This window comes from Rana temporaria, chromosome 4 (genome assembly GCF_905171775.1).
Source record: "Rana temporaria chromosome 4, aRanTem1.1, whole genome shotgun sequence".
Taxonomy (NCBI): domain Eukaryota; kingdom Metazoa; phylum Chordata; class Amphibia; order Anura; family Ranidae; genus Rana; species Rana temporaria.
In genome coordinates, this window is record NC_053492.1 from 418,238,120 (window position 1) to 418,451,943 (window position 213,824).

Below are 213,824 nucleotides of genomic sequence, written 5' to 3' on the forward strand. Positions count from 1 at the left end.
CTGAACAAACAACTAAAGCCCTGTACACACAATCGGTCCATCCGATGAGAACGGTCTGATGGACCGTTTTCATAGGTCAACCGATGAAGCTGACTGATGGTAAGTCGTGCCTACACACCATCGGTTAAAAAAACGATCGTGACAGAACGCAGTGACGTAAAACACAACGACGTGCTGAAAAAAACGAAGTTCAATGCTTCCAAGCATGCGTCGACTTGATTCTGAGCATGCGTGGATTTTTAACCGATGGACGTGCCTACAAACTATTTTTTTTTCTATCGGTTAGGAATCCATCGGTTAAATTTAAAACAAGATGGCTTTTTTTTAACCTATGGATAAATAACCAATGGGGCCCGCACACCATCGGTTTGGTCCGATGAAAACGGTCCATCAGACCGTTCTCATCGGTTTGAACGATCGTGTGTACGCGGCATAACAATTGCAAAAGCACATATAATGCATCCGGAAAGTATTGGCAGCAATTTACTTTTTCCACATTTTGTTTTGGTACAGCCTTATTCCAGAATGGATTAAATTCATTATTTTCCTTAAAATTCTACAAACAATACTCCATAATGACAAGGTGAAATAAGCTTGTTTTCAAATCTTTGCAACTTTATTATCACATGTACATAAGAATTCACAGCCTTTGCCATGACACTGAAAATTGAGCTCAGGTGCACCCTGTTTCCACTTATCATCCTTGAGATGTTTCTACAACTTGATTGGAGTCCACCTGTAGTAAATTCATTTGATTGGACATGATTTGGAAAGGCACACACCTGTCTATACAAGGTCCCACAGTTAACAGTGCATGTCAGAACACAAACCAAGCCATGAAGTCCAGGAATTGTTTGTATTCTTTCGAGATAGAATTGTATTGAGGCACAGATCTGGGGAACGGTACAGAAAAATGTCTGCAGCATTGAAAGTCCCAATGAGCACAGTGGCCTCCATCACCCGTAAATGGAAGAAGTTTGTAACCATCAAGACTCTTCCTAGACTCTTCCCCTTTTACCATCATCACTTTTCCTTCTCTTCCCTTTATCTTTCCTCACCTTTCTTCCCTTCACCTTGTTCAATTTCTATATTTCTTTATTCCCACTAAAATGGCTGCTTACTATGTGTTATTTACAATTTTTTCAGTACCATCCAACATCCTCCCGTTGTCCAATTGGGGTGTCTCAATAATTGCTGCATATTGCCCTATGGGCCAACTTTGAGTCGTGCCTTATCGTTTTCAAATATACTCCTAAATAAACTATTTAACCTGTAGCTATGCTACATTGTAGTAAGTCTTAAACATCACATTTATAAGACTCTATATTTTCTCAGATGTTCTAGAAAGATGCCTTCTGAAGAAGCGACAGTTGTCGTGAAACATGTTGAGGAATACGTCACTGTTCACATCAATCTTACCTCCACCTACCTGTGGAGACTGCAAATGTTTTTAAAGTTTTGTGTTGGTTACCTAATAGTGCTAACTTTGTCACTGCTGTGACCTTTATTGTTGTATCTTTGTATTTTCTTTTCTAATAAATTGTTAAACTTTTTTATATACAACTGTTTCATGTCTGGGTACCGCAATAGTCCTACCATCATTGGTGATCAAGGGTACTTGCCTGGAGTAGCCTTGATTTATCTCCTTCCCCCACGTTTCCGACTATATCATTTATAGGATGATGGTACCCTCCCTACCCCATTAATTTACTGAGGCAACAAATCATGAGGTATAAAATAAATTCTACCTTTGCGATATGTTGTACAGAACTTTGAAGATTAAACCATCAAATGTTTAGCTTATCATTGAAGGATAAGTTCAATCCTAATAATAAAAGGAAGGGACTCTGATGACACAAGTGTGTCCTATATGTGGGGCTGTCCTTATTACAGCATATGCATGGGTGACCTTCCTTATCACAGTCACTCACCACATCTTTTTCACCATATGGCTGGGTCCACTACATAATATAGGGATCAACCATCAGTCAAATATTAGTGAATCAAGGGCTGCGATGTGTATAAATACATACAGTATCTCACAAAAGTGAGTACACCCCTCTGATTTTTGAAAATATTTAATTATATCTTTTAATGTGACAACACTAAAGAAATTACACTTTGTTACAATATAAAGTAGTGAGTGTACAACTTGTATAACAGTGTACATTTTCTGTCCTCTCAAAATAACTCAACACACAGCCATTAATGTCTAAACCGCTGGCAACAGAAAGTGAGTACACCCCTAAGTGAAAATGTCCAAATTGGTCCCAATTAGCCATATTCCCTCCCTGGTGTCATGCGACTCGTTAGTGTACAAAGGTCTTAGGTGTGAATTGGGAGAAGGTTTGTTAAATTCTGTGTTATCGCTCTCACTCTCTCTTACTGGTCACTGGAAGTTCAACATGGAACCTCATGACATAGAACTCTCTGAGGATCTGATAAAAAGAATTGTTGTTCTACATAATCATGGCCTAGGCTATAAGAAGATTGCCAAGACCCTGAAACAGAGCTGCAGCACAATGGCCAAGACCATACAGCCGTTTAACAGAACAGGTTCCACTCAGAACAAGCCTCGCCATGGTCGACCAAAGAAGTTCAGTGCACGTGCTCAGCGTCATATCCAGAGGTTGTCTTTGTGAAATAGACGAATGAGTGCTGCCAGAATTGCTTCAGAGGTTGAAGGGCTAGGGGGACAGCCTTTCAGTGCTCAGACCATACGCAGGCATGAACTGACCATCGGGAGTACCGGGAGTTTTCCCGGTGGGCTGATGGCTCAGTGGGCTGGTTTCAGCGACAGCCTGTCAAAGTAATGACAGCACGGCTCACGCAGCCAATACTTTGAGCACCGCTGTACTGCTTGGGTGACCTTTGGGGTTGGCCGACCAGCTTGGGGGGGGGGGGGGTTTGGCTAGTTGGAATGGGAAAGACCCGTCATCCACACTGCCCACCACCTCACTTCATAGTGTGCAAGTTCCCTGACTCAGCCAATGGCTGTGCAGCAATGCCAGTTTCTGAAATTCCAGCCAATGAGGCTGTAGCAATGTTCCTGCATAACGTACAGTGATGTGAGAAGGAGGAGAAAAATACAGAGGAGAATAAGTGAAATAATAAAAGAGGTGAGTGAGGAGTTTTCAGTATATTTTCAGTTAACACATTTTATGTTTTGTCTTTATGTTGATTTCAACAGAAAAGGACATCATCTGCTCTCTTGACTCTGATGAGATCATTGACCAAGTTGCAGAGAAAATGGAATTCTTCTATAGGCCCTAACGGTGATATTGGATTATATATTCAAAAATAAGATGTTATTTATTTATAACTGTTTCTTTATTTATGACACCTGCCATTGAACGGAGTGTAACTTGCACAATGTCATTCTAAAGGCGTTGCAATATTGGAATGTTTATTTTTCTCGAAATAAAGAGTTAAAAAAAAAGTAGTTTATACTTACAGTGGAATGTGTTTACTTATGTTTTTTGTATAGTTTATATACTGTTTTTGTGCATGTTTAAAAAATTAAAGTGGGCCATTCTGGATGAAGTCCAGGGCCAAATTTTTGTCCCAGTCCAGACCTGACCATACGTCGCACACTGCATCAAGTTGGTCTGCATGGCTGTCGTCCCAGAAGGAAGCCTCTTCTAAAGATGATGCACAAGAAAGCCCACAAACAGTTTGCTGAAGACAAGCAGACAAGGACATGGATTACTGGAACCATCTCCTGTGGTCTAGAAAGCATATATTGATACAAAAAAGATTCACTGGCGCTCTATGGGTTAACACTATAGTCCAATATAATATTTAAGACCCTCGTATGGGCTGTAAACGATCCGTGCTGCAGAAATCCAGGTAATGAGACCAAGATAAACTTATTTGGTTCAGATGGTGTCAAGTGTGTGTGGCGGCAACCAAGTGAGGAGTACAAAGACAAGTGTGTTTTGTCTACAGTCAAGCATGGTGGTGGGAGTGTCATGGTCTGGGGCTGCATGAGTGCTGCCGGAACTGGGGAGCTACAGATCATTGAGGGAACCATGAATGCCAACATGTACTGTGACATACTGAAGAAGAGCATGACCCCCCCATCTGTAGTAATACTTTCATGCCCTGTCTGTCTGCTTACCTCTGGTCTGTGTATAGGGCCTGCACTCTAACACCTGCATGGTTAAATGGGTTGTAAAGGTTAGTTTTTTTATTTTCTAAATAGGTTCCTTTAACCACTTGCTTACTGGACACATATACCCCCTTCCTGCCCAGGCGAAATTTCAGCTTTCAGCACTGTCACGCTTTGAATGACAATTGCGCGGTCGTGCCATGTGGCTCCCAAACAAAATTGGCGTCCTTTTTTTCCCACAAATAGAGCTTTCTTTTGATGGTATTTGATCATGTCTGCGGTTTTTATTTTTAGCGCTATTAAACAAAAATAGAGCGACAATTCTGAAAAAAACACAATGTTTTACTTTTTGCTATAATAAATATCCAATAAAAAATATATATATTTTTTTTCTCAGGTTAGTCCGATACGTATTCTTCTACATATTTTTGGTAAAAATAAAAATCGCAATAAGTGTATAGTGATTGGTTTGCGCAAACGTTATAGCGTCTACAAAATAGAGGATAGAATTATGATTTTTTTATTTTTTTTACTAGTAATGGCTGCAATTTTTGTCAGGACTGCGATATTACAGCAGACACATCGGACACTTTTGACACATTTTTGGCACCATTCACATTTATACAGCGAACAATGCTATAAAAATGCACTGATTACTGTATAAATGTGACTGGCAGGGAAGGGGTTAACACTAGGGGGCGAGGAAGGGGTTAATGTGTGCCCTGCTAGGTGATTCTTACTGTGGGGGGAGGGGACTGACTGGGGGAGGTGACCGATGGTTGTCCCTATGTACAAGGGACACACCATCGGTCTCCTTTCCCTGACAGGATGTGGAGCTCTGTGTTTACACACAGAGTTTCACGTCCCTGTCTCCGTGACTGCCGATCGGGGGTGCCTGGCGGACATCGCGGCCGCCAGGCACGCGCATCGGGACATGACTGACGCGGCGGCCGTGCGCGCGCCGCCGGCGCCGCTCACGGCCCCCCAGTGGCTGGAGGCCGTAGATAGGTGGCCTCTCGGCAATTAAGAGCCACATTGTGGCCGTAAAAACCTGCTGTGCAGGCGGGAAGAGGTTAAGCTAGTGCATTGTTGGTTCACTTACCTTTTCCTTTGATTTCCCTTCTAAATGTTTTTTTTTTCTTTGTCTGAATTTCTCACTTCCTGTTCCTCCTCAGTAAGCTTGCCCCCATCATCCGAGCCTTTCTGGCTGGGGGTTAGTCAGCCAGAACAGCTTACTGAGGAGGAACAGGAAGTGAGAAATTCAGACAAAGAAAACAAAGAAAAAAAAACCTTCTGTAAATAGCAGCCTCCCCAGCACCCCCCAATTACCTACCTGAGCTCCTTCTCTCTCCAGCGATGTCCACAATCCCCTCAGCCATCCAGTACAATCCTTCTGATTGCCTGAGACAAAGCAGTGGCGCTATCGGCTCCCACAGCTGTCAATCAAAGTCAGTCAGCCAATCAGGGGAGAGAGGGGGCGGGGCCAGGCCAGGGCTCCATGTCTAAATGGATACACAGATCTCTGACTCAGCTTGGGTGACCCCTGTAGCAAGCTTCTGTCTGAGGGGTACTCAAAGGAGGGAGGGACTAGGAGCAGCAAAGAGGGACCCAAGAAGAGGAGGATCCAGGCTGCTCTATGCAAAACCAACTGCACAGAGGATTTCGGAAACTGAGCCGTAGGGCAGTATTACAACATGATAATGACCCCAAAATCACCTCCAAGACGACTACTGCCTTGCTAAAGAAGCTGATGGTAAAGGTGCTGGACTGGCCAAGCATGTCTCACCTGAACCCTATTGAGCATCTGGGGGGTATCCTCAAACAGGAGGTGGAGGAGCGCAAGGTCTCTAACATCAACCAGCGCCGTGATGTCATGAAAGAGTGGAAGAGGACTCCAGTGGCAACCTGTAAAGCTCTGTGAAATATTGACACTTTGGGCTCAATTTGGACGTTTTCACTTAAAGGTGTACTCACTTTTGTTGCCAGCGGTTTAGACATTAATGGCACTGTTATACAAGCTGTACACTCACTACTTTACGTTGTAGCAAAGTGTAATTTCTTCAGTGTTGTCACATGAAAAGATATAATAAAATAAAATATTTACAAAAATGTGAGGGGTGTACTCACTTTTGTGAGATTCTGTATATAGATCAATTTAAGGCTATGAGCTGGAACATCTATATGAGGAGTTACATGATTGTACTAATCTCCAATTCCTCATTTAAACCTCCTGGACTCAGAGAATTTAAAGTGAATATCCAGAAAGTTTCTCTGTGACATCGTTTAGAGAATATTTCACCTTCTGGTAAATGCATAGAAATGGCTTCTATGCCAAACAGCTCTAAGCCATTAGTAGGCTCTTGGTGGTGCATACTAAAATGGCACGGCACACTATGTTTGGTTATGCCCTCCTCGATGAACCTCCTGTGTTAATTGAACCTGGTTTGCATTGTGCGGATTGTACGGCTCACATAGTATGAACCACATGGCCACCATAAACCACATATTGGGTGCCACATGTGATAAATTATTTGATATTATAGGTTTTCCCATTCCTATCTGTGAATACTTTCTGACCATGTTTGATAAACGCACAAGCCTTACAATTCGATTTTTTACATTTGTATGTACCGCGAATATCAAACAGGGAGGGAATGTTACTAATTTTGAGTTTAAGTGCTCTAACGTTACTGACTGTAAGGTATACTGTGTTTCCAACTGGCTAAATGACAACTAATATGATGCAAATAAGAGTTGCCTGCAGTTTTAGGGCCATTCTAACTATGCGACTGATTCATAGAATCAGCTACGCATAGCTAGCCCTAAGATCCGACAGGTGTAATTGAATTACACCGTCGGATCCTAGGATGCAATACTTCGGCCACCACTGGGGGGAGTTCGCGTCGTAAACCAGCGTCGGGTATGCAAATTAGCAGTTACGGCGATCCACAAAGGTTTTTCCCGTCGTTACGTCGGCGCAAGTGTTAGATTCCCGTCGCAAAGATAGGGCTGCTCTTAACATGGTGGAAAATTACTCCTCCATGTTAAAGTATGCCCGTCTTTCCCGCGTCGCTTTTGAATTTTTTTGTTTTCCCGGTGTAAGTACGTTACGCACGTCGCGATTCTCAACACGTCGGTGCGTCGTAATTTTGCGCAAAGCACGTCGGGAAACTTGCGAACGGAGCATGCGTAGTACGTCCGGCGCGGGAGCGCGCCTAATTTAAATGGTACCTGCCCCATTTGAATTGGGCCGCCTTGCGCCGGACGTGTTTACGATACACCGCCGCAAGTTTCCAGGTAAGTGCTTTGTGGATCGGGCACTTAGACTGAAAACTTGCGGCGGTGTAACGTAAACGGGTTACGTTACGCTGCACCGCAGGTACGAGAATCTGGCCCTCAGTTTCCATTATCATCATCAGATAAGAGAAGATCCAAGAATACCAACTTCTTTGGATCAGTAACTTGTAAATTGAACATTGTATGGGTGGTTGTTACAATGTTCTACAAAGGCTGGAATCGCATCTGGAGAAACTTCCTAACTGATGATAATATCATCAAAAAAGCGACCATAGTAAGTTAAGTGTCTGCTAAAATTATTATTTTTACAAATATACCTCTCTTCCCAAAACCCCATGAATACATTTGCATAGCATGGTGCAAAATGAGCTCCCATAGCCGTGCCTGACTTTCGTACATAGTGAGCACCTTGGAATTGAAAGTAGTTGTGTACTAAGGCAAAGGCTGTACAGTCACTAATGAACTGGGCCTAAAGGGGGTTTAAGTAGTCTGTTTTGGATATAAAATAATCAAGGGCTTCAATGCCAGCATTGTGGGGGATGGATGTGTACAAGGAGCACACATCCAAAGATAGCCATGTACATTCTGGAGATCACTTGTATGGTTCCAAATGTTCTAAGACATGGGTAGAATCCCTCACATAGGCTGGAAGGGATGTTACAATCGGCTGCAGAAAGAAGTCTCCGTACTGTGAGATGTAGCAGGTAAGGCTATCCATTCTTGCAATGATGGGACGTCCAGGTGGATGTGTGGCATTCTTGTGTACTTTAGGTATATGGTAAAGATACAGTGTTATGTAATGATCTCTGCTGAGAAATAGTTTTTTAGTTTTACCGATTACACCCTTCTTGTACACCTCATCTACCAAGCTACGCAATAGGGGCTTGTAGATGGACAATCCCTATTAAGTTTCTGGTAGGTGACAGAGTCTGATAGTAGCGCATTGGCTTCATTTATGTAATCCACCTTATTCAAAATGACAATCCCTCCTCCCTTGTCCGCACTTCGAATGACAATGCTGTCACTGTGTTCCAGGTTCTCCAGAGCTAGTTTCTCTAATGGAGTGAGATTGGAATGACCTTAAGGACTCTGAATAACCATGGAGTAAAAGGTTTTAACGTATTCACTCTTAGCATGGTGAGGGTAGAAAATTGCATTGTGGCTTGAAGGATCTGAGATGCCCCAAATAAGAGTTAAACACAGTTTATTGGGTCAAGAGTATAGTCTGTAATCTGTCCAATCAAGAGTTAAACAACATTACTGGTGCACAGGACCGTGCGGGACACTGGAAGCTGGAGAAACATAAAGGAGAGGCAGAGTACTGTGAGCCATACATAGTGGGACCTATTTAGATGGTTGGGGGTGGGGAGGGAAAGGGGCAAACAGGATATAAAGCTACTTAATTTTTTTGGGATATAACTAGTACACCACTGATACTGAAACCTAAATATAATTAATAAAAATAAAATAGAAAATATTTTTTTAAAAAATAGACATTTCTTAACATTATTGTGTATGTTTAAAATTAATTCTATATACATATATGTATGTAGCGCTACCCCCGCAGGAGCCGCTGGTTTGTTTGTGGGATCTGCGTATTGAGTTACCTTGCAGGGTGTCTAGGGGTGATGCTAGTGTGTTGAGGCAATGAGCGAAGGTCCAGTCATCAATTGGGTTTTTCAATGCTTTATTCCAAGGCCCAACATGGCCAACATCAACATAAGACAAGATAGGAAAGGTTGATGAAGAATAAGAGCAACTTTAGTATCAGGCCTTGGATATGAAAAGAGCAGTCCTGCTCTTTGTAACAATGAGATCAGTTCGTCGCCACTCTAGCCAGAGTGGGTAAAGTGCCCCTGGACAGACTTCTGTCACACGCCTGGCAGCCGAAGTGTCACTTGTGAATCGCTGGGAGGAACAGACCTCTGCCACAGGCCTGACTCTGGACCTCAGCCAGGGGCCTAGCAATTCAGGGTGCAATAATTGGATTGAGCGAATCCTCCCAGTAGATTTCAGTTAAGATCACCGGTTGACAGCTGTAATGTACCTGTCAGCATTGTGGTGTCCAGATCCCCGATGGTTCGTTCAGACCTCCTGGATAACCTCTCTCTGGGTTCTCCCTGAGCCGATTCCCCATTGCAACAGCTCTCAGCTTAGGATCCTCTTAGCAAAGGTTGGGACCCAGCAAGTCGCTGGGGCCCCTCTCATCATCAGGATGAAGCTCCGCATGGTGTGCAACTCCGGCCAGGTAGGCCATGGTGGCGGGGTCCATGGATGCGCGCACCCTGAAGGTGGATGCCACACCTGAAACTCAGACCCCGCGAAGAGAACAGAAGAAGACCCCCAATCAATGGCGCCTGCCCCAGATATACCCTTCCCCAGCATGCCCAGCGAGGGAAAACTCCTCCAATTGGCTGCTGGGGAAATGTGGCTCTGCCAGAACCTCTCTAACACCCCTGAAACGCAGACTGACCTACAAGACAGTTCTGAAAGGACAGCAGCCCTGCAATTTTACAAATTGTGAATGGGAGCAAAATAACTCTCCCATTCCCCACTAACTTTAGCGTAGTGCCTATACTGAAAGTAAGGGGGCGCTACATGTATATTTGGTGAATATTATTGTGTATAGATTGTGTATTGTATATTTATTTTGTGCAAGATTTATATTTAAGACGAACCTTTGCATGATATGTAAAAAAACATGTAAGAAATATATGAATATATAAAAGATTGTATAAAAAATGTTTTATTTATATATATATATATATATATATATATCTATATATAGGCAGATGAAATAAAACAATAAGTTGAGATTTGAAACGTTTAATATGGATCTTTATAGACTAGCCTCCATGCGTGAAAAGAATTTCTCACACACGTGATCGTCAAGGAATTTTCCTGTAAATTTTATGAGGTATAAACTAAATTCTACCTTTGGGATATATTTTACAACAATTTGAAGATTAAAACATCAGAAGATTAGAAAATCCTTGTAAGGCTGGGTTCACACTACGATTTTCCCGTCCGTCAGCCGCATACGATTTCAGTATTGAAAACGTACGGGCCCGTACGGGAAAACGCATACATAGACAATGCATTGCAAATCGTATGCACTCAGATGCATCCGGGTGCGTACGATTTGCTGGCAAAACGTTTTTTAACAGTACGCAAAACCGTGTTCAACCACAGTTTTGCGGCCGTTTTTGAAACCGTATGGCAAACGCATACGTTTTTTTTTAACATTAAAGTCAATGGAAAACGCACATATGTGCGGTTCCATACGTTTACGTCCGTTTCAGCCGCATACGTTTTTTCATATAAATCGTATGCGGCTGACGGACGGGAAAATCGTAGTGTGAACCCAGCCTTAGAAATGTTTAGCTTATTATTGAAGGATAAATGTAATCCTAATAATAAAAGGAAGGGACTCTGATGGCACAAGTGTGTCCTATATGTGGGGCTGTCCCCACCAGTGCCGATCCTGACCTCCCTGGGGCCCTAAGCAAAATGACATGGCACATTAAAAATGAGAATCGGGGGGGCGCTGACGACAGTGACATGTCACATTAAAGAAAGTTGAGAAGCGGGGGGAGGGGGTGTTCTGCTGTCGGAAATGACTCAGCCAGCGAGTTTAGAAGCGGGGTGAGGGGGCGAAAATGACTTCTCACCAGGCGGGGCCTCTAGTAATTTGGGGGGCCCTTTGCAGCTTTGCGGGGCCCTAAGCCGCTTGCATAGTGAGCCTATAGCGAGGATCGGCCCTGGTCCCCACTACAGCATATGCATGGGTGACCTTCCTTATCACAGTCACCACACCTTTTTCACAATATAGCTGGGTCCACTACATAATGGAGAACCTGGAACACAATGACAGCAATGTAATTCAAAGTGCGGCCAAGGGAGGAGGAATTGTAACTTTGAATAAGGTGGATTACATAAATGAAGCCAATAGGCTCATATCAGACTCTGTCACCTACCAGAAACCTAATAGGGACCCATTGTCCATCTACAAGCCCCTATTAAATAGCTTGGTGGATCAGGCGTACAAGAAGGGTGTAATCAGTAAAGCTGGAAAATAATTTCTCAGCAGAGAACATTACATAACATCGTACTTTTACCATATACCTAAAGTACACAAGAATGCTACCCTTCCACGTGAGCTCTAATATATACTGTACATTTTATAAAGACATAATGTCATAATAAAACCATGAAAAATCTAATACACACACTGGCCCAGATTCTCGTAGATGGGCGTAAAACTGTGCGGGCGTAACGTATCTGATATACGTTACGCCGCCGCAAGATTTACAGGCAAGTGCTTTATTCACAAAGAACTTGCCTGTAAAGTTGCGGCGGCGTAGCGTAAATCACCCGGCGCAAGCCCGCCTAATTCAAATGAGCCAGGTAGGGGGCGTGGAGCATTTAAATTAGGCGCGTTCCCGCGCCAAACGTACTGCGCATGCGCCGTCCGGAAAATATCCCAGGGTGCATTGCTCCAAATGACGTCGCAAGGACGTCATTGGTTTCGACGTGAACGTAAATGGCGTCCAGCCCCATTCACGGACGACTTACGCAAGCGACATAAATTTAAAAATTTTGACGCGGGTACGACGGCCATACTTAACATTGGTTGCCCCTCATATAGCAGGGGCAACAAATCTAACGTAAACATCGTAACTTCACTGCGTCGACTGCGCGTACGTTCGGGAATTCGCGTATTTTGCTAATTTGCATACTCGACGGGGAAAACGACGGAGGCGACACCTAGCGGCAAAAAAAAAAAATTGCATTTAAGATCCGACAACGTAAGAGCCTTACGCCTGTCGGATCTAATGGATATCTATGTGTAACTGATTCTAAGAATCAGTCGCATAGATACAACGACCCAGATTAGGACTTACGACGGCGTACATTGCGTTGCCCCGTCGTAAGCCCTTTGAGAATCTGGGCCACTAAGTACAATATAATTTGTGCAAAATACTTTAAAAAAACTATAAAAGTACTTAGTGCGATAAGGTGACCATGCGATAAATAATAATAAAACAACAACAATTTTCAATTGAAAAGTTCCTCCAAATGTAATCCAACAAAGTGAATCCGCTGGCTCTTTGCAGCCACTTCAGTGCATCTTCACACACCAAGAGAGCATTCAAAATGCTTACCATAAACCTCACTACAATCTGCAAAAATGTTCTTAATGGTATCAAAACAGCAACCGCCACTTGGACCAGGGCCGTCTTTACCGCAGGGCTAAATTTTTTTTTTTTTTTTTTTTTAGGGGCCCGGAGCCCCCCAGGGCCCCAGATGGCAACCCCCCAATTTTGTATTTATTTTTAAATTAAAAAAAAATATTTTTAATATATTTTTAATATATATTTTAATATATTTTTATTTTTTATTAAAGGGACAATTTTTAGGGGTCCCCAGGGGCCCGGAGGCCCCCAGGGCCCCAGATGGCAACGCCCCTTTTTCTATTTATTTTTAAATAAAAAAAATATAAATTTTTTTAATATATTTTTATTTTATTTTTTATTAAAGGGCCATTTTTTTTTAGAGGTCTGGGGGTCCCCAGGGGCCCGTAGTTCCCCAGGGCCCCGGATGACAACCCCCCTTTTTTTATAAAAAAAATCTTTTTTTATATATTTATTTATTTATTATATATATATATATATATATATATATATATATATATATATATATATATATAAAATATAATATAAATGTTATTATTATTATTAAAGGACCTAGTGGTCCCCAGGGCCCCCGGATGGCAACCCCCCTTTTTTTTTATAAAAAATGTTTTTTTAAATTTGTATTTCTTTGTATTTCTTTTATATATATATATATATATATATATATATATATATATATATATATATATATATATATAAATATATATATTTATTATTAAAGGGCTCAGAGGTTTTTTTTATTTTTGTTTATATATTTTTTTTTTTTTTGAAGGGCCCAGAGGTCCCCAGGGCCCTGGATGGCAACCCCCCCTTTTTTTTATTTTTTTTTATAAATGTTTCTTTTTTATATATTTTTTTTATTATTTTTTATTAAAGGGCCCAGAGGTCCCGGATGGCAACCCCCTTTTTTGTAATTTATTTTTATTAAAAAAGAAATTATTAAAGGGCCCAGAGGTCCCCATGGCCCCAGATTGCAACCCCCTTTTAAAATATATTTTTTATGTATATATTTTTTTCTTTTTTTCTTTTTATTAAAGGGCCCAGAGGATGGCTACACCCCTTTTTTTATATATATTTTTGTTTATTTCTTTTTTCTTTTTTTGTAAAGGGCCCCCGCTTCTAAATTCGCGGCAGCCCCCCCCTGCTTCTCAATTTCAGGCGGCAGCACCCCCCCATCCCGGTTCTCTGCTCCAGGGGGCCCATGCCTGAAGATGTGTAAGTGGCCCCATAATTCATGATGGCGGCCCTGCCGCCCGTTAAGCCCCTGTGCTGCCCACAAATCAGGCTGAAAATCATCAGCGGCACGCAGCCAGTGACAGTACTGCTTCCCTCCCCAGTGTTTAAAAATGTACAGCACCCCTGGCTTCCCTTTAGATGTGCACTTCTCCCTCCCTGCCACTGGGTGCTGCTTGTATATAAAAGTGAATTAGAATGTGATTTTATAACATCCCCAGTTTGCTCTTCCCGAGGCTGACTTTTTCATGTCCTGCTCCTCAAGGTATGTCACTGTTTGCTAATCTATATTGTAAATAGAAGTTTTCTGTAGAGTGTGCCCAAAGTCTTTATAATATTTGATGATTCACTGCAGGTCTGGTCAGTGTTTTAAAAAGTTCCTCTATTTTACACATGGCATGGCATGGGATCACAGCACCGTCTGTCCATTCTGCTTTAGCACCATGGGACCCCATGCCATGCCATGTGTAAAATAGAGGAACTCTTTAAATCACAGACCAGACCTGCAGTCCAGGCTGAGTAAGGCCTCAGAGCACATGGCATTACTGTCTGTATCTAACTGCTTGATGGGCTTATTTTGGGCCTGGTTCACATGTATGTGTTTTGGCGGCCCACATTTGCGCAGGCATAGCAGCCCATTCATTTGAATGGGCCGCCATGCCTGCGTTTCCTGCAAAGAAAAGCGAATGCCTCATGTAATAGGCACGCCTATGCCCATCAAGCACTGAAATACAGCACTGTCTGTCCATTCTGCTGTCTGCTGTGACTTATCTGCAGTTCCCGCACTGTCAAACTTGCTGCATTTTTAGACGTTTAGGTCACGCTTTTAAAAACACAGTGTGTTTGTGTGTGCAAGAACTGCAGGTAAGTAGCATGGTGCAAAAGCAGAATGGATTTCAAGGCAACTATTTTTAAAATGCTGAATGCACCTTTTTTCTGCAGGAAACAAAGGCATGGCGGCCCATTCAAATCAATGGGCTGCTGTACCTGCACAAATCAGGGCCGCCAAAACATACATGTGAACCAGCCAGGCCCAAAATAAGCTGGAGGGGGGCCCAAAAAAAATGTTTGCCCAGGGCCCAAACCATATTAAAGACGGCCCTGACTTGGACCTTCACATGCTTCCTGCTCCGATAATCAAATTGCTAACTGACTTTTTATGCACAAGTCTCTATGTTACCAAATAGGTAAAGGAATTTGCAGTTCTAAGACCTGGAAACTGGCCAGAAGATAAACATTATAAGCCAAAGACGCCTCTGAAATGCTTGCCATTGGCTGTGTGGTACATGCTCCAGATGCCTGGTCTAAAAACAGCAAAGAAAACAACAATATCTCACCTTTATTTTTCTGTATCAGTGGTGAAAAAGCGAGTGTGATCCTAATGCTTCCAAGTAGGTTAATATCTAGAATTCGCCGGGACTCTTCAATTGTGTGCCAGTCAAAACGTCCCCATGTGCTTATGCCGGCATTATTAACAATACCCCACAGTCCTAAAAGAAAATAAATATTTTTAGTTCCATAACATAAAACCAGAAACATATAATTTCCATTAGTAAAGCCAATTTCATAAAAGCAGATAAGGAATGAATTTGATTACACTAGAGAAGGATCAGGCTGTGCCTGTAATCTAGATGCATGGGGCACTGCATGTGACAGAGATGGGGCATTTTGTGGCATAGATAATGGGAAATTAAGTATATGTGCTAAAATGCAAATATAACTTGTGACATGGATACTGCATGGCTGGCGACACCTCCCCCCCCCCCCTCGCGCTGTTTGCCGGTCGGTTTGGCACTTACGCCATTTTAGTGGGTGGCAGGTAGCATGCTCCGTGTCCTCTCCTCCATGACGGCTTCCAGTGTGCTGCTCCTCTCCCCTCCTAGGTGTCCAATAGGATCACTTGTCCTTTCAGCCAATCGGGTGACGGGTCTCATACCCACTTCCTGATTGGCCAGGAGGAGAACCAGTGTTAGAATAGCGAATATTAATTCGCTATTCTAACCCACATAGGTTCATATTCATTCGCTATTCTAAAACACCTGGTGGGCTCCGTTCGCAAAGCTCTTCACCCAGAGTTCACCCTATTTTGAAACCTATTAAAAACCTTTGACTCTAATCAAAAAAACACCCCTGCCTCTATAATTCATGCGACTGGTGTCCTGCAAGGGGCTGGACCAGTGGATAGGAGGGGCGGAGGCATGGATAGGGGTGGCGGCCGCCCCTGTTAGAGTGCAAATATTACTGAAGCCATGAATTGTGAGGAATGAGCTGTGTGTGTCCCTATATATATGCGTGATTCTGCACTCCCGTGAGGCGCTGGACAGAGCTCTGCCTATGTAAACAACGCAGAGCTCCTACCTGACAGTGGGAATGTGTTGGATTTTCTTTCCCTGCAAAGCAGGGCCGTGGCTCTTGGAGACAGCAATGGTGATCACAGCACAATGAAAACAAACAAATACAGTAATACCTTTAGCAGGAAGGTTATCTTGTACGTACTGCTTCACCTCAGCAACCTCCTTGTCACTGGTAACATCCAGCCTGACCACCCTCACCTTCCCAGAGGAGGAATGATTTATTAGAGACTGAGCCCCTTCTCCTTCCGGGAACAGGCAGGTAGCAAAGACCATGAAGCCCATATCAAGTAACCTGCGAGCGAGTTGATTCCCGAAGCCTGAATCGCAGCCAGTGATGAGAACCGCTCGTTCTTCAGGGTCCAAAAAAACACGATTCCGTCTTCGTCTTGCAAAGATTACAATGCTCAGCAGAAGTATCAATATAGTGATGTACATTGTTGTCCAAGCAGTCGATCAGCTAGGGTGTGGGAATGTATGTGCTACCTAAGAAATGTGCATAACAAATGTGAAGAAAGGTAATAAAACACAATACTGAACATGTCTCTCTGTCGTTAGAATACACCCAGCACACTCCTCCTAGGGCAAACAAGACCTAGAAACTTTACTAGTCACAAGAGAAACTATGGGCATACCAGTTACTGGCAGTATGCCAAATTAAAGTGTAAGATCTAGTTAACTGCAAGGCTTCTGGAGATAGAGGAATAAAAAATAAAATAAGTGTTATGTCAGCATTAAAATGTGTCTCTTTTAATGGATTGCAGGGACTTCAATTTGTACTTTCAGAAATACTAACAGCATTCCTGTTTGTTGAATGGGCTGAATGGGAAGGAGCAGTGGCGTAGAATCCTCTTTTGCATCAGAGTTCCACCTTACATCAGTGTCCCCCCTTATATCAATGCCCTACCTTAGATTAGTTACCCTTTTTACATCCGTGTCCTTCCTTACATCAGCGTCCCCCCTTACATTAATGCCCCATCTTACATCAGTGTCCCCCCCCGTACATCAGTGTCCCACTTTACGTCTAAGCCCCCCATACATCAATTCCCCCCTTATGCATCAGATTCCTTCTTTACGTTAGTGTTCCCTCTTACTTTAGAACCCCCCTTACATCAGTTCCTCCCATTATATCGATGTCCCCTCTTACATCAATTTCCCCTATATCAGTGTCAGGAGGGTCAGGACCAGGGCTCAAGTCCTGCGGGAACGCCTGGGAACGGAGTTCCTGCACTTTTTTCACAGCAGGAACTCAGTTCCCTTTGCAGGACTAGAGCAGCCGAGCCACCCGAGCCAATCCTTCACTAAGCGGTGATGCCCAGCTCTAGTCACTGTCAGGGGCAGGCGAACCTTAGTAATCCTTTAAGTTACTGGCCGCTTCCTGTATATGGATTCATCAGGTAGTGTGCAGGTATTCCGTCACTTCCTCGATCCCGCAATGTCTCCTGGGAGCTTTTGTCATTGTTCCCAGGAGACATTGTGGAGGTCTGCCGCAAGTTATCGCGGGATTTAGAAAGATTTAGAAAAAAAAACATGCAGTTTTGTAATTATGCATATGAGCGTATCATTTTTTATTTTTTTTGGTGGGGGAGAGGATCTTGGGTTGGAGTTCCCACACTTTTTTCCCCAGGACTTGACCCCTGGTCAGGACGCTCTCTACTTTGCAGATAGAGAAAGTAGCTGTGTGTTAGTGGGCGTTCTGACACTCCTGCTCGCCCCCTCAAGAGGCTTTCTCCACACCAGGGAGAAAGCCTTGCATTACTGTGTGTAGTTACAGGCAGAAAAACAGGAAGTGAGCATTTCTCAGAAGAAATAAGGACATTTGAAAGCAAAATGGAAAGATGAGGTAAGTAAAGGAGGACTGCACTAAGGTAAACAAAGCTATTTAGGGAATTTTTTTTTACCTTTACAACCCCTTTAAGTAAGTGGGGACACTGAAGTAAGGAAGGACTCTGATGTAAAGGGGGAATGGCAGAATTAGTAAGTGGACTCTAATGAACTTTTTAGGCAGCAAAATACACAAAGGGCCAGATCCACATACATTTGGATCGGCGCAGCGTATCAGAGATACACTACGCCGCCGTACCTTACCTGGCGTATATTCGAATCCTCAGCGAGTTCGCGCTGTAAGTTACGGCGGCGTAGTGTATTTCTGGCAGGGGATTTCAAATTGGGCGGGTTGGGGGCGGGTTTCATTTAAATGAAGCCCGTCCCCACGCCGAATGAACTGCGCATGCGTCGTCCAGAAATTTCCCGCCGTGCTTTGCGCGAAATAACATTGCAACAACGTCATTTTTTTAACTTAGACGTGAGTTACGTCCATCCCTATTCACGGACGACTTACGCAAAAAAAAAAATCTAATTTCGACGCGGGAACGACGGCCATACTTAACATGGCAAGTCTATCTATACGCAGCAAAATACCAGCTTTAACTATACGCCGGAAAAAAAACGACTACAGACGACGTTAGAAAATGCGACGGCCGCGCGTATGTTCGTGGATTGTCGTAAATTTGCTCATAGCCATTGGTTGCACTAGACATTGCCCATTATTAGCCTATTCACTATAGGCCATTGGGTTGTTTGTCTCATTTGTTCATCAGGCAGTGCCACCACCCCAACACATTTTACTGTACAGCTTCGTACGCCTTCGGACCATAGGTGCAATACTTTGGCACCCGCTGGGTGGAGTTCACGTCGTTTTCCGCGTTGGGTATGCATGGCTCAGAAGACGATCGAATCATCGAAACGTACGTCAGGCCGCGGCACTTACATCATTTCCGGGTCCGCGTATGGTGGTTGTGGCTGGAGCGCACGCCACACTCCGCCGAATACACGCTGCAGACTCTGGAGGACTTTGCTGCCTGTTTTTTGTTTTCTGTTGTCTGTACTCAGTTTAGGGGTATTTTTTTCCTTATTTTAACCACTGCTATCGGAGACTCTTTGTAGATATCTAATTTTTAATAAATTTTACTATACATACTGCACTATTGGAGTTCCCTTTTTTTTTTTTTTTCCCTGAGATACGGAGACACGGGAGGACCACCACCTGCAGAACAGCTGATCCAATCGCGACCAACAGGGAGGAAGCCGATCGTGTTAGCGGTGGAGTGAGCTGGTGATACCTAGGAGCAATTACTGCATGCCTGTCACCCCAAGCGGGGACCTTTGTCTGGTGAGTGGGGAACCCTGAGGGGAGCACCGGGATCACTCTGAATCTGTGCAGCTAGGATCACCCCCTTCACAGAGCTTAACCGATTGGACTCCATATGTTAACTGTTCCCAGGGCTTAACCGATTGGACTCCATATGTTAACTGTTCCCAGGGCTTAACCGATTGGACTCTATATGTTATCTTTCCAGAATGTATTAGAAGTATATGCCGTGCTGAACAACAGTACTGTGGACTGATTTTCTCTACTGTGCATGCTGTGCTGAGCAACAGTATTGTGGATTGACTAATTCACTGTATTCATTGTATACACACTAGGAGCCAGACTGCTAGTATCACACCAGGACTGTCGCTGGTTCACTGTTTATTGCTTGTCATCTGTTCTTATTTGTATATATTTCCAGGTTATGCTCTCGCTGGTAGTACATTGATGCATTATTACCTTGCTCACACATCTTTGTGCATACATGCATTCACTCATATATTTCCTGGTTTGCTCATTTGTAGGGTTGTCCCGATACCACTTTTTTAGGACCGAGTACAAGTACCGATACTTTTTTTCAAATAGTCGCCGATACCGAATACCGATACTTTTTTTTAATGTCATGTGACCGTTTTCAAACCACAATACAGACCAAAGATATTTTCTTTAGAATTATGAAGAACTGGTACATCATGGTGTGGGGCTGTTTTTTAGCATACGGTACTGGAAAACTACATATCATTGAAGGAGTGATCACTGTCAGTGCAGCTCATCGGTGCCAGTGCCCAAAAGTGCAGCTAGCCAGTGCCACCTATCAGTGCAGATCAGTGCCCATTAGTGCATCAGTGCAGGGAGGCAGCTTATTAGTGCATCTCATCAGTGCCACCCAATCAATGCCAGTGCCACCTATCAGTGCCATCCATTTATGAGTGCCATTCAATCAATGCCAGTGCCACCTATCAGTGCCATCCAATGGTGCCATCCAATTTGTGTTCGATGTCACAAAAAAAAAAAAGTATTCTATTTTGGTATCGGGAGTATTTGCGCGAGTACGAGTACTAGCGCAAATACTCGGTATCGGTCCCGATACCGATACTGGTATCGGTATCTGGACAACCCTACTCATATGTCATCACCTAGACTCTGAGCTTATCTTAGACTCTGAGCACTCCACCAGTACATAGCTTACTAGCACGTAGACACATCTATAGCTGATTTGCGGATTGGGTCTCCAGACCCTTCTACCTGCTGGTTTTAGCTCATAGCCATTGGTTGCACTAGACATTGCCCATTATTAGCCTATTCACTATAGGCCATTGGGTTGTTCGTCTCATTTGTGCATCAGGCAGCGCCACCACCCCAACACATTTTACATTATCACCTTTCTCCCTAGGGGGACAGTTTCTAGGGGGGCAGCAGCCTTTATCTCAGTCCCAGCGCAGGTTCAGTCTTTATATCTTTGTATGAGATCAAACCCAGAAGTCGTCGTATCTTGGTTTGAGGATTCAAACTAAAGATACGACGCAGGAAATTTGAAAGTATGCCGGCGTATCAGTAGATACGCCGGCGTACTTGCTCTGTGGATCTGGCCCAAAATGTCTAAAAAAATATAGTTTTGTTACAATTGGATTAAAATACAAAATGCAAATTTAAGTTCTTGTGATATATTACTACTCAAATAACCACATAGATATCACCATAATCCCCAGTATGACCCCAACATAACTATATGAATACGCCAATGAAATGCAGCAGTTAATGGGGGGGCGAGCCCTGGACAAGTAAATGTACCTATATTAAAAGTCAGCATCTACAGTATTTGTAGCTGCTGACTTTAAAAAAAAAAAAAAGACTGAAGTACCCCTTTAGGACAAAACCAGCACCAGCACCAGCACCAGCACTCAGTCTATCTACATTTCATGTAAGCAAGTGTGGCTTAAGAGTAAAAAAACAGATGACTATTAGCCAGTTTGATCATGAAAACATGAGAAATTTAGAACTGAAGTGTCACACTGTAATATTCAGATTGAATAATTGTGCATTGTTTCATTTTTCCAGCCCTGATGAAGGGGAGAAGGTGCACCACACAAAATGCAGTGGCTTTGCAAACAATTTATTAATGAAATTGGGATTGGAATTAGGGATGGGCTGAATATACCTGGGTCAGTACGAGACAGGTTTGGTGAACACCACAGAGGTTCAGATGCTGAAACCTCATTAAAGTCAAAGGGAGCTGAATATTAAAAATCAGTTCTGGACATTTTTTAGGCTATTTCCGCATACACATGATCGGTAAATCTGATGAGAACGGTCTGATGGACCGTTTTCATCGGACCAAACCGATCGTGTGTGGGCCCCATCGTTTTTTTTATCCATCGGTTAAAAAATTGCAAACTTGTTTTAAAATTAACCGATGGATACCTAACCGATAGAAAAAAAAAGGTTGTTTGTAGGCACGTCCATCGGTTAAAAAATCCAAGGCATGCTCAGAATCAAGTCGACGCATGCTTGGAAGCATTGAACTTCATTTTTTTCTGCATGTCGTTGTGTTTTACGTCACCGCGTTCTGACATGATCGTTTTTTTAACTGATGGTGTGTAGGCACGACTGACCATCAGTCAGCTTCATCAGTTAACTGATGGAAAAATCCATCAGACCGTTCTCATCGGATTGACTGATCGTGTGTACAGGGCATAATAGGTAAGGGATTGTCAAACAAATGACATGGATGGCTGGACATTGCCTTCATGAGCATGTACCAAAGCAAAAAACATTTTTAAATTCCATTTAGTGGGGAGTAGTAATTTTATTATTGCTTACAGTGAAAAATAAAAATTGCTGTGATGTCATTGACCAAATATAGTCATGTCCAATAAAATTTTACATTTTTTATTTCATCCGCTGGAGCTGTCATTCGCGTATGAGCGGTCATCTGGAACAATTTGTGGCAATGGTCAGCAGATTTTTTATTGGCAGGAGTTGTTCATGGTGGATTTTTATTGGTGGACAATGTGATTGACAATAGATGCACATTGTGGTAGATTTTTGTGTAAGTGTTTTTATTTATAGTTTACATATTTTTTGTGAACGAGCTGGGGTATAATGACCTAAGCCCCTTGCCTACGGAACACTATAACCATTGGGTCTGGCTTGTAGAGAAGAGGTTCTTGTTCTCATCAACATGGGGACATGGTGTTTTGCCAGGGGGGTCCCCGTGGAAGCCCCTGCATGCTGAGGGCATGTGGTCTGGTATGGTTTAGGAAGGGGCACACACTTGTCCCTCCCTCTTTTTTTAATATCTCCTGGACACATTTTTTACAACCTTGACAGTGGAAGAAGGACACTGTCATATACACCGATCAGCCATAAATTTATGATCACCTTTATGACAACCCTACCATTGGCAACCCTGGTTGTGTAATGGTATAAGCCAAATGATCAGACCAGTGGTTATATGCAATTTCTACTTTACTAAACAATGGAGGTCAACATAACAGGGGATATCATATAAACACGGGTGTGCAGTATAGAACATTAATATTAAAAGTAGGGAAAAACAGGAACGGACGAAATGAGAACAATTCTACAAATGGCCACTAGACGGCAATAGAGTTTCTGAGTTCAGTTCAACTTCTGTGAGAGAAAGAAGACTTTTTTCCACGGGGAACTGAATTTTTTCAGTACCATTTTAACTTCATAACAGAATGACAGAGGAATTGCTTTTTTGAACATTTATTAACTTCTGTCGGCCTATAATTTATTTTTTCAAAAAACAAAAATTAGACACATAAAAACATCCATAACATTTTAAATATTACAGTTCATTTAAAATTTCTTCTAAAATTATTATCTACAAATTCAGGTAACAGGTTGAGATCAACTCAAAATAAAAACTTCAGTAAGGGCTGGAATTATGATGGACCACAAAGGTTTTGGGGCTTTGAAAGTAAGGAACTTTATGTGGAATGGTAAAGGGATTCTTTGAACTTCTTTGTAGTTTGGCTCGGGCCATGAAAGTAACCAAGAAAACCACCAGGGGCCCCCCACTAGGGAGTTTATTAAGGCAACTTAAACATAGAAAATCAGTGTACAGGTAAGGAAACCCTGATCTTGAGCTGTGCTTAGTAACAAATCTCTCTTTCTTCCCCCCATCTCTGAGTTTATTTATTGCCTTCAGCAATGAACAGAGGAAAACTGATCCATCAAAATCTTGCTATCGGGCCACTTAAATTTAAGTTATGTCCCTGGTCATGTTCCAAGAATTAAGATAGGCTTCTCAAAAATGGTGTTCAGAATACCTATTAAAGGGGAGCAAGGAACCCGTGGATATCATTCACAGTCAGTGCACAGTAATGTATAGAGTGCTGCGGGAAACCAGGGGATCTGGAGAAGTCAAAGTACCTAGAACTCCGGAGTGTGTACATCCATCCCGTGTTACCATATAGTCCTAGTGCTAAGTGCATCACATAGTAGCTGAATTTGCCGCACAACTGTACATTAGCCTTAAGCTGCTATAAAAATATAGAGTTTAAAAACAAACATTTAAAAAACAATTAAATAATAAAGCACACTTTGGTGTTAATCTTTCCAAGTATTCATTTTGAAGATCAGTCTTCCGGTTCGTCTTGTGTGTTCACAGTGGGTGGCCATGATGCTAGAAAACCAATGGGATATGTTACTGTAGTACAAACAAACTTTTTACAGTATTTAAAAATGTTAAGATTTTGCTGCCGTAGCTGGTTTTTAAATTTTGTCTCCTGTACACGTTATAAAACCCCCACATATTGTATATTTTAAAAAGCAGAGGCCATAAAGAATAAAATGCCACTAGTTGCTATTTTTTTTAAATCACACTATATTAGTGCAACCGTTTATTAAATACATACACATAATATAATATATACACAAATATATAATAAAGAATACACTCAAGTTAATTTTAGTGTTTGCAAATATGAGATCTTACCCAAATTTTTGGTAAAATATAAAGATACCCAAACCTCAACAATTGTGTGCATCAGTAAAAATTATACAACCTTTGGTGTCCAAAATAGTGCATTAGCAATGTTTTTAAAGCTTGTACAGAAATATATATATATATATATATATATATATATATATATATTTTTATGCGTCACTGTAAAGGTTTACAGTTTTTTTAACTTAACTTTATTGCTATCACAGCAGACCAATAGCCCCCTATGTGATAGCATGTTTACAGTGACATGTTGTCTTTAAGAACCCTGATGTCTCCCCTGCGCTCTACTGAAGTGATTTAACCTGTAAAGTAAGTCAATTTCAATAAAGGAAAATTGCTTAATGTGGACTAAAAATCAAATATAGCTTATGTTATAGGATATATTAATATGAACCCTTGTGTGGCTTTAACAGCCTCCACTTTTCAGCAAAGTCTTTCCTTTGGGAATTTGGGCCAATTTAGCTAAAAGAGCACTTACGAGATCAGGTACTGTTGTTGTAAAACCCAAAGGTGTTTATTAGGGTCTAGGTCAGAACTCTTTGCAGGCCACTTAAGTTCCCCCACACCAAATTCATCAAACCATGTCTTTATGGATCTGACTTTGTGCACAGCCATACTCGATTAGAAGAGAGCCTTCCCCAAACTGGACAATTGTCTAATATGTCTTAGTATGTATTAACAGTATCATTCACTGGAAACTCAATGATTTTCAGGGTATCTAAACTTTTGGCCTTCTAGTAGATGTGATGATACTCAGGTGTCCATATACCGTACATTTGACCATATGGTGTATATGCTGGAACCTTGCAGTGCTTCCAATGGGACATTAGACATACAGCAGGGTTTAAAATTTCAAGTCCTGAGCTACTAGCCAGGCCTCAAGGCGTACTCGCCACCAGTTGCCCCACCCAACCCCTACCATGTCCCGCCCCCATAAATTATCTCATAAAATGACACTTAAATGTTTTATGCAGAATTAAGTTATACAAATAAATATTAACAACAACTTTATCTGTGCCCAAAAATGCAGCCTGCCCATGTCTACCATAGCAGCCAGTGTCCCCATTGCAGCCAGTGTCCCTAGTGAAGCCAGTGTCCCCATTGCAGCCAGTGTCACCATTGCAGCCAGTGTCCCCATTGCAGTCAGTGTCCCCATTGCAGCAAAATGTCCCCATAGCAGCCAGTGTCCCTATAGCAGACAGTATCCCCATAGCAGCCAGTGTCCCCATAGCAGCCAGTGTCCCCATTGCAGCCAGTGTCCCCATTGCAGCCAGTGTCCCCATAGCAGCCAGTGTCCCCATAGCAGCCAGTGTCCCCATTGCAGCCAGTGTCCCCATTGCAGCCAGTGTCCCCATAGCAGCCAGTGTCCCCATAGCAGCCAGTGTCCCCATTGCAGCCAGTGTCCCCATTGCAGCCAGTGTCCCCATAGCAGCCAGTGTCCCCATTGCAGCCAGCGTCCCCATAGCAGCCAGTGATCCCATTGCAGCCAGTGTCCCCATAGCAGCCAGTGTCCCCATTGCAGCCAGCGTCCCCATAGCAGCCAGTGATCCCATTGCAGCCAGTGTCCCCATTGCAGCCAGTGTCCCCATAGCAGACAGTGTCCCCATAGCAGACAGTGTCCCCATAGCAGCCTACCTGTGCTGAGTGAGAGGAGGAGAGGAGCCAGAGCCGGAGCCACCGACGCCGCAGCCTGGTTGTTCAGAGCGCGGGGAACATGACAGCTTTCAATTCAATAGCTGTGTTCCCCGCCGCGAGCCGCCATATACAGCCCCTTCCCGTTGTCTGGGAAACTTTGATAGGCAGATCACCCATCCAATCCTGGGATGGGTGATCTGTCTATCAAAGTGCCCGGACAAGGGGAAGGGGCTGTATATGGTGGGGAACACAGCTATTGAATTGAAAGCGGTCATGTTCACCGCGCTTTGAACAACCAGTCGGCGGCGGCGGCTCCTCCGTTTGCTCGCCCCCCCCCTGCTCCCAGGCAGCCCACACTCGCCAGCCCTCAAAATTTACTCGCAAAATGCGAGCAGACGAGTGCAAATTTGGAGGGCTGACATACAGTATGTAACTATTTTCTTATTCGAGTTTAATTGTAAGATATAGTACACAACAATAGAATATGTCGTTAATACTGGAATTGTTATCCTATTGACCAGTATTAAACCATTAGTAATTATTTGCTTTATATTCTTTATTTCAGTTACATATATATAGCTATCAATTCACGCATCGCTAGATAAGTATTGAACACGTCACCATTTTCCTAGGTAAATATTTTTCTAACGGTGCTATTGACATGAAATTGTCACCACATGTCAGTTGCAATCCATACATACAAAGAAACCAAAGCAAATAAGTTCAGAAATTATGTTCTGTGTAATAAAATGGAATGACACAGGGAAAAAGTATTGAACACGCTAACTGAAATGTATTTAATACTTTGTACAAAATACTTTGTTGGTAATGACAGCTTAAAGACCCCTCCTGTATGGAGAAACTAGTCCCATGCATTGCTCAGGTGTTATTTTGGCCCATTCTTCCTCACAAACAAATCTTGAAGGTTCCGTGGGTCTCTTCTATGAAGTCTGATCTTTAGTTCTTTCCATAGATTTTCTATTGGATTCAAATCAGGCGATTGGCTGGGCCATTCTAGCAGCTTTATTTTCTTTCTTTGAAACCACTTGAGGGTTTCCTTGGCTTTGTGTTTGGAATAATTTTCTTGCTGAAATGTCCACCCTCATTTCATTTCCATCATCCTGGTAGATGGCAGCAGATTCTTATCAAGAATGTCTTTTTTCCATTCATCCCTTCTTCAGTAATATGAAGTTTGTCAGTACCGTATGCTGAAAAAAAGCCCCACACCATGATGTTCCCACCTCCAAACTTCATTGTTGGTATAGGGGTGTTTTGGGGGTAACGTGCAGTGCAATTTGACCTCCAAACATGGTGTGTATTGTGGCATCCAATGAGTTTCATCTGACCAGACTATATTATCCCAGTATTTAACTTTGAAAAAGCTTCATCGTGCTTCTTCTTCTTCTTCTTCTTCTTCTTCTTCTTCTTCTTCTTCTTCAGCAATGGAGTCTTGCGTGGTGAGCGTACATACAGGCCGTGGCGACTGAGTGCATTACTTATTGTTTTTTTTTTAAACAATTTTACCTGCTAATTCCAGGTTTTTCTCTTCTGATAATTATTTTCACTCCTCTGTCAAAAATCTTGCGAGAAGCACCTGGTTTATGGTCAAATGATGTTCTCCTCAATTTTGATTATGGTCTCAACAGTGCTCACTGGAACATTCAGACGTTTACAAATCCTTCTGTAACCAATGCCATCAGTATGTTTTGCAACAATAAGGGCTCTTTCACACGGAGCGGATCCGTAATTGATCCGCTCCGTTAGCCCGTTTGGCTCAGCGGGGATTCCTCCGTAATCCCCACTGAGCTGTCGGCGGACAGGGCAGTCCCCGCACACAGTGCAGAGACCGCCCTGTCTCTCCTCCGCTCTCCCCTATGGGGAATCGGATGAATACGGACCGCCTGTCCGTATTCATCCGATCCGTTCCGCCTGACGGAAGAAAAATCGGGTTTTCTTCCGTCCGCAAAAACGGATCTTTGCGGACGCGGATGGTTGCGGACGTTAGAGAGCTCTCTGCTTTTACAAATAACAAGATGTTTCTTGTGTGACACCTTGGTAATGAAACACCTTTTTATAGGCCATTAGTTGAGACTGAAACAGCTGACATTAATTTGCACTGACAAAGGGCAGGATTGCTTTCTAATTACTGAAAGATTTCAGCTGGTGTCTTGGCTTCCCATGCCTTTTTGCACCTCTCTTTCTTCATGTGTCCAATACTTTTTCCCTGTGTACTTCCATCTTATTACACATAACTTGTATGGATTGTATGGGTTGTTACCGAGGTGAAAATTTCATGTCAATAACATTTACCTAGAAAAATGGTGATGTGTTCAATACTTATTTTACCCGCTTCATGTTGTACATTCACATCAGTCCCTGCCCTCAAGATGCTTACAATCTAAGGCCCCTAACTCACATTCATAAATACACATACTAGGGCCAATTTAGACAAGAGCCAATTAACCTACCAGCATGCCTTTAGAGTGTGGGAGGAAACCACACAGGGAGAACATGCAAACTCCAGGCAGGTAGTGTTGTGGTTCGAACTGGCGACACTACTGCTGCTAAGTGGAAGGGGCTTATCCCTTGTGCTGCCCACATGATCCTAAAATATAATAGACTTTCTTAGCTTATTTTTGTTTCTCTACAGCAGGGGTCTCCAAACTACGGCCCGCGGGCCACATCCGGCCCGCCAGGCCATTTATTCCGGCCCGCAGCGTGAATCCTTAGTTCCCCTGTTAGTTGTGGAACCTGCGCTGCATATTCGCCCCAGGCAATATGCAGCGCAGGTCCCGCAATCCCTCCCGGCGTCTCACTGTGTGTGTTGGCTGCTGGCTGGGACCACGGCATCCCAGCAGCCAATGAGGTGTTTAGGGCAGACCTGTTGCCGCCTCCCTGCTCCCGCCTCCCGCCTCGCTGTTAACCAGTAACGAGTGTGTAATACCAGCGGGGCGGGAGTCGGGAGATGCAGCAGGTCTGCAGTGCACAGCCAGTGATGGAGAGTGGAGACGCGCTGGACACATGCAAGGAGGGGGGCTGATACACTTGTGTGGGGGTGGGTTGAATGGCGCTGATGGGGCACAAACATCTGGGGGCTGATGACTCTGATGGGGACACACGTGGAGGGGGTTTTTCATACTGATGGGGACACAAATTTTGGGGGACTGATGACTCTGCTGGGGACACACGTGGAGGGGGGGTTGTAGACTGATGGGGGCACAAATGTTGGGGGGCTGATGACTCTGATGGGGACACAAATTTTGGGGGACTGATGACTCTGCTGGGGACACACGTGGAGGGGGGGTTGTAGACTGATGGGGGCACAAATGTTGGGGGGCTGATGACTCTGATGGGGACACAAATGTGGGGGGGGGTGATGACTCTGATGGGGACATACATGTGGGGGGGGGGCTGATGACTGATGGGGACATAAATGGGGGGGGGGCTGATGACTGATGGGACATAAATATGGGGGGGGGGGGGGATGACTCAGATGGGGACATAAATGTGGGGGGGGGGGTGATGACTCTGATGGGGACACAAATATCTGTGGGGTTTGATGGGGACACAAATGTGGGGGTGCTGGTGGCTCTTATGGGGACACAAACATGTGAGGAGGGGGGCTGATGGCTCTAATGGTGACACAAATATGCAGGCGGGGGTGGGCTGTGATGGGGACACAAATGTGCAGGGAGACTCGGATAAATGATGGGGGGGCTCTAATGGGGACACCAATTTTTGGGGATACTGATGGGGAAACAGATGAATGCGGAGACTGATGGGGACACAGATGAATGGGGACACAGATGATGGGGACACAGATGGATGGGGACACAGATGATGGGGACACAGATGAATGGGGACACAGATGATGGGGACACAGATGAATGGGGACACAGATGAATGGGGACACAGATGATGGGGACACAGATGATGGGGACACAGATGATGGGGACACAGATGATGGGGACACAGATGAATGCGGAGACTGATGGGGACACAGATGAATGGGGACACAGATGAATGGGGACACAGATGAATGGGGACACAGATGAATGGGAAGACTGATGGGGACACAGATGAATGGGAAGACTGATGGGGACACAGATGAATGGGGAAACTGATGGGGACACAGGTGGATGGGGACACAGATGAATGGGGACACAGATGAATGGGAAGACTGATGGGGACACAGATGAATGGGGACACAGATGAATGGGGACACAGATGATGGGGACACAGATGAATGCGGAGACTGATGGGGACACAGATGAATGGGGACACAGATGAATGGGGACACAGATGAATGGGAAGACTGATGGGGACACATATGAATGGGGACACAGATGAATGGGGACACAGATAAATGGGGACACAGATAAATGGGGACACAGATGAATGGGAAGACTGATGGGGACACAGATGAATGGGAAGACTGATGGGGACACAGATGAATGGGGAAACTGATGGGGACACAGGTGGATGGGGACACAGATGAATGGGGACACAGATGAATGGGAAGACTGATGGGGACACAGATGTATGGGGACACAGATGAATGGAAAGACTGATGGGGACACAGATGAATGGGGACACAGGTGGATGGGGAAACTGATGGGGACACAGGTGGATGGGGACACAGATGAATGGGGACACAGATGGATGGGGAAACTGATGGATGGGGACACAGATGGATGGGGAAACTGATGGATGGGGACACAGATGGATGGGGAAAATGATGGGGACACAGATGAATGGGGAGACTGATGGGGACACAGATGAATGGGAGACTGATGGGGACACAGATGAATGGGGAGACTGATGGATGGGGAGACTGATGGGGACACAGATGAATGGGGAGACTGATGGGGACACAGATGATGGTGACACAGTTGGATGGGGAGACTGATGGGGACACAGATGAATGGGGAGACTGATGGGGACACAGATGAATGGGGAGACTGATGGGGACACAGATGATGGTGACACAGTTGGATGGGGAGACTGATGGGGACACAGATGAATGGGGAGACTGATGGGAACACAGATGATGGTGACACAGTTGGATGGGGAGACTGATGGGGACACAGATGAATGGGGACACAGATGGGGACACTGATGGGGACACAGATGATGGTGACACAGTTGGGTGGGGAGACTGATGGGGACACAGATGAATGGGGAGACTGATGGGGACACAGATGATGGTGACACAGTTGGATGGGGAGACTGATGGGGACACAGATGAATGGGGACACAGATGAGGACACAGATGAATGGAGAGACTGATGGGGACACAGATGGATGGGGACACAGATGATGGTGACACAGATGAATGGAGAGACTGATGGTGACACAGATGATGGTGACACGGATGTAAAGCCTCATGCACGCTGGAAGTTTAGCCCTGCTGCATGATGCTCCAGCGTTTAGGTGCCAGCAAAGAATAGAGGAGCACCATTCAATCTTGCTGTCAGCAGTAAGTCAAATTCTATTCTATTCTTCTTCTACTGTGGATTTATTTATAAATTATGTTTCCGGCCCGCGAATATGTGTAAAATATAGAATGTGGCCCTCGAAGTAAAAAGTTTGGAGACCCCTGCTCTACAGGAAGAGGTTACAAAATGACTTACCAGCATTGTCCAATGTGATACTAGCTGGACATTATAATCTGCATCCACTGGAATATAAGACAAAGTACAATATTGGTAAAATGCTTTCAGGATTCTCTGTAATAATAATCAGTGTTTTCTCTGTATATAAAGATGTTTGTAATCTTAGATATAGTCCAAGGCAACCAAACCGGACTTTTATAGTGTAATCTATATTAAAAATGTCATCTGAATCATGGTTCTTCCCATGGGTGGGCTGCTAAGTGAATACGGAACACAGTAACAAAGTAAGGCCAGTGAATCAGACCACATTGCGTGGCACAGGACCAGGTAGAGAAGACATGAAGAGCAGATAGATACAGTACAGATAAAAAAGAGTGAACACGGTGCACACTGGAGAGGGAAATATAAAATCACTTTTCTTTCTTATCTATTGAGGGGACCAAGAAGTCAATGTCGGCAGTATAACCCAAAGGCAATTGACTTCCTGTGTCCTTCAATGGACATCAATAAATATATTTTACGGTAAGTACCAAAATCCAATTTTTTACAGGGCTTTTTGAAATACAGATTATCTTTAGAGATACTCTGTCATGATGTCCCGAAAGGGCAAAATTACAGAGTCTGGGCCAGATTCACAGTAGAGATACGACGGCGTATCTCTGATACGCCGTCGTATCTCTCAGAGTATCTATGCGACTGATTCATAGAATCAGTTCCGCATAGATAGCCCTAAGATCCGACAGGTGTAATAGACTTACACCGTCGGATCTTAGGATGCAGTACCTCGGCCGCCACTGGGTGGAGTTTGCGTCGTTTTCCTGCGTTGGGTATGCTAATGAGCATTTACGGCGATCCACGACGGTTTTCGCGTTCGTTACGTCGTCGCTAGTAATTTTTTCCCGTCGCAAATTTACACCTGCTTTAACATGGCTTAACTTTAGTCGAGCCATGTTAAAGTATGGCCGTCGTTCCCGGGTCGAATTTCAATTTTTTTTTGTTTTGGCGTAAGACGTCCGGGAATACGAATGGACGCTACGCACGTCGCCGTTCTAAAAAATGACGTCACATCGCGCAAAGCACGGCGGGAATTGCTAAACTGAGCATGCGCAGTACGTCCGGCGTGGGAGCGCTCCTAATTTAAATGGTACACGCCCCATTTGAATTGGGCGGGCTTGCGTCGGACGTGTTTACGATACACCGCCGCAAGTTTACAGGTAAGTGCTTTGTGGATCAGGCACTTACACTGAAAACTTGCGGCGATGTAACGTAAACGGGTTATGTGCGCCGCCGCAATTATTCGTGAATCTGGCCCTCTTTTTATAAACAACATAACAGTCCTTATTGTAACTACAATATGATCAAATTGAAATACAAGGACATAGTCTGAACAGTTCTCCAAAGGGGTGTTGATATATGTAAAATCTTGTTAACAGTCTTTAACCACTTGCCGACCGGCTCACGCCGATATACGTCGGCAGAATGGCACGGCTGGGCAGATCAACGTGTATATATATATATATATGTTGCCCTTTAAGAGCAGCATTGTGGACGGGCGTGCCGCGAGCTCCGTGACTCCGACTGTGGGTCCCTCGGACTCGATGTCCACGGGCATACCCGCGATCATGTCACGGTGAGGAAGAAGAGGGAAATGCTTATGTAAACAAGCATTTTCCCAGTCTTCCTAGTGACAGGACACTGACCACAGCTTCCTGTAATCGGGAGCGGTGATCAGTGTCGTGTCACACACAGCCCATCCCCCCTACAGTTAGAACACATCCCTAGGCACACTTAACCCCTTCAGTGCCACCTAGTGGTTAACCCCTTCCTTGCCAGTGTCATTTTCACAGTAATCAGTGCATTTTTATAGCACTGTTCGCTGTAAAAATGACAATGGTCCCAAAAATGTGTCGAAAGTGTCCGATAAAGTCACATTTATGATAAAAATCACAGATCGCCGCCATTACTAGTAAAATAAAAAAATGAATAAAAATTCCATAATTCTATCCCCTATTTTGTAGACGCTATGGGCCAGATTCACAAAGAGATACAACGGTGTATCTCCTGATACACCATCGTATCTCTGACTTAAACTGGTCCTATCTATGCGTCTGATTCATAGAATCAGGTACGCATAGATATGGCTAAGATCCGACAGTGTTACACTGTCGGATCTTATTTTCAATTTGAAAATGGCTCCGGGGGCGTTCCCGCTGATTTACGTTGAATAATATGTAAATCAGCGAGATACGCAAATTCACGAACGTACGCGGACCCGACGCAGTGTTCTTACAACGTTTCCGTAGCGGCTTTCCCGGCGTATACTTACCCCTGCTTCTATGAGGCGCAGCCAATGTTAAGTATAGCCGTCGTTCCCGCGTCGCATTTAAAAAATGTTACGTCGTTTGCGTACGCCGATTCAGAAACCCGCGCGTCGCAAGTTACGCTCACGTCGAAACCACTGACGTCCTAGTGACGTCAGTGGGAGCAATGCACGCCGGGAAATTCCGCGGACGGCGCATGCTCATTTAAATCAGCGCGGGGACACGCCTGATTTAAATAGTACACTCCCCCTAGCCGCAGAATTTGAATTCCGCTGGGGGATTTACGATCCGCCGCCGCAAGTTTGGAGGTAAGTGGTTTGTGAATTACCCACTTGCCTCGCAAACTTGCGGGAGCGGATCTTAAATCAGGTAGATCGAGCGGATCTAAAGATCCGCTGATCTACGTGAATCTGGCCCTTTAACTTTTCCGCAAACCAATCAATATACGCTTATTGCGATTTTTTTTAACAAAAATATCTAGAAGAATATGTATCGGCCTAAACTGAGGAAAAAAATGATTTTTCATATATTTTTGGGGGATATTTATTATAGCAAAAAGTAAAAAAATATAGTAATTTTTTCAAAATTGTCGCTCTATTTTTGTTTAAAGCGCAAAAAATAAAAACCGCAGAGGTGATAAAATACCACCAAAAGAAAGCTCTATTTGTGGGAAAAAAAGGACATAAATTTTGTTTGGGAGCCACATCGCACTACCGCGCAATTGTCAGTTAAAGCGAATCGCAAAAAGTGCTCTGGTCTTTGGCCAGCGAAATGGTCCGGGGCTTAAGTGGTTATTCTACAAACTGTTGGATTAGTGAAGCACAATATGGAAATTGCCACCAAAAAAAAAAAGCCAGCAGTATTTGGAGTTTAAAGATAACTGTGTGGGGATTAGTAGTTCTGAGCCAGTGTTCTGTCAGCATTGCATGGTGTCAATATTAGAAAATAAAAGATTTCACCTCTTCTGCGGTCAGGTAGATGCCTCCTCCATCTTTAGTTAAATTCTGAAACACCTCTGAAAATTGAAAGACAAAATTGATCAATGATTAACTGATGGGCACTTCTTTCCAAAGTCTTCTACTCATACTCTTCTGATATCTCACCCAAAGGACAATGACATCCACCTCGCTCACTTACGTTACACAGGCAGAACCCACATGGAAAAAGTAAGTACACCATCAACCTACCCCACACACTCACCAATTTGTATTCCCGTTTCTTGCATTGTTTAGCAAGGGGAAACGGGGTCACACTAAGTGAGTGATCCTTGCTATTTAGGTTCAAGCTTATCCTTAAGATAGAAGTATGGGAATTATTTTCTTCTTTCAGAATCATACTTACATAGGTGAATGCAGCATCGGTTCCCCACAAGCAGTGCCGGGACAAGATCATTCAGCGCCCAGGGCAAAGATGCCAAACTGTGCCCCCCTTTCCGTTAGGGTTAGGGTCAGGGTGCCCCTTATCCCTGCAATAAACCATTGAGCCAGGGGCAACCGTTCCTCCTGCCCACCCCTTGTCCCGGCCCTGCCCACAAGTAATTACTTTAAGAGATCTTAATCTTAAAGTGAGAGGATTCTGGAACGAATGTATCTCTACCTTTGAGAAGGTCAGTGGCAGAGGCTGTACCAAGGTTCCATGTAGTGCCCTGGCTGCTAGGACTAGTGAGTGAGGCCTATCCAGGGGCACACTACCCACTCTGGCTAGAGTGGCGACAAGAGTTTATGTCTGGAAGCATTTCACCTTTTCAATCTATTGTTCGTTCTTTTACCACGTTCGGTAAATAAAGCAGAGAAAAAGGAACGCAACGTGTGGACATTGACTTTATTTCAGCTCTCATCCAGTACCCTAGATGGCGGAGATACAGGGGTAATGTGCCACCCAAAACTAACCAGCAGCTCCTTCGGGGGTAGTGCTACATGTAGAATATGCTGTCTTTGGGTGAGGAACAGATTTCTATTTTACTGGTTAATTGGTGCTAAACCTTGGGCTAGATTCAAGTTGGGGCGCGCATTGTTACGGCAGCGCAGCGTATCGTATTTACGCTACGCCGCCATAAGTTAGAGAGGCAAGTGCTGTATTCACAAAGCACTTGCCTCCTAAGTTGAGGATGAGGGGGCGTGTTTTATGTTAATTCTTGGTGACCCGACGTGATTGACGTTTTTCCCGAATCATGTGCCCTCCGTGGAATTTCCCAGTGTGCGTTGCTCCAAAGTACGCCGCAAGGACGTCATTGGTTTCGACGTGAACGTAAATTACGTCCAGCCCCATTCACGGACGAGTTACGCAAACAACGTAAATTTTTCAAATTTCGACGCGGGAGCGACGGCCATACTTAACATTGCGTGCGCCTCCTAATAGCAGGAGTAACCTTACGCCGAAAAAGCCTAACGTAAACGACGTAAAAAAATAGCGCCTGGGCATACGTAAATTTGTGATTCGGCGTATATAGGTCATTTGCATATTCTACGCCGGAAACTACGGAAGCGCCACCTAGCGGCCAGCGTAAATATGCACCCTAAGATACGACGGTGTAAGAGACTTACGCCAGTCGGATCTTAGGCTAATGTCAGCGTATCTTGCTTTCTGAATACAGAAAAAAGATACGCCGGCGCAGCTTTGAATTTACGCGGCGTATCTATAGATACGCCGGCGTAAATCAATGCTGAATCTAGCCCATTGTGTGTATAAGGTACAGTAATTCTTACAAATGGCCTGTAGATGGCAACAAGTGACCAACTATTTTTATACAGAGGGAATAATAATATACACATAAGGGTTGATTTATTAAAAACAAATAGACTGCACACTTTGCAAGTACAGTTGCTCCACAGCTTAGTTAATTATGTAAAGCTTCACTTTTCAAATACCCAATCACATGCAAAAAACATGAAAAAAAAAAAAAAAATCTTGCACGTGATTGGATGATGGCAGTCAGCAGGGCTTCCACTCATTTACTAAGCTCTGGAGCAGCTGTGCTTGCAAAATACACAGTCTATTTACCTTTACCTTTAGTAAACCAACACTATTGATGCAATAAAACTTACTTTATAACTGTGCTTCGTGAATAATTCCTTCTTAAAGGAGAAGGGATTTAAAAAAAAAAAAAACCTACACAATTGATCATACTAAAAAACTTTTCGGCTGCAACAGTTTAAAGCTGAGCTGTTAATAAACTAATGGTATCCAGTCCAGAAGCACAAATTAGTGCACACCAATACTCTATCAGCACTCCGGTCAGTCCTTATCCCGACTGGCATTCATATGTTTAATCATATGAGAAATAAATGGGTAACAGTTGGTGAGTATAGAGTCCAGAAAGCAGATGATGGTCCTGGTGGTTAATGAATAAGCATGCACCATACGCCAAGATCCACACCGCGTGTGTCACACTCCACTAGGGGTTCAAACTCACCAGCAATATATATATCACAAGCCTTGATATAATCAGAGATCTGTCATCCAAATAGCAGGTAGGGTTAGAGCCAGTGGCGGCTGGTGCTCAAAATTTGGGGGGGGCAAACAAACAAAAAAAAAACATCAATTGCAGCCTCACTGTGCCCATCAATTGCCACCACTGTGCCCATCAATTGCCGCCACTGTGCCCATCAAACGCAGCCACTGTGCCATAAAATTGTCGCCACTGTGCCATAAAATTGTCGCCACTGTGCCATGCCATCAAACGCAGCCACTGTGCCATGCCATCAAACGCAGCCACTGTGTCTATCAATTGTCGCCACTGTGCCATGCCATCAAACGCAGCCACTATGCCATCAATTGTCGCCACTGTGCCATGCCATCAATTGTCGCCCCTGTGCCATGCCATTGTTGCCACTGTGCCCATCATTTGTCGTCACTGTGCCATGCCAAACACAGCCACTGTGCCATCAATTGTCGCCACTGTGTCATGCCAAATGTAGCCACTGTGCCATGCCATTGTCGCCACTGTGCCCATCAATTGTCGCTACTGTGCCATGCCATTGTTGCCACTGTGCCCATCAATTGTTGCCACTGTGCCATGCCAAACGCAGCCACTGTGCCATCAATTGTCGCCACTGTGCCATGCCAAATGCAGCCACTGTGCCATGCCATTCTATTGTCGCCACTATGCCCATCAATTGCCGCCAGTTTGCCCCTAAAATGTCGCCAGATTCCCCCCCCCCCCCCCACCTGGCACTTACCTTTCTCGGTCAGCCATCCTCAGATCGATCCCTCAAAGTAGTACCGCCCTCGAAGTCGCTTCAGCCAATCAGGTTACCAGAACCAGTGAACTTGATTGGCTGAGACGCCTGTCAGTGTTAACCGGGGAACACACACCCCCTGCATCCCCTGGTTAACTATTTGGAAGCCACTTCCAAAGCAAACCAGCTGTACTTATTCAGATGGCCGGTGTTCTGCCGTCAAGTGTCCTCCCGGCAGATTATGCCCCCCCCCCCCCCCATAGTATATATAAAACAGGAAGGCAAATTGAATAATAGCAGATTGGAATTTCTCTTAACTTAATAGTCACTAATAAATGTTAAATTTAGAACTCCAGTCAAAATTAACAAAATAAAAATGAATATTCCAGTAAAAGAAAAAGCGTTTTGTTTTTTTTGTTATAATATTCACTTTCAACCCTTTTCCTGCAGTACTACTTTTCCACCACAAGATGCCCTCAACACACTTTTTCTCAGCCTGGGTTGTCCTGGAACATTTTTTTTCTGTTCAGAAGAAATAGTTTCCCTTATAATGTCATTTCTCAACCCGAAGTATTTGAGGGTCTGCCTTTATTATCATCACATGAGCACTTTCAGTGTTTAATTAATAAAAAAAAGAAGCATAGTTTAACAAGGAATTCTAGAAGAAATCTCACGAAATGGAAACTGTTGCAAACAATAGGATGCTTCTAATTTGACTTCCAGCATTGTGCAGACCTATGGGAATAACAGTAAGCCAATCACATTGGGCAAGTGGTCACATTTTGTAAATGAGTACTTTAAAGCAGAACTCCTGCCAAAAATGAACAGCCCGTTAACAGATAAAACAAGACCAGCTTTTGCTGCAATAATTAGCTTTATTGCAGAGATCCCATGCAGTACTATTGTTCAACCCCTAGATGTCCTCAGTCTGATGGTCAGCATCATTCATCCAAATTCCTCTGAGCCCATGTACAGCACACATTCCCCAGCTTTGCTGTAAATGGACTGTGAGAGCTTGATAACAGGTCAAATTCATATACTTACACTGCATGCATTTAAAGTGGAAGTCCAGTCAAAAACCTTACTAAGCTTAAACTTGCTCCCACCCCCATTCTAAGCACCTATACCAACTACCCTGTAGAGGAAAGATGTGTATACTTACCTATTCCCTGGGCTCTCCAGTCTGGTCACATGATCAACTTCATGTGAGAGGAGGGACAGCCGGCGACTAATGCCCCATAGTAAGTCTATAAGGTGACATCACTGCCCAGGCATTGCAGCCATTGTCCCTGCTCTTTTCTCTTCCCTGAAGCTGGCCACTGGGCAGGTCATGTGACCGGACTGGGGCACCCTTACACTAGGCAAGTCTACACATCTTTCCTTTACAGGGTAGTTATTATATGTCTTAGGATGGGGGTGGGAGCAGGTTTAAGCCAAGATAGGTTTGGACTGGAGAAAAATACATGAAATTGTGTTTCTGATTACAGAGGTGCAATTATTTTTGTCTCTTATATCTGCCTAGAGTTCAGCTTTAATGACAATTCCAGGACAATCTTCCAAAGCCCTGCACTGTCCCTGTCCGATACTCTAGGTAGGTCTGTCACTGACTGTCTGCGGTGCTTTCATCATCATCTCAGTGGTATAACTCACTTGACACAGTTTCCAGACGGATCATGCAGCACACAAAGTCTGCAAAGGTCAACTTTTTGGAATAGCTTCCATATCTTAAAAGCATAATATTCATGACGGCATCACTGACTGGGAGACCTGCGCAAGAAGGCAAACAGAAGAAAGTAAGGTTTCTATTTTAAAATATTCAAATACTTAATGTGAATGGACCCTAAGGGCTCGTTCACACTACAATGTATGTGTCAGTACTAACATGTGCTGCCAATGTACGTTGCAGTGCCTTTTTGCATGTACTATTATCATTATTATTCAGGGTTTATATAGTGCCAACAGTTTGCGCAGCACTTTACAACATGGACTACTATGCGTTCTTTACATCAGTGGTCCTCAACCCTGTCCTCAAGTACCCCCAACAGGCCATGTTTGCAGATTTTCCTTTATCTTGAACAGGTGCTTTAAATGAGTCAATGGTATTTTGGACAGCTATTTTATCTAAGGGCTCTTTCACACGGGCGGACTGCCTGCCAGTCTTTTAGGCAGACCTGAATGGGTGCTCCGTGCGCCTCTATGGAGTCACGGATGTCAGCAGTGACATTCCCGCTGAAATCCGACCCGCTCCGATCTGCCAAAGTGTTAGGCCTCGTACACACGACCGTTTTCCATCAAGAAACTTGACGAGAACAAAATCTCTTTTTCCTCGATGGGAGTCTCAATTTCCTCGTCGTGTTCCTCATCGGGCTGGTTTTTTAACGAGAAACACGTTTGTGTGTCTGCTAAGAAACCTGCGCATGCTGAGAAAAAAGTATGAGACGGGAGCGCACTTTCCGTAAAAGTAGCGTTTGTAATGGAGATAACACATTTGTCACGCTGTAACAGACTGAAAAGTGCAAATTGTCTCTTACCAAACTTTTACTTAACACGCAGTAACATGAGATTAGCAAAAGCAGCCCCAAGGGTTGTGCCAGTGGAATCGAACTTCCCCTGCCATTGTATGTGTTGTACGTCACCGCGTTTGAGAACGACGAGATTTGGTCTTGACCGTGTGTACGCAAAGAAAGCTTGACAAGATTCTCGACAATCCTAACAAGGAACTCGTCAAGGAAAACGATGTGTCTTTTCCGACGAGTTTCTCGGTCGTGTGTACGAGGCCTGATGAAGGAAAACCCTATTTTCCATCCATCTGGCGGATCGAATCGGGTGACAACAGACTCTACAGTCCGTAGTCATCCAATCCCCCATAGGGATGTCATTGGATGTCATCTGCCGGCTCAGCAGGGATCGACAGAGCGATCCCCACTGAGCAAAGTGGAGCCCGCACATGGACAGCCCCATGTGAAAGAGCCCTAAGAGCAATTCGCAAAACATGGCCTGTTAGGGGTACCAAAGGACAGGGTTGAGAACCACTGATTTACATGCACTGCAGTGTGGGTTTTTTTTTTTTTTTTTTTTTTAAATTTTTTAAGACTTTTTTTTGCCAACATATGCTGTAGCACGTTGCAATGCTCCAAAAGTGTGTCACAATGTGCTACAATGTGATAAAATGCTGTCTGTATTATTTTGTTTCAGCACATACTAATGTGACAAAATAGAAGTCAATACTTTTGCCTTGTTCATACTTTGAGGTTGATTTACAAAAGGCGAATAGACTCTACAAGAGCAGTTGCTCCAGAGCTTAGTAAATGAGGTAAAGCTTCACTTTGCAAAGAATACCCAATCACGCGAAAGAAAAACAAATAAAACAGCAATTTTGCTTGCACATGATTGGATGATGGAAGTCAGCAGAGCTTCTGCTCATTTACTAAGTTATGGAACAACTGCACTTGCAGAGTGCACAGTCTATTTGCCTTTAGTAATTCAACCCCTATGGGTCTGTGTTCAGCAATGCAGTCCAACATATCTGGTGAATGAGCTCTAATGGTTTTGGAGATTATATATATATATATATATATATATATATATATATATATATACATACATACATACATACTCTTTATTTAGTATGTAAGACAGGTATAATATGAACATTATAGAGCCATGTGCAGATATAACAAATTCTATTATAACAAAATCCTGTTGTATGATATACATAAGACACATCTATAGATTTGTGTTTTTTCTAACGTTAAGCAGAACAAAGAAAAGGGAGAGAAAGAAGGGGTGAGGTTTGGGGTTGGGACTTGGCACAAAGCCAATGATTAGGGGGATTTGGTATTAAACAAATGAGAAACATGAAAAGCGTCAACTATATCATTAATAATATCAACCAGGTAAAGTTCAAGTAGTATTAAAGGCCACGGGCTACTCCAGATATAACATATTGCCCAAATGATGTTCTGGTTGGAGACACTGGGATATTATTTTAAGTTGCTTTAAAGCAGTGGTCTCCAAACTGTACCCTTTGTGATGTGGCCCTTTGATTGCCTGTGTGTGGCCCTTGGAGCACAGTTGCTTTCACAGATATGGGGTACTATTCCTCCCATTGATCCAAGGCACTATTCCTCCTACTGACACCCAACAATAAAAAAATCATGTATTTGAACCAAAAACTACTAATGGGATTTTGTCAACAACCAAAAAAGTACACAAAAAAATCTAAATAAACATAAAAAAAAAAAATCATCATCTTTACTTATACATTAGAAAATATCTTCCACATACATTAGACATGTTATAAGAAGAAGTAATTTTTCGCACTGACACCAACAATAAGCCGCCATTCCTCCTACAGACAGTAACAATGGGGCACTATTCAACTCACTGATACCAATGATGGGGCACTATTTCTCCCACTGATACCAACGATGGGGAACTGATTTATGAATTATCTGCCTGTCTTCCATTCATAAATCACATTTCAATCATAGAAGCTGTAGTATGGCTTCCATGTATGAGGGAGCTGGGCAGGCATAGTTGTGCACCGTTGATGAGTGCATGTCACAGCTTCTCAGTTCTATTTACCACCAGGGCCGCCATCAGGAATTATGGGGCCCCTTACACAGCTTCAGGCATGGGCCCCCTGGAGCAGAGAACCGGGGGAGGGGGGGGGGGGTGCTGCCGTCTGAAATTGAGAAGCGGGGGGCTGCCGCAAATTAAGAAGCGGGGGGGGGGGGGCCTTTACAAAAAAAGAAGAAATAAAGAAAAGTATATATAAAAAAGGGGACCTCTGGGCCCCTAAATAATAAATATAAATATATATATATATATATATATATATATATATATATGTATATGAAAAGAATTAAAAAATAAAAAGAAATTACAAAAAAAGGGACCTCTGGGCCCTTTAATAAAAAATAAATAAAAAATAAATATATAAAAAAATAAACATTTATAAAAAAAAATTAAAAAGGGGGGTTGCCACATGGGGCTCTGGGGACCTCTGAGCCCTTTAATAATAAAAAATTATATATATATATATATATATATATATATATATATATATAAAAAAAGAAATAAAAAGAAAAAAGAAAAAAAAAGAAATAAAATAATATATAAAAAAATGTAATTTTTTTATGTAAAAGGGGGGTTGCCATCTGGGGCCCTGTGGACCTCTGGGCCCCTTACAGGTGTACTGCCTGTATCCCCCTGATGGCGGCCCTTTTTACTCCCTGCTGCACTGGAACATTATGGTGGCAGGGTGGGGGCATATGGGCCCTAGAAGATTAGGACTACTCTTAAACTAGGTAAACAGGTGGGAAAAAAAGGTAACAGGGCATAGAGTGCAGGGACATAAAGGAACATCTGTTTTTGTCCATCCACCATGTATTATCGAGAGCCTTCACTTTACCTTTTGCAAAATACTGGGGAGATCTCATTACTGGAGTCAACTGAAGGATGAAGTACTTCAGGGGCTGGTTCAGCCCCGCCAGCATTCATCCAAAATAAAAACGGAGTTTTTAATGGATTTAGCCTTAAATGGCCCAATGACCTCACTAAGTCCTGTGCTGAACACCCGTCCTATTCCTGACTCTAATTCTGATTCATTTAAAGGCTGGTACAATGTAGAGGGACAATCCATCAAAGCGGATAATCGTTTTTTCTTTGCATAAGTGTAAGTAATACGGTTTGTCAGCTTTTTGGAGGTGATGATCAATCCTTATTTTCCAGCTAAGAGATCTGAGAATATGATGATGTACTGACTGGATGGAAGTGTGAAGGCTTTATATTCAACACTATCATCATTTATGTAACTTTTTTCTGCCATTTGGGTGCCACTGCTCTTATCACAGGTGGAGTGAAAATATTGTTACTGTTTTGTCTGAACTGAGACACAATTCAGGAGTCTGGTGGGTAGCCAGATAAGTAAGCTATTGGCAAACAAAAAAGCATGGGAAGCTGGGCACTGCCAATGGGGAGCCAGGAACTGCCACAGGGACATGGTAATTTAGAGACCAGGGCAAACATGCCATATTGCGCCCCCCCAGATGTATGAGCATTATGTTTCAGGAACCCCCCCCCCCCAAAAAAGTGCACTAATTTGTATGTTTACCCCCCCAAGCATAAATCCCCCCTCCTCCCAGTACAAATCCATCCCCTTGCTGAAATCCCCCCCTCCTAGCACAAATATTTGCACCCCATCCCCCCAGCACAAATGCCCCCCCCCCAAAAAAACACCCCTCTTAACACAATTCCTCTACCTCTCAAATCCCCCCTCTTAGCACAAACTCCTCCCCCCAATTTCCCCTTCTAGCACAAATACTCCCCAATGATCCCTAATGGCACAAATTCCACTACCCAGTGGAGAACCTGAACCTCATCCCTATTCAAAAGCATAGGTGAAAAATGTTAAGGAATAAGAATTGTACCTAAGTCTTGAACAGCTCGAACAAGTCCATATTTATCAATATATCCAGTTTGGTTCACATCAGTGGACCGGAACATGTCCTGGGAACGTGTTTAAACAATAATTATTATTGATTTATATTTTTATTGTTATTACAGATTTTCAATTTCAGAACAGTGATGTGTAATGAGGAAAGGAGGCTTTGGAAGGACACAACAGAATAAAAAAAGAAGCACATTGGGGACAATGATAAGAGCAGGTCTTGGGCTTGGGAATGGAAAGTGGACATTTGGCAAAGTAAAGTGGACTTGAATCACATTAACTCACAACATCTGTAAATTTCACAAATTGGCAACACTGGTGTCCCTGCAGAAGATAGCCTAGTTCAGCCCTAGAAAGAGGCATGGTAGGAAATAATGATGAAGCATTTTCTGCACTGTATATCATCTCTTACCTTACACATGTTCAGTCTTTTCCAGAAACGGGAAAATTCCTGAAGGCTGAGTTTCCCATTAACATTAAGCTGCACAATTTGTTAAGTACAATGATATTTCAGCACACTGAACAGGAATCTAAAATAGAGTTTACCCAATCCTGTGCAATGTAAAGTTTTGTTAAAAATTTATATTTAGTGGCTGTATAAATTGTTATTTAATGCTATTTAAAATTACTATTAAAATAAAAGTTCCAGGCAGTTAATGCTATTCTTCAAACGTATCAAATTGCGACAAATGCAATCAAATGCAAATCTCATTTCTTGAGGCCCAAAAATGACAGGACAGTACAAATATCCCCCATATGAGCCTTTTTGGAAAGTAGACAATCCAAGGTATTTAGTAAGAGGCATGGTGAGTTTTTTGAAGTTGTAATTTTGTTGTCAATCTTTTGGGGAAAAATTAAGAAATTTAAAAAAAGTCACAATTTTAATTTTTTTTTACATACTGTCACCAATGCAGTACAGCGTCATCATATAACTGGTGTGGCTGTGAATAAAGACACTAACTGTTGACAGTACGCAAAAAAAAAAAAGAATCATATTTTTTCAAAAATCACATGTTCGGTCGTGTGTACGGCCAACCGGACAGGTTTCCAGCGGACATTTGTCCAGCCGACCGTTTTCCAGCGGACAAATGTTTCTTAGCATGCTAAGTAACATGTCCGCTGGAAGCCTGTCCGTCGGACATGTTCGGTCGTCTGTACAGACTCACCGTACATGTCCGCTCGGCCGCCATCCCTCGCATGCGTCAAAGTGATTCGACGCATGCGTAGAAGCATTGACCTTCCAGGGCTGCGCACGTCGCGGCGACGGCGCGGCCACGTCACCGCGTATCGTGTACGCGCGAATTTCTGTCTGATGGTGTGTACAACCATCAGACAGAAATCTCCGGGCGGACATGTCCGCTGAAAACGGTCCGGCGGACCAATTTCAGCGGACAGTCCGTCCGTGTGTATGAGGCCAAAGATACAAACTGGCGGTACTATATTTTGAATTTGGCACAGGTGTTGTGCCACAATGTAGAATTAGAGCAAATCAGAACTACCTGAATGTGGCCGCAGATGTTTTTTTTTTTCAAATTAGGCACTACACTTTAACAAGAACAATTAATGCCAGTAAAGTGGTGCAGCTTTATTGAATTCCCCTCCAATGTGCTTGCTTTATTGTGTGAACCGCTCAGATGACGGTGATTCAAAAAGATACATCCATCAGCATTAAAATCCCTCGGCAGGAATCCAAGCTAAACGCTGAACGGTCTGCATTGAAGGTTGGGTCTGCAAAATAGGCAGTGAAAGGAATTTTGACATCATTAAAATCAGACATTTGCAACATGTACCTCAAACTTCAAATTAAAACATTAAACAATGATGGATATTAGATAATACTAAAGTGTCAGATTTACTGCCTTATAAAGATAGAGGTATAAGAGCAATTACGTACATTGCGATTTTCTACCCTGGTCAGCTTTATCTAACATGTCCTACTCTTCACAAACCTATTTTTTAGGCTTACCTGGAATTATCACATCATTTAGCAGCTTCTGTAGCTGTTCTGCATACAGTTCTGAGCTCTGAAAGAAATAAGATAACAAGACATATTTTACCGGAAACAACGGTATGATTAGAAGTAATGCTTGTGATTCTCCTCTTTTGATCAGCCAGTTACTAGCAGTTTAGATATCTCAAGGCAGGTGCTACCTCCTACTTTATAAACCAGGCTTCTATAGGCCACATAGTCTGTAAAGAAAAAAAAATTCCATTGGACGGAGGGTATCTGGGGCTAACGTGAACTAGCTGGATTCTCCATGGGGCTATAGGAGAAAGTTCTCTACTCCAGCAAGTGAATACAGCAACATTTTAGTGAATGGATATTGTAAAACATCAGGGAAATGTGCATTGTGTTTGCCCAGACATGCACTTTAATTTTAATTTTCAAACTTTCACAAGCAAAGTGACAGCAGTAATAAGACAAACCTTCCTCCAGATTTTATTTTTTGCTTTGCTAAACAAAAACCAGGCACTCAGTAAGGAAGTAAGGAATAAAATAATATGAAAACATGACAAACAACAGCAAAAAACTGAAATCACAAATGAAGTGTATTGGCAGTATACAGTATGTGCCTCTAAAAATATTCCCACCTGGTCTGCGTAACGGGCAAAAACATTCTCATAGCTGTCATCTTTATATTTTTTTAAAACAGCCTGAAAAAGAAAAAAAATATGTTAACGGGTTGGTTCAGACTAAACAGTCACGCTACACCAAAGCAGCGCCCCCTGCTGATCAGATCTTACAACCACACCTCTGGTAACACTCGGGCTTTCACACTGGGATTGCAGCTGAGGCTTTTTTTCAGGCACTTTACAGGCGCTATTTTTAGCGCTAAATCGCCTGAAAACGCCTCCAGCACACACTAATTTGGATAGCATAATTAATAATGGGAAATGTATGTTCCTTGCTAAAGAACATTATTTTATATCAAATTTTTATGGGTAAAGTTCAGTTTTATTCTCCTTCTTGAGTTTCCTTGTGTAATAATTCCCTCAAGTGACTGCACATACTCAGCCAATAAAAGGGTTAAACACAGAAGAAAGAATAAAGCCCATCGCAGCATCCACATTGCCCTGAATCTGAGTTGATGTGCTCCCAACATTCTTCCATCATGTCTCTTGAGCTTCTTCACCTTAGGCCCCGTACACACTTTCCGAGGAACTCGACGGGCAAAACTCATCGTTTTGCTCGTCGAGTTCTGTGTGAAGCCGCCGAGGATCTCGGCGAGCCAACTTTCCTCATTGAACAATGAGGAAATAGAGAACATGTTCTCTATTTGGCTCGACGAGGAACTCGTCGGCTTCTTCGGCCGAAAGTGTACACACGACCGAGTTTCTCGGCAGAATTCAGCTCCGATCGAGTTTCTGGCTGAATTCTGCCGAGAAACTCGGTCGTGTGTACGGGGCCTAACAATCTCCTCAAGCATCTGCACACATGATAGGAGAGCTAAACCCAACCTAGGGGATGGATCACAAGAGGAAGCTTCATGCTGTCAAACACAAATGCACAAGCTAGACTTTTTTGTGCCTTTACTTTGGTGTCAAGTAAAAAGTAACACATTCCATCATGTGGCTCTGAGGAGCCCCAAAGTTTCTGTCACCGTGATGTATAGCAATGACCTCTTCAAGGTCACAAATTCTACATCATTCATTCCCCATCACCGCTAATGAATAATTACAGCAGAGGTAATTAACTTATTTAATTAATGTCATGGGGAAAATTGCAGACGCCAATCTGACCTGTTTTAATTACCCGATCTCCCACTGTGCTCAGTGCATCTCGGATCTCATACAGCGCTAGAGAGAGAAACAGCTAGACATGCAGTATGGGGATGTGAGGAAGACTCTGCATATTTCACTAGTAATCTTCAGCTCTATAAAGTAAAGCTGGATACACACTATACAATTTTCTTTAGATTTTTCAAAACCATATAATATGAGGTCAAACCTTAACAGTTTCAATTTGTATGCAATCAGGCTGGCACTTGCACTAAATGGTTTTGGTAGATCTAAAGGAAATCAAACAAAAGTTGTATAGCTTTACTCTTCCAAACACAGGTAAAGCCTCGTACACATAATCCAACTTTCTGGCCATAATTGTCTGACGGACGTGTTGTGTCGGATAAGCCGACCGTGTGTATGCTCCATCAGACAATTATTGGCTGAATTAACAACAACAAAAGTTAGCTGTTCATGCTCACCAACTGTTGGGAAATAAATCTGTCGGATTATCCGATCGTGTGTACGCAAGTTCTTCCAACTAAAATCCAAAGTACAAACACGCATGCTCGGAACTAATGCTAAACATCAGACAATAGCAGAAGTTGCCCAAAGGGTGGCGGTAAAGAGCTGAAAAACCATGTGGTTTGGTGAATGTTGAAAATGTTGTGCCGTGTGTAAGCAGAACAAGTTCGCGGCCAACGCCCTTCGGACCAAAATCCACTGAAAAGTTGGATGGAAGTCCGATAGTGTGTATGAGGCTTTAGACGCCTTTCACATGGGTGCCATCCAGTCTTTTCAGCAGGGGATCCATGAAAAGAACCTTGCCTAAATTGGAGTAGAACTGGATGGATGTAAAAAAAACTTGAGTTTGTTTACAGCAGTGGTCTCAAAGTACCGGCCCGCGGGCCATTTGCGGCCCGCGGACCAGTTATAAATGGCCCTCAGGCTGGGTGGAAGTGAGGGGAGCAAAAAAAAAAAAAAAAAAATGTTTTAATTTTTTTTTTGAGCTGGTGCCATCTGGTGGTGAGCCGTTGGTATTACAAGTTATTACCACCAGATGTGAGCTGGCGCCATCTGGTGGTGGCCGTTGGTATTACAAGTTAAGCATTACAAGTTAAACAGCAATTCTAATGTCATTTTACACTATTTTCACTGCCATATTCTTCCCTCTAATTAGAACCCCCAAACATTATATATATTTTTTATCCTAACACCCTAGAGAATAAAATAGCGATCATTGCAATACTTTCTGTTACGCCGTATTTGCGCAGCGGTCTTACAAGCGCACTTTTTTGGGAAAAAATTACACTTTTTTTAATAAAAAAATAAGACAACAGTAAAGTTATCCCCATTTTTTTTAATATTATGAAAGATAATGTTACGCCGAGTAAATTCATACCCAACATGTCACGCTTCAAAATTGTGTCCGCTTGTGGAATGCCGACAAACTTTTTTACCCTTTAAAATCTTCATAGGCGACGTTTAAAAAAATCTACATGTTGCATGTTTTAAGTTACAGAGGAGCTAGAATTATTGCTCTCACTCTACCAATCGCGGCGATACCTCACATGTGTGGTTTGAACACCGTTTACATATGCGGGCGCTGCTCACGTATGTGTATGCTTCTGCGCGCAAGCTCGTCGGGACGGGGTGCGTTTTCTGGCACCTAACTTTTTTAGCTGGCTCCTAGATTCCAAGCAAATTTGTCAAACCCTGACTTACACCAGTGCTGGTGGTAATAATGCGCTCGCTGACACCAGTGCTGGGGGTTAATAATGTGTTCGCTGACACCAGTACTGTTGTTTTTGAAGTTTGAAAGTTTGCATGCGGCCCCCCATGGCATATGAAAACTTGTCTTGTGGCCCTCAGGTAATTTGAGTTTGAGACCCCTGGTTTACAGACTACCTATGATCTGTTACAATTAGGGCAGAAGAAATGTATAAGGGAAGCAGACCTTTTCCATTTTTTTCCAGATCTGGACCAGGCGTCCATTTATATCCACCATAGACTTGCATAAAGCTTCTGATCAGTTCCACCAAACAACCAGCAGGTGGACCTGATCGGATCGCTCCTGTGCAAGGTGTCTAAGTAGAACAGATGTGGGGACATACATAAAGAAGTAGCAAAGAAAGATAAAAATGAATAGCCCTTCAGTCTTAACTTTCAATTTAGATATTTCCCCTGCCACTAGATGTAGATTGATGGCCAGTGTCATTCATCCCATTTCCACCTAAGCCAGTGACTGGACAGTGAAAGAAGCAGCACAATGATGAACTCATCTCTCTGTCATTCTGCTCTCTACCAGCATAAACCTTGTCAGCACCTGAACTAATAGGCCTAGTACACACGGGCAAGAATCTCATCAGGAAAAAAACGTTGTTTTTCCCGACGAGATTCTTGGCAAGAATCTCTTGCCGCCCGAGTGTACACACTGACCTTTCAAAAGAACGGCGGTTCTCTTGAAAGGCAAGAACGCGGTGACGTCACCGCATACGACGAGCATGCGCTCGTCACATTCGATGCCGTCGCCGCCACCTTGCTTCACCCTACCTATGCCGTGGAAGCTACCGCGCATGCATCAAAGTCATTTCAAGCATGCGAGGGTTTCCAGGACGACAGGTAAGTATACACACTCTCTGGTTTCTCGTCGGGAAACAGGCCAACAAGAATCTCGACGAGAAAATAGAGCGCAGGTTCTCTATTTTTCTCGTCGAGATTCTGGCCAGATTTCTCGACAAGAAACCTGAAAGCCTCGTACACACGAACGGTTTTCTCGGCAAGAAAGCTCTGCCAGCAGTTTTCTTGCTGGTTTTTGCCAAGAAAACCGGTCATGTGTATCTCTTTTCTTCCAGCCCTGCTTTATTATAGGGACTGCGAGAGGCTGATAACAGGTAACTTATTAATGTGACCTGGGGCTGAGTACCTTACTGAACCGACTTCAACACCCCTACTGCACAGAGGATTTTGATGTTCTACCTGTCTCTATCCAATTTCCCTTGGATCTGTACCTTTTCACATTTGAACTTGGTCTTGTTATGAGTTTCAGCCTTCACTTAGGTTGATTAACAAAAACTGGAGAGTGCAAAATCTGGTGTAGCTGTGCATTTGAGCCAATCAGCTTCTAACTTTAGCTTATTTAATTAAGCTATGACCAAAAAAAAAAACCTGGAAGCTGATTGGTTTCTATGCATATCTGCACCAGATTTTGCACTCTCCAGCTTAAATTAAGCCCTTAGTATTTCTAGATTTTAAGTCAGCTGGACCCTCATTTTTAAATATAAAGTTGGTAAGTCAATCTTTATTTACCTGTGACTGTATCTTGTATGAATATTAGTGATGGCTCTGTGTAACGGCTACCCAGGTAGTGAGAGGGTATCAGCCGTTGGAGAAGTCCTTTTCCCTGGCAAGCTGCGATATGCAGGTACCGCCGGTATATCCCATCGAACACCTTTCCAAGAACGAGACGAGGCTACGTTGTGCAGAGTCAAGCAGGACTGATTTTTAATGGTTCACTCTGAGATTTTATACAGTATTCAAGGCACATAAACAATCAAACTGTCCCCACCCACACATCACACCGTGGGGAAGCTTCAATCACCTTCTTTGAGCTAATTATAAACATTTCTTCATTACCAGAACTCAAAAACAATGATCTCCTTCCAATCCACAACAGACGTTCTGTCTCCGATAAGTTCATTCCACACATAAACAGTATTTAGCATACATAACACCTTTACACAAGGACAATGAAATCTCTAGGAGTCTATGCAATTAACACCTTTCAAAAGAATGTGTCCCCACATTGAATAGCCAACAACTTGTGACATCTCCAGACATCCTGCAAACATGGATTAGGATTCACTTGCCACCCCATCTCCTGGCTCAATCTGTGCCCAAAAGTCACTCTACAATTAACCCTTGGTATGCCTCACTGCATGATGATTATAAATGTCCCGGCAGAATACATAGTTCCATTACACTACTCCCCTTTTGTGGAACACTCCGGCAGACCCGGATTGATCCTTTTCGGGTCAACTTGGGGATGTCCGGTCTGCTGTTAGGGTAAAAGTTCCGTTTGCCTGGACAGTCCGTCGGCCTTCCCATTGGCTTACCAGGTCGGTAGCTGGTGGTGAAGGTGAATAATGGAATTCAGTTCTGGAACAGTCACTTGCTTTGCTCTCTCAATGGCTCCCAAAACCTGTTGCTGATGCTCTTGGGACAGATACGGCACCACCTGGATGCAAATCCCATTTATTCTTTTGACAATTTCCGCCTGTTTGTGTATTTCAATGTTCAAGCCACGGGACATCTCATAATACATGACATAGTGTCGTTGCATCTCTGATTTTTCACTGGCCAACTTGTCACATTCCCATTTTAGACTGTGATATTGTGCCGGATCTACAGTACATGTCGGGGAAGGTAGTCTTACCCGGGTCTCAGCAGCAAGCAAGTTGATTCCAGCAACTCGGGTGGTCACGGGACAAGCAGCAGCAGGTGTAGGTAAATAAGCCGAAGTCAGAGGGCCAATGTCGTTGCCCAGCACAACCTCAGCAGGTAGGTTGTCCATGATACCAACTGTGGTCTTTCCTGACCCGGCTCCCCAGTCTAAGTGCACCCGGGCGGTGGGTACGCGAAATACAGCACCCCCTGCGACCCGGACGGCAACTGTGCGAGTGGACACGTTCTCTGGCTTTACCAGATGTTTTTGAATCAACGTGATTGTAGTCCCAGTGTCTCTTAGGCCTTGTGCTACTTGTCCATTCACCCGTACCTCCTGACGGTGATGCTGACGGTTATCCGGAGAGGCAGCTTGTATTGGGTCTGCCTCATACAAAATTCCCAGACATTCCTCAGGGCCCCCCTCGGTCTCTAGGCAGTGGGCCGCAGAGGGACGTGATGGAGTGACCTCTGTGTTGGGTGTTGTCCATCTCCAGTTGGTAGTTGTAGCTCTCAGAGGGCAATAACGAGCAATATGTCCCGTGTTGCTGCAGTGATGGCACGTCACCCTCGACGAATCCCGGGGGTAGTTGTTAGGCCCCTGAGGGCGTGGTGGTCCTGGTGGGACTGGAGCCCGAAACTCTGGGCGTGGGGTGATGGTTGGAGTACGCGGTTCTACCTCATGAGCCAGCCTTGTAGTACCCTGGCTTACTTTCCTTGTTTCCGCGTACTCATCTGCTAGCCGAGCCGCCTCGTTTAAGTTAGCGGGACGGCGATCTCGTACCCAGTCTTGTATGTCTGCGGCCAGGTCTTGGAAGAAATGTTCCATTAGGAACAGCTGCAATACTTCCTCCCCGGTGTTGGCCTTGCACCCTTGGACCCAAAGGGATGCCACCCTTTGTAACTGGTTGGCCCATTCCATGTGGGAGTCCACAGCCCCCTTCTTGGACTCCCGGAAGCGACGGCGGTAGGCTTCTGGAGTTACAGCGTATCGGGTTAGCAGCGCCTTTTTAACTTGCTGATATTGTAAAATATGCTCTGGAGCGAGAGCCCGAAAGGCTTCATTGGCTTTGCCCGACAATTTCCCCGACACAATAGTGACCCATTGGTCTGGTGGTACCTGGTGTAGTGAGCACTGCCTCTCAAAGTCCGCCAAATATCCATCGATTTCCTCCTCACTTTCTACAAAAGCTTTAAATGCAGTGAACGGTATTTTCTTTCCTGTAGCCGCGGGTGGGGGAGTAGGAACTGCATGTGTAATGGGCTGTCTAGCTCTTACCAGTTCCAGTTCTTGTCCCCTCTTCGTTTGTATCTCCTCCCTTGCTTCCCGGAACAGCTGGTTTATTAGTTCCATGGACGTTTCTGGATACAAGGATAATCTCCGCTGTACAATCCCAGTAATTACATCTTCCTCGCTGACCGGTGCAAGGGGCTCCGTTCCTTCCATGGATCCATCCATTTCGTCCAGCTCCAGCAGGTCAGCTATCAGCTCCCTCCGTGGTCTGTTGCTGGCGCTCCTACCACTACTCTCTAATAAATCTTTTAGTGTGGATCTTTTCAGCCTGGCGTACTGTGACTCCATTCAGAACTTGCTCTTTGGATAAAAGGACCATCCCACTGCTGCCAACCAATGTAACGGCTACCCAGGTAGTGAGAGGGTATCAGCCGTTGGAGAAGTCCTTTTCCCTGGCAAGCTGCGATATGCAGGTACCGCCGGTATATCCCATCGAACACCCTTCCAAGAACGAGACGAGGCTACGTTGTGCAGGGTCAAGCAGGACTGATTTTTAATGGTTCACTCTGAGATTTTATACAGTATTCAAGGCACATGAACAATCAAACTGTCCCCACCCACACATCACACCATGGGGAATCTTCAATCACCTTCTTTGAGCTAATTATAAACATTTCTTCATTACCAGAACTCAAACACAATGATCTCCTTCCAATCCACAACAGACGTTCTGTCTCCGATAAGTTCATTCCACACATAAACAGTATTTAGCATACATAACACCTTTACACAAGGACAATGAAATCTCTAGGAGTCTATGCAACTAACACCTTTCAAAAGAATGTGTCCCCACATTGAATAGCCAACAACTTGTGACATCTCCAGACATCCTGCAAACATGGATTAGGATTCACTTGCCACCCCATCTCCTGGCTCAATCTGTGCCCAAAAGTCACTCTACAATTAACCCTTGGTATGCCTCACTGCATAATGATTATAAATGTCCCGGCAGAATACATAGTTCCATTACACTCTGTTATCAGGATAGTGTATGACTTAGGCCACATCCACCCAAAAATTTCCCTGCAATTTGGGTCCCAGTAGATATTTCATGGCCAGATCACTATTTTTGTGTGACTGAACCCTGCATTGGTGTTACCTTCTCCCCTGCTAAAACTTTCTGGCAGTCCTGGTGCTTGCCCCTGAGGCATTAGGCCTCATTAGTGTCAAAACACTACCTTTTAGGGAGTTTAATTATTATTATTATTATTATTTTTTTTAATGCCTCTAAACTTTCCTCCAATTATTGCCTATGGGATTTATTTACTAAAAGTGGGAAGTGCAAAATCTGGTGCAGCTGTGCATGGTAGCCAATCAGCTTCTAATTTCAGCTTGTTCAATTAAGCTTTGACAAAAAACATGGAAGCTGATTGGTTTCTACGCAGAGCTGCACCGGATCTTGCACACCCCAGTTTTAGTAAATCAATCCCTATGTGTCCCTACACACATAGGCACTTACAGGCATTTAGGAACAGAAAAAAAAACCTCATTGCGCACTCAGAAGAGGAGCGTTTCGGCAGAAGAAACCACCAAACGTGCCTAAACACTTTCAAATGTGTCTAATTGCGCCGTTTGGGCTTGAGCATTCATTAATTTCAATGGTCAGACCAAATTAATATTTTTTAACCAATAAAATTTATGAACACCCAAACGTTTGATGCTGCCTGAACAAGCCTACATGACTTTAGTTGCCTTTTTTAATGCTGATTTTCACCTGTCATGAGAAAATGCATTCAGAAGAGCTGGGAAACCACCCAGTGTGCATGAGACCTAAAAATCTGTCTTTTTTACTTTTTCTTTCCATGTTCTATATGAATTTGGCATGCAGTTCCTGGTACTACATGAGCTCCTGCCATAACCATTCCTCTCCTAACCTAGGCAAAGACACTAAGGCCTCGTACACACGACCGAGGAACTCGTCTCAAATGAAACTTCGTTTTCCTCGACGAGTTCCTTGTTAGGCTTGTCAAGAATCTTGACAAGCTTTCTTTGCGTACACACTGTCAAGACAAAATCTTGTCGTTCTCAAACGCGGTGACGTACAACACGTACAACGGCACTATAAAGGGGAAGTTTGATTCCACTGGTGCCACCCTCGGGGCTGCTTTTGCTAATCTCATGTTACTGCGTGTTACGTAAAAGTTTGGTGAGAGACGATTCACGCTTTTAAGTCTGTTACAGCGTGACGAATGTGCTATCTCTATTACAAACGCTACTTTTACCGAAGGTGCGCTCCCGTCTCATACTTTATTCTGAGCATGCGCGGGTTTCTAAGCATACACACGAATGTGTTTCTCATCGTAAACCAGCCAGACGAGGAACACGACGAGGAAATTGAGACTCCTGACGAGTCTCAATTTCTCAAGTTCTCTTTTTTTCTCGTCCAGTTCCACGACAGTTTTCTCGACGAAAAACATACACACAACCGTTTTCCTCAGCAAAAAAGCTCTGCCACCAAGTTTCTTGATGGATTCTGTAGAGGAAAACGGTCGTGTGTACGAGGTCTCTAGCTCAAGAATAGCTTTCCAATGATAAAAGGTGGAGCTGTATTGAAATATTATATTGTTGCTGTATATTGTGACACATCAAGAATGAGTTCATGCAGGCCTGAAAGGACCACTTCAAGAGAGACCCTTGGCCATGTGTTGTACAGGGAGGGACCATGGCTGAGCATTTATTCATTGCCTTGCCTAAAGATCACCATTGTATAAGTATTCAATGATGATCTTTAGGTAGGGCAGCCTGCTTTCCCAAGACTGTACATCACTGTATTGGTGATGTGCTGTACCAGAGAGGAGCCTTGCAAGATTTACACAAGAAAAATGAATGCTGCAGAAGGAAATGTTATGTATACATTGTAACATGTGACAGATATTGATAAAAGCAATTAGGAAGACAAGTGGCCATTTACCGTAGGAGTCTGGCGATTTACCCAAAGACTTGATTCAAAGTCACTGCAAAATATCAGAGAGAAGAAATGATGGTAACTTGTAATGTGTGATGTTATCACTGACTTATTTTTTTCATTACTGCTGTGTTTTTAAAGGAATCCTTTGCCAAGAAAATAATGCCTAGGCATGCAGCAGTTTACACACAAGAAAAAGGTACAAGTAGCTGTTGAGTCTGTCAGTATCCACATTACTGTACAGTAGATGTAAACCCAATCTAAAATCTCATGTCATTTCAATCTTCTTTAATCTGCATCTTTCTATAAAGGAATCTCAGGTGATCCCACCACACAGGTCCTTGTTCAGGCATTTATGGTCAGAGCTTTTTTTCTCAGAAAATAGGTGCAGGAACTCAACCATGACCCCGTTCAGATTTCACAAACAGTAGAAGGGTCTTAAAGGGGCATTAAATACCAGGATTGCATTACATACAGAATGCAGAGTTCAGGGGGTTACACACAGAGTGCAGAGCTGTCACTTGTAAACACAGAAACCAGAATTCTGTGTTTACAGGTGATTGTGGTGAGCAGGCACCAAAGGGTCTGAGCCAGAGGTGGTGGAACTGAGTTCCCCCAAGTTCCCCCTGAAAAAAAGCCCTGTTTATGGTTATGGGTTAACAACCATCTCCCAGTTGGGTTCCTATGTTGTCACCTTGTCACTTGTGCCACTGGTGGAAACCGACTTTTTACAGGGTCCAGGTCTCCCCATTTAAGGAACTGAATGCTGCCAAGGATGTGAACTACTTCTTGCATTTAACCACCTCCTGTGGGAGTCCAGTCGGGGTTCCAGGGATATGGAACTATGCCACTGCTAAATGGACTTAAGGACTTTTGTGCCTTTATAAGGGATGACTACCTCACGGGCAATTAGGGACACCAGGAGAACAATTAAAGGGCACCTAAAAGATTATGTAAAGAAATGTTTATTGAAGACATCTTTGGGGAACTGTTAATTTGTTTTTTAACAACTTTAGTAAAGAATGTTTATTTTTAGTCAACTTGGCCTGGTCTGAAGTTACTTGAGGACAATCATGGAGGGGTGTAATGCATGTATGGCATATAACAAGAACAGGGATTAATAAGGGAACAAGACAAGTTAGAGAAGCTGCAGTACAATTGTCTTTCATGCAGTGAAGCTATTCAGATAAAGCTATATTACCATTGCTAATGACTACAGTACTAGTGTCAAGTGCATAAGCAGCCAGCCCATTGGGAAGCGGTGCGACTTGGCAAAAGTGACAGAGGCCCTGGTAGTGAAGGACCCTTTGTGCTTACGCTCCTTCCCTAGTGTATGAAATCCCAATACTGGGTCCAACATTGTGGCACGAGGTGTCCTAGGGATCCACCTTGGGAGTCACGGAAGATGGAATGAGACCTCAGGAGAAGTGTAAGCATGGGTTATGCACAGGAGTAGTAGTATTCATACCTAGTATGAATACCTAGTATTCAAGTGAAACATACAAATCAATGTCACTGGAAGTGAGGTGACGGGTTACTGAGCTCAGAAATGCTGCACAACTAAAGTGAGAGAAGAGTTATGGAGCACATTGATGAACTGTTATCCATAGTACATAGAGTGTAATGAGGAACTGATGTCCGTAGTGAATAATGTAAAGAGTACATAAGTTGGGTTGCAAATTATTATTATTAATTATGTTCTGTTGGAGAAGTATCGCTTTTAAGTTATAATGCTGCCTTAACGCAAACCGTTTGGTAAATGACAGCCTCAGCCCGCCTTTAGCGCTCTGTCTGGGTCCCTACTTGGGAGCAGTAAGTCCTGCCCACAGGGGGCGGTACAAACACAGCCCAACAACATGTTTTACATCCGCCCAAGAGCAAGTGTAAATGAGGCCTACAGGAGATTGTGCAATTAGACTGAGACTCGTGTAGTCAGCTTCCAATGTTTGAAAGCTGAACTCCAGGATAAGCAAATATTGTATGAATACAAAAACCATATGTTTTCTTGAATCTTGGTGTGCTCTGTATATTTCATCCACATGTGTGCAATAATCCAATATGAAACTTTGCCTCTGTGCAGCAGTTTCCTGTAATAAAGACCAGTCACTGCTTCTCTCTCTCCTTGTGCATGGTGACTGGTCTTGTCTCCGCCCCTTCCTGTAGTTTTCTTCAGACAGCCTGTAGTGGGTGGGGTCTCCCACAGCTTTGCTCTTTGAAAGGTGTCACTGCTACTTTTATACGGTGGTAATTGGGTTTGCAAAGGCATTTAGAGTTCACAAAGTGGATTTATAGATTTTGTGGTTATTGTGGAATGTTTTTTAATGAGTTTTTGTGCCTGGAGTTCAGCATTAACTTTTTTGTTCATTAAACTTGAAACCATCAAACATTGACTTACCTTAACAATGCATTGTTCTCAAAGAGAGCATCATCAATGACTTTTTGTGGTGCTTTTATGCTCTGGTATCTATAAAACAAAAACACAAATCTTGGTATTATACCATGATGAGCAAAGTGGTGCCTTTTCATTAGCAAACAACGCATGGAGAAAATACATTTATACTATGATGAATGGCAATGTATTTTGTTTTGTTTAAAGATTCTTGGTATTTTCAGAATTTCATAACTTGCATCAAATCAAAATATAAATAATTGAAGAAATTATCTATCTAAATGTATATCCAAAGCCAAAATGTTACCTTGTATATACAGTACTTGTGTAACTGACTAATGTTGTTATGGTGCTGGTGGCCGGCCTACTCCCTGCATTGAAAGTCACGCATTGATCCAGGGCAAACTACGTTTTTGGTACCCTTGGAGAACTGAAACGACACCCCAAGGTGCCGCATCACCCCCTCTTAAAAAACACTATGTAATGATTAGACTCCATTCAAACCTATCTCCATAAAAAGGAAAATCATCCATTGCAGTTGGCTACCCCCACACTGCAAGAGCCAAGTAAGTCATTTAGTTCTAGGATACTGGAAAAGCACTTTTAATTACCTTATTCCCACTCCCCCCAGCAGCTGGTGCCTCCCTATGCTCTAACAGTGAACTGTTCCTCAGGCTATGGACCCTGAATTGTACTTGATGATGTCAAAGTACCTAGGAGAAGAGGCTGGAAGTGGAGGATCGGGTAAGTAAAACTGTTTTTCTTGGCTCCCTAGACCTTATATTTGCAGAATCTCAAAAGATACTGTATGTGTCTTACATATGAGCATAATTAACAACATTAGCACCAGAAACTTAGATACCACTATACACAAGGCAAAGAAGGTAAGCTATGAATCAGTATTACAGTACATGGTCAGTGGGAAGCCTATGGTACACATGCTGGGATCTGTAGTGTAGTATTCTGGTACATGTAGATCTACAGAGACATGCTCTATGCCAGTGAGGCATACTGGGATCTGTAGTGTAATATTCTGGGACATGTACGTCTACAGAGACGATGGGCGATGCCAGTGGGGCATGTGGGGGCCTTTGTTCCACTAAGACATGAAACCAGCACAACATTCTGGGACCTAATTATGTCCCCACTTACCTTCCTTACTTTATAAAGGTGTTATTAAGTATAAGCCACTGGTGGTTATTAGCAAATAAACCAAACCTATGATTACAAAAACAACAAGAGTCCATGTACTCACGGAGTTGAGGTATTGTTTGGGTATGGTGCTTGGTTGTCCTCCAGTGACACTGTTTGTGGTGCTTGTGATCCTTGATATCTAAAGCCAGAAGTGATCTTTATCAATTTTTAAATATACACATGTAGCTTTTATTTTTACATGATTTTATTTTTTGGGGAAATGCAAAAACATGCTGGTGTTTTATTGGTTAACCCATAGAGCTTGGTAATGAGGCACTAGATACAATATTGTACAGGTTATACACAGAGGGAGGAGAATGTGATAGGATCAATATACAGGTCATATACAGTGACATAATGGAGATGTAGTGGTGCAGGTTAGGGGAGGTTAATATACAGTTCAAATACACACAGCTGGAGATCAGAGGTGTAGGATGGGGTGAAAGGGTTAAAAGACAATCTCACTATCAGTGAGAAATGAATGAATGGATTAGCAGCTGCGGTATAAAACAAGAAATCATATGATTGTGGACTTTGGCCTTTCCCCATAACACCTCCCACACTGCATTTAGAGAGGAAACTACTATGGAATTTACCGTAAATAGCAATTTTATAAATGTGTTATAACCACAAATACACATACCAATGTGAGACTAAAGTGTCAAATGAAATCCCACCAGAGCCAGGATAAACCCGACCCAACCCCGACAAATCACTTTTTATTTAACAACCCTTCTGCTTCTTCTGCTAATCTAATTGCTTTCAAGAGAATCGCCTGTTAAACAAAAAAAAAATACCGGCGGTCTTGCAGTGGTCAATGTAACAGTTGTGCACGTGCGGGTCAGCGGCCCTGAATGCACCCTGTCTCAGTACTCCTCTCAAGACCCCTTAGCTCTGATGCAAGCAGTGGGCTGGCTCTTGGGAGGAGTTACATAAATACCAAAAAGTCTGGTGGATGTCAGTCTGGAAGAGTGGGAGTTCCTAGAAAAACGGTATATTATTTTATTGTGTTATTGTGTCTTGTTCCGCTTGTTATTGTGATCTTGTGTTGTCTTTGTTGAATGTTACTTAATAAGGTATTCTGAATCTGAATATGCTTGTATCAGGGCCAATGAGAGGAGGAGTACTAAGGCCGGGCACTGTGATGTTTTCAGGAAGTCGTGTACTGCACCCTACTGACCCCCTCCACCAGCCATGATCTACTTGCATTGCATGGAAAGGCACAGAGTCCTAGTGATGCCATCAGTGGATGTAAAATAAGGTATGTAATGAAAACAGAAAATGAAAGGTTTTATTTTAAAAAAATATTAGTCTGTTGACAAGGGGAAAAGCAGGAACCAGGGAAGGCAAAAAATAAGCTGATTACATTTGTAAAACCAGTAGAGTATAGCGTCAGTACTCACTGTGCAGAGGAACTGTTGGTGTATTGCTCTGGGTTATCCTCCCGTGACGCCGTTTGTAATCCTTGATATCTAAAGTTAGAAGTGATATTAATCAATGTATAAACATGTCACACGTGTAGCTTTGTCTAGAGGCGTTAGTAATAATATAACTGAATAGAAAGGAGACATTAGATAACCTGTCATACACCATGTGAATGTAGGGGCCCTGTATTTGTGAGCTCTGTTCTGCAAAAAGCAACCATCTCATCTAATCGTGGGCTGACCTAATTCGTCAAACCAAAGAGTCACATTTATGGTCAGAATAAACCCCAACCAACCCTGACAGATCCCCCTCACTATAAAGGCAAGTCTGTCCCAAGGCTGGCATTGTATGAAACCTTGCCTTTACTGTAGAATAGTGGTAACATTTTCTTTTGCTGGGCACATATATCTGCAGTGTTTTGTTATCTCTCTTCAAAGAGCTAAGTCCTGTAGCTCTTTCCTGTCCCGTTCCTCTGTTATCAGCCTGATAATTCCTCACAAATTCTCGGACACATCAGATAAAAGCAGCCTGCAATTTCTGTCTGGGGAGGTTGCTATAAATAGATTAGCAGGGAGCTGGTCCTATTACAAAACCCCTCTGAGAGTCTCTGCCTATGGGGAGAGGGGGTGTGTGCCTTTCATCCAATCAGCAATTTTAGCTATCTTGGTTGTATGCCCAGACATCACACTCTGTGGTTACCAGGAAGAGAAAATTTCCTAACATGATCTCAACTTTCTAAACAGTATATAAATGTGAAGACATCAGATATGGATGTAAAACCTATGTAGGGAGATTTGTTTCATCTCAGTGTATCATCTGAGGCTGTTCACTTCATTGGGTGTATGGAGGGTTAACATCCACTTTAGGCTGTCTGTGCTATACAATACAAGCATGACCTTGTCACCACAACTGGTGCGAGAATATCCCAAGCTCTGAGTTTTTACTAGAACAGGTCTAGTGGGGAAATCTTCTAGTGGGGACACTTCTTATGATGACAACTGTCTCAGAGAAAAGTTATCACACAAAAAGAAGATTTCCTCTCATTTCCTGTTGTGTCTACAAAAAAAAAATTTTTTTTAAATATTTCCTAGGCTATCCAAAATGAAAACAAAAATTATTTAAAGCGTTAGGCTACATTCACACCTGTAAATGGGCCTGACAGCCCTTACATGTGATAAACTTGGGGGGGGGGGGTGTTCCCAGCAATTAGCTGTAGGTAGCAGACCTATTCAAAGCAATGAGAGGCTCCTACAGTGAATTGGGGCCATTCACATGTAATCCCTATGCTGAGATTACCTGCAAGTGATTGGCCCTGGATGTAGACTGTCTGAGTCTAGGAGCGACCACTCCTACATGATTGCTGCTTAGCAATGACCTGTGAGCGGCCCTGATTCGCTGTGGAAGATGGCAGCCTCCCATTGCTTTCAATGGGGCTGCCTCCCACAGCTAGCCCGCGGGATAACCTGCTGGGATTCTCTCATGTAAATGCTGTCAGGTACATTTGCAGGTGTGAATGTGGACTTGGATATCTTTTTATGATCTTTAATCGGTAAAGACATGATATTTTTAAGTTAAATGTTAACTTAAAACATATCAGAAACATATATTGTACATATAAATGGTCTTTTCTGCTGAAAAAATAAATAAATCATAATGTTGGTCAGCCATCCTTGTGATCCAAATGAAGATATCTTGGTGGATCGGAATTTTGGTAGATATTTAAATATGTTGATTGCCCAGATATTGGATGTCCAGTAGTACATTTGTCATGAGAGTAAAAACAAAAGCCAACATGTTTTGGGGGCTCTACTGATCCTCCTTTATCAGGGCTACAAATAACATTGACGTTTTTAGAAATTTACATCCACTTATTAACTTTTTGTGTTCTTTTATAATTTTTTTTTATAATATCTCACATTGCCTTTTACACTGTACCACATTTATATCATGTATTTATTTACTGTAAGTGCAATTCAAATGAAAGTGTTATATGTTATATGCATAGATGCCAACTGTCCTGGATTCGCTGGGGAGGTTCCACATCTTGGCCCTCTGTCCTGTCAATGCTGTGTCTTAGGCCGCGTACACACGACCGAGGAACTCGACGGGAAAAACACATCGTTTTGTCCGTCGAGTTCCTTGTGAAGCCGCCGAGGACCTCGGCGAGCTGAAATTTCCCATTGAACAACTGAGGTCCTCGTCGGCTTCCTCGGCCGAAAGTGTACACACGGCCGGGTTTCTCGGCAGAATTCAGCTCTGAACCGAGTTTCTGGCTGAATTCTGCCGAGAAACTCGGTCGTGTGTACGGGGCCTTAGGCCATGTCATGAGATCACAGCATCAAATTTATTTGCGTTTTAACACAAAAAGGCATGAATTCCAGGAATCTTGTGTATATTTAGAGTCAGGATCTGGCAGGATGGGTGGTATGATGGCCAGTCACCACAAAGTGTGGGTGGAACCAATCCATAAAGAGGGCTTAGTTTGGGAATACTCACCTGGAAAATAAGCAGATGAAATGCAGACTGTGAAACAATGTCCCAAGGTATGTATTGTAGCATGTAAGGGCCGCCATCAGGGGGTACAGGCAGTACACCTGTAAGGGGCCCGGATGGCAACCCCCTTTTTTCCTGTAAGGGGCCCAGAGGTCTCCAGGGCCGCGCATGACAACACCCCTTTTTTTTATTATTTTTTTATAATTTTTTTTTTTTATAATTTTTTTTTTATAATTTTATTTTTATTTTTTTATATATTTATTTTTTATTTTTTTATTATTAACCCTCCTGGCGGTATTCCCGAGTCTGGCTCGGGGTAAGATTTTTGTACCAAAGCGGTATCCCCGAGTCTGGTTACTTACCTTGTCCCTGGATCCTGCGATGCCTCCCCGCTGTGTGAGCGAGCGGGTCCTCGCTCGATTCACACAGTGTCCCTGTGTGCCGCCGATCTCCGTTCCCTGCGACGTTACGACGCAAGGGGGCGGAGAATGGCGCCAAATTCAAAAAAGTAAATAAACACATTACATACAGTATACTGTAATCTTATTGATTACAGCACTGTATGTAAAAAATACACACCCCCCTTGTCCCTAGTGGTCTGCCCAGTGCCCTACATGTTCTTTTATATAATAACAACTGTTCTTTCTGCCTGCAAACTGTAGATTGTCCATAGCAACCAAAAGTGTCCCTTTATGTCAAAAGTGGTTTTAGAGCAGCTAGAAAACAGCGATAATAAATTATAATCACTTGCAGAATTGTGCGATAGCAATTTGTGGGGAAATTCGTCATAAAAAAATAAAAGTAATGACAGCGACAATTCTGCAACTGAGCAAATTTCAGTGATTTTAAGTTGATTACATCAATAATTTTTATTATAATTATATTATTATTTGTTATAATTATTTATAAATATTTATTATATTATAATTAATAATTTTGTTTTTCAAACTTTTTCATACCCGGGATGCCTACTAGACTCTTGATTGGTCAGATTTAAGTGAGTTATTCCTAAGAATTGCAGGCCTACAGTATAAAACACCAAATTTCCTTGCAAAATAATGGTACCGCTTTCAGCACCTAAAATCTGAAATAATCATACCGCCAGGGAGGTTAAAGGGCCCAGAGGTCCCCAGGGCCCCGGATGGCAACCCCCCCCCTTTTTATATATTTTTTTATATATTATTTTTTTATTTCTTTTTTCTTTTTATTAAAGGGCCCAGAGGCCCCGGATGGCAACCCCCCCCCCTTTTTTTATATTTTTTTTAAATATATTTTTATATCTTTTTTTAGTTTTTATTAAAGGACCCAGAGGTCCCCAGATGGCAACCCCCACCTTTTTTTTTTTATAAAAAAAACATTTTTTTTATATATATATATATTTTTTTATTAAAGGGGTCTTTTTTTATTTCTTCTTTTTTTGTAAGGGGCCCAGAAGTCCCCAGGGCAACCCCCCAATTCGGGGCACCCCCCCCCCCCGGTTCTCTGCTCCAGGGGGCCCATGTCTGAAGCTGTGTAAGGGGCCCCATAATTCCTGATGGCGGCCAATACAAGTGAGACCGCGCAAATGATAAAAAAAATAAACTGTAGCAAGTACACCCCTCACATTTTTGTAAATATTTTATTATATCTTTTCATGTGACAACACTGAAGAAATTACACTTTGCTACAATGTAAAGTAGTGAGTGTACAGCTTGTATAACAGTGTAAATATTGACACTTCGGGCCCAATTTGGACATTTTCACTTAGGGGTGTACTCACTTTTGTTGCCAGCGGTTTAGACATTATTGGCTGTGTGTTGGGTTATTTTGAGGGGACAGCAAATTTACACTGTTATACAAGCTGTACACTCACTACTTTACATTGTAGTAAAGTGTAATTTCTTCAGAAAAAATATAATAAAATATTTACAAAAATGTGAGGGGTGTACTCACTTTTGTTAGATACTGTATGTATAGGATAATATACTGTACATAAATATAATCATTAAACTTTCTTGTGAAAAAAAAAATATAATCAATAAACCACATGCCGTGCTGAAACCTGTAAATATAAATTGATATAGATCAAAAAAAACAAAACGAAACATGAGAAAAAAGTTCATAGTTGGCGCTATATAAATCGTGTATAATAATAATAATAATAATATAATAAAAATGAGATCAGTCCAAAATCATATGCGAATCTGAGTGGTTTTGTGTGTACCAGTTCCACTGAAAACACCACAGGTGCATACACCAGTAAAGATGTCTTCTTACCATGAGATGTGAGACTCTGGGGTTGATTTACTAAAAGCAAATAGACTGTGTACTTTGCAAATTGCAGTTGCTCCAGAGCTTGGTAAATGAGCAGTAGCTCTGATGACACCATCCAATCATGTGCAAGCAAAAATGCTGTTTATTTTTTTATTTTCCTTGCATGTGATTGGGTATTCTTTGCAACATGAAGCCTTACCTCATTTACTAAGCTCTGGAGCAACTGCACTTGCAGAGGTCAACTGCACTTTGCAAAGTGCACAGTCTTTTTGCCTTTAGTAAATCAACCCCTCTCTGTCAAGAGAAGTCTAAAAACGCTTGTGTGGAAATTTCTTCCACTTGGTATCGAATTCCCCCGCTCAGATCCTCCGTCAGTCAGAATCTCCTCCGGCAAGGATAAAAAAGAGCGCCAGGCCCACATAGTGTAAAACCCTCACAATGTTTAATAAAATAAGAGATTAAAAGCTATACAAAAAGGCAGCATTCAGAAAGGATTCCAAAACTCAGTCCGGTGGGACAAAACGTAGAATGTGGTGACTTCACAACCTTCGGTTACAGCCCTACATACGCTTCGTCATAACTGACGTTATCAAGAGCCAGGAAGGCGGCGACTTTAGCATGGCATTTGGTTTCTTGATTATGAGTATGTATTTGTAGGAATCAGGGTCTGTAAAGCCTATAGTTTTTTCTCTCATGACAAATAAACAGGTTACTTCTAATAGTGATCTATTGCTGACTGAAATCTGCCAGCAATAGATGACTATAACAGTGAGCTTGTGTACTAGGAGGGAATTCTGTAACATCATTCTTGATATTTCATCCCTTCTAGACTCAAGTGGCTAAATATTTTTAAAGACACCAATAACTAGACTAAAGCCTCGTACACACGCAGCAGTTTTCTTGCTGGTTCTTGCCGAGAAAACCGTGCGTGTGTAAGAGGCTTTAGTCTATTTTTTGGAGTCTTTAAAAATATTAAGCCACTTGAGTGAAAACCGAGCGTGTGTACAAGGCTTTGAGGTTTCTCGTCAAGAAAACTGCCCAGAATCTCAACGAGAAAAATAGAGAACCTGCTCTCTATTTTCTCGTCGTGATTCTCGGCAGTGTTTTCCTGCCGAGAACCCTGATTGTCTGTATACTTACCTGTCGGTCAGGGGTTAACGCCGTTACGATATTCCATTCCACCAACCCAAGACAGCTTCCGACACTCCACAATCCAGCAGACAGGACCCATTGGATTTTACCCAGAAAAACGAGACACACACAGCTCTGTTCTCTGGTTCCAAACGGATAGGTTTTAATGACAAACTCAGGCTCTTTTTTTACGCCAAAAGGAATGTTGCAGTAATCAAATGGACAATAACACACTCCACCCACAACATCATACAATGGGTGCTAACGAGCCTCCAATACACATTTCTTGGGTAGACTTTCTGGCACCGAATCTACACGAGTTAATTACTATAGCTGACAAGGCAGACGTTATGACTTCAGCTTATCTCACCTGCTATTTAATACACATTCCTTTAGTAAACATAAGTCGGACATCTGACCTTTAGATGGTGCTAAGTCACATCACATATTATCATCAATAGAATTTCACACAATACAGTGTCAATTAGCATAGCACAATGAAATATCTTAGGAGCCAGACTTAGCTAGCACAATAGACAGTAGAATGCAATCACAGCAAGCTTTATCACTACAGCCAGGTAGCTGGAGGTGATTAACATCAATTAACATCTTAACAGTATGTGTCCCCACATTGAATGAATCACACTATTATTGACCTGTTGGGTTCAGAATTAACCACCTGTAATATTTCAAGATATCCTGCAATAAATTGTGAATGATCATTTCTGTCCCATCTCGTGTAATTCAAGATATCATTTCTCAGTCATCCTATGCCCCTAGTGGACATAGGATGACACTAGACCCAAGAGTCATTGATGAATCTGAACCAGGAGTACCCTGCATCCCTCAAGAGCCTCTGGGTCCCACGGGCAATACCGTTACAGCGGCGATGGCATCGAATGTGACAAGCGAATGGTCATCGTACTTGATGACGTCACCGCGTTTGTGCCATTCAAAAGAAAGGCGGTTCTTTTGAATTGAGTGTCTGTACACTCTGCCGGCAAGAGATTCTTGCCAAGAATCTCGTCAGGAAAAACAATTTTTTTTTCCTGACGAGATTTTGGCCCGTATGTACAGGGCTTAAGATGCAATTGTTGTCTCTTTGCCAAGATGCTGTCTCAGCTCCCTGTCAGTGAGAGAAACAACCACAAAGAATTCTTACTGCACCTATTTCGTGAGTCAACTTTGCTGTGTGGATCAGAAACTTGCTTCTTGAAACAGACCGATGGCACATTATACTTACTCAGCAATCTTAGATGTCTTCATGAAGATCCTCAAGAGAAACTCGGACTCTTGCCCCTTGTTCTGTGTGAAGGGTAAGATGACATATGTTCCAGGGGGAGCTACAAATGACTTGGTGACTTCTCGTGCACGCTCCAAATTGGTGTTTATTGTTTCTGAGGCTTGTTGACGAGAGAATTTTTGCTGTGACCCATTCTTTGTTCCCTGCAAGTCAAGAAGAGCCATACCGGCTTGTATTGAAGCAAAGTATAATAGTTTTACTCAATGCTGTTAAAACTTAATGAACAGACCTTTTATATATTTTTTTAGTCATATTAATAAAATCTTTTTTAATCTACAAATAATAGTACAATTATTAGCATTCCCGTGGTTCTCACTTTGCAAAGCAAGCTGGCAATTACATTATGAAAACCAGGTTTGCCTGCATGTGTATTGCCCACATTTTGAAGGGTTGAAGGGTTAGAACCCCTGACACGTTTTATTTTTGTCTTGTCTCCACTGTTCATTTTTAGATACCCAATCATGAATGAGAAAAAAAAAAACAAAAAAAAAGGAGTTTTGCTTGGATTGGATGATTTATACCAGGAGTTTCCAAACTTTTTATATTTTTTATATTTAGATTTTATCTGGCCCACTGATGTAAGAGGGGAGTGACTGTGATGTACACAGGGAGTCTTTACTGGGGACATTGTGCTGTACTAGACCACATGTGTGGGAGATGCAAAATAAATGGTACTAAAATGCATTGATGCATGTAACATGCATTGATGGGCATTAAAGTGACATGTGCATTACTGCAACACACTGCCCTGCCAAGTTGTGCATTAGTCCTTATAGTTTACTTTTAATAAAATACTACCATGTTTCCCCGAAAATAAGCCCGGGTCTTATATTAAGTTTGGCAACAAAAGACATAGTAGGGCTTATTTTCAGGGTAGGTCTTACCATATAATGTGATGTCTTCTCTCCCCCTCTCCCTCCATGCCTGTCAGGAATCCCCAGTGTGAGTCAAGTTAAAATGCTTGTAAAATCATATGATCTACTCTATTACAGTATTATATAATGTACAATGTGTGTGTTTCTGTAATATAAACGTGCCAAATACCTTCATTATAGCCCCACTCTGTACTTCCGTGACGCCCCGGAGCTCTTTTCCCCACTCCGAGCACTGCAGAGGGGGAGCTGTCCGAAGGTATTTGGCAAAATTATATTACAGAAACACACACATTGTACATTATATACTCCAGAAATAGAGTGGATTATAGGATTTTACAAGCCTTTTAAACTAGGGCTTATTTTCAGGGTAGGGCTTATATTGCAGCTCTCCTGGAAAATAATAAGGTCTTATTTTCGGGGTAGGTCTTATTTTCGGGGAAACACGGTAAGGCTAAAGTTCATCCTAAAGCGACACACTGGAGGTTATTTACTAAAGGCAAATCCACTTTGCACTACAAGTGCAAACAACAAGTGCAAAGTGCACTTGAAAATGCACTGAAAGTGCACTTGGAAGTGCAGTCGCTGTAAATCTGAGGGGAAGCTCTGCTGATTTTATTATCCTATCATGTGCAAGCTAAAATGCTGTTTTTTTTTTCCTTGCATGTCCCCCTCGGATCTACAGCGACTGCACTTCCAAGTGCACTTTCAGTGCAATTTCAAGTACACTTTGCACTTGTAGTTTGCACTTGTAGTGCAAAGTGGATTTTCCTTTTGTAAATAACCCCCATTGTTTTTTGATGGTTTTCTTCTTGTTTGTTTTTTGCAGGAATGTGATTAACAATAAGAATTGCTGCAACATTTCAGCAAGGCGGCAATATAAGAATGACAGTGTACAGTTTGTTAGTACAGTTTGAGAACAAACTAAAAGTGCTGGGTCTAGACTGAGATCCGTGATAAACACCTGGATGGATGGCGGTCAGTCTAAAATGAGTGACACGTTGCACGGCCACCACAGAAATGTTTACAGACATGTGCGTCAGCAATTTTAACTTGACAATAAGAACACCTGGATCGACTGCCAGTTTTCTCTGCCCACCGTGTGTACGCGGCATAAGGAGCTCAATGCATTTCTAGCAGATCAATGGGAATTTTTCTGCACTTAAAGCATCTTTAAGGGGCCCTGATGTACACTTTCATTTGATTGTAATTGGTAGTCATGCAAAGTACAGCTTACTGCAGCCTCAGGGGATAAAGATACATACAGGAAAAATAAAATGCACAAGCACATGGTAAGCATCTATATGTTTTTTTTAATGGGGTGTTCCTGTAAACATGTACAGTATGTTATAATACACCATAGGCATGCGCAGGGGGTGTGCTTTTCTTTTTCTCCTCTCAACTGCTGTGGGGATGTTTTTAGGATGGAGAGTGGGGGAAGGGGCTAGTAAATATGTCATTCACCGACACCTTTTTTTCCTAAATAAACACAGTGAACACACTCTCTCCCTGTGTTCGCTCATAACTGAAGCATAGTAAACTGGGCTCACTATGCTTCAGTTTATGAATGAAGCCGCTCAGCACATAGACGTTTCCATTCATTCGCTGTCAAGTGCAGCTGAGGATGCAGAGAAAGACATGCGTGTTTGAGTTTTGGGGCGCGCACCCTAATGAGATGGGCTGCGCACACCTATGTAATACACATCTGCTTTCAGGAAATGCACAATAACATTTACTATTTTAGTAGCTAGGTATTGAATAAAACAGTTTCTTACCTTGGCGGTAACCTGCAAAAAGAGAAAGAGACTGGTATTAGATTTTGTTTTGCTAAGAAGATGTTGATAGATACATATTCTTATAGATAGATAGATAGATAGATAGATAGACAGATAGACAGATAGACAGATAGACAGATAGATAGATAGATAGATAGATAGATAGATAGATAGACAGATAGATAGATAGACTAGTATACTGTAATAGTTTACCAAACCTTGCAAAAGACAAATCCAATAGGTAACCAGCGGGGATTGTACTTCCTCTCATTGGTCAGACTCTGCATAAGAGCCACGGTGACATTGTATCCTATCTTCTGATTTTCTGGAATTGTGATCACATACTGCGGATTCTTCCATATGTCCTCTGAAAAATGAGAAAAAAAAATTAAAAAAATTACGTTTTCATTCTACTCACTATGAGCCTCGTGAAGATTAGCCAATGAGCATATGGAGCTAAAATCTGTTTTCGTTTATAATTAATATTTTTTATTAAATATTTTAGAAAACAAGATTCAGACACTTTTGCAGACCAAGGACATAGAATGGTAATACATAAAACATTTGGAAGAGTAAATAATAGTGATCCACTAAAATTTTAGCCGTCGAAAATTATTGGCCAAAAATAGGGCATTCAGTGTTGTGCTAAAAGAAAAAAAATGCTGATAATGGCTGCTGAAAATGCCAACGATTTTGCCGCGATCTTGCTTATGGTATGTTTTTCATAGGTCGTGTCACTCAAAAATGCATAAAAAAAAACACAACACGGGTACTTGTACTCAGGGAAATGCTCCGATGCTTCACCCGATACCTGGGCAGTCAGGGTGATCGGTGCGGCAGGGGAGTTGCAAGCACTGATCTGCCCCCTTTCCAGCTGCTTTAGTTAAAGTTATACAGCGGTGATCAGTGCTTGTAACTCCCCCCAAAGCTGCACCGATCACCGCTGACTGTCCCGGTGCTGTCCCCCTCCATCCTCCGTGCTGTCCCCCTCCGTGCTCTGTGCTGCTCTCCCCCATATGTGCTCCATGCTGTCCCCCTCAATGCTCTGTGCTGCTCTCCCCCCCTCCGTGCTGTCCCCCTCTGTGCTCCGTGCTGTCCCCCTCCGTGCTCTGTGCTGCTCTCCCCCCTCCGTGCTGTCCCCCTCTGTGCTGTCCCCCTCCGTGCTGCTCCCCCCCTCCGTGCTGCTCTCCCCCCTCAATCTGTCAGGGTGGAGAGCGGAGGTAGGAGCCGCTAAATCCGGCTCCTACCTTTTCCGAATGAACAGTCAGTGATCACTGACTCTGTCCATTCACATAACTTAGCATCTTAACCTTTGTTTACGATGCTTCAGTTTTTGAATGGAGTGGAGCTTCTCTCCATTCATTTTAGCTGAGGCTGCAGAGAAAGGGACTGGGGAATCTGTGTCCTTAGTCCCTTTCTCTGTCTTAAATGGGAGATGTCAGGGGTCTGTTAAGACCCCTGATATCTCACCAAAAAAAAACCAACAGGGCTGATACATTTTTTTTTAAAATTGCAATAAATAAAAAAAATGAATTTTTAGAAAATAATAAAAATGTAAATAAAAAAAACACACTGACAATAAACCCCCCCCCCGCCCAAAAAAAATGAAGAAAACAGTGTAAAAAAAAAAAAAATGTAAAAAATCGTAACAAAAAATAAAATAAAAAATACTGCCACTGTCACATGACATTAAAAAAAAAAGTATCAGTAATCGGTATCGGCGAGTACTTGAAAAAAAAGTATCGGTACTTGTACTCGGTCTAAAAAAAGTGGTATCAGGACAACCCTACAATCTATAAATAACAATCAAATACACTGAAAAAATAGAGTATAATAAATAAATGAAACAACACCAAAATGCGCCCAAAATTTACACCCTCGAAACAAAAGAAAATAAATGGCGGGTTTTCGTTTTCATTTGAACCTAAGCAGCTCAATGAGCGATGAGAGGTTCTACTCAAGTTCTAAAATGTAAAAAATTCATTTTGAAAATGAATTAATCCAAAGAGATTCTGCTCGGGTTTAATGGTGTACTTTTCTCAAAAGAGTATACACCATAATGTGCTCCTGTCAGGACGGCCATTACCAGATCTCCCCGTAACATCCAATGATGACAATTGTCACTCCATAACCATTCACACATAGGGAACGTCACACAAGTGAAGCAACTTATGACTACAGCTCTCTAAACTGCAGAAAATCTGGCCAAGTTAGACATTGAAGACCAACCTGAGGTATTGCAGCCGCCCGCGGTGCTTCCCCTCACCCACTGATTGTAGTAACTGGTGCACTCCCAGATGTGCTGAGGGTTCTCGAAATCTAAGTAGGTCGGGGTGTGGTTACAGATGTTCACTTGGCTGAAATTCTGCATGAAATCCTGGCAGGACATCCTATGATCAAATAATTAAGAATATATGTTTAAAAGAGAAAAAGTATACATTTTAAAACTGAAGTCTAGGCAGATATAAAATACACAAACGAATGCAGCTATGTGATCAATAATACACCATTAATGTATGATTCATATACAAGCAGCGTAAGTACCAAAATTTGACCTGGTATCGGCCTCTCGCAGTCTCTGCATAGCAGGGCTGGAGTGTTACAGAAAGAAGCAGCACAAGGAGCCAATCATTTCATGTAATAACAAGCATGCTGGTGGGAGGAAAGAAAAAAAAGTGACAGAGAGATGAGCTCATCACTGTGCTGCATCTCCTTTCACAGGTTGGGGACACGTTCTCATTCGAAAAAAATGCAATGTTAAAAACATATGGATTGGATAATATTGACCCAAGTTGGCAGTGATAAAATGTGATAGATTTAATGTATGTGAATTCATGGAGGGCCACATTCACCTGCTAATAAATTAAGATAATAATCTGGACTCCTTTACATTACACAGCCCCCTCACCTCTGGACCCTTTTACATTACACAGCCTCCGCACCCCTGGACCCCTTTACATTACACAGCCCCACACCTCTGGACCCCTTTACATTACACAGCCCCACACCTCTGGATCCATTTACATTACACAGCCCCCGTACCTCTGGATCCCTTTACATTACACAGGACCCTATACCTCTGGATCCCTTTACATTACATAGCCCTCAAACCTCTGGACCCCTTTACATTACACAGCCCCACACCTCTGGACCCCTTTACATTACACAGCCCTCGTACCTCTGGACCCCTTTACATTACACAGCCCCCGTACCTCTGGACCCCTTTACATTACACAGCCCCTGTACCTCTGGACCCCTTTACATTACACAGCCCCACACCTCTGGACCCCTTTACATTACACAGCCCTCGTACCTCTGAACCCCTTTACATTACACAGCCCCCATACCTCTGGACCCCTTTACATTACACAGCCCCAAACCTGTGGACCCCTTTACATTACACAGCCCTGCATCTCTGGACCCCTTTACATTACACAGCCCCGTATCTCTGGACCCCTTTACATTACACAGCTCCCCTGCACATCACACAGCCCCCCTGCATATTACACAGCCCCCCCCACCCCCATGTTATGGTTCTTAGCCGCATTGGTTTTTATCCCAAGAAAGCCATAGGTTGCTGACCCCTGGTGTAGTATATACAACACATGGGACTTTTAGGCAGGAGATGGCAGAGGGTAAGATTTAGGAGCATGGAGATGGGCTTTAAGGAAACATTTGTCCAATTATCAAATCAAAAATAAATGGTTATATACGATTTATCAGTATACCATGGTAATATACCATACCTACCAGAATTCTCCATCATTCCTTTCGACGTTGAGCCGTCTCCTTAGTTCTGGTTGGACTCTATCCCACTGCGGGGAACTGCAACATTTTAAATGACATGCTGAGCACAAAGTACACCCGTTCATCATTCGCATCATCAGATTACGTGTATGAAATACAATTTATTTATGTGAGCACAAAAGAAAAAAAAGTCACTTAACTGCATTAATCAAAGATCACCAAATACATTTATAACTATTCAGACCATTGCTACTGACAGACTGTATGTAGCGCTGTACCCAAACAAATCTTGTACCATTGGGAGCTTTTCTTTGGTGGTATTTATTAAGCATTGGGTTTTCGATTTTTACTACAGTATGAAAATAAGCCTAAACCCTGTGAAAAAAATTGTTTTCTTTACTTCCTGTTATTAAAGTGGTTGTAAACCACTGGACATTTTATTTGTACCTTCAAGGTAAAGGCATAATGTGCTAGCATCGCATACTAGCACATTATTTTAACCTTACCTTAAAATGAGGCTCTTCCAGCGCCGAGATGTCAGAGCTGCAGGGGCTCTCATCTTTACCCATCTTGCTTCCGGGTTTGCGGACTCCGGCTATGTGAGTGGCTGGAGTCGGGATGACGTCACTTCCACACGGGAGCCGCTGTTCACGGCTCAGCAGGGCTCTGAAGGAATGGCACAGGAGGCCATTCCTTCAGAGCACATGCGCCAATGATGTCACTGGCTGCATGTTCACTAAATATCTCCTAAATGACGGAGCACGTTTCAGAGATATTTACACTACCTATAGGTAAGCCTTATTATAGGCTTACAGTACCTATAGGAAAAAACAAGAGATGGAAGTTTACTTCCACTTTAAGGCTTCATTCACACCTATGCGTATTTACGCCCGACGCTCGATACGCTGGAGGGGCGAAATACCATTGCCCTCTATGGAGATGGTTCACATCTCCACGCCGAACGCCGAAACGCCGAACGCCTGAAGCTCAAAACAAGTCCCGGACCCTTTTTTTCAGGCGGCTTCGGCGTTCGGCATAGGAGATGTGGACCTGGGGGTTAATGGGGGTTAAAATCATGGCGTTTTGTCGCCGCAAATCGCGGTACAAAATGCCGCAATTTGTCGCCGCAATTCGCGGGACAAAACGCTGCGATTAGGTGTGAATGCACCCTAAATATATCAAACAAAAATGACAGTACAAAACCCTCATACTGACTCTTTTTGGGATGTAGGCGTTCCAAGGTGATTTTATTTTTTGCCACAATTTTTTTGGACATGAAAAATAGTAATTACAGTATGGGACTTTTTTTTAAAACATTCATTTAGGGTGAGCCTCATATAGGGTGAGTCAGTAATTTAGGATCCCCTAATATTGGGACTACTGGTGGGCCAAAAGGGCAGCCAAGAGGTGGGCAGTAGACATGTGCATGATGAAAAAGGAAAATTTATTATCATACTTACCGTAATTTTCCTTTCCTGATGGACTCCATGGCAGCCTACGTGTGGGTTAATCCCGCCTCCTCTCCAATGTGATAGGACCCCATACCCATAAAAGTTAACTCACCAATAGACTCAGTGTTCCGTAACTATCCCGACTCCATAATTTCAGGGTGGGAACTCCGTCTGCCATGGAGTCCATCAGGAAAGGAAAATTACGGTAAGTATGATAATAAATTTTCCTTTTTCCTGACTGACTCCATGGCAGCCTACGTGTGGGAAATAACTAGCCAAACACACGGGTGGGTATGCTGAACAGAAATATATTTAATTTGTCCCGTCAGCCGACAAGACTGATAAACCAAAATCTACAGAAGACAGTGCTGCAGGTTCAACACAGTAATGGGACATAAAGGTGTTTATAGAAGACCAAGAGGCCGCTCTACAAATAACATCTGGCGCCACATGACGGGCTGCTGCCCAGGAAGCTGCCATCCCTCTCGTGGAGTGAGCTGTTACCGCCTGCGGAGGAGCCAAGCCCTTTGCACAATAAGCCTGTTGTATCGTTTGGACGATCCAGGATGCGATTGTTCTTGAAGATGCCTTTTTCCCTTTGTTCTTGCCTGAATGCAGGATGAACAGGTGATCAGAACGTCTGAATGTAGATGTAACTTGAAGATATTCAGTGAGTATCTTGCCCATATCCAGAGGGTGAGTCTCATCAGAATCTGGGTTTTTAAAGGTAGGGAGAACTACTTCCTGATTCTCATGGAAAACCGACGAGACCTTCGGTTTGGAGCCCAGCATAGGTATCAGAACCACTCTGTCTGGAAAAAAGGTGAGAAATGGCTCCTTGTGACCCAGAAAACCGATCTCGGACACTCTCTTGGCCGAGGTGATGGCTACCAAAAAGGCTACTTTGGCTGAAAAGTTCTTCAACGAGGACGGGGAGGGCCCCGACATACTAAGTCCATTCAAAAAGTCAAGTACTAACGGGAGATCCCATTTGGGGAATCTTGGCTTCCTCAGAGGTCTCAATCTTGAGGCTCCACGGAAAAACTGTTTGATTAGTGGATGGGTTGCCCAAGGAATTCCAGAGAAGGCTGAAAGTGCTGAGATTTGAACTCTTAGTGAGCTTACAGACAGGGGTAGGTCTAGCCCTGATTGAAGAAAGCTTAGGATGTTTTGGATTTCTGGGTTCTTGAAGGAACTGCCCGCGGTTAAAGAAAATTCCACAAACTTAGACCATATTCTACCGTACACTTTATTTGTGCTTCCTTTCCTTGAGCTCATAAGGGTAGAAATCACCCGAGAGGCGCAGCCAAGGGATTCTAGCCTTTCCCTTTCAAGAACCAGACCGCTAGTTTCATTTGAGCCGGACAGGGATGGAGGAGCGTCCCCTGGGAGAGAAGGTCTGGTCTGCATGGTATTAGAATTGGGTCCTGAAGACTCAGATGGACTAGAAGAGGGAACCATGGCCTGTTCGGCCAGAATGGAGCCACCATTGTAATTTCTGCTTCCTCCGCAAGGAGTCTCTTCAGGAATTTCAGAATTATTGGGATCGGGGGAAAGGCGTACGCCCTCTGAAACCACCACCGATCCGTTAGGGCATCCGTCCCGATTGCCTGGCTGTAGTAACCCCTTGTGTAGAATTTTTCCAATTTGGCATTGTTCGGAGAAGCAAAGAGATCCACTTGGGGATTGACTCCCAGGGACAAGATCCAACGGAAGGACTGATCGTGGAGAGACCATTCGTTGACATCCACCTGAGTTCGTGACAGGAAATCCGCCTGGGAGTTCTGAATGCCTGGAATGAAAACAGCCGTCAGGTTGACCAGGTTCACTTGGGCCCATTTCATAATGGGCTCTACTTCCTGGAGAAGGGATGAGCTCCGAGTCCCGCCTTGTCTCTTGACATATGATACTGCTGTGGTGTTGTCCATCCTTAGAATTACTGACTTTCCCTTCAGCAGTTGTGAAAAGGACTGTAGGGCACACCAGGCCGCTCGAAGCTCCAGGGTGTTCGAGCCTGGATTGTGGAGGCGAGTGTCCCACCTGCCTTGCGCCATGCTTGTGCCGCATAAGGCCCCCCAACCAGAGCCACTGGCATCTGTCGTCACTGTGACCCACGAAACTGGAGCGATGGAGTGACAATTCAGCAGATTCTTCGGTTGAAGCCACCAGAAGAGGCTGCCTCTCATTGACGTTGAAATGTGGATCCGCTGACTCATGTTCCCTGATTTCCACTGCCTGAGAAAGCCGGATTGGAAGGGACGTAGCCTCCAAAGCGCCCATTTCACCATTGGTGTTGTGGATACCATTGTCCCAATGATCTTCAATCATTGATGAGCTCTTAGGTGGCGAGTACTCAAGGCCCTGGAAATCCTCCCCTGAATTACCGGAATCTTCTCTACTGGTAGGGAGATGGTCTTCCTTACCGTGTCGAATTGAGCTCCCAGATAGGTTAGACATTGAGTTGGCTCTAGGTGGCTTTTTGCCAGGTTCAGGAGCCACCCGAATTCGGACAAGGTCGAGATGACCTGATCTCTCTGTGCCAGGAGAAGGGTTTTGTCTTGGGACAAGACCAGGAGATCGTCCAGATAATGGTACAAACGAATCTTCTTCAGCCTGATGAGGGCTACCAGTGCCAAAAGAACTTTGGTGAAGACCCGTGGGGATGTTGTTAGGCCAAAGGGTAGACATATGAACTGAAGATGTTCCTGGTTGACATAGAACCTGAGGAACTTGTGCAGCTCTGCTGCTACTGGGACGTGGAAATAGGCATCTTTTAGGTCCACAGAAATCATCCAGTCGCCCGGTTGTATTGCTTGTTGGATGGTTGATAAAGTTTCCATCTTGAACTTTTTGTGTGTTATAAATTTGTTCAGGTATGTTAAGTCTATGACTGGACGCCAGGTACCGTTCTTCTTCTGTACTAAGAAGAGAGGGGAGTACACCCCAAGAAACTGTTCGTCTTTTGGGACGTGTACCACTGCCCCTTGAATTTTCAGGAGGTGAATGTAATCTAGAAGGACCTGTCTCTGTTCCAGTGACCCTGGAAGAAGGGTGGAGATGAACTTTGGACAGGGAGGACTGGAAAAGGACCATGTGTGTCCTGAGGTCACGGTCTTGATGACCCAAAAGTCCTTGATTGAGGCCGCCCAGACGTGCCGATAAAGGAGTAGACGAGCTCCAACACGATCCGCTTGGGCGGGCGTTGTCTCAAAAAGATTTCCCTTTGTCGCGTCCAGTTGACGCTTGAGTAGTTGGAGTAGGTTTGCGGTAGGAGCCTCTACCTCTGCTCCAATTCCTTCTGTAGTTTCCGCCAGGTCTGTAAGCGCAAGCTTCCCTAGCGCGATCCGGGCTGTATCGCCGAAATTGGGGTGTTTTTCTTCCTGTCTGGCGCTTGTCCTGAGGAAGGAAACCCGACTTGCCCCCCGTGGCTTTGGAGATGGCATCATCCAGCTTGTTACCAAACAGGGTTGACCCTTCGAAGGGAATCTTGCACCAGTTCTGCTTCGATGATGGGTCAGCAACCCAGGGGCGTAGCCAGAGGGCCCGTTTCGCGGTCACAGAAGAAAGCATAATCCTAGCTAACAGGCGGATTAAGTCAACGGAGGCTTCACCCAGGAATGCGACCGCCAGTTTTAGCTCTGCCGTAGCTGAGTTCTTAGCTAGTTCTTCAGAGACGCCTTTGAGGAAGGAATCAACATTTTCCGTCCAGGCTTCCATGGCCTTTGATAATGCCGCTAAAGCTAGAGCCGGTTTGCACGCTGTGCCCGCAAGGCCATAAATTCTTCTGAGGTCCTGGTCCATTCTTCTGTCCAGGCCATCTTTGAAAGAGACGGAGTCAGCAATAGGTAAAGTGACATGTTTAGCCAGTCTCGTTACTGCCGCATCTACTAGAGGAACATTCTCCAAATGTTTGACCTCCTCCTGTTTGAAGGGATAGAGCCTTGAGGCTTTGTTAGCCATGGAAGATTTCTTGTCCACCTTGCTCCATTCCTCTTCAAAGATACCCTTCAGTTCAGACAGAAACGGGAACGTAGGGCGTTCTTTTCCCAGGCGCTTAAAATATTTTTTCTGCTTGGCTGGAGAAGCAGGTTGTTCCTCCCATAAGAGAGCCTCCTTAATCGCTTTGACGAGTGGCGTCACCTGTGCGAAGTCAAATTCTAAGCCTTCTTCATCACTCTCTAGGTCACCCTCAGGAAAAGCCGGAGTGGAGGCTTGAGGCCGGGAAGGACCTGGATCCTCTAGGATCTCCAAGTTTGGAGAAACAGACCCGTCAGTGTTGGTCTGAATCTGCGTGTGGGGCATGTTCTCCCTTAGAGTTCGTTGAACCACACGTTCCACCAGAGACTCGATACAATGACCTTCAGTCTCTTTTTCCCTGACCGCATGGGCGTAGCATCGGTCGCATAATGACTTGCCCTCCGGGACACGGGTGTCACATCCCCAGCAGGCTCTGCGATCAGAGCGACTATCATGGCGGTGGGAGCGGTGTCTTGAGGAGGAATGTGAGCTTCTCCTCCGGTGGGAAGAAGTAGAAGGAGATCTATGTTTGGATCTCGATTTGGAAGATGAGTGTTGCGGTCTGGCAAGGTCTGCGACATTCGGCTCTGGATTAGAAGGGCTAGAAAAACATTTAGGGAAAAGTGAGTCAACACCCATGGATTGTGACTAGCAACCCCTAGCCCTGATCCCTTTCCAGCACATACCTTGTGCGTGAGGGCTGGCCGCCTGTAGACGGTGAATGGTCCATATTTTTCTGGACCTGCGTACAGAGGATGACAATTCGGAACCAACAAGGAACCTATGGTGCCGAATAAAAAAGTATAAGAAATAAAAGTATGCTGTCCCCTTAAGAAGAAATTCTCTGCTAATTACTGCTTTCTCTCTTTTTTTTTTTTTTTTTTTAAACACAAATAAATAAATAAATAAGTGTAACTAATTAAAAGATAGTTCATTTAGATAAAACAATTGAATATAATTAAATAAATGCAGAGAGACATAAGTAAAATAGCATAGCATGGTAAAATCAATGTTAGCCAGAAGTAAAGAACCATTTACTGACCTGGCAACCAGAGGGGAGACACCCAGACACTCAGCTGCTCGCCTGAAGGGAAACCCAATGAATACAGGCGAGCAGCTGATTTTAAATCACCCGCCGGTGACGTCACGCGTCCTCCACGAACGCGCCTGCGCAGTGGATCGCGATCCCACGGCGCCTGCGCGGCCGCCGCGGGAACCAACGGACTGCGCATGCGCGACCAAGCCTCGCTCTGAGGGTGGATACGGCGCATGCGCGGGGCACTAGCGATGGGAATCAGGAAGTCAGAGGCGTGCTGGAACGCAGAAGCGCTCCAGCCGCCATACAAACATAGACAAACAACACAGAGGCAAATATAAACCGCTGCCATGGAGGAATATAGAGAAAAGGGACCTTGCCAGCCGATCCTAGATGTCTTCAGCACACGCCACAGCCACAACCAAATGTGCTGGGAAGCTCTCCACCCGTCCATGGCTGGGATCCGAGCTGCACCGCTTAAAGTGTGCCCTTTTCCATTCCTTGAAGAAACGATTTAGATCCATGGAGGAGGAAAAAAAAGGAACACTGAGTCTATTGGTGAGTTAACTTTTATGGGTATGGGGTCCTATCACATTGGAGAGGAGGCGGGATTAACCCACACGTAGGCTGCCATGGAGTCAGTCAGGAAAACATTTGTTTTGTTTCATTTAGATTCATTAATCTAGTTATTTAGATTTGTTAATTTCAAATGATTTGTTTAATTCGTATTTGGGTTTCGTATTCGGAATTCGTATTTGGAATTAGTTTTATGTCTTTTTCTAATTTTCTGTGAACTTACTGATTTTTTTCGATTCAAAACGTTTGAATCAATAAAATTTGAATCGGCCCGAAAACGTTTTATTTTTTCAATTCTAATGTGGCAATGTGAACAAACAAAAGAAAAATCTTCATCAAATTATTAAAATAACTCTTTAAATCACCTTGGCTTAAAGGGGTTGTAAAGGTACAATTGTTTTTCCCTAAATAGCTTCCTTTACCTTAGTGCAGTCCTCCTTCACTTACCTCATCCTTCCATTTTGCTTTTAAATGTCCTTATTTCTTCTGAGAAATCCTCACTTCCTGTTCTTCTGTCTGTAACTCCACACAGTAATGCAAGGCTTTCTCCCTGGTGTGGAGTGTCGTGCTCGCCCCCTCCCTTGGACTACAGGAGAGTCAGGACGCTCTCTACGTTGCAGAGAAATGAGCTGTGTGTTAGTGGGTGTCCTGACTCTCCTGTAGTCCAAGGGAGGGGGCGAGCACGACACTCCACACCAGGGATAAAGCCTTGCATTACTGTGTGGAGTTACAGACAGAAGAACAGGAAGTGAGGTTTTCTCAGTTCTCAAACGCGGTGACGTACAACACATCGACGGCACTATAAAGGGGAAATTTGATTCCACTGGCACAACCCTTGGGGCTGATTTTGCTAATCTCGTGTTACTGCGTGTTAAGTAAAAGTTTAATAAGAGACGATTTGCACTTTTCAGTCTGTTACAGCGTGACAAATGTGCTATCTCCATTACAAACGCTACTTTTACCGAAGGTGCGCTCCCGTCTCATACTTTATTCTGAGCATGCGCGGGTTTCTTAGCATACACACGAACGTGTTTCTCGTAGACAACCAGCCCGACGAGGAACACGACGAGGAAATTGAGACTCCCATCGAGGAAAAAGAGAACTTGTTCTCTTTTTTTCCCGTCGAGTTCCTCGACAGTTTTCTCGATGAAAAACGTACACACAACCATTTTCCTCTGCAAAAAAGCTCTGCCACCAAGTTTCTTGATGGATTCTGTCGAGGAAAACGGTCGTGTGTACGAAGCCTGATACTATATATTTGTTTTTACTCTGAACAGCCTGCAGTGAGATAAACAGTCATTCTGAGAAGACTCATTATTTCCACATCAAGAACATCAATTACTTCCACTGGCAGCCATATAATTACATCAGGGGTGTACAATATTGTCTCTGCTAATGGATCAGAAATATATCAGAGTTTAACTGGCATTAAAGGCGAGCTATTGGGCACTTTGTGTTAGTGTAAGGTCTCTGGAAAATCATTTAGTTCCAGACTTCCCATTTTTTCTCCCTGCTTGCTCAATCATATTTTTAGGATGTTATATCAATCACAGCTTGTAGCTCTGCCCTCTAGTGGCATTTCTTTGAATGACTGGGTAATGATCCTTTCACACCTGTGCATTTTAGGAAGACTTTAATACCCCGGGCTTACTGCAAACAGCTAATTATCATGTGTATGTGCTGTTTTTTAGTTGATAAAGGATTTGTAAATTCTATTAACCACTTAAGCCCCGGACCAATATGCAGCCTAAAGACCCAAGGTGTTTTTACAGTTCGGGACTGCGTCGCTTTAACAGACAATTGCGCGGTCGTGCGACGTGGCTCCCAAACAAAATTGGCGTCCTTTTTTCCCCACAAATAGAGCTTTCTTTTGGTGGTATTTGATCACATCTGCGGTTTTTAGTTTTTGCGCTATAAACAAAAATAGAGCGACAATTTTGAAAAAAAAGCAATATTTTTTACTTTTTGCTGTAATAAATATCCCCCAAAAACATATATAAAAACATTTTTTTTTCCTCAGTTTAGGCCGATACGTATTCTTCTACCTATTTTTAGTAAAAAAAATCGCAATAAGCGTTTATCGATTGGTTTGCGCAAAATTTATAGTGTTTACAAAATAGGGGATAGTTTTATTGCATTTTTATTTTTTATTTTTTTTTTACTACTAATGGCGGCGATCAGCAATTTTTTTCGTGACTGCGACATTATGGCGGACACTTCGGACAATTTTGACACATTTTTGGGACCATTGTCATTTTCACAGCAAAAAATGCATTTAAATTGCATTCTTTATTGTGAAAATGACAGTTGCAGTTTGGGAGTTAACCACAGGTGGCGCTGTAGGAGTTAGGGTGCACCTAGTATGTGTTTACAACTGTTTGGGGGTGTGGCTGTAGGAATGACGTCATCGATCGTGTCTTCCCTATAAAGGGAATGACGCGATCGATGCGCCGCCATAGTGAAGGACGGGGAAGCCGTGTTTACACACGGCTCTCCTCGTTCTTCAGCTCCGGGGAGCGATCGCGACGGAGCGGCTATAAACAAATAGCCGCGCCGTGGTCCCGGATCGCTCCCCGAGCGGACCCGACCTCCGCATGTAGCGGGGGGGGTCCCGATCGGACCCCCCACCCGCTAATAGGCGAGGACGTACCTATACGCCCATGTGCCTGTACGTGCCATATTGTGGACGTATATGTACATGCGGGGGTCGGGAAGTGGTTAATTATTCTTAATTTTATTTATATAAAAACAAACAAAAAAAAAAAGTGTGCCTTCCAAAACATGTCAGACACACCAGGTATGTAACCTCCTTGCTATGCCGATACTAGCCTGCATATGCTTTAACATTGGGGGGTACTTTGAGAGGGGTTCTTGTAAAAAATGGGGGTCCTTCTTCCCGTCTGATGCCCATGGGGAGCTGCCAGGATGGGGGGGGGGGGGGGGGAGGTCATGCACCATCCATACCTCCCAACTGTCCCTGATTTCGAGGGACTGTCCCTGATTTCGAGCAATGTCCCTCATTTTCCTCATTTGTCCCTCATTTTGGTCTGATCTATATAGATGTATATAAAATGCACTTTTTATCTATCAAAAAGTGCTTCCCAGCGCTAAACCTTCCATCTGATTTCTGAAATTTGCTGCATTTGTAAATTCCAAAAGCCAATATAAAGGAATAGTAGTGGTAAAAAAAGCACTTGTGGGTTTAACCAATCTTATTTTTTTGTACAATTCTCCTTTAAGGGGGCGTGGCAAGGGGTGTGTCCTATGCCTGCATACTTTTGCTGATAGGTGTCCCTCATTCCCATCTCAGAAAGTTGGGAGGTATGCACCATCTACCCACTTCCCATATGTGGCAAAAAGATGTTCATCATCAAACAGGTGAAGCATGTGGGTAAGCATGTGGCAGCACCCCCTCCTGGCCACTGGGAAGGAACACAGTGCCCATTAGCATCAGGCACTGGTGCTTTGGGAGGGGGCCCCCCATTTTAGGTTAGGTCTAGGACGGAGACTATTTTTTTTCTATGTTGTACATTAAACAAGATGTAATAACTTTTGTAATATAACCTTTTTAGTGCTGAAATTCTGTTCCCAGCAGATCCACATGCAGTCTCTAATTCTTCACCCATAAATAATGTACAAGTGAGATTCAACAGCTGTTGCATTTGCCTGGTACACATTCAAACCAATGTAGATAGTGTGAATGTGACTGTGGACTATGGAATGCAGAGTGAATCTCACTTGGGTGAATATCCATCAGTTATTTAGTGTGTGGTTTAATAATTATATCATTGTTACATATACTCCTTTGTTCTTTTTACAAATTCAAATAAAGTCACAATAATATTCATCTCACCGATCACTCCAACGTCCGTTCCATTCGCCCTGTCCCCACGGATTCCACACTCGGACAATGTCCTCTGTTCTGTTGTTATAGTCAATCTAGAGAACACAAACAATTCTTCCAGGGTGAATTTTAGTATAATAAGAAAAAAGAAAGCAAATATAGAAAGTGTATTTTTTCATGTGAGGCTAAATAATATGTAAGCCAGTAATTATCAAAGTACTTCCTCTGACAATGTCTTCATCTGCCTTTCTTCCCAGAAGGATGGTACCACTTTTGTTCTAGCATCATCCAGAGTCATTATATATACAGGTATATAGTATATACACTCACTGGCCACTTTATTAGGTGCACCTGTTCAATTGTTTGGTAACACAAATTGCTAATCGGCCAATCACATGGCAGCATTTAGGTATCTAGATGTGGTCAAGGCGACTTGCTGAAGTTCAAACCCAGAATGGGGAAGAAAGGGGATTTAAGTGACTTTGAACGTGGCATGGTTGTTGGTGCCAGACGGGCTGGTCTGAGTATTTCAAAAACTGCTGATCTACTGGGATGTTTACCCACAACCATCTCTAGGGTTTACAGAGAATGGCCTGAAAAAGAGAAAATATCCAGTGAGTGGCAGTTGTGCGGATGAAAATGCCTTGTTAATGTCAGAGGTCAGAGGAGAATGGGCAGACTGGTTCAAGATGATAGAAAGACAACAGTAACTCCAATAACCACTCGTTATGCAAAATACCATCTCTGAATGCACAACATATCAAACCTTAAAGCAAATGGGCTACAGCAGCAGAAGACCACACTGGGTGCCACTCCTGCCAGCTAAGAACAGGAAACTGAGGCTACAATTCACACAGACTTCACAAAATTGGACAAGAGAAGTTTGGAAAAACGTTGCCTGGTCTGATGAGTCTCGATTTCAGCTGCAACATTCAGATGGTAGGGTCAGAATTTGGCGTAAACAACATGAAAGCATGGATCCATCCTGCCTTGTATCAACGGTTCAGGCTGCTGGTAATATGGGGTGGGGGGTATTTTCTTGGCACATTTTGGGACCCCTACTACCATCGTTTAAATGCCACAGCCTACCTGAGAATAGTTGTTGACCATGTCCATCCCTTTATGACTACAGTGTACCCAGTGCCGGCCCAAGACATTGTGCTGCCTGGGACCAAGAATGAAATGCTGCCCCCCCCCCCGAAAAAAAAATCACGCCAACCAAAAGGCTCCCACATTCTTTATTTTATATCATGATAACTAAAGGGGACCCGTCATGGCTCTATACATGTATAAAGAAGTATAAAGAGGACCTGTCATGGCTCTATACATGTATATAGGGGACCTGTCGAGACTCTTTACATGTAAAGGAATATAAAGAGGACCTGCCATGGCTCTATAAATGTATATAGGAGTATAAAGAGGACCTGTCGTGGCTCTATACATGTATAAAGGAGTATAACGAGGGCCTGTCATGGCTCTATAGATGTATAAAGAGGGCCTGTCATGGCTCTATACATGCATATAGGCGTATAAAAGGACCTGCCATGGCTCTATACATGTATCCAGGAGTATAAAGGGACCTGTGAATTGCCGGCGGCCACAATGTCTTTTGCGCAAACTAATCAATGTACGCTAATTGTGTTTTTTTTTGGTACCAAATATATGTAGAAGAATACATATTGGCCTAAACTGAAGAAAATAGTTTATTTTCCAAAATTTTGGGGATATTTATTATAGCAACAAGTTAAAAAATAAATATATTTATAGCACAAAAAATAAAAACCGCAGAGGTGATCAAATATCACCAAAAGAAAGCTCTATTTGTGGGAAAAAAAGGACATCAATTTTATTTGGGTGGCGGAACGGGCTGGCGGGCATCAGTATGCTGCCCCCCTAAAAGTGCTGCCTGGTACCCATGGTACCACCCGGTCCCATCATAGGGCCAGCCCTGAGTGTACCCATCTTCTGATGGCTCCTTCCAGCAAGATAATGCGCCATGTCACAAAGCTCCAATCATCTCACCGCTGGTTTCTTGAACATGACAATGAGGTCACTGTACTCCAATGGCCTCCACAGTCACCAGATCGCAATACAATAGATCACCTTTGGGATGTGCTAGAACAGGAGATCATGGATGTGCAGCTGACAAATCTGCAGCAACTACGTGATGCCATCATGTCACTATGGACCAATATCTGAGGAATGTTTCCAACACCTTGATGAATCTATGCCATGAATAATTAATGCAGTTCTGAAGACAAAAGTGGGTCCAACGCGGTACTAGCAAGGTGTACCTAATAAAGTGGCTGGTGAGTGTATAGATTTTTTTTCCCCGGAATATCTGGGCCATTATTTGTTTTTGCCAGGAGATGGCAGTATTCACATAGTATTTACATATAATATTCAATATAAAGACAAAAAAGTCTACTGCTAAATACAATGACCATGGAAAAGAACAATAAAAAAGGATGCTTGAGGAAGATATCTTTGACAGTATAATTTGCTTTTATTAGTTTAACTGCAAAGTCTGAGGGCATAGCACAGAACAATGCAATGCTGATTAGAAACACACAGAACGGTGCTGTTTTCTGTGAGACGGCTGAAGGCATTATCATTTGGAGAGCTGGCCGCCTGCGTCTCCAGAGAAGTTTACATAGCGTATCAGTTTAGCAGCGTGGAAGGTTGTGCAGAGTCCGATCATTTCCAACCTACATGTGTGAGAAAATAATTGTTTGAGCTACTTGATTATTTTTGAATAAAACTTTTTTTCTTTACAAAGACACTGGGGTAGATTCAGGTAGAGCTGCGCACTCTTACGGAGGCGTAGTGTTCCGTTTTTACGCTACGCCTCCGTAAATTACTTGCGCTACGCTTCATTCACAAAGCAGTAGCTCCGTAATTTGCGGGGGCGTTCTGTAAAAGTGGCCGGCGTAACCGCGCGTAATTTAAATGATCCCGTAGCGTGGATCATTTAAATTAGGCGCGTTCCCGCGCCGAACGTACTGCACATGCTCCGTCGGGAAACTTTCCCGACGTGCATTGCGGTAAATGACGTCGCAAGGACGTCATTTGCTTCAACGTGAACGTAAATGGCGTCCAGCGACATTCACGATTCACTTACGCAAACAACGTAATTTTCAAAAATCGCGACGCGGGAACTACGGGTATATTTAGCATTGGCTGCGCCTGCTAATAGCATGAGCAGCCTTACGCAGAAACCGACGAACTCAAACGACGTAAAATTCGCCGTACGGTTGTGAATCGCCGTGAGTATGCAATTTGCATACTCTACGCTGACCACTACGGAAATGCCACCTAGAGGCCAGCGTAAGAATGCAGCCTACGATACAACGGCATAAGAGCCTTATGCCAGTCATATCTTAGGCTGCAGTCGGCGTATCGAGCTTTCTGAATACAGAAAGTCGATACGCAGGCGCTACTTAGCAATTACGCTGCGTATCTATGGATACGCAGGCGTAATTGCTACCTGAATCTACCCCACTGGAAAGAGACATTTCTTAGGAGACATCTTAGCGTACATCATGAGTTATATGAATACCTTTAGTTATCAGCGAGAATCCTGCGCAAAATAGCCCTACAACTATTTATGACACTTTTCTGGCATTACATTAACCACTTCAGCGCCGTAAGAATTGGCTGTCCAATGACCGGGCCATTTTTTGCGATTCGGCACTGCGTCGCTTTAACTGACAATTGCGTGGTAATGCGACATTGCACCCAAACAAAATTAACGTCCTTTTCCCCCCCCAAATAGAGTTTTCTTTTGGTGGTATTTGATCACCTCTGCGGTTTTTATTTTTTACACTATAAACATTAACCACTTTGTATCCGGGACATTGTAGTTTGACGGCCACAAGGGGGCTCTACAATGCCGAGAGGACGTCTATGGACGTCCTCGGCTCCACCGACCACTGGGGAGCGCGCGAGCACCGCTGGCGGCGCGTTCCCACTGCGTCACTGAGGTGACGATGCACGTGCCTGGCGGCTGCGATGTCCGCCACGTACCCGCGATTGGCCGGTACACAGCCAAGGACGTGTAAACACACAGATCCACGTCCTGTCAGGGAGAGGAGACCGATGCTGTGTCCCTTGTACATAGGGACAGAGATATGTCACCTCCCCCAGTCAGTCCCCTCCCCCCACAGTAAGAATCACTCCTAGGGAACACATTTAACCCCTTCCCTGCCAATCACATTCATACAGTAACAGTCATAGGCGTGCGCACAGGGTGTGCCAGGTGTGCCCAGGCACACCCTAATCACCCTGTGCAGCACACATTCCTCCTACTGCCCTGACTCCCAACCTTTCCCCCTGTAGAGCTGCAAGCTTCCCTCCTCTCCTATCTGCTGTTGCTCCTGGGATGTTTTAGGAGAGGGGAAGGGCCCAGTAAATATATAATTTACCGGCTCCTTCCCTTTCTGAATGAACATCCTGAGTGATCGGTAGTTTGTGTTTGGGCTTTAGGGTGCACACCCTAATGCAATAGGCTGCGCACACCTATGGTAACAGTGCATATTTATAGCACTGTTCGCTGTATAAATGTGAATGGTCCCAAGAATGTGTCAAAATTGTCCGATATGTCCACCATAATGTCGCAGTCCCAATAAAAATCACAGATCCCCGCCATTACTAGTAAAAAAAAAAAAAAAAAAAAATGTCATAATTCTATCCCCTATTTTGTAGGTGCTATAACTTTTGCGTAAACCAATCACTATATGCTTATTGCGATATTTTTTTTAACAAAAATATGTAGAAAAATACATATCGGCCTAAACTGAGAGCCTTTTTTTTTTTAAATTAGAAAATTTATTACAGCAAAAAGTAAAAAATATTGTGTTTTTTTCAAAATTGTCGCTCTTTTTTTGTTTATAGTGCAAAAAATAAAAACCACAGAGATGATCAAATACCACCAAAAGAAAGCTCTATTTGTGGGAAAGAAGGACATCAATTTTGTTTGGGAGCCACTTCGCAAGACCGCGCAATTTTCATTCAAAGCGTGACAGTGCCGAAAGCTGAAATCTCGCCTGGGCAGGAAGGGGGTATATATGCCCAGTAAGCATATAATAAATATCTCCAAAAAATATATAAAAAAATAATAATTTGTTCCTTCATTTAGGCTGATATGTATTGTTCTACATATTTTTGGTAAAAAAAAAAATCGCAATAAGCGTATATTGATTGGCTTGCGCAAAAGTTATAGCGTCTACAAAATAGGGTATAGTTTTATGTAATTTTTTTCATGGCTGCGATATTGCGGCAGACACATCGGACACTTTTGACACGATTTTGGGACCATTGTCATTTATAGAGCGATCAGTGCTATAAAAATGCTACGATTACTATGTAAATGACACTGGCAGGTAAGGGGTTAACCACTAGGGGGCAAGGAAAGGGTTAAGTGTGTCCTAGGGAATGATTCTGACTGTAAGGGGGCTGGGCTACCAGTGACATGACAGTGATCACTGCTCCCGATCACTAGGCAGAACAGGGAAATGCCTTGTTTCAAAGCAACGTACAGGTACGTTGCTTTGCCTGCCTGTGCCATTCTGCCGACGGGAAGTGGTTAAAGTTGACTATAGATGAGTATTTTTTTCCCTCTAAGTTGAGGTTTGAACCAAGTCGTGGAATGAACCATTTTGGGGAAAGAGTTTGCGTTTGGAAAAAAAAAAAAAAAAAAAAACTATCTCCATCCCCACTTATTGTTTTCTGTTTTAGGGATGAGCTTCAGGTTTGCAAATAACATGGATTCAAGACAAATCCTGCAGGTTCAAGATTCACAGTCCTGACATTTTTTATTTTTTTTTGCAGATTCACCCATAATGATGCCCTGCTTGGTTTTTGAAGGCTTTTGAACCAGGGCCAACAGGTTTAGAAGGACCAATTTTGGGTATGCCAGCCCCCTCACTATAAAAGGGGGAGAACGAAGCAACTATAGTGTGAGTGAATTGGAAGTTGTTGTATGGAAAGCTGACAGACTGCATAGGGCGAGGTTAGGGTCAGTTAGGAAATTGTACTTTAATTCTGACTGCTAGCTCTTGGGTCAATTAACACATTTGATGTTGTTTATTTTGCTCTTGTTATTGGGGAGCTTTTTGTCTTTCATCTTATTTTGTGAATGATGTTCTCCCTTTTAGCTACTGTCCTGTCTATAACAAACTTATTTTTTTTTTGCTACAAGCCTTCTCTTTAAAGGGCCCTTAAATAGGACTTTAGTTTCAGGCCGTAGTTCATTGGGGGGTTTGTTCATTTGTTTTTGGGGTATTTTTTTTTCTGCAAGCCTTCTGTTATAAAATGTGGACTTGGTTTGGTTTCAGGGGTGCTTCTTGAATTTTCATTTCTATGTATTTATTTATGTTTTATTTTATGTTGATAGGACCTTTTACCTGCATTTACCTGTTTGTGACCATCTGTTCTTTAAGCTTCTTTTTTTTTTATAATTTGAAAGAAAAAAAGGTAAGTATTAGAAGAGTGAGCATTTAAACCACTGCACATTATTATTGCTCACATGCAACGCACATCATCTAATAGATAAAATACAAGTTAGGAATACACTAGTTAGGCTTATTATCCCTAAAAGCTGTCCTGCTGCTGGCCAATCTTTCAATATTGTATCATCTGTGGTCTCTTAATTCTTGTAGTAAAATACCTTCCTGTACTCCTTGTCTCTAGTACATATTTGACCTATTATTTCTGATTAAAAATGCCCTGCGATTGGCCAATTTTACACTGCTGTATTCTCTTCAATATCTTAATTCTTGTAGTATAACTACAACCCATCTATCTTGTCTTTAGAAAATTTGGGCAGATCCACAGAGCGAGTACGCCGGCGTATCTACTGATACGCCGGTGTACTTTCAAATTTCCCGCGTCGTATCTTTGGTTTGAATTCTCAAACCAAGATACGACGGCATCTGGGTTAGATCCGACAGGCGTATGGCTTCGTAAGCCTTCGGATCTTAGATGCAATACTTCGGCGTCTGCTGGGTGGAGTTCTCGTCGTTTTACGCGTCGAGTATGCAAATTAGCTATTTCCGACGATCCACGAACGTACGCGCGGCCGTCGCATTCTCTTACGTCGTCTCTAGTCGGCTTTTACCGGTGTATAGTTAAAGCTGGTGTTTTGCGGCATATAGTTAGACTTGCCATGTTAAGTATGGCCGTCGTTAAAATTCACGTCTATGTTAAAAAAAATTACGTCCTTGCGACGTCATTTAGCGCAATGCACGGCAGGAAATTTCGGGACGGCGCATGCACAGTTCATTCGGCGCGGGGACGTGCTTCATTTAAATGAAACACGCCCCCTAATCGCCGATTTGAATTCCGCCGCCAGAGATAGACTACGCCACCGTAACTTACGGTGCAAAATCTTTAAGGATTCGAACTAAAGCCAGGTAAGGTACGGCGGCGTAGCGTATCTCTGATACACTGTGCGGGTGCAGATCTCTGTGGATCTGCCCCTTTGAGTCTAGACTTGCCATTTGAAAATGATCTGCAGCTGGCAAAGCTTACATTGCTGTATCATATGATTTCTCTTAATTCTGGAAAATACTTTTCCTATTAGCCCTAGAAATAGGCAGACGGTAACAAGATTTGCACTTCATAGACTTCAGTGGGATTCACCTCTAAGTTTGGTTTTGCTGAATCTTGAACAAGATTTTCTGAACCTGGTCATATTAGCCCTTCATCCACCTGGTGAATCAAACCTGGTCATATTAGCCCCCCACATACCCTATGACCCTCATAGTAACCTTCCCTGTAACACTCACACTAATTCTTCCTGTACACAGTGCCAGGAAGGTCATTTAGAGCCCAGGGCAAACATGCCAAACTGTGCTCTCCCTCAAGATGTATGAGCATTATGTGTCAGCAACCCCCCCCCCCCCAAAAAAAAACACTGAGCACGAATCTGCATTCTTACCCCCTAAGCATAAATTCCCCAAGTACAAATCTGCCCCCCTTCTGAAATCCCCCCTACCAGCACAAATATTTGCCCTATCCCATAAAAATGAATGCCCCTCCTCCAAAAAAGTCACCTCTCCTAGCACAAATCCTCTACCCATCAAATTTCCCCTCCGAGTACACCCCCCCCACTTCAAATACCCCTCCTAGCACAAATCCACCCCCTAAATTGTCCCTCCTAGTACAACTCCACCCCCAAACAAATATTTCCCCTCCTAGCACAAATCCACCTCCAAACAAATATTTCCCCTCCTAGCACAATTATCCTCCCACTTTCACCTCATCACCTCTTCTAGCACACACCTCCCTCCCAAATCACCCCTCCTAGCACAAATACTCTTCTTCAATTCCCCCTCCCAACACAAATCCCCCTAAATCACCACCCCTAGCAATGCTTACCCCCTGCCCCCCTCCAAATTGCCCCTCCCAACACAAATACACTCCCCTCAATCTGCTCGTAGCCCAACCCCATGAAACCACAGTGCCCAGGGCAGCTTCCCCTCCTGCCCACCCCTTATCCCAGCCCTGCCTGAACCCCTAACTCTTATGCCGCGTACACACCATCGTTTTCTGCGATGGAAAAATGCGACGCTTTATGTGCTTTAAAAAAACATCATTTTTCAAACTTCAATTTGAACAACGACGTAGCATACACACCATCGCTTTTTCACAACGCTCTAGCACAGCGCAGTTCCGTCAATCACGCACGACGTCACTATAAAGGGTCGTTTCCATGCGGAAGACGGCCTCTTTTGCTGATATCGTGTTGCTGCGTGTTAGTAAAAGTTTGGTGAGATACGATTCGTGATTTTCAGTGACTGTGCTTTAAATTTCGTTTTCTTGTCTATAAGCTGAAAAACACCTTAACGAATGTGCTGATTCCATTCTGAACAGTCGTTTTACATGAATGAGCGCTGCCGTCTCCTAACTTGCTTCTGAGCATGCGCGGGCTTAAATCGACGTTTTTACGTACACACGGTCAATGTTTAGAACACAGAAAACGACGTCGGCCAAAAACGACACATAAAATTGAAGCATGCTTCAATTTTTTTCTGTCGTTTTTTAGAAGACATAAAACGACGTTTTTGCCCACACACGGTCAATTAAATTGACGTTTTTGAAAATGACTTTTTTTTCCATCGCAGAAAACGATGGTGTGTACGCGGCATTACACTAAGCCCTGGTTCACACAACTTGACAGTTCAAAGTCACATGACAAGTTGCACCCATTTGTGGCAACGGAACTGTTAAAAATTGCTGCAACTCTAATTGCAGTGACTTTGAAAAAAAGGTTCCTGCACCATTTCTGCGCAATTTTCATGCAACTTGCATTGGCAGCTGTTAAATTAAAGCAAGGTTCTGTCCACTGCATGAAAAAAATTAAAGTCATCAGCTACACATACTGTAGCTGCTGACTTTTAATAATAGGACATTTACCTGTCCTGGAATCCAGTGATGTTGACACCCCAGCCAATGCTTCCATCAGCTCTCGGGTGCTGCCGCTGCCATAGCCTGTGCGGGTAACCAGCAGTGAAGCCTTGCCGCTTCTCAGCGGGTTTCCTTACTGTGCGCACACTGCGCTTTATGAATGGCCAGAAGGCGGGATGCACCGATGATGTAAGGAGACCCGATAGTGTCCATGTACGCTTGGCTGACGCATTTCGACAGACAGCACCCTCTTTCTCAGAGCCATAAAAGGATCCTCCCTCGAAATTAGTCAGCCAAGCCTACACAGATAACCCCAAGTCCTCCTTGCATCATCAGTGCATCCCAGAAGTCTTTGAGGTGATTAGTTCCACTTTTATTGATATGCATGTATACATCATGCACTTGTGAGTATAATGTATGCTGTTCTTTTATTTGTAGTTAAAACTTATAGTGGTAATGCACTAGGTCGGTGCGCCCTTCTTTTGTTGTTTTTGTTTTGCAGTATGTTTGGCTACCCATGGTCCTGAGGGGGCAGCAAGACCTTAGGTTCTGACATCAAGGATCACACATACCATTTACCTTCTTGCATACTACTTGAGCGCAGGAGAATATGGCCCAGATTCACAAAGGAGATACGACGGCGTATCTCCAGATACGCCGTCGTATCTCTGAGTTGTGCCGTCGTATCTATGCGCCTGATTCTTAGAATCAGTTACGCATATATTTCTATTAGATCCGACCGGAGTAAGTCTGTCACGCCGTCGGATCGTAACTGTATATTTACGCTGGCCGCTAGGGGCGTGTACGCTGATTTACGCCTAGAAATATTTAAATCAGCTAGATACGCGAATTCACGAACGTACGCCTGGCCGACGCAGTACAGATACGCCGTTTACGTTAGGCTTTTCCCGGCGTAAGGTTACCCCTGCTATATGGTGACGTACATGCGGCGTACTAATGTTAAGTATGGACGTCGTTCCCGCGTCGAATTTTGAATATTTTACGTTGTTTGCGTAAGTCGTCCGTGAATGGGGCTGGACGTAATTTACGTTCACGTCAAAACCAATACGTCCTTGCGGCGTATTTGGAGCAATGCACACTGGGATATGTCCACGGACGGCGCATGCGCCATTAGTGAAAAACATCAATCACATTGGGTCATGGTTATTTTACATAAAACACGCCCCCCTGTTCCACATTTGAATTAGGCGGGGTTACGCCAGCCGATTTACGCTACGCCGCCGCAACTTACAGAGCAAGTGCTTTGAGAATACTGCACTTGCCTGTCTAAGTTGCGGAGGCGTAACGTAAATCGGATACGTTACGCCCGCCTATAGATACGCCGATGTACGAGAATCTGGCCCTATCTGTTTTTAAAACAGGTACCTGCTCCCTTCCCCGAAAGGTGCCAAATGTGGCACCGGAGAGGGGAGAAGACAGATAAGAGGAGCTTCCACTTTTGGGTGGCCCTCAGCTTTAAAATGCACAGATATCAGATATCAGCAAATTGCACTGCTTTGAAGTCACGCTGACGTAGTGCGACTTCAAAACCGCACTGATGTGAACCAGGGCTTAAAGTATTTAACTCTCCAGCATCCACCAAAAAATCTAAAATACTTTGGAGGGTATAAAACTCAATGGAAATGGAAATAATCACCTTATAATAAAGATATTTAACAAGTAAAAAAAAAAGAGAGTTGTAATTCATTTAAGTTAAACCGAAGTGACCTTGAAATTGTTTTTCTCTTTTCTTTCCTTGTGTTTACTTTTAAAATTGCTGTCAACTTTCCAAGATTTGGCAAACAATTTGCGCACAGGAAAGGTATTTACATTGAACACATTTCAGCTTTTTTTCATTTACTATTGTCTCTGTGCAAACACATATCGGTCATATTGCCAAAACCACATTGGGCACTTTGACGTTGCTCCGAGCACAATGGGTGACTTTGGCACGGAAGCTGGCAAACTATTTTGTTTAGGTTGCCGACATTAAAACGTGGGAGAAATTGATTTTGTAGTGAAAAAAAAGTCACACAAAGAATAACATTTATGTAGTAAAAGCCCTAAAGCACTTCTTTAAGGTAAACAACCACACGTGACCGGATAGTGTGAGTCTTCAAACAGCACGGCTTCTTAAAACAGAAGCAAGTTACATCACAGAAGCAAGTTACATCACAGAAGCAAGCAGGGGCGGACTGACCATTCGGTCATTCGGGCAGTTCCCGAGGGCCCCGGTGGTGGGAGGGCCCGGGCTGGCTCAGTCTGCCCCTGGATGTGCCCACAGTTTATTATGTAAGATTAGGAAAGTTTGTGCACCGCAGAGGTAGTGAGTGATGTCAACCCTGCCTGCAGATGATGAGGCTGTATGAGAGGACTAGGTGCTGGCCAGGATTACAGAGCGATCATGGAGCCATGAGGATTATTGCAGTGACAGGCGCTCTGGCCACCTATCCTCCTAGGGAATTCAGCAGAGGGGCGGGGCCACAGTATACATCCATGCCGCGGGGGAAAGCCAGTGAGAGAGCTGGAGGCTGGAGAGGGAAGACACAGTGCAGTCATCATGTCGGAGACAGTCACCTGACCTGCCTTGTTGTCTGCAGCAGCAGGTTAGTGTCTGTGATCATCAGCCAGGCTAAGTGTTCCTTCTTCCCCAGTGCCCATCTACCAGGAGCTATTCCCTGACACACGGATATCTGTACACTGAGTGTCCAAGTGTACAGATATATCAGTGTTGTATACAAGGAATAGCTCTCAATATACAGATATCAGTGTCAGGGAAAACACTCAGTGTATAGATGTCAGTGTAACACATAAGGAATAGCACTTGGTGTATAACTGACATCTATACACTGAGTGTTTTCCCTGACACTGATATCTGTATATTGAGAGCTTTTCCTTGTATACAACACTGATATATCTGTACACTTCGACAAAAAGAACCATCAGTGGGAAGAATGTCCCTTACATTAGTGGTCAGCAGAAAGAATGTTCCCTACATTGGTGGTCCCCGGAAAGAATGTTCCTTGCATTGGTGGTCACCAGAAAGAATATTCCTTGCATTGGTGGTCTGTGCAAATAATGTTCGTTACATTGGTGGTCACCAGAAATAATGTTTCTTACATTGGTGGTCACCAGAAAGAATGTTTCTTACATAGGTGGTCAGCAGAAAGAATGTTTCTTACATTGGGGGTCACCAGAAAAAATTGTTCCTTACATTGGTGGTCAGCAGAAAGAATGCTCCTTACATTGGTGGTCTGTGCGAATAATGTTCCTTACGTTGGTGGTCAGCAGAAAGAATGCTCCTTACATTGGTGGTCTGTGCGAATAATGTTCCTTGCATTGGTGGTCACCAGAAAGAATGTTCCTTGCATTGGTGGTCACCAGAAGAATGTTCCTTGCATTGGGGGTCACCAGAAGAATGTTCCTTACATTGGTGGTCACCAGAAGAATGTTCCTTACATTGGGGGTCACCAGAAGAATGTTCCTTGCATTGGGGGTCACCAGAAGAATGTCCCTCAAGGTAACCCCTGGGAGAGCGCTTCTCCTAGGGGGTTATCTGATTGGGGGAGGAGCCGTGAGAACCACGCGGGGACCCCATTCTGTGCAAAACGAACTGAACAGTGGAGGTAAGTATGACATGTTTGTTATTTTTTTTTAAAAAAGAGAGCCTTTACAATCACTTTCATTTTGGAAATGTATCGTTGTTGCACTTTCTTTAATATAAGTTTATTTTTCTTTATATTCTATAATTACCATTTTATTTTGAACATAGTGTAGAGAAATTCTGTGACGAACGCATGTAGTGTGGGCAGTACAATATGATTTGTGTGGGTGTGGCTTGAGTACGGGTGGGAACACATGGTCGGGGACAGGGGGCCCCAGGATCTCCTATTGCCCGGGGGCCCCATGAGTTGTCAGTCCGCCCCTGAGCAAGTTACATCACAGAAGCAAGTTACATCACATCATCACTACTAATATGAAGATTTCAAGAGGTTTTCGAGGAAACTCTTCCACATGGAGGCCAACATTGAGGAATGCTGAGCCTACTGTACACTCCCAACCTGATTCCGATGGCCTGAGCTGATTCTTTATCCAGATCCTCCAAGTTCAAGGGGCCAGATTCAGGTAGGGGCGCGCAAAACTGCGGCGGCGTAACGTATGACATTTACGTTACGCGGCCGCAAGTTTTACAGGCAAGTGCTTGATTCACAAAGCACTTGCCTGTAAAGTTGCGGCGGCGTAGCGTAAAAGGGGCCTGCGTAAGCGCACGTAATTCAAATGATCCCGTAGGGGGCGTGGATCATTTAAATTAGGCGCGCTCCCGCGCCGAACGTACTGCGCATGCGTCGTCCCTTAAATTTCCCGAAGTGCTTTGCGGTAATTGACGTCGCAAGGACGTCATTGGTATCGACGTGAACGTAAATGGCGTCCAGCGCCATTCACGGACGACTTACGCAAATGACGTAAAATTTTGAAATCGCGACGCGGGAGCGACATCCATACTTAACATTGGCTGCGCCTCCTAATAGCAGGAGCAGCCTTACGGCGAAAACGACGTACACAAACGACGTAAAAAACGACCGCCGGCCGCACGTACGTTTGTGAATCGGCGTAAGTATGCAATTTGCATACTCTACGCTGACAACTACGGGTGCGCCACCTAGCGGCCAGCGTCAGAATGCACCCTAAGATACGACGGCATAAGAGACTTATGCCAGTCGTATCTTAGGCTACAGTCGGCGTATCTAGCTTTCTGAATACAGAAAGTAGATACGCCGGCGCTACTTAGCAATTACGCTGCGTATCTATGGATACGCACGCGTAATTGCTCTCTAAATCTACCCCAAGGTTGTCAAGCCTGATGAAGGAGGCCCTTTATAATCTTTGAAACATGTTGGCTGTTTGAAGGAAAACTTCACCTTTAGTCAGGGATATGCAATTAGCGGACCTCCAGCTGTCGCAGAACTACAAGTCCCATGAGGCAAGACTCTGATAGCCACAAGCCTGACACACAGAGGCAGAGGCATGATGGGACTTGTAGTTTTGCAACAGCTGGACATCCGCTAATTGCAGATCCCTGCCTTTAGTCCTTTAATGAATCCCTTCCCACCCTTCTGATTGCTGCCCACATGGTATACTTACCTTTCCCCCAGCCTTCCTACTAGTTGTCAGATCCCCCTCTTCAAAATGTGCATGCATGCCATAGCCCTGTTTGTTTTATTGGTCAGCAGTATTCCAAAGGACCCCTGGAGGGCGGGCTACTCATAGGTGGAAGGAAAGGGAAGCTAGCTGGTTGGGGGAGAAAGGTAAGTATTAACCACTTAAGCCCTGGACCATTTGGCTGACCAAAGACCAGAGCACTTTTTGTGTTTCGGCACTGCGTCGCTTTAACTGACAATTATGCGGTCGTGCGACGTGGCTCCCAAACAAAATTGACGTCCTTTTTTCCCCACAAATAGAGCTTTCTTTTAGTGGTATTTGATCATCTCTGCAGTTTTTATTTTTTGCACTATAAACAAAAATAAAGCGACAATTTTGAAAAAAAGCAATATTTTGTACTTTATTGATATAATAAATATCCCCAATTTTTTTTAAAAAAAAAGCAATTTTTTTCCTCAGTTTAGGCCAATAGGTATTCTTCTACATATTTTTGGTAAAAAAAAAAAAAATCGCAATAATGGTATATTGATAGGTTTGCACAAAAGTTATTGGGCTAGATTCAGCATTGAATTACGCCGGCGTATCTATAGATACGCCGCGTAAATTCAAAGCTGCGCCGGCATATCTTCTTTCTGTATTCAGAAAGCAAGATACGCCGACATTAGCCTAAGATGAGACTGGCGTAAGTCTCTTACACCGTCGCATCTTAGGGTGCATATTTACGCTGGCCGCTAGGTGGTGCTTCCGTCGTTTTCGGCGTAGAATATGCAAATGACCTAGATACGCCGATTCACAAATTTACGTACGCCCGGCGCTATTTTTTTACGTTGTTTTATGTTAGGCTTTTTCAGCGTAAGGTTGCTTCTGCTATTATGAGGAGTACGCAATGTTAAGTATGGACGTCGTTGCCGTGTCGAATTTTGAATTTTTTACGTCGTTTGCGTAAGTCGTTTGCGAATAGGGCTGGACGTAATTTACGTTCACATAGAAACCAATGACGTCCTTGCGGCGTACTTTTGAGCAATGCACACTGGGAAATTCCACGGACGGCGCATGCGCCGTTCGGGAAAAACGTCAATCACGTCGGGTCACCAAGAATTAACATAAAACACGCCCCCTCATCCTCATTTGAATTACGCACGCTTACGCCGGCCCCATTTACGCTACGCCGCCGTAACTTAGAAGGCAAGTGCTTTGTGAATACAGCACTTGCCTCTCTAACTTACGGCGGCGTATCGCAAATAGGATACGCTGCGCCGCCGTAACAATGCGCTCCCCTACCTGAATCTAGCCCATTGCGTCTACAAAATAGGGGATAGTTTTATGGCATTTTTATCATTAACACAGGGAACAGTAGATCACTGACGTGTCACTAGACAGAACAAGGGAATGCCTTGTTTACAAAGGCACCCCCCTGTTCTGCCTTTGCCGACCGCAATTGCGAGCTGCCGGGGAACATCGAGTTCTCGGGACCTGCAGGCGCACTCACGAGGCACACGCGCGTGCCCGCTGGGTGGCAAATTTAAAGGGACGTACAGGTATGCCCAGGATCTTAACACAACCCCTATGTATGAGAGATGCCTACGCATAGGGAGTTTGAACTGTGAACTGACAATGTTTTTTTTTTTTTGCTGCCTGTATTTTCCTGCCCTGGTGACAATCACCCCATTAGATTTTGTATGAGTGTCACATGGACAAGAAATGCAGAAAAATGTCCCATAATGGGGTCACCGACACTAATTAAAACCTCAAAAAGACTTAAAGTGATTGTAAATTATCACCTTTAAAATAACTAATTCAGTTTTAAATAGAAATGAAAGGCAAAACATTTTTGTATAGATATAAAAAAAACATAAATCCCTTTTTTTATCACTTCAATAGCCAACACTTTTACCCCCTCCTGCCCAGGCCAATTTTCAGCTTTCAGAGTTGCACTTTGAATAACAATTGCTCGTTCATGCAGCACTGTACCCAAACTAACTTTTTATTATTTTGTTCACACAAATAGGGCTTTCTTTTGGTGGTATGTAATCACCACTGGGTTTTTCATTTTTTGCTAAATAAACAAAAAAATACTGAAAGGTTTGGGAAAAAAAAAAAGTTTTTCTTGGTTTCTGTTATAAAAATTTGCACATAAATTATTGTTCATCATAAATGTCGCCCAAAATTTATTCTGCTACATTTCTTTTGGGGAAATAACCCAAATCGGTGTATATTATTTAGTCTGTAGGAAACGTATAAAGTCCGCAAACTGTGGAATATGTCTGAAAATTGATAAATACCGACGGACCATCTAATTTCTTGAGGTCCTAAAATGACAGGACAGTAGAAATTACGGTATTTAGTAGGAGGCACAGCCTCATTTGGTCATAATTATTTAAAAAACGAAGAAATAAAAAATTCTATTTTTTTCCTTTTACATATTGTCAGTTGTCAACAGCGTCATCATATAACTGGTGTGGCAGTGACCAGGGACACTGACTGATGACAGTACGAAAAAATATATTTAATATAATAGGAAAGCTAGGGGACTAGGAGGAATGCCAGGAATTTCACACAAAGGAAGCAATATAAAAAGAACAGGAGACTTCTCATACAAGTACAGGGTACAGCAGGCACACATCAGGAATATGAAATGTTGGGGTAACAAACGGTTTAAGAAATCGGTGGCAGGACTTCAAAAACATATTTGTTCAACAAAACAGAGAAAACATAATTATTCAATAAGCTCATTGGCTCTGGTAACGCTGCTCATGTAAAAAACAAGGTTGCCCAGAAAGTTCCGTATATACTCGAGTATAAGCCGACCCGAATATAAGCCGAGGCACCGAATTTTACCACAAAAAATGGGAAAACGTATTGACTCGTGTAATAAGCCTAGGGTGTCCATCTGCATGCCTCACTGTGCCTCACTTTACATCACTGTGTCCATGTGCATGCCTCACTGTGTCCATGCCTCGCTGTATCCATGCCTCACTGTGCCCATGCTTCACTGTCCCCATGCCTCACTGTGCCCATGCCTCACTGTGCCCATGCCTCACTGTGTCTATGACTAGACTAGTAGGTCCCCCAGACAACAAACTTTGCACACGTGTAGAGGAGAAATGGGGCTACATGTGTGCCAAGTCCAGGGGACCTATGGCCGGCCGGTACCGGGTCCCCAAAGTCTAGGAGATCAGGCACAAAAGGTGACTCGAGTATAAGCCAAGGGGGGCATTTTCAGCACACAAAAAAATGTGCTGAAAAACTTGGCTTATACTCGAGTATATACGGTAATTCAAAACATAGAAAAAAAAAGGAAAAAATAAATAAAAAAAACATGATCACCAGACAAAATAGTGAAGGAGTTTAAGTAGCTTCATTGATTATCCTATGATCAGAAAAACACATCCAACACATTTCAGGGACCCAAAGCACTCCCCTTCAGCAGGACTTGAATATCAGATATGGTAAAAGGACACAAAGAGGCCGATATAACAAGCATACATTAAACAGAAACGTATGACGACTTATGAAAGTTGTAGTGACAGATGTCTCATTGCTGGTTTTCTAAAACATTCACTGCCCGGTTATTAGAAGATTTCACAGAATATTGACAACAGGAAATGATCACAACATTATAAAAGCTGAATTACCTGTAAGCCATCCGTAACTGTGTAGGCGTGGCCTTGTACAATTCCATTCTGCAGTTCTATATTTCCAGTATGAAGCTAAAACAAAACACAGTTTAGAAATCCAATTATTTAAAATACCCCTGACTGATGGAGTGATATGTATTGTGGTAACTCTCTTAGTTACTATGTTCTGCAGCACAGATGAGGTGCATGTGCACGGAACGCGTAGGGAGGATCATTGCAGTCTTCCGCCATGCCACCGTATCCTAGGTTGGAAATGGTGGCAATGGTGTAAGTTTGGCTGTTTTTTTACTTGGATGTACATTATTTATTTAAAATTGTATACATTTTATAAAAAACTACTACATCATAAACCTTTTCTCAGGCTTTGTGTGGTTAGCACCCTTCTGACCAGGTTTCGGTGAGAAGAGCCACTGGATTACTGCTGGGAACTCATAAAGGTTGTTCTGATATTATGCGGTTTACCAGTGGCATTCTGGTGAGTTCATATTGGTGAAGGAAACAGTACTGGAGTCACTTTATGCAGAGAAGCACTTTTGTCACTTTATTGATATCGCCTGGGAACATACCTTCATTGGATGATTTCCACACACTTTGGACACACTTTGTGGACCTTTTTGGATTTTAAATATACATTAGGAGTTTGTGTGATGTAATATGGTCAAGTTTTTTAAAGATATTTTGTCCTATACATGACACTTTATGTTTGAAATGTTGTAGCACTGCACTTTTTATTTATTACTAAACTCCATTTAGCACTTAGTCATAAACACATCTCCATTACATTTGTCGCTTAGTCCCCCTGCAAAGTCCCACAAATATCTGTTTATCCCGTCAGAGAAGTCCACCTAATGCAGACTGTATCTGCTTGCACTACAGTGGAATAGGAAGATGTTGCAAGGGGGGGTGGATTTCAGTATTGTCACTGCTGATTCATAAGTCTGTATTTTGTCAATCGTCACCTGGCCACACCTAGTCCTGAGCACTGCTTTCTGGATGGACAGCATTGCCTCTGTTGCTTAACCCCTCCCCCACCTCTGTGAGCTGCAGTATCTGGGAGGGAGAGTGTGTGAGACACAAATGAAGGAGGATTTGGCTCAGTCAGGGAAGATAAGGGAAGTTCTATGTTTACTTTATGAGGCTTGTGTATTACATAGTAACTGGATTTGGGAGGTGTTCAGATTCTCATACAAGAGCCTTTTCGATGTACTTAAAGGGGTCTTTTTATATTTTAAAAAAAATGTTGTGGGAATGTGTCAATAATAAATCTTCACTATAATTTGCCTAATACCTTTATTTCCTAGAATCATCATAGCCATCTGGTGGCATTTTCTTGAATGAGGTATTTCAGGAAAATACCACCTTATGGGCACTAGATAGGGCTTGCAATCCTAGGAAATAATTTATTAGGCAAATTGCTGTGAAGATTCAATTATTGACACATTCAGACAGCATTTGTTCTTCTCAATTAGGCCGGGTTCACACTGGTACGACAAACACACGGACATTGGGAGTACATGCCTCATGACGTATGCATATCAATGGTTCCCTATGAGAGCCCCCTTAACTGGTCCGCCACAAGTCGGTCCACCCAGTGACGTCATCCGGAGGCCCTGCCCTCTTGTGACATCACCGCCCATCATGCCCGGTGGTGACGTCACAAGGGGACGGGGCCTCTGGATGATGTCACTGGGGGGCTATGCCCCCTGTCTATATAAGTAATAACACACAGTGGCCCCAGCATTACACTAGGAGAGAGCGTCAAGACAACATCAGAGGAAGAACAGAGGGAGAAGACAGCGGACAGAGGAGACCCAGCAGAGGCAGAAAACAGCGCAGAGAGGAGAAGAACTGGAAAGGGGGAGAAGACAGCGCAGAGAGGAGAAGAACCGGAGAGGGGAAGAAGACATCAACGGAGGAGGAAGTGGAAATCGGAAGATACGCCGGAGCTGCCTTAATAAATTATTTTAAAAGCCTGTGTAGTGTTTTAATTCTTGACACTTTTTTTTTGGGGTGAATGGGTAGGGGGTACAATGTACTCATTCACATAGGGTGGGGGGCAGGATTTGGGGGCCCCCTTGTTTAAGGGGGCTTCCAGATTTTGATAAGCCCCCCACTCGCAGACCCCAACAACCACTGGCCAGGATTGTTGGGAAGAGGCCCTTGTCCCCATCAACATGGGGACAAGGTGCTTTGGGGTGGGGGGTCGCAGGGACTCCCTGCACCAAAGCACCCACACCCCCATGTTGAGGGCATGTGGCCTAATATGGTTCAGGAGGGGGGTGTTTGCTCGTTCCCACCCCCTTTCCTGACCTGCCAGCCAGGCTGCGTGTTTGGATAAGGGTCTATTATGGATTGTAAGGGGGACCCCACGCCGTTTTTTTGGTGTGGTGATTCCCCTAAAATCTATACCAGGCTTCAAGTCGCAGGGCAAAGTTGGATATAGTTGTACAACTGTTGTGTTGTACAAGTGTGAACCCGGCCTGAGACTCATAAGTTGTATCCTGACTCTGTTCCTGTTAACCTCTGAGTTTTCAGTGTTTTTAAAGGACACATTTCTTTGTATAGTATGTAAAGATATTAAAGTACTTGGTAGCAACCTAGCTGCTCATTATATACTGCATGCAGTCTCTTCTGCTAGCTTAGTAATGTACTACGGTGGAAACTTCTCTCCTGCAACCACAGGTTGGAACTGGAACTTTTTCTTGAAAACTCACACAAAATTTATAAACCACACTTAGGGTTGATCATATTACCCTAACAATACAAACTGTAAACAGGGATATAATTAACATAGCTAAACAACAGCCAACATATACTATAAACATTAAGCTAATAAAACAACTAGTCACTTACTCAGTGTCCACCCAGACAATGTTGTGATTAATCAGAGATCCCACTCCAGGTCAGACTGCCTGCCACCGAGCTCACAAAGTGCACTACACATTATCATAAGTATAAGCACATAACACCTTAATAAACAGACTATAGCAGGAGACCCCCAGCCTCAGGTTGCTCTAAGATGATCATATTAACATCTGCTCTGAGTCTCACAGTCTAAAGTAATCATTGCTTGTTTTGGGCATAGAAGCCATAAATATGTGTAGCGCCATGCTCCCATTGAGTAGGCGCTATGTGTTAAATTATAGATGTCTGAGCAGTAGTTTGGCTCAGAATAGTTATTCTAAATTGTTGGTTCTGTTTCAATTCGGCTGGGTTGCATAAGTTTACCCTTGACAGTGGGTGTAGCTGTCACCGCAGGTCAGGGTTGGAAAGGCAACAGGCTGGATGTATTGGGTATCTCTCTCCCAGAAGTGGCTCAGGGGGTGTTGTCAACCTGTTGTGCATTCTGGGGAGGGGTACTTAAGGGACAGATGCCGTTTGGAGGGGTTTGTCTCCCGATCTGATGGCCCTCCTGGCCTCAGGGGTGTGTGAGCTGTTTCGTAGCCTCGGGGCCGGCTGGCCCAAGGTCTAGAAACTGAGAGTAAGCCCAGGAGTTTCTGGGGCCTACTAATCCAGGGATTGGCCTTCGCTACCTTATCTACGGAAGGAAGCTGAACCAAATGGGTGTAACTTTTGTTGGAACTATACCAAGTGTGCAGTTGGTTACTCGATTTTGTGGCAGAAAATCGTGGGCAGCCTGACAACACTTATCAAGTCTGTGGCAGAGACATTGACGAGCTTCACACCAGCTGCTAGGCCGGTGAGAGTAGGCCTATCTGGTGGTTGATACAATCCAGTGTGGAGCTGAGTTAATCCTCTGGATCTAAGTTGTACCCATGATCCGCAAACCAAAAGTACCTGAGTCTTTCCCTATCCCTCTACCCTTCTGTTGGAAAACTTTGTTTAATAAAATCCTTGAAAAAAACTTTGTGTTTGGTGCAGACATTCTTATGGATAACTCTTCAAGGAGAACCCCTGAAACGAGCGTATGGAACAGTAAGGTAATGGCAGGCCCAAATCCAAACCAGCATCTCTTTCGGTGGTAGTGCTACATATGTATCTGGGTCCCCCCAGTTCCCAGAGTCTGTGTGTTTTGGGGAGACATGGACTTGAATCAGAAACAACACCACTCCAAGGGTCCCCCAGGCACACACCTCCCTACAAGTAGTGTTCCCTTAAAAGCCAGGGCCCATAGTCAGTAGGCAAGAGGCAGTCCCCTACAAAAGTCTCTGCCCTGTCTGTCTGTCACAGACTTTAGTGTACAAAGCTTTTTAAAAACATTGACAGACAATAATAATTTGGGTAATCTCAGACTAGACAAAGTAAGCAATATCAATGCTTCTATACACCTGACAAGCTCATTACTGCCCCATGTAGCGCTAAGGGGCCTAGTCCTTGTCTCCGTCGGGTTGGGTGCTGATTTGACCTGTTTATATTTACTCTCAGCTGAGATGATAAATGTTCTACTTACATTTCCTGGAGTTGTAGCTCCCATGAGTGATCCAGATCTTGCTGCTGCTAGGACAATATCGCGAAGGTCTGGAGGAGGTTTGGATAAGTCAAAATCAAGCTGGACCCCTCCTGTGAAATCCACCAGTGCCTCTGAGATAAACCCCCAGTGCAAATTCTGGTAGGAGCCACGTAGCCTGTTGGGGTACACAGAAAAACATTACAGGTCTATAAACACGAACAGAAATTTGACTGGATGCAATCGAATACTAAGTACAGAGCAGAATCCTCCCTTTAGAAGCTGTCGTAGCCCTACACTGTGCTCTGTTCTGAATGACAGGAGTGACAGCAGCATCACCCCTGTCATTCAGGTAGATAGAGAGTGGAGTGTCGGCTGTCAGCACCTCTGCACTCAGGGCACATTTCCCTTCTGCCTACCCCTTGTCCAGACCCTGCCTCCTGTGTCAGCATACACGGATCAGCAGCTGATTGGCTGCAGCGGCTGATCAACAAAAGTTTTCCAACATACCTGTCCAATGGTGGGAATGACCTTACATGGATCTATCTATGGACAGCTTAAGGCTACTCTCAGGCCCACCATCAGGGGGGTACAGGCAGTACACCTGTAAGGGGCCCGGATGGCAACCCCCTTTTTTTTTCAATTTTTTTTTTCCTCAGTATACCTGTAAGGGGCCTCGGAGGTCCCCAGGTGTGCAGATGGCAACCTCCTTGGTTTTTTTTTCCCCAGCAGTATACATACCTGTAAGGGGCCCGGAGGTCCCCAGGTGCCCGAATGGCAACCCCCCTTTTTTTTATCTTTTTTTTAGTCAGTATACCTGTAAGGGGCCCGGATGGGAATCCCCCTTTTTTTTTTTGTTCGTCAGCACCCAAACCCGCTTTTCAATTCGCGGCGCCCTCCTCCCCGCTTCTCAATTCGTGGGCACCCCCCGTTTCTCAATTCGCAGTGGCACCCCTCCCCGCTTCTCAATTCGTGAGGGCCCATGCCTGAAGCTGTGTAAGGGGCCCCAAAATTCCTGATGGCGGGGCGGCCCTGGCTACTCTGCTCACAGATTGACAGCTGAACTGCTTTTAAGGGTCACAAGGATACTATTTGGTTACAGTTATAAGACACATTTTGACTTGTAAATGTTATTATATCAGTGAAATTAGTCATACTTGGCATAGGCTTTCTCCAGCAGGGACGGCCAGAATTCATTGTTACTCCTTGGCTGAACAGACAAGTATCTGCCGTTAAGTAAAGGTAGACGGTCATCAACCACCACGTCCACCCATTCTCCGTACTGCCAGAACTGCGAGAGAGAAGATGACAGCGCAATTCAGCACATGAGGGAAGCATGCTTCTACATAACAGTAATTTGTCAGTAATACCAAAAAAACATAAGCCACAATATTCAGAAGTAACAAGTAAAGATATACTGTATCTAAAGCCAAACTTTTTTTTCTGCTTTGAATCATTCCCAGACCAGAAATATAGAGGAAATCAATATAGAAATAAAAAAAAAAGTTTTGACTGTACATACACTTAAAGAGAACCTGTCACCAACTTAAAACAATTACAGACAAAAAAATCAAGTATTTTAAATGCTTACTTGCAGCTTTCCATAAAAAAAAAAAAAAAAAATGTTTCTATCACGTGTAATGTGCCTCTAAACTTACTGCGACTTCTCCTGGAAATGTAATTTTCCTAGCACATCCCTCTCCATGTCATATACTCACCTCTTCTGGGAGTGTCTAATTGTCTATGCTGGCCCAGCTCTTCTGCTTCAGTGTTGCCAACCTACCAGATTGAAATTTACTGACACAACACCCAAAACTTACTGGCACAGCCAAGTTTTTACTGGCTCTTCCAAAAGTTACAAAATTACAGTTTTAAGTGCAAATTAGAGTATTTGGGTTACAAACAAATACAATATGTAATTAACACTATGATTTAAGGTAGATAATAAGGCACAAAACATATATATATATTATATAAGTAGCTCAGGGACTGGCCTTAGGAGGGCAAGAAATCAGAATAGGCGGCACACACACATAAAATTGACTCTCACAGTAAGGCCCCTTTCAGACTGGGGCGGGAGCCGCGGTGGCGGTATAACGCCGCTAAAAATAGCGGCGCTATACCGCCGGGATTGCCGCGGGAATCAGCCGCTAGCGGTGCGGTATTAACCCCCGCTAGCGGCCGATAAAGGGTTAATACTAGGGTTGTCCAGATACCGATACCAGTATCGGTATCGGGACCGATACCGAGTATTTGCGCTAGTACTCGTACTCGCGCAAATACTCCCGATACCAAAATAGAATACTTTTTTTTTTTTTTGTGACATCGAACACAAATTGGATGGCACCATTGGATGGCACTGATAGGTGGCACTGGCATTGATTGAATGGCACTCATAAATGGATGGCACTGATAGGTGGCACTGGCATTGATTGGGTGGCACTGATGAGATGCACTAATAAGCTGCCTCCCTGCACTGATGCACTAATGGGCACTGATCTGCACTGGCTAGCTGCACTTTTGGGCACTGGCACCGATGAGCTGCACTGACAGTGATCACTCCTTCAATGATATGTAGTTTTCCAGTACCGTATGCTAAAAAACAGCCCCACACCATGATGTACCAGTTCTTCATAATTCTAAAGAAAATATCTTTGGTCTGTATTGTGGTTTGAAAACGGTCACATGACATTAAAAAAAAGTATCGGTATTCGGTATCGGCGACTACTTGAAAAAAAGTATCGGTACTTGTACTCGGTCCTAAAAAAGTGGTATCGGGACAACCCTAGTTAATACCGCCCGCAATGCGCCTCTATAGAGGCGCATTGCGAGCGGTATTGCCGCGGTTTCCCATTGTTTTCAATGGGAAGGAGCGGTGAAGGAGCGGTATACATGCCGCTCCTCTCAGCGCTCCAAAGATGCTGCTGACAGGAGATTTTTTGTCTCCCGCCAGCGCATCGCCTCAGTGTGAAAGCCCTCTGGCTTTCACATTGAGTCTGCAGTGAAGGAGTTTTTCAGGCGGGATAGCAGCGCTATTTTTAGCGCTGTACCGCCTGAAAAACTCCTCAATGTGAAAGGGGCCTTACACTGACAGCAGTGTGTAGCAGCACCAATGATGATGACACCTCACCGACACGACATGTCCTCTCCTGAGTCACAGTGACAGTCTCTCCCCAAGCCTAGTGGTCCCTTCAGTCCACTCCAATCTAAACAGCACTGACGGTCCTGGTCTCAGCCTGCCTTGTTCCCATATCACAGACCCGCACATTAGGCTCTGGTCGCTCTGTTTGGCTCCATTGCACCATGACATCACACGACATGCTCAGCCACCGCCTCCGTCAGAGCTGCCCAATGACACTGTAGCAAGCATTTGGATGATCCCAGCCGGCTCTGGACCAAGCTGAGCGTCACAGCCATATTTTTTACTGGCAACCTTTTACTTTTACTGGCATTTACTTGCAGGAGAAAATTGCCATTTATTTACTGGCTGCCAGTAAAAATACTGGTGGTTGGCAACACTGAAACACGCCAGAGTGGCACTGCCTGGTATTCCAGCATTTCTCTTCTCACTCATGTAAATAATATGACCCCAGTGCTAACGAAGAGGGGCAGGTCAGGGGAAAACAAGGATACAGTGAAGGTACCCAAGGTCTTCCTTATTAACCGATGAGGTCATCAGTCCCTAGTCAGATTTATTGGGTCTGACTGCGTATGGTTTCATCCAGTGAGTTTAGACACAATTTGAGGTTTAATGAAATGACATATTTATCCAGGCTTCCTAAGTGACAGATGGATAGCAGGCATCTGCAATGAGTGGTACCCATACAGTATGAAAAGTAGGAACATTCTTACATACAAATTCTGAGCTCTTTATGGCCTTTCACTTCTTAACTGAGCAATGATTGCAGTGTGTGAATTATCTGTAAGCTAATCATAAACATACTTCATGCAAAGCTACCTCAGCAGGCCAAGGCGGTCGTGTAGAATATACAAATGTTTGCAAAGAGGGAAGCGTGCTTTGCTTGTCGTTTGCACGTTGTTTAAAATAGATTTACCTGTTTAATCCAGATGAAGGAACAAAGGAAGGTCCAAGGTAAACACAGGATTACAGTGTTATGTAACCCATTTGAAACCTGAGAAGAGCTCCTGAGATAGACGTAATTCCTATTCGATTTTGAGAACCACTGATCATCATGGACGTGATCCCGATCGGATTCGCACTCGCTAAAACCTCTCTTTTTCTCTAAAAGAACCCAGTCTGAGGCCCGGATTCAGATACAATGGAGTATCTATCCGCGGGCGTAACGTATCTCAGATACGTTATGCCGCCGTAAATTAGGGCGCAAGTTCCGTATTCAGAAAGAACTTGCGCCCTATGTTATGGCGGCGTAGCGTATGTTGTCCGGCGTAAGCCTGCCTAATTCAACTGTGGATGATGTGGGCGTGTTTTATTTAAATTTAGTTTGACCCTGTGTACTTGACGTTTTTTTCAAACGGCGCATGCGCCGTTCGTGAAAGAATCCCAGTGCGTATGCTCGAAATTACATCATTGCTTTAGACGTGAACGTAACTTACGTACAGCCCTATTCGCGTACGACTTACGCAAACGACGTAAAATTTTCAAAATTCGACGAGGGAACGACGTCCATACTTAACATAGGATACCCATCATATAGCAGGGGTAACTTTACGCCGGAAAAAGCCTAACGTAAACGACGTAAAAAAATGCGCCGGGTGGACGTATGGGTGGACGTATCTACCTAATTTACATATTCCTTGCGTAAATATACGGAAGCGCCACCTAGCGGCCAGCGTAAATATGCAGCCTAAGATACGACGGTGTAAGACACTTACGCCCGTCGGATCTTAGGGAAATCTATGCGTAACTTATTCTATGAATCAGGCACATAGATACGACGCCGCAACTCAGAGTTAAGACGGCGTATCCGGAGATACGCCGTCATAACTGCTCTCTGAATCCGGGCCCAAGAGTGTAGGTAGATGTTGGGCTGCAGTATATCCACCTACCTGAAGGTGGCACTGTGTCATTTCTCCAGGCTGGCAGGAGGCCATTGAGGACCAATTGGTCCCATGCTATGGGCTTAATGCAGCTGTCTTGGGAAGAACGGCATATCTAATTGGATACTGAAATCCCAGGAGATTTGGGTGACCATCTTGACACAGAAGTCCATAAATAGAAGATTCTACATCAATCGGTGTGCACAGTGTGGGAGTAATAAAAGGATAGAACTCCCATTGGTTAGAGTGAGAATAGACAGGGCCGCCTTTAAGGCAGGGCAAAATGGGAAGCTGCCCTGGGCCCTGTCATTGTTGTGGGGCCAAAAGCAGATGCCTCATACTTGCCAACTATCCCAGTTTAAATTCCCTTGTCCCTTGAAGCTTTAATCTTTTGCTGTATCTCAGTGTGAAGTGCTGCTACTAACACTGCCCAGCTCTGCCCTATTGTTGTGTACAGATGACTCACCTGCAGACCCTGTGTTTACATGTAAATAACCGTCATTCATATGTAAATAGCAGCGGAATTCAGACGTAAATAGCTGAGGCAGCTGGCATTCATATGTAAATAAAGGCGGCATTCATTTGTATATAATGCCCCTCTGCAGTGAAGAGATGGTGTGCTATAACCTCTAGCAACCAATCAGTGAGCAGTATTACTGAACAGTAATCTCTTGCAACAATCAACAAGAAGAAACCATGTGCTGTAACCTCTAGCAACTAATCAGTGAGCCGTAATGTGTGCTGTAACCTCTAGCAACCAGTCAGTAAGTGGTAATGATATGCTGTAACCTTTGGCAACCAATCGCAATCACTGCCTGACCTGATACAGTAAACTGATTTAAGTCTAGCTGATATTTATTGTATGTCTCAGAGCAGGTGGAGAGCAAAATTGCATGGGGGGGGACAAGATTTTTTTTTGCCCAGGGTCCAATCAACATTAAAGATGGCCCTGGCCATGCTTATAGAGGTATCAATTACTGGTTGGGTAACCCCGTAACAAAAAGGTCTATCAGACCTTCACTGGCACGCTGTATGGGCTTCAACAATTGGATAGATGAAAATTGCCCCACATCTTCAGTACAGGCTGGAAGGGCTCAGTCTGTTCCAAAGCTCTAATATTCCAGGGGATGGTTTAGTGATATGAGGGAACTGCATAGGAATCTTCCCTGTTCCCATTAATTCCAAAGTGGACTTCAATTCATCTCAGCAGCTCAGATGCTCCAGAGTAAGATGATGATAAAAGAGAGGTGATTTCCAAGTTAATTACCCTCACTAATACATACCTCCTAACTTTTTGGGATGGGGACGAGGGACACCTATAAGCAAAAGTATGTAGACATAGGACACATACCCTGCCATACCCCTTAAAGGAGAATTATACCCCCAAAAGTGTTTTTTTTTTACCACTACTATTCCTTTATTCAAAAAAAAAAAATATATAGGAAATTTACAAATGCGGTAATTTAGAAATTGGTTTAGCACTGGGAAACACTTTTTGAAAGTGCATTTTATATAAAACTATATAGATCAGACCAAAATGAGGAGGAAATAGGGACTTATTCCAAACCAGGGACAATTGGGAACTATACTTATAGGTAGCTGCTATTCCCTTCACTGGTAAACAGGTAAAAAGGTTCTTTGGACTCTTTAGTCATTCATTCTGACCATAGGCGTGCGCACAGGGTGTGCCAGGTGTGCCCAGGCACACCCTAATCACCCTGTGCTGCACAGATTGCCCCTGCTGCTTGGCTGCAGAGAAAGGGACTCAGGAATCTCTGCCCTCTGCCCCTTTCTCTGTCTCAAAAGTGAGATATCAGGGGTTGGTTTAGGCCCCTGATATCTCACCAAAGCCCCCCAATGGTGCTCCTAAAATATTGTAAAAGAAAATAATAAAAGATTATTGTAAAAAAATATTGTAAAAAATAATACAAATAAAAAAAATGTAAAAAGTAATAATAAAATAAAAATAAACTACTGACAACAGTCCTTGCCCACTGACACCATCAACTGTTCTACTGACACTGTCCATTGCCATATAATATTTTATATATATATATATATATATATATATATATATATATATATATATATATATATATATATATATATATATATATATATATATATATATATATATATACATATATATATATACATATATATATATATATATACATATACATGTGTGTTTGAGCTTTGGGGTGCACACCCTAATGTAATAGGCTGCGCACACCTATGATTCTGACACAGAAATAGACAAGCCTTCAAGATATTTGTTACAACATTATATTGTTAATTGACCACATCTGACCCTTTTGCAACATCAGAAGGCTTTTCTACTGTGTTTCCCCGAAAATAAAACCTAGAGTTATTTTCCAGTTGGGCTGCAATATAAGCCCTACCCTGAAAAAAGGCCTAGTTTAAAATGCTTGTAAAATCCTATAATCCACTCCATTACAGTATTATATAATTGTGTTTCTGTAATATAATTGCAGGGAAGAGAGCTCCGGCGCGTCACAGAAGCGCAGAACTATACTATAACGAAGGTATTTGGCACAATTATATTGCAGAAACACACACATTATACATTATATACTACTGTAATAGAGTGGATTATAGCATTTTATAAGCATTTGAACTTGGTTCACACTGGGGATTCCTGTCAGACAGGGAGAGAGAGGGGAAGAGAAGATGGAACATTACATGGTAAGACCTACCCCAAAAATAAGCCCTACTGTGTCTTTTGTTGCCAAAATTAATATAAGACCCAATCTTATTTTCGGGGAAACGATGTATGTGAAAAACACAGAAAGCAATTATGATGGAGTCTGGCAATAGGATAGCATTGTAGGACATACTGGATATCCTTGAATCCCAGTGTTTTTGTCTCATTAATAAGTTTTATTTATTTATTTATTTAAAGTGTTTTAATGAATAACTGTGGTTTAGATATTAGTTGCCTACGCAGGTGATTGTGAGCAAGTAGGTTCTCTAAAGTTCAATGGACCAGTGAATAACAGTTAATTTCCTTTCCCTTCCCTTTCCGTTTCATTATTTTCCCTTTTCCCTTTATTTTATTTTATTTTATTATCCTCTCCTCTACTCTCTTAATAAAATTATTAAAAATTATGTTTCCTTCTTTCTCTTGGCCAGCCAATGATTTATTTTCTAAGTGTAGCACTACCCCCGCAGGAGCTGCTGGTTAGATTTTGGGTGGCACGTTACGTCTATGTTCTCGCTGCCCAGGGTGAAAGGAGAGTCTAAAGAATTTCAATGTCCACATAACGCACTTCTTTTTCTTGGATTTATTTTGCAGAACTTTAGTAGAAAAGAAGGATGAGGGGTGGAAGGGTAGGTAGGTTCAGGTGCACAGTCACAAAGTAAGGAAACACTCCTGTTTCCAGCAAACAGTTCTTGTCGCCACTCTAGCCAGAGTGGGTATTGCTCACCCGGATAGGTCCCTCTCACTGGCCTAGCAACCGGGATGGCGCACAAAGTAAAGTACAGTCTCTGCCACAGACCTTCCCTTCTTGATGAGGCACTTTGGTCCGGAATCCTCTGCCACAGGATTCAGCACCCGGATCTCTTTAGCTTTGTTTCTAGAACTTTTAGATCCGACAGGCGACCACCGTCAAGCCTCTCAGTGTACGGTGCATCCTTCGATGAAGTTTCCAGGCCTTCTCCCAAAAGTACCAGCCTCTTGCATGGCCCCCTCCAGGAGAGGTCCTCCCCTGGCTTCCTTCATCAAGTGGCTTCCTCCCGCAGGACGGACAGCACAGGATCACCTTTGCCGTATAGGCCCCAGCCAGACAACTTGTCCCACAGACTAAGCCACAGCCCCGGGCCAACGTGGTCCCGGAACTAGGATTCAGAACACGAACCTCAGGCCAGGCGGGCCACGAACAGACGGACCCCGCAACCAATAGCATCTGTCCCTTAAGTACCCCTCCCCAGCATGCACAGTGGGGTGACCACACCCACTGATTCGCTGCAGATGGGGATACTCAATAGACCTTGACCTTGCTGCTGCCACCCTTGGCCTGGGGTGGTAATGACACCCCCAGGCGAGCAATGGTGGATACTCTCAGCACAGCCATGGCTGGAACAGAGGCTAAATTGCCCTTAATCACTCTGGTCTGAGCCAAATAACAGCCCAGACCCCCACAAAATATAAAGCAGCGCCTGTTCAACAGGAGCAGGGCGCTACATAAATGTTTGACTAATGTATGCACCATGTTGTTTTCCTCTCATTAAAATCTTTGGTAAAAGGAAATATTTTTTTCTTACCCTAAAGTGAAAGATTCCAGCATATTTGTGTGTGAATTCCTGGTCTTTGGGAACAACATTTTCAAGAAACTTCCGGTGCAAAGTTAAAGCTCCAACAGCAGAAAGAACCCAGCAGTCACCTAAAGAGACACAGTTTATAAATAAATGGATAGCATAAATGTATATTAAAAATATAACCCAAATAAAGTTTTACCTTTAAATAAAAGTACAAAGTGCAGTTTGCTCAAAACAGGAAAAACAACCAGATAGAATCCATAGATTTGGTTGGTAGCTCCTTGTAAGATTATGTGTGGAGGAGAGATGGAGTTCAGGAGTACAGCTAATCTTACCTATTTCTCCTTGCATAATGTCAAAAATGCTTGCTCCATCAACGAGAAAACGGGGATCTTGGTTTAACTCCTAAAATAAAAACATAATAACTTGTAATATAGAAGTTAAAGAATATTTAAACCGTATAACAAAAAAAGTAATATATTACAGCTTGCCCAATATGTGGTGACTGTATTATTTTTATTTTTATCAGGGTTATTCCTTTATTTTAACTTGTGATCCTGCTTACACACCTTCTGTCCTAACTTGAAAACTCTCACAATTTTGTATTTGTGAAAAAGCAATGTTGTCACCCTAGGGCAGGACTACAGAACATCTCCCCCCTCTCCCAGGGGCAGACTGACAACTTATGGGGCCACCGGGCAATAAGAGATTATGGGGCCCCCGGGCAATAGGAGATTATGTGATTATGTGGCCACACAGTATACACATACAGTATATATACACAGTATATACACACAGACACACAATATACGCACACAGTATACATACACACAGAATACACATACACACACTGAAAAGGTACCGGAGAGGCAGGGCAGCTATAATCTTGGGAGCACAGATTTTTACATATTGTCCCTGGTATTACTGAGGCTGGCAACCCTGATGGGGCCCCCTAGTGGCATGGGGCCCTCGGGCAGTGCCCAAGTGCCCGAATGGTCAGTCCGCCCCTGCCCTCTCCACATCTCCATAATATAAGGGGTAGGTGTTGTGTAGTTACAGACGTGAACTGGGTAAGATGATAGCACTGCTTGGTATACAGAAAGCACAGTGAAGGCCCATACACACGATCTGACTTTTTGACAACAAATGTCCGACGGACCTGTTTGGTTGGACAATCCGACCATGTATACGCTCCATCGGACAAATGTTTTGTGTTTTTCATCGGACAAATATTCGCTGTAAAAAACAGACAACCTTTCTGGCAACAAAGGTCCGATGGAGGATAATCCGACTGTGTGTATACAAGTCCAAGTCCAAAGTACAAGCAGCCAACAATAGCAGAAGTTGCCCACAGGATGGCAGTAAAGAGCTGAAAAAACACGTGATTTGGTGAAAGATGGTTGAAAAAGTCCCAGAGTCACAGCAGGAAAACTCTTCAAATCTCCCCCTATTAGACAGTTGTCACCCAAACAGGTTTCTAGTGGAGTGTTGGCCCCAACATGTTCTCCCTGTGCCTGTGTGAGTTTCCTCCGGGTACTCTGGTTTCCTTCCACACTAGAAAGACTTGCTGGTAGGTTAATTAGCTCCTGTCTAAACTGTCTATACTGTGTGAATGTATGAATGTGAGTTAGGCCTCGTACACACGACTGAACGTCTGTACGTCCGACCGGACAATTTTCCGGCGGATCGGACAGGTTTCCAGCGGACAAATGTTTCTTAGCATGCTAAGAAACATGTCCGCTGGAAGCCTGTCCGTCGGACATGTTCGTTCGTCTGTACGACTGAGGCCTTGTACTCACGAGCAGACATGTCCGATGAAACCGGTCCGCGGACCGTTTTCATCGGACATGTCTGCCCGGGGACTTCTGTTCGATGGCTGTACACACCATCGAACAGAGGTCCGCGCGTAAACAATACGCGGTGCGTGTCCGCGGTGTCGCCGCGTCGATGACGCGGTGTCGCCGCGACAATGACGCGGCGGCGTGAGCGGCCTGCCTTTAAAATGCTTCCACGCATGCGTCAAAGTCATTCGACGCATGCGAGGGATGGCGGGCGGCCGGACATGTACGGTAGGTCTGTACAGACGACCGTACATGTCGGGGGGACAGGTTTCCAGCGGACTGTTTTAAAGCAAGTCCAGGAAACAGTTGTCCGCTGGAAACCTGTCCGATCCGCCCGAAAATGGTCCGCTCGGGCCTACACATGGCCAAACATGTCTGCTGAAACTGGTCCGCGGACCAGTTTCAGCAGACATGTTTGGTCGTGAGTACGGGGCCTTACCGGACATGTCCGCTCGGCCAAAAGCCCTCGCATGCGTCGAAGTGATTTGACGCATGCGCAGAAGCATTGACCTTCCAGGGTCGCGCACGTCGCCGCGTCATCGTTGCTGCCACGTCACCGGGTATCCTGTCCGCGGGGATTTTGGTTTGATGGTGTGTACAACCATCAGACCAAAATCCGGCAGCGGACATGTCCGATGAAAACGGTCTGGCGGACCGTTTTCATCGGACAGTCCGTCCGTGTGTACGAGGCCTTAGGGACTTTAAATTGTAAACTCCTCGTGGGAAGGATGTGAATGTGCAATATAAAATATGTGTAAAGCGCTGTGTAAATTGATGGCACTATATAAGTATCTGTAATAAATGAATATATTATTAAAGTGGCAAAAGTATATTCCAAAATCCCGAGCAAACATAATGGTACACTGGCTGTGAGAAGGTATATCTTCTAAGTGTTGAGAGTGTACATTGATACTTGGTGGGACCCACTAATTATAACTGGTGCAAACAACACAGAAAACTGCTGTGCACTTGTATATGATACTATCAAAATGTTACAATATCTTTAAACATCGTTACAATCTTTAGACATGTACCCTTCGTTTCATTTCGAATAAATATTCCGACACATTTTTATTTGTATATATCCGAATACCTGAATTACAGTATAATTTCTGAATTTCCCAAATTCGATTTGAAATTTGAATCAAATTTTACATTGAATTTCATTCGTATTCGAACTGTAAGCATGTTTCTGAGATCAAAGACTGTATTATTATAGTTCCATTTCAAAATATTGCTGTTTTAGTTAAGCCAAAGGTGATTTAACCACTTGACGACCGGCTCACGCACATATACGTCAGCAAAGCGGATCGTTCCTGCGAATTGCCATACCCGTATGTTGTCTCCTTTAAGAGCCATAGCAGGCATGTGCTAGCTGCACATTGGGGGGACCAAATGCGCATGGCCGACGGGCGTGTCCGCCGCCGGCCACCCGTGATCATGGGCACAAGAGTCAGAATAGAGATTTGTGTATGTAAACATACAAATCCTTGTTCTGACAAGAGAGAAGAGACAGTAGTAATTACAAACAGCGATATGTCTCCTCCCAGTGTTGCCAACCTACCAGATTGAAATTTACTGGCACGACACCTGAAATTTACTGGCGCAGCCACGTTTTTACTGGCATTTCACAAAAGTTACTAAATTACATTTTTAGGTGCAAATTTCAGTATTTAGGCTACAAACAAGTATGCTAGGCAAATAGCAATGTGATTTAAGGTAGATATTAAGGTAAAACAACATATTTTTGTTTTTTTCGATATAATAAGGGCAAATTATTTAGTCACATCACCCCTTGCCTCCATCCCCCTCTGCCACCAACACCCCCTGCCTTCACCCCCCTCTGCGGTGCCACAATCTCCCTCTGCCTCCAATCACCCCCAGGCCCCCTGCCTCCAATCACCCCCTGCCTCCGTCGTCCCCTGCCACCCCCCCTTTGAGGTGCCACCAACACCCCCTGCCTCCAATCACCCCCAGGCCCCCTGCCTCCAATCACCCCCTGCCTCCATCACCCCCTGCCTTCATCCCCCTCTACCGTGCCCCCAACAACCCTTGTCTCCATCCCCCACCCTCTGCGGTGCCACCATCGCCCTCTGCGGTGCCACCAACACCCCCTGCCTCCAATCACCCCCTGCCTCCAATCTCCCCCTGCCTCCAATCTCCCCCTGCCTCCAATCTCCCCCTCTCCCGTGCCACCATCATCCCCTGCCTTCAATCACCCCCTGCCTCCAATCTCCCCCTGCCTCCATCCCCCTCTCCCGTGCCACCGCAGCCACCATCATCCCCTGCCTCAAATCACCCCCTGCCTCCAATCTCCATGCGCAGTTCCAAGCCGAACCGATCTCGGCTTTTTTTACTGGCACATTCCCGCAACCGCAGACATTTACGAACGGGGGAAAAAATTACCCGTTTTTACGGACTGTCCGTAAAAATACGGACGGTTGGCAACACTGTCTACTCCTCCAATCAGTTCCATTCCCCACAGTTAGAAACACTCACACACATTTAACCCCTTGATCGCCCCCTAGTATTAACTCCTTCTCTGCCAGTGAGTTATAAAGAAAATGTTTAAAGCATTTAAACATAAAAAAAATATAAAAAAATTAACCCAAACCGATAAAGATTTCTTTCAAATAGGAATGGTCGTGTGACCAGAGCATTACTGTTTATAGCCAAAGCTGCAGCAAAAAGACATTTGTGAGATCATCCAACCCATCGACCATTCCTAAACATCTATCGCCAGATTTTGTCTCTCTTTTTTCTTTTGCAAAATCACAAGCACTGTTAAGCAACTCATATAAAAAATACAAAAGAGCTGAAAGAACTTTTACCCATCTAGTTCTATTAAAAGATCTCCAATAGGATAGAAACAGAAAAAAAGCGAGGTCAGAATGTAAAATATAGAATGAATGGGAACAATTGCAGCGCGGCGTTCCATCTCTAACCCTTCCACATAACATTCTATTGATGGTCTTGATTTACTGTGTAACAATAAGTGCAGATTATAATCTACTGCCTTCCTCTCAATTACAGGATAGATTTTCATCAGTGTCTTATTCAGAGGTGGAATGATTATTTCATTTGGACTCTTTTAGAAGCCGCTTTGGTGTAATCACTGAGCTGTACAGAACGCGCTTCTCCGCATCCTCGGCTGATAAAATACCATTTCTGATTGCCAACTCTACCTGGGCTAACTTTTACTTTTTATATCCTGTCTGGCTTTTCAAACGGCCTTAGAAATTCTGTAAAATGTGCACTTAAAAAGGAACTTTTAATCATTTCCTATAATCCTCCATTCTTGTATGGAGTGTCACAGGTCATGCAGCCTCTGCCTTGTTAGGGCCGGCTGTGCTAACGGACTTTGGGTTTGTGTCAATGGACAAATGCAGAGCATGTTCAGGTAAATTCCGCTTACAATTGAGGTCAGTTTTGCCTAGTACACACGAGAGGATCGATCCACAGAAACGGTCCGGAGGTCCTCTGGCGGATTTTGATCTCATGGTTGTACTAACCATGAGATCAAAATCCCAGCGAAATTCCCTCCGCGGTGACGTGTCACGCCGTCGCCGCGATGATGATGCGGTGACGTGCGCGACGCTGTGATATAAGGACTTCCACGCATGCGTCAAATCATTACGACGCATGCGAGGGATGGATTCGGACGGATTGATCCGGTGAGTCTGTACAGACCAGCGGATCAATCCATTGGACTGGATTCCAGCGGATCGATTTCTTAGCATGTTAAGAAATTTTGATCCGCTGGAAATCCGGGGAAAAAAATCAGCGGAAAAATATCCGCTGGATCGTACACACCAGGGGATCTATCCGCTAAAACCGGTCCGCAGGTCAATTCCAGCGGATCGATCCTCTTGTGTGTACGGGGCCTTTGAGATATTTCTGGGATCATTCATAGTTCATTGACAGGTGCATTTGACCTTGTGAACGGTATTAACCTTCTTCCAACTGTTTTTGGATTCCCATGTCGGCACCCCAGCCGATCTTCGGATCGCCTCCTGGGTGCTGCCACTGCTATTTCTGGTAAGGGAAACAGGCAGTGAAGACTTTCTGCTTCACTCCTGGTTCCATACTGCTCATTCATGGGTCGCTCTGCGCGTTCTGATTGGTCTCTGCTAGGGATGGGATATCTGTTCCAGTCGAATATGAGTTCGCCGAACAGGGAACAATTTGGGGTGTTCACGGCCAATTTCGAAAAGCCGCGGAAAACCCTTTAAAAGTCTATTGGAGAAATCAAAAGTGCTAATTTTAAAGGTTAATATGCAAGTTATTGTCATAAAAAGTCTTTGGGGACCTGGATCCTTTCCCAGGGGACATGCATCAATGCAAAAAAAGTATTAAAAATGCCCGTTTTTACAGGAGCAGTGATTTTAATAATGCTTAAAGTGAAACAATAAAAGTGAAATATTGCTTTAAATTTCATACCTGGGGGGTGTCTATAGTATGCCTGTAAAGTGGTGCATGTTTTCCATGCTTAGAAAAGTCCCTGCATAAAAAGACATTTCTTAGGCCCCTTTCACACTGGGGCGGGAGGCGCGGTGGCGGTATAGCGCCGCTAAAAATAGCGGCGCTATACCGTCGGAATTGCCGCGGGATTCGGCCGCTATCGGTGCGGTATTAACCCCCGCTAGCGGCCGATAAAGGATTAATACCGCCTGCAATGTGCCTCTGCAGAGACGCATTGCGGGCGGTATTACTGCAGTTTCCCATTGTTTTAAATGGTAAGGAGCGGTGAAGGAGCGGTATACATACCGCTCCTCTCACCGCTCCAAAGATGATGCTTGCAGGAGATTTTTTTCTCTCCTGCCAGCGCATCGCCTCAGTGTGAAAGCCCTCCGGCTTTCACATTGAGGTTGCTGGGCAGGAGTTTTTCAGGCGGTATAGCAGCGCTATTTTTAGCGCTGTACCGCCTGAAAAACTCCTCAGTGTGAAAGGGGTCTAAAGGAAAAAAGTCATTTAAAACTACTCGCGGCTATAATGAATTGTTGGGTCCTGGCAATACAGATAAAAGTCAGTGAAAAAAAAAACAGCATGGGTTCCCCCCTTAGTCCATTACTAGGCCCTTTAGGTCTGGTATGAATATTAAGGGGAACCCCGAACCAAAATTAAAACAAAAAAAGCGTGGGGGTCCCCCCCAAATTCCATATCAGGCCCTTCAGGTCTCGTATGGATATTAAGGGGAACCCTGCAACATTTAAAAAAAAATTGCGTGGGGTTCCCCCCAAAAATTCCATGCCACGCCGCATTGAGGCAGTAATTGCTGCAAAAGGGGCCCGAACCAAGTACTGAGTACATATGCATGCTTCTACTTTTCAGAGATCCAATATTGTTCTAAGTACAATCCTTGTTTTATTGATTGCATGTAATATTCTAATTTTCTGAGATTGTGGATTTGGGGTTTTCATGAGCTGTAAGCCATAATCATCACAATTATGACAAATCACGGCTTGAACTATCTTGCTTTGCATGTAGTGAGTCCATCTCATATATTAGTTTCACCTTTTACGTTGAATTAGTGAAATAATTAACTTTTGCAAAACATTAAAATTTTTCGAGTTTCACCTGTATATAAATTAGTACACCGGTGTACAGATGCAAATTATTTTTAAGGGCTCATTCACATTGGTGGCAGCTTTTGCCACCCCTCTAAAAAGCAATCTGCAGTAGACTGCTTTTCAGAGGGCAGTGGAGCAGTGGCTGTCAGGCATTCAGGAGGTGATACTGCTTTCTCCATTTTATTTTGATAGCCAAATGGGGATTTTGTATTTAAATACTGTGCATAAACCAGGAGCAATGCGTTTTATATACATAAAAGGATATTTACAGTGGCTGGTGATCTGCTCAAGAAGGCCTGAACCTGGAGTTGGGCTTTACCTACACTAGAGATCAGGGACCTAGCAGTCCTAGCCAGGGGCGGACTGACCATTGGGACTTTCGGGCACTGCCCGAGGGCCCCATGCCACTAGGGGGCCCCATCAGGGTTGCCAGGCTCAATAAAACGAGGGACAGTATGTAAAAATCTGTGTTTTTTTTACATCTGTCCCTGCTATGTCTTAAACCGACATGCTTCTGATGTGAAAATCCTGAGATTTTAGCTGCCCTGCCTCTGCACTTTGTCCTGGCATGGTGGCCCAGGGGCCCCATAATCTTCTATTGGCCAGGGGCCCCATGGGTTGTCAGTCCACCCCTGGTCCTAGCTGGTTTAAAAAGGCTGGCCAGATTTACGAATCCCTTGTCAAGCAAATTTCCCACTATGGAATTTCAATTGTATCTTTAATCTCTTGCTTGGAGTTTGGCTTTGAGGGCCCTTTCATAAATAGAATCCGATATGTTTATGGGCTCCTGAAATTTGATCATGTATTGCTATGATTGCCATCATAAAGCATTTGCGGTGGCTTGTTTTAGCATTTGATTTCCAGTCACCACTTGCTGTGCGGTATACTGCGTGCCTTTTATTACATAAACTAGGGAACTTTATTTTGTTAGGGCTTTTTATTATGGCATTCGTGTAGTAATAAAATGCTGTTTTTAAAACATCAATCATTCAGTGGATTCTTACACGTTGTTTTGCTAGTCTTTTATTTCATTACGATGAATGTGGTTTTATATGTAATTTGTTTGGCTGCGTAGACATTGTAAAGTGCAGTATGAGAAGGTGCACAGTCATGTGCTTTTTTGTTTATTTATTTAGAAATGTATTTCATGAATCCATAAAACACTGACATATTCAGAAGCACTTTAGGGCTTGTTCACCCCACAGTGATCTTCTGCAATGCATGATAACCCACCAAGTAGGGTGCTATGCCAACATCCATTTGCCTCAATCCCTCAATGAAACTCCAAAATGCATCTGTGGTACAAATTTTAGGGTGACCACATGTCCCGGATTTCCCAGGACAGTGCCGCATTTTGCATTGGAGGCAGGGGGTGTTGTTGGCACCGCAGAGGGGGAGAGTGGCATCGCAAAGGGTGGGGATGGAGACGGGTTGTTGGTGGCACCGCAGAGGGGGATGGAGGCAGGGGACGATGGAGGCAGGGGGTGATTGGAGGGAGATTAGAGGCAGAGGGAGATTGGAGGCAGGGGGAGATTGTGGCACCGCAGAGGGGGGTGAAGGCAGGGGGTGTTGGTGGCAGAGGGGGACGGAGGCAGGGGGTGATGTGACTAAATAATTTGCCCTTATTTTATCGAAAATAACAAAAATTTTTTTTTTTTACCTTAACTCACATTGCCATTTGCCTAGTGTACTTGTTTGTAGCCTAAATACTGAAATTTACACCTAACAATGTAATTTAGTAACTTTTGTGAAATGCCAGTAAAAACGTGGCTGCGCCAGTAAATTTTGGGTGTCGTGCCAGTAAATTTCAATCTGGTAGGTTGGCAACACTGCCCCCCGGGCCAATCTGATGCCCCCAAAAAAGCCACCACATCACCGCTTTACTCACTGACAGTACTTGTCCTGCCCGGAATTGCCTGGAGAAGCACAATCCTGCCCCTGCTTGTGATTGGAGAAATCATAAATCCCGCCTCTTGTGTCCAATCACTGTGCTGTGATTGATTACAGCACAAGCTGATTTTTGGGAAGGGAGGGTGTCCCTGAATGGTAGTTTGGAAATGTGGTCACCCTAGGTACAATGCGCCGTAACAAAAAAGAGCAGATGATTCTTCCTGTGTTGGGGCGATGGCGCACTAATACCGCAAAGCAAAGAAGTGTTAACGGGTCCTTAAAGGGTACAGAAAAACATTTATGGATAAAAAAAATTATGTAATTGAATCTCCCATTCATCACAAACACAGAAATGTTGATTTGCCTATCAGTAAATGAAGCCTCGTACACATGATCGGACTTCCATCAGACTTTTCCGTGGATTTTTGTGCAAATGGGCGTTGGCCGTGAACTTGTCATGCACACAGACGGCAGAACATTTAATCGGGTGCTTCAATAAAACACCCACCCCGCATTGGAATCCAGATATGTAGATCAGGGGGCTTGATGCATGGATAGGGAAGGGGTCTAGACGCATGGATAGGGGAGACAGCCCCCGTGCGCCCTCTATAGACGGGCCGCCACTAATTGCCATGATCTTCCAGGTCCTATGCTGAGTGGCTGCCTCACTTCTGCCTTCATTTATGGAACACCTTGTTATTTTTTTTGGTCAGTACATTGCGTTATCTGATGATAAGGCGTTATCTGGATGAGGTGGAGAGAAGGGAAGGTGATGTCATAATGTTCACATCCTCCAATTAGATAACGCTGAATGGCGGCAGTACCCAGTGTGCATTTGTCTGCGGTCAGTGTGCAGTGGAGCAGCCAGATTGCGGCGATCCCTGTAGTAGATTCAGCTACTACATTAATGGTCAGCTTCCTCAGCAGTCCCTCAGGTATGAGATATACGTACGTATATTGTGCCAAGCTGGTGCAATGTAATTATGCAATACAGATCATACCTGGAATTCAAGCTTTAAAGTCACATATTATATTTTCATCTCGCCGCATCTACAATTGCCAATACCGTTCAACCCTCATCAGCCTGTTCCCACATTAGTATACAATTCCTGGTTGAAATAAATTAACCATTTTACACGCTATTAACTTCATTGTAAAAACCCGTGGAAAGTGAGAAGACAATAAAAAAATAATTCACTGATTCATGCTTAAAAACACACACAAAATGGAAAAGCGTAGATCATTTTACAGAGCATTAATCCTGCTAATCTAGTCCAGGCGCTCACATTAACCAAAACTTCCTGCTAATATCATTTGCAGCCGGCAGTCCTGGGGATATACGAGGCATCAAACGTGGGCACCGCCTGAGCAATCACATTAACATACAATTCACGCGTTCATGTTGTAAGTGGTGGATGCCCCACCGCCACAAAAATAATGTACAGTATGTAATATAGAAAGTAAAATACAAGAAAGAAATCTGTTTATGAGCCCAGTACAGCTGACTTTACATGTAACAATTCGATCAGATGTCATGTAAAGACCTGCCTGATTGGATATAAACTGAAGGTGGGCCCTCTTGCTACACAGGTGTTGAGAAATATTAAGGTGATTATACAGGTGATACTCAAAAAATTTGAATATCATGCAAAAGTTCATTTATTTCACTAATGCAATTTAAAAGGTGAAACTTTTGGGACACTTTGGGCCAGATTCACAAAAGAGATACGACGGCGTATCTCTGTGATCCACCCGTCCTAACTATGCGTCTGATTCATAGAATCAGTTACGCATAGATAGCTCTAAGATCCGACAGGTGTAATTGACTTACACCGTCGGATCTTAGGATGCAATTCTAGGCCGGCCGCTAGGTGGCGATTCCATTGCGGTCGGCGTAGAATATGCAAATGACTAGTTACGGCGATCCACGAAGATACGCGCGTTCGTCGCAATCTCTCGCTAGTCGTTTTTTCCCGTCGCAAAGTTAGGCCTGCTTTATCATGGCTTATCTTTAGATCAGCCATGGTAAAGTATGGCCGTCGTTCCCGCGTCGAATTTCGATTTTTTTTGCGTAAGACGTCCGGGAATACGAAACGACATATTGCACGTCGCCGTTCAAAAAAAACTTTGGGGCGCCGTAATTTCGTGCAAAGCACGTCGGGAAATTTCCTAACGGAGCATGCGCAGAACGTTCGGCGCGGGAACGCGCCTAATTTAAATGGTGCCCGCCCCATTTGAATTAGGCGGGCTTGCGCCGAGCGGATTTACGTTACACCGCCGCAAGTTTACAGGTAAGAGCTTTGTGAATCAGGCACTTACGCTGTAAACCTGCGGCGGTGTAATGTAAATATACCTGAATCTGGCCCTTTGAGCCTAGAATATTGCACCTTTTCACAATATTCTAATTTTCTGAGATTGTGGATTTGGGGTTTTCATTAGCTGTAAGCCATAATTATCACAATTATGACAAATCACGACTTGAACTATCTTGCTTTGCATGTAATGTAATCTCATATATTAGTTTCATCTTTTAACCACCTCCATACCGGGCCTACTCTGGCACTTCTCTACTTCATGTAAAAATCCGATTTTTTTTGCTAGAAAATTATTAAGAACCCCCAAACACATATATATATATTTTTTAGCAGACACCATAGGGAATAAAGTGCGGTCATTGAACTTTTTATCTCGCACGGTATTTGCTCAATAATTTTTCAAACGCCTTTGTTTTTGGGAAATAAAACAGTTTCATGAATGAAAAAATAACAAAACAGTAAAGTTAGCCCAATCTTTTTGTATAATGTGAAACATGACGTTACGCAGAGTAAATAGATACCTAACTTGTCACGCTTGAAAATTGCGCACACTCATGGAATGGCGCCAAACTACGGTACTTAAAAATCTCCATAGGCGACGCTTTCATTTTTTTTACAGGTTACCAGTTTAGAGTTACAGAGAAGGTCTAGAATTGTTGCACACGTTCTAACGCACTCGGCGATACCTTACATGTGTGGTTTGAACGGCGTTTACATATGTGGGCGGGACTTATGTGTGTTTTCGCTTCTGAGCGCAAGCTACCGGGATAGGGGCGTTTTAATATATATATATTTTTTTTATTAATTTAATTTTTTTTGTTTACACCTTTTTTTATTTTTTGATCACATTTATTCCTATTACAAGGAATGTAAACATCCCTTGTAATAGGAATCACTGTGACAGGTCCTCTCTATGGAGAGATGCGGGGTCAATAAGACCCCACATCTCTCCTCCAGGCTTGAAAACATGATAATGTGAAAAAAAAAATCACCGATCTCATGCCGACAGCCGCGATTGCGACTTTGTTTACTTCCGGGTACCCGGGCGTGACGTCTGGTGAAATCTGGACACCGGAAATCTCTATCGTCGTAAGCCGGCACCGGCCGATTCGTTCTCCGGGCCCCCGATGGCAGGGGAGAGCCCGGAGAAGCACCAGATGGCGGCGGGAGGGGGGGGGGGACGTCACCTCCCGCCGCCTATAAGAACAATCAAGCGGCAGGAACTGGCGTTATGATAGTTCTTATGGTGCGCAGAATCATTATATGGTGCGCTGAAAAGAAGGATATCTGAATGATTCAGATTTCCCCACCTCAATACCAGGACATTATATGATGGCGTGCGGTATTGAGGTGGTTAAATTACATTATTGAAATAAATGAACTTTTGCACGATATTTCTAATTTTTCGAGTATCACCTGTACAATCAGATTGCATGGCCAATTGCATAGACTTGTGCAGATCTCTAATATGAGCAATCCTCAGTCTAAAAAAGGGGTTCCAAAACAGGCTCCATGCACACTGAAGCTCATAAACTGCAATTATTGGCGTTTTTTGTTTTGTTTTTAAAAGCCCATAAACTGCACTCTATGTTAGCCTATGTGTCCATGCACACATGGACGTTTTTTAGCGTTAATGAGCAGTGGAGATTTTGGGCTTCTTTCTGAACGCCCGAAAATCACATTCAAAGTGCAGATTTTCGGCGGGAAAAAATGCTAAAAAACACAAAACCCAGAAAAACTCTAACAATGGCTCTAAAACACTCAAAAATGCAGCTCGCCAGGGTTTTTTAGTGTTTTTTTATCCATTAAAAAAAAAAAAAAGCTAAAAAACGCTACACTGAAAAATGCTAATAAACGCTATTGCAAAAAAGCTAAAAAACTTTGAAAGGCTCCCTGCAAAGCTACTGGTGTTTTTTATAGCTTTTTTTTAGCTTCCAGTGTGCATGGAGCCTCATTAACACTTGCTTCAACTTCAACACACATTAAAGCTTCAACATGCTTTTTTTATATGTGTTTTTGATGTTTCTGTGTTGCTTTGATGATGCTCCAATTATGCTTCGATGATGCTTCAGTGGTGTTTTGATGATGCATCAGTGGTGCTTTAATGATGCTTCGGTGGTGTTTCTTTGATGCTTTTTTGAAGCTTTAATGAAGCTTGGCAGATGCCCTGTGTGGGTTGATATCTCATACCTGCAATACCTCCAAAGCAAACCAATTGGACGGACAGCCCAGGACCACTTGGCGAAATAGGGACTCACTGGATCCACAATCTAGATGAATGTGCTCCGGACCAACATGGTCCCGGAGCCAGGAAGACTGCGACACACACACCCCGGCCAGGACAACTGCCTAGCTCAAGGGCGGGAACACAACGACCCCAAACCAATGGCGTCTGCCATTTAAATACCCCTTCCTAGCATGCACAGCGAGGCGATCAACCCTCCTGATTGGTTGCCGGGAAGAGATATCCAACTGCACTTGACCCCACTGCTGCCACCTGTCGGCCTTGGGTGGGAACACAACCCCAGACAACGACAGTATGCACAAACAGTATAGCCAAAGCTGGAGCAGAGGCCCTAAATTTCCTGGCCTGGTTTTCTGTCTGTAACTCCACACAGTAATGCAAGGCTTTCTCCCTGGCGTGGGGTGTCGTGCTCACCCCCTCCCTTGGACTACAGGAGAGTCAGGATGCTCTCTCCTCTACGTTGCAGATAGAGATTGTTAGTGGGCGTCCTGACTCTCCCGTAGTCCAAGGGAGGGGGGAGCACAACACTCCACACCAGGGAGAAAGCCTCACACTCCACTGTGTGTAGTTACAGACAGAAGAACAGGAAGTGAGGATTTCTCAGAAGAAATAAGGACATATAAAAGCAAAATGGAAGGATGAGGTAAGTGAAGGAGGACTGCACTAGGGTAAAGGAAGCTATTCAGGGGAAAGAAATTGTACCTTTACAACCCCTTTAACTCAGTAGTCATTCAGCAAAGGCGCTGATTGCAATGTCTGATATAGAACAGAGGAACCAAGAACCTAAAACCCTCTATATGAGATGCCGTTTTGAAAAGCTGTGTAAAATGTTACTATAACTTTAAGGTAAACTTTTCAATGCAAACTCTGAGGCTGTTCACTGTAAATACATCATTGTTTATCTTGGAAGCGAGGATCAGGATTTGCACTGGCTCAGGGTTACAAAATAAAAGTGGAATTACTTTGTTGATCCTGAGGTCACTCCCTCTGCTGTGGTAAGCTAAGTGCATCCGTCACCTTGCTTCCCCTTCACAGCAGAATTTGCGCTTTAAGGTAGACTGATCACCCTGCAGAACGTTTGCATGTTCATCATTTGCATGGGAGCCCTGCTGGGAAACGTCAGTAAAATGAAGGAGGCTGAAGATCAGGATAGGATATATTCGCTTCACAAAACAGCCATCCATTGAGGCTTCCTCTACAAGGTCATCCTATCCTCCATCATCTAAAATGACCCTCTCTGCTTCTTAGATTGTCCCGCTCCATTTCATAGGGCACCCTAAGAGCCCCGGCTGCCATCTGGCAGCACTTAAAGTAAGACTCTGGTCTACAAAGAGGATTTGTCCATAGGCTGCCTTAAAGGAGCTGTTCACCTTTCTAAAGATAATGGCATATTGGTTATTATTTCTGATATGCAACAGAACAGTCCCAAAACTGTGACCAATATGCAGCTATGTTCAATAAACAGTGAAAGCAAAGCACTGTAAATCACACCGACCGATCAGAAATCACTTTAACCCTTTCATGATTGGAAGTCATTGAAGTCTACAGATTCTTATCCTGACAATATTGCCATGTACTTCTTTTATTTGGAAACCTGTGTTGACACAGTTTCTGTTCATGTTATAATATAGGCTGGCAAATATGTTTTACATTAAAAAAAGCATTTTGAGCCTAACATTTTTTATCAAATGTTTAAAAAAAAATGCTTTATATACACACCTAGTTGAAGCTGCCATTATGTGTCTACAGGGAGAGAGAGTGACACACAGTAAGAGCCAGGTTAACACTGGGGCGACTCGTCAGGCGACTCAGCCGCCTGACAAGTCGCGACTCGCATCCCATTGTATTCAATAGAACCGTTCTAATAGGAGTGACGCAAATCGCTCCGACTTAGAAAAAGGTTCTTGTACGACTTTGGGGGCGACTTGCATTGACTTCTATACAGAGGTCATTTTGCAAGTTGCCTCTGAAGTCGTCTTCAGGATGCCTTGCCGAATACGGCCCCGAAGTCGTGCCGCCCCAGTGTGAACCGGCTCTGACAGTTTCAGCCAGCAGGTCTGTTGGTCAACAAAATTAAAGAGTAATTCAATTGTATCTGAGCACCACAAACAGAGTGATATGGAGGCAACTTCCTACAAGTCACCTTGAAGTAGTACAGGAACCTTTTCTGAAGTCGGGGCGACGTCAGTAGTGTGCATTAAGACGGCTCTCATTCACTTCAATGTAATTTCTCATGTCGCGTGACTTGGGGCGACACAAGTCGGATCCCAAGTCGCGGTAGTGTGAACGGGCACTAAAGGTTCGTGTTGTTTTTTTTTAATAACAAACATGTCATACTTACCTCCACTGTGCAGTTCGTTTTGCACAGAGTGGCCCTGAACGACTCGTCTAGGGTCCCACGGCGGCTCTCGCGGCTCCTCCCCACATTAGATAACCCAATCTGGGAAGCTTTATCCCGAAGGGGGTTACCTTGCGGGCGCGCTCCTGTGTCATACACTCTGTGTCCATAGACCGCGAGTGTATGACACAGCCCCGCCCCTGGCGGCCGCATCATTGGATTTGATTGACAGCAGCGGGAGCCAATGGCTGAGCTGCTATCAATCTATCCAATGAAGAGCCGAGAAGCCATGGAGAGAGCGACGCAGAATAGTGCCCAAGGAAATTCTGGGCTCAGGTAAGTAAATCGGGGGTAGGGGGGGGCAGACACTACAAGGTGTTTTTTCACCTTAATGCAACCCCTTTTAAACACTATTTATGAATGTTTTAATATTCAAAGCAAACTCATGAATCCATATACAGTTCAGTAAAACCTTGGTTTGAGAGTAACTTGGTTTGAGAGCATTTTGCAAGATGAGCAAAATATTTTAATAAATTTCGTCTTGATATAGAAGCGATGTCTTGTTATAAGAGTAGCGTCATGTCACAATTGAGTATAAAAGAGAGGAGCCTCTAAGTGTAGCAATATGGTTACATTTATTGAAGGTACAACATTTAGCAACTTATTGCTACACGTAGAGGCGCCTCTCTTCTCTTTTATACCCTGTAAAAAAAATGCTTTGTATTACAAGCATGTTTCTGGAATGAATTATGCTCACAATCCAAGGTTTTACTGTATGTCAGTATCTCACGAAAGTGAGCACACCCCTCACATTTTTGTAAATATTTTATTATACCTTTTTTATGTGACAACACTGAAGAAATTACACTTTGCTACAATGTAAAGTAGTGAGTGTACAGCTTGTATAACAGTGTAAATTTGCTGTCCCCTCAAAATAACTCAACACACAGCCATCAATGTCTAAGGCCCCATACACACCATAGAATCCATCCGCAGATAAATCCCAGCAAATGGGTTTCAGTGGATAGATCCTATGGTGTGTACACGCCAGCGGATCTTTTTCCGCGGATATATCTCCCCTGGGATGGATTCCAGCAGATCGAATATTTGCTGACATGCACAACATATCCATCTGCTGGAATCCATCCCAACGGATGGATCCGCTGGTCTGTACAGACTCACCGAATCCATCCGTCCGAAGGGATCCCCCGCATGCGTCGCAATGATTCAACGCATGCGTGGAATTCCTTATATGACAGCGTCGCGCACGTCGCCGCATCATAATCATGGCGACGGCGCGACACGTCATCGCCAGAGGATTTCGGCGCGGATTTCAATGCGATGGTGAGTACACTCCATCGCATTAAAATCTGCTGAAATCCTCGAGAGGATTTATCCGCGGAAACGGTCCGCTGGACCGTATCCGCGGATAACTCCTCCCGTGTGTATGGGGCCTTAAACGCCGGCAACAAAAGTGATTACACCGTTAAAGGCCCGTACACACAGTCGGGCTTTTTGCCAACAAACTTCAAAATCGGCAAGTTTTCAAATTTGTCCGATCGTGTGTACGCTCCATCGGACCAACTTTTTCGGGTTTCATCGGACAAAAAGTTCGGTCTGCAAACGGACAAACTTTTCGGCAACAAAAGTCCGATGGTGCCTAGTCCGACCATGTGTACAGCAAGCCATCGGACTTTTGTACAAAGTGCAAATAAGCATGCTCAGAACCAATGTTAAAATCAACCAACAATAGCAGAAGTTAACCAAAGGGTGGCGGTAAAGAGCAGAAAAGAGCAGAAAAACCACGTGATGTTGTGAAAGTTTTAGAAAAGTTTGCAGAAAAGTCTGAGCGTGTGTATGCTATGGGTGTGCCCGGACAACTCCCTTCGGACAAAAATCCAAGGGAAAGTTTGTTTGATGTCCGACCGTGTGTACGAGGCTTTAGTGAAAATGTCCAAATTGGGCCCAACGTGTCAATATTTTGTGTGGCCACCATTATTTTCCAGCACTGCCTTAACCCTCTTGGGCATGGAGTTCACTAGAGCTTCACAGGTTGCCACTGGAGTCCTCTTCCATTTAAAGGACCCTCCTAACTCATTGTATTGTATCTGTACTGTCTCACTTTGTATTTAGAGCACTGCACAACCCGTTGGTGCTATATAAATACTGTATTATAATAATAATAATATTCCTGAAATTTCATACACAGAGTGACCATAGGTGTCACCTTTCTTCTCCCTAAAAATGACTTAGTTCTCTCTTTTGCTGAGAATTTATATCCCTAAAAACTCATCATTTCAATATGATCCTGCCACGCTACACCTGAAAATTGTGACCCTGAGTAAACACAATAAATTGAGGTATTTACGTCTCACTATAATGAGAATGCAATTGCCAATTAACTCCCCCGTAAAGTGACCTTCACAGTGGAGATGTGTCCCGTTCCGCTGAGCTTAGCCTCTGCCGCACAACGTTGAATGGCACAGCGCTGAAGGAGACTCAACCTGACACTGAATAAATATTTAACAACACTTTAAATTTTCAGAAGCGAGTATAAATATGTAGAAGGAAGAAATGTATTCTGAGAAAAACAAAAACCATCTGCCATGAATGACTGTCATCGCTTCATGCTTTTGAGCCCTCCGTGGAAAAGGATTTGAATGCATTTTATAATTAGGAAAACTGAGCTAAAATATAAACATTTTGAGTCTGGCTCTCCCGCTACTAGTTATGGAATTCATCCTTTCCCGTTAGGTTGCAGAAGGTCAGGGGTCATGCATGCAGCTTGTCCAACTGCCAATATACCAGAAGAAGTCTGCTTGAAAATTCCATTTTCGGAGTGATAATTTGATTTTCTAACGGTTAGCGGGGTCAAATCGCAATCCATTCCTCATCGTAATGATGAGAAAATTTGAAAAGAGCAGGAAGGATAAATTTTCTCAAATTAATAAAATCCTAACTGTAAATGTGTTCTTCATACATTAAGAGTCGGTTCACACTGGGGCGACTTGGGATCCGACTTGAGGTCGCCTCAAGTCGCGCTGTAGAGAAAAACAATGGAAGTGAATGGGAGCGGTGTTAATACACACTACTCAAGTCGCTCCGACTTCAGAAGAGGTTCCTGTACTACTTCAATCCGACTTGTAGGCGATTTGTACCCATTGATTTCAATGGAAGTCACCTCCAAGTCTGATAACTGTCTTAACTGAAGCGACTTTCCAGGAAGATAACATACATTTCTCAGGCAAACCCCTCCCTCCCCCTCCCTCCCCCAGAGCTGATTGTTGTTTGATTGGCCACTGGAAAGTCTCCTGTCCTGGAGACGACTTCAAGTCGTGTTGTAAATCGCCCCAGATCGCCCTGTGGTTCATGCTCAAGTCGTGTCGGAGTCGCCTCTGAAAGTCGCGCTGGAAGTCATGTCGCCCTAGTGTGAACCGACTCTTAGTCATTAAAACAGTTTAAATTTGTTTTGGATCCCATTCAAATAGCAGATCAGAATAACATTTTAAGGGTTTTCAAGTGAAATCAGTTGGCTTAATGAAAGCAAGAAAGAATGTTCTGATGGATAATTTTTCTATAAATGTTAAAAAAATATAACTAACCATCTATGGCCAGCTTTAATCAGACCATTCAGTAGCTGACCTAGTCCTTAAAGGGGTTTTCCAGCCATTTTTTGAGTTTATTAAAAGTCAGCAGCTACAAAAAGTGTAGCTGCTGGCTTTTAATAAACTGACACTTACCTGCTCCACAGTTCCAGCGACGCGCAGGCCGGGGCTCCGCTCCTCGCCCCCCCTCGCCGGCCGGCGTCTTCATTCTTACTGTGGGCACTCGGCAGTGACAGCTTTCGGCTTCACGGCCGGGCACCCACTGCGCATGCGCGAACGGCGATTGGACAGGCGCTCGCCTACAGGGAGGGGCTGTGAAAAGGCGATTAAGCTAATGGCCTTTCCAGCCCCTCGGCAGAAGGAGTAAGTGGGACAGGAAGTCCCCTTCTCCTGAAACCCCCACTCCCCCCCCAAAAAAATGACATGCCAAATGTGGCATGTAAGGGGGCGAGGAGTGGGTTAAGCGGAGGTCCATTTTTAGGGTGGAACTCCTCTTTAAAGGGGTTGTAAAGGTTTGTCTTCTATTTTCTAAATACTGTAGGTTCCTTTAAGCTAGTGCATTGTTGGTTCACTTACCTTTTCCTTTCATTTCCCTTCTAAATGTTTTTTTTCTTTGTTTGAATTTCTCACTTCCTGTTTCTCCTCGGTAAGCTTTCCACCATCATCCGAGCGGTGGAAAGTCATTTAGAACAGCTTACTGAGGAGGAACAGGAAGTGAGAAATTCAACCAAAGAAAAAAACATTTAGAATAGGGTGACCAGACATCCCCAGTTTCAGGGGACAGTCCCCTGATTGAGGACACTGTCCCCGGACCAAGTCTGTCCCTGGTTTTGTCCCCAGATTGGATTTAATAGGGGGCAGGGGCAATTTCAAATACAATCAATGCAGAATTAAAATAAAAAAAAATTGAATTACACCCCCCCCCCCGATCTGCCGGGGAATATTTCTTCAGTTTCGGGCGCATGCCCATTCAGCTTCGCTCGCATGTTATTCTGCCTTGGCTCAAATCCTGGCCAGCCACCTGCCTATCTCCTTGCCTTCCCTGGCAGAGTGATCTTCCTCCGCTCCCCATCCAGTAGTAGCCGGGGCCCGAAGAGTAAGACTTGAGAGGCTGTGAGGCGGGCGGCGATGGGTAGAGAGTCGCTGATTGTTGCCATTACTAGTAAAGAAAAAATATTTCCCCGGATTTCATTTTAAAAATCTGGTCACCTTAATTTAGAAGGGAAATCTAAGGAAAAGGTACTGTAAGTGAACCAACAATGCACTAGCTTAAAAGGAACCTATTTCGAAAATAAAAAAAACAAACCTTTACAACCCCTTTAAGCTGGTCTGACCCGTCACCAACCTGGCACACTAGCTTAATGCACAACCACATATTTTCAAAACCTGGGGGGTGGGGCTGAAATCCAAAACTTCATCAAAAAGTTGATCACATAATCTCTTCAAAATTCTTCCTATTTATAATCTATATATAGTTCTTCCACAGCACATACAAATGTTCTACTGCATAAATAGTCAATTCCTTAGCACAATCCCCTTCCTCCTTGCATGTCATAACCCTCTTGTTCTGGGGGAAACTAATGCCGCGTACACACGATCGGAATTTCCGACAAGAAAACCGTGGGTTTTTTTCCCGACGGAATGTTGACTCAAGCTTGTGTTGCATACACACGGTCACACAAAATGTTGTCGGAAACTTCAACCGTCAAGAACGCGGTGACGTACAACACTACGACGAGCCGAGGAAAATGAAGTTCGATGATTCCGAGTGTAACAGGAGTCACTTTAGGGGCACAGGGTGAATGAGAACCCCACTATGGCCTGTGCTAGTCACATTTAATGCGGTCAGATATTGTATATATTGTATATACAGTGAGGAAAATAAGTATTTGAACACCCTGCTATTTTGCAAGTTCTCCCACTTGGAAATCATGGAGGGGTCTGAAATTGTTATCGTAGGTGCATGTCCACTGTGAGAGACATAATCAAAAAAAAAAAAATCCAGAAATCACAATGTATGATTTTTTTAACTATTTATTTGTATGATACAGCTGCAAATAAGTATTTGAACACCTGAGAAAATCAATGTTAATATTTGGTACAGTAGCCTTTGTTTGCAATTACAGAGGTCAAACCTTTCTTGTAGTTTTTCACCAGCTTTGCACACACTGGAGGAGGGATTTTGGCCCACTCCTCCACACAGATCTTCTCTAGATCAGTCAGGTTTCTGGGCTGTCGCTGAGAAACACGGAGTTTGAGCTCCCTCCAAAGATTCTCTATTGGGTTTAGGTCTGGAGACTGGCTAGGCCACGCCAGAACCTTGATATGCTTCTTACAGAGCCACTCCTTGGTTATCCTGGCTGTGTGCTTCGGGTCATTGTCATGTTGGAAGACCCAGCCTCGACCCATCTTCAAAGCTCTAACTGAGGGAAGGAGGTTGTTGCCCAAAATCTCGCAATACATGGCCCCGGTCATCCTCTCCTTAATACAGTGCAGTCGCCCTGTCCCATGTGCAGAAAAACACCCCCAAAGCATGATGCTACCACCTCCATGCTTCACAGTAGGGATGGTGTTCTTGGGATGGTACTCATCATTCTTCTTCCTCCAAACACGGTTAGTGGAATTTTGACCAAAAAGTTCTATTTTGGTCTCATCTGACCACATGACTTTCTCCCATGACTCCTCTGGATCATCCAAATGGTCATTGGCAAACTTAAGACGGGCCTTGACATGTGCTGGTTTAAGCAGGGGAACCTTCCGTGCCATGCATGATTTCAAACCATGACGTCTTAGTGTATTACCAACAGTAACCTTGGAAACGGTGGTCCCAGCTCTTTTCAGGTCATTGACCAGCTCCTCCCGTGTAGTCCTGGGCTGATTTCTCACCTTTCTAAGGATCATTGAGACCCCACGAGGTGAGATTTTGCATGGAGCCCCAGTCCGAGGGAGATTGACAGTCATGTTTAGCTTCTTCCATTTTCTAATGATTGCTCCAACAGTGGACCTTTTTTCACCAAGCTGCTTGGCAATTTCCCCGTAGCGCTTTCCAGCCTTGTGGAGGTGTAAAAATTTGTCTCTAGTGTCTTTGGACAGCTCTTTGGTCTTGGCCATGTTAGTAGTTGGATTCTTACTGATTGTATGGGGTGGACAGGTGTCTTTATGCAGCTAATGACCTCAAACAGGTGCATCTAATTTAGGATAATAAATGGAGTGGAGGAGGACATTTTAAAGGCAGAATAACAGGTCTTTGAGGGTCAGAATTCTAGCTGATAGACAGGTGTTCAAATACTTATTTGCAGCTGTATCATACAAATAAATAGTTAAAAAATCATAAATTGTGATTTCTGGAATTTTTTTTTTTGATTATGTCTCTCACAGTGGACATGCACCTACGATGACAATTTCAGACCCCTCCATGATTTCCAAGTGGGAGAACTTGCAAAATAGCAGGGTGTTCAAATACTTATTTTCCTCACTGTATATTGTGTTATAGCTGATGTATACTAGTAAGCTTGCTGTGATGAAAGGGGTGGGGTGTGATTGCATTCCATTGTCTATTGTGGTAATTAAGTCTGCTATGTGGATTGGAGCTTGGCAGACAGTCTGGATACCTATTATGGGATGTTTAAGTGTCTTGCTGTAAGGAAAGGGGGGGGGGGGGTCACTCCAGCAACCCCCCCCCCCCTGCTAAGACTGTTTACTGAACGAGAAGTTTGAACACACCTGACTAGGGTTGCCACCTCATCCCTTTAAAACAGAACACATATGAATTACACAGGTTCTGAGGCTAATTTAATTTAGATAAGGCTCCACTTGAGTTCAATTACCACCTTAAAGCGGGAGTTCACCCAATTATATATTTTTTTGTCTTTTCCCCTTAGATGGATGCTCGTTTTGTCTAGGGGAATCGGCTAGTTGTTTTAAAATATGATCCGTACTTACCGTTTTCGAGATGCATCTTCTCCGTCGCTTCCGGGTATGGGTCTTCGGGAGCGGGCGTTCCTTCTTGATTGACAGTCTTCCGAGAGGCTTCCGACGGTCGCATCCATCGCGTCACTAGTAGCCAAAGAAGCCGAACGTCGGTGCGGCTCTATACTGCGTCTGCGCACCGACGTTCGGCTTCTTTCGGAAAATCGTGACGCGATGGAAGACTGTCAATCAAGAAGGAACGCCCAGTCCCGCAGCCCATACCCGGAAGCGGCGGAGAAGATGCATCTCGTAAACGGTAAGTACGGATCATATTTTAAAACAACTAGCCGATTCCCCTAGACAAAACGAGCATCCATCTAGGGGGAAATAGTGTCACGTGCGGGTGAACCTCCGCTTTAATCAGCCACAGAACCTGTGTAATTCATATGTGTTCTGCTTTAAAGGGATGAGGTGGCAACCCTACACCTGACCTGTATCACCATTGTCATTGGACAATTTAACCCACCCTGTTTCCCAAGGATGGGAGGGATGTATTTTGAAGAGAAATGTGTTACCATGTGCTTGCAATAAAACTTCATTCCCTGTTTTGAACCTCAAACAAGAGCTGTGTCTCGTTTCTGGGGGGAATTCTTATGGGTCGTGTTCGTTTGCCTGATTGTGGAGTGTCGATAAGCTGTCTTGGATGGGATGGAAGGTCGTAAACGGTGGTGACCGTTACAATTGTTGGCACAGCAGTGGGATAATTCCATTGCTTAAAGGACAGCTACAAGGACTACTGGAGAACCATGGCAGACCAGCCAGCAACCATAAGAAGATGGACGTGATCACAGAACTGGTCCAAATGGATGGAGCGGAAAGACCCAACTTAGCGGAAAGGCCCAGCGTAACAGACAGGACCCTGGAGGAGGCAAGCTTTGATCGGGCTGTCAAACTAAGACTGGCACACTATGGTCCTAACCCTCCACCAGAGATCATAGACCGGGTTATAGCTGCTGTGGACGCAAATTGGCTATGGCAAAGACGTTCTGCAGCAGCAGAAGTCACAGCAGCTCCAACTGAAAGGAGAAAGATACATTTTGCTGCTTTTAAGAACTTCATTGAAACTGAAGGGGAGATTGATGGGTATCTTGCTGATTTTGAATGGCAATGTGCCCTACACCGGGTGCCCACAGAGGAATGGGTTACCATTTTGTCTGGGAAATTGTCCGGCCGGGCCAGTGAAGTGTTCAGGGCCATCCCAGACAAGGATATTATGAACTATGGACTGGTAAAAGAAGCACTTTTGGCCAGGTATGCTGTCACACCGGAGGCATATCGGAGGCGGTTCCGAGAGGCGAGCAAGCAGACTGGAGACTCATATACCGAGTGGGCATGCCGCCTACACCGCACAGCATCCCACTGGGTCGATGGATGCCAAGCAGAATCCGGGTAAGAGGTGCTGCAGGTGTTCCTGCTGGAGCACTTCTTTGACAAACTGTCCCAGGGGAAGTCAGAGAATGGGTCCGGGACAGAAACCCTCTCTCCTTGTCTGAAGCAGCTCGCCTGGCGGACGAATACACAGACGCCCGCAAACTGGATAACTCTGTGGTCAAGACAACAGCTCGGGTGGATTATCGATCAGCGGCATCCCCCGCCGGCTATTGCCTACAAACCCCAGTCGGACCGTCCTACAACACCACCTCCAGCTGCCACTTATCCTCAGAAGCCTAGGTTCAACTCCCAGGACTACTCACAGCCCATCAGGTGTTTTGGGTGTAAACAGCTAGGACACAGAAAGCTAGACTGTCCATTGAATCCACCCAGGCAGTCACAGTCATGGAGACAGCCAGAAAGGGGGAACCCCCGCACATCCATGCCTGCGGCCCACTGCGTTGAGGAGGAAGAACATTGGGGCGTTCTGCACGAGGCAGATCCGATACAAGCAGCTAACCAGGACAACAGGCAGCAACACAGGCAGACTGTCTGGGTCGATGGAAAGGTAGCCAATGGACTACGATTCTGGGGCCACGATGACCCTGCTACAGAAGAAACTCATCCCAGAGAGCCAGCACACCGAAGACACCGTAGCCGTAAGAGTAGCGGGAGGCACCGTCTTCCGGCTACCCGTTACCCGGGTTCACCTGGATTGGGGGGTTGGTTCGGGACATGTGAATGTGGGGGTGATGAAGGATTTGTCAGCAGATGTACTACTGGGGAATGATTTGGCCCCCCTTGTTTCTGCATACGCCCCGATGTGCCCCGCTGAAGCCCACACAGACTACCTGTGCCCAGACCCACGTTGCTGGAACCAACTTGCTTGCTGCTGAGACCCGGGTAAGACTACCTTCCCCGACATGTACTGTAGATCCGGCACAATATCACAGTCTAAAATGGGAATGTGACAAGTTGGCCAGTGAGAAATCAGAGATGCAACGACACTACGTCATGTATTATGAGATGTCCCGTGGCTTGAACATTGAAATGCACAAACAGGCGGAATTGTCAAAAGATTAAATGGGATTTGCATCCAGGTGGTGCCTTATTTGTCCCAAGAGCATCAGCAACAGGTTTTGGGAGACATTGAGAGAGCAAAGCAAGTGACTGTTCCAGAGCTGAACTCCATTATTCACCTTCACCATCAGCTACCGACCTGGTAAGCCAGATGGCAATGCTGATGGGTTATCCCAGCAAACAGACGTTATCCCGGCCTCCTAGTTCCGGACATCCCCAAGTTGACCCGAAAAGGATCAAGCCGGGTCTGCCGGAATGTTCCACAAGGAGGGAGCCATGTAAGAGGAGTCACTTTAGGGGCACAGGGTGAATGAGAACCCCACTATGGCCTGTGCTAGTCACATTTAATGCGGTCAGATATTGTATATATTGTATATATATATTGTGTGTTGGCTGATGTATACTAGTAAGCTTGCTTTGATGATAGGGGTGGGGTGTGATTGCATTCCATTGTCTATTGTGGTAATTAAGTCTGCTATGTGGATTGGAGCTTGGCAGACAGTCTGGATACCTATTATGGGATGTTTAAGTGTCTTGCTGTGAGGAAAGGGGGGGGAATCACTCCAGCAACCCCCCCCCCCTGCTAAGACTGTTTACTGAAGGAGAAGTTTGAACACACCTGACCTGTATCACCATTGTCATTGGACAATTTAACCCACCCTGTTTCCCAAGGGTGGGAGAGATGTATTTTGAAGAGAAATGTGTTACCATGTGCTTGCAATAAAGTTTCATTCCCTGTTTTGAACCTCAAACAAGAGCTGTGTCTCGTTTCTGGGGGGAATTCTTATGGGTCGTGTTCGTTTGCCTGATTGTAGAGTGTCGATAAGCTGTCTTGGATGGGATGGAAGGTCGTAAACGGTGGTGACCGTTACACCGAGCATGCGTCAAATTGATTCCGAGCATGTGTAGGATTTTTGAGTGTCGGAATTCAATACAGACGGTCGGAATTTCCGACAAGAACTTTTCCTGTTTGAAAATTTGAGAACCAGCTCTCAAATTTTTGCTGTCGGACATTCTGACAGCAAATGTCAGATGGAGCCTACACACACACACATTATATATATCAAAATTTATTATTATTATTTGTTTATTTACTTGTAAACTTTCCTCAGTAATTTCTGGAATGTATTACAGAAAATAACGTTCTGAGCTGTATTAAAGTTTAGCGTTTGACTAAACACAAAAGGAACAAACACAACTCGATACAGTTACTTCAAAAGAGTATTTGTTTGCAGACATAATGTTCCCCAGAAATAAGTAAACATACAGTATATACATTTTAATTGCTGTTTAAACATTTGCCACTTGAATTAAAAATAAATATTAGGTATTAACTTGGTTATTGTTTTAACATTGGTTAATCACTCTGTTATTTTGTTTGTTATACCTACAATTTATTTTGTTTTATTAAAAATATATACGAGAAAAAAATATATAAAATAAAGTCCACTGCGCTCAAAGTGTAAAAGACGTTTTTAAAGTGGTAGTAAACTCTGTATTTTGATTTTCACCTACAGTTAAGCTAATAATAAAGCTTTCCTATAGGTAAAATGAATATCTCCTAAATGTGCACAGTTTAGGAAATATTCTAGTAAGCAGCAGTCGGTGACCTCAGCGTCGCATGTGCTCTGAAGGAATGGCATACCCGTGCCATTCATTCAGAGCTGTGTGCCGTGGCGTGACTCCCATGCGCATGCACAGGAGTGACATCATCGTGGCTCGACCATTAAAGCGAACCCGGAAGGAAGATCGGGTAAAGATGGAAGCCTCTAAAGCGGTGACAGGATGGCTTTGTTTCAAGGTAAGTCTTTCATAATGTGCCTAATATGCAGTACATACTAGCACATTATGATATTGCCTTGCACGAGGAAACATTTTTTTTCCAATGGTTTACTACTGCTTTAAACAATGAGTGCAGTGCATTCGGTCCCAAAAACTTTGAAGGAAGTGATGAAGCTGAAGTGGTGTGACCAGAAGTGGCGAAGCATGGCGGTGAGATCCCATCGGCTTTCTGAGTTTACTGATTCACTGTACATATAGCGGTCATGTAATCAATGTCATATGCTAATTTCCAAGAATTTGTCTGGTGAGCCTCATTTTATATGGAATAAAATATAGAGTTTTTGATATTATAGTATTGGTAGCTTTTTTTCCCCTAAGGCCCCGTACACACGAGGAGACATGTCCGATGAAAACGGTCCGCGGACCGTTTTCATCGGACATGTCTTCTGGGAGCTTTTGGTCTGATGTGTGTACACACCATCAGACCAAAATCCCCGCGGACAGAGAACGCGGTGACGTAGAAGACACCGACGTTCTCAAACACGGAAGTGCAATGCTTCCATGCATGCGTCGAATCAATTCGACGCATGCGCGAAATTTCGGGATGCTGGTTACACGTCATAACCAGCGGACATGTCCGATTAGGTGTACTAACCATCGGACATGTCCGACGGACATTTTTCCAGCGGACAAGTTTCTTAGCTTGCAAATAAACTTTTGCCGGCTGGAAACCTGTCCCCTAGGCCGTACACACGGTCGGACATGTCCGCGGAAACTGGTCCGTGGACCAGTTTCAGCGGACATGTTTGGCCTTGAGTACGCGGCCTTACACGTCATGAGCCTATTATCAGACTGAAAGCAGAGTTCAGAAGGAGCTGTGATTGGTGAGAAGCAAAACTAGTCTGGGTGCTGTTCTAAAGTGAATATAAATTTCTAATATCTGAAATATGGTAGGCAATATGATCTGGGGAGTTGCACTGGATTGAGGTGATTGGTGGTAGTCAGTCAAGGCAACATTGGTAATATACAGTGCCTTGAAAAAATATTCATACCCCTTGAAATTTTCCACATTTTGTCAACAACAAATGTAAATTTATTTTATTGGGACTTTATGTGAAGTGGGAGGAAAATAATAAATGGTTTTAAATTTTTTTTTAAATATTTGAAAAGTGTGGCATGAATTTGTATTCAGCCCCCTCGAGTCAATACTTTGTAGAACCACCTTTTGCTGTAATTAGAGTTGCAAGTCTTTTTGGGGATGTCTCTACCGGCTTTGCACATCTAGAGAGTGACATTTGTGTCCATTTTTCTTTGAAAAATAGCTCAAGCTCTGTCAGATTGGATGGAGAGCGCCTGTGAACAGCAATTTTCAAGTCTTGTCACAGATTCTCTATTGGATTTAGGTCTGGACTTTGACTGCGCCATTCTAACACATGAATATGCTTTGATCTAAACCATTCCATTGTAGCTCTGGCTGTATATTTAGGGTGATTGCTCTGCTGGAAGGCGACCCCCAGTCTCAAGTCTTTTGCAAACTCTGAAGCCTCGTACACACGACCGAGTTTCTCTGCAAAAAACAGCAAGAAACTTGCTGTTTTTCTTTTTTTTTTGCAGAGGAAACCGGTCGTGTGTACATTTTTCGACGAGGAAACTGTTGAGGATCTCGTCGAGCCAAAAAGAGAGCATGTCTTCTTTTTCCTCGATGGGAATGGGGAAATTTGGTTCGCCGAGATCCTCAACAGCCTAACAAGGAACTCGACGAGCAAAACGATGTGTTTCGCCCGTCGAGTTTCTCGGTCGTGTGTACGAGGTGTAATAGGTTTTCTTCTAAGATTGCCCTGTATTTGGCTCCATCCATCTTCCCATCAATTCTGACCAGCTTCCCTGACCCTGATGAAGAAAACCATCCCCCCATCATGATGCTGCCACCATGGTGTGTTCAGGGTGATGTGCAGTGTTTCTGTCACCAAAAGGTTCAATTTTGGTCTCATCTGACCAGAGCACCTTCTTCCACATGTTTGCTGTTTTCCCCACTTCTCGCAAACTGCAAATGGGACTTCTTATGGCTTTCTTTCAACAATGGCTTTCTTCATGCCACTCTTCCATAAAGGCCAGATTTGTGGAGTGCACAACTAATAGTTGTCCTGTGTACATATTCTTCTACCTAAGCTGTGGATCTCTTCAGCTCTTCCAGAGTTACCATGGGCCTCTTGGCACTTCTCTGATGATCTCCTTGCCCGGCCTGTCAGTTTAGGTGGACGGCCATGTCTTGGTAGGTTTGCAGTTGTGCCATACTCTTTCCATTTTTGGATGATGGATTGAACAGAGCTCCGTGAGATGTTCAAAGCTTGAGATATTTTTTGACAACCTAACCCTTCTTTAAAGTGGTTGTAAACCCCTCCTTACAACTTGCACCTACAGGTAAGCCTAGATTAAGGCTTACCTGTAGGTGCAAGAAATATCTCCTTAACCTACACGGTTAAGGAGATATTTGCAGTAAGGACTGCACCGATGTCTACGGCGCATGCGTGCTGTAGACAACGGCGCAGGCGCACTGAGCGTGCCGTTTTTGTTAATGGGATAATGGGGGGTTAATGCCGTAATCCCGCACATGTGCATGGATCTGCCGATCTCGTGCGAATGCGTAGGAGTGACGTCATCGCCGCTCCAGCCAGTCACAGCGCCGGAGTGGCGATACAAGGAAGAAGATTGGAGGAGACATGTCGGCGGAGGGGACAGAGGAGAACTACGGGGGCTTCGATCTCAGGTAAGTCAATCATAATGAGCTAGTATGCTATGCATATTAGCTCATTATGACTTTCTCTTGTAGGGTTTTTTAAAAAAGAAAAAAAAATGTTTTAGGGTTGACTTCCTCTTTAAACTTCTCCACAACTTTATCCATGACCTGTCTGGTGTGTTCTTTGGCCTTCATGATGCTGTTGGTTCACTAGGGTTCTCTAACAAACTTATGAGGACTTCACAGAACAGCTGTATTTATACTGAGATTAAATTGCACACAGGTGGGCTCTATTTACTAATTTTATGACTTCTGAAGGCAATTGGTTCCATTAGATTTTAGTTAGGGGTATCACAGTAAATGGGCTGAATACAAATGTACACCACACTTTTCAGATATTTATTTGTAAAAAAAAATGAAAACCATTTACCATTTTTCTTCTACTTCACAATTATGTGCCACTTTGTGTTGGTCTACCACATAAAATCCCAATAAAATACATTTCCCTTTTTTGGTTGACAAAATTTGGAAAATTTCAAGGGGTATGAATACTTTTTCAAGGCATTCTATATACAGATTAATATATGCTTCCTCTAGAAATCATGTTTATTTTGTTTATCTGTAGCTGGATGGTAAATTAGGTTGAAAGACCATCACCTATGGTGGTCTCGTGATGTGCCAATAAAGTCTGTATATAGGGACCTGGTGGGGGATTCTTCCCTTGTCCGGATCTCACATTTCCTTGTGTTCTTGTATAGAAATGAGTGACACAGACTCCAGTGTGGAAGGACCTCACTAAATCTCGGAACATAATAGTCCAGCTTCTTTGTAATCTGCATACAGTGGATCTTTCATTACATGTCCTTTCATGTCCAACGGACCTGTTTGATCGGACAATCCGACCGTGTGTATGCTCCATCGGACAATTGTTTTTGCTTTTTCTTTGGACAAATGTTCGCTGTGAATGCTCTCAAACTTTTCGGCAACAAATGTCCGATGGAGGCTAATCTGATCATGTGTACTAAAGTCCAAAGGACAAACCGCATGCTCCGAACCAATGCTAAAGATCAGACAATAGCAGAAGTTGCCCAAAGGGTGGCAGTAAAGAGCGGGAAAAACCACGTGATTTGTTGAAGGTTGGTGGAAAAGGTCTTGCCGTGTGTATGCAGAACAAGTTCTTCGGACAGAAATCCATGGAAAAGTCTGATTGGAAGTCTGATCGTGTGTGTAGGTCTTTAGACATTTGTGGCAAGAACTAAACCGGCTAAATAATGCCTAAACAAAGATGGCTCCATCATTCAGGAGAGAAAAGCAGATAAAGAACTGTAAGGCCTCGTACACACCACCGGATCTATCCGCTGGAATTGATCCGCGGATCAGTTCCAGCGGATAAATCCGGTCGTCTGTACGGCCTAGCGGATATTTATCCGCGGACATTTCTCGGCCCGATCGATTTCAAGCGGATATAAATTTCTTAGCATGCTAAGAAATCTATCCGCTTGAATCGGGTCCAGCGGATTGATCCGGTGGTCTGTACAGACTCACCGGATCAATCAGTCCGCTCCCCTCCCTCGCATGCGTCGTAATGATTCGACGCATGCGTGGAAGAACTTACCTTCCAGCGTCGCGCACGTCGCCGTGTCATCATCGCGGCGACGGCGCGACACGTCACCGCGGATGAATTCCGCGCGGATTTTGATCCGATGGTGAGTACAAGCCATCGGATCCAAATCCAGAGGAGGAATCTCCGCTGGAAACGGTCCGGCGGACCGTTTCCAGCGGAGATCCCCTCGTGTGTACGAGGCCTCAGGGAGAGAACTATGATCTCTGTGAGAAGTTATAAATACATGGAAGTGTTAAGCCAGCCATAGATGAGTTGAATTCATCTATGGACAGGCTGGTTGTAGTGAAGTATATCCATCGATCGACTTTAGTTAAACAAGCCTATAGCCACTGGCAGTGATCATTATGTTGTGGTGGAAGGGAAGGCTCCCTGCTGACAGAACACCATAGTGCTGTGAGAGGGATGGAAGGAAAGTCTATTGCTTGATTCACCCCATCAACATAGTTAATGGACTTTCCTTCCACCCGTGGCATAACCAATGGACTCCTGTACACTTACATATCACTTAGAAAGCATGGACTTCACATGAAAAATATAATGCTAGCTCCACTTTAATGTAGATCACTTTAACCACTTAAGGACCCCTTCACGCCGATATACGTCGGCAGAATGGCACGGCTGGGCACAGTCACGTACCTGTACGTGTTTCTTTAAGGCCAGCCGTTGGGTCGCGAGCGCGCCACCGGTGGCACGCTCACGACCCGGTCCGAAACTCCGTGAGCGCACCCATGGCACCCGCGGACCTGATCGCCGCCGGTGTCCCGCGATCGGTCCCCGGAGCTGAAGAACGGGGAGAGGTGTGTGTAAACTCACCTTCCCTGTTCTTAGTTGTGGCAGTGTCATTGATCGTCTGTTCCCTGATATACAGAAAGACGATCAATGAGGTCACACATCCAGCCCCACCCCCCTACAGTTAGAAACACATATGAGGTCACACTTAACCCCTACAGCGCCCCCTAGTAGTTAACTCCTAAACTGAAATTGTCATTTTCACAGTAAACAATGCATTTTTATAGCACAATGGTCCCAAAAGTGTGTCAAAATTGTCCGATGTGTCATATGTCGATGTGCCATAATGTCGCAGTCACGGAAAAAATTGCTGATCGCCGCCATTAGTAGTAAAAAAAAATATATATTAATAAAAATGCAATAAAACTATCCCCTATTTTGTAAACGCTATAAATTTTGCGCAAACCAAATCGATAAACGCTTATTGCAATTTTTTTTACCAAAAATATGTAGAAGAATACGTATTGGCCTAAACTGAGGAAAAAAACTTTTTTTTATATATTTTTGGGGGATATTTATTATAGCAAAAAGGAAAAAAATATTGAATTTTTTTCAAAGTTGTCGCTCTATTTTTGTTTATAGCGCAAAATATAAAAGCCGCAAGGGTGATCAAATACCACCAAAGAAAGCTCTATTTGTGGGAAAAAAAGGACAATTTTGTTTGGGAGCCACGTCGCACGACCGCGCAATTGTCAGTTAAAGCGACGCAGTGCCGAATCGCAAAAAGGGGCAAGGTCCTTTACCTGCATAATGGTCCGGGTCTTAAGTGGTTAATTCTATAATGGAAAAAAATATTTTCATGAAAACAAAACACTTTTTTCTTCTAATGAGGATTACAAATATCTAAGATATATCGGGCATTCTCGGAGGGCCAGTCCCTTTAATTTCTTATAACTGATTTCCCTGGGGAGCTTGGCTATATTGCTTGGACTGAACAGCTGAGTCATTAAAGTAATCCTTTGTGTAAGGATTATCTGCACTATGACAAGGAAGAAAACGCTGAACTTTAGAACCTTTGATACACCATGTGTACAAAGGATTAGATTAGGCCGGTTCATATACAGTAGGCAGGCCGGTCCTATTGTGCTCCGGCACGGAGGTAATTGCCTATATCATATTACAGAAGAACAGCCTTATACACCTGCAGTGCATTATTCTTCTACCAATATATTAATTATCTTTGACTTCTCACACCCTCAATACAGACAGGTAAGCAAACACCTCCAAGGCTGGAGACAATAGGCGTCAAGTCTATGGGCCCAATTTATAAATAATTTCACCAATGACTGACACAACGTCCTACTGCGAGAATGCCATTCCTACATTTGTCCAGTTAAATCCTATTTAAAAAATGTGTGAATCTTGGATGAAAGTTTACAAATAGACCCCTAGGGGGCAGATCCACATAGATCTGCACCCGCACAGCGTATCTGAGATACGCTACACCGCCGTAACTTACCTGGCTTTGGTTTGAATCCAGAAAGAATTTGCGCCGTAAGTTACGGCGGCGTAGTGTATCTCTCGCGGCGTAACGGCGCGGAATTCAAATGCGGCAAGTAGGGGGCGTGTTTTATTTAAATGAAGCGCGTCCCCGCGCCGAACGAACTTTCGTTCCTAAATTTCCCGCCGTGTATTGCGCTAAATGACGTCGCAAGGACGTCTTTGGTTTTGACGTGAACGTAAATGGCGTCCAGCCCCATTCACGGACGACTTACGCAAACAAAATAAAAATTTTAAAATTTGACGCGGGAACGACGGCCATACTTAACATTGCGTACGCCACCAGGTAGCAGCTTTAACTATACGCCGAAAAAAGCCGAACGTAAACGACGTAAAAGAATGCAACGGCCGCTCGTACGTTCGTGGGTCGTCAGAAACAGCTAATTTGCATACTCTAGACGTGGAATACGACGGGAACGCCACCCAGCGGACGCCGAAGAATTGCATCTAAGATCCGAAGGCGTACGAACACATACGCCTGTCGGATCTAACCCAGATGCCGTTGTATCTTGTTTTGAGGATTCAAAACAAAGATACGACGCGGGAAATTTGAAATTACACCGGCGTATCAGTAGATACGCCGGCGTACTTTCTTTGTGGATCTGCCCCTATGTGTCTACCAAGCAGATGCAATAGTATTTCAATTTATTTTGTACAATATGGAGACAGCCATGGCCAATATCAGAATATGGGTGTCATGTAAAAAATATAATTTGGTATTTAAACCACTTACAGACCGGAAGATTTGGCTGCTTAATGACCAGGCCATTTTTTGTGATACAGCGCTGCATCGCTTTAACTGACAATTGCGCGGTCGTGCGATGCTGTACCCAAACAAAATTTATGTAATTTTTTTCCCACAAATAGAGAATTATTTTGGTGGTATTTGATCACCTGTTCGGTTTACATTTTTTTGCACTATATACAAAAATAGAGCGACAATTTTGAAAAAAATAACTAAGGGCCTGATCCACAAAAACCCGGCGTAACTTAATTTTTCCCGTTTAAGTTACACCGCCGCAAAATCTCTACCTAAGTGCCCGATCCACAAAGCACTTACCTAGAAATTTTGAGCGGTGTAACTTAAATCCGTCCGGCGCAAGGCGTGCCTAATCTAATGGGGCGAGTCCCATTTAAATTAGGCGCGCTCCCACGCCGGACGTACTGCGCATGCTCCCGACGTTATTTTCCCAACGTGCTTTGCGCGGTTTTACGTTGCGCCGGGTTTTGAGAATCGCGACGGGCGTAAAAAAAAAAAAAAGAGTTGCGGTGGGAAAAAAAAAAAATGACAGCGACGCGGGATAGAAGGGTATACTTTTACAAGGTGTAAACAGTTTACACTTTGTAAAAGCAGCCCTAATTTTGCGACGGCAAACTAATACTTACAGAGAAAAAACGAAGCGTAAAAGCTTCGTGGATCTCCGTAAGTGCTAATTTGCATACCCGACGCTGGATTTCGACGAGAAATGCCCCCAGGTACTGCATCCTAAGATTCGACAGTGTAAGTCCCTTACACATGTCGGATCTTCTGTCTATCTATGTGAAACTGATTCTGTGGATCAGTTCCATAGATAGAAACAGAGATACGACGGCGTATCAGTAGATACACCGGTGTATCCCTTTTGTGGATCAGGCCCAATATTTTTTACTTTTTGATATAATAAATATCCCCAAAATTAAAAAAAAATTTTTTAAATGTCTTCCTCAGTTTAGGCAAATATATATTCTTCTACGTATATTTTTGGTAAAATAAATCGCAATAAGCATATATTAATTGGTTTGAGCAAAAGTTATGGGGGTTACTTACGAAAGGAAAATCCACTTTGCACTACAAATGCAAAGTGCACTTGAAATTGCTCTGGGACTTGTAGTGCAAAGTGGATTTGCCTTTCGTAAATAACCCCCACAGTGTCTACAAACTATGTTTTATGTTAATGTTTTTAGATTTATGGCATTTTTATTATTATTATTTTTTACTTGTAATGGCGGTGATCTGTAATTTTTAGCGGCACCGCAACATTGTGACAGGCAGATCAGACACTTTTGACACCATTTTTTGGACCATTGACATTTATACAGCGATCAGTGCTATAAAAATGCACTGATTACTGTGTAAATGTCACTGGCAGGGAAGGGGTTAACACTAGGGGGCGATACAGTACACATCAGTGCAGTTTATCAGTGCCCATCAGTGCAGCCTCATCAGTGCCCATCAGTGCCCATGAGTGCAGCGTATCAGTGCCCATCAGTGCAGCTTATCAGTGTCCATCAGTGCAGCTTATCAGTACCCTTCAGTGCAGCCTCATCAGCGCACATCAGTGGAAAAAAAATACTTATTTGCAAAATTTTAAAACCGGGAATTCATTTTATTTTTTTCCAAAATCATGGGCCTTTTTTTGTTTGTTAGCACAGTGTTGATTAAATACCACAAAAAGAAAGCTCTATCTGTCTCCAAAAAATGATAACAAATGAATTTGGGTACAGTGCTGAAAGCTGAACATTGGCCTGGGAAGGAAGGGGCTGAAAGAGATTAACCTCTTCCATACCGGGCAGTTATACACACTTCCATACCAGGCCTATTCTGGCACTTCTCTCCTACATGTACAAATCATAATTTTTTTGCTAGAAAATTACGCAGAACCCCCAAACATTATATATGTTTTTTTAGCAGACACCCTAGGGAATAAAACGACGGTCATTGAAACCTTTTATCTTGCACGGTATTTGCGCAATAATTTTTCAAACGCCTTTTTTTGGGAAAAAAATTGTTTCATGAATTAAAAAAATTTAAAAACAGTAAAGTTAGCCCAATTTTTCTGTAAAATATGAAATATGATGTTACACCGAGTAAATATATACCTAACATGTCACGCTTTAAAATTGCGCACACTCATGGAATGGCGCCAAACTTCGGTACTTAAAAATCTCCATAGGCAACGATTTGAAATTTTTTACAGGTTACCAGTTTAGATTTACAGAGGAGATCTAGTGCTAGAATTGTTGCTCGCACTCTAATGCACGCGGCGATACATCACATATGTGGTTTATACAGCGTTTACATATGTCGGCGGGACTTGCGTGTGCGTTCGCTTCTGCGCGCAAGCTACCGGGGACAGGGGCGTTAAAAAAATAAATTTTTATTTCTTTTTTTTCTTTATATATTTATTTCTTTTTTTACACTTTTTTTTTTAATTTTTTTTTTTTTTTTATCACTTTTATTCCTATTACAAGGAATGTAAACATCCCTTGTAATAGGAATGTGTGTGACAGGTACTCTTTATGGAGAGATGCGGGGTCAATAACACCCCACATCTCTCCTTCAGGCTGGAAAGCATGAAATCGGTGAAAAAAAATTCACCGATCTCATGCTTGTGGTTGCTTAGCAGCCGCAATCGCGGCTTTGTTTACTTACGGGGACCCGGGCGTGACGTCATCACATCGCGCCCGGGTCCTCCGACGGTCATAGAGATGACTGGTGACCATCTGGTCACCAGTCATCTCTATGCTTCCTGCGAGCGCCGGACGATTCGTTCTCCGGGCCCCCGATGGCACGGGAGAGCCCGGAGAAGCACCGGATGGCGGCGGGAGGGGGGGGATGTCCCCTCCCGCCGCCTGTAAGAACGATCTAGCGGCGGAACCGCCGCTATGATCGTTCTTACGTTGTGCAGAATCGCCGGCAGTTTAGAAGGATATCTGAATGATGCCTCTTAGCTGCAGGCATCATTCAGATATCCACCCGGAAAGCCCAGGACGTCATATGACGTCCACTCTGAACGGCAGAAGTTCTTTGTGGACGTCATTTTACTATGGGCCGGTAGGGAAGTGGTTAAAGTGTATATGAGATTTTGGTGCTGGGTTATAAATGTTAAAGCGGAGTTCCGGCCACAATTTCACTTTTTAAATATAAATACCCCTGTAATACACAAGCTTAATGTAAAGTTAGTCTGTAAACAAAGGTCTGTTTTGTTAGGTTGTTACAGCATTTAGACACTTTATAAAATAGAAATTGACTGGGGCCATCTTAAGTGTGGGTACCATGAAGCCAGACTGTATGACTTCCTGGATTTCAGCCTTGCAGATCTCGCACATGCTCAGTGCTGCACAAGCAGTGTAATAGGTTTCAGATCAGGTTTCAGCACCTGTGCTGTCCAAGTCACATGATTCTTCGAGACTGGGGAGTGCGCAGACTCTTGGAAAGTTACACCCACTACATTCCCAGGAGTCTGTGCGGTGTAGATTAGGAAGCTTAAGCACCTAGGTGCAGGAAGAGGGAAGATTAACTATTCTGCCTAGCAACAACACTTTGAAGGCATCTAAAAAAAAAAAAAATTCTTAAAGGACTAATGACATTTTTTTAAAACTACTGATGTAATGTTATATTTATGGGTGGAACTCCACTTTAATATTAGTCTGGACATAATCCATGACTATAATCTAGCAAAAAGGCTGTGTACCAAATTCAGGATCACATGTTCTATTTATCATTCAGGTGTGAGATTCTGTCCTGCAGTTTTATTTACCACTACTGACCTGCTGGCCAAGTTAGGGCTGTACTGATTTGGAAAGGTTAGCACCACCTAAGTCATCCCATGCCAAATATAATTTGAATAATTGTATTACAGTTGGAAACAGGATTTATTCCAAGCAGTTATTATTTTCCAAGATCCCCCGGTCACAATACGTTACTAATGAAAGGCTCAAACCTCCCGCTGGTGCACACCTTGTTTGTACATATTAGTTTGTGGTCTCCTCCCATTTTGCAGCGTTGGAGCTCCTTCAACTCAATATTAGCTAATAATACAAGCAAATTTGATAAGATAAACCCTGCACAATAATGGTTTAAACAGTGTAAATTTATTTTTTCGTTAAGAACACCCAAAGACATGTGAACACTTTTCCTTGCCATGTGTAGTGTCCTGGGACTCCTGGGAAATGTATCCAGTTTTGAGATTGAACACACCTATACCAGCGTAAAATGAGATTACATACCTACGATTTTCCCCTTATTTTACGGGGAAAAAAGTGTGTGGTATACGCCAGTAAATAAGGTACTTGCCTTGTACTGCTAAAGAATTCTGGGCCAGATCCACAAAGAGCCGCCGTAACTTAAATATTCTGATTTAAGTTACACCGCCGCAAAATTTCTACCTAAGTGCCCGATCTACGAAGCACTTACCTAGAAATTTGCAGCGGTGTAACTTAAATCCGTCCGGCGCAAGGCGGGCCCAATCTAATGGGGCGAGTCCCATTTAAATTAGGCGCGCTCCCGCACCGGACGTACTGCGCATGCTCCCGACGCTATTTTCCCGACGTGCTTTGCGTTACGTTACGTTGCGCCGAGTTTTGTGAATCGCGACGGGTAAAAAAAAGATGCGGCGGGAAAAAAAAATTTTTAAAAGAAATTTGACAGCGACGCGGGAAAGACAGGTATACTTTTACATGGTGTACTAACTTTACACTTTGTAAAAGCAGCCCTATTTTTGCAACGGCAAACTAACACTTACGGAGACTTAACAAAGGGAAAAACCTTTGTGGATCTCCGGAAGTGCTAATTTGCATACCCGACGCGGAATTTCGACGAGAAATGCCCCCAGCGGCGGCCGCGGTACTGCATCCTAAGATCCGACAGTGTAAAACAATTACACCTGCCGGATCTTAGGAATATCTATGCGTAACTGATTCTATGAATCAGCCGCATAGATAGAAACAGGGATACGACGGCGTATCAGTAGATACGCCTGCGTATCCCTTTTGTGGATCTGGCCCTCTGCTCCTATCTTTATATAACTTTCCCCTCCTGAAATACTCTGCACTGCTGAAGGACTCTGCTTCTTCCTCTAATGGCGTGTACACATGATCGATCGTTTCTTGTCGGAATTTCCGATGTGAGCTTTTGGTCGGAAATTCCGACCGTGTGTAGGCTCCATCTAACTTTTTCTGTCGGAATTTCCGATCGTGTGTACACAGCATAATTCTATTTCCCTGAAATACTTTACACTACTGGAGGACTCTGTTTCTTCCTCTAAACCAGGGGTGGCCAACCAGTGGCCCAGGGGCCACATGTGGCCCGCGGAGCCCTCTGATGTGGCCCGCAACCTTCTGCTCTGGAATAGTGGGTTGGCATGCCCAGATCGCAGGTTCCGGACCCGCCATATCACAGCATCAGTGTTGTGAATGAAGCTGGTGGTAGAGGAAGAAAGCGACTGTGGACCAGAGCCCCATAAGCTGATTTTTTTTTCTCTACAGTGCCGGCTTTGCCACAGGGGGAGTCTATAACAAAGTTCAGCTAACCCGCACAATAGACAAAGGTGCACTATGCTGCACCCGCAGTGTGGGTCGACCGCAACACATCGGTGTGAATGAAGCTGGTGGTAGAGGAAGAAAGGGGCTGTGGACCCCATAAACCGATGCGTCCTCTACAGGGCCGGCTTTGCCACAGGGGGAGTCTATAGCAAAGTTCAGCTAACCCGCAGGATAGACACAGGAGCACTATGCTGCACTCACGGTGTGGGTAGACCGCAGTCTTAGGCCCTTTTTACACGATCAGCCCGACCAAATGGGACCCTCAATTCACCTACAAAGTGACAGATGTCCATTTACGCCCACCTACCTACAATCCAAAAAACAAATGGGAATTTGTCCCCTTCTATCTGGGCAGATCGGAGGGCCTATAGAGTAGCCGTGACCTGTCATCCACCCGCTCCGCTCTTTGTGGCCCGCGACTGGTTACCAAGTTGCTTAAGTGGCCCTCGCTATTCAAAAGGTTGGGCACCCCTGCTCTAAACTCTCCTCTCCCGGATTACTCTGCACCAGTGTTAATTTTGGCAGCAAATTTTCGATTTAGTTTTAGTCTTATGACTTGTACACACGATTGGAATTTCCGATGAAAAAAGTTCGACTGAATTTTTTCATCGGATATTCCGATTGTGTGTGGGGCCCATCTGACTTTTTTCGTCGGAGTTTAGAAATAGAACATGTTTTATTTTTTTTCGATGGAAAAAAAACGGAAATTACGATTGTCTGTGTGGAACTCCGACAGAGAAAAAAACATGCATGCTCAGAATCAAGTCGACGCATGCTCAGAAGCATTAAACTTAATTTTTCTCGGCTCATCGTAGTCTTTTACGTCACCGCGTTTTGGACGGTCGGAATTTGGTCTGACAGTGTGTATGCAAGACAGCTTGAAAGAAATTCTGGTGGAAAATTCCATCGGATTTTATCCCATCGGAAATTCCGATCGTGTGTACAGGGCATTAGTCTTAGGACTAAAATGGCATTTTAGTTTTAGTCCCATTTTAGTCTTCTGAAATTGTTTTAGTTTTATTTAGTCCACTAAATCTCCAGGACATTTTAGTTGACTAAAACTAATTTTAGTCATCTAAAATCTAATGGGTGTAGTTAAATTGTAATGCATTATTTAAGCATTTCTCTACCATTTCCAAAATCATTATATACTGCTGGAGTGAAAAATCGAATATATTATTTATGGTATTGCGGTATGAACATGCACTACAGACCAGTGTTAATTTTGACATCAAATATTAATTTAGTTTTAGTCTTAAGCCGTGTACACACGATCGGTTTTCTCGATGAAAAAAGACTGATGGACTGTTTTCCGTGTGTGGGCCCCATCTGTCTTTTTTCCCCCATCGGTGTAAAAAAATAGAACATGTTTTACATTTTTCCTATGGATAAAAAAACTATAGGAAATTCCGATCGTCTGTGTGGAACTCCATCGGAGAAAAATCCACGAATGCTCAGAATCAAGTCGACGCATGCTCAAAAGCATTGAACTGAATGTTTTACGTCACCGCGTTTTGGCACGGTCGGAATTTAGTCTGATAGTGTGTATGCAAGACTGATGAAAGTCAGCTTCATCGGATATCCGATTGAAAAATCCATCGGATTTGATTCCATCGGAAATCCGATTGTGTGTGAAGGGCATTAGTCTTTTGACTAAAATGCCATTTTAGTTTTAGTCGTATTTTAGTCATCTCGATTGTTTTCTTTTTATTCGTATTTTAGTTGACTAAAATGGTATTAAGTTAGTCAACTAAAATGTTTTAGCCGGTTTTAGTCGGCAAAATTAACACTGCTCTGCACTGCTGGAAGACTCTGCTCTTTCTTCTATGTACATGACTGCTGAGGCGCAATACGCCCAGGTACCCCTTAATACGAACTTAGTCCATAAACCTTCCCCCTTGCCCCTTCATCCAATAAATAAACACACTTACAACCATTAAGTTGGAAAGGGCAAGGCCACAGCTTTATTAAGCAACATAACAATTTTAACCATTTGTAAACCCGTGCCAGTCACAGTTCTACTGTGAGCACCATTCCAGAAGGGAAGGGGAGGGGCCTGTCCTTACCATAAGTGCTGGACAGGCCGCCTACTTCCGGTGTCCATAAAGGGGCATGGCCCACTACGGCCATTTTCCGCTGGCAAGGTCAAGAAAAACCGCAGCAAGCTGTGACGTACCATAACCCAAAAAAGGGGCGGGAGGGTGGGCAGCTCTTTCCAGCGGGCTTCCAAAAGACCCAGAATTCCCTGGGGGGGTCCCTTTTATTTGAACTCCGGCCCGACCCCACCCCCCTAGTAGCCAATCCTGCCATGGCCACCGCCTTGTCCAGTACCTGGCCATGCCCCCATCAGCCAAGGCTCTCTTTCCCTAGGGGGGCTCAAGAGGCCTTCATGACTGCTGAGGCGCAATACGCCCAGGTACCCCTTAATACGAACTTAGTCCATAAACCTTCCCCCTTGCCCCTTCATCCAATAAATAAACACACTTACAACCATTAAGTTGGAAAGGGCAAGGCCACAGCTTTATTAAGCAACATAACAATTTTAACCATTTGTAAACCCGTGCCAGTCACAGTTCTACTGTGAGCACCATTCCAGAAGGGAAGGGGAGGGGCCTGTCCTTACCATAAGTGCTGGACAGGCCGCCTACTTCCGGTGTCCATAAAGGGGCATGGCCCACTACGGCCATTTTCCGCTGGCAAGGTCAAGAAAAACCGCCACCGCCCGTCAGTGGCTAACTGACGGGGCGCCCCACCGCAGCCAGCGCCTGTTCCACCCCACGCTGAAGGCCCAGGTTAAATATATCCAGGCCAATGTCATTCAGGTGGACACCGTCCGATCTTAGCAGATCTCCATTGGCATCTTCCAAATCCCTGTGTCGGATCACAAACCCCCCCATCTGGCGAATGAACTTGGAGACCTGGGCATTGACCTTTCGCCGAAAGCGTTCCAGTTGTGGGCCAGGTATTTCCCGAGCCCAAAGCAGACGAGGCACGATTTCCAACCATACCAGGACCAAATTAGTAAACGTTGCGAAACACTGGGCAATGTCGCTTTTGATCGCGGAAATCAGATCCACGGAACGGGCGTAACCGACGTCGTTCCCGCCGGCGTGTAGAACTAAGACGATGGGGCCAGAAACGTGAGCCCGGAGACGCAAGCATTCCGGAAGGACCTGATACCAGCGTAAACCACGGAGCCCGAGCCAACGGATCCTGGCAAGACCATCGTCGAAACCCAAATTCCTGTCGCCGTTCCGGCATGCCGACCTCCGAGCGGCCCAGTAGATAAAGGAGTCCCCCAGTATCCATACTTGTGCCGGGCGGCGATCTGAAATCAAAATAACAAGTGTGGGCGGACGTACAGAGAAAAACGAGACGATTCCCACCTACCCAGACGCTGAAGCTCCGTATCGGAAAAACCCATACCAGAAGCAGCGGTGGCAGCCCCGATGCGAAACGAGTGGGTGGCAAATTCGTGCGACGGAAGGCCCAACAAATCGAGGCAACGCCGGAAAACCCGTAAAAATTGGAACCTGCTCAGGGACGATGAATCCTCATGGACGAAAAAAGTGGGGGACGGGGGGCGTGCAGCCACGAAAGGGGAGGCTAATGCCACAGGGCAAAATGGGCCGCCGCAAGGGTACAGAACGATCCTCTTGCCTTTGCCGAGGCTGTCAGTCTTCGAGGTGCGCAATAGCACCGATACGCAGCGCTCGGAGACCGAGACGTCCTCCGCTAGGACGCCGCCCGCCGAGGACGTGGATTTTGACACCAGTTCGCCAATGCGAAAGGCCCCAAAGAACGCCCAAGAAAAGGCCACGCGAAAAAGAAGCGTCTCAAACGACGAGGAGCACACGGATGGCAGCAGAGAAAGAATACTGGAGAGGATCTGAATGGAAACCGGCCGCCGGGAATCGGGGAGATGGGTGACTCGCCTCCAGCCCCGGAGAACCCGTCGGACCGAAAAAGATTTTGTGGGGTCTTCCCAACCGAGGAGTTGGAACCAGAAAGATAGCGCCGACATGTTGGATGAAACCGAGGAACCTGAAGCACCTTTTTGCTGTAAGTGAACCAGGTATGTAAACAAAGCCATGCGTCTGTCGAAAGGGGAAGAAAATGAAAACTCACCGCCCGACGCTTGGACCCATTCGTCCCACACCCGACAGTACGACGACCATGTTTGCGGGGACAACGACGCCCGGAGGAGATCTAGCAAACCTCGGAAACGAGGTTCCACAAGTAGGCCGGACAGGGGAGGCCCTCCAGGGAAGCCGACGGAGCCAGGGAGCGAAACCGATCGACCTGCGAACGGGAGAGAGCATCAGCGATATCATTATCCACCCCGGGGACATGCTTGGCCCTAAAACAAATGTTAAATTGCAAACATTTTAAAACCAAAAAACGCAGCAGCGACACGACGGGAGGGGAGCTGGCTGACTGTCGGTTGACCACCTGAACCACGCTCATGTTGTCAGTCCAGAAAACGACCTGGTGGTTGCGCAACCGGTCACCCCACAGCTCCACGGCGACAACGATCGGGAAAAGCTCCAGCAGGGTGAGATTGCGCAACAAATCCATGCGGGCCCATGAGGCCGGCCAACACTCGGCAGACCACTCCCCCTGGAAGAAGGCACCGAAACCGCAGGAGCCAGCCGCGTCCGTGTACAGCTCCAGCTGCGAGTTCGGCACCTCCTCCCTAAGCCAACAGGACTGGCCGTTGTAGGCCTGGAGAAAAGACAACCACACCCCCAAGTCGTCCCGCATGGGCTTAGTGATACGGACATAGTGGTGGGGGGCAGCCACCCCTTTCATGGCCCAAGCTAGGCGTCTGCAGAAAGCCCTTCCCATGCGGATGACCCTACAGGCAAAAACCAGATGGCCCAGCAAAGACTGCAGCTGCTTTAATTGCAGTTTTTTGGCCCCTCTTGCCAAGCGGACCAGAGAAAGGAGCCTGGCCAGCTTGTCACTGGGCAATCGAAAGACCATAGCAACCGTGTCTATTTCTATGCCCAAAAAGGCCAGAACAGTCACGGGACCCTCGGTCTTGTCAGCGGACAGCGGAACGGCAAACCGTCTGCAGGTGTTCTGAAAAACAGAGAGGAGACGCTGGCACCGATCGCTGTGCGCTGGGCCCACGAAGAGGAAGTCATCCAAATAATGCAGCGTGGACTGGCAACCAGCCTCCTGGGCAACCACCCATTCGAGAAAGCTACTAAACAACTCAAAGAAATAACAAGAGATGGCGCAGCCCATGGGCAGGCACATATCGAAAAAGTAGCTGTCCCGAAAGTAGCAGCCCAGGAGGTGGAAACAGTCCGGGTGAACCGGGAGGAGGCGAAAGGCGGACTCGATGTCCGCCTTTGCCAACAATGCCGACTGGCCAGCAGCCCTAACCAGCTGAAGAGCCCTGTCAAAGGAGGCGTAGTGGACCCGAGATTCCTCCTTATCGATGCCGTCGTTGACCGAGGATCCAGAAGGGTAGGACAGGTGGTGGATGAGGCGAAATTTCCCCTCCGACTTTTTGGGAACCACACCGAGGGGGGACACCCTAAGGTTGTGGAAAGGGGGGGAATCAAATGGGCCCGCCATCCGCCCAAGCTCCAGTTCCTTCTGGAGCTTCTCAGCTACGACGGATTCGAACTCAATTGCGGATTTTAAATTTGGTGACATGGTAGGCACGTCCGAAGGAGTGAAGGGAATCCAAAAACCTCGGTCCAAGCCGTCCCTCAAGATCAAAGCCTCCCTATGAAGGGGGTACCGGTCTAGCCAGGGAAGAATCCCTGGCACGTTCACCGGTGACCTCTGGCTTAGGTAGGTCAGGCTTGGCTCCCGGCCGGACAAGGGGTTGCTTACCCTTCCGGAAGCACCGGCTGGCGGGGTGAGCGCCGCCGCAACTGGCGCACTCGTGCTTAAAGCGGCACGCGGTGTACCATTTGCAGTGGCTCTCGTTGAAGAGCCAGCAGATACCCTTCTTGGGAGCAGCCGACGCTCCGGGAGGAGCGCCGGCCGGGGACTGAAAGGACGAAGGCCTGTGGGGACACATAAGCAGCAACCACAGGCTACCGTCCTGACAATCGAAACGGAATTCCTTCCGCGCCGCCATTTTTTGGCGAAACTGCGTGTCATAATTGAACCAACACTGCCCCCCATAAACTTTGTACGCGCCCCAAATAAGGTCCAAATAACAAAAAAGGGGTGCGGCCAACTCCGGGAACCGCTCGCAAAGCACACCCGCGTAAGCGCAAAACCCCTGCAGCCAGTTCCCAAACGTTCGAGGAAGCTGCTTAGATTTCTCGCCTTGCAATGTGACATCCACCCGACGCGATTTGTCGATCGACTCCCTGTCCGGAGGGACGAGCGCGATAAAATCAAAAAACTCGCGACGCCAGATTTTACCTTTAACCTCATCCGTCAAGTGCGCGCCAGTAGGAGAAACCGCCCACAAAGCACCGCCCGAGACGGAGCCCGAACTAGCCGCGGAACCCGAGACCCCCATCTGGGACAAAACCGACTTCACGACCGTGGCTATGCGATCATCTGGTGGGCCCGATACGGGAGCGTCATTAGGTCTACCCCAAATCAAATCGCAGTCATACTCACTGATACGCGGCGGCAGAGATGATGGAGGGCAACCGGCAGCAGGTCCAGGCTGGGCGTCCGGAGCAGGATCAACCACGGCGGGAGCTGAACGGCAGGAAAGGTCCAGGGGCGGGGATCCGACCACCGACCCTGAGGGGCCCGGTTGGCCAAGGACAGCGGCCGAGCAGCAACAGGAGCAAACGTGGACCCCCGAACCCGCGGCAGGAGCAGCAGACAGACCGGGACCGGTGGAGGAGTCTCCCGCCCTTCCGGGCGCAGGGAGACGAGGTCGGGCGGAGGTGGCAGGCAGGACCCGGTAACCTCCCGCCCAGCCGGGCGCAGGGAGGTGCGGGTCCCCGTGAGCCTGCGGTGAGGAGGCAGAAGCAGGACGTACATCCCTCACCCAGCCGGGCGCCAAGGGATGCTGGCGTGAAGCTGGCAGATGCACGGTGTGGGAGGCGGCAGCGGGGTAGGTGACGTGAGCTCCCACCCGGCCGGGTGCGGGGAGATCCGAGGCTGGCGGCACTGTCAGGGCAGCTGAGTGGGACTCATTTAAATCTCCCGCCCAGTAGGGCGCAGGGAGATCTTGTCCGGCCACCAGAGGCAGTGCAGAGGACAGGGGCAAGCACAAATCTCCCGCCCAGCCGGGCGCGGGGAGATCCTGCGAACTATCCATTGCCAGTGTAGAGGGCCCGGGCATGACCAACCCCCCCGCCCTGCAGGGCGCAGGGAGAGCGTGTCCAGTCACCTCATGACTGGCAGAGATCAGTTCCACATTCAAATCTCCCGCCCTGTAGGGCGCAGGGAGAGCAGGAGCCACTGGGGGCAGCAGCGCGCCCACGGCGTGAGCCGCGGAACCGCCGACTGAAGGCTGGGAGCAGGCACCCAGCGGGGACCCAGGAGGGACTCCCCGACCACGTCCACTACGCCGGGGCCCAGGAGGGGACGCCCGGCCAGAGCGGCGCGGAGCGCCGCCAGCCGACATCCCCCCATGAGCCGCGGGAGCGGAACCACGCCTGGACGCCCGCGAGTGCGGGGGGGGGGGCCAACCGCGACGCCGCATCGAAGAGGGGCACAGGTAAGGAGCTGTGCAATGAGGCCGGAGGTGCCCGGGGGCTCCGCGAACGGGCGGGGCGGGGGGAACCGCGGACAACCGCCGCATCAGGGGATGGGGATGCCCGCCGGGCGAGGCCCCGGCGGCGACAGGCCGCACTACCAGGCCTCCCCTGAGGGGAGAGGACGGGGCCGGTGGGAGCGACAGCATCAGGTTGAGGGAGGGGGGGGTTAATGCTGGGGGCACTGGAAGAACTGGGGCTCCAGCGCGAAGGAGGGCGAACTCTCCTCCTGGCCCTGGGGGCCCCAGTCGGTAGTGGGGGGGAGGGGGGGCCACCGCAGGGGAGAGAAGGGCAAAAAGCCAGTCAGCCTGACCCTGGAGGGCAAGTTCACGGACCCTGGCCAAAAGCAGCTCGGTGTCCATGGCTGAGGGACTAAGGCTAAGCTAGGAATGAGGTTAAACTGGTCAGTAAGGGGTCAGTACTTCCCTCAGCTCTTTCCAGCGGGCTTCCAAAAGACCCAGAATTCCCTGGGGGGGTCCCTTTTATTTGAACTCCGGCCCGACCCCACCCCCCTAGTAGCCAATCCTGCCATGGCCACCGCCTTGTCCAGTACCTGGCCATGCCCCCATCAGTCAAGGCTCTCTTTCCCTAGGGGGGCTCAAGAGGCCTTCAGTAATGCCGCGTACACACGATCAGTCCATCCGATAAGAACGGACAGATGGACCGGTTTCATTGGTTAACCGATGAAGCTGACTGATGGTCCGTCGCGCCTACACACCATCGGTTAAAAAAACGATTGTGTCAGAACGCAGTGGCGTAAAACACAACGACGTGCTGAAAAAAACAAAGTTCAATGCTTCCAAGCATGCGTCGACTTGATTCTGAGAATGCGTGGATTTTTAACCGATGGTTGTGCCTACTAACGATCGTTTTTTTCCCATCGGTTAGGAATCCATCGGTTAAATTTAAAGCAAGTTGGCTTTTTTTAACCGATGGTTAAATAACCTATGGCGCCCACACACGATCGGTTTTGACTGATTAAAACGGTCCATCAGACCGCTGTCCTCTGTTTAACCTATCGTGTGTACGAGGCCTAACTCTCCTCTCTTGAAATGCTCTGCACTACTAGGGAACTTTGCTCCTTCCTCTGTCTAACTAAACTCTACTCCCCTGAATACTCTGCACTACTGAAGTACTCTGCTCCTTCCTCCAACTTTCCTCTCCTGAATTACTCTTTACTATTGGAAGACTCTGCTCCTTTCTCTTTATATTTCCTTCCCTGAAATGCTCAACAATGCTGGGGAACTTTGCTCTTTCCTCTATCTAACTCTCCTCTCCTAAAATACTCTGTACTGCTGGAGGACTCTACTCCTTCCTCTACCAAACTCGACATCATATCTTGAAATACTCTGTAATGTGGGAGGACTTTGCTCCTTCCACTATATTCTGTTTTAAAAAAGAATGATTGATCTGTTATATTTTAATTCATGCTTATCTAATTTGGTTTTGTTAGGTGAATATGTGACAGTGTACGCCTTAGAATAATTTATGGGTGGAATTTCACATGTTTACAAGCCTGTTTTCCATGTTTGTTAATGTACGTAATGTAGAGTTATGCAAATGAACCACTAGATGCAGATGAGACAAACCATTATGATTAACTCAGGGGGTCAGCAATATGTCAGTCATGATTTACCTGTTCATCATGGCTATGTGAAAGGTAGATCACAACCCTTCTGTGTCAGCATCCAGCTACAAACCCTGCCCTTTGCCTTATGCCGCGTACACGATCGGAAAATCGTGGATTTTTTTTAGACGGAATCTTGGCTCAAACTTATCTTGCATACACACGGTCACACCAAATTCTGACCGTCAAGAACGCGGTGACGTACAACACTACGACGAGCCGAGAAAAATGAAGTTCAATGCTTCTGAGCATGCATCGACTTGCTTCAGAGCATGCGTGGTTTTTGGTACGTCGGAATTGCATACAGACGATCAGAATTTCCTCCAAGAACTTTACTTGTCGGAAAATTTGAGAACCAGCTCTCAAATTTTTCATGACGGAAATTCCGACAGAAAAATTCTGATGGAGCATACACACGGTTGAAATTTCCAACCAAAAGCTCACATCTGACTTTTTTTGTCAGGATTTCCCATCGTATGTACGGCATTACACACTGCTGACCTCTGAAGTCTTTGTTACTTTATCCTGACTCTTGCACTTGGTGTTACTTACTTCTGACCTCTGCTTTCTGTGCCACATAATACTGTCCTCTGCACTCTGCTTTCTGTGCCACATAATACTGTCCTCTGCACTCTGCACTCTGTGTTACATACTCCTGTACTCTGCACTCTGTGTTACATACTCCTGTACTCTGCACTCTGTGTTACATACTCCTGTACTCTGCACTCTGTGTTACATACTCCTGTACTCTGCACTCTGTGTTACATACTCCTGTACTCTGCACTCTGTGTTACATACTCCTGTACTCTGCACTCTGTGTTACATACTCCTGTACTCTGCACTCTGTGTTACATACTCCTGTACTCTGCACTCTGAGTTACATAATATTGTCCCTTAAACTCTGCAATATTTACTTCTGACACCTATTCTCTGCGTTACTACTAACACCTGAACTCAGCTACTTACTAATGTCCCTTATTCTTTGCGTTACTTACCGGTACTTCTGACCACTGAACCCTGCATTACATACTCCTGACCTCTGCACTCTGCGTTACAAACAACTGACACTTAAACTCTTTAATACTTACTTCTGACACCTATTCTCTGCATTACTTACTACTAACTTCTGATCTCTGTTACTTTAAAAAAAAAAAAAAACTAACAGTTCCCAAAGCCCAATTCACAAAGCTAACAGTTAAAGGAGTTGTAAAAAAAAAAAAAATGAATGCTGAAATTACTGTTTACAGGGTATAGAGACATAATAGTTAACCAATTCCTTTTAAAAACCAATAAAAATCAATCATATAATGTTCCTGCAGTTTCTAGTTTCGTTTTTGCATGTTGTTTCCTGCTTCTGTGATGTACAGAGCCACAGAGCCAATACAGGGCAGTAATGGTTTGGAAAACAAAACTGATTGGTGCTGAGGGGTTTTAGACACACAGTAATCACACCTCCTTGAGTAGTGACCACAGAGAGAAAGCTTCCAGTACTGTGGTTATCAGGAAACAGACAACCAGGAAGTGTGGAGATTAGAGAAGAATTACAACTTGAGAGCAAAAACGAACAATGAGGACATGAAAACAGCACTGCATTAAGGTAAAGGAAGCTATTAAGATAAAAAAAATTCCTTTACAAACGTAAAGTAGTTTAGCAGGGACAAGCTGAATTTTGATCAGTGTGTGGCCATCCTTGTGCAACAGAAGCTTGAGTGACTTCTGTCAAAGGGTGATGTTGAAAAGTTTTCCAATTGGCTGCAACCACTGATCGGTGTTTTATGACAGTGGCTGGTCCTTCTGTCAGAATATCGGCAGGGGTAGGAGAAATTCCTCCATACACAATGGTTGTGTGGATTAAAATTGAAAATTGGAAAATAGATTGCCCATTTGTTACATGCGTGTTGGCTGTTTTAAACATATATTACAATTGCCTATTTGTTGCCTGCAAAATATAATATCTATCTATATATATCTACCCAATTTTTGCCCATGTATCAACAGTTGGGTTGGTCAGAAGCAGGAGAGGCCTTGGGTGTCGTGATGGGGGCGGTGTTGTAAATAATGGATGATGATTAATAATTATAATAATTATTGTGTTATTATGGAAACTGGAGTGTGCCAACTGGTATAGAATGCCAACTCCCCCAATCTAAATAAATCGCTGAGTACTACCACTAAATGATGGGTGACTTTCCTGCTTCATCATTGCCCTTGGTGACTCCTGCACTGTGGAGGACAGAGCACTGTGGAGGACAAAGCTGGCAAACTGTCCCATCAACCCTATATGCCCTGTACACACGTGTGGGATTTACGACGGGAAAAGTCCCTGTCGGAAATCCCGAGGGGAAAGCCGAGAACCTGCTCGGTCAGTCTTTCCCCCTACACACGGCCGGTTTTCCCGACAGCAAAACTGCAATGGAGTTTTGGTCGGGAATCCCGGTCGTGTGTATGCTCCATCGCAGTTTTTCCCATAGGAAAACTGCCAAAAACCGCCAAAAGTTTGCTGGTTTTCTCAGCGGGAAAAAAGAAAGCTGGTTCTCTTTTTTTGTCCGGCGGTTTTTGGCCAGTTTTCCCATCTGAAAAACTGCGAGGAGCATACACACGGCCGGGATTCCCGACCAAAAGCTCTCCTCGTAGTGTATGAGGCTTTAGACTTGCATAACATTTGAATTAAAAATGACTTTGGTTCCCAGAAGAAAATTTGGGTAAGGAGCATGTTAGTGGAAACATTGCATCTGGTTATGACTAAATCACATAAAAGTTTCCATCTACCAGATCCTTCCCCCATTATCCTTAAACCAAAAGATTACAATGAAAGGGCCCTGCCCAGTATTAGTCAGTACCATGAAGTGATCTGGCCACTGTACATACAGATTATCAAGCTCTTTCTCAGCTGGGTTGGAAATTGGGGGGGGTACACAGGTTTGCATCTTCACTTTGGGTGCTAAAGGACCCTTTCCAGGCATTGATTGTCAGGTTTGATTTTTTTTGCCTACATACCGTGTTTCCCCGAAAGTAAGACCTACCCTGAAAATAAGACCTACCTTGGTTTTCCAAGAGGGCTGCAAAATTAATATAAGACCCGGGCTTATTTTCGGGGAAACAAGGTATTGTAGCCAAGCACTGTTTGCCCCTTTCCACTCAGCCCCTTGCTGGATAAATCTCCCCAATCCTGAATGGTTTGTTACTTACACTTGGTCTTTTCCATTTAATGCTGAGTAGTTTGTCCTGGGACAGCAAATCCTGTCCAATAGAATAGAGGCTGGCAGGGAATACATCATCCTCAAACAACTGCCTTCTATTCAGACAAGTTTCCCGAAGGCTGTTGAAGTCTTGTGCTTTGAACTTTTTGGGGGCATCCACCGTTCCCGTCTTCCTCTGAGACTGCTGCCCCTCTGCCACCTTCTGGTACACCCCCGGGATCGGCATTGTAGGTCCACGTTATCTGGAGTGAGAAATATTTATACAATTTAATACAGATTTCAAAGATCGGATATATTTATGTACTTTTTCTAAAGAAGAGGGATTTCAATAATGATTTGACTTGCAAGCAGGATGGTTTTGAGCGTGCAGCTATAACATCCTTTGGATAAATTTGCTTAAACAGCTTCTTTCAGATTTGAATATATCTCATCTCTAAAAATAGATAGACCAGCCAAAAAACAGAGCAGTTACATTTTCAACCCTGTGTCATGAGGAAATAATTTTTTCACATTGACAACACTAATTCACTATACTGTATCAGGACAACAGAAATAGGATAGGACAACAGTACTTTTCCACCCACTGTTGTCTATAAAAGTGTTTCTCAACTCCAGTCCTTAACCACTTAAGGACCGGACCAATATGCTGCTAAATGACCCAAGGGGTTTTTACAATTCGGCACTGCGTCACTTTAACAGACAATTGCGCGGTCGTGCGACGTGGCTCCCAAACAAAATTGGCGTCCTTTTTCCCCCCACAAATAGAGCTTTCTTTTGGTGGTATTTGATCACCTCTGCGGTTTTTATTTTTTGCGCTATAAACAGAAATAGAGCGACAATTTTGAAAAAAATTCAATATTTTTTACTTTTTGCTATAATAAATATCCCCCAAAAACATATATAAAAACATTTTTTTCCTCAGTTTAGGCCGATACGTATTCTTCTACCTATTTTTGGTAAAAAAAATAGCAATAAGCGTTTATCGATTGGTTTGCGCAAAATGTATAGCATTTACAAAATAGGGGATAGTTTTATTTATTTTATTTATTTTTTTACTACTAATGGCGCGATCAGCGATTTTTTCGTGACTGCGACATTATGGCGGACACTTCGGACAATGTTGACACATTTTTGGGACCATTGTCATTTTCACAGCAAAAAATGCATTAAAAATGCATTGTTTACTGTGAAAATGACAGTTGCAGTTTGGGAGTTAACCACAGGGGGCGCTGTAGGAGTTAGGGTTCACCTAGTGTGTGTTTACAACTGTAGGGGGGTGTGGCTGTAGGTCTGACGTCATTGATCGAGTCTCCCTATAAAAGGGATCACACATTCGATGCAGCCGCCACAGTGAAGCACGGGGAAGCCGTGTTTACATACGGCTCTCCCCGTTCTTCAGCTCCGGGGAGTGATCGCGAGGGGGCGGCTATAAACGAATAGCTGCGCCCTCGTCCCGGATCGCTCCCCGCGGGTTTCCGACCGCCGCATGTAGCGGGGGGGGGGGGGTGTCCCGATCGGACCCCCGACCCACGTCTAGGCAGGGACGTACAGATACGCCAATGTGCCTGTACGTGCCATTCTGCCGACGTACATATACATGCGGCGGTCCGGAAGTGGTTAAGGCATCCCAACAGGTCATGTTTCCAGGATTTCCCTCAGATGACACAGCTGTGGTAATTACTAACGCAGAAAAACTGGTCAACTCACCTGTGCAAAATAATGGAAATCCTGAAAACATGACCTGTTGGGGCGCCTTGAGGATTGGAGTTGAGAAACACTGGTCTATAACATAGAAGGGCATGGTTCTCTAATCTCTAGAGAACAAAGTAACTGATAACAATATACAGGAAGAACACATGAAGTTATGAGCTCACCGTATATCTGGCAGGATCAACAGGTACCTGTATTTTTGGTACTTAAACACATATAACAAAGTGCTTTCAATAGTATATTAAACACACCAAATACAATAAGGTCATTGTTAAGGTTTAAATATCCTTTAGGGTAATTTCATTAGAATAATAATATCAGGGGATCCTACCATAAAGGTCCTTGTCCAGGCACTTCACATTATGTGGTGACAACTTGTTGTTGCTGCCTTCCAATTGTGCCCATGAATTGTCATCCTGTTGTATACTGTAAGCTTCTAAAGAAAGACTAAAAGTGTCTGTTTCAACAGAAATTGTGATTCCTGGGTCCCCGACAAACCCTTGTGCAAGCATGACAGCCTTTCCTTAATATTAATAAATAAATAATAATAAAAAATAAAAAAACAGAGACTCATGGGCATTATGGTGCACAAGAAGCTTACATATATCCTTAAAGACATGCCAACCCAGTACCTCAAGGTCTGGAGTCCCTAGATTGGGTCCTTGGATGAATATAGACCAAGGGTGTCCAACTCAATTTCATCGTGGGCCGCATCAGCATTATGATTGCCCTTAAAAGGGCCGGTTGTATCTGTAAGATTAGATGTCCAGCACATTCCCCCCCCCCCCCCCTTACATTATATGTCAAGAGCCACCCCACCATCAGAAGTTGCGTCCCCCACTCTCCCTTACATCACAATGCACCCCCCTTTCCTTATGATGCTGCTGGGATGAAGCTGGGTGCATTGCTTGAAAGCAGAAAGAAAACAACATTTTTAATGGTCTAGAAAAAACAAAATTTATTTTTTAACCCGATCATTAAAACGGCCTTGCCTACACACGATCGTGAAAAAAAAAATGCTCTAGCAAAGCGCGGTGACGTACAACACGTACGACGGCACTATAAAGGGGAAGTTCCATTCGGATGGCGCCACCCTTGGGGCTGCTTTTGCTGATTTCTTGTTAGTAAAAGACGATTCGTGCTTTTCTGTCTGTTACAGCGTTCTCCATTACGAACGCTAGTTTTACCAGAAAGAGCGCTCCAGTCTCAAAACTTGCTTCTGAGCATGCACGTTTTTTTCACGTTGTTAAAGCCCACACACGACCATTTTTCACGACGTTAAAAACGACGTGAAAAATTAGAGCATGTTCAAAATGTGAAAAATGCTCTGGAGCCCACACACGATCGTTTTTAATGACATTAAAAAAAAAAACTTCATTTTTTTACAACCCGAAAAACGATCGTGTGTACGCGGCATAAGGGTCTGGAAGAGGACCAGAGGAGGGCTGGAGCTATCTGGCAGCTGCAGGAGAGGTATGAGTGCCACATGAAATGGCCTGGAGGGCCGCATTTGGCCTGCGGGTCCCCTCTCTCACTCTTTTTCCTTTTCCTCCACCTCTTTATTTTCTGTATCCAATTCTTCTATAGCCCTTTATATGGAGATGGGCACACCAATTTCTCCCTACCCCATCCCACCTCTCTTGCATTGGTGGTTGCAAGAGCTTGGGGACCTTCCTCCCCTCCGAAGAACATTTCTCTTCCTGGTTAGGAGATTGCACTTGATCTACATATGAACCTCGTCTTTGCTACCTTGCTGTTTTGCACAATTCATTTTGGCCGATGTTCTTTGCTCATATACGGTGTTATATACCTTGTAAGCCTTGTAAACAATAGAGATCCTGGATGGCTGCACTCCAACAGATCCGCTTTATTGATATGATTCCAACAGGCAGAATCACATGTAGTGGGGGAACAAGAGCAAGGTTAGCCTTGCTCTTGTTCCCCCACTACATGTGATTCTGCCTGTTGGAATTTTATCATATCAATTAAGCGGATCTGTTGGAGTGCAGCCATCCGGGATCTCTATTGTTTATTGTGCAGTTTGCTAGCTGGGTGAGAACCCTCTCGGCAGGTGTGTGGGGTGTGGACTTACCTGGAGTAGCAGTACCTCTGTGACCTTGTAAGCCTTACTGTGACCTTCTAATTGTATTATACTATACCACTCCTTCCTGTTTCCGATTATCTTGTAATTACTTTGAAAAACATAATCAATCCTTTGTGAAACACACAAATGCTCTTCGGTGAATAGACTAAAATTTCCACAGACGCTCCCCAAAATCTTTTAGAAAGTCTTCCCAGAGAATTGGAGACCTCAAAAGAGGCCAGCGCCATAGTTTTGGAAAGTGATTTCCCACGTTTCCTCTTGGTATGATGGTCAGGTGTGCACAAACCTTTGACCATATAGTGTATCTACTGATCCACCATTGTAAAAGAAATACGATTTTTTACAGATAAACATACCAGTGGCAGAAAGTTTAATCGGACTCAACAAGTTGTGAACGTGACTTTAAACCAGACTAATATCCATGGAGTTATGAACTTACGGAACATCCTGTGAAGTATATTAGAAGATATGCTATTATAAGTTGTTATGCACATGCAAGCAAGTTGATTTCCCGTGTAAACAGCGGGAAACGCATTTACCAGCTGTTCTGCTGTCGTCAAGATTCCATTTCTGAACTTTGTCTCTGCGTCTGTTTTCTACATGCTGACTTATTCCATGCAAGTGTAATCGACAAAACAAAAATCAGACACCAGGTCAAACGGGAGCATTCCCGTCATCCGACCATCTTCAACAAAAGATTTAAAGGGACAGTTTAAAGTTTTCATAGTTAAAATAAAACTAGTCCCTCCCCCTCCTAATACTTATGCTGACTAACCTGTGTAAGAAAGGTGTATATACTTACCTATTTTCATCCTGCTCCAGGCCAAACTGGTCACGTGATCACCTGTGTCAGCCAGCGGCGGCTGCAGGGGAGTGGAGAGCTTTTGACAATGGCTGAAAAAGCCCGTAGCATTGAAGTCAACCACAAGCTCCTATGACTCATCTGTTGACGGTGGTCCCTCCTCTCCCCTGCAGTGACCACTGACTGATACAGGTAAGCTGGTTCATGATACCGGGCTGAAAATAAATATATACATCATTCTTACACAGGTTAAATTGGGTACAGTATATATGTTTCAAAATTTGTCAAGAACCTGTCAAATTTCAATATATGTGTCGCAAGCAGGATCTGTAGCCAGAGGGAACGTCAGTCAAGCAGGTCTTCAACAGGAACACAGGGGAAAGTCTCTTATGATGTTAACACAGGCGAAGGCAAAGAGCAAATGAACTGGAAGGCTTTAAAGCGGTAGTTCCCCCTCAAAAAAATTGTTACCCTTAGATTGATGCTCATTTTGTCTAGGGAAATCGGCTAGTTGTTTTAAAATCGAAGCTGTACTTACCGTTGTAGAGAGCGATCTTCTCCGCCGCTTCCGGGTATGTCTTCGGGTCTGGGCGTTCCTATTTGATTGACAGGCTTCCGACGGGCTTCCGACGGTCGCATCTATCGCGTCACGATTTTCCGAAAGTAGCCGAACGTCAGTGTGCAGGCGCCGTATAGAGCCGCGCCGACGTTCGGCTTCTTTCGGCTACTCGTGATGCGACCGTCGGAAGCCTGTCGGAAGACTGTCAGTCAAAATAGGAACGCCCAGTCCCGAAGACCATACCCGGAAGCGGCGGAGAAGATCGCTCTCTACAACGGTAAGTACTGCTTCGATTTTAAAACAACTAGCCGATTCCCCTAGACAAAATGAGCATCAATCTAAGGGTAACATTTTTTTTGAGGGGGAACTACCGCTTTAAAGCCTTCCAGTTCATTTGCTCTTTGCCTTCGCCTGTGTTAACATCATAAGAGACTTTCCCCTGTGTTCCTGTTGAAGACCTGCTTGACTGACGTTCCCTCTGGCTACAGATCTTGCTTGCTGTACTACTATCTTTATTGCTGGCTCTTGGACATTGGCTTGGCCGATTACCCGATCCGGTAACTGAACTCTGGCTATGTTTTGACTATGCTTACTCTGTTTACCTTTTTATTTTTATTACTAAACAAATGCGACTTAACTGTACTTCTGTCTCGATCTGATTCATGGTTTCTGACAGAACGGAATTTCCAATAGAATTTTTTTCCGTCGGAAAAAAAAGAAAACATGTTCTCTTTCTAACACGGAATTTCTGTCCGATAGGGCATACACACGGTCAGAATATCCGATGAAATAATTCCATCTGACTTTTTCCATCGGAAATTCCGATCATGTGTACAAGGCATAACTCTTATCCAAAATGTAAAAAAAAAAAGTAAAAATTTTGACCGGAGTTCCACTTTAAGAGAATGCATCCCATTACACATTTAATTCATTTAAAAAGAAGATTATTGACTTTTTACACTTGCAATGTACAAATTATTGCTAATCACATAAAAATAGATTAAAACTAACAAAGCCTAGAGATGAAGCCTGACAAAAATCCTTTTTTTGCTGGTTCAGTTGCATTACATAGTACATTAAAATCAATGCACTTAGTTTGCAGAGGGAAAAATCGATGCGTGAAAACTTGTTCCGCTTTCGGCGTGAATTGTTAAGTCAAGATTTAGGACTGCAGCCAGTTCAATAACGCTAAAAGAAAGAGCAAAATAATGCACTAAACAGATAATTCTTCATTTCAGTTTTTGTATTATTTTTTTTATTTTTTTAACACTGCCTTCCATTTTATTGTAAAGCAGTGTTTTGCACATCGTTTTAATGAAGCAGTAATTGTCTAGCTTGCAGTTTCATGAGCCGTTCTGGAGAAGTATTTACAGCAGCCACGACCACAAGAGAAACTTATGTCTATTTTTACCAAGTATTCATTATGTGGTGCTAACTTTTCCCTGAACATATTATATTTTGTGGTTTATATTGTTTACATCTATTGTGTCATGCAAGGATTTATAGGTGTGCCCTCTTGTGGGTACCAGAGTGGGTACAATTAGCATTCTTGATGAACGACGGTTACAAGGAATAAATATAAGTAAATATACTGTAAGCCTGCCTGCTGGAACTTGTATTGTTTTGCTCAGTGGTTTTACCACTTATAATAAATCATCACAAGGGTACTTCATGAAGACGTATGAATTATTTTATGTTAGTTTATAATTTTTTACTAACAGGTTGGAAGCCTAATGCCGCGTACACAAAATAATTTTTCAGCTTGTAAAAAACGAAGTTTTTTAAAAATGTAATTTAAAATGATCGTGTGTGGGTTTTTACATCCTTTTTCGGCTTCTGAAAAACGTCAACATTTTTTTAGAACATGCTGCATTTTTTAACAACGTTTTAAACAATGTCGTTTTTCGGGTTGTAAAAAATGATCGTGTGTGGGCTAAAACGACCTGAAAAACCCGCCCATGCTCAGAAGCAAGTTATGAGACGGGAGTGCTCGTTCTGGTAAAACTTGCATTCGGAATGGAGATAGCACATTCATCACGCTGTAAGAGACAGAAAAGCGTGAATCGTCTTTTACTAACACAAAATCAGCTAAAGCAGCCCCAAGGGTGGCGTCATCCGCATGGAACTTGCCCTTTATAGTGCCGTCGTACATGTTGTATGATCCTATAAGTAAGTGGCGTGTACAGCCACGTAACGCGCAAGGAGGAGAGCCGGTGGTGACGTCATCTCCGCTCGCGGGGGAAAACCCTGTATACACGCTACACGCTGTCTGTCATTAACTTTACTGTAAGTGCATTTATTTTCATATTAAAATTGTTATGCGTTTTTACGCTATGGAGCTTCTATTGTTTATTTGTTGAGAGCCATCCACCCTGTGAGCTTTACTGCCGTGACCTGGGAATCTAATACCTGGGGGATTGAAGTGACGTGGGGCAGCAGGCTGGCCGGGAGACATTGATCATCAACGGAATTTGCTGTCTTGGTAAGCCAGCAGTATTGGAGATCCATATAGGCTCATTATAGCATTTTGAGGTGAGAGGCTTGGGGAAACGGAGCACCTTTTTTGCACGTTTGCACTGTGGGAACTTCTTTGGATGTAAGCATTCCTGTGTGTTTTTTATTGGAGCACTTATGCACCTTAAAAATTAATGCTGATTGAAGCACTCTGTCGTGACTTATTGTTGAACACTTGATCTCAAATTTCCCACTGCACATAGTTTTGGAGTGTTGAGTGTGCACATAGACTTACATTATATTTTCTGTAATTTTTATTATCTTTATGCATGTTTTGCCACTTGCATTCATTTGTTTCACTATACATTTTTGACTTTGTTAGTGGATCATGGTTGATACTTGTGGTTCCACACACAGTTTTTTATTATTTATTGTTTGTATCACCATTATTTTTATGTGCATTTTTCAATATTAATTAGAGTGCTATTTTTTACTACCAGTTTGGTGGTATTATTTATACTACTAATCTATTCACATATTCATTAATTATCACTCGCTTCACCCCCCTCATCATCCCGTTGATGGTTGGTGGGCATTCATTGAATAGGAGTGAAACATCTTTTCTGGCTCTTAGGGATTGTCGGGTTTCGTTTTTGGACTTTGAACTGAACATACATTATATTATATACTAGCTGAATACCTGGCGTTGCCTGGTCTTCCTATCTTAACCTTTTGGGGAGGAAAATCATAGTAATATAAATATACCCATCTTTTATATAAGGGTGTAGGTAAGGGTTAATTTAACTGTCATATATTTTTATTTGGCATATAAGTAATATGTGTACCAGGTATTATTGAAATATCTCCAGGCGTACAGAAGTTATGTGGGAACATACATTTCCCATTGATTTGCATGGGACTTTAAACAAAAACCCCGACCCTCACAAATGGGGGTAGTTAAGGGATAAATTAACTATCCTATAGTTTAAGTGGACATATAAGTAACATGTGACCAAGTGTTATCGAAATATGTACAGCCGTTTGGAAGTTATGAAGTAACATGTATTTCCCATAGAGTTGAATGGGACTTTAAAGGAAAACCCCGACCATGGCAAATGGGGGTGGGTAAGGGTTAAACCACCTATCCTATGTTTGTTGCTGACATATAAGTAACATGTGTGCCAAGTTTCATGTTAATATCTTTAGCCGTTTGGACGTGATGCTGGAACATACATACATACATACACACGTTGAGTTTTATATATATAGAAGATTTATTAATACTCTGCTCTTTGTTTATTAGCAAGCGCCATTACCCTCCCTTGTACTAATATCTTATCAGTGTGTGAGCACTATTTAGTTGTGGCTGCTGCTTAGTTTTAAATTTTAAATTTATTTGAGTTTTTATTGCTCTAGTTAGTGTGGTTTTGCGCATTAGTTCCCCCCATTATTCATATTTACCAGAGATACTGTACCCTAATGGACATATGCCCAGAGGGTCAGTAAAGCAGGGTATAAACCACGTTCAGGCTTTTCGCATCAAATAGTGCATCGTCTGGGGTGAGATGATGCACTATTTGATGCGAAACGCGTCGTGGGCCTCCACCGCTGCCACTTTGTACATTTGAAAGCGCTTTTCACCTTTTATAATGTAAGTGTTTTTACCTACATTAAACATTGGTACCTTTCAGTATTCAGTATCTCAGATACTCCGTCGTATCTCTCAGTGTATCTATGCGGCTGATTCATAGAATCAGTTACGCATAGATAGCCCTAAGATCCGACAGGTGTAATTGTTTTACACTGTCGGATCTTAGGATGCAATACCGCGGCCGCCGCTGGGGGGAGTTCGCGTCGTAAACCAGCGTCGGGTATGCAAATTAGTAGTTACGGCGATCCACAACGGTTTTTCGCGTTCGCTACGTCGCTGCTAGTCTAGTTTCCCATCGCAAAGTTAGTCGTCGTTTTAGGTGCCCTAACTTTACACAGCACACTTATGTGCTGTATAAAGTACGGCCGTCGTTCCCGCGTCGAAATTTAAAAATTCACGTCATTTGCGTAAGACATCCGGGAATACGGAAGTACGCTACGCACATCGCCGTTCGAAAAAAAGCACAGCGGGAATTTCAAAACGGAGAATGCGCAGTAGGTCCGGCGCGGGAGCGCGCCTAATTTAAATGGCACAGGCCCATTTAAATTACGCGGGCTTACGCCGGAGGCCGCCAGCGTAGGTTTTCATTGCAAGTGCTTTTTGAATCAGGCACTTGCGATGAAAACTTGCGGCGGTGTAACGTATCTACGATACGTTACGCCGCCGCTAGTCTACGTGAATCTGGCCCTATGTGCCTTTCTCTTCTTCTCCTACATCTCTACATTTTGGTTTAAATTTTGGCCCACATTGGGTACCCCTGGAATCGACCTTTATCCTGATTCGATCCCTGGGTTCCTCTCTGACTGACGTGCGAGACGTCTCCGTGAAAAATGCAGCTGATGATCCAGGCCTGAGAGTGGTTTATACCCTGCTTTACTGACCCTCTGGGCATATGTCCATTAGGGTACAGTATCTCTGGTAAGCCTTCCTTTTCAATGATTGGTGGTGTATTTCTTTACTGCACTTCATTCCCAGGCATTGAGACTATTATCACCAATTTTCATCACATTGGCCTTTTTTTTTCACATATATTTATTTATAGCTAGATTCAGAGAGAGTTACGCCGGCGTATCAGTAGATACGCCGTCGTAACTCTGAATCTACGCCGTCGTAAAATTTAAGCGTATTCTGGAAACCATCTACGCTTAAATTAGGCTAAGATACGAGCGCCGTAAGTCTCCTACGCCGTTGTATCTTAGGGTGCATATTTACGCTGGCCGCTAGGTGGCGCTTCCGTTGTTCTCCACGTCGAATATGCAAATGAGCAAGATACGCAGATTCACGAACGTACGTACGTACGTACGCCCATCGCAATTAGTTATGCCGTTTACGGAAGACATACGCCGGCGTAAAGATAAAGCTGGTCTCTAGGTGGCGCAGCCCATGCAAAGACGTGGACGTCGGAACAAGCGTATCTTTTTACGTCGTTTGCGTAAGTCGTACGCGAATAGGGCTGTGCGTAAGTTACGTTCAAGTAGTAGGCAGTGTTCGACGTATCTTAGGCATTCTATCCGACGCATGCGCACTGGGATACGTCCACGGACGGCGCAATCGCTGTTCGTTCAAAATGTCATTTACGTGGGGTCATGGTTTATTTACATAAAACACGCCCACCTCAACACAATTTGAATTAGGCGGGCTTACGCCGGCCCATTTACGCTACGCCGCCGTAACTTAGGACGCAAGTCTTTTGTGAATACAGCACTTGCCTCTCTAACTTACGGCGGCGTATCGTATACGAGATATGCTACGCCTGCCTAACGTTAGGCAGGTCTTACTGAATCTGGCTATTAGATTTTATATATACACCATCCAGTGTCTATAAATATACATCACTTTTTTGGTTGATATATTGTCATCATAATTTTTTCACCATTTGTTTGATGCACTTTTTATTCATCCTTTCATTGGGTGATCTATTAATTTTATGCGCTACACTTTTTATGTTTGTCAAAAATATGTAGTAGAATACGTACCGGTCTAAACTGAGGAAAAAAATATTTATATTATTTTTTATAGCAAAAAGTAAAAAATATTGCTTTTTTTTAAGATTGGCGCAATTTTTTTGTTTATAGCGCAAAAAATTAAAACCGCAGAGGTGATCAAATACCACCAACAGAAATCTCTATTTGTGGGGGAAAAAAATTGTTTGGGTACCATGTCGCATGACCGCGCAATTGTCAGTTAAAGCGATGCATTGCCGAATCGCGAAAAATGGCCTGGTCATTCAGTAGCCGATTTTTTACAGGGCTGAAGTGGTTAAGAAAATGCAAAGCATTGTCTGAGTGGTGCCTGTGCTGAGCGACCAAGGTGTCCCTTCACCAGTTTCAAAGCTGTAAGTTATGCATTACAGGGTGCCATAGGGCTCTATTGTGTCACTAATATTAATTGCCATATACCTGATTCCGCTGGGAAATAACATCCAGCACCATGGTCACCACTACCATTGCTATGAAGATGACATATGACTCTCAATGTGATTCAAACCAGACACTGGTTACCACGATTGGCAGGTGTCTTACTGACATACACAATGAATGAACTGTAACTGGCTAAAACTGAACCCAGACAATACAGAAATGTAATTGGGGGGCAGAGACTAACTTCAAAGTGGTGAAAAACAGGTCCAGCTAGTTTAACCATTTGTGCAGCCTGGGGTTTCTCCTGGACACTCAGTTATCAAATAAACAACATGTTTTAGTGCTATCTGACCCTCATTCTGCCATCTCAGATATATTACAAGAATCAAAAATCTGATTCTGGATATGTCAAAACTAATCTTTGTATTTGTAACACCCAGATTGGATTACTCCATCTCCCTCTACTATGGTCCCCTACTATCATTTTCTACAGCTGGCAAGGAACACAGCTGGCACTCACCCACCAACCCTGTGACTGCCACAGGGGCGGACTGACCATTCGGGCACTCCCTGAGGGCCCTATGCCACTAGGGGGCCCCATCAGAGTTGCCAGCCTCAGCAAAACCAGGGACAGTATGTAAAAATGTGTTTTTTTACACCTGTCCCTGAAATGTCCCTTACCGACACCCTTTTGGTCTAAAAATCCCAAGATTATAGCTGCCCCGCCTCTCCAGTACCTTTTCAGTGTGTTTATGTGTATTCTGTGTGTATGTATACTGTGTATGTATACTTTATGTGTGTATATACACTGTGGATGTATACTGTATGTGTGTGTATACTGTGTATGTATACTGTATGTGTTTGTGAGTGTATACTGTGTATGTATACTTTATGTGTGTGTGTATACTGTATGTGTGTACACTGTGTATGTATACTGTATGTGTGTGTATACTGTGTATGTATACTGTATGTGTGTGTATACTGTGTATGTATACTGTATGTGTGTGTATACTGTGTATGTATACTGTATGTGTGTGTATACTGTGTATGTATACTGTATGTGTGTGTGTATACTATGTATGTATACTGTATGTGTGTGTGTATACTATGTATGTATACTGTATGTGTATACTGTGTATGTATACAGTATAGCAGGAACAAAGATTGTCTCTGGACAGCCGCACTCTGAACAAATTGTAGCCTTTATTAAAAGAAGGACAGCACTACAAGTCACAGCTATGACTAAGCACATGTTTCAGTGTGAAACGCGTCAGCTTTTATTTTATTTTGCTGTGCCTTGTAGTGCTGTCCTTCTTTTAATAAAGGCTACAATTTGTTCAGAGTGCGGCTGTCCAGAGACAATCTTTGTTCCTGCTTTTGCCAAGTGCATTGCCTGCACCTGAGTTGTCTGCAACGGAGGATATTTATCTGGGTTCCCACTGGAGCGGCTACTCCCTTTTCCCTGTGTATACAGTATGTGTGTGTGTGTATACAGTGTATGTATACAGTATGTGTGTGTGTATACTGTGTATGTATACTGTATGTGTGTGTGTGTGTATACAGTGTATGTATACAGTATGTGTGTGTGTATACTGTGTATGTATACTGTATGTGTGTATACTGTGTATGTATACTGTATGTGTGTGTGTGTATACAGTGTATGTATACTGTATGTATGTGTGTATACTGTGTATGTATACAGTATGTGTGTGTGTATACTGTATGTGTGTGTATACTGTGTATGTATACAGTGTGTGTGTATGTATACTGTATGTATGTGTGTACACTGTGTATGTATACAGTGTGTGTTTGTATACAGTGTTTGTATACAGTATGTGTGTGTATACTGTGTATCATGATGTGTGTTTGTGTGTGTGTGTGCCAAGCAGACACAGCCAATCAAATATAGTGCTAAATATGGGTTATATAAATATGCATAGCAGCCATAGATATCATAAATACAGTGATTGTGCAACAAGCTCATTAAACAGTCCACATTCAGTGAAAGTTCATGTAGTGCAAACTTTGCACTACATGTGATCCCAACAGGACCACAGGAGGCCCCATGATACTCTCCTGGTCCCCCCCCCCCCCACAGTGTCCCCCTGTGCCCCCCACCCCCACACAGTGTCCTCTCCACCCCCGGCACCCTCCCTGTCCCTGGCATTTCTCTCTGTACTCATCACACTGTGTCCCTCTGTCTGTCCCCAGTGTCCATCTCTGTCCCCTGCATCCCTCTCTGTCTGTCCCCAGTGTCCCACTCTGTCCTTGTCACACTGCGTCCCTCTCTGTCCCCGGCGTCCCTCCCTGTCCTCATCACACTGTGTCCCTCTGTCTGTCCCCAGCGTCCATCTCTGTTCCCTGCATCCCTCTCTGTCTGTCCCCAGCGTCCCTCTCTGTTCTTGTCACACTGCGTCCCTCTCTGTCCCTGGCGTCCCTCCCTGTCCTCATCACACTGTGTCCCTCTGTCTGTCCCCAGCGTCCCTCTCTGTCCCCGGCGTCCCTCTCTGTCCCCGGCGTCCCTCTCTGTCCCCGGCGTCCCTCTCTGTCCTCATCACATTGTGTCCCTCTCTGTCCCCAGCGTCCCTCTCTGTCCCCGGCGTCCCTCTCTGTCCCTGGCGTCCCTCTCTGTCCTCATCACACTGAGTCCCTCTCTGTCCCCAGCGTCCCTCTCTGTCCTCATCACACTGAGTCCCTCTCTGTCCCCAGCGTCCCTCTCTGTCCTTGTCACACTGCGTCCCTCTCTGTCCCCGGCGTCCCTCTCTGTCCTCATCACACTGAGTCCCTCTCTGTCCCCAGCGTCCCTCTCTGTCCTCTTCACACTGAGTCCCTCTCTGTCCCCTGAGTCCCTCTCTGTCCCCAGCATCCCTCTCTGTCCTCATCACACTGAGTCCCTCTCTGTCCCCAGCATCCCTCTCTGTCCTTGTCACACTGAGTCCCTCTCTGTCCCCTGAGTCCCTCTCTGTCCCCAGCATCCCTCTCTGTCCTCATCACACTGCGTCCCTCTCTGTCCTCATCACACTGAGTCCCTCTCTGTCCCCAGCATCCCTGTCTGTCCTTGTCACACTGCGTCCCTCTCTGTCTGTCCCCAGTGTCCCTCCCTGTACCTTGATTGTGTTACTGTGTGCACTAATGTATTTTGACGAGTGTGAATGTGCCAGTGTGTTGGCATCATCAGTGATTTGTGTATCAGTGTGTGCCTGCAGGCCATTGTTAGCTGTTTTTTTGTTAAGGTTATCTGAAAGATGGCTTTAGAATGTTTTGACAGGGGCGCAGTTTAAGTGCTTGCCATAGGCGCCATTTTCACTAGATATACCTCTGAGTCTTTCAGTTTATAGCCCATATTAAAAAATGACAGCAATGTGATAGCAGCCTCCACAAGGGGATTAGAAGCAAAATCCAGCAGGAGCTACAGAGTATAAAATAGAAGAGAGGCGCCTCTAAGTGTAGCAATATGGTTCCATTTATGAAGGTACAACATTTAGCAACTCACATGGTTGAGGAATAAAAGAGGCGCATCTAAGTATGCAGGCATCCGGGGTAATGCCTTCGTACACACGATCGGAATTTCCAATGGAAAAAGTCAGACGGAATTTTTTCATTGCATATTCCGAAGCAAATGTCCAGCCAAAACTCATTTTTTAGTTGATTGCTTAGAAAGTTTGGAGACCCCTGTACTAAACTAAGGGCCAGTTTACTGTCCTCCAGACTTTATGGGGGCCGGACTGTGGGCAGTGGAAGCAGAAATTTCCCTGGCCTCAGTGGGAGCAAACAATGCGTCTCTAGTATCAGTGAGAGAAATAGTGCCCCATCATTGGTGTCAGTAAGAGGAATAATGCCCCATTATTGGTGCCATTGAGATTAATAGTGCCCCATCGTTGGTGTCAGTGGGATTAATAGCGCCTCATTGTTCGTGTCAGTAGGAGGAAAAGTGCCTCATTGTCGCAGTCAGTCAAATTAATAGTGCCCCATCGTTGGTGTCAGTGGGAGGAATTGTGCCTCTTTCTTAGAATCAGTGGAATTAATAGTACTCCATCATTGGTGTCAGTGGGTTTAATAGTGCCCCATCATTGGTGTCAGTGGGATTAATAGTGCCCCATCTTTGATGTCAGTGGGATTAATAATGCCCCATCTTTGATGTCAGTGGGATTAATAGTGCCCCATTGTTGGTGTCATTGGGATTAATAGTTCCCCATTTTGGTGTCAATGGGATTATTAGTGCCCCATTGTTGGTGTCAGTGGAATTTATAGTGCCCAATCTTTAGTGTCAGTGGGATTAATAATGCCTCATAATTGGTGTCAGTGGGATTAATAATGCCTCATAATTGGTGTCAGTGGGATTAATAGTGCCCCATAATTGGTGTCAGTGGGATTAATAATGCCCCATAATTGGTGTCAGTGGGATTAATAATGCCCCATAATTGGTGTCAGTGGGATTAATAGTGCCCCATTATTGGTGTCAGTGGGATTAATAGTGCCCCATTGTTGATGTCCGTTTGAGGAATAGTGTCTCCTATCAGTGGAAGGAAATGTGCCCCAAAAACCGAATAAAAGCAAGAAAAGGGCCACAGTTTGGAGACCCCTGGTTTAGTGGATAGAGAGAAATTAGGGAGAGATTAGAACCCCTGTTAGGTTCTTCCTCCCCCCGGGCGTCTAGCCCATGTTCCTCCAGTCCTGGTATTTTAGTGCGCCTAGGAAGCACATGTGTACAGTCCTTAGACTTTGGCAGGCTGTAGGCAGCAGGGCTGGGCTCTGTACCTCCCGGGCACTCTGAAATGACAGGAAAAAATGCAATGCACACGGACCGGAGGGTAGAAACAGGAAGTGAGGAGGTGTGATGATGTTTCCCAGTTGCCTGTCAAATGCCTCCTTAAAATAGATTTTCTGTGGGTCGCTCTTCAGAGGGCAGCACACGTGTTAATAAGCCCTAAAGAGAAACTGTGGACTGATATACATTGGGGATATCGCTGTGACCTGTAAATGTGAGTTGTCTGCCTATTTCTGCCTTGAATATTGGTTGAGTCGCTGACCCTGAACAAGTGTGGAGCAAGTGATCGCAGGACTACCGATCTTCATGTTCTGGGTCAGTTCCTTGGAAAGAATTCCATCCATATGAATCCGAATGACCACCAGGCAGCTGACATTTCTAGAAGTAGCAACGCCTGTGTATTTGTTCCAGGACAGGTTCTCTTTAGTAGAATTACTGTCAGTGATATAAAGAACTTGTTATTCCTGTCTAGTTACCTCCTTACATTGCCGATCGCTGGGAGGAGAAATGATTGTGACTAATTGATAGCCGGAGGGAGTCAGACCCGATTCTAGACTTTGCACCAGAAGTGACGCATTTTATTGCCCTCAGTCTGTCATTCTTATCACAATGATCATTCAGGAAAACCAATGTCCTTTGGAATATTTTTTTCTTAGATATACTGGGGTAGATTCACAAAGAAATAGATCGGCGCAGCGTATATGTCAGATACGCTACGCCGCTGTAACTTACTTTTGGCTGCTTTGAATCCTCAAAGAATTTGCGCCGTAAGTTACGGCGGCGTAGTCTATCTCTGGCGGCGGAATTCAAATCGGCGATTAGGGGGCGTGTTTCATTTAAATGAAGCGCGTCCCCGCGCCGAATGAACTGCGCATGCGTCGTCCCTAAATTTCCCGCCGTGCATTGCGCTAAATGACGTCGCTTGGACGTCATTTTCTTTAACTTAGACGTGAATTACGTCCATCCCGATTCACGGACTATTTACGCAAAAAAAAAAAAAAATTCAAATTAAACGCGGGAACGACGACCATACTTAACATGGCAAGTCTAACTATACGCCGCAAAATAGCAGCTTTAACTATACGCCGGAAAAAGCCGACTACAGACGACGTAAGAGAATGCGACGGCCGCTCGTACGTTCGTGGATCGTCTGAAATAGCTAATTTGCATACCCGACGCAGAAAACGCCGCAAACTCCACCCAGCGGACGCCAAAGTATTGCATCTACGATCCGAAGGCGTACGCCTGTCGGATTAAACCCATGCCGTCGTATCTTGGTTTGAGGATTCTAACTAAAGATACGACGCGGGAAATTTTAAAGTACGCCGGAGTATCAGTAGATACAGTACGCCGGCGTACTCTCACTGTGGATCTGCCCCACTGTACATAAAAATAAAAATCAGCTTGAATTGATTAAAGTGATTGTAATCGTTTTTTTTTTTTTGTTATACCTTCTCTGTGCGATGGTTTTGCATAGAGCAGCCCCAATCCTCATTTTCTCGGGTCCCCCCGCCAGTGCTCCTGGATACTTCCCCCCCCTGCTGAGCCCCCCCCCCCCCGGAAAGCTACTTCCTAAGGGGGGCACTCGTACAGGCTCGCTCTTGAGCCCCACTACCTGCATCCATAGACACAAACAGCAAGGCATTGCCCCTGCTGGATCAAGATTGGGCTCAGGTAAGTATGAGGGGGGCAACAACAACAAAACAGATGGTGCACCACCTAGTGCATTTGTATTGGATAACTTTTATTGATAAAAACTAATAGGTAGATTCAGGTAGAGGCGCGCTATTTTGCGGCGGCGTAGCCTAGCGTGTTTACACTACGCCGCCTTAAGTAAGAGAGGAAAGTACATGATTCTCAAAGCACTTACCTCCTTACTTAGGGCAGCGTAGTGTAAATACGGCGGGCGTAAGGGCGCCTAATTCAAATGGGTTGGGGGGGGGGCGTGTTTAATGGTAATGAGGCTTGACCTCACGTTTTTGACGTTTTTTCCACACTGCGCATGCGCCGGGCGCCTACATTTCCCAGGGCGCATTGCGGCTAAGTACGCCGTACGGGCCTATTGATTTTGACGTGGACGTAAACTACGTAACTCCCGATTCGCGGACGACTTACGCAAACGACGTAAAAAATTCGAACCTCGCGGCGGGAACGGCGACCATACTTTAACATTGTTATTCCACCTCATAGGTGGAATAACTTTAGGCCTGTAAAGGCCTTACGGAAACGGCGTAAATCGACTGCGGCGGCCGGGCGTAGGTTCGTGAATCGGCGTATAAACTCATTTACATAATCTACGCCGGCCGCAATGGAAGCGCCACCTAGCGGCCATCCGAAAAATTGCAATCTAAGATATGACGGCGCAAGCCGTCGTATCTTAGATATGTTTAAGCGTATCTCTGTTTGAGCATACGCTTAAACATACGGCGGCGTAGATTCTGAGTTAGGCCGGCTTATCTACTGATAAGCCAGCCTAACTCTACCTGAATCTACCTATAATTCTTAAAGACGTGCCTAACGTTAGGCAGGCGTAGCATATTTCATATACGCTACGCCGCCGTAAGTCAGAGAGGCAAGTGCTGTATTCACAAAGCACTTGCGTCCTAAGTTACAGCGGCGTAGCGTAAATGTGCCGGCCTAAGCGCGCCTAATTCAAATTGTGAAGAGGTGGGCGTGTGTTAAATGCTAATGAACCGTGACCCGACGTGATTGACGTTTTGAACGAAGGGCGAATGCGCCGTCCGTGGACATATGCCAGTGCGCATGCTCCAAATTAGGCCGCAAAGACTTATTGGTTTCGGCGTGAACGTAAATTATGCCCAGCCCCATTCACGGACGACTTATGCAAACGACGTAAAAATTTAAAAAACATTGGCTGCGCTATATTTTTGGTGGAATATCTTTAGGCCTGAAAACGCCTTACGTAAACGACGTATCTTTACTGCGACGGGCAAGCGTACGTTCGTGAATAAGCGCATCTTGCTGATTCACGCATTCTAGCGGCCGGCGTAAATAGACAGCTAAGATACGACGGCGCCGGCGGTCGTATCTTAGCTAGATTTAAGTGTATCTCAATTTGAGAATACACTTAAATTTAGGACGGCGCAGATTCAGAGTTACAACGGCGTATCTACTGATACGCCGGCGTAACTCTACGTGAATCTGGCTATAAATATGTATTATATACTCTCAAACCAACGTGGGAATAAGCCCATCAAAGCAAATCCAGGAGCAGGACGCCAGAATTAATGCACATCATCAAAACACATCACATCACAAAGACGAGTTGTACAGGTCTGGAAGGCTGACGTGTTTCGAGGGATATGCCCTCTTCCTCAGAGCCAAGTATAAGGGGGGCTGGGGGGATCCTGGACACAAAAAGGTTTATTTCCTTAAAGAGGAATTCCAGCCGCAATTTTTTTTTTAAAAAATCAGCAGCTACAAACACTGTAGCTGCTGACTTTGAATAAGGACACTTACCTGTCCTGGGCGCCCGCAATGTCGGCCCCCCCGAGGCCGGTCGCTCAATCCAAGCAGCTCCCAGAACCCCCAACCTTACTGAGGGAAACCCCCCTCCCCCTTATTCTTACCAGAGCCTGATCTGATCCAGGGATGTGCAGGAGAGCAGTGGCTATGACTGCTGTCTACCTCCTCATTGGGTAGATTGATAGCAGCAGGAGCCATTGACTTCCACTGCTGTCAATCAAATGCTGTGCCGAAGGAGTGGGGAGCTGTGCCGAGCTGACTGGTCTGTGTCAATGGAAGCAGACGGGGAAGCTCAGGAGCGATCGCACATGAGTGCCCCCATAGAAATTGGCTTTTTATGGGGGCACTTGCCAAATAGGAAGATCGAGGCTGCTCTGTGCAAAACCATTGCACAGAGCAGGTAAGTAAAACATGTTTATTATTTTAATTAAAAAAAAATGTAATATTTCATGTTACTTTAATGCCCACACGCCGCAATGCAACCTTACCAGCGCCCATCAATGCAGCCTACCAGCACCCATCAATGCAGCCTCACCAGAGCCCATCAAATGCAGCCTACCGTTGCCCATCAAATGCAGCCTCACCAGAGCCCATCAAATGCAGCCTTTACCAGTGCCCATCAATGCAGCCTCACCAGCGCCCATCAATGCAGCCTCACCAGCGCCCATCAATGCAGCCTACCACTAGCGCCCATCAATGCAGCCTACCTGTGCCCATCAATGCAGCCTACCAGCGCCCATTAATGCAGCCTACCAGTGCCCGTCAATAAAATGTTTGCTTGCTTCCATTCTTCGGAAGTCAGGACACAGACACACTCCTCCGCCAACGTTTCACCTCTGGCACTATGCAAACCGAGCGGGGCTGCCTGCTGATGCTGAGACTTAGTTACTTGCTGCAGCGAGAAGAGAGTAGGAACACCAGTAGGCGGGCGCCCTAGGCAGTAGTGCGTCCTAGGCGGCTGCCTAGTTTGCCTAGTGGTAGCACCGGCCCTGCTGTCACTGGGAGTGAGGTTGCAGATTATTATAGAGAGATTTAATTGATTTGAACAGTTGAGGTTGAACATGTTGGCCCAGATTCAGAAACAACTTACGGCGGCGTATCTCCAGATACGCCGCCGTAATTTTGAATCTGCGCCGTCGTATCTTTAGGCCGATTCTCAAAGCCAGATACGTTGAAAAAATAGGCTTCCTCCGCCGACGTAACTTGCATACGCCGGCGTATAATTGTGTGCAATTTTCCGCTGGCCGCTAGGGGCGCTTCCGTCGATTTTCCGCGTCCAATATGCAAATGACCTAGATACGCTGATTCAGAAACGTACATGCGCCCGGCGCATTTTTTTACGTCGTTTGCGAAAGGCTTTTTCCGGCGTAAAGTTACCCCTGCTCTATGAGGCGTAGCCAATGTTAGGTATGGACGTCGGGACAGCGTAGATTTTTTCACGTTTTACGTCATTTGCGTAAGTCGTCTGTAAATGGAGCTGGGCGTAAGTTACGTTCACGTCGAAACCAATGAGTATTTGCGGCGTAATTTAGAGCATGCGCAATGGGAGACGTCCACGGACGGCGCATGCGCCGTTCGTAAGAAGCGTCATTTACGTGGGGTCACGAGTAATTACCATAAAACACGCCCACCACTTCCACATTTGAATTAGGCGGGCTTACGCCGGCCAATTTACGCTACGCCGCCGTAACTTAGGACGCAAGTGCTTTGTGAATACTGCACTTGCCTCTCTTAGGCTGCATTCACACCTCCGCGACAAGTAACGCCGCGTACGCGGCGTATTTTGCCGCGAATGGTGTAACTTTTTTTTTTTTTTACAAATCCTTCCCATTGCTTTGTATGGCCGAACGCCAATGCCGCCTGAAAAAAAGGGTCCGGGACTTTTTTTCAGGCGGACGGCGTACGGCGTCTATGAGATGTGAACCATCTCATAGACAGCAATGGGAATTCTCCCCTCCAGCGGCACGATCGTCCGGCGTCGGGCGTTTTGTCGCGGAGGTGTGAATGGGGCCTAAGTTGCGGCGGCGTAGCGTAAATAAGATACGCTACGCCCGCACAAAGATCCGCTCATGTCTCTGAATCTGGCCCGTTATCAGTAAAATCGGTTGCTTGCATAGAGCAGACCATTCACATTCCATTCCCCTCAAGATAACAGCACTGTGAATGCGACACCTAATTGTGCTAATTACACTCTGTTTACTGTTCAGGTTTATTGCATACAGGAGGATGAAAGAAAAAGCTAGTATGTACACAACGGTCACTCCATGACAGCTGGGGGCCGGTCACTCCATGACAGCTGGGGGCCGGTCACTCCATGACAGCTGGGGGCCGGTCACTCCATGACAGCTGGGGGCCGGTCACTCCATGACAGCTGGGGGCCGGTCACTCCATGACAGCTGGGGGTCTTTCAGTCACAAGAAAAGTGCTGTGTGACCAGCAAAAAAGTTGAACTCAGTTATCAGCCATATACCTAAATATTACCAGAAAATCAATATGCTGTATTATACACGCTACGCCCAGCAAAATCACTGCTAGTCACAGTCACGTTCCTCTCTGCGCTGCCTCAACACAGTTCCTGCATGCCCATTATGTTGCCCATTAACCACTACAGCTCTGGAAAGTTTACCCCCCCCCAGGCCATTTTGTGGGATACAGCCCTGCGTTACTTAAGACCCCTTTCACACTGAAGCGTTTTTACAGCGTTTTAGCGTTAAAAATATCGCTCTTAAAACGCTCATAAAATGCTCTCCATGCATCTCAATGGACCCTTTCACACTGAAGCGTTTTAGCGTTAAAAATAGCGCTCTTAAAACGCTCATAAAATGCTCTCCATGCATCTCAATGGACCCTTTCACACTGAGTCCTGCAAGCAGCATCTTTGGAGCAGCTTTTGAGCGCTGAGAAAAACGCTCCAAAAACGCCCCTCTCCATTGGAATTGAAAGCGCTGTAAAAACGCCTTATCCTTTCACACTGAGGCGATGAACTGGCGGGGCGTTGAGAAAAGTCCTGCAAGCAGCATCTTTGGAGCAGCTTTTGGGCGCTGAAAAAAACGCTCCAAAAACGCCCCTCTCCATTGAAATGAATTGAAAAGCGCTGTAAAAATGCCTTACCCTTTCACACCGAGGCACTGCAAAAACGCCCTAAAACGTTAGGGTCTTGGTGTTGCTTTACCAGCACATTGGAATTGCAGATGAGTCTTTGCTCGAATAACGCTGTAATAACGATGTAATAACGCTCGAAAAACACTTGAATAACGCTCAAAAAACGCTCGAATAACGCTCGAAAAACTATCGAATAACGCTCGAATAACGCTCGAAAAACTATCGAATAACGCTCGAAAAACTATCGAATAACGCTCGAAAAACTATCGAATAACGCTCGAAAAACTATCGAATAACGCTCGAAAAACTATCGAATAACGCTCGAAAAACGCCCCAGTGTGAAAGGGGCCTAACTGACAAGTGTGTAGTCGTGCAATGCTGAACCTAAACAGAAAATGTATGACCTTTTCTTTCTTTTGGTGTTATTTGATCACCTCGGCGGTTTTAATTTTTTTGCACTGTAAACAAAAAAAGACCAACAATTTTGAAAAAAAAAAAAACAAACTGTATTTTTTACATTCTGCTATATAACACATTCAATAAAATAAAATAAATTCTTCATAAATTTAGACCAATATGTATTCTGCTACAAAAATCCCAATAAGCGTACAATCATTGGTTTGCGCAAAAGTTCTAGCATCTACAGGCTATGGGACGTTACAGTGATAAGCGACTTATAGTAGGACTTCCATATTGCGGAGGACAGTCAGAACACTAACTGACACTTTTGACACTTTTTTGGGGACCAGTGACACTAATAAAGTAATAAGTGATAAAAAATATGCACTGTCACTATACTAATGACACTGGGCCATATTCTCAGAAGAGTTACGACGGTGTATCTCAGGAAACTCCGTCGTATCGCTCTTTTTTGACCCGCGTATCTATGCGAGTGATTCCTAGAATCATTTTCGCATAGATACGCTGAAGATCCAACATGTATAAGTCACTTACACTGTCGGATCTTAAATGTAATTCGCCGCCGGCCGCCAGGTGGCATTTACGTTCAGGTCTCATTTGTTTATGCAAATGAGCCTGATACGCCGATTCCCGAACGAAATTGCGTTGCGTAACCGTCGCTTACATCGTTTGCGTAAGCGTAAGGTTACCCCTATGAGGGGTAACCTTACGCCAGTCCCACGTAGGCCATGTTAAGTATGGCGTCGGGTCCGCGTCGTCTTTTCCCGTCGGGTACGTCGTTTTCCTAAGTCGTTCTTGAATACGACTTTACGTCAATGACGCACACGTCGGCGTTATTGACGTTTTCCATCGAGAACTGGAGCATGCGCACTGGGCTATTTATAGCCCGGCGCATGTGCCGTTCGATCGGCACGGGGGCGCGCTTAATTTAAATATAAACCGCCCCCTTTGAATTACGGGGGTATACGCCGGACCTTTTACACTACGCCGCCGCAAACTACGGAGCAAGTGCTTGAGGAATACGGCACTTGCTCCAGTAAGTTGCGGTGGCGTAGTGTAAATAGCTTACGCGATGCCGCCGCAGAAAGTACAAGAATCTGGCCCACTGTCAGGGAAGGGGGTTAACATCAGGGGGAGATCAAAGGGTTAAATGTGTGCCTGACAGTGGGATTGGGCCACCAGAGGCACGCACGCGCCCCAGACCCGGGTGTGCAGGGTCACGTACTAGGTGAGTGATTTGCGTGGCTCATTAATTTCAGTGGGCTACTCAAGGTGTGGAAATACGCAAAAAGTAGTAAAGGTAATGATATTTAAAATCACACCAAACCATATTGTAGTGCGGCACCATGCTTTTTTGATGCCGGGAACGCACCCCTGTTTGTTAAAAGCGTTGGGGTGGCATTAAGATTTAATAGCACCCACACGCGTCCGCAGAAGGCAGCGTGTTATTATGCAGTGCGGGGAAAACGCACGTTTTCACACATGTTCTCCTAGTGCACCAGTGTTGCCAACCTCCTGCGGCATTTTTTACTGACAAAACATGGGAAATTTACTGGCCGAATACATTTTTTACTGGCAAAACATGGTAAATTTACTGGTGGAAAATATTTTTTACTGACAAAACATGGGAAATTTACTGGCGGAATACATTTTTTGCTGACAAAACATGGGAAATTTACTGGCGGAATACATTTTTTTGCTGACAAAAAGTGGGAAATGTATTGGTGAAATACATTTTTACAGAGAAAACATGGGAAATGTACTGGTGGAACACATTTTTTTTACTGACAACCTGAAAAAGGACAGTACTAGAAATGAAGATGTTCTGTGCTGTATTCTAAAAAGATGAGTCTGTCTCGGAGATAACCGTTATTTTTCTGCTAAACCTGTCCCACTGGTCTGAGCAGCCGCTGAGTGGGAACCTGTCTGAGCACATGCAAAGGATTTGAAAATATGGACATTTTACATTACAATACAGACGTCACAATGAACATTTTTGAGGTAAGAAAGCGAACCTTAACCTTAAAGTACCCACTTTTTGGAATTTGATTGTTTCAGGCTTTGAGATATAGGAGTGTATATGGAGTATGACTGCACTGTGTAATGTTTATGATAACTCTCATGCCTCGTACACACGACCATTTTCACACGACCATTTTTCTCGGCAGGAAAAAAAATACGTTTTTACTGACGCGATTCCTCTCCAGCCTGACTTCCCTACACACGTTCATGAAAAAAAAAACGTCCGACCAAAGCGCTATGACGTACAACACGACTATAAAGGGGAAGTTCCTTTCAAATGGTGGCACCCTTTGGGCTGCTTTTGGGCTGCATACTTGATTCTGAGCATGCACGTTTTTTTTTGCCCTTGGAAAAGCATACACATGACCGTTTTTTGCGACGAGAAAAAAAAAAGAAAACTGCTAGGGAGCATACACACGACTGGTTTTCATGACCAATATAAAAAATGGCACGTTTCTCGTTGTGAAAACCAGTCGTGTTTACAAGGCACCAGGCTGGTCATACATTATACAATTTTCTTTTTTTTTTTACACAAAGTCTATGCGTGTGCCTATAAAGTCCATGGCTCGGAATCACAAAGCACTTGCGCCAAAGTATCTCGAGATACGCCGCGTAAGTGCAAATATGCGCCATCGTATCTATGCGCCGTGCCCACAAAACTAAGATACGCCTAAAAACAGGCTTCATTCCACCGACGTAACTTGCCTACGCCGGCGTAGAGTGGGCGCATATTTACGCTGGACGCATGTGGCGCTCCCATTGATTTTCTATTCAAATATGCAAATGAGGGAGATACGCCGATTCACGATCGTACTTGCGCCCGATGCAGGCTACGACTGCTGCGCATAAGTTGTACGTACGGCGTAAAGTTATGCCCCATAACGGAGGTGTAACTGAGCAGCATCCATGCAAAGAGCTGCACCAGGGAACACAAGCCGACGTATTTTACGTAGGACGTGAATATGACTAGGCGTAGGTTATGTTCACACCGTAGGCAGTGATCCGGCGTATCTTAGGCAGTTGTTCCGACGTGATTGTGAGCATGCGCACTAAGATGCGTCCACGGGACGGCGCATGCGCCGTTCGTTATACGTATCTGTTTGGCGCCCGGCCCATCATTTGCATGGGGTCACGCCTCATTTGCATGGCTCACGCCCACTTCCACCTACACCGGCTTACGCCTAGGAAACCCAGTGCAGTTTTGGGAGGAAGTGCTTTGTGAATTCAGTGCTTGCCTCTCTGCGCTGCGTCGGCGTAGCGTAAAGGAGATACGCTACGGCGGCATAAATATGCGCCGCTGTCTGTGAATCCGGGCCCATATCTTTATCCAACTCTCTCTTTGCTCTATTGACAACGCAAATGCCTCGTACACGTGATCGTGATTTCCGACAAGAAAACCGCGTTTTTTTTTTAGCAGGAGGAAAACGGCTGAAATTTGTCTTGCATACACACGGTCACACTAATCTTGGACGAAATTGCGAACGTCAAGAACGCGGTGACGTACAAGATGTACGACGAGCCGAGATCAATGAAGTTCAATAGGCAGTTTGGCTCTTCTGCTTGATTCTGAGCATGCACGTTTTTTTTTCACGTCGTAATTGCACACAGACGATCGCGATCCCGATAGGAATTTTTCCTGTCACGAAATTTCAGATCCTACTCACAATCTTTTCTTGGCCGGAATTCTCATGTGCGATGGAGCATACACGGTCAGAATTCACGACAAAAAGCTCACATCGCACTTTACTCTTCTGGAATCGCGATCGTGTGTACGAGGCATAACTTTTTGGCTTTACCGTGACTTTCAGCTTTATTGACAATGGTCGCCAGGACAAACAGGGATAAATCTCCCGAGCAAAGACACAGACAGCAATAAAAGTTTGACAAAGGGTCCAACTCAGCCTTTCTCAACCTTTCCATCTTAGAGGAACCCCTAAAACAATGAGCCCCATCAGTTGGCCATACAATAGTATATTTTGGTGTGATCAGTCCCATCAGTACATTCGTTGACTTGCCAAATGTTTTTTTGAAAATTTAGCTTGCTTTTAACAATCAGTTTTGGAATGAATGGACTAGACATGTGCAATTTTTTTCGTTACGAATACGTTTTCCGTCAATTTTCATTATTTTAGTTGATTCGTTAACATACGAATGAACGAACGATTTAGCGCAATTAATAATGAATAACGATATTTTCAAAATAACGACTATGGAAAACAACGAAGATATGAAAGAAGAAAGAAACGAAAAACATAGAAACAACGAAAATACCGAACCCAAAAAAAAAAAAATTATTACGAAAAACAAAATTAACGAAAATGCAAACTTACTAATATTGGAAGACCGAAAAGAAAACAACCAAAATGCCGAACAAAGAATAAAAAACGAAAATCAAAACTAACGAAAAATAAATTACGAATCTTCGGAAAACGGAAATGAAGACAACGAAAATACGAAATAATGTAAATTAGCTTTCGTTAGTACTGAAATATTTCTGGACATTGACCAATAGCCACTGAGCGTTGTCCCTTTCCGCTGTAGAGGTTTGTTCCTTCCCCCAATGAGCTTCTTTCTCATTACCTCCTGGCTCCTTGTGTCTTTTTCTGTGTTAGACTGCAGTGCATCTAATTTCTAGATTTGTATTTGTAATATCTGACATATTTTAGTTTTCTTCTACGTCAGACTTCATTCTAGACAGGGTGTGTGTGCTAACTAAGACAGTCAAGTCAATCACAGTAAAGTACGAATTACAAAATTACGACGAGTAGTGTGTCGAATAAACGTAAAATGTATTCTAACAGAATTACGAATGCAATAAAATCTACAAAAGTACTTTTTTACAATCAAAGGAAATTAGACACGAAAATACGAATGATCATAAAGCAACAAAGATATATTTCTTACGAAAATACAAACGCGGCATGATGGAAAATATAATGTAAATACGAATAGCAAAACAACGAGAATTAAACCAACGTAAAAACGAAGGAACGAATAAAATCATTTTAAAAATACGAACGTGGCAGAATACAAAATATAACGAAAATACGAATCTCGATTCAACAAAAAATAAACTAACAGAAAAAAACGGAAACGGAAAAAAAAAGTGTTACGAAAATACTAAAGAGTACGAATACGATAACTAACGTCTTACGAAATTACGACTCGTTACAAATCACGATAAACGAACACATCAATGGACTTTCCCAAATGAAAACCACATTCACTACTAGAAATTCGTATACTCAAGAAAGAATTTCCATTCTGCTCCTTCACATTTTTCCCACCAAAGCGGTTGAGATTGAATGTCTATTTGACCTTACTAGCGAAAATCAAACAAAAATTCCTAAAATTAGTTTTATGTTGGCGGTCAGTAGGAAGAATCCAGCCCTTCCATTGGTGGTCAGAATGCCACAAGAAGGACACCTTTACAGACAGATAAAAAGGTCATTGGTGTCATGCTGATGGCTTTGACAGGTGGTGTTGGTCCTGGAACTATTATGCTGCGTACAGGCGAACGGACATTCCCACAACAAAACTGTGGATTTATTTCCGATGGATGTTGGCTCAAACTTGTCTTGCATACACACAGTCACACAAATGTTGTTGGAAATTCAGAACGTCAACGGCATGCAACACTACGACGAGCCGAGAAAAAATGAAGTTCAATGATTCCGTGCATGCGTTTTTATTTTTGTGCTTCGGAATTGACTACAGACGATCGGAATTTCCGACAAGAACTTTTGTTGTCGGAAAATTTGAGAACCAGCTCTCAAATTTTTGTTTGGAATTTCCGACAAGAACTTTTGTTGTCAGAAATTCCGACAGCAAATGTCCGATGGAGCAAACACATGAACATTTGTTGTCGGAAATTTCGACCGTGTGTACGCGGCATTAGACACCATCAAAACGGAGGTCAGTCAGCCACAGATCAAGGAATCCCTAGCAACCTCTGGAGGAACCTTCCATGAAGTCCTGGTTGAGAATGGCTGGTCCAGTCCTTCCCCACTCTATCCAAAAAAATTAAATATAAATAATTGCACTTACACTTTACACAATTTCGATATAACTCAGGTGTCTACCTTTGCATACGCCTTGGAACTGTCAGTGGTGTCATGTGGCAGCAAATCTCTGATGTATCCAGAGAAACACATGGAAGGAAAACAATACATCTGAAAATTTCCACCCTACAGAGAATCAACACACTAAGGAGGAGGTTTGTTACCTGAATTCACAGCCGGCCACCATCAGCTACTGCTTGACGTGCGGTCAGGTTTTCCTGGATCTCCCGTCAGGTTTTCCTGGATCTCCCGTCAGGTTTTCCTGGATCTCCCGTCAGGTTTTCCTGGATCTCCCTCGTCCTTCTGTACTTCCTTCTCTTTCTAGTTAGCCTTGGTCTTGTCTTTATCTAAGTATTTTCAATGATTAACTGCCTTGTATTTGTAGTGTTCACTAGATGCATGTGGCTCCCATCATGATCTGTGTGTATACTGTACCTGGGCTGTAGAGGTGTAGATTTTCCTAGGCTTACCTGTCATTGTTATGCAAACGAGGAGTTTACTGGCCCTTCCTCTGCAAACAGCCATGGCTGGGATCATACGTCACCTGGGGGAACATAGCCAAGGTGCTGCCGAGCCAAGACACCATTCTCGGGTTTATTTTCATACGGCTGCTTTCATATTACACCTAATTACTCCTGCCTTTGGCTCATTTCCTACACCGGGAATTTTCAACACCTCTTACATACACTGATAGGCTTACTTTAAATGTTATGTACACCCTAACTATGACATTCTCCTATTTGGTTCCTTGTTCTGTTAAATATACCATTGACAGTTATAGAGGAATGGATACAGTGAGATGCCTTGTGATTTATATCCTCTATTGGGGGGGATATATAAATACCTAACATATTTATAACAAAGGTGTGGAGCTACAGTGCACCTCCCTCCTTCTCTTTAAACCTTCTGCAGGTCTCACCAATATATGTGAAAAAGCAGAGTGCTTAAAGTGGAACTTCCCTCTCCCAATCAACATTAATTATTTTAATCCTCATGCTGCTAGCATTAGTAAATGGATAGAAAAGTTTATCATATTTACTTGTTTAACCGCTTGCCGACCATCACACGACGATATACGTCAGCAGAATGTCATGGGCAGGCAGATAGACGGATATATACGTCTCCTTTAACCACTTCCATACTGGGCACTTACGCACCTTCCTGCCCAAGCCAATTTTCAGCGCTGTCGCACTTTGAATGACAATTGCGCCATCATGCTACACTGTATTAAAACATTTTTATAATTTTGTTCCCACAAATAGAGCTTTCTTTTGGTGGTTTTTGATCACCTCTGCGATTTTTATTTTTTGCGCAACAACTAAAAAAAGACCGAAAATGTAGAAAAAAATTAAGTTTTTATTTTTTTCTATAGTTCTTTTTTTTAATAAGTAAGTTCTCTTCTTCAATTACGGGCACTGATGAGGTGGCACTGATGTTCACTGATAAGGTGGCACTGATGAGGTGGCACTGATGGGCACTGATGAGGCGGCACTGATAGGCGGCACTGATGGGCACTCATAGGCGGCACTGATGGGCACTCATAGGCGGCACTGATGGGCACTCATAGGCGGCACTCATGGGCACTTATGGGTGGCACTGATGGGTACTTATGGGTGGCACAGGTGGACACTGATCGGTGGGCACTGGGCATGGATGGGCACTGAGAGGTGGCACTGATGGACACTGAGGGGTGGCACTGATGGACACTGAGGGGTGGCACTGATGGCATTGCATTGCTGGGCATCACTTCAGTCAGTGACCACTGCAATAGCAAATGGCAGACTCAGAGGCAAAAATAATAGGCAGACAGTTATACAGGTGCAGGGCCTTTAAGCTGGATGCAGCAACTGTATTTGTAGAACTGCTGTCTCCTATGGAAACTGAACTTTCAACAGTCAATAGAGATCTATACACGTAACTCAAAGTAACCCATTACAGATCTTCTCTCACGTCTCACAGTATCCCACTGCAGATCTTCACTCACTGAGCTCCCGGTCTCTCACTAGACTTCAAGATCCCAGTCGTCACTGGATCCCCTGAGCTGTTCCACAGCTAACCTGCTGTATACGCCACAAGCTTAACCCCTGCTAACCGGCTGAGTCCCTGGCTTGACAGTGTGCTGAAGCTTTCCCACTTCTTCACCATCCCCGGCTGGTGAAAAGGCTGCTCTGGTACTTCTTTAGACTTCCATACACTGGCCTCTGATAACAGGAGTGGTTGTCCCTTGGTGGTGACTGCTTCTCCCTCACCGCTGGCAACAATTTGGTTCTCCACCCGGCGGAGCCTCTGCAACTTGATTGGGCTTCCGGCCTGAACCCCTAACCCCGCTCTGATTCTCTCCAACCTGAATAGACCTCAGACAGCCTAGCAGCCAGGTGCTCCCGGGATAGGCCTCTGGCTTCTGGCCCAACAACCCGGGAACTTATAATACACATCCACCCAGACAGCCGCCCAAGTCAGAACCCAGATCACCTGACTCCTCGCGAAAAAACAGGCTCTCCCAGCAGGCCAAGGAATCAAAGAAACCCCTGCCAATTGTCTGAGACAACCCATCCGTTCCTAGTCTGAATTCACTATGCCCTTGTAATTCTAATGCCACAGGCAACAATGCCACCTGGTGACAGAAGAGAGAGGTTCATCAAATCCAGAGTTAGAGAAAAGTCAGTGGATCCCAACAATTAGCCAGGCTAGTTACAACCTAGCAAACTAAATTTGTTAGTGTAGCACTGACCCCCGAAGGAGCTGCTGATTAATTTTGGGTGGCATGTTACCTCTGTGACTCCGCCGTCTAGGGTAGTTGATGAGAGCCCTAGTAATAGAATGTCCACGCAGCAGGTGTCCCTTTCTTGTGCTTTTATTTACCCAACAAGGTAAAAACAATAAAACTTTTGGTGAAGGGTAAAGAGGGAGTAGGAGAAGAAACGGCAGATTCAGGCATAACAACACGGAAACAGTCCTGTCTCCAACAACACTTTGTTTTCGTCGCCACTCCCGCCAGAGTGGGTCCAGTGCACCTGGACAGGCCTCTCTTACTGACCCGGCAGCCGGAGTATCACTCAGAACATTAAGGGAAGAAGGTATCTGCCACAGACCCTCCCTAGAATTTAGATCACAGAGACAATTCTCCTCAATAGACTTTGTGCCTGGATCTCCTTCAGGTAGTTTGCAGTTAGGTACCGACTGACAGGTGACTAACGTCCAGCCTTTCAGTGTCCGGCTACCTTGATCCCCGATGGATTGTTAAGGCCCCAATGGATTGCCAGCCTCTCTTGGCTCACCTCAGGCGGACTCCCCATCGAACAGCTTCCTCTCAAAGGAACAACGCTTGGGATCTTCTCAGAATTGGGGACCCAGTCGATCACTGGGGCCCTGCCACAACTTAGACATTCCGAACCAACGTGGTCCCGGAACCAAGAGCACCGCGTGGCATGCGCACCTCGGCCTGGTAGGCCATTTCGCTGGGGGCCGTGATATGTGGTCACCCTGAAGGTGGGTGCCACACCGGAAGAAGACCCCGCCTCAATGGCGTCTGTTCCAGAAGTACCCTCTCCCAGCATGCCCCGCGAGAGAACACTCTCTCCTGATTGGCTGCTGGTAAAAGGCACCCAAGCCTTGACTCCACTGGTGCCACCTGTCGCTCCGGGGTGGTATAACACCCCAGCAACAACAGAATGAGCCCACAGCACAGCCAAGCCGAAACAGAGACCCTTTTTTAGAATTGAAATTGAAATCAGAGTCACTTACACTCTGATTATCCCTTAAATTTTGACAAGCACCGGTACTTGGAAGTAACCCGGCGCTACATTAGCAACCTTGCCTACAACAAGGATGCTACATTAGTAAACAAGACTTATAGAAATCACTGTTATAACAGGGCAATAGGGAAACACTGATTAGGGCTTGTATGGGCCCCGAAGGCTGCACAAAAGGTGCCAAAGGGCCACAGGTTGGACACCTGGGACTTAGATGCTTTAACAATGAGATCTTGACAGAATTCCTAACTCTGTTCCTGTCCACCTGGTAATTGTGTTAGTTCTCGCCCCACCTTTGTGTGTTCCAGCCTCTCATAATGGGCACAGCAGGTGCACAGAGCCAACTCAGCATAGAAATATTATCAATAGTCCCGTAGAGTCAGTAGAAACTATCAGGTGGTTTAACTCTCCAGCAGCCACCAAACACTGAGGCCGCGTACACACGATCAGTCCATCCGATGAGAACGGTCTGTTGTCATCGGATTACGGACCGTTGTCATCGGTTAACCGATGAAGCTGACTGATGGTCTGATGTGCCTACATACCATAGGTTAAAAACCGATCGTGTCAGAACGCGGTGACGTAAAACACAACGACGTGCTGAAAAAAACGAAGTTCAATGCTTCCAAGCATGCGTCGACTTGATTCTGAGCATGCGCGGGTTTTTGACCGATGGTTTTCCATACTACCGATCGGTTTTGACCTATCGGTTACCAGTCCATCGGTTAAATTTTAAAGCAAGTTCTAAATTTTTTGACCGAAGGTTAACTGATTGATGGGGCCCACACATGATCGGTTTGGACCGATGAAAAGGTCCTTCAGTCCGTTTTCATCGGTTTTGACCGATCTTGTGTACGCGGCCTTAGATATCAAAGTTGCATGGACTGACCCTTTAAGAAAAAGTGACAGGTACACTTGGACTAAAACAACACCAGCCTTATAACTTTAGACTCAAAATAGTTTTCCCTTACCCTCTGTCCACTCCCTGTCTGTTAGAAATCCTTTGGCTGCTAGTATTGAGAAGACAGTCTGTTTGGTATTTTTAGTCATTTTCAAACAAGTTCAGCAGCTGAAACATGATTGTAACTTGTAAAAGGAATTAAGTACTAATTAAACCGGAACTGACAGAAATAGTCTGAGCAAGTGGCAAGACTTGCTGGCTTATCTGATGGAGGTGGATGTGTCACAGCAAAGTGTGATATGGGTGATCACTGTGACATTTTGTTATTTATTTTCCTTATAGGATGATATTAACCTGCTGTGTGCTCAGTCCACCCACTACAAACTACAGTAACTCTATATATAGAAGATAGAGGTTGGACGAATGGACGTGCAGCCATGACCTGTGAATTGGCGAATAAGGAGAGCTTTTTTTTTACATTACCACATGTATGCTGCCCTGGTTTGGCACCAGGAATGGAAAGTTAAGATAAATATTTGATACCATTTTTTATTTTCCTTTCAGTAACAGCCCTAATAATAATCCATAGCCAGCAATATACACTGCTCGAAAAAATTAAAGCGGGGGTTCACCCTTAGAGGGCACTTTTCCCCCTTAGATTCCTGCTCGTTATTACTAGGGGAATCGGCTATTTATTTAAAAATAGGTGCAGTACTTACCCGTTTACGAGACGCATCCTCTCCGTCGCTTCCGGGTATGGGCTTCGGGAATGGGCGTTCCTTCTTGATTGACAGGTTTCCGAGAGGCTTCCGACGGTCGCATCCATCGCGTCACGATTTTCCGAAAGAAGCCGAACGTCGGTGCGCAGGCGCAGTATAGAGCCGCACCGACGTTCGGCTTCTTTCGGCTACGAGTGACGCGATGGATGCGACCGTCGGAAGCCTCTCGGAAGACTGTCAATCAAGAAGGAACGCCCGCTCCCGAAGACCATACCCGGAAGCGACGGAAGAAGATGCAGCTCGAAAACGGGTAAGTACTGCACCTATTTTAATACAAATAGCCGATTCCCCTAGACCGAACGAGCAGGAATCTAGGGGAAGAAAAAAATTTTTTTTAGAAATGGGTGAACTCCCGCTTTAAAGGAACACTTTGAAAACATATCAGATCTCAATGGACAAAAATCTCATGCTGGGTATCTATACTGATATGGACTGGGTAATGTGTTAGGAATGAAAGGATGGCACATCATTTGATGGAAATGAAAACTACAGAGGGCTGAATTCAAAGACCAAGCTAGTCCATTTTGCTGAAATTTCATTGCAACAACTTAAAAAATGCTCCTCAGTAGTTTGTATGGCCCCCAAGTGCTTGTATGCATGCCTGACAACATCCGGGCATGCTCCTAATGAGACGACGGATGGTGTCCTGGGGTATTTCCTCCCAGATCTGGACCAGAGCATCACTGAGCTCCTGAACAGACTGAGGTGCAACCTGGCGGCACCGGATGGACCGAAACATGTCCCAGAGGTGTTCTTTTGGATTTAGGTCAGGTGAGCGTGGGGGCCATTCAATGGTATAAATTTCTTCATCCTTCAGGAACTGGCTGCATGCTCTCCCACATGAGGCATTGTCGTGTACCAGGAGGAACCCAGGGCCCACTGCACCAGCATAGGGTCTGACAATGGGTCCAAGGATTTCATCCCATTACCTAATGGCAGTCAGGGTACCATTGTGTAGCCTGTAGAGGTCTGTGTGTCCCTCCATGGATATGCCTCCCCAGACCATCACTGTACCACCACCAAACCAGTCATGCTGAACGATGTTACAGGCAGCATAAAGTTCTCTGCGGTTTCTCCAGACCCTTTCACATCTGTCACATATGCTCAGGGTGAACCTGCTCTCATCTGTGAAAAGCATGGGGCACCAGTGGCGGACCTGCCAATTCTGGTGTTCAATGGAAAATGCCAATCGAGCTCCACAGTGTCCGGCAGTGAGCACAGAGCACACTAGAGGACGTTGGGCCCTCAGGCCACTCCCATGAAACCTGTTTCTGATTGTTTGGTCAGAGAATTTCACACCAGTGGCCTGCTGGAGGCCATTTTGTAGGGCTCTGGCAGTGCTCATCCTGTTCTTCCTTGCACAAAGGAGTAGATAACAGTCCTGCTGATGGGTTAAAGACCTTCTACAGCTCTGTCCAGCTCTCCTAGAGTAACTGCCTGTCTCCTGGAATCTCCTCCATGCTCTTGAGACTGTGCTGGGAGACACCGCAAACCTTCTGGCAATGACACGTATTGATGTGCCATCCTGGAGGAGTTGGACTGCCTGTGCACCCTTTATAGGGTCCAAGTATCGCCTCGTGCTACCAGTAGTGACACTGACCCTAGCCAAATGCAAAACTAGTGAAAAACAGTCAGAAAAGATGAGTAGGGAAAAAAAATGTCAGACACCTCCACCTGAAAAAACATTCCTGTTTTGGAGGTCGTCTTGTTGTTGCCCGTCTAGTGCACCTGTTGTTAATTTCAATTAACAGCAAAGCAGCTGAAACTGATTAACAACCCCCTCTGTATACACCTCTCCCCCGCTGCTACTTAACTGACCAGATCAATATCCCAGGAGTTTGGATTCAAAAGTGTATTTTAACCTCAAAGTTACATAACCATAAATCATTTATTTATTAATACTCTCACCAAGTCCATCCAGAACTGAACTGGATGACAAACCCCACTAACAAACGCAATGACAGAAATTTGGAAAGAAGCAAGGGTGGGTGGAAGTAGCACGGCGCTCCATCCTTAGAAGGGGTCTCCCTTATACCATGTGCGCGGCTCCAACCTGCCCAATTGGGACAGTGTTGCCATGCAGCTTCTCAATCTGCCTTCTCCTGTAGCAACCTATAACGAGAAGAGGGGAGGGGAGGAGAGAACTGTCCCATGGAACCCTGATTAGGCGATAGGGGCTCAATCAGTATCTGATATTGGTAAGATTATGTCAGATTTTTTATTACGTCAGATTCTCAAAGCAGTACATTGTTTTGCATAGAAATTTGGCATTTTATATCCCGGGTATGATAAAGTTTGAAACACGAAATCATAAATTATAATATAATAAATAACTAATAAATAATTATCAAAAATAATAATATAATAATAATAATAAAATGTATTCAATAATGTAATCAAATCAAAAACACAAAAATTAGCTCAGTTGCTAAGTCAGGGGTGTTCAACCTTTTCACCATCCTGTGTAATAGATATTCCTGGCACAACTCCAGGATACGTCCTAAACTGCCTCTGATTCAAATATATAATAGTGAAAGCATGCAGATAAGGAGAGAATATCAATTCAGTCTGCTGCATTCGGCTTCCAACCGCAAAAGAGGCAGAACCTTTATTGGTATCAAAGCTTTATAGACAGAGTGACATAGGCAATCACCATTCATATGGGTACATCTGATTGGTTCATCAACATATTGTCTTCTCTTGTTACATGTCCCTCTTGCCACAAGGCTTTTCACTAAGACGCCATATCTGCTTCTTCGGTGGAGGGGGCAGGAGGGGTTTGGAGACATCTGTTTTCACTTAATCACTCCTGAAGGATTTTAACTCTATAATGACTTTACTCTGTCATAACTTTCATTCAAGGAAAATAACACTATTGTAATACACCCATATATCTATATATATATATATATATATATATATATATATATTATGTGACGGTATGCGAGGTGCGATACATGATCATAGATACATTTCACCTCGCATACGGTCTATTATGAGAGACTGAACCGGAATCCGGCCGAGGTTTTACAGCCTCTGGGCCTGGCTAGGGTTCCGGTCCGGATGTTTGGGTCCACTGGAGTCCACAATCAGCTGGACCTTAAAAGACCAGGAAGAGAGCACAACAGGGCTCTGGCTTTGAGACTCAGGAAGGGACCTGAGTGAAGGGAGCGCTGAATGTTGGACTAAAGAAAGGTTTGCTTTACTGCATGTTTTGTGGGTGACGGGGACCAGCCCTGCACTGTATAGAGAGGAGACTATTTGTTTAGTTAGTGCCGGACAGCAAGGATTTAATTTATTGTTTTCTTTATTTTTAACCTGCAAACTTTTTAAATAAAACCTGGCATCCGCCAGACTTGAAAAGAAAGTGCCTGCTTGCGGACTATCATTCAGAAAAGGTGATCCCCACGAGCTAATCTCCCACAATATATATATATATATATATATATATATATATATATATATATATATATATATATATATATATATATATATATATATATATATATATATATATAGATCAATAAATAAAACAATATAAGAAAGAAAGAAATATTTTAGTGGCTAGGAGAAAAATAACAAACACAAAATAATCATTTATCAACTCCATCACAGTCCCCCCTTAAAATTACTATTTTATCAGTACTGCTTTTTGTCCCTGTGTTTGGCCCCCCTATCAGGATCTTTTTTGGATTTCGCATAGCGACCAGACAGGGCTTATCCGTAGTCCTTACCAACTAAACAGTCAGGAGGAGGTCAATCACTATTCTTTCCCTCATCATTTGAGAATGTTGTATGTGTTTTTAACAGGTAAGGACTGTAATGGAGGATACGGTCCCTCTTCTTCCTCCTTCATTGGATCTCCAATACCACCCAAATTCAAAAAAGTAGGAGTTACCTCTTCAGCTGCTTTTCCTTAGGCCTTGTACACACGGTCGGACAAAACCGATGAAAATGGACCGAGGTTCAGTTTCATCTGTCCAAACCGACCGTGAGTATAGCCCATCGGTCTGTTTTCCTTCGGTCAAAAATTTTAAAACATGCTTCAAAACCCAACCGATGGACCGCTGCCCGATTGGTTCAAACCGATGGTTAGTACAGAAAAGTATCAGTTCAAAACCTGCGCATGCTCAGAATCAAGTCGACGCATGCTTGGAAGCATTGAACTTCGCTTTTTTCAGCACGTCGTGTGTTTTACATCACCGCGTTCTGACCCGATCGGATTTTGAACTGATGGTGTGTACGCCCATCAGACCATCAGGCCACTTCAGCGGTGAACCAATGAAAACGGTCCGTCGGATCATTTTCATTGGTTTTGTCCGACCGTGTGTACAAGGCCTTACAGCTTCTTTATCTACTTAACCCCTGGACCATATTGCTGGTCAAAGACCAGAGCACTTTTTGTGATTCGGCACTGCGTCACTTTAACTGACAATTGCGCGGTCGTGCGACGTGGCTCCCAAACAAAATTGGCGTCCTTTTTTCCCCACAAATAGAGATTTCTTTTGGTGGTATTTGATCACCTCTGCGGTTTTTAGTTTTTGCGCTATAAACAAAAATAGAGCGACAATTTGGAAGAAAATTAATATTTTTTACTATAATAAATATCCCCCAAAAATATATATAAAAAACTTTTTTTTTCCTCAGTTTAGGCCGATACGTATTCTACATATTTTTCTTTAAAAAAAAAATCGCAATAAGCGTTTATTGATTGGTTTGCGCAAAAGTTATAGCGTTTACACAATAGGGGGTAGTTTTATGGCATTTTTATTAATATTTTTTTTGACTAGTAATGGCGGCGATCAGCGATTTTTTTCGGTACTGCAACATTATGGCGGACACTTCGGACACTTTTGACACATTTTTGGGACCATTGGCATTTTTATAGCGATCAGTGCTATAAAAATGCATTGTGAAAATAAAGTGCAGCGCCAAGCAATAAAAAGCACTAACCATATGCAGGAAAGGCTATAAAGATAGAAAAGTTGATGCAAAAAATCCAAGCACACACCTAACATGTGGGGTTGCAAAAACGAATACTAATGATAAAGTCCACAGTGTAATCAATAATTAAGTTTGTGAAAACACAAAGGAAAGTGCATAAATAATGTCCATCCAAATGTAATCAAGCCGTCAGAGCATATATGAGAGATGATATCTGTTATCTTCCCAATATCACCGTATCTGGAATCCCATTCCAAGATATTCCCAATCAACAAGGTAAGAAGAGATTGAATACTCTTACCGGATGTGATGGACCCAGGAACACCGTACGGTGGTGGGTCAGATGCGCTTAATCAACCCAGTGAATGGGGAGCAGCTTCTCTTGATAGCTCTGGACTGTGATTCTCCACGGTGGTATAATCCAAACTGACTGAAATCCTGGACGTGATTCTTACGGGGTGGTATAGAACCCCGGATGTTCTCGGGAAGCTCTTCCCAACTGCCTCAGACCGGTGTTGGCGATGCCAAGCGGAAAGAGGCACCCTCCTTCATGTCTTCTGGTCCTGCCCCCGCATCCAGCAGTACTGAAATCGGACGGATAGTGCAGAAATGTACAGATCGCGCTGAGCTGGGTGACCCCGCGTATTTCCTTCTGCATGCGCATGACACTTCTGTGAGTGAGTATAAGAAATCGGTGGTGCGCCATCTGCTAGACGGGGCGAAAGCGTGTATTCCCCTCCGCTGGAAGTCATCGGACCCACCGACCATAGCCATGTGGCTGCGGAAAGTGGACGAAATAAAACAAATGGAAGACCTTATCCTTACGAGCCAAAATAGGCAGGAGCTGTTGACTACAATCTGGAGACCATGGAATATATTTATATATTCCGAGGAAGGACAGATTCTGTGGGGCGGGAACACCTCGGATTAAACCGTTGCAGGATTGGTTGAATCTCTGGATGAGGCGAAAACTTCTAGAGGTGGTGATCCATGTTCGTGAACTCTCCCCCCCTTTTCCCTTCTGCTGAATACCCCCCTCCCCCTCTCCCTTTAACATCCTTCTCCCCCCCCCCCCCCCCTGGGCTGCTCTCTCTAGATATCTCGGGGCTTGGTCCCCATTCCATTCTTCACCCCTATCCTTTTTCTCTCTTTACCCTCTCATGCCATTTTAAAAGAGGGGGGGGCGGGTCCCGTGGGGTCGCGGCAGCGCAGCTGGGTTGATGTGTTGGAGAGGACTGGGGGCAGTGGGGCCCTGCAGCGGGAGTGTGCTGGGAAGATGTTTCTGGCTGATGTGGCTTGGCCCTGTTGTGGGTGGGCCTTGCTCGTGGGCCGGTGGTTGCACGGGCCTGCGGGGCAGTGCTCCCTGCGGCGGTATGGCCTCGAGATTAGCGGACTCACCTGTATTATGCACTGTCCTTACCTGTATATGTATTTCTGTTATTGGCTGTGCTGTTGTGGGGCTCCGTGTGGACCCGTTCCCTTGTTATATAAATAAAAAAAAAAAAATCCTGGACATGGAAGTGATAAATCACTGTTTCCTTGGTAGGCATAGAGTGGACTCACCATATAAAAAAGAAAAACAAAACAGGACGCCTCCTCATAGTGTAAAAAATGGTACAAAATGTATTGTTCAAACAGGTGACCAACCAAACATGAACACACTCAATAAAAATGCGTAAAACAACATCAAAGAGGAAAAAAGCAAAAAATGAAAAACGAATAAAAAATCCCTGTATAAGAAAAATAGTAGCACAGTATAGGAGTGGCTGGGGCCAATGTATGTGCCCGACCGGTTTCGTATGATAACACTTCAACTGGGGCATACAGTAAATCGGCCAGACACTCACCTGTGCTTAAATACCATTTGCAATCATTTGATTGGTGAGCTTACGTGAGACCAACTGATGACAATTGATAGTTGATTGATGGATCCTAATGGACATGGCGTGCGTTCCAGGGAAGGTGGGCGCTTGGTGATGATGTCATCATCTGCGTTCCACTGGGCCGGAAATGCAGAATCCCGGGTAGTACTTCATATTAAAAGGGGGGAGAGGCTGAATATGGACCAGCAAACCCCGGCTACGAGTGTCCCCCGAGTGGGTCACGTGATCGCAACTCATTTGTTATTTCAAACATTTCTTTAAAATGTTGTTTTCCAAATAAAAGTT

General features: G+C 44.3%; 2 protein-coding genes across 2 annotated transcripts in view; both read right to left on the reverse strand.

Moving 5' to 3' along the window:
• LOC120937815 (D-beta-hydroxybutyrate dehydrogenase, mitochondrial-like) overlaps window positions 1-16,713 on the reverse strand; it is a 21,754-nt gene extending 5,041 nt beyond the window's left edge. Inside the window, exons 1-2 of the mRNA XM_040351313.1 lie at window positions 16,304-16,713; window positions 15,174-15,326 (exon numbers count right to left, since the gene is read on the reverse strand). Of these exons, the coding sequence (XP_040207247.1) occupies window positions 15,174-15,326; window positions 16,304-16,625 (475 nt within the window). The 5' untranslated portion in view covers window positions 16,626-16,713. The remainder of the gene's footprint in view (window positions 1-15,173; window positions 15,327-16,303) is intronic.
• A 6,341-nt stretch (window positions 16,714-23,054) lies between these two features.
• Window positions 23,055-201,733, reverse strand: LOC120937816 (calpain-13-like). The gene is made up of 26 exons (XM_040351314.1): window positions 201,445-201,733; window positions 171,771-172,023; window positions 118,637-118,706; window positions 118,308-118,426; window positions 110,159-110,292; window positions 109,005-109,179; window positions 104,591-104,665; window positions 86,397-86,482; window positions 75,467-75,541; window positions 73,946-74,106; window positions 71,935-72,083; window positions 71,717-71,728; window positions 69,010-69,212; window positions 61,868-61,936; window positions 60,526-60,603; window positions 59,277-59,345; window positions 56,888-56,930; window positions 47,112-47,174; window positions 46,486-46,543; window positions 46,177-46,247; window positions 44,932-45,000; window positions 44,500-44,578; window positions 39,716-39,832; window positions 34,847-34,902; window positions 31,585-31,631; window positions 23,055-23,992 (listed from the first exon to the last, which is right to left on the reverse strand). The coding sequence occupies exons 2-25, from the start codon at window positions 172,005-172,007 to the stop codon at window positions 31,605-31,607; spliced, it is 2,295 nt and encodes a 764-aa protein (XP_040207248.1). The 5' UTR covers window positions 172,008-172,023; window positions 201,445-201,733; the 3' UTR covers window positions 23,055-23,992; window positions 31,585-31,604.
• Between the last annotated feature and the right edge of the window lie 12,091 nt (window positions 201,734-213,824).

Bases quoted from the DNA above. Each gene is read 5' to 3' on its own strand.
- LOC120937816 (XM_040351314.1), bottom strand. From the start codon at position 172,007: ATGCCGATCCCGGGGGTGTACCAGAAGGTGGCAGAGGGGCAGCAGTCT. The intron at 75,542-86,396 runs GTGAGATGAATA...AAAATGTTGCAG, and splicing joins AACGGACGTTGGAGTGATCG to TTCCCCGCAGTGGGATAGAG. The intron at 46,544-47,111 runs GTGGGAATATTT...TATTTCTTTCAG, and splicing joins TTGCCCGTTACGCAGACCAG to AGCTCAGAACTGTATGCAGA.